The sequence below is a fragment of the Diabrotica undecimpunctata genome, chromosome 5 (assembly GCF_040954645.1).
Source record: "Diabrotica undecimpunctata isolate CICGRU chromosome 5, icDiaUnde3, whole genome shotgun sequence".
Classification (NCBI taxonomy): domain Eukaryota; kingdom Metazoa; phylum Arthropoda; class Insecta; order Coleoptera; family Chrysomelidae; genus Diabrotica; species Diabrotica undecimpunctata.
Window position 1 is genome coordinate 30,302,217 of NC_092807.1, and position 288,358 is coordinate 30,590,574.

The following is a 288,358-nucleotide window of genomic DNA, read 5'->3' on the forward strand; positions in this document are numbered from 1 at the left end:
ATATTGTTATGTTATATTCAGCACATTTTTCATGCATACCTCTTTAACATATGTATTTGGTCTACATATAGTTGACCTCTTTGGTCTGAAACCAATTATTTTTTTGAGTCAGAGTTCTGAGTTTGAGTCAGACTCAGAGCCGTTTGTCTCCTCCCTTGTACTTGGATAAGGAAAGATCTATTATATACGTAAGATTTGCGAACCACGAAGTGAGGATATCGAAGTAATTTCTTTAATATCCAGAACTTAATAGTAAACTTATTAAATGAGTCCAAAAGTTTTAAGATATACTCCAGGTTAGTTTTGTGTGTTAGTTAGATGGTGTTCGATATGATTCGTTTCCAGAAGTAGCAAAGGCATTATTATATTATTGGACGATACTGTGTGAAAATTAACAATGGAAAATGCACTTGTATTTAATATTCCAAAACAATTACGAGATATGCATTTATATGTATATTTAGTTGAAGGAAGGTAAATGTATCCTCTTTAGGTCGTATTTAATGTAATGTGTTAAAATGTTTTGCTTATGCGTGGCAAGTCTTTTGAAGATTATACCTTCCATGTTTCCGTCATCAGATCACCTATTTTAGAAGAACATGAGGATTAGCTAGAGGAGCTATTGGAAGCAGAGAATATGAAAGTCCAAATGAAAAAACAATAGCTATTATTTTACCGAGCTCAGAGTCCGGTAAGTTCGGATTTACGGTAAGTGTAGATTTAAAAACTCTAGAGAGTTTTTAAATAATTTCTTTTTAAATGGTTTAATAGAGGAGTCATGTAATGGGGGAAGTTATTGAAAGGGAAATGACTCACTTTTCGATAAATGTAGTTGCAGCAGTTATGGTAAAATGGCAAATTTGTCCTTGATGTCGGCAGTTCAAACAAACCATTTATTTCCTCTTTTAATGTGTATGTTGATTATCGGCATTTATTTGCTAGACAAACATCCGTCTCGAAGGACCATGTAAATTATTGACATTTTATTGGTAATGAAACACATTTTTAACATATACATTTAATTGAAAATTGTAATATCTTAATATAGATGTGTTTGCTGCGGGATCTTGGTGATTTTTCCCTCCTTCTACTGCAAAGACGCTCTCTAGCGGTGAAGTCTGTTGATAAAAAGCTCTGGGTCGGCTTAAGGACTACAGGAACAGTAGTTACATATTCACCAAAACGTTTTGTTGACACCTTGGCAGCTTTCTTAATCTTAAGTAAATGTTTATCGTTCGGTTTTATGAATTCACTTTGACAATGCATAATTTCAAATAAGTTAACAACAAATTAATGCAAACGAATACTCATTATATTATTTTTTTAGATGCCTAAGTGGTTTTCTTCGATTATGATCTAGTTAATGGCTTTCATTTGGCACACACCTTGACCTTGCGCGATGAATATGTTTATTTTACCTATAAGTATAGTTTAAAATTATAATATGATTCGTAACTCTTCAAATAAAACTAATTTACCCATAAATATTAAACACAGTTTATTAAATAAAAGTTCGGTTTGAATATATAATATTTTGTGATTATAGTGAATATATAGTGACACAGTTTGGGGGTGATAAAAAAATATAAGTGCGTTGAATTCGGGAATAATCTGGCAAAAAAATAAAGAATGTAATCGAATAGCGAGGATAATTAAAAATATTCATCTAAAAAAGTCATTTTGTACATATTTTAAAAGAACACATTTTCATCACTTAAAATTAAGTATCTCAAAGCTATAAAATCAACACAATAATTTAACTTTAACTACTCTTTCCTATTAACGGGCTCTTTTCTTGTTTTTTCCTTTTTTGGCATCATCGCTAATACTTGCAGCCCTTTTCTTTTTGGAATCTGTCAATATTTTCCGTCCATATCGAGCGCAATACGCATCCATGTTGAATTTTCTTCTTAAACTGTAATCGACCATATAGCGAATTTTTCCGAAAATGTCTCGTTCTTTCCAGCCTTGATCGTGTATTCCACATATTGACCACATGACCCCTGTAATTCCAAATATTTTATTAATTTTAATATTAGGCTTGGTCACCTAGAAAGAATGCCAGATAATCGAGCTGTAAAAGTAGTCCAGAGATGGAAGCCCCAAGGAAACAGAACAAGAGGAAGGCCCCGTAAAAGATGGATAGACGACGTAGAGAGGGATCTTAAAACCATGAACATCAGGCAGTGGCGAAGGAAAGTATCCGACAGGGCAGAATGGAAGAACATTGTTAAGCAGGCCAAGACTCACAAAGGGTTGTAGCGCCATTAGAAGAAGAAGAAGAAGAAGAAGATTAGTAAAATACAAAATATAATGCAAAGGACTTCTGTCTACAGGTTTTATCTTTCAGCTTTGAATCCATTAAAATTACAAAAAAAAAACAACGATAACAACAAAGCAGTAGTTAATAATCATGATACGATTAACATCTGGAAATATGTTTAATGACTACGAAATAAAAAATTCGCTTAAATCTACAGAGCAATCAAGGTGGGCATTTTATAAACTTAAATTAACAAATCAATCTGATGAAAAGAAGTTGTGAGCAGTTGTGAAACCTTCAAGAAACGCCAATTAGGTAAAATCAGTGGGATTTCAAAATAGTATCGAAAAACGACCTTAAAAAATTAATGAAGAACGGATGCCTAAATTCACTAAGAACCCTTACGAATATGCTTGAACAATATACAATTATTGACAAGAAATAAGATACCTACAAAAAAGAAAAATGCCCAAATGACATACTGAAGCCTAAAAACTGAAATATATGTTTTCTTTGAATCCGGCACCGATATTGAATTGGTAATTTCGGTATTAAATCGATACTCACAATCCACTAATTTTTAAAAAGTAAAAATAATCATATTTTTATACTGCGCTAAAATAGTGTTAGCTGATTGTGCACAGAAGAAACAGAGTCTGTAAATACATATTTTATTAATAGAAAAGTAATCAGTAATTAGTACCTAATCAAAAATCATTATCTTAAGGATACAGTAAATAACATATATAAGCATGTATTAAAATAAACAAATAGGAATATAAAAATTTAATGTTACTGGCAATTACAATGAATTATCTCAATCTACCTCACAATCCCCTGTATCTTATTCAGTTGCACAGTCCGTAAACAACTACAACCACTTTATCCAACCAAACTACAAGCGATAGTTTTTAATTATCTTAATAATGTTCAGACCATAACCTCCTTATCTCAAAAATGAAACTGAGGGTAAAAAAGATAATAAAATTCAAAAGTTCTAAGGTGAATACTCAGTTACTCAAGACTACTTGTGTTAATCAAGAAATGAAGAAATTAACATCAGAAATGAAAAACACTGAGAATGTGAACACTATGTGGAGCAAAATCAAAGATTCTGTTATAAAAACACAGAAAGAAACTCTACAAAATAAAACAGAAAGCCGAAAAGCTTGGATGACTCAAGAACTACTGGAAATCATGGAACAAAGAAGAAAATATAGAAACAAAAACCCAAATAAGTACAGAGAAAAACATAAATTAATAAGGAACAAAATAAAAGAGGCTAAGGAAAAGTGAATGAGGGAAACATGCATCGAAGTGGAAGAATTGCAGAAAAAGCATGTTCATTATCTTCTTCTTCTTCTTCTAATGGCGCTACAACCCTTTGTGAGTCTTGGCCTGCTTAACAATGTTCTTCCATTCTGCCCTGTCGGATACTTTCCTTCGCCACTGCCTGATGTTCATGGTTTTAAGATCCCTCTCTACGTCGTCTATCCATCTTTTACGGGGCCTTCCTCTTGTTCTGTTTCCTTGGGGCTTCCATCTCTGAACTACTTTTACAGCTCGATTATCTGGCATTCTTTCTAGGTGACCAAGCCAGTTTAGTCTTTGTGATTTTACAAATCTGACAATATCTGCGCTCTGCATTAGTTCATCCAGCTCGTGGTTCATTTTAATTCTCCACGAACTATCGCTGCATTGGGTTGGTCCAAATATCTTCCTTAGTATTTTGCGCTCAAATATTCTCAGTTGATATTCATCAGTGGTTGAGAGGGTCCACGTTTCACATCCATATGTGACCACTGGTCTAATTACTGTTTTGTAGATTCTCAGCTTAGACTCACGATTCAGTAACTTACTTTTCATTAAGTCTTTGTATGCATAAAAGCACTTATTACCGCTAAGAATCCGTGCTTGTATTTCTTGACTGATGTTGTTGTTGTCATTTATTATTGAGCCTAGGTAGGGAAAAGTGGAGGCATATTTGTAGGTATGGTTGTCTACCTTCAGATTCTCATGTTCATTCGATTTTGTGCACTCCATATATTTTGTTTTACTTTCATTTATATATAGACCAAACGTAGCAGCTTCTCGTTTCAGTTCTATAACTTTTTCGCTCAATACCCTTTTGTTGCGGCTTATTATGGCAACATCATCCGCATATGCACATATTTGCATAGATCTTGTATTAATACAGCCGTTTACATCCAGTTTTCTAACAACGGCTTCTAAAGTTAGATTAAAAAGTGTTGTTGATAAGGCATCCCCTTGTCTAACTCCATTTTCAATCTCAAAGGCCTGCGTCATATCTCCATCTATTCTCACCATAGCTTTGGAACCCTTCAGAGTCATTCGTATAAGTTTAACCAACTTATTGGGTATCCCTAACATAGATAGTTGCTTTAACATCTTTTGTCGATCTACTCCATCAAACGCCTGTTTGAAATCGATATACAAGTTGTAAATAGGTATGTTATTTATTCAACACATTTTTCATGTATACCTCTTAACATATGTATTTGGTCTATAGTTGACCTCTTTGGTCTGAAGCCACATTGGTATTCACCAATAATCTCCTCCGAAAACGATTCCAGGCGGCTATATATAATTCCTGATAATATCTTGTAGATGACATTTAAAACTGTTATGCCCCTATAATTTTTGCAGAGTCGTTTGTCTCCCCCTTTGTACATAGGAAGTATGATTCCCACTTTCCAATCTTCTGGGATGACTTCTAGTGTCCATATGCGGTCGATTAGTTTATGGATACGCCTCCATAGCGCATGTCCACCATTCTTTATCAGTTCTGCAGTTATTCCATCTGTGCCAGGTGCTTTGTTATTTTTTAGATGTTTTATGACGTTTATCGTTTCTTCCAATGTTGGTTGCTCAACTAGTTGTTCTGCTGTGTGGTGAATTATCTCTTCATCTTCGTTTTGTTCTTTTTCTGGGTTTAACAGCTCTTGAAAATGCTCCTTCCACCTTTTCATTATTTCCTCTTTCTCGCTGATAATTGCCCCATTTTTGTCCTTGCAGACTGTTGATCTTGTTATGTATCCTTGGGTGCATTGCTTGATTTCCTTGTAAAATTTTCTAGCCTCTCTTCTGTTATTATAATCTGTAATTTGTTGTATTTTTCTATTCAACATTTCTCTCTTTTTCCTTCTGCATATTTTCTTTGCATCTTTTCTGAGTTCTTCATATGCCTTTCTATTCGATCGGGAATCCCTTTGTAGACATTTCTGTCTAGCTATATTTTTGCTATTTATTACTTGTTGGCAATCTTGGTCAAACCATTCCTCGTTTCTTTGGCTTGAGGTTTCACCTAATGTTTCCTTTGCCATATTTGTAATTGTCGTTTTGATGATATTCCATTCTTCTTCAATGTTGTTTTGTTCTCCTTTTTCATTTAATATTACTTTTATTTTCTGCTGGTACTCATTCTTCTTTTTAGGATTTTTAAACATATATGTGTTCCATTTTCTTTGTTTGGCGCCTTTCTCTTTTCTTACCATTGATATTCTTTGTTTTATCTTCGATATAACCAAGAAATGGTCCGAATCGCAATTTGCGCCTCTATATGTTCTAACATCTGTTACGGAGGTTGCCCACCGCTTAGATATTAATATGTGATCAATTTGATTAAATTTATTAGTACCAGGTATCATCCCGGTTCCTTTATGAATATTTTTATGAGGAAAACACATACTAACAACTCTTAGTTTGTTTGCCATTGCCAACTGTGCCACTCTCATACCGTTGTTGCTGGTAATATCATGTAAACTATGCTTACCAAAGGATTCTGCATATATTTTCTCTTTTCCCAGCTTCGCGTTCATATCACCCAGAACTATAACTGCATCTCTCTTCTGTGCGTTTTCACATTCTACTTGTAGTTGGTCATAGAATTGGTCGGTTACTAGTTCATCTGCTGCTTCTGTTGGGGCATGGATATTAATAATTGTAACATTATGAAATTTTCCCCTTAGACGTATTTTGCATATTCTTTCATTAACTGGAGTAAAACCCAATACTGACCTGCGGCATTTATGGTTTACCATAAAACCCACTCCAAAGTCTCCTTGTCTTTCTGCTCCACAGTAGTACATACTGTATTCTTTTTTATTTATGCAACCATGCCCTTTAAATCTGATTTCTTGGAGAGCTGCTATGTCTACTTCGTACTTCAATAGTTCCTGTGCAATACTTTGCATTTTGCCTGCCTGCAGCATGGTTTGGACATTCCAGGTTCCCAGTCGCAAATCCATCATTAAGTCCTTATTCCGTAGCTTTGGTCGTTGTCCGTTGGTCCGTCCGGTTAGTTCATTGTTCGTAGCATTCGTGATAGCTGAGTTTAAGGTGAACAGGTTATCGGCCTATTGCACCCGAGTCCAGTGCCAGGGCTGCTGGCTATAGCTTCTGAACAAGCTATGCTTTCTCCCTTCCTCGTCCGCCCTGACCCTACCTTCCATTGGGGTTGGTTACCCAATCTCCAATAGGGTTGCTCAGGTTTACCGGGGTTCACCCGTGTGATCAAGATCACACTTCTTGGAGGTGAGGATAGGAATTGAGTAGCATGTTCATTATAATTTACATAAAAAAGTGAAAGAATTATCTGGAAAATAACGAACAAATACACCTAACCGATTAATTGACAAAAACAATAAACCTATTAATAACCTAATTGAAATCAAACAAGTATGGCCTAAATATATTGAAGATCTTTTCATGGACACAAGAACGGAACCAACACAAATTGATAACGAGGAAGCTCCAATAATATTAAAATCTGAAGTCCAACATGCTATAAACAACTCAAAATCTGGCAGAGCCCCTGGGCCAGATGAAGTTCATATCGAGCTGATTAAACTTATAGACGAAGATAATTTAAGTGAAATAACTGTACCCTTTAACAACATATACAAATCTGGCGAGATACCTACAGAATGGCTGCTATCGACCTTTGTTCCGCTACCAAAAACCAACACTGTAATGACTATAGATTAATCAGCTTAATGTCACACTTATTAAAACATTTTTAAAGATTATACATGCAAGAATATTCAGAAAATGCGAAGCGGATATGAATAATAGACAGTTTGGCTTTCGTAACGGCTTCGGAACAGTGGAAGCTCTGTATAGTTTCATAACTCTTGCCCAAAAATGTCGAGACCAACAAAAAGATCTTTTCGTTACGTTTATAGACTATGAGAAAGCTTTCGACAAAGTTAAATATAACGTTCTCATTGAATGTCTAAAGAGAAAAGGACTCGACAAAAATGACATTAACATAGTGAGAAATCTCTATTGGAACTAACAGGCTGTGGTAATATTAGATGGAAATAGCACGGATGCGCAACAGATAAGTAGAGGAGTGAGACAGGGCTGTGTACTTTCGCCATTACTATTTAATATATATTCCGAAGAGTTATTTACGCAAGCATTTGAAAACTGTACAGAAGGGATCAAGATAAATGGTGAAAATATAAATACCATCCGTTATCCTCACGATACAGTCATTATCGCTGAAAGAGAGACAGACCTGCAGACGTTACTAAACACAATTTGTGATACTGGGGAACAGTTTCATCAATCAGCCAATCGCGTCCATTGCTGGACATAGGCCTCCCTCAGTTCTTTCAAGTGTTCTCTACACTGGGCCGCTTGTAGCCAGTTTGGTTTTTGGTGTTGGGAAACAGTTTGGTTTAACAATAAACATAAAGAAAACAAAAATCATAGATATCAGTAAGAGGGGCAAAGTCATTTCAAGGAACCAGACAAAAAATGAAAATATTGAGCAACTGGACAAAATGAAATACTTAGGAGTCTGGATTGCGGAAGATCTGAATCCGAAATTCGCTCAAGAATAGAGCAATCAAGAGCAGCCTTTTTGAAGATGAGGAAATTTCTGAGTAATCAAAGAGTCAATCTGCTAATCCTATATCAGATCGTAAAATGTTATATCCACTCTATTCTTCTTTATGGTGTCAAAGCCTGGACTGTTAATGTTGACTTAATGAGAAAACTGGAAGCTTTTGAGATGTGGCTTTTTAGGAGAATTTTGAAGATATCATGGACCGATCATATTACGAACGAAATGGTGTTGCACAGAATGGGAAGAGACAGAGAACTTTTGACCACCATTAAAAGGCGAAAGACAGCATATTTGGGGTACATACTTAGAAATCATAAGTACGAGTTGTTGCAGCTAATTATGAAGGGTAAAAGAAGAAGCTATTAGAAGGCAACAGCGCGTTGTGCGAAATAAAAGTGTTAAACATTTTTACCAGTGTTTATTCCGATTTTTGAGGTAATAGTGAGAAATAAAATCCAAACTATACGTGAAAAATTGTATGAGGACATAAACTCTCTGCAGTGCAAAGAAAATTGGCAAAAAGTGACCTGTAAGTAAGTTTTAAAACATTTTATTGTATTCAAAACAAAACGACATTTAGAAATTCCAGTTCTTTTAATAACAGATAAGAAGACAAGTCTTGATCAAATTGAATGCGACGTTGCCGGTTATCCAAAAAGTTTCAAAAATCCAAGAAAGGAAATCCGCTAATTAATAATATTAACTAAATAAACAAAATTTAGAAGAAATAAAATATTTAATAAATTTAAATTTCATACTCAATTATTGCTTGAGAAGTTCTAGAGCTTCTGACGGGTTGACCGGAGAACTAGAACTTACCGCTTGCTATAATATAGAGTAAAAAATACATAAAAAAGAAATAAAAATGGATAGCGATGATGACTACACCTCAGAAGACAATAAAAAAAGAAGTCGAAAGGAAGATGATGAAGATATTTTCAACAAGAGCAAGAAACTTACCAGAACACCAACCAAACAACAGAAAGATGAAAACAAAATAGATCAGCTTTTAAAAATGATGCAAAATTTAACAGATCAAACAAAACATCTAACAACGGAGGTAAAAGGAATAAAAGAAGAACAACGAGAATATAGAAATGACCTCAGAGAATTAAAAAAAGAAATAAATGAATTCAAACAAAGTAACCAACAACTAAAAAAGGAAAATGATGAAATGAAGCAGGAACTAAAGATAGTGAAAATGAAGGTAGAACAGCTCGAGAAAGAGAGAAAGGCTAACAATGTTATTGTCCAGGGTCTACCGATGGATACAAATAACCCAAATGTAGTCAACGAGATTATGGCAAATTTCGTGGAAAAAGAATTAGGCATTAAAGTAGAAATAGAAGATGCTTATAAAATAGGCGACAAAACATGTCTTGTAAAACTAAAAAACAGAAATGAAAAAATTAAAATCATGAAGAACAAAAACAAACTAAGGGCATCAAAGCCAGAAATATACATCAATAACGATCTAACGCAAGAAGAGATGAAGATCCAACAAGAAATACGGAAAATTGCAAAATTTCAACAAGAAAAAGGTATGAACACCAGAGTAGGTTATCAAAAATTAAATATTGACGGGGCTATATGGAAATGGAACAAAGAGAAGAATGAACTGGAAAAGGCAAACCAAGACACGCCAAAAAACCGATAAAACAACAAATATCGTACACACAACAAAAAACGGAAACGAAAATGACAAAGGAAAAGGACATGAATAGATTAGATAAGATAAAACAGACGAGCAGGAAAAAATATAATAGAAAAATGAAAAAACGCGATGAACTAAAAATAAGTACGTGGAACATCAGAACAATGCTTGAACCAGGAAAAATGCAGGAGATTGTCTCAGAACTAGAAAGATACCAAATTGATATTGCAGTGATTCAAGAAATTAGATGGGCAGGTCAAGGAGAAATAAATAAAAAAAACTACACACTACAGTATTCGGGACATGGAAAACAAGGTCAATATGGAGTTGCTTTCATAATTATGGGAAAAATAAAAAATAACATTATGCAATTTAAACCAATAAATGAACGTATGGCTTACCTGAGAATTAACGCCAAACCATTTAATATATCAATCATAAACGTATATGCTCCAACTGAAAGTGCTGCTGCGGAGGAAAAAGACAAAATGTATGAGGAACTTGAACGAGAAATGGAGAATTTACCTAGAGAAGACACAATACTGGTAATGGGAGATTTTAACGCCCAAGTAGGTAAGGAAGACTACATTAACCAAGTAGCAGGTAAACACACATTACACGAAAAAACAAATGACAATGGTCAAAGATTATGTAACCTAGCAGCTAGTACCAATATGATTATCATTAGTACAAATTTCGAACATCCTAAATACCATAAAGTAACATGGATTTCCCCAGACCAAAAAACATGGTCCCAAATAGACCATATTCTGATTACAAGAAGGAAACAAACATCGGTTACGGACGTGAGAACTTACAGAGGTGCGCATGCAGACACAGATCATTTTATGGTGACTGCAAAGGTAAAACAAAAAGTCAAAAGAACTCTAAAAAACACGACAATGAAAGACAAATGGTACGTAGAAAAACTGAATGCTCCAGACATAAGGATTAAGTATGCTGATGACATGAACAAAAAACTAAAGGAACAGTGTAAATATACAAAGGATATAGAAACAGAATGGAGAAATTTAAAAAAATGTATAAATGAAACAGCGGATGTACACATAGGAATAAAAAGAAACAAAAAAAAACAAGAATGGTATAATGAAGAATGCCATAACATGCTAAAAAAGAAGATAGAAATTAGACAAATGTGGATAAGAACAAATAGACAGGATTATAGGGAAGAATACAATAGAATAAGGAATGAATGTAAGAAAAAAATAAGGAAAATTAAACGTGCCTGGTTAGATGATAAGATAAAAGAAATAGAAAAAGAAAGTAAGAACAGAAACACAAAAGCATTTTATAAGAAAATTAGCGAGCAAAACAAAACTTTTAAAGGAAAGATAAAAGGCATAAAAGATAAAAATGGAAAAGTATCAGAAAATGATGAAGAGTATAAAGAAATTTGGACTCACTATTTTAAAGAATTATTAACAGAGCAAGAAGATCAAGACCTAAATGAAAACGTAGAAGAAGAGACAATGATGTTAGGAAACCAGCTAGAAAGACCAACAAAAGAGGAAGTTGAGGAAATTATAAATAGCAGCCGTAATGGTAAATCTTCAGGATCAGACGGGATCAATATGGAACTTATAAAATATGGTGGTGAAGAATTAAAAGAAAAACTGTACAATTTAATAAAAGACATATGGGACGAAGAAAAAATGCCGGAAGAATGGAACAAAGGACAAATTATCACGATTCATAAAAAAGGAGACCAACAAATGTGTAATAACTACAGAGGACTGACGCTATTAAACACAGCATATAAAATTATGTCGACCTTAATACATCGAAGACTGACCAACGCTATGACGAATATCATAGGACACTATCAATGCGGATTTATTAAGGGAAAGTCTACAACAGATGCCATACATACAGTTAAACAAATTATGGAAAAAGCTCATGGATATAAAATAGAAATTGAACTGCTTTTTATAGATTTTCAGCAAGCATTTGATACAATAAAAAGATCAAAATTAATGGTAGCTCTGAAAGAAATGGGAATACAAAACAAATTAAGACGATTAATAAAAATGACAATGAGTAGAACTGTAGTGAGTATAAAAACTCAAGTAGGAGACACAGAAGAATTTGTCATAAATAAAGGGGTTAGACAAGGAGATTCGTTATCAGCAACCCTGTTTAATCTTGCCCTGGAATACATCGTCAGGAAAATAAACAAAGGTACCCTTAGAACTAGAGAAGGACAAATAATAGCATACGCTGACGATATTGTGCTAATAACAAAAAATAGAAAAACAATGGAAAAAATGTTAAATGAAATGGTAACAGAAGGAAAAGTAATGGGATTAAAAATAAACCAAGAAAAAACAAAAATAATGAGATTTGATAAAAACTTCGAAAACAAAAAGGTTAGACTAGGCGAATACATTTTTGAAGAAGTCGAAAAATTTAAGTACTTGGGAATATTAATAACAAACAATGGAGAAAGAGAAACAGAAATCAAAGAAAGGATTATTACAGCAAATAAGACCTTCCATGCAAATAAGAAATTACTAAAAAATAAACTATTGAGTAAGAAATCGAAAATGAAGGTATACAAAACAATAATTCGACCGACGATGATGTATGCAGCCGAAACCCTCAGCATGACAAAAAACAAGAGGAAAACCTTAGAATACAAGAAAGAAAAATACTAAGAGCAATACTGGGACCAATAAAAATAAATGAAAATGAATTTAGACAAAGAACGAACCTTGAGCTACTGGAAGAAATTAAGGAAGATATAGTGTGTAAAATAAAACAACAAAGAGCAAAATGGCTAGGACACGTATGGAGATCAGGATCAACTACGACGATATTCTCAATATTGGAATGGACACCAGCTGGCAAAAGAAGACGTGGAAGACCAAGATCTACATGGTTACAAGAAGTTGTAAATGATCTCAACAAGGCGGGCATACGACAGTGGAAAGGAAAAACCAGAGATAGGACACAATGGAGAAAAATAACTGAGAAAATTAAATAAGGAACATGAGGACTGATCTACCTCAAAACATAGATCTAGAGAGCGTAAGCGGCATAACCCCTAAATGGGTGTTTAGCCACATATATACATGCAAGAATATTCAGAAAATGCGAAGCGGATATGAATAATAGACAGTTTGGCTTTCGTAACGGCTTCGGAACAGTGGAAGCTCTGTATAGTTTCATAACTCTTGCCCAAAAATGTCGAGACCAACAAAAAGATCTTTTCGTTACGTTTATAGACTATGAGAAAGCTTTCGACAAAGTTAAATATAACGTTCTCATTGAATGTCTAAAGAGAAAAGGACTCGACAAAAATGACATTAACATAGTGAGAAATCTCTATTGGAACTAACAGGCTGTGGTAATATTAGATGGAAATAGCACGGATGCGCAACAGATAAGTAGAGGAGTGAGACAGGGCTGTGTACTTTCGCCATTACTATTTAATATATATTCCGAAGAGTTATTTACGCAAGCATTTGAAAACTGTACAGAAGGGATCAAGATAAATGGTGAAAATATAAATACCATCCGTTATCCTCACGATACAGTCATTATCGCTGAAAGAGAGACAGACCTGCAGACGTTACTAAACACAATTTGTGATACTGGGGAACAGTTTCATCAATCAGCCAATCGCGTCCATTGCTGGACATAGGCCTCCCTCAGTTCTTTCAAGTGTTCTCTACACTGGGCCGCTTGTAGCCAGTTTGGTTTTTGGTGTTGGGAAACAGTTTGGTTTAACAATAAACATAAAGAAAACAAAAATCATAGATATCAGTAAGAGGGGCAAAGTCATTTCAAGGAACCAGACAAAAAATGAAAATATTGAGCAACTGGACAAAATGAAATACTTAGGAGTCTGGATTGCGGAAGATCTGAATCCGAAATTCGCTCAAGAATAGAGCAATCAAGAGCAGCCTTTTTGAAGATGAGGAAATTTCTGAGTAATCAAAGAGTCAATCTGCTAATCCTATATCAGATCGTAAAATGTTATATCCACTCTATTCTTCTTTATGGTGTCAAAGCCTGGACTGTTAATGTTGACTTAATGAGAAAACTGGAAGCTTTTGAGATGTGGCTTTTTAGGAGAATTTTGAAGATATCATGGACCGATCATATTACGAACGAAATGGTGTTGCACAGAATGGGAAGAGACAGAGAACTTTTGACCACCATTAAAAGGCGAAAGACAGCATATTTGGGGTACATACTTAGAAATCATAAGTACGAGTTGTTGCAGCTTATTATGAAGGGTAAAATCGAAGGAAAAAAGGGTCCTGGTAGAAGACAAATATCCTGGCTGAAAAACATTCGCGACTGGACCGGGTTAAACACACAGACGCTCTTAAGAAAAGCAGAAGATAGAGACGAATTTGCAATGGTTAAGGCAACCTTCATTAGTGGAGACGACACTAGAAGAAGAAGAAGAATAATGTCAAACTGGAAAAATAATTGTTGACGATAGGTTCCTCAGTTAGTCGAAAACACATTATATTTATCTGGAATATCCAACAACCGTACCTGCATTCTGTTTTTCAAGCAAACAAGTCGTAGATAATGTTTTTCAACAATGGAGACGTCATCATTGAAAACAAAATACAAATTGAAGTCCGTAGACTAATCATCCCGAGTGAAAGACTCTTAATATCCAATGTGTCTCAAACTATCCCACCTAATAAAGTATAGAAAGAACATTTGTAGCATTTAGATTTATATTAAAACGTTTATATTAAAACACCGAAAAATATACTCAATCTTTTTGCGTCGCTGAGATTGATAATATAAATATTTTTAGTCAGTGTAATTTAAACATTTATAATAACACAAATTACTTTCATTTAATCTTGATTCCGCCTATTGGATATTGGGCATCAAATAAACAGGAATATTTCCGTTTATGTTTATACCGAGTTGGGAGAAAGATGTTACTCCTCGATGAACCGCTGACAAAGCAGTCGGCTTCATTGTTTAGTCCGGATTTTCTTCAAATTCGTTATTGGTTTTTTGTCATCGGAAAATAGTGTAAAGTTAAGAGAAGCAGATTGGATTCGCGACAGATAAGATCTCGAGATGTAGTTTTTTCAAAACCGACAAGTTTTGCTTGATTTCCTGAGTTAAGAGGTGAATTTAAACTCAAAATGCTATTTGGCAGTCTTTGTTCAGTGAGTTAGTTAATCACCGATTTGTTGGATGCTGTATTCCATGCGGAGAAATTTGAAATACATCGTTTCAGAGGCCCACAAGGTTTTAAGTGAAAATTAAGTAGCGGAGTTTTGAAGAATACATTTTGTTATCGTCCAGGATAATCTGCAATCCAATTCAATGTTTGACTTCCCCAAGATTTGTCCATTTTGTGTTTCCATTGGTCATCTCAGACCATTTGCAGTTTGTGTGGAACAGTGTGTTTGATTTGTATCCAATCCCAAGAACTTTTTTAAAGGAAATACACAGCCAGTGAAACAAGGTACTTTTTGTTAAAATTTTTCTAAGTAAAATAAACATTTTTCATTAATAAAAAGATGACTTTCATGACAAACTAAAAAATTATAAATAAATAAGTTTTATGGATCAGCTAATTGTCATATTATTCTTCTTTTAAATAAAGTTAACTTTAATATTTAATTAGTATTTCAAAAAGATTTGATATTTCATTTCGACATATGACTGTCAGTATCATCCTTTTTTGTCATTTGGTACATAACCAAAATTTTGAATTCTGTTTTATTTAAAGGTTAAACTCAATGTAAGTAATGTTGATCAAAATTAGGATATTTTGATTTATAATAATTATTTAAATTGCTACAAATAGCGTCAATGTAAGGTTTGTTGATAAATTTGGATAATTTTATTAGTAATAAGTAATAACTGTTAATGTGAAATAATAATAAATATGTAATGTTTTTCTTTAAACCAGCAGTTTAAAATTATTTCCTTTAAAAATATTTTCATCCTTAAATTTTTTTTAGGAAAAAAAAACCTCTTTTTCTATCCAGCAAGAGGATTTTTTTAAACGGCGTCCAATTTAAATAGTTTAGGAACATTCTTGTGTTTGTTGCCCAGGAAATCTCTGTAAGTATTTTTTTGATTGCTTCCTTTGTAGTTACCCCTTCCAGTCCCTCAAATAAAGAAACCTTATTCACGACCCCAGCTCTCCAACCAAAACAAGAGTAGCCGTTCGCAAACGTTTCAGTTTATTTGCGCTATCTCCAGCCCAGTAATTGCTCAGTCCCCACTTTCAACCCCCTATAAGCAATTATATATTGTTACAAGTGGCACCCAATGAGGCAGGTAAACTAAATTGTTTCACGTTTAACTTTAACACTAAAGTTAACTTCATCAACGTCATTTTTGCGAATAAGAACCACCAATCCGGAGTACAAACATGTTCTTACCGTTGACTTATGTACACATCCCACCTACAATTCCAATTCCTGATTATATTGTAACATTTCATGACACCTCCAACCAATTTTTTTAAAACTAGATAACGTATTGCAAACAACATGGCCATCTTTCCAGTAATTGCTCAGAAAACAACCTTATGTCAAATCTAAATAACTCCGTTACAACTGTCCCGAATGATATTATTTCAAACGGAAATGAAACCAAGTCCAAGAAGTATCTGACCTAACGTTTGAGGAATTCATGGGAGCATATGAAGGTACCGGTAAAGCAAGTCACGGTGTTATATGTGTAGACAGTATTAAAGACGCACAAGAGTTGGCAGCCATCTTTCGAAGGACGTTTGGTCGAATTTCAGAACTTCAATGCCAACTACCAGCTCCCAGAAAAGCTTTGAAACTCCAAGGTGCACCACGTTAATTTTTCTATCTGGTAACAAAAGAAACTTGTCGAACACTTGAAAACTATCTATCCATATGTCTGAAAATAAAAGGATATCAGTGCATTTTACCAGTACGAACGTACGGAGCAGAAACATTTACCCTAAGAAACGCTTCAGCCACTAATCTGAGAGTAACACAGTGGAAAAAATAACTAAAGTGACTGACACCATTCAACGAATAGCCAGACTGAAATTGAGATAGACAGGACACATAACGGGACTGACAGATGGTTGATGAACAAAAATGCTGTTAAAATGGAGAAACAGTGAGGATAAACGAAGTGTCAGGCTCCCACCAGCACGACGAACTAACGACTTGAAGAAGATGAATAAAAACTGGATAATAGCGGAGCAGGATAGATGGGGATGAAAACAAGGGCAGGAGGTCTATGTTTTTTTTTGACTCAACATGGTAGAAATGGTTGTCTGAGTTAATATTAAAATAAATACAAAACATTAAACAGATAAACAGGGTCACTCTCTTCTCGCCTAGGAGCCCATCAAGGCCAGGTCTATGTTCAGCAATGTACATTTAAGGCTGGATGATGAAACATTAACCCTAGAGGTTGATGCAACTGACTTTGTAAAATACAAAAAATGGTTTTCTTTTATATACTCTCTTCTATATGTGAAGTACAGCTAAAAATTAACAATATATTTTTGATTTCAGGTAATTTTTGGCGATTTCAATGCAATTTGTTTCATTTAATAATGATTTTTTTTAATACATAGTTACATAATAACAAATATTGTTATTCTCACCTACATATCCGTTAGGATCAGTCCCATCTAGGCAAAATGTGTCATTAAGCCATAATCCATATTCGATGGCTTGTTCAGGAGATTCGGTCCATTCTAAAATTTTCTTGCACCAGTACATCCGCATATATCCATGAATTTTACCCTCTTGGTGAGCTTGTAACTGTGCAGCGTTCCACATTTCATCATGTGTCTCGGCGTTTTCGAGCTGTTTTCTTGTATATGTCCAAACTCTTTTGTCATTACTAAAAAATAAAAAAAACTGTATGTACAGGTCGAGATAGAAAACTTTTCATTAAATTAAAAACGTAGTATGTGATAAAGTTATAACCTATTAAACTGATTCAAGATTCAAATTCAACATTCAAGGAATAAAAAAAATTCTTATGTAAGTAATTTAAGGTAAATACAAGGTAAATAACTCATACGGATTTTATTTACTACTTATTTTAATATGAGTAATTACGAATTTGATAACTCTGCCTGTGGGTTGTGAGCACGGCGACTGGGTAGTTTGAGTAGCTCAGAAGCCGTGTTCATACTCAAAGTCGGTTCCTAGCCCCGATAAAAGAGGAGGTTAGCAGATTAGGAATTTTTGGTTGTGTGTTTCCGACAGTTAATCAGTCAAAATATTCCCAAGCTGAGCGAACCGACTATACAACATCCTCATTCTTATAAAGATGGAACAATTTAGGTTCCAGAACATTTTACGCGTTATCACAAAACTAATTAACTTTTTTGTATAACTCAAGGACAAATTTGACATGATCCTAACATTAATAATCTAATAATAAAAATATTTACCTATGAACTTTCAAAGATTCTTTGGCCCAGTTGGCGGCCCCATTTAGATTGTCGTAATTGCTGTTATAATAACAAAAGTTATCCGTCAGCTCCCTTCGTACTATAAGCTCTTCTAAATACTTATCACATTGTTCCTTAAAAAGTGAACTAACACTCTTTACTTCTAAGGCACATCTTTGGGCACTTATTTGTCCTAAAAATATATAAATAATAATTAAAGACAAAATAATTTCGTTGTATTTTCTATATAATATATTCTAGTAAAATGGGAACAGAAGTAAGGGAAAACAAAATGAAAGTACTAAAACATAGTTATGATTGGGAATTATATAAATAAAAGTATTAATTGAAAGACGACTGGAAGAGGAAGATGATATTAAAAGTATGCATAAATCCAGTGGCGGCTGGTGGGGTAAATTTTTTGGGTAGGTCGAGCCAGCAAATTTATGTATAAAAATACTTAGAAAATAACTGTAACAGACTTACATTTAATTATATGTTTAAAACTAAATAAAATCATGAACTAAAATATACAAATAGTTTAAATATTTTATTATTTATAGAGCAGGTTTATTCTTCTCTCTTTGCTTTGTGCAAATTTGTCAGTTACTCGTTCATTCATCCATACTATTCATTCATAATAATTTTTTTTTCTATCAACTTCAGTTTTTCTAGCTAATGGCGATTCCAATAGCGAAACAACAATGTCCAAAACCCTCACTATCAACATTACTATTACTGCAACTTGGTAAAGCCTCAGAAACACTCATTTTTACACCGAACAACCGAATATTGTTCAAATCACATTCATTGTAACGAGCATGCTTTATCAACAACTTACAAACAAAAGCTATATTTTGCCGCACATTGAGCTTTTAATCTTGGAACACCAAAGAGAAACTATATGGTTGAAATTATTATGTTACAGCTCACGTGAAGCCATGTAAAATCAGTATCCATTGCTTGAAAGCGCATACAGTTGAGACAGACAAAAAAGAACAGCATCAATGTTCGAAGAACAACTTGACAATTTCATAAAAACTAGAAAATAAACTTTTATACTTTGTGGACTGATTCTCATGTGATGATTTAAATTTTGACTGCAAATTGTCAGAAATTTGATTGTGATTAAACTGATTTAGCAAAATATAGATATTTACCAAAATTGATCCATGGAGAGAGCTTCGAAGTATTATCTTTGGACGGATCATTGCTTGTACTTCCATATTCTCTTAAATTCTCTACGATAAATTTACGTAACATAGTAAGCCCCGCTTCAGGACCTGGACCATCACCCCATTTTATTTCAGGTACATCATACTTTGGAGTGTAGCAGTTTAAGGCCTCGTCAAGTTCAATTTCATTTTGTATATCTAGTTTTCCTGAATATTTGTGTTTAGATATATTTGGGAATCCCGTGAGATATTCATCTAGTTTTTGTGTTATTTTAGGACGCAAAAATTTAGCCATGCCCTCCTGTTTGCATGACGCGATCCATACAGGAACAATATTATGAGCATCTACCTAAAAAAATATACCAATATATAATGATTCTTCCAGAAACATCATCACAGAGATGCAGATCAAAGAAGAGATAAAGATTGCGTATAAAACTTACTGATCGAAAAGAAACAAATGGCTTAGAGAAATAACAAAGTAAAAAATATTATAAAGCAAGTGATAGCTCTAGTGATAGAATGACACCTGAAACTATATAATTTATGACATTGGACATGAAAGTACACTCATCCTCTTGTATAGAGGTTGGAATGTGTTCTGGAAAACCAAGAGATGATGCTGGGTGCATTTCTGAATATAGAGTAAATATTTGACAACACCTCATATGAAGCAATCACAAAGTCAGAGCAGGTAGCTAGAGCCTGTCCACACAGTGGACATTTATCTTTTCTCCCTTGTGAATCATGAATGGGGTGATAGATAGATTTTACAACAGATACCATGTCCTGGGTTATGCGAATGACCTGGTCATCTTAGCACATGGCAAATTTAATGGCACCATCAAAGGAAGAATGTAACAGGCTCTGTATGTAGTTACAAAATGAATGGCATAACATATGTCCCCAGAAGTCTAAAGTCATTAGGTCAACTAACTCTGAATGACACAAATCTAAATATGGTGAGTGAAAGTAAAGTAGGTACCTTGGGGCAATATTAGACTCAAGGATTACATGGAATCAGCAGATAGAACAAATGTATTAAACTATATAATCATATTTTTTGGCCCATTTAATTTCTTAAAAATCAAATACCGAATAAAACGTGGTTCCAGCCATATAATTATTCAAGAAAATATATCACCACTGTAACACGTCTTAGATTTGGCCACGCCTGTTATCCCACACATCTACATAAAATTCATGTTCTCCAAAATGATCCTTGTCAAAATTGTAGCAAAAAAGATGATTTAGATCATATTTTTTTCGAATGCCAAAAATATAAGGATGAAACAGATCAATTTATTCAACAATTACATGATCTTAATGTACAGGCCCCGTTTAATATCCTTAGTCTCTTAGCTAATGGAAATGAGAAAATTTATAATGCATTAGTAAAATTTCTGTCAAGTACCAAAATAGTCTTGTAGTATCTACTATCAAAAAAATATATGTATATATATGCAAAATTGTGGTTAGCAACTTGGACAGTCCATAGCAAAGCAGCTGTCGGATTGAGTAGATAGCTGCTCAAGAGTTTGTTGTGGAACTCTGAGAACCATCTTGTTTGTATGTAAATATAGATAAAAAAGAGATAATACAAAAAAAGTGTTTTGAATTATATTATGTGTACCATTTTTTTTAACACACTGATGATGTTGAAAATATGCTATATTTAACTCGTATCTTATTTTAATTTTAGTTCTTAAAGCATATTATTCAGCTCTTCGTTATTGATATTTTATGAACTTTATGGTCATAAAATTTATCTCATATTTAAAAAAAAAATCTTAAAACTAAATCAAATTTTGTCTCATTTATGCGCATAAAAACTTACTTGTACTAATGGTACTTCATCAGGTAGACTATCTAATAATGCGGTTTGGAGCTTTATTGGATGTCTAAGAGGACTAAAATCACACACAACTCCCCCTATGTCATTACTAACAATTAATTTTGCTAATTCCTTTGGTGAGGCATTCAATAGATGAAATCCAATATTCAGTTGTCGGAATTCTTTTTGAACAAACTTTAAACCTAAAAAAATCAATCAATTTACAGCCATTGAAAAAATCATAATTGAGGTAGGTCATGGAATCGCATAAATACATAGCTTGGTAGTAGCCTAATTACTAGACCGAATAATGTGACAATTATGGTCTGGTATTAAAATCACAATTACAAGTAATGGTGTGAGCGTATATAGTCAGAGAGATACTGCTGTACCAATTATTAGGACACAATTTTATTATAGGATACTGCAATTTTGCTACTTTGAAGTAAGAAATTTGTAATTATCTATTGTAATAATCTAATTTGTATCTAACTCTAAAATTATGTCTTCACACTTTGTATCCATATCCAAATTTAAAAGGTAGAAAATATAATGTGTTTGTTTGAGGATTACTGTCCTTATATTTTTATTTTTTATTTCCAATTCCAGTCTTTAATTTTGATTAATATTTATTATCCACCAGAACATTCCAAAAAAATAACTAAAATTTAAAGCCTTTTTAGTACAAGAGAGCCAACCGGAGCCATCATACTCATGTAGACCCTGCAAAAATTCCAGATGTTCTTGATTTTGCTCTAGTAAAACAGGTAAGTGAACAATAATTTAAAACAAAGCTTTGCTATGATTGATCCTTTGACAATTCTCCAGTTGTTATAACCTTAAGTAAAAACATACCAACCATAGAAAGGAGTTGTTTCCTAAAAAAGTTTTGAAATTGTTTTCTTGTGGTAAGTTAAACATTATTTTACATGCACACATTTTAACACAAACTAGAATTTTTTAATTTTAAGTAAACCATTTAATAAATTTACACATCTCATTAAAAATAGATAGATAGAACAAGTAATCAAACAAAGTTTTTGTTGTACAGGAAGCAGTATTGAACACAACCCTGTTATTTTCACACATAAACAAATAACATATGTTCCAATACCATATATGAAAAAATAACTATGAAAAAGGGACTTACAAAACAAAGGCAATTAACAAGATCCCCTCAGAGTAAAAATTATCACAATAGAGTACAAAAAAATAAAAGGATTCATAATTTCAGAAAACATAAATTTTCAGGAATACCTACAACAAATAGATGCGTTTGAAACCACTGTTACCAATACCTTCAAACGATAGGTATATATCGAAACAGGATAATGGACACAAAGTTAATGAGAAAAAGCCAATTAACTAGAAATCCCAGAAGAAACATTCACAAAAAATATACAACATAACATGGATCCAAAAAGGCTACAGGTTATAACCTTATTACTGAAAAAACTCTTTACTATAAAAAGTATCGGTCACTTTCCATCACATTGGAAATTAGCACAGATAACAATGATACTGAAGCAAGGAAAAGAACCTGAAAATGTACAGTCCTACAGACTTATTAGTCTTCTGTAAGTGACTAGGCTAACACTTATCCTACAAAACAAAGAACTAATTTGGTTCATAAAACAGCATTCAACAACACAAGTGCAGAGAGTTGTAAAGTAATCAAGTGGGTTAAGATAAATCTATTTACTATCTCTAAAGAAAAATGAAAGAACAAACTGATATCATGATCCAAGGTTTCGCTTGTACTTCTAGTTAAGCAATAAATACAGGTAATGTCAGAAACATCCAGAATTTTGCAAAATGTAGGAACAACTCAGTAGAAAAAGATTAATTTAAAAAACGAATCTATAGTAGCCTGAGTGAATATATAAGATACCAAGAAAGAGGTTCAAAGAAAATAGTATTCAGTATCTTCATATTTCCTGTTGAATCATAGACATTGGTTTACATATAAAAATGTATACATAACACTTACCTTCAATAAAAAAACTAAAATGTCTTCGTGTTGGATATTGTTGATGTGCGTCTTTAAGGCTATAACAAACATATAGTGGTAACTTCTTCTTTATGGCTAATCTTTGAGCAAATATCAAAGCCCAATTATCCTGGACACGGCAATCCCGATACATCCAGTATAGAATCCCTTTTGATCCATCCTTAATATTTTCATTAGGTGATAAAACTCGGCAGCGATCTTTATTAAAGTCGAAGTTTTCAACACTTTCTCCTTGCGCTTCTCTAGCGGAAACAATATTTTTAAAAAAATACTCTTTTGTTAGCTGATCTAGTAATATTTTGCCGCTAGAATTTCTTGGTTTCAATGATGCCATTATGTTTTTGTACACAGTAAAATCTAAATCGCCCTAATTGTAATTATATTAAAATGACAACTGTGCTAATGCTAAATAAATTCCTAAATTCTGAATGTTATTATTTTTATTTACCTAATAAACACAGAACTCTATTAAATGACACCTGCATTCTGCGCATGGTATGAAACCATGTATTTCTTATGTCCATGACACATAATAATACATAAAACAATATTTATTCTGTGCCCATTAAGTGAACATAGACGTACAGCTCATCTAATTTAAATACCGTTTCACGTCATTATCATTGACAGAGACGAAGTTGACATAGTTGCCAAAGTATAAAAAAATCCTGAATCCATTTGAAATCAAATAGTTGATTGATTGATTATATATATATGAATCAAAGAAGCTACCATTTCGTTACAACTACTATTTAAATTCTTACGTGACATTTTTGAAATAAAACACACTAATTTTGTTCTAAAAAGAACAGATTTTATTAAATAGGTAAAAATATAAAACAAGAGGTATTCACTTTAAAATTCCAAATAATAAAGTACAAAAATTGCCAAAACCGCAACCGTCAAATAAGTGTTACCAATTTATGCCAAAATATCACCTTCGTTCGATTACAGTTACAGTGTGTTCCGAACAAATGTTCTTCATAAAAACGCTTTATAATGCATTTATACAAATTAAATGAAACATATTATTGTGTATTTCTTTAAGCTAACATTAATAGAAATCTTTAAATATTATTATAATATATATATATATATATATATATATATATATATATATATATATATATATATATATATATATATATATATATATATATATATATATATATATATATATATATATATATATATATATATATATATATATATATATATATATATATATATATATATATATATATATATATATATATATATATATATATATATAATAAATATTATTTCTACGCGTATATAATAAAATATGCCTAGTGGTTGTAATGCCAGTGTAATCGGCAAAGTGATTCTAAAAAAGAACACACCTACCGCCTAAATATTTCGTGTTGGTATCATGTGACCTCACGAGCTATGACTCGGATGACGTGCAACGGTAAGTAAATTAGATGAAGTATATATAATTGCGAAAATACGAAATTATTGCATGACTAAAACACAGAATAAATAAGAATAAATAAATTATAGCCATCAGAATGCCCACTCTCAGTTGCCAGTCTGTCAACACTCGATCGCCATATTTTAAACGGAAACATAGACTCGAATTGAGAAATTTGTGACGACAGAACTGTAATTTAAATTTTTAGAGATTAATAATTTAGTACATTTGAAATAACTTAATCTATATATTCTTCAACTAAAAGTACGAATACAATAGTACATATTATGTCTATAGTTGCCGTATATAAATTAAACCGGGTTAATTTTTCTATGCACACCAGATAAAATGTCACTGAACAGCACTGGTTCCGTTTAAAACATGGCTGATTCCGTCTGCGCGAACGAGATGCGCATACTTATTTTTTCAAGCAGAATGGGCGTTCTGATTGTTTATTATTCTGTGACTAAAATATCCCTTCTTCCAACTAATTCTCAATCCTCTCCATATTAAAGGTAATTTTTGTCTGAAAATACGAAATAACAAGCTCTTAATCATCTTTCTACTCTCTAAAAAAATTTAAGCGAGATTTTGGCGTGGAAATAAAAATTATATTGTCGAGATAAAAGACGCTAATCAAATTTCTAACTTTTCTAAGAAATGCTAATCCATTGCCTGCTATTCTATTCTCTTTCTTGCAGTTGAATTTTTGTTTTGTTGACTTTAATTTCGATTTCGAAATAAGAAAAGAATAGGAAACATTTTTCTTGTCTAACCCTGTTTTACGCAACCTGTCGTCCTATTCGTCCATCCACTACGTACAGATCACATACAACAGAAGAACGGATACAAATAATAAAATGGTACTTTGGGGGTAATCAGTACAAGAAACTATTCATTTATTTATTATGGCTTTTGAAAATAGGCCAATACCTATAGAAAAAACTGTATTAGCCATTATTCATCAATTAGAAAAGTTTGCCTGTACTAATGGCAAACGTAAAAAATGCTGCCCATCAGATCAACCTCGCGAAAAGAAAATTTCTCAAGAACGAGAAATTAGAGAAAGTTTGTGCATTGGCTGAAGCGACGCCGTGTTCATGTAAACAAATTGCCGATGAAGTTGATTTGAATGCAAAAACAGTGAGGAATATTTTGAAAGGAAACAACTGCCATTGTTATAAAGTGCGGACAACTCAAGAAATATTTCCTGATGATCAATTTAAACGCATGCAATTTTGTGAAATTATGTTGGAGATATGCCATGCAAATAATAATTTTTTGAAAAATATTTTGTTTACAGATGAGTCCTCCTTCACAATTTACAAGAAACATAATCTATCCGTTGTACGTTATTATTCTCAGGAGAATAAGCATTTGAGTGTGTCTGTGCATACGCAGTATCCACAAAAGTTGAATGTTTGGACTGGACAGTCAAATATCTCAAATTACTGCAAAATCAAATTATTCCTGCACTTCAACGTCTTCAAATTAACTTCAATGAAATTTGGTTTCAACAAGACGGCTGTCCTGCACATAATGCAAAAGCCGCTAGAGACTATTTAGCGTTAATTTTTGCTGAACGTGTCATTAGTACAGACGGTACAATAAAATGGCCACCTCAGTCATCCGACTTAGCTCCTCCAGATTTTTATTTTTGGGGATCCTGAAAACGAAATTGTACAGGCATGAGTTTGAGCGAGCCACCAACTTGGAGGAACTGAAGGAAAAGATAATTCAACTTAGCTAAAACATACCGGCAGATGAACTCAACGCCATGAGAAATGGGTTGTATAATAGATTTGGTTAGATTAGATTAGATTATGTGAGATCGTTAAGGCCATGCGGCCTCACCGCACTTCGACCTATAGAGATCTTTTGTGCATACCTTAATCTAGTTAAACTCTAGAATGCCAATACTTCTGATGAAGTTGATTAGCTTCCTAGGTGACTTGTTTCCTATAGATTTGGTTACTGTTCGTTACAATTTGGTGGTATATTTGAACATTTAATTACCTTTTTTTTTTTTTTTTTGGTGGTAAATCTTCTAAAGACCGTACCAGGCCGTGTCCCCGTTAAGGATGACCTGGCGTGAGTTGGATTCAGGGTGGAAGGATCCATCCGCACGCAGTCCCCCCAGAGGAGTCGTGCTCACAGATACACCCATAGCTCCCTGCCTGCCAACTAAAGTCCACCCCCTTTTATACAGGCTACTCATGCGGTAGGTCCTCTTCAGACCGGTGCATCGCATGAATAGCCCATCCCCTCTCTCTCTCTCTCTCTCTCTCTTTCGCCCTCTCTCTCACTCTCTTACCTACCTTTGCTGTAGATTCCTCTCCAATATCTCCTTCTTTCTGACAATTTGAGTTACTGCCTCCAATATTGCCTTGTACTCAGTCTCTCCTCTCATTGCTACCTGCATTATGGTATTTGTACTTACCCTACCTAGCTTTCTGTACAATTCGTTTCTGTCCTCATCAAATCTTCTGCACTCGAATACACAGTGCTCGGCCGTGTCAGCCACTCCACAGTCTGTGCAATTTCCATCCGCAACCTTCCCTATCCTTTCTAGATAGGCCCTGAAGGAGCCGTGCCCTGTTAGGAACTGGGTGAAAAAGTAATTGGTGTCTCTGTCCCCGCACTTCATCCAGTCTGCGATATTTGGAATTAATACCCTCGTCCAGGCCGCTCTATGCTCATTTGTCCATTCTTCCTGCCATTCCGTTATGCTCCTATTCCTGGCTATTATTTTCTCCTGCTCATCCTTCCCGTAGGTTTCTGCCCTTTCTTTCACCATCAAGTGGATGGGTAACACACCCGCGATCACTTGTATGGCCACCGTTGATGTTGTTCTGTATGCACGAACATTTAATTACCTAAGAATTTTTAGTTGGTTTGGAATTTCTAATTGTTTGGAATTATTTTTAATTTAAACATTAGTGTTGGAATTATTTTTTATTTGATTTCATTTTTAGAGAACAAATTTTATACTTTTAAAATAATTTTATCTTTTTTTGTTTCATTTTCAGAGAACTAATTTTTATTTTCACACCTACTACCTTTAAAAAATCCAAACGAAAATATGATTTCAAAGATATTGTTTAGAAAATACCAAATAATATCTTATTTTTAATTAAAAGACGTAATTTTTCATCCAGTTTAAATTTAATATAATACATCTACTGCTTCCTAATGCTTAACTAGTACTGTCTTTATTTATTATTCTTTATCAAAGACCAACCCACACCCATGCAATAAGCATGGCATACTAAACTAGTTCTGTTCTGCTCATTACCACAGTATTAAAATCAAAGTGTCGTTACTTTGACGACGCGACGTTGCCAAATAATTTTGTATGAAGCTTTTTTATTGTAGCGTCATAATGCAGTTTATTATTTTTATTGGGAATAAGGCACAAGTGACTTTAAAATAAGCATATTTTGATGTTTAGGTTTCCAATTCGGAAATCGTACTTAAAATACGAAACATTAATAAATTTTATTTATATAAAACGATTTCCAAAGTGGAAATCAAAATGTTAAATTAAACTTATTGTAAAGTAAAATTGTGGCATATTCCCAATAAAAAACTGTAAGCTGCCATTTAAATCATTTCGCCCAAATTTGATTATCTTAGAACATTATTCAAATGCTAAAAAGACAACAGGTCAAATAAAACCAATAAGTTTGGCAACGTTGAACTTCTCCTCTTCTGTTGAATTTTTTATTTCCACTAATGCATTTTCGATGATATAAACGGCGGTATAAATAAACGGCGGGCCTGCGTAGCGCAAGCGGTAGGATGCTTGCCTCGCACGCCGGTGGTCCGGAGTTCGAATCCTACTGCCGGCAAGAACAACTAGACATTTTTAAAAATGTCTATAGGCCCCAGGTCGACTCAGCCTGAATAAAATGAATACCTTGGGTAAAACCAGGGGTAATAATAGGCGGTTGAAGCGTAGCACTGGCCATGTTACCTTCCTTGTATACCGTAGGCCCTAGGTATAGCAGACTACCCTGCTATACTCCCAAAGCCGCGACGCGGTATAAAACGGGAGACTATTATTATTATTAAACGGCGGACCTAATACACCTCTCTCTTTTAATTATGCGTCTATATTCTTAAAATTCAACATTGCTCTGAAGATTTTTCTTGTGGCATCTTAAAGTAATTACTATATAAAAAAAGTAATTACTATATTACTAAATCAAACTACCTATCTAAACTTGTATTTTTTCCTTCTAGTCTTATCTTCTTATCAAGTATTTGCTTTGCAATAGCTATCGTGGATTTTATATATTCATAGCCTCTGCTTGAATGTTTCGCATCAAGAAAATTTGATACAATATGCTACACTTTCGTCTAGAACCATATTGATACTAACCATGTCTATCATGTATTTTCTGAGATATCTCATACGGGTTGTAAGACCTCCTCAACCCTTTTGTATTTTCTTTATTCTTTTTTGTTAACATCCTGACAGGTTTATTTGCCTTAGGCTTTTTCTTCCACTGATAATTTAAATGTGGGGTATAGAAAAACAATTTTAAATGACTGTTTAGTTTTTATTACAACTCACTTGCACTTTTAAGTATAAAGACAAATTTAACAGCAAGGTAATATTTATAGTGTGTTGAAAACCTGTACAAAAACCAATTGATATAGTAAATTATAATTGAAGAATGAAATATAATTAACCAGAGCTGCTACCGTAAATATTAAATTAATCTATAATATAGCGATTACTACAATATTTTATACAGAAACAGTTGTGTAAAAATATGTTACGATCATTAAAATTACAGCTATTATAGATTCTATATTCCCATTCTCACTGAAAATATTACATATTTAGTATATTTATTCACTTGGACTCTTTTAAACTACTACTATGAAGATGTAATTTATACATTTATAATCTAGTGCTGCTCAAATTAATATATATTTATATTTTTACAAGACGATTATGATTATATACAAATTTAAACGAAAGGCTTCATGAAAGATGTACATGAAAGATTTATGTCGTAAGTTTGTTTGAACATTTGTTTTTGATAATAATGCATTAAGGGCATAAAAACAGTTCATGGAGAATGTCGTTTCAAAATATAAACCTTTATTATTTTACTACAAAACCATTTTAAATATCATCTTTAAAGAAAATACTACTCTCCACCCGCAATTACTTTTTATTTAAAACTGGATCCTACTCGGACGCATCTAGGTTCAAAACTCACCCTTTAAACAATAGATTTAGCTCGGGGAAACAGGATTTATCTGGAAACTGTGACAAATCCAGGTATTGGAAATATTTCTTAGTTATTATAGGCATATATAAAGAAAACATATTTTTTGTCGCAGAGATTTCGGCGTCTTTTTTAATTATTAACAATTTGCTAGTTACCTAGTTGCTACCTAGTGTCCATATAGAGACTAAGTTTCGGCAACCTCAATTTGTAGTCTTGCGTTGCCATTCCCAATTAACAAATTTAATTGCATTGTGGGTTATTACCCACATTTAGTGGCTTCACTCGTATATACCTGGTAACAGCACTGATGCTGGACTTGTTAGTCCAAAAACGTTCTGTGATGTATCTCGGAAGGGTATTGTTTTAAATAAATATACCTTTTCTACTACAGAAAATCCAATTCCCATGAGGATATTAACAATTCAGTGTAAAACATGCTATTTTTTATTTTTGTTTGCTTATCATTAAAAAGATTATTATTTAAGGTAAAATTACAAAACTTTATCTTTCAAAACATAAAAGAAGATCAAAATGGTGATTCCCAAAAAATGTAAAATTAATTTTTAGCTTCAAAAACTGCAAACTGTTTATAGCCATTGTAAAAAATTAACCTAGATATTTCTTATATACGATATATTGTAGTTTTTAAATTAAGTTTAATTGAAATCATTGACAAAATTTTGTATACAGGGTGAACTACAAAACAAAATTACGATTTTCTCAATTTTTTTAAATGGATCACCATATATTTTATTTTTTAGAAATATTGTATTTATGATACTCTTTCATTTTGATATAGTATTACCTATACCAGAGGAGGACCAACTGTTTGACCACCAGAATTCTCCAAAATTGATTTTTTCATGTGGGGCTATATAAAATACCTTGTATACCAGAAGCCTCCAACAACGCCAGATGATATGAAAAATAGAATAAGAGAAGCTTTTAATACAATTGACTCACAAATGTTAAGAAATGTGGCTCGGTCATTTGAATATCGGTTACAAACTTGTATAGACGTTAAAGATGGACATTTTGAACATGTACTTTAGACTTATTTCGATAATATCACATTTATTGTTACATTCATTACATATTATTATGGTTTATATTTTTTGATAGTTACTTATTGAATAAAAATAATAATTTTGTTGTATTATCACTTAATACTTATTTCTACTTACAAAAATTGAATGTATTCCCGAAGTTTGAAGAAAATTAAAAATATCCCGAAAATAATGAGAAAATCGTAATTTCGTTTTGTAGTTGACCATGTATACAAATTTTAGTCAATGATTTCAATTGAACTCAATTTAAAAAGAACAATTTATTGTTTACCTTATCATATAAAATAAATAATTGTTTATGCATTACTTCTTTATATACATGGTGTTGATTTCATAGGGATTTCGAAATAAAAATGGTCATAACTTGTTAAATACTTTGTATAGTCATTGCAAAGCCCAATATTATAAGAACAAGAATTATAAGAGGAATATAAATTGAAAAAATATATAAGGTGTCCCATTTAAAAAATTGTATGTTTGCTATACCTCATGGTTATTAAATAAGATTTTTTTTAAATAAGTTTTTTGGGTATCTTGTACCACAATGGAATTATCGACCGATGTTGGACTAAACACTCACCCTGTATAGAAAACACCAATAGTATTTTATATTAAGATTATAAGAATATGTAAGATTGTTTAATTGCTGTATAGATTGCACAAGCTTCTTTAATAAGGATTTTTCTTGATATTCTTTTTGTCAGTCAAATTATTATCACTCAATTAAGACAAATATAAAACTTGGAAGTATTAAGTGGGAAAATCCACACTCCCTTACTGTATAAATTTGACAGTTCATCAATAATCCGTCGATAATTATATTTTTTATCGAGGATGTGCTGTATATAATACCTACCTTATATTATTATATTTTAAAAATTGGTTTTGGAGACTTTAAGATGTTTCCATTGACAAGCTTTATAATTTAAATCAAAAACTGGTATAAAATAATTAGTAAAATAAAACATTGATGCATCCAGATTACAGAAAGAGCAGGGGGGGTTGGACGATCATCGGGTCTTCATTTTCGTAATTTTTTTTATATCAAAATAAAGCATGTAAGATACGTTATTCGGAGCCAATACATCACAACATATGTGAAGTATACAATGCAAATCGAATTTCTTAGACATCATCTACATTGAAAAGTGAGTGTGTCTACTTTTCTTGTCTTAAACCATCTAGCTAAAGCACAATGAAACATTTGACGAAGAACCTTAGCAAGAAGGCGAATAAGATATAAAAAACTTCAAATTATTTTTAACTTTCATCAGTACATTCATGAAGCTTTTTAGTAATAATTATTAAATAGATTTTTTTCAGAAATGGAATATAGTACACATTAAAACTGGGATTCCAGTGACTATTGAAAAAAAAAGTAAATGAATAAAGCGTGGTTGCACTTTTTGGCTTTTCTAACGCTGATATTAACCTACTTAATTGAATGAGACATTAAAAACTGATCTGAAAATAAATGAGTTATGTAACAAAAAGCTTAAATTGGATGATTTTTCAGATAGCTCGATCCTTCAACAGTTTGCAAAAATTTGCATGTTTCGTGTAGAAACAAACAATTTTATAGCATTATTTTTAAGTGAACTGTTTACAGCCAATGATGTTTCGCAGAAGGAATGAACGCAAATAGCTTGGAAGGTCTTTGTGTAACACATATAAGTAAATAGGTTCACTTTTCTCTTCCAGCTATGTACAGTAACGAGTAATACCAGTATAGAATTAACTTTGCAATCCTCAAGAAGCTACTACCTAGGAAAATATTATATGCGTTTTTATTAACCGAGTTCAGTCAAAAACGAAAGGAGAAATAAAACTTTTCGTTTGAAAGAGGTTTCGCTGAAAATGAATTGTTCAAATGGAATTGAATGTTCATTTTCAAAGAAACCTCCTGATCCACCATGGCATGACTCGATGTCCGGCGTCCCGCTGAATAATAAGTTTGCTTGCTAAAACTTCTTAATATATTTTAAATCAGGGTTGATTATTCTATTTCAGCCATGTTTTCAAGAAAGAGCTTTTTGTCTTCTTGTTGCCATTTTTATGGTAATTTCTATATATTTTTTTATTTTTATGTACGTGTTTTTACTGAAAAATTATACCAGAGAGAAAATTTTGGTTTTCCTTTTCATTATATTTGATACACAAAAACATATCAGTGGATTTTTTAATATTTAAAAGACATAGATTCTTGTCATGGTCTTTTTTTGCAACAAATAAAAAATATTTTTTGAACAAAACTTTTTTACATTGACTATCTCTTCTCGCTAATTCAAAAAAGATACTGTTTCTCCTGACGTCATTTTATGATTTATTTTATATAAACATTATTCCTTCTTAGAATATTGAGACACTTTTTGTCATTTAGTTATCATTTCTCATGTATTTTTTAACCAAGTTTTTTACAAAGAGAATCATTGTAATCAGCATTTTACATTTAAATGATATTTCACAATTAATAGAACTGAAGAAGTACAAACATACAGCACGAAACGTTTCTATTAAAAGATTGAAATAGTATTTTCATTTTTTTATTTCTCCTTGACTGATAACCTCAATTGCAGTGAGATTTTTATTTTACTTACTTTGTTATTTAAATAGATGTATTCCTTTATATATATGTATATATATATATATATATATATATATATATATATATATATATATATATATATATATATATATATATTGTAACAAAATAACCCATCTTCGATACGGGTACCTGTCACAGTTCTTAGAAGTATGCATCTAGAATATTCGATCGTTGGCATTCTCGATGCGCTTTTTCACGTGAAGAATATATATATATATATATATATATATATATATATATTTATCTATTATATATAACTTGTATGTCTGTACTAATTTCATACTATATTCGGTCTCTCTCTGTTAGCAGAACAACCTCATACTGTTCTTTTCGCACTAATTATGCGTACTATATGCACATATATATATATATATATATATATATATATATATATATATATATATATATATATATATATATATATATATATATATATATATATATATATTCACATACATTGGGCTACTACTTGGCTGAACGTGGTGGACTTTTTGAAAATTAAATTTAAAATAGTTTGAATTAAAATTATAAAATTGATATTTTTTAGAATACATTGTTTTAATTTATGCCGTTAAGATTTATGTTATTTTTTATGAATTGAGATAAAAGAAACTGTTGATTTAATCTAAGATATGAACCTGCTTTTAAATCTTGTAATCACATAGTTGAAATATTTCCCCAGACCATCTAGAAAATAAACTTTCTTTCGACAACAATGTACAGACAACTGCTTACGGATCTATCACAGACATGTGATTACATGTTATTCTCTCGGATATACAAGTCTATATATTTGTTTTCAGTTCGTTGCGTTGTCTTAATGCCCTATAGTCAGATAATTTTTTGTCTCGTAATCGTCAAATAACGAAGGTGAAAAAATTGCTCGCGCCGAAAGCATGTTGGATAAAAAATTGAGCAGAGCACGTTTAAAATGAGTTTATTAAAACTCGGAAAGTCCTTGTCGGAAATCTATGAAACTTTGCAGAGGGTTTATGAGCATACTTTCCTATCCCGTGCCGAAATCTTGAGTAGTAGAGGCATTTTTAAGGAGTGGAGAGAGGATATTGAAGATGACGAGCACCCGACGTGCAGCCTGAGTGGCTTAAACGTTCGAAAAGTCAACGAAATTGTTCGAAAAGACCATCGATTAAGTATTAGGGCAATTATTGCACATGTGAACATTAATAAACAAAGTGCTTTAGGTACTAAACATGAATAAATTGGGTGCTAAGCTTGTGGTCAGATTCCTAACGGAGGAACAGAAGATGCATTGTAAAGACATTTGTTCCGACACCCGTAATGCATCGAAAATTACTTAGATTTCTTGTCAAGGATCTTAACTTATGACAAAACATAGATTTTTAACATGACCTTGAAATTAAGTAGCAACTTATGCAGTGAAAACTCACCGAGAGCCAAAAAAGCGAGAATGAGTAAGTCAAAATTTAATGCAATGTTGGTAGTTCTCTTCGGTATACGGGGCATAGTTTACCATGTAATGTGGCGCCCGAAATGTAGAAATAAAACTCGTGGATTCGCACTCAGCAAGGACTATTTGGCTAAAAACCAGGTCAGAGTCATGGAGCGCTCGCACTATTTACTAGAATTAGCAACCTTCTACGTCTGCCTGTTCCCAAACATCAAATCCTGAAAAGAATCCGCTTTTAATAGATTGCGTAAAACAAAAATTGAACAGCCTGTCAGAAGATAACCTGCAGCACATTGGAAAGTTCGCATGGAGCAATGTGGAAGGATATTAAAAATTGCTAAATAAAGATGTTATAACAACAGCCTCGGAATCAGATTGCCAGGCCTCGCATTTTCATATTAATAATATCATATATAATATATTATCATATTTTTTAATAAGCTTAGAAAGAGAAATATCTAAAATTGTGTAGTCTGTATATTTTAGAAAAGCGTGAATCCGTTTGATGTAAGTTAAACAAGTATTTTCCAATTACCAATTTTTCACGTACTTTTTCCATATACGCGACACGAGCTTGTCTTCGTTTGTTTCTAACAAGTATTCGATGTTTTCATTAAAATGATTTTAAAATAAAATTCAAATCTGAACGATTTTTATTAGTAAGTTCATGATATAAATCTATCTCCACTTTACGTTATAACAACGATCTTTCATAACACTGTCACTTTAACAAAAAATCAATCTCTTAGTTGTATTAGTGTTCGGGACTATTTGTTCAATATTTTATTACACATTTTCTATAGCAAGAATAGCTTTTTGTGTCAGTTTGATCAGTTGAAGTTGTCCCTTGTGACCGTATAGTCAACTTCGGCATAAACGAGTGACTGAGTTTATTATATTACCTCTTAAATATTTATTCATGATCACTCACTTTTTGATGTTTATTGGAAATTGACTAATAATAGGGTTATTGATGTGAAAAATCTAATGCGGCGGCCAAGGGCCAAGACCGGCTACCGGCGTATGTTCTCTCTAGCGTATGCAGTGTTATTGTTATTTGAAACTCATTGCCTGTGTTTTATTATATTGAGAGTCAAAACAGTGTGAATAAAATATAAGTTAAATAACGGAGGAAATTACAGAAACATTTAAGAAATTTTGATATTAAATATTTATTTTTTAAAGCAAGAATTATTGTGATGTTTTCTTAAAAAAAAAACTGAATATTTTTTTTATATGCCATTATGGATTTTCTTTGGCGAACCATCCTTTCATGCATTTTTTTCTATCCAACATAGTTTGTATGTTTCACATCAGCCAGGTGTCCCGCGACGGCTCATCTTTTTTATTCAACATCTTTCCAAGTATTGACATATTCAAACTAAAGGACAATTGACTGAATTGAACGGTATATTCTAAAAGACTACTAAGATTCTCTGCTTTCATAGATGAGAGGAGCAATAAGAATATATTAAATAAACTTGATTATATTATGTACGATATCGATGTGGCCTTTTTTGGTGTCAAAGTCAGGCGTTAAGATATCCAGATCAAGTTCAATTTCTAAACAAGAATGACCAAGGTTACTCGAAAATCGCGTTATGGACAAAACAGTACCTACACTGAAAAACAGTACCTAAAAACTGAAAAACACTTGATGGGAGACAATATTATAAAATATATATATATATATATATATATATATATATATATATATATATATATATATATATATATATATATATATATATATATATATATATATATATATATTTGTGAAATAATATTCCTTAAAAAATTATTCATTGCTAAAAGTTAGAAAAGCCAAAAAGGTAAAGGTTGTTTGTTAGTAAAATTACACTGTTAAAATAATAACACAATTTGTTTTTAACATCAAGTCTTTTACGGCATGTTCTATTTTATACACATTTTTATAATCAGCCCTTATTTCTCTCTTATGAATTGAATCAAAGAAATATGATGTACACCTTAATAACAGTAAAACAAAAACTGTTAAAAAAACTCCAAAAAATGGATATCAAATTTTAGTACATATTAGTGTATTCCGTTTATTGGTTTATTTAGTTACTGGTGAATTTGCATAGTCTAATTTATAATCTCTATAGTACAGAATACAAAAATCAATATCAAAGTCTACAAAATCAATTTAGATATTTCTACGGTTGGTAAACTGTTTTAACAACTTTGTCATTGAGTATTTTTTTGACGATATAATAGTTGTTGAGTTATATAAATTTTCCTCTGAGAGTACTCCAATAGTCAATAAAAAACGGTCAGTAAATATAAATTATGCGATCAAACCAATACCAATACAAAAAGCTGACACTTTTGTGTTTAACATTTTAATTATAATGCGAAAATGAAAATCTCCGGTAATTAGATTAAAATAATCATATATCTATCGCAAACAGCAAATAACTAATGAAACACAGTATTAGTCTTAGGTGTCTCCCGTACTAATACCTTAAATATGTATTCGGAAATATTCTTGACCAGATCTATTGCTATTTCTAATGAAGTACACTTTTATTATAAAACTGATTTCTTCGAGTCCCTCTACAACTCAGGTTACATACCCCATTGATTAGTTTAAATTAATTCAACATTTTCAACATGAAAAACAATTTGAATTCAACAGTTTTGTGGACACAGAAAAAAGTCAATTATCTATTTAAATTTTCAAAATTTAGTTCAAAGATAAATTGTATTTTTCTGGGAGGAGGGATCGCAAAACAAAGGTCAAGAATTATCCCAAAAGGTCAACAAAACAACGTTGATATTGAGCTGGTTGCAACATGCAATAGTCGCCTCATATGAGGAAAACTGCTCGTTAAAAGGAAGTCGCTCGCCCAGACAAGCTTGGTGGAATAAGGTGCTGTCTGATCTCAGAAGAGAAACAAGATGACTCTTTAATAAGGAGAAGAAATCAGGTGATTGGGGAGCATAAACTGTATAATCCTATCCTATAAGGAGAGATCCTGCAAAGAATTCTCTGAAACCATTGAAAGTGTACCAGACAGTGTCAGGGTTAACAAAATTCTAACACCAATAAACTTAAGTCAGTAAAATTGCTCCATGGAAAAGATACAGACACTGAGAAGGAGGTTGTAGAGTATCTTTAAAGTGTTCACTTTCTAGGGTCAATGCAATTCATTACTGGAATTAATCAACAAACAAACTTTAGTCCACCCAAAATTGACTGGCTGACCTCTGAAGAGATTTTTGGTTCTCAGAAGGTCAGATGGGCTATTGAAATTTTTGAACTAAACAAATCTGCGGGACTAAACGGCATTCCTAAACCAGGAAAAACAGGTTACGTCTTAGCAAAATTATACAGACCAATAAGTCTGACTTCATTTATGTTGAAAACCATGAAAAAAATCTTGAAAGAATATATCTTAATAAAAAACCACTGCAGCAGTGACAACAGGGGTATCAAGCAGAGAAATAAGATGAAGTCGCCCTGCACAATCTGGTGTCAGAGCTGGAAAGGAGTGTACATCAGAAAAAAGTCACCATTGCTGCATTTTTCGACATAGAAGGTGCATTTGATAATACCTCTATCGGTTCAATACATAGTGCAATGATGATGAGGAAGAAAATCAACAATACAACAGGGCAAGTGGATTAATCACATTCTTCAGACCAGACTCCACATATACGTAAGAAGTTGCCATAAACCCGAGGGCAACTAAGGAGTGCCCTCAAGGCGGTGTATTGTCACCAAAATTATGGAATATGTTCGTTGATGACCTAATTCATGTGCTTAGCAACCAAGAAATCTCGGTTCAGGGTTTCGCAGACAATATTGTAATAATGACTAAGGTAAAATTTTCCAGTACTGTTGCGGATCAGAAGATTATGTCTTTTCATTATACAGAGAGTTAGTTTCTATGAGCCTTTACTAAAAAGAGAAAGCTTACTGGACTGAATTGGGCTGAAATTGTTTGGGGAGGAACTAGAAAGAACCAATGAGGTCAAGAACCTAGGGACAACCATGGATTCCAAAGTCAATTGGAACACTCATATTACCCCAACAGGGCTGCGTGACTCTTCTATAACTACAGACGAGTTTATGTAAAACTTGGGGGGTTGAAACCAAAGGTAAATTGTTGGTTATACACATCAGTAATACGACCGACAATAACATATGGCTCAATACTTTGGTGGAAAAAACACGGCTTTGAAATCTTATGTGACTTCCCTCACCATCCTACAAAGACATAAATATGACAAGAGCCTTGAATAGTACTGGAACGGCATCTTTAGAGGCCATCATAGGTGTCTCCCTGCTGGAATTATAATATATTTCGGCGGTAGCCTTTATGATTATCATGAGAGCAAACAATACTTGTGACACCGAATTACTTATTAAATAGTTACACAAATACTACTGGGATTATACTTGAGGAATCCATCTTTATGATGAGTTCAGATATGATGGCACCAGAAATAATCTTCACTGAGAAGATTCACATAATTATACCACCTAAAGAACAAAAAGTTACAAACATAAATGGGGACTTAATATGGTTCACTGATGGATTTATAACTGCTCATGGTACTAAATCAGGAATGTGTTCCATACTGAAGATTTTGCTGTGGTGACCCCAAAGCAAAGAGAATCAACATTTATACAGATAGCCAAGGGACTATTTTGATAACCCACTAACTAGTGAGGATAATCCAAGCTGGTGAGGAACTACCACGATCTTCTCAACAACTTGGCAAAAGAACATAGTGTCTTTAATATGGGTGCCGGGTCATGAATGGGACATGGGAATGAACAAGTAGATTTTTTGGCAAAACAAGGCTAGAGAAAAACCCCTTATAGGCCATGAACCATTGTATGCCATCACCAAAGAGTAGTACAGAAGTGGATAATAAAGAATCATCAAAAGAAATGGAGAGTTTTAAAGGAGAAATCCAGACTAAGAAAATAATCAAGAATATTGATAAAAAAGTCTCGAATAATTTGATGAACTTCAATAAACGAGATATGTTTCACTTGGCTTCCTTTAATTATGCCCATATTCCATATAAGCCATATTTCATACATATTAAGGCATGCATACCATTTTCACATACACTCATTGTTCACGGATAAAATCAAACTATTTTATGATCAAAGGTCAAAAGATCCTAGCTTTTACAAATTCTGGAAACTTCATTTTCGCGTAGTGTTAACTGTATATCCAAATATTGTTGTATAAACAAGTGAAAATAAGTGGACTATTATGCCAATAAGCTTAATAAACTAATACATACTATTCATTTAACATCTTTTTGTTCGGATTTATGATTAAATAATACATACAACCTTAATAATTAAAAAAAATATATTCAGATACGATTATATCCGAAGAAGTTACGATACATATTCATATAATTATATAGAAACAGTAAAGTGTAAAATGTAAATCATATTCCACTAAAGGACATAACACACTCCACAACAAGAAAATCTCTATGTAGTAAATATTTAGAACGGCATTCAAGGCCTTTAATTACAGAAAACCATTTTGGGTAAGTGTTTCGTTGTATATGATAGTAGTTTTTATAATAAACCTATTTTTGTAACTAATTGTTACAAAAAACTAATTTGTAAATTAATAATTGTGTCTATACTGCTACATAACATTTATGGGTCAACTTTTTTTACAATTAGTTAATAAGATTTTTACGAAGAAAAGTTTATAAAGCTCGTATTACAATTGTTGTATATATATATATATATATATATATATATATATATATATATATATATATATATATATATATAATATAATGTGGAAACCACTTACGGAATATAATTATCATTTGGTCTTATTTTAAAAAAAATTAATAAACCCCCCAAACATGCCAACTTAAGAACTTAATTGTGTGTATCTTTGAATAAAAATATAAATATACATGGTGATTCGCGTGAACCTAACACTGCTAAGACACTTTTTTTTTAATGGGAAACCCAGCACAATTTTATATATAATTAAATGCTCAACACTGATTCGTATAGAACAAATACCAACATGTTTAGGTGAATTCAGATATATTTTCCTAGTGTTGACAGATCTTTTCGGCAGAGATCAATGAAACGAGTAACACCGAGCTGTAAGTCCCACTATTTCTTACCGTACTGCTCATCCGTAGATCGACCCGATACACCAGTGTATTCTAATTTAAGTCAGAGATGCATTTTGGATTTTATACTACCACGTTAAAATTTTTATTTTTATAGCCCCAGCCATTCGGTATTCGATCCATAAACCTTCTAGACTACTCACTAAGTACTCAGTAAGTGGTCCGAAGCAAAAGCATGGTCCGAAGCAAAAGCATGGTCCGCAACAGATGCCATGATTAACAAGATCGAAGCATTCGTGGTACAGTAAAATATTATACATTAGTTGAATCCATTAGATGACTAATTAGGATCCATTTAAAAAGAGCATGTCAAAGAATGTGGGTTCCCGGCTCAGGAAATCCAATTGATATATGATTCAAGAAATTCAAACCGGTTTGTTATTAATATTACCAGCAGTAATTCAAGGTCATATATAAACCTAATCACTGTACATATCTTTCTGAGGTCCACCTAAAAACAAAAGAAAAATACCAAATATCATTGGTGGATCATGTTACGAATGGGAAATATTAAGAAGAATGAAGAAAGAAAAATAAAAGAAAGAAGACACCAATATATCGGATATATATCGCGTGGAAAAAATACGACATCTTGCTGTTCATAATCCGTGGCAAAATAGGGAGCACGATTGGGGAAAGTAGATGAATATGGCTACTGAGGAATAGAAGAAAATGGTATGGTTGCAGCTCAAAACAACTTCTTAGAACAGCTGCTGCGAAACTTACACGTTACCAAGATGATTGATAACCTTATGAACGGAAATGGCAGTTAAAAAAGACAACTTATAAAGGGAACATTCTCAGTGGTTCGCTGTATAACATAGTATAAAATATGAGAACCTCTATAAGAATATAATTAGAGAGGATTCGAGGTTTTTCTTTATAAACTTCCCCTCTTCAAATATTGTACTAGATTATAGCATAATGCAGCTCCACACTCTACGTGTGGACATCTCATAAAGTCTCAATTAAAGAAAAAATGTTGAAGAACCATAAGAAAGGTAATTAGAATACATTCTATATATGACTATATCATTATATTTATATGAAACATCCCACTTAAGAAAATGGGTTTCAAACACTTTCTAAGTGTTTGAAACCAAATTCAGATTAATACCTAATCTGTACCTTCTACGATTTTCAAGGCAAACAGACAGTGAATTGGATCGTCGAAAACTGTCTTTTCTAGATACATTTAAGTCCAAGGCATGACTCCTAAACGTTAAGATGCACTGCTAAGCGCAAGCTAAGAAAAAGGAAAACAATGAAAATAATACAATCTATGAAAACATAAAAACCTTTAAAGATCACTGTGTAACTAAATAATCAAATATAAAACCAGTTTTTACGTTTTGAAAGCAATATTAACTTTCATATAAATAGAAATTCTAGATTGAAAAATGGAACACTTTACAAACAGTTGATTGAAAAAACCACCACTAAAATTACAGGCAATCTATTAAAATTAAGAATCTGTAACAATACATGACCAAGATAAGTTTTAAAAATATTTAGATTATTAATTTAATTTATGTAAGTAAAGTTTAACAATAGCATTTTATACAGATATTCTAGCCTATTGCTTTCACAACCCATGACCACATAAAAGCAAGAAGCCTTATGTGGTTTTATCTTGGAATCTTGTTGAAGTGTGTGCATTGTCCCTTGACAAACACCGATTAATTACGTTATACGTACCTAACTACTTAAAATTAACTACGATTATAAGTGTATATGAAAAATTTAAAAAATTAAATAGTCAAGAATCATACTATCAATATTATCTAAGATAAAAATTGATGTGGATTAAAAATGCTGCTAGCTATCAAATTACTCCGATATGGTATAATGAGTGCGAAATTTAAGAATGTTGAATAGAATGAAATTTACAAAAACTATTTAGACTAAAATGTTTAGTGATGATTCAAAATGATGATAATCAAAACAAAAATACTGTCTAAAATATACATACTCTGCCACTAAAGGCACTGGCGTCCTGCTGCTACTGTTGCCATATGCAGCATGTTTAAAAAATAATAAAATAATCGTGCGTTTCTTGATATATTGATATATGGCTTTATTAACGCCAAGTCTCAACACTATTGAATGTTATCTTTTGTCTATTAGATGACAATATAATAAAGTAAGGAATAGTAGGACCGGCAATCTAAGAGCCAATTTATTATTAATATTACAAAATATAATAAAGGCTCTGAAACTTTTACGTGGTTACCTCGTGATTCCGAATATAAATTGCAAAGATGTGCACAAGGGTATGATTTCAACAAAATCAATTTAAGTAGTTTAGGTACAAGTTTGTATTTGTTTAGAAAGGAAATATTTTTTGTCCATTAAGCATTTCATACAAATGTTTCGTCCGAATTAAGACCCTAGTATATCCCGTGGTGTTCTTCTTCTTAAAGTGCCTATCCGTTCCGGATGTTGGCGATAATCACGGCTATCTTTACTTTGTTTATTGCAGCGCGGAACAGTTCAGTGGTAGTCGTGTTATACCACTTTCGTAAATTTTGAAGCCAGGAAGTGCGTCTTCTTTAATGTCCGTGGTGTTATGAATGATAATTATGCCGAAATGAGAGAAATCAATAATAAAAAAATAGTGATAATCAATTAAAGTACAGTGGATCAGCAAGTTAAATTTAATGTTTATACCACTCTCAAATGAGAGCTGGAAAGATAGTACTCATGTCAAAAATGTAGAAAAGTTTTATGTAAATATAGATTTGTTGGCCACAAAAAATTTTTTATGGACTTAGGTGACTAAAATGATAGTGACAGTGTCTTTGGATTGGATATGTGATGGAAAATTAATTTCACGCTTAATGTATATAATATACCACCTTTTTTTTCGTTTTTAGTACCTGTCTAACGTCAACCAAAAATGATAATACTGAAAACTTTTATTTTCAACACTTTGACAAAATTTATTATCACTACAGCTGTTTCGACAGAGTGCCTTTCTCAAGTGGTCTATTTTTGGTACGCGTTTACACTTTATAGTCTTCAACTGAATAAGTTGATGAGGAGGGAACTGTTTGTCTCAAGTTGGCCATTCAGAATTATATCTGTATTTTTTAATTTGTTAATTTCCATAGATTCTAACAAAGATACCGTAAGGTTTTTATTTTGAATGTGAAGAATTTGAAATAGGTCATTAAAAGAATGATTATTGTTTTAATGACTAATTGGCCTAGAAGTTTAATTGCATACGTAGCCTCTGTTTTTGTATTATTGAAAGCCCTTTTGTGACCTGCTATACGTTTGTTAAAAGTTTTACCAGTTTGACCGATGTAAGTTTTTGGGCAGTTGCCACATTTAAGTCTGTATATAAAGACTATAATAAAGACACTCTGCTGAAACAGCTGTAGTGATAATAAATTAAAATAAATTTTATGGAATTATTGGAAACAAAAGTTTTCAGTGTTTATAAACAAATTTATAAGTTGTAGTAGTAAGTGAAAGTTCAAATAAATTTCACAACTCCCGTGTTGTTTCTATTCAGACGTTAGACACTGTGAACAAATACAACCTCAATACTTGTTGTGGTAATCTAATCTTATCAGCAATGAGTAATAATGAGTCTCTGATATTTGATAGATTACTGGTCCTACTAAAAGTGTGTGACAAGACAATAGTGGTAAATTGGCAACATTTTATGAGAGTTGTAGCGGGACAGACTATTCGAGGATTTACTTTTTCCTTATTTTATATACAATAAACATTTAAATGCACAAGGGACTTTCAGATTAGTAGTTCTACTTGGAACAGTTACAAAACACAAATATGTGAAACTACAACACACCTCTATACAGTTTGACGACTGCTACAGCATTTTTAAAAATGTTTAAGTTCACCATTCTCCGCTAAACAAGGAGGAGTTGGTAAAATACTATCTACCAATATTGTAAAAAATATTCTTTATAACAAGTTTCAGATAGATTTTCTTGTATTATATGCTACCGAAAAAACAGTTTGTTATTAACATCATTTTGAATCAATATATCAGTAATTTTGATGCTTACAGCGGAGCACGAAAAGAAGCTTCCAGCTGGAAATATCTTATTAAAATTTCTGTATTTTCGCAAACATTATAATAAATATTCATTTTTCGAAATTCTTGCATAGTTATTTTAAAATGTGTTTTAATAGATCCTAGTCAGAAATTTTGACAAAAATCATACGACATCTAGAAGTTCCAAGGCACAATGATTTCCTGATATTTTGCAAAAAATATCTTGAATAATGTAAAAAATAACGATGGAAGAATTTCTGTAATTATTCGTATCAAATTGGTTTTTACAATTATCTATAAAAATAATGGAACTAAGTCTCTGAGAAATATTTAGTAAAATAGATTTCTGATATTTCTATATATCTCAAAAACCTCATGGAACTTTTGGGATAGGTGGTTACACTTAAAAACCAATACGACGCGAAATTTTAGAGGATACTATTATTTAAAAAACTTATGTACACATTCATTGAAAAAATGAGATCAAAAACTCTAATGGGCCTTATTTGTAATTTGAGTCTATGATAGGACTGATTCAACTAAAAATAAATAACAAATAGGTTTGGTAAATTGATTAGTTTGATATGTTTTATTTTTATTGATCTTTATTTAGGGAACAATTGAGCAAACTTGTGAGATTGATTCTACGTTTAATGTACAACGAAGCAATCAAAGAAACTATAAGAAATATTTAATCGACTAAAATACACTAACACTAAAATATTGTAAATACTTAAAAAACAATTTTTTTTAATTTTAAAAAGTAAATGACAAGAACATGTTATGTTTAGCGGTTCAGTTGGTATCATGGAGGTATTATTTTGTATCTTATGTTATATTTCAACGATTTAGTTCGTAAAACGAAACAGATTTAACATCTCATCAATCAAAATCAAGATATAATACCACATTACTCGATAACTCCGGTCTGATATATAGATGACTTCACTGATAACAAATTGTCACATGAAAAATTGGTCTGATTTAACTTCAATCAGATCATTATCATTAGGGCAAGTGAAAGTCGTTCAAGTGATAAAACTTTTACAATTCTCAAAACACTGAAAAAATCTGACTGTAATGTGGTATGCTGACTTTAATAGATATTTTATTATACTGCTCATCCATCTCGATTCACTTGCAAATTCCAATTCAAAGATGCAGATCCATTTTGGATTTTATACTGCTGAAAACTAACCTACACAGATCGAAGTATAGAAAATATAGGTGAGACACTTAAGTGAACTCTTGGAATGTCATATGAAAGACAAAACTCGCCATTTGTGGCAGTGGTCAATGGCGCGTACTCGAAGTCTACAGCGCGTGTGATCACACGAGTTACTATTGTTTTTCGTGGATTATATATAATTAGTACGATTATCCATGTTGTGTATTAAATGTTTGTAAATATTCGTAAAGGTATCTTGAGGGAGATGGATAACTTAAACTATCCGCAAGGCCGTGAAGACAAAGAGGAGGACGCTACCTCCTGTGTCTACCGGCCCGCTAAGCCACCAAGCCGACGTGCAAAAAATACAAATCCAAAAATAATTAGTCACATCTTACAAAACTAACAAATAACATTTTTCTTTAACATTCCTGATAACTGCCACAAAATCCACTGTTCATTGTAAATAAAGAATGACCTACTATCAATCATTATGTTAACTTGGAAAGTTGCCAAGAGTCTCGAATTTATTGGTTTTATTAAAAGTGAAACTGGAACAAAACCATGAAGTGGAGATATCCAGGATTGGCTAGTATACCTGTTGAATACAAATCATGTGGTGTTCGTGTATCAAGGTATAAAAATTGGTTTTATGTTTAAATTAAATACGATAGAAGATTTTATATATTATTTTCCTAGTCGGCAATGCAGTCAACTAAAAAGCCTTGAAAGTAGCATTACCTATACAGTTGATGATATTTTTTATCCAAACTTGTCCAAAAGGAAAAGGAACCAAGAAAAAAGGATTGGCATCAACTTCTATAGGAAACATGGAAGATAAATCTAGAGGTAATGAGGATCATCTGAGAAACGAAGATTCCGATGCACTTGACCAAGATTATGGCATAGACGCATCAGAACACACTAAAGAAAGAGATGGAAATTCGGACACAGAACAAAGTAGTACTGATTCATCTGCAAGTGAAAATGAAAAGGATGATCAAGACTATTTGGTTGTGGAAGGGAAAGTTGTAGAATCAACTGCAAGAAAATTCATCAAAACATAACCATACTAACCAATATATTGACAGCATAAAAACAGAAACTCACGGCCTAGGGATAGTGCAAATACTGATGTAGTATTTTGTATATCATAAAATTTTTTTAAGGTTTTATTTAATAAACACTTAAAGAATTGAGTCTTAAAATTTCAAACGAGAATAAGCATAGGTAATCTAGTTTTTGTAGTGCGCTTAAAATCTAATGTTGAAGAAAATTGCGTTTGAATTAAATTTTGACCGGCAAAAGTTGAGCCCGTGTCGTTTTGGAGAGTTTGAAAAATTCATTCTGATATGGTCGGTGTCGACGGCCAGTTCACAGTTTGCCGACAAACGTATTTCTCTGACAAAGTTTGTGTTTTTATTTTTGAGAAAGCTATATTATGGTTTTCTTAATTTCTGATGTATCTCTTGTTATCAAGCTGATAAAACATGTCCAGCTGTCTCCTTACAGGAGACACTTTACACAGCGTTCCTCTTTGGTGGTTTCCGACGGCAAGCAATAGTCTGAAACCTCTGGAAAGCAGTTCAATCAGTTCAACCATTTATTCGTCATTAAATGGATGGAATTAAATGGAATCAAAGTGTATAGCGACACAAGCATAATTGCATAATTCACTGTAAGTTTTGTTTTATTCTATTTTTGGTATTTCTGCTTTCCTATCGTTAGCCGTTAAGTTTCTTCGTTTAACTTACAATTCAAAAACAAAATGTTTCAATCTATAAGGTTGGGCAATAGAAAAAATCGCCTGGAAAGAAAAAAAAGTGAATCGTTTAGAGCGCATAAGAGATTTATTTCACAGATTTGTTCAAAATTGCTACTACGTTGGAGAAAACGTAAAAGCTTGAACCCTTTAGAGGAAGATGCTCTTTTTTTCAGCACATTATTAAAAATATACCAGTTTTCTACTAAATTATTATTAACTGCAAAAGTAGTTCACATTTTTATAGATTGCATTATGTATCTGGCAGATACGACGCGAACGCCTTTATGTGAAACAAAAGGGAGAGCCGCGGATGTTAATGATAAAATGCTATTTGTTCGAGTTTGTGATGCTATATTTTGGTTTGATTTAGAATTACCTAAAAGCCTGTTTGTCTCGGAAACATTTTGAGGTATCTCAAAAACCTTCATCATGGAAGATATTCATAAATTCGAGAAAATACCATAGTGCGTCCTACTGCATAAATATTCCAGGCCAAAGGCAAGCAAAAAGGTTTGGTCGCTACTATACTATACCTTTTTCTCGCTAGCAAAATTACTCTTAAGAGCTTCAGAAAACTGAAATCTAAATAATCAAGGTGTTCTAACTGGATACTGCTTGCTTAGATATCACTTCTATAAAATGGACAACGGGACCAGCCTAACATGTGGATCCTCCTAAAATGCAGAGAAAACTGCTGAACATAGTGTCTGCAACTGCAGTGTAATTGTTCGTCATAAATACCTGCAACAGATATTTTTAAACCCGGTCAATTCTTCTTCTTCTTCTTTAAGTGCCGTTTCCCGATCGGAGGTTGGATATCATGATCACTATCTTTACTCTATCTACTGCTGCTCTGAAGAGTTCTATAGAACTGCATTTAAACCAGTCCCTTAAATTCTTCAACCATGACACTCTCCTTCTTCCTATACTCCTTCCTCCTCTTATCTTTCCCTGTATTATCAGCCTTAGCAGTTCATATCGCTGTCCCCTCATTACGTGTCCCAAATATTGTAGCTTTCTTATTTTTATTGTGTTTATTATTTCGCATTCTTTGCCCATTTCTCTCAATACTTCCGTGTTAGTTTTCTTCTGTGTCCATGCTATTCTAAGCATCCTCCTGTAACACCACATTTCAAAGGACTGTAACTTATTTATGTGTTGTTGCTTTAATGTCCGGCTTTCAAGTCCATAGTGCAGTATCGAAAATACGTAGCATCCCAGTGCTCTTACTCTCAATTCTAATGTAAGGTCTTTGTTCCAGAGAATTGTTTTCATTTTTACAAACGCATTTCTTGCTATTTCTATCCTGGCTCTTATTTCGGTTGTTTGATCATTATTGTCTGAAACCCAGATTCCTAGGTGTTTGTATTTATCAACCCTTTCTATCGGTACATTTCCCAAATGTATGTTTGTTGGTATATTTGTTTTCTTTGTTATTATCATGTATTTGGTCACTTAACAAATGGATAATACGCTTTCCTAGTAGTCTAGATTTCTTGGACTAAAACCTAAATGTAGACCCCTTCAAACTTTACAATCTGCAACACAGTTTCACTGAAAATGAAAACAGGAGTGGGCAAAAATGTAACGAGCAAAATACTAAAAGTTGTATGACTCGAAATTACCTAAACCAACAGTAAAACTATGGAGGAATATCAAGATCAAGAATATATAGATATTAAAACAGTTGGTAAATGCATTTTTTTAACTTAAAGAAACTGAACAACAATCGGCATTATATCATAAAAATTATATGTAGCAAGATCCATTTTTTAGCTGAAGCAGTCCATTGTACAGCGAACAATTATGGACATTATAATGATAACATTAAGTCACATGTATGTAAAAGTCAAAAATTGCAGAAAAAAACATTCATTCGTTCAACACATTTATAAAAACACTTACGATCTAAGTTTTTGCTTATCAACTACACAAAAATAAACGATTATGCAAATTTTACTTGAGTCTGTAGCAAAAACAGTAATGTATTTCTATTCTATTTGCTTAACTGTCTTTATAATACTTTTACTTTCCACCAGAAGCTAAACTAATACTAATCCGACCAAATTAAATTATTTTTATCGGTGTAAATCTTAAGGGAAGACGTTTTGATGTTTGTAATGATCTAATACTAACAATTCGATAAACAAGTAAGGTAAGTCATTTTATGTTTTTGATTTAAGTTCTATGGTACTGGATAGACATATATAGAGCTGAAGAAATATTTCGCTTGTTGGGAAAAATCCCCTTATCTTGGCAATATTACGCCAGAATTATCAATATCCGTTACCATTTATATTTGGGATATAAAAAAAAGATTTAAAATATTGAAACAAGACTTGTAGCAAATTGATGTTATATTATCTGGTGGACTCCTGTTAGTTTAGCTTCCTTTATAATTGTTATAACATTTATAATTTGCTATACAAAACATTCAAAACAATTTCAAACCAAAAAAATTAAATCGAAGCATCCATTTGAGTAAAGACGTTTAAAATTACTATTTAATAAGCATTACATATTGCTTTGACTAATAATTAAAATCATCCAGAAATGAAGTTGAATAGTAGCTTATATTCAACTGGAAATAGAGAGTTAAAGTTCGATCAAACGCTACAAGTAAATCGTGCTAAAGCAATAAACCGAACTTTCCCGCAGAAAGACACGATTATTACCGAAAATGGCAGAAAAATATATTGTCTATATTCGCATTGACAACTATTCGCAATACAAATCAAGTTTCATAAGCAACATCGTTTTCTTTATTTCTAACACTAATCTCAATACATATTTGTTCAAAATATAAAATACAATCTATCCATTGGTTCTTTGCATAAATTGAAGTTAACATTTTTTTCAAAAAGAGTTGTTAAAACGACTAACCACTCTTTATCGGTTTTAGATCAATACATATTTTTATAATCTAACAACGAAAAATATTTTGTTTAGCCTTTAATTCATTATTTCGTTTTTTGATTCTGGATATAACTACGTCCAAAGTAATGTCACGAAATATATCCGCTCTCACGAATACAGAAATATTTACACAATTTTGTGAAGACTTAATATTTTTTCATAGATTTTTATTTTATAGAATATTTCTGGATAACCATTAGATTCCCAAGCATAGTAAATTGTGCTGAATGTGTATGAAATCTTGAATTGAAAAATGAAATGGAGGACCTCCGGAACTTTTGTCTTGCGTTGAAGAGGTAAAATATTTAAATATATGTTTCTTTATCAATTATGCAGCATTCAGCAATTATTTATTTAAAACAGTAATTGCTGTATTAAAAATATGTAGATAGTATGTATAATTAAAAAAAAAAGGAAAACAATAATATTGTTCTTTTCATCCAAAATTAGATGTGTCAGAAGAAAGACGACCAATCGACCTGCGATCTAAAACAACCTTTACAACCCCGCGTAGGTCCTAGTCTTTTCAAGACTTTCTCTCCAGGCGTCTCTATCCATCGCCTTCCTCCGCCACGCACGTATTTCCACATTTCCTTCATCGATATTATCAAGGAACCTTGTTCTGGGTCTTCTTCTTCTCTGACCAATGGGTCTATCAAAGAGCGTTTTACTAGTTGAGTAATTTTGTTCCATTCGCATTACATGCCCTACCCACCTTAGACGTCTTATTTTAATATACTTTACGATATCTGGTTCCTGGTATGTTCTAGAAAGTTCGAAGTTGTATCGTCTTCTCCACACCCCATATCGTTCACCGTTCCATAGATTCGCCTTAGTACTTTTCTTTCAAAACATCCAAGCATGTTTTCATTACTTTTTGTTAGAGTCCAGGTCTCTGAACCATATGTTAGGACTGGGCGTATTATTGTTTTATAGAGTTTTACCTTTGTATTTCTCGATATAATTGAGGATTTAAGGAGATTGACTAGGAGTGGAATCATGGACGTTAAATCTAGACACAATGAGACGACTTAACGCCTTTGAAATGTGGACCTATAGAAGAATTATGAGGGTTTCCTGGGTAGATAGAGTTACGAACAATGAAGTACTGAGAAGAATAGGTAAAGAGAGGGAAGTTGAACTTACAATTAAAGAAAGAAAGCTACAGTATCTCGGACATGTGATGCGGGACGAGAAGTATGCCATCCTGCGACTCATAATGCAAGGAAAGATAGATGGCAGAAGAAGCATCGGAAGAAGACGAATTTCATGGTTTAAGAACCTAAGAGAATGGTTTAGATGCAGCTCAAAACAACTATTTAGAGCTACTGCCTCAACAACTAAAATAGCTATGATGATTGCCAACCTCCGTAGCGGAGATGGCACCTGAAGAAGAAGGAGATTGAGCCCAAAATAGCCCCGGTTCGAAGTGAGAATTCTGCGGTAGTGTTATTTTCAGTGTTCACAACCGCGTACACAAATTTGTTAACTGTTTTGATGACGTTGTCTATAACGTTACTGTAGGATTTGTGGTTACGTGCTTATTTTCATGTACTTCGTTTTATTGGTATTTAATATTAAATCCACTTTTGTAGCTGATTCTTCAAACAACATTGATATCATCAGCATAGGCAAGGATTTGGCTTTTTCAAGAGCCAGATTAAACAGTAGACAGGAGGGAGGGTCTCCCTGGCGCAGCCCGTTATTTGTTTTAAAAAGTTTAAGACAGTTCTCCCTGGATCCGTACTGTACATTCAACTTCTTCAAGAGTTAGTTTTGTTAAATTTAATAACTGATTTGGTACTCCTAGCTCTTTCATTGCTCTGAACATTTCCCTTCTATTAACAGAGTTCATAGGCTGCCTTGTAGTGTGATATTTTATATCAATATATATTGTAAGTTATTTCTTTGTTTTTTATTTGGAAGTTTTTTTGATTTTTTGTCACTTCTTGTTCTTTTGTCTCTATTACATTTGATGATAAAGGTAACCTGCATCTCGTCATCCTATTATCTCTATTTACTCCCTTTTTAAAAAATGTTGTGCGAAAATCATTATATTGCAGATTTTGGATTGTAGCATACCAATCTACTCAACAGAAATAAAATCAATACATATTATTAATATTTTATTTTAATCATAGTTAAAATCGGATAAACAGAAATTTTGAGATAGAAGAGCTTTGATGGATTTGTAAAAAACCGAAAAGTCCGTCGACACAATTTATTGAATCGATATTCTGTTTACATCCCAGCAATCCGCTAGTCATTAGAGAAAGCAATCCCTATAATTGTGATTATCATGGTTCATATTACTTTGTCAAATATGTCGTTTTTGAAGTACTACCATTATTCAAAATTTGAAAATAACCTTTGAAAAAACTTCAAAACGTTCACCGATATATTAACATTTCTTTATTCTTACGTCGACGAAATAAGTTCGTTAAACGTTTTGAATTAATCCGTATAAATTGAATGATGTCCAAAGAACTAACGGACCGAGTACACAGTTAAGAGCTGATAAATAAAGAAAAATGCTTTTATTTATTAGCTGATACTTTCCACATTAATGTCTAAAATATTGTAACGTCAAACCTGTACTTGAACTCTCTAATATTTTTAGAATGAAATTATTTTAAACCTTTCCATTTGAAAATGCTGATTTCGTGCATTTTCGAAACAACATGTGTGATGCCTGCATGGTACGATTTATACATAGAGTAATTAAGTAAATAAAAAAATTGACTACTTATTTAAGTAATTGTTACCTAAGAAAAGGCAGAAATGGTAGAATGACCTGAGCGCTTCCATATTTTTTATAGTTAAAAATTACTTTAATGCTTTTTCCGAAAAATTTGAACTATCCCTGAAAAGTTGAGCAATCTACCTTCAAAATATATATATGTGTTCAATGTAATTTTGTATCCAATATACAATTAATCTTCTAATAGAAATAATACGATTGGCTTATATCTGTTAAGTTCTATATCTATAATATAATAAATAAGGAATGATATTAGTTGTGATAGATACGTAGGTATGCTAATTGTGGAATTAGTTCTATGATATATAAGGCGCAATATAAAATATGCGAATAACAACACTATGTTCGCTGTAAACTGTACCAATTGAAGTGAAATGTATAATACATATAGACCCAGTCAATGGTGAATAGTGTCATAAACATCATTCCCTTTGTTGTTGTTTCCTCTGTTTACTGTTTTGAGACGAAGTTACACGAAACGTTCACGATTTTTTACGAAGTTGACACATAATCAAGATCGTTTTGTTGATAATATGTCATTGGTTGTGTTTGTCATTACTTGTGTGATAGTATTTTAGTGAAATGCAAATTTTATTTAAAATTTTTGACAGTCATTTACTTAATACTAGTAAAATGCCGGACGATTTTCACATTTGGTCCCATTGAAGATAGCTACAAAGGAGCTGTGAATTAAATTCACAAAACAAATTTTTGACGTTTGACTGTGTTGTCATGTCTTTATAATGTATATGTTGTAGGCTTCAATTACAAATAGAAAAGCTTTCAAAAATACATTTTTATTATATTATTATATGAATTATGCAATTTTTTTTATTTTTTTATATTAACGTTCGTGTTTTAACACGAACGAATAAATACTCGTTTCTTCTCATATTAATTGCAGTTAATTATTACAACATTTTTTTGGCATTTGCCTTTGATAATAAGCTAATAGATTTGGCAATCCTCAAACCACTAGTTGCCAGATTGTTACAGATGGTCACCAGATGTCTGTGGAAAGTACCTGAATACTATTCTTATTATTTATTGAAAGAATTTCTTTTTTACTGTTAGTTTGTTAACGTTCTATTGGATTTTTATTAATTATAAATCACATGCTATTTCCCGATTTATTAAAAAAACATGGCAACACAGTCAAGCGCCAACATTTCGTTCTATGTACTTTAATTGACAGCTCAATTATAGCTATCTTCAATGGGACCAAATGTGAAAATCGTCCAAAATGCCATTTAGGTGTCTTGTTTGTGATCGCAGAGCGTCATTGAAGTGAAAGTCATGTAAACATATTCCATAAAGTCGTGGCAGTAGAAATATTGTAGTACAATGTTGCCGTTTTTAAAATTTGTCTCTTAATTGACTACAAAGCACAGTGTATGTAAAAGTTTACAATTCTTCAAGATGAATTAGTAAGAATAAATATCAAATACTTTTTTATTTTCTCATTATTTCTTACAGTCAATAAAAATATTCTTAAAAGTACAGTACCCATATAATCTTTTCAGCAAAAATTGTTTAAATACCATAGATACGTACTAGATGCCAAACTTCGAATACGAAGTATGTGAACAAATACAAATATACATACAACATTTATTTATTTATATATGAGTTATGTAATGTATTTATATTCCGGGGTTCTAGTGTTTTAACGTCTTCCGGTTAATATCAATGTCGTAAAACTGTACTAGCAGATCCATTTGCTATTTTTCATTAAAAAAAATTGACTGCACCCAAATGCATAAATATACTGCAAAATTCCAGCGCTGTAAAATTTGGGAGTAATCTTAATAGCATTTGATTATCATTACGAAGATTTAGTGACCACCTAGGTCTGCCGACTTAGCTCCAAATGATTTTTTTTGTATAGGGATATGCCGTCAATTTTTTATGGCCAACTTCATCTAAGAGCTTAAAATTTAAAAGAACTCTAACGATTAGCGAAGTTTTGAGATCGATAACGCCTGTTATGTCACAGCGCCATCTGTAAAAGTTCATTACTTTCGACACATTCATGGTCAGTCTAATAAACTTTTTTGAACACGAATCGTCTTTTTTCATCTCATTCTTCTTCCACATAGCTCGACAGTGAAGAAACAAGTTTGGATTCCAGAAGACTCTTCAAGCTTCAACAACCACTATTAATAAGTTAAAGCTTAAAACTTATTTCTATTTCTTATTAGAATTTGTTAAAAGCAAAGAAATATTTGGTAAATTAAAGCGATGCAATAGTTTTAACGCTAGTAGAAAAAAACACAACAAGCATTTAAATAGTACAACTCGTCGTAGTAACGCCAAAGTTATGAGTACGAGTACACTAAGCTGTGCGGCGTTGAAAGATCTCTTTATTCTATATTCAATTTTTCGAACCCTGTATACACAAACATACACACACACACACACATATATATATATATATATATATATATATATATATATATATATATATATATATATATATATATATTAGTAAAGTTATAAATCTTCTCGGGGAATATAAAAATAATGTATTCTTCGAAATTCAATTATTAATTAGCATATCCGTTAAACAACATATATTAAAGATTCGCTTCAAATATATAAACAGTCAAAATATACAAGATACAAAGTTGCTTCTTGAGAGTTCTTTGTTCTATTTAAATGGGTAAATTAACATGCTAATATGATCAAATATACAGTAAGTTCCTTAAATATACATACTGAAAACCCAAACGGATAATTTTTATATGTTACGAACTTTTGTCAAATTAATTCTCCAAACAATGTACAACAAGTATTGACCCACTTCTAAATGTATTATTTCTATTAGAAACAACAGAAAATATTTAAACAGTCATAGGCTTAACAAATAAAAACAACAATCGTTCAATAAATCAAGACATGTTTCTGTAATTGAGAAAATATTCGTTAAAACAAAACATAACATAATCATGTCCCGCCTCTAAAAGGATCAACTTTTTATTCATAAACTCGCTAGTATTCATAAAATAAGTTACGTGTGCTTATAATATGCTGAAGAGTCAGCCAAATTTACCTTATTTAAGTAACTTGGAAATCCTTTATATGACTAAAATTTAAATTATGATTTCTGCTTATATTTACTGTATTTATATGGACTCTTGTAAATTATCGTTGTTTTTTGTAAAAATATTGAATATATTTGTTAAAAATTGGTATTCCAAAATGGAGGATTTTTCAAAAGTATGGCGGTTGCCGTTAATATATTTTACTGCTTATACAACTTAGCAACAACAAGCTAAACTAAACCATGACATTGTGAGACAGAGATTGAATATTTGCCATCGCTGTGACAGCTGTAACTGAAACGTTAAATACAGACCACAGGATCTAGAAATCGTGAGAAAAGTCTAGAAGCATTTGGAAGTTTCAGTCGTATTGCAAATCCAAGCATATTGTGTTTCAATTTCGAATCCCAGAGTGGTCTTGGACGAACTCCACGCAACATTATTTTGATTTTGTATTGGCAATCAAATAAAATTTATAGAAACCCCAATTGGACCCCAAACAAACCTAATATACTGTGAATAAGCAATTATTTATAGTATTACTATCACTCAAAGACTAAAACAACTTAATAGTCGTCGTAAAAAACTTGTCTTCGTTAATTCAATATTTTTAAAAAGGTAATAATAAGCGAGGGCCACTAATACCAGTAACTGCTTTTAAAGAGACAAGGAAACTAATTAGATTGTTCTAATTTAATTTTAAATTGAGTTTTATAAATACATAGAGCTTTGAGGGATTCAAATATTTTAGTTATTATAAATATTTTATAATATAATATAAATATTTACTTTTTATTAAAATGTGATAATAAAAATTCATTATCATTTGTCGTCCAATTTTTCATTACATATATGATGAGAACACAGGAATTAAATATAAATCCATCTGACGATAGCAGCACGCGCAATTAACAGTAAAAATTTATTTTTTTAAATATTTGATATATGTTTTTATTGAGATGATTCTCTCCGAGACAACTTAAAGTGATTTTACGTTAATTGAAAAAAAAAATGAATAAGTCTTTTAGATACAGATCCGAAAGAAGAACGGCGCCTGTTAATTATAGGCCAGGAAATTACGGGGGTAATACATATGTCTAATTCGTATATTAATAAATCAAACAGTCAAAATCTTGAATATAAGGATTTTGAGAACACCTCTGGTAATTCTATGAACGGAACTTTATCAGAGCCTGATATTTTACAAGAACCACATTTTAAATGGCATACTAATATTGTATATATACCTAACTTCTCCGAACAAGTAGAAGTAGAAGAAAAAATAGCAATTATGGACTCTGTACACCATATGAGATTTTTATCATGCTATGGGATGACGAAATTATGCGACTTGTTACTTGATTGTACAAACTTTCATGCAAATGAATTTGTGGCAAAACACTTCAAAAGTATGTCAAACCTACAAACCAGTAGATGCAAGATGTTTATATTTCTAGGGTTATGTTTGGCACGCAGACAGACCAGAAATAAAAGTGTACGAAGACTTTTTATCTTTCATCCAGTAAATTATCCAATATTTTTTCAATACACCAAGATTTTTCAATCTTTTATCAGCCCCCAAAACAACTCTCTTTAGATGCGTCGATACTTGTATTTGTAGAAAAATTAGAGTTTAGAAATATTGATTATATATATATATATATATATATTTATATAGACATCTACTACAAATAGTGTGGTATCATTAAGTCACTTAACAGATATTCTTCTTCTTCCACAAGTGCCTTCTCCTATCAATGATCGACAACAATTTTGGCAAATTCTTGTGTTTTGTGTCTTTCTCGGCAAATCGTTGGAGCAAATCTCGTATGTTTTTACGGTAGGAGTTTTGTCTTTGTCCTGGTCCGCGTTTGCCCTCAATCTTACCCTCGATTATGAGCTGTAGAAAATCGTATCTGTTTCCCATAACATGTCCGAGATATGCAGTTTTCAGATACCCTTAGAAAGGACAAAAAAGGGAATCCTGTTGTAATAACAAAAGACAAACTCAGATAGCCGTGAAGTTCTAATAGTTACTACTGCTTATCACCCACAACTAATACAATGTTCAAACAGAAGAAACCAACCACACCTCATATCTATCGCATCCAAAGAAATTAATTCTATGGTATGAAAATATTATATTTCACCAACTAGATATAGCTATCCAGAACGCATATGTTTTGTACAAAAATTAAAAATCCTGACAGATCAGCATTAATTCGTTTTACAGATTTTAGAAATATGTTAATGCAATGTCTATGTAAATTTATATATGTATAAACTGTTTTCATCATTTTTCAGGTGTTCATCGATTGGTATTAAAGTAGATCAAGAGGTTTCAGCTAAAGTTTCTATTAAACGTGGTGTCACACAGGGATGTGTTATGTCACCGATGTTGTTTAATGCCTACGCTGAAACAGTTTTGGTGAAATTATTAATAACATCGGATATACAGATGACACCGCCATAATGACAGAGAGCCTAGAAGACGTTCAAACCCAGTTAAACGCTGTAAACAACGAATGCACTGAAAAAGGATTAACAATCAATGCATAGAAAATATAATGGATGGTGGCAGAAAAATTAATATCAAAGATTCAATACTAAAATTAGATACAAAATCCTGTAAAGGGTAGAACACTTTAGATATCTGGTTAGTTGGATTGACTGCAGGGTTGAAGAAGATCCATTGGTGGTTTATTTCCCGTAGACTGGGAGACCTGCTCTCCAAAGTAGGGTTTCGAGTGACCTTCTAATCTTAGTTTATTGGATGCTTTACGACGGTAAAGCATTTATTTGGTATCCATTGTAGCGACTCACAGTCTATATGATAGACCGCTGAAATTTCAATATTTTATACACTTACATGTTCAGTTACAATATTAGAGTGAAATTTATTTTCTTCTTGACATTTCTGAGGAAGGAATCTCATCTCACAACTGATATTTGAGAGACATTACTAAGGTTTAAATTAATTTCAACAATCTTATTTGCACAAAAATAGAATCCTTTTGTTTGTGTTTTACCCATGTACTGGAGGGTTAAAATTGGTAATACAATATTTGAAACAGAACTTATCCTTGTTAATAATGTTGTCGATGCAAAGCCAATGCACACATCGAAAAATAAAGGGCAATTATACAGAAATTCTAAAAACCGTCAAAAATTTTAAGTTTTAAGACAGTTAATACTGAAGTTAAATAAGTCTATGGATATAAAAAATTAAGTATTAAATTATCTCTTCAGGAAAATAACTAGTTCTGAAAATAAGGCGACGTAGGTTGCTATTACTGACGAGGGTACAGTAGCAAACATGTCGGTAATCATATCAATATATGCATACTTCGTTTTTACGACAAAATTACTTCTGAAGGTCCTTCTATATAAAAACAATGCTTCCTTTGTGACGACTTGATCAATATTGTGATTTCAAGTAAGCAACAACTTATATTTTTGTATTTTTACACCCATAAGATAACTATAAACTTACATAAGAACTACACTAAAAATGAAATTACCATTCTAAAAAAACAATAGAACATTATTTAATACTAATAAAAATCATTCAACAGCGGAAGTTCACAACTGATTTAAATAGTGAAACAATTTTTATATATTATTTTAAGACGAAAATTGAAATACTATCTACATAAAGGTTCTTCCTCCATTTTGAAAAGTAAACGGACTTTATTGAAATAGGTCAAGAATAAAAATGAACGAAAAACAAACAAAATCCTACCCTTTCAATTTAGTTTACTTCTGTGATCAACGCAAAGCTCAAACTTTTCAGAAGTCTCCTACAAACTGTTTAGTATAGACAGTTTGTCTTTCATAATGGCAGTCTTGCCCACTTTCCTGGAAAATAATCTCACTATCGTAATATTTCCGTCTATCTTCAAAATAGACAGTCTCTGAGACGACCCTATCATCATACGTCGATCAACTATTCGGTGAGGTAGACCACTGCTGTTGCTCTTCAATAGAATCTTGAGTGACGATAGCGTGTGAAGGAGTATGTGCAATGTAAATCGGATGCACCAAAGCCATCTCTGGTTGAGGTAAATTACAAATGAAAGGAAGTGGTGCAGTGGGAGGCGGCTGGGACATTTCCGGTTCTTCTGAAACTTCAGACGTTGCACGGTGGTAAGTGTGGGAGGAAGAGGCTTGGCCTACGTCAGGCCTTTGTCATTTGTTGTTAGCCTGAAGGGCTGTGTTAATTTGCGTCCATAGGTCCTTCTTGCAAGATTTTGACCTAAAGAAAAAATATGATTAGCTTCTAAAACATACATATTTACTCAAAAGCATTTCTGCGACGAAAATTATATTTTATCATTCTTGTAGCATAATTTCCAATTAGAATTAAAAAAAAACCACTTTTTTTCTATGTTAATGTAAAAAACAAAACATAAACACAGGAATTATGTAAAATACAAGAAAATTCACAAAGTTATTAGAAACAAAATTAAGCAAGCAAAATAAAGGTGGACGAATGAAAATTGCAATGAATTTGAAGAATTAGATAGTAAATACTACAACTTTACTTTTACAAAAAAATTAAGGTTTTTGTCGGTCTTGGATTTAAACAAGAAACACAAATGTTACCGAACATTTGAAATGAAACCGCTACAATAATCATGAACTTTAAGAAAAACTTATATATTGGAAGAATTACATATCTCAGCTCTTAAATGATAATAGAACAAGGAATTGTGTCTTAACACTTTCGGAAGATGCATTTTCAATAACACCGGATGAGGTAAAACAGGTCATAAAAATACCAAAAAGTGGCAAAGCAGTAGGGCCAGATCAGATTTATTGTGAACTCTTAATAAGTATACTGGACGACCAATCTATATCTGTTTTGGTAGACATGTTCAATTGTATATATAGAACTGGAATAATTCCAAAGAATGGTTCATCCCCACCTTTGTCACCATTACCAACAGCACCCAAACGGGCCAGGTCAGTGGATTCGGCCCTTCATAAGGACATAGCCTCTCCTAAGTGGCCGACCTTCGGCTTACTCCGTGGCGTCAGTTGCACCCTGTGTAGAAGGTCGCTGATCTTAGTGACCAGGTACGGTATCTCCCAGGGCCGCTACATCTTATTACTCAGACCTTTCCATTTCGTTGGTTGGTAGACCAGACTGCATCCCTAAAGCTAACGGAAGTGGATTTCTGATCGAACCTAACCTTCATCCGATCACTGGGGAATTGCAGCTTATTCCTTGCGAAATCGTGGACCTTAGTCAGTCGATCCTTTAAGCCGCTGACATACTCGGGAAGTGTATTTCCCCCCAATTGTATGAAAAACCCCATTTAGGGAAACGACATTCTCAAGCAGGGCCTCACCACGCTCCTGGTCGGAATGAAGTAGAAGTGGGACCCCATTTAGGGAAACGACATTCTCAAGCAGGGCCTCACCAACTGTGATAGCTTCTTGCTTGTATTTCGTATATTGTAACTTCTGGCCATTTGAAAAAATAGTCCATACCAACCATCAAATATTTATTTGAATCAATAGAAAAGAAAAATATTTTAAAAGTTAGTAAAATATGTAACTCTAGGAATTAAATATTTTACATACTTTTACAATACTTTTTTTTTCCATTCATTCATTTGTCATAAGTGTGTGCAACAACGATGTAATATACTCAAGATGGAACCTATATATCAATACTTGTGTCCAAAGTAGCTAGTAACAATGGTCGACTCTTGGGTGTACGAGAAAAATTTTTTTGGTACAAAGACATATATGTACACTAATTATCTATTTTCGTTGTTATATACATTTAAATAAAAGATATAATGACTTATAACATAGTAAAATTTAAAAAAAATTATTTTTATAACATAAAAACATATTAAGTATACTTTACAGGCACGTAGATGTACAGCTGGTTCCTAAAAAAACTGATACGACTCTTTGTATTTGATTGGTCTGACATTATATTATATTTATTATGACATACAAATAATAAAATAAACAAACAATTAATTACATATATTATTCATAAATTGTAATTATTATTAAGGTCTAAAGTTTGATATTATTTTGAATTCTTGCATTTTATAAAGAGTATATAAATGATAGTCTTTACATAAAATAGGGTTGTTGTTATTATTTTTATTGTTATTAAGAAATGAAACAAACGACTTAACTTAACAATATATGAAAGCAAGAATTGTAACCAAATTAAAAGATAACTGAGCACCATCAGAGGCAGGAAAACATTTCAACATAAGTAAAACCAGTTTTTCCATTAATAAAAAATATGGAGGGAATAAGAAACTCTCGAAACAAAGCGAGGGTCTGGAAGACCGAACCTATACTAAATTTAGGTATGTAAAAATAAAATTAATATTTTGTAATATCTCCATAAGCATTGACAACAGCAGTAGTCTTCGGTCCATCTGCGTGAAAGAAACTATAAAATTGTTTTCTTCAGAGAGCTCTTCCCAAACCTGTTGTATACCGTGCCACAGCTCTTCAGCATTTTGAGGTATAAAATTACGCCGATACAACCGTTTTATAATAACCCAACACACATTCGCGATTGGGTTTATTTCTGGTCGATTTTCCATCCTCTCCTTTGTTTCGAAGAATCGACTATTGGGCCGAGATATTTCTCAAATTGGGCGGCCAACAACATTTTAAATTCAAGATAAAATTCAAAAATTTCTTCGCAACATTCCTTGCAGGTTGTGAAGTAGATATACTAGAACAAAACGACAAGTTTGCTAGAAAAGATAACGGACAGAAGCGGAGGTATACGTAGAACAATCAGTTGCAGAAAAACTCAATGTTGTTAAACAAATATTTCAGCATGAAAAAAATGACCATGTATATGTACCAAGTGCTCTAGTACTTAAGACCGACTCGACCTAACGGCGCCATTTGGCATTTTGAAGGTGGGTGCGATAAAAAACAAACAATCAACAAAACAAGTGCCACAAGTGCAAAAAAATACTTTTTGCACTTTTCGCACAAATTAGTATTAAAATTACCTTCTTATTGACTGCAACCATTCCTTGAATTGTGTAGAGCCGTCAGGGGTAATTTGGAACGCTGCCCTAGCCGCACACACGATACTTACAAAGTCTTCGTAATCTGCTGACGTGAGATGATACAATTTCTGGTGCATACACTGTATGTACATCTGTTGACACTTCTGCACGAGTGGCGTAAGCGCATTACGTAGATGCTGCATAACGAGGCTTGGATTGTTTCGAGAGAGATATTGGGCAGCTTCAATTGCTACATCGTGTAATACGAATGGACTTACTATGGAGTTAACTGCACATACGCAGAAGTGGTGAAGGTATTGAGTTCCTAAAAATACATTTCATTATAATTGCTTGTAAAATGTAAGAAAGGTTCACTGACACAAATATGTTTTATTTCCAACATAACAAACACAAGATATTTAAAAAAAAAACAATTAATGTTTACAACTGCTGTAGATTTTGAAAACCTGAATACCGCAACGTCAATTAAAGTGTTTATTTTATCACAGCATTTAATCGATGTGTAAATGTCAATTCAAATACAAATAAGTATGCATATTTCATTATTAACAACAATAGGAAGATAAATTCCTATTTAACATTTAATTATTGCACATTTCTTACCTAAGTGCTTAGAAATCCTCAATAACCATTTTACGTCTTCCCCGTAGGGTGGATTTCTGGCATATTTTGCTTGCGGTCTGTCATCGTGTACCCTTCTAGCAAGAGTTTCTAGAGCCAACATTCCAACTCGGTAGGCTGTTAATAAGTACCTCATCTGTGCTTGATTAAATTGATGAGGCCTGTGGGGTCTTGGCATCGCTTGTTGAACATGAGGAGGCATACCTGTGGTATAAATTTCATAGTTATTACTTCACATTTATATATCAGTACATACGTAAAATATGTTGGGCATTTTGAATTATCTGAAGAAATGGAGCGAAAACATCAATGCAAATCAGCAATGAGTCAAATTAACGCTTTTTATGATCTAAATCGTGTGACTTGTACATTTGAAATCAATTTAAAAGTCGGAATTAATCTATAAACATTACCAAGAAGTATTATATTATTGTAATTACTATTATCGCTATGAATTACAGTTTATGGCAACTCCGTCATGCCTGGTCCCAAGTTCAGGATCAAAAAGGAGGAGGAACTATTTCTTCTGGTAAAAAAACAACCAGTTATGAAAACAAAATACATACCTCGGATAAGAACAGATCTTTCAAAACGACAAAATCGACGACAAAGGACAATAAATACAGGAACCCGGAGCATACTAAGACAATATCGGCCTGGAGCCCTAACTCCGGTGGTCAAAGAAATTGAACCCAGAAAAATGGACATAACTGCCTTACAAAAGGTTAGATGGTCTGGAAATGTCAACAGGAGTACCAATTAGGCGCTGGCTTAATAGCCAAAGAAAGTCATGTGGAGTCTGTAATAACCTTTAAACACATTAGCGAAAGACTCTGCTAGATCAGACTAAAAGGACAGCTACATATATCTACTCCCTAATTGTGTCGCCCAAGCATCGACAAACGAAAAATCAGAGCAAATAAAAGGCAAATTCTTTGAAAAACTAGAGGAACTAACAAACAGAATACGCACATTTTCTTGGAGATTTCAATGTAAAGATTGGGAAGTATGCAGCATACAGACCAAAAATAGGTAACTATAGTCGTAATGAGTAATAATAATGGAATAAGGTTAATAGAGTTTGCAGCATCCCACTACTTGCTAATAACAACAAAAACGTTCGAGAACTAGAAAATTCACAAAGAAACGTAAAAACGGATCGACCATGTTCTAGTAGATACCAGGGGTAGTACCTACCTAGACGTGAGAAGCCTAAGAGAGTCGGATATAGACACGAATCATTTTCTGGTAAAAAGAAAGTGAGAACAAGAGTGTTCTCACTTTCCACCAAAAACCCGCAGGAATACGCCAACAACAGTATGATATACCGAAGTTCTGCAGAAGAGAAATTTCAAACTATAGATAAATCTATATAGAACAATTATAAGACCAGTGGTGATGTACGGTAGCGAGACGTGGAGGACAAAAGCAAACGAAGAACGACTACGTGTTTAGGAAAGAAAAATCCTAAGGAAGATTTTTGGGCCGGTGATTGATGGGGCAACAAAACAATATAGGATAAGAACTAACAAAGAGCTGGATAAACTATATACACACGCCAATATAATAAAAAAAATAGTCAAGCAGATTTCAGTGGGTAGAACACCTGTGAAGACATGCTGGCTGTTTTAAAGAATGTGTACGCAAATTTTAGGTAAAAAGGTTGTTAAAATATTATCGGAAAATGACGACGAATATTGTTTTGAATATAAAAGATTCTAGCGAAGCATACATAATACTTAAATACAGTGAAAATTTCTTTATATTAATGGAGAATTCTAATATAAGGCAACAAATGCATTTACACGCTCAAGCTGTAAATTCAGTGGAAACTCAAATTATAATAAAATTAATTATCCAACCTTAAACCAGCATCGTAACTTTTTGGATGCATAGCTTTCTTTCATAGTAGAAATGTACTTTGAATGTAGCTATGCTCATTTAGTGTACAACAGTACAACTCATTAAGGGAGAGTTAACTGTAAATCCTAACCAAGCACACTACCATTGCGGAGAAAAGATTCAAACTATATAGGGTAAATGATTTTTATAAATTATAAATAAAAGTAAAAAGATTGAATAATGATTACATACAGTACGTTAGGGTTCCGTTCCGGGTTTCCGTTAGGGTTAGAGGTTCCGCGAACCTCTGTTGAGCCGTCGCCAATAATTTGTCATTATACAGTGGTTGTTCAAAGCAATAACAGCGTAGATTTTTAATTTATTTTTGTAAACATGTCTGTTTATATATATAATTCCATGCGTGCAGTACAATCATATTATTGTTAAAAATTTTGAGAGCTGTTATTGCATCAAAATTGCAGAAAATATCACGCTCCAAAATTGTCACCAGAAAAGGTTGAGGAAAGAGAATACTGGGATACACAAATTTGTGCAACAATCGAGGTAGATTCAACACGTTCAAATAGAAGCATTTCTAGAGAGTTAGATGTTGTTACTGTAATGAAAGTATGGAAAAAGCACGGTTACAAGAATTTTATATATTTGAAAACGCAGCAGCTTTATACAGACGACTACTTTCGAAACATGGTTTTGTGAAACTCTAATAACGAAAGCTAATGATGAACCACATTTTATTCACTAACGAATCTTCTGTTTCGTTAATAGGGAGACACAATCCTTCCATTACAAGGTATTGGGCGTGGGAAAACCAGCATATAAGTGTTGTTTACCGAACTCAACGTCCTCAAAAAGTTAACGCCTGGACCTACATTTTAGGAGACCACATATTAGTTTTTTTTTTTTATTGAGAGCAACTTGTATACCTCGATTTGTTGCAGAATCATGTTCTTCCCGCTATTCACAATCTTCCTAATGTAAATCTGGACAACGTTTGGTTTCATCAAAACCAGTTCACAACGTTCGACTAATTATCAGTGGAACGGACGATATAAGTGACCTGCGCGATCTCCAGATCTTAGACCTATGGACTTCTTTTTTGGGGACATTTAAAAAGCATTCTCTACGATCATCCTGAGCCAAAATTTGGATGAATTAAAAAACCGAATAAGAGAAGTCTCCAATTCTATTACAGCAGAAACTCTTTCATCTCGCCGCAGAAGTTTTAATGACAGACTGGGATACTGTTCAGCCGTAGGTCAAATATTTGAATCATTTCTGTAGGGCATAAAGAATTATTTCTTATTTTATTAGGAATTAATTTTTATTTTTAATAAGAGTATAATTTTTGATTTATTCGTCTTCCGGGTTTGGACCGTGTCATTTGTGAGTGACCCAAAAGTGGGTTCATCTCAGATGAACTCTTCTTAGATGAACCCACTTTTGGGTCACTCACAAATGACACGGTCCAAACCCGGAAGACGAATAAACTATAATTCTGACTCTGGCCGTGGAAGCCTACGATTTCAGTATAATTTTTGTTTTATCTTTTTAAAGAAATGCGCTTTTATTTTTAATTCAACCACAAAAAATTGTTTACGTTATTAAAAACCCATACAATTACACCGCCTTATAAAGATTAGTATATTTTTATTAAGTTTATGTAATAAGAAATGAACCGGGCATACGTATGAAAACAAAAATCGACGGAGAGAGGAGTATATCCCATGCATTGTTATGTGTTACTAAATAGTTTTCGTTTTCTCGTTTTCTGTCTAGGTGTCGGAAGAAATCGGAGAATTACAATTAAGTAGATCGGAGAGGCACTGTTGCTGATTTTAGCGCTGTAAGTAATGTGTAATATCTAATCCAAAACTTAACGTATTGTATATGTATTTATTTACCCGGAGGAGGTGCTGCATACATGTGTGCAGCGGGCCTTAAAGCTTGTACTGACTGTGTAATCGTGACCGTAGGTCCATAATACTGTACATGCTGTGCCGGAGGCGGCTGGGAACCCTGGACTTGTATTCCTTGCTGTGGTCCTGGCGGCGCGGCGAAAACGGCTGTGGCAGGTGTAGGTGGTGGAGGAGCCTGTGCATACTGCGATGGTGCACTTGTGAAGGCAGCCTATTACGAAAATATTAATTATTTACATAAGTATACTGGTTATCAATAGTTCATTTTTACTTACCTGTTGAGGTGGTGGTATCGTAGCATAAGATGTAGGCACCGGAGTAAATGCAGCCGTTGGTGCAGGCTGTGGTGCTGGTGGGGGATATGGAAACTGATACATCTGAACGTGGGTGGGCGGAGGAGCCTGCGGATGCAGGGGGTGTAGAGGGCCCCCGTAAGCAATGGGGGGATGATGTGGAACGAAATTGTAATGACTAACATACATTCCAACGGGAGGAGCGGCATGCTGGAATAAAAAAAAATATAAAAAAAAACATAAATAATGTATAAACTGTAAAATACTTTTAGTTTAATCAGTTATAAAATTGTTATTTTTTTGGAATGTTAAAGATGTAAAATAATTGACTATTGGTATTATGCTGTAAATTTTTCTTTGTTTATCTGACGTATTACTCTTCCTGCATTTTTTCAATGATCGCTAATATCATCACCATCTTACGCTTTACGCTTTAAAACACAAATTTAAACAAAATAAGATCATCTAAAACATTTTCAAGTCCTTCTTGTTACTTTTGTAATACATAGAGGAGAGTTATTTGTCAGCAATATAATAAACTTCATAAACAAGGTCATTCAAAGTCAAACCTCATTTTACTGCATGTGGTCTATTTTAAGTGCTTCAAAATGAAATAAAATAAGAAACTAACTATTTTAGAATCGACAATTTCTGTGATGCCATTGGTGTTACCTTAGATTTACTTAAATTACTTCTAATACAGCTTGGGTCGAATCTTAAACCCAACACAATTATGAAATGTATGTACAGGAGCATTTGCAAGAAGAAACTAAACAAATTTACGGAATAAGGTCATCATCATCATCATCATGCAACCTTTTCTGTCCACTGCTGGACATAGGTCTCTCTCCCATTTTTCGCCACTATTCACGATTCTGTGCTTCTTGTTGCCATTTCTTGGATATTCGTCTAATGTCGTCCATCCAGCGTGTTGGTGGTCGTCCTCTGCTGTGTTTGTCTTCTCGTGGGCGCCAGTCAATTAGTTTTCTGGTCCATCTTGTGTCTTTCAGTCTCGATATGTGACCTGCCCAATTCCATTTCAGCTTGGCTATATGTTCGACGACATCACTGATACCTTGTTGGCTGAATGACGAAAGTCAATGCCACAAAAAAAAAAAAAAAAATCACTGATACCTGTTCTTTTCCTTAAGTCTTGATTCCTTATTTTGTCTTTTTTTTCACGCCGAGAATTGATCTTTACATGCGCCTTTATACCACACAATAAGGTAGTCAGTCCTTAATGTAGAAGATGCATACACATATTTCTTGTTTATGTGGCCAAAAATTTATTGATGGCAGTAGTAATCTTCTTCTTAAGGTGCCCTCTCTATTACTGGAGGTTGGCTATAACTACAGCAAATTGCTCTCTATCTTGAGCTGTTCTTAGTATCGAATGTGTCCATGCCTGTCCGGTCTCTTACATTTTTCAGCCAGCGGCATTTTCTTCTTCCTGGACCTCTTCTTCCTTCCACTTTCGCTTCCATTATCAGCTGTAGGAAGTTGTATTTTTCTCCTCTGTAAATATGTCCTAGATAACTCGTTTTTCTGGTTTTTACAATATTTAAGAGTTCTTTCTAAGTCCCCATTCTTCTCAGCACCTCGTTGTTGGTCACGTGCTCTGTCCAAGAGATCTTCAGCATCCTTCGAAAAACCCACATCTTAAAGGCTTCTACACGTCTCATACTTCTGATTCCGAGTTTCCACTCCGTATAGCAATATGGAATAAATGAATGTTTTTAGAAAAAGTTTAACACTTTTTGGAAACCGGACCTAGCATACTCTATACGAGCACGTATTTCAACTTCGTAGTCAAGATCGTTTGTTATCCAGCAACCAAGATACTGGAATTTTTGTACGGGTTCTATTTGTTTGTTGTAGATACGAATATTAATGTCGGCATTTGGTGCACGTGTAACGGCCATTACTTTTTTTTATTTGTGTTTATATTCAGCCCCAAGCTATCTCCCTCTCTGGTTATGGCATTCAAAAGTCGTCTGCATATCTTAAGTAGTTTACATATTCTCCGTTGATTTTAATTCCTTTTTTAATATTTTCGAGGGAATTTTGGAAGATCTTTTCGGAATATATATTAAACAATATTGGAGAAAGTACACAGCCCTGGCGAATTCCTCTTTTTATTGACATTTCTGCTGTAATACGATTCTCTATTTTAATCGACGCCATTTGATTCCAATATAGGTTTTTAATAAGGGCCACCGTGTTATGGTCTATACCATGCTGTGTTAGGGTTTCTATGAGTTCTGTATGTTTTACTCGATCAAACGCTTTTCCCAGTGTTTTCCCATTTTCCTTTTTGTAGTGACACCTGGAGCCCAAATAATGCCTCCCTCGTACAAAGCCCCATACGAAATCCAATCTTAACTGTGAGCATCTATTTGCTTTATTTTTTTTGGGTATAGGTATAAATGTCGATCTAATCCAGTCTTCTGGGAAGATTCCAGTGGTATATATTTTGTTAAATAGTAGTGTTAAGAACTGAATATTTTCTTCATTGATAAGTTTTATCATCTCTACATATGTCTCATTTGGACCTGAGGCCTTTCGTGGCTTTGCCATATTGATTGTTTTTGTAACTTCTGAATGTAATATATTAAGTATTGTGTCTTGTACTATATTCATTTGTGGTTTTGTTCTCTCGTCATCAAACAATCTTCGATGTATTTTTCCTATATACTTCCTACATTTTCTGGGCTAGATACTATTTGGTTGTTATCATCTTCTAGAGTTTTTGTAGTGAATTTTTTCTTCATATTTGTGACTTCCTTAATCTTTTTGTATGCATTGAAATAAGTCATGTTTTTTTAGTAATTCCCTCAGTTCCTCACATCTGCTGTTCATCCATTCTTCCTTGGCTTTCCTGATTTTGTTTCGGATGGTTCTCTGGGTTTCTTTATATTTTACTTCATTGCGGTTTTTGTAAGATCTTCTTACTTACGTCCATCAGTTCTAGGATTTCTTCTGTCATCCATGTATTCTTTGTTTTTCTTGTGTTGTCTTGTAGTTGTTCTGTTTGTATAGTTGTGATTGTTGTTTTGAAGGTGTGCCAAATACTTACTACTGATTCCTCTGCTACCGCGGGTGCTTCACTAAATTTTTCTTTGAGTGTATCATTGAGTATTTTCTCTATCTCTGCCTGTACTTCTGGATCTTTAAGTTTTTCGAGGCTAGGTTTTATCTTCTCTCTGTGTTTTATTTTCTTCAGTTTAATTGAGATTTTACCGATAGCAGGATTGTGATAGGAACCTATGCCCGTCCCGAGATATGTTTTAACTGCCCTGATTCCATTTCTATAACGCTTGTCAAAACGGCAGTAGTAATAACGATAATAAAATTTGGAAAAGTATCAATATCAACTATTAACATTAAGACATCAACATCTTAACAATAAGATGGGCAGGACATCTGGCAAGATCACAGCAGAACAACCCTCCTAGAAGAATCCTTATGTCACAACCTGTGGGAAGTAGAAGTAGGGGTAGACCAAAACTCAGATGGAGGGATGGTGTAGATGAGGATGGTAGACAAATAGGCGCAGCAAACTGGCAACAGTTGGCAATGGATAGAACTAACTGGCGTAATAGACTTGGGAAGGTCGAGGCTCTTTTATAGGGCTGTAGCACCAATGATGATGATGATCAATATCAACTACATGAAAGTTTACATGATGACGAAAGACAATTGAGAGCAATCGTCCAATAAGCGCATATCTTTCTGCCTTTTGAATTTGGATGTGGATTCCATTTAAAATTTACGATTAGCTTCTAGGTATGAGTTCCCTATATAAAAAATCAATAACGATAACAATAAATAAAAAATTATAACTTACCGTGTATGGCGGGGGAGCAGTAGTAACAACTACGGGTTGGGTCGGGGGAGGCACATCCGCTTGCACAGGTGGTTCAATCAAAGCCACCAGGGCTCCATGCGAGTCCATAACAGGATCATGAGGCATTTCGTTGTCCAATAATTGATCACCTCCAGGAGTGTGCCTGACATATAGCTCATACCAGTATTTAGCTACCTAGAAATAAAGAAAATAAGTGTGAATGTGCACTTTCAGTTTATTTAAATGATATTAGGCATTACGCATAAATTAATATAGAAAAACCTGACAACTAAACGAAACTTTCGACCAAGATATCTCTTGATATTCTCAGCAGTTAACTAAAACCGAAATATAGCACAATTATATATTTACATACTATCTCCAAGTTCAACAGAATATTAAACTTAATAAAACTAAGTGAATTTCGGATCTTTCAAAGTTATTCTTAGCATAAAGTCGTTCCACTGCACGTTTTCAATTTGGTTGGCGGCTTTGATGGTCAACTTTGTCTTGAGATTTATGGGAATATTGTTGTTCTTGAGGACAATTCTAAGTTTGCCAATGGCAGCCCATGTCACGCGGATTCTATGGTCTACTTCCTGGCCTTGGTTTCTCTGTTGTTTCTGTTTTCTCTTTATTAGATGACCCAAGTAACTAATTTCTCCCACCCTTTCTATCATTTCCTCCCTCGAGTAACTGATACTTCCTCTAAAGTAAGAATCTTAGTCTTTGTTAGATTCATTTTCAAGGAATGGTATTTACATTTTTATACAGATTTGATAAATTTTATATTAAGACAATATGTGTATACACTAGCAACAGAACTCAAATAAAATATTATTTAGAAATTGATTATAAATAAAGAGTACAAATATAATATATATATATATATATATATATATATATATATATATATATATATATATATATATAAACAACATACCTGGAAAAGTACTTCGGGATAGACACCACCTCCTTTAGCAGCGTTTTCGACGGTGTGGCATGCATGTTCCAACATGTCATCACTTTGTTCTTTACATTGTAAAATAGCACGTTGAATTTCGTTGGGATTCAGAGCGTGCGCATGAGGGAGACAGGACAATGCAAGTTCTGCAGCTGCTCGAACCATATTATCGTCACAACCACGAGAAGCTCGATCCGCAATACTGGCGACTTCTGGAGGAGTCAAATGGCCCTCCCATGTGTCTATTAAAAATGATATTGCTGCTGCTCCTATCTCCATAGCTTGTCCTACACAAAAGAATATATAAATTAGAAGGTGGGTTAATCGGTTTTGAGAATAATAAAAACTATTTATTTTTTTATATTTTGAAAGGGAACACTTTAAGCAAAATTAGTAACTCATTAGATAATAATAATTTAAATAATTTAAACCATAATTTTTCTATATATAACAACACAAAATTCTATAAATAATTTTAATATTGAACTCCAACTGCATTTGTAGTCTCAGAAGATAATAAGTAAACGGTACGTACGAAATATATCGACCGAGCTATCTCCTGTACGTAATCTTATTTATGGATTCCACTTCATCTTCCCATCTTTTCCGTGGGCTTGGTTTTGGTCTTGCGCCCTGCATTTTACTATCTAATGCTCTTCTGCCCCTGTTTTGAATTGTGAATATATTTTTGCCACTTCTTCTCTTCTGCCAGACATGATGCTAATGTCATCGGCATAGGCGGCAATCTGTATTGATTTATTTGTTAGACTACCTCTTCCTATATTCAGCTGTCTTATGTAGGCATATTTGAAGTCTATAGATGCTCTGCCTATCCCAGTCTTTTTATTTTTTAAGAGTTATCCCTTCTTTTCCACCTGGTTACTCCACGATTATAAAAAATCGATATCTAAATATTAAAGTAGTACCAAAAAAATCAAACACTTTTTTGCTCAGACGATTCTAATAGAAAAGAGACTTATAAATAAGTAACATAAGATATCAGTACCTGTAATCCACGAAACATGCGATGAATAAGTCCTGCTTAACCAGTTGGGACTTACGCAATTATGTAAACCTAACGCATACAGTCCTAATTGAAAAGCACACATATGGAGAGCTCTATGTGGTCCGTGATGATTTTGACTTGTAGACGGTTGTGTGAATAATGAGGTACTACTTGTTCCGCCGGCTTTGATCAGTACCGTTTTAGCCAATTCGAACATAAAATGGGCTCCCGCTTCGGAAGGTTGATTTGGAATTGAAGGATATGCTCGCTTGCCTTTGTAACGTCCATCTTTCGTTCTAGTAACGGCTCCTTGTTGAACCGTTCCCTGTTGAGGATTTACAGACAGGTTGTTCATGCCTTGTTCTAGTTCAGCGCTTGTTGAACTGTGAGGTCTACTGCAACAAGCTGAAAAATAAAAACATAGTAATCTTTTTGTTATTACAAGGGAATAAAAAGGGAAGCAAATGATAATAGGGTAAAAATAAAGCAATACAGATACACAAACAAAAAAACTGCATGGAATTTTGTAACTAATTTGGATTATTTTGTAGCCACTGAAACCAAATCTGAAATCTAAATGTTTGTGAAAGCTCTAGTTTTCGTGATTTGATATTTTATGCGTATAGACAAAAAAGTACCATCTTAAGTTCCATATATAGAGCCATTCTTATGGCTCTATATATGTAATAAAATAAATAAAGTCAAAATATTTCCTTAAATAATAAAAATTACTTACCCATATCTGTAGGTATCATTTCGGTAGGCGGCAAAAACGGACTAATAGGTGTAACTACTTTATCACAGTCTTCTCGTTTTAAGTTCGAATACTGGCTCTTTGTAGGAGGATTGCTCGAGTAATAAGAACTAGTTAGAGGCATTTTCAATAACTGGTGTATTTCTTTATCCAACAGTCTATCCATTATCCTAGCCATCTTCCAACAATCGTCTTTGTAGAATATTAGAAGAGCAATGGCAAGGTCGCCACGTTGCCGTCGCGTGCCTTCACATAGCAGTGGATGGTCCGCTTCGGAAACGTTGGCCTTCAAACCTAATGCCGCAACGGCTGCTTCAAAACCTAAAAGGAAAAAATAATAATAAGAATTCCATATTACTATTGATTTATTTATCTTTGAAAACTGTACACAAATTGTTTAAGTTTAAAGGGCTAATTGAGACGTTCCCTTTGGAATTATACCGTCGATGATGACGTCGTTTGGGTATAGGTTGCGTGGGGGTTAGTGTGGGGATTGGCGCGGAAATAGGCGCGGGATTGGCGCGAACGCTTCTGACAGTAGGATTTTGATTGACGGGTGGTGCGGACGGTATTTTCTTTATGAGAGTCAAAATTAACCGTATACTGTCACCTTTTTTATTGAGACAATTTGACCTTTTTTCAATTTCTATGGCTTATCGGATAATTCTTGGCTTATAGAAGCGGATAAGGGCTATGGTTCTGGAGTTTTCAAAATCAATTTTGCGACCTTTATGAAGATGGTGTTGACCTAGCTGAAATTGGGTCGGAATTGCGAACGGAACGGGAATATTCATAAATCCTATTTTGGATTCTACGATTTGTTTGGACTACATAGGATCAGGGGCAATCTGCGCAAGGAATTTCATAGTCTGTGTTGTTCATTTGAAATGTTGTCTTTGATTGATAGGACAAAAGATGAAAGTTTTTGTTGGTGGGGGAGTGGGGAGGTAAATATTGTCTTTATTCCTCTTGATTTTAAAATTTATGTCGTTTTTGTCAGTGACATCTTTTATGTAAGGAAGAAAACCTTTCGTATAATGAGGGTCTGAGTTTTTGGGTTGAGATTGAGTGGGAGATTGATGTATGTATACTCGGTTCGCTATTCCCAGTCCGAACTGTCTAGTGAATTTAGTAATTTTTTTTGCGAAGTTAGTTCCTTTTTGACAGACTAAAAGTGGCTGGAAATTACTATACAACCAAGCACATGTACTCATAGCCAATATTAATAGTAAACTAACTAAATAGTAAATAAAATAGAACTTTGCGAATTACCGACAATAAATACTTATTTATCTGCACCATATAATAAATATTTATGTTAAATTATAACAACTAAAATATATTTTTTAAATATATACTACCCAAAATTTGATGTCTTTAGTATACACTTACACTATTTACAATAATTCTTCTTTTTTTAAACAAAGTAGTATGCAATAGTAGGATACTTTAGCTATTAATACTGAGAAGTAGGAATTGTGTTGTAGGTTTCCGGCAATGAATCTGTCAAAATATGCCCGAGCTAAGCGAATGGAGTTTAGATGCTCCTATTGGTGTGATTTTCGCGATAACCGTTTTGGATGAGTGCTTGCTTTAAACTAGAGAGCTCAACGGGTCTACTTGCATCATCGCAAAGGCGTTGTTGGAACTTTGATTGATCTCCAACAATTGTTCGGGAGAAAGCTTATTAAATTCCTTTCCCCTTGCGTGTACAGTACCAAATATTTTAGGACCATGGACTGTACAAGAGTTTCCTTCGATATAGATAAGCAGACTTCACGGCGATGGTTCAGTATGTGTTTGGTTTTATAGGGGTTTGTACTTAGAGAAAAATAAGCGTAATTAATCGATACTACACATTTAATAACGAGAAAATATTTACAAAGGCACTATTACTAAATAAAGAGTTCGCTTTAATAAATTGTTCATTTTTATACCGGCGTTTTAGGGGCGCGCGACTATAGAGAAAACTAAATGCTCTTTTTCACCTCACTTTTGACGGTCTGTCAAATACAGTCTGTCACATAAGATAAAATTCAACATTTGTGGAAACGAAAAATAAACTGAAATTAATATAAAATGTTGTTTTTACAACAGGCGTATTGATCTGGACATAAGGTTATTAATGACTGAATTCATTTGTGAAGGGGGATGATGAGAGTTGGCATACAAGTAACGATTGGTATGGGTGGGTTTTCGATATACAGAGCGATGAAAACGTTGATAATGGTTTTTCTTTATGATAACGTCGAGAAACGGTAGGGATAAATCAGTTTCCACCTCCCATCGTGAACTGGATACTAGGATGTATGTTCAGATGGGTTTGAAAAGACACCAAAGCCTCCCTGCCATGGGGCCAAATGACGAATGTATCGTCAACATATCGTAGCCAGCATGTGGGTTTGAGCATTGATGTGGATAGTGCTCAGGTCTGAAATCTTCTTGGAGAATGGAAAATAGAACAACAAGGTGTAGAATGTTATTGAACAAGACTATTAAAATTCAGCATATTCAAAATTGCATCATCGCGCGTGTTTAAGCTGTTAGGGCGTTTTTCAATTTCGATGGCTTCACGAATATATTATAATGTTCGTAAATATGGTTTTGGATTCGTCGGTTTGTCTGTTTTATGTATGTACATGGGCAACTGGAACATGGTATCTCTTCTAACAAGGTCTTCATTGGGGATTTGGTCTTTTACGGATCTGACGAGATTTGACAACTTGGAGTGAGTAGTGAAGATGGTTTTGACGTTTAGATAGTCTACTGATCTTGTCAGTGACAACTTTGATAAAAGGTAGAAAGATTTTGGGTTGATCAGGCGGCAAGGTTTCTTATTGGGTGGAACTTGGTGTAGATGTTTTTGAATGCTCGTATTTCTTTGGGTTTTGTGGTAGCCGTTTTGTAGGAGTGTTTGCATTATTGAATTGATTTCGTATGATCTGTGATTGTCGTCGCTAAGTCTTATGGAAAGGGAAAGAGTTTTGATAACTGAATTGAGTTGGGCGGGGTGATGATCTGACTGGGTATTGAGATATCGGTTTGTATGGGTGGGTTCCAGTACACGGAATAGGAAAAACTGTGAGGTGGGTGTGTCTAAATAAGAACATCAAGGAATGGCAAAAACGCTTCAGACTCCACTTCCATCGTGAATTGAATACTGGGATGTTATTCCATTCAAGTGGAAGAGGAAGAGATCAAATGTGTCCATACCAAGGGACCAAATGACAAAAGTGTCATGAAGGTTACGGTACGTTGACAAACATCAGTACTGTTTTGAACATCAGTTCTAAAGTAGCTAGATATATTATTGGACTTTATACTTACCTAATGGTTCATCGGACATCATTCTCAAATTGACAAGTTTCGATCTATCTCTTCCAGTAATGTTTGGAATAACTAGAGCGTCGAAAATAAAACTTGCCAGCATAATCGGTAACATGGCTTCTCCCCTTGATCGCAATGTACCTTCTTTGAGTTCCTCAGCCCTTTCTCTAATGATTTGAAGTTCTTTATGACCTAACGGAATCCTTTTGAGTAAATTAACCTGAAAAAACATAATGCGTGATGACTACTAAAAAAACTGCTTAACAAATCAAATATTACCAAATCTGCTTCTTGATTGGCTAGTTTAACTTCTAATGGTTTTGTACTAGCGGGAGGTCGAGCCATTTCTAGGCCGAACATGCCCACTCGAAACGCTAGATGGAAATGTTCGCTGTTTTCCGCTAAGACAGAACACAAAAAGGCACATTTTGATAGTGTGCCAGATGCCAAACAGCTCAACTGATGGGTAGCGGGATTAACTTGCTGCTTCTTTCCTATAAAAACAACATACAATAAATGACATGTTATTAATGTTACTATCTTAACAATGGGCAACCATATTTGATCATATTTGTTTGTTATGTCGAATTAAATAGCTTGCCAATAAAGACTGATAATGTTCATCATCTGAAGTAAAATATTACATAGGACTAGCTCAGAGCCAGAGTAGTATGAGTTAAAAAATCTAAATTTTGACTTATACCACTTTTAGTCCACTTTATTAGGTAGCTATCATTTGACAAAGTGATTTAAGTCTAGTTTGTAATAAGGCTGCTAGAGAGCTCGCTAATGTGTTTAATAGAAACATAATCTATATTTAGATTTTATATAAGAAGCTTGAAGTAGAGAAAGAAACTTAGTTAAACAATTAAGTCCTCGGAACGTCATTTTTTCAAAATGACCAAAGTCGGTAAGTTATAAATATTTTCTAAACATAAAAAGTGAAAGCATGACATGTACCAAAAATTTTTTTCGGTGTCTAACGGAAGAAGCAATATTGCACCAAAAAGAGAAAACGTGGAAGATCTCCAGACGAAGATAATTGAGGAAACATGAGACAATTAATAATGTATCCTTAGTAAAAGCGCATATTAATAAGTTTTCCAATTACGAAAGCCACTGCACAAGGGCTTACAATTCAAATATCTTAGCCCAAATCTTAATATTTATAAGATGTATGACCTCCATAAAGAGTATGCAGAGGAGAAAAACATCAGAATATTGTAAAAGGAGTTAAAAAAAATGAAGATTAAAACCCAAGATTAAATATCATAGAGAAACTTTTTTTAGGTTTAAACAAAAACGTATTAAGTACTTATTTTTCATTTTTGAAATAACTTAGAACGTTTTTGTTTACACCGATTCAATTGTTTCAGCAATTATAGTTTATTTTAAAAACAAAAGATTGCGCGGGACAGAACTGAATCTATGCTGGCAAATCACTAGAATTTATCCCCCAGAGTCCATGTACATCTCCTTATCCCCCAGAGACTGCAGCTTAATATAAGATAGTTTATTAAACATACTATCTAGCTACCATAATCTACGAGTAAATATTTTGTTTCTGAGTTTCTATTCCGGTTTTAGCATTTGTTATCGATTATTAATTAAAATACGATTGAACTTACCTTTCTTCTTAGGAAATGGAGGAATTTCGATCATAAGATCTGGTGGATTCATTAATAGTTCTTCGGCCAATTTAACGCCCAAGATGCAAGCTTCCCTACTATGCCCGTGCGCGTGCAATCCTTCCGCCCTAGAAAATAAGACATCCCAAGGATCGTCGCACTTTTTTAAACTAGAAAACATCCCTGATTTATCTTCGGATTCTTCCAGTTTAGGGATATTTTGGGGATTGGTATTTAATAAACCAACGTCTTTGCTATAAAGAATATAAAAAAAGTTTAATAATGCGTACAAAAAAAATGGAATTTGAAAAAAAAAATGTCCACACTTTAGTGAAAAACTTTTTTCGATTTTATTTTCGACCTACCACTAATTGATAAGCTCAAAGGACATCCAAACAGTAAAAACAGAAAGTAGATTTCCTTGAGTAATCTCAGGTATTATATATTAATATTCTATTATAGGTAAAATCCTTTGAGCTTAGCCGAGCGTTCGGAAATTTTATTTCCTTTTTTGGATAAGATATTTGGTAATGTTTACTACAAATAAAATCATTCACTGATGATATGCTGACGATAGCCACTATTTTTGATATAGAAGGCTCATTTGATACCATCTCTAGAAACGCAATCCGTGACAAACTTTCTTAATGTAACCTCACTGGCTTATACGCATTTATAAAAAACTTTATAGCATTTAGAACGTTCAGGGTTTCTGACAATAACTTACTTTCTTCTCCAAACATCCAACATAATGGAGTTTACAGATCACTAATCCGTTCCAAGCTCGACTATGGACGTTTCATCCATATTTCTGCAACTAAATCAACCTTAAATTCACTAAATACAGTACACAAAATGGCTATCCGCCTATGTCTTGGAGTATTCCGTTCTAGTCCGACAGAAAGTCTTTACTGTGAAGCTAATGAGCCTCCTTTATGGCTTAGGCGAGAAAACCTTCTTCTCTCCTATTGTCGCCTCAGGGTGATAATTAAGGGTTAAAAAACACCTTAATTTACGCCGGACGCTCGGTATAATTGTACCTTGTCTTGAAAAAGACAAGGTATTTCTTATAAACACAACTACTAAGGTTGAAATAAAACTTCAAAGTTGTCGTAGATATAAAACTCAGCCACAGAGTCTGAACAAGAAGCAGAGCCCCCTAGAGCGCTATGCTCTAGGAGAGCCCGTGAAGGACTGACTGGCTGACCTGAAAATCACCTATATTTATCTGTACTGTAACATTTATAGCAGCGACAAATAGGGATTTCCAGGTTAACTGCCAATAGGAAAATTCGAGGCTGGCCGATTCGCATCGGAACGCGTACTAGTCCTCAGACTATGGCACTCAATGACACTATGCTGCTGCAATTTCTTCCAATCCCTCCAATCCAGTATATCCTTTAATTACATCATCACACCCCATAACAACCCTACTACTACTACTATCGGTTCACAGCGTTCTCCGACGACTTCCGACTCCTAACCGCCATTCTTCTCTATTTAACCATAGGCCTGGAGGGATTTCTCTTTCCTCTAGTTCTTTTTAAATTGCCTCTCTCCAGCTTCTTCTCGGCCTTCCTCTTTTTCTTCTTCCTTGTGATGTCCACGTCAACAACCCTACATGTAACTTAATTATACATCCTTTTCCTAGTCTTCTACAGCCGTTATCAAGAGATATAAATTTGTCTGAAAGCAGAACTGTACCATTTTCCAATAATCCCTATTGGACCAACATACTTCCACATCATTATATTTTCCTCTCCATATTTAACAAAGAAGATACCAGTGTTAATAACATTAAGAATTCTCTTGCTAGAACTTATAAACAAAAATAAATATAACATAGTTCTTTACACTGACGCGTCAAAGACTGAAAGTGGTGTTGGATATTCTGTAACTCTTGTACAACAGCCTATCGAACACTATAAAATTTCTCCTTGGTGTAGTATCCACACTGGCGAACTACTAGCTATCTCAAATTCTTTCAAATATGCCCAACAATATCCAAATACACACATAGCCATATGCACTGATTCACTTTCCACTATACACTCCATTAAAAGTCGTCAACTACTTTATTGATTTATTTGAATACGTTTCGCTTTTATTTTTAAAAGCATCATCAGTTCACTACAAATAAAAAAGATTTTAGAATATAAGTAAACAAACCAACAGGGTTCATACTTACAAAAACAATTTGTAGGGTTTTTTTTTATAGATGTTATAAAAACTCTACGATAACTTAACATTAAAGATTACAAACTAAACGAGAGGCGAAACAAAAAAATACAAGTAAAACTGTAAGAACATTAGTTCATTTAATTTTAACTGATGGCTTCATTTGAACGTTGGTTTAAGCTCTTTCGAGGGTCAAACCACACTAATCTTTTCGATTGTTTTGGATCAGCTCGTCATAATTTTCACATGTGGCTTGTTTTCGTCCATGTGTTTCTTTGGAATGCATGGTGTGGGTTACGATTTACGATTCTTAAGGGAATTATCAAGAGGAACAAGGACGGACCTTTTTTTTTTATAAAAAAACGGGAAGAAATTTGGAAAGACAAATGGGATTGAAGTTACTGTCTTGTAAGGGGTTTTTTTATTTATTTTGTATGATGAGGGAGTGATATATCTGACTCAAATTGTCGATGTCGGTTCTCTTATTTAGGGAGGATGGATGTTTAAGAATTTGACACATTTCAAGGATGGATCGCTTATGATGATTTTGTTGTTTGCACAGTATTTTGGTATTCGTGAAGTCGATACTGTGTTTGGTTGAAATGGCATGCTGTGCAAGGGCACAAGATGGTTTAGAAATCCTAATGTCGCTTTTGTGGGACGTTAGTCGACCTTGAAGGGAGCGGCTGGTCTGGCCAATGTAGCAGGAGTTGCACTCTGCACAGGGTACTTGATAGACGACATTAGTTTGTTCTAGAGGGGCCAATGGAGTTTTTGTCTTAGAAAATAACTTACCTAAGGTTCTGGTATTTTTTAAGGCTATTTTAACAGGTAAGTTTTTGAAAAGTTTGTTAAGCTTGGTAGTGATTTGTGGGAAGTAGCGACATTAGGATTTCTAAACCATCTTGTGCCGTTGCACAGCATGCCATTTCAATCAAACACAGTATCGACTTCACGAATACCAAAATACTGTGCAAACAACAAAATCATCATAAGCGATCCATCCTTGAAATGTGTCAAATTCTTAAACATCCATCCTCCCTAAATAAGAGAACCGACATCGACAATTTGAGTCAGATATATCACTCCCTCATCATACAAAATAAATAAAAAAAACCCCTTACAAGACAGTAACTTCAATCCCATTTGTCTTTCCAAATTTCTTCCCGTTTTTTTATAAAAAAAAAAAGGTCCGTCCCTGTTCCTCTTGATAATTCCCTTAAGAATCGTAAATCGTAACCCACACCATGCATTCCAAAGAAACACATGGATGAAAACAAGCCACATGTGAAAATTATGACGAGCTGATCCAAAACAATCGAAAAGATTAGTGTGGTTTGACCCTCGAAAGAGCTTAAACCAACGTTCAAATGAAGCCATCAGTTAAAATTAAATGAACTAATGTTCTTACAGTTTTACTTGTATTTTTTTGTTTCGCCTCTCGTTTAGTTTGTAATCTTTAATGTTAAGTTATCGTAGAGTTTTTATAACATCTATAAAAAAAACCCTACAAATTGTTTTTGTAAGTATGAACCCTGTTGGTTTGTTTACTTATATTCTAAAATCTTTTTTATTTGTAGTGAACTGATGATGCTTTTAAAAATAAAAGCGAAACGTATTCAAATAAATCAATAAAGTAGTTGACGACTTTTATTTGCCAATTATTGACCGATAAAACCTCTGCTATTCAACCATTGAATATATTCCAAATTTAATCAACGGTCGTATTTTTTACTATATATATATATATTATATTTTCCTCGTCCAAACAAATTTCTATAATTCAGTTTATAGAGAGTGGCATTTGAAAGCAAACCAGAAATCACGAATGTTTGTATTTTCTCCCTAAAAGCTCCTTTAATAGGTCCTATAATTTATAAACCTAAATTAACATCCAAGCTGATTACATCAGAATTATAATAAAAACTGCACCTAAGTAAATCATTTTACTTCTGACCCCCTCAATTAAAAATAATAAATATTTGTATCCAATAGAAGCAAATAAGTATAAGAGAAGTTTCTAAGAGAAAAACCGTTGTATACAGAATATTTTAATATATTGTTTATAATTTTAGAAATACAAATTACTAACCTGTTATAAAAGTACATGTTGTATTCATCTCCAGATTGCGGAGAATCTGAGTTGGAACTAGATGTCGAATCGTCTTTGGAGTCTCTTCTTGATGACACCCGTTGGGGTTGGGGTGTCCAAGAAACCGACGTGTTCGGAATCGGAACTGTTTGGGTTGGTTTATAATTTTCTTTGCTAGTATCGTTGTCACTGGAGAGAGAATGTTGCGCTGTGGGCGGCGTTCTTCCATCTTGACTACTGTTACTAGAAGAATCGCTTCCGCCGCCTTCTTGGGAGTCGGAATCATTAAAACGGTTTTCCTGAAGGAGGTTCATATCATCGTCTACCTCGCAAAATCCTTCACTACTGACGCTAGATCGATTTCCATCTCTTTCGTTAAGTTGGGAATGTGGGGTGAATTCTATCGGATTCATGCTCATGACATTCACATAATCATATCTTGCCGTTACTCTAATGAGGGAATGATGGTGATGGTGGTGATGATGGTGGTGGTGGGAATGTGTCGTATGGATATGAGGATGTTCACAATTTAGAACAGCTTTACTGGAATTTACCTAAAAAATTAATCAAAATTAAATCTTGAAAATACTAGCCGAACTAGAGTATTTGGTATAAGAACCACACTCTATTTAAATTAAATGATAACTACTTATGCTTTTCTAGATTCATATTCATATTTAGATATTATTTTATATGGGCATCGCATTTATTTTATATGGCATAATATTTTTTTTGTGAAATGGGCATTAGCCACTCAACCAGTCTTAACAATTTCATTAAAGGAAAGAGAAAAAGTGCATTATTGCAACAAAACTTAAAAAATTAAAAGCATAGCAGGTAGTATACAGACTTAGTAACTCAGTTCGTGTTTAGGGAACCATCAAGATCTTACATTTAGACAAACTAGATCAAGGTTAGGAGGTAAAAATGGAGGAGAAAATCTCAATTAGGATTCAAATTTATAATTTAAATGTATGTACATTTAATAATTCGAATAATTGGCTTAATTTGTAATTTATCTTACATAATGCACATGCATATCACATTTATCGACTCAAGGTGATCAATAAGAGAAATAAGAAAAATGCTGCCATAACAATAGCAACCTGGAATGTAAGAAGCCAAAATTGAATAATGTAGTGTTAGAAATGGACAGATTGGATATAGATATATTAGGTATGATTGACATATTGTAACGAGTCCGTCACTTCAATAATTCTTTAATCACTTTAAATAAAATTTTTAAATTTAGATCCCCTTAATATTTTCTTAATTTTTAAATTCTAAGTTGGTATTAAACAGCGACTCCAAGCGGAGATTTTGACAAACATGCTTAGCTGAATCAAAACGAGTGGCCATCGCGCACTTCTGTTCTGACGTTGGTTAAAGACACTTGGGTTTAAAAGTAGGTGGCCAGGGATGGCTTAGAAGTTTTTTAGAGTATTAAAGTTTTTTTTGGGCAGAAAAGTAGTAGAAAGTTTTGGTTTGTTTTTTTTTTTTGAGTGTCCTGTTTGGTTTGTAGCCACTCTGAGCCGGTAAGTGTATCCAATTATCAATAAAAAAAATATAAAAACCATCCGCCATGTTGATTTCTAAATATCGTCAATTTTCCTTTGATTTTTCTCACTTCATCATTTCATTAAGAAACATTCTGGATTTAAATATAGTAAGGATATAAAACATATGTATTTTTTAATTTTACCTTCCGGCCTTAAAAACATAATTATCTATCTTTAAAACTATCTTTTATCTATTAAGAGTATCGATAAAAATATTATGTCTCATTTCGTTCTTTTATATTCTAAAATATATCCATAGCATGCTTTTCGTTAAAATTTGTCTATCTAATCAATCCATTTTACTTAAAATATTGTCAAACCATACGAAGGTCACATTATTTACAAAAATTAAGGTTTTTTTTGCTTTCATATTTCATAAGTAACTTTTATACTACCTTTCAAGGTTAATAAACCTTGTTTTTCCCTACTTTTTATCAAGAGTAAGGAAGAACTCTACCCCAAATGTTCTTTTTAGCCTACTTTAGGAGTCAAGCAGAAGTCAAGGGGAAGAATTCCTTTATTTTGTTTTTTATGGGATATTTTTTTTAAGAAGAAGGGTTAAGTTATTCCCTAGTCGGAGGGCCCTACACCTGATTCCAGATTGATTTTTCTCTGTCTTAGCTGTTCCCTCAGAGGTCCAGATCTTTATAAGACTATTCCCGGACAACTTCAGGGAACCAGCCAAAAAAACCTCCTTTATTTAGAGTGTGGAACACTGTTCATTTTTATTAAGTTTTATTTATCAATTTTAATAATCTTTGTATATTATTATTTTTGTTTAACTTTAACTCCTACTATTTCAACTAATAATAAAGACTAGTCATTTTTTCTAAAATAATACTAAATCATATTTAAGGACTAAGTGTCAACTATAGGTTGAGGTTTTAAATCCTCCCTTTCAACTCTGTTGTACGGTTTTATGTGTACACATTTAACCAGAGAGTTCTTTATTGATATTTTATTATTATATATTTAATATATAATCTAACCTAACCTAACCTAACCCTTGGACATCTATTCCGTCAGAATAGTGTCCTTATTATTATTTTTAGGACATTTAATTGAAAGCCGATAATTTTTATTCTTCACAATTGTAAACTTTGTATCATAACTTTGTAAGTACTATTGTAAACCTTTGCTCCCGTGTCAATGACCTAAGATGTTGAGACACGTTAATTCGAAAAAAAAAAAAAAAAATTGAAAGACGAAGTACAGAGTTACATCTCTAGTAGGCAAGTAAATTACCTTTTTAGGTAGTCATTAAATCTTTTCTTATATTTTATTATTTGTAAATTCAGATCATCAGGGATAAATTGTGTATAACCAGGGAATTTTTTAATATATAAGTAACCAGGTTAACTATAGGATAAGACTAACAATGAACATACAAATATACGCTCCTACAGCCGACAAAGACGATGATGAAATAGAACAATTGTATAACAGCTTGGAAGAAGTGATGAGGACAACAGAGAAAGAACACATTAACATAGTATTGGTAGATCTGAAAGCCAAAGTAGGGTTTTAATGGGGTAGTGATGCGTCTCAAATAGCCTCTCCTACTCAAAAGTCAACCTCACCTTCACGTTGGTGAACCCTGTTATCACAAACGAGGCTCTGACGACCGAGTAAACAGCTGGAATTAAGGAAATGTAATTTCATTAACAGTGAATGGTGCCGACACGTCCTTCCGAGGGGTGTTGACTGAACTGAGTAGGCCGCTTATCCTTAATTGCAATGGTCGACATCACACATTCCTCTACCCCACCAACCCGCGAGATAGAACAAGTCCAGGAATATATGTACCTAGGCCATATTCTGAAACTTGACAAAGAGAATCAAAATGCGGAAATCACTAGAAGAGCAAGACTGGCATGGGCAGGATTTAGAAAACTCAGTTGAATGCTTAAGAATCGCAAAATACATCAACACTTGAGGAGTAGAGTCTTCAACCAATGCAATCTTTCCATCATGACATATGGATGTCAAACCTGGACCCTAACTAAGGCAAATATGAATAAACTAGCCACAACAGAAATGGCAATGGAAAGAGCAATGTTAGTGACACGACTGTTAGATAAAAAGAGGAACGACTGGGTAAGATCAAAAACAAAAATTGAGGATATCACAACAAAAATTGCCAAACTCAAATATCAACAAGTAGAAGAGAACCAAGTGTCAAAGAAAGACTGCAGGATACCAAATATTATAAAGCTCATAGAAGAAAAACGAAAATACAGAAATACAAATAAAGAAAAATAGAAGTAAATTAAGAAACTAGTAGAAACGCAGATCAATGAAGCTAAAGAACGCTGGATGGATGAAAATTACAAAGAAATAGAAGAATTTAATATGATACACGACACACATAACCTACATAAGAAACTGAAAGAAATTACGGGTAATACACAGAAGAGAATACCACAAGTCATACTTGGGAGGAATACCAAGATCTTAGTTACAGATAATAGGGAAGAAATAAATGAAACATTACCAATTGATGAAAATATACAAATTCTAATATCAAAGGTGAAACAGGAAATTAAAAACTCAAACAGTGGTAAAGCGCTAGGTCCTGATAAAATTCCAGTAGAAATATTAAAAATCCTGAATGACGAAAGTATTGAATATCTAACTAACTTATTTAATAAAATATACAAGGACGGTCAAATTCCTGAAGAATGGTTAAAATCTATCTTTTTACTCTTACCCAAGAAAAAGAATCCTAAATCTTGCGATGAATACCGATTAATTAGCCTCATGAGCCACACTTTAAAAATACTACTCGAAGTTATTCAACAGCGTATATATAAAAAAATCTGAAGAACAATAATTAGACAACACACAGTTTGGATTTAGAGGTGGAATGGGAACAAGAGAGGCATTGTGCGCAATGACGGTACTATTACAAAAATGCACAGAATATAATAAAAACGTATTCATATGTTACATAGATTTTCAAAAAGCCTTTGATAGAGTTCAACATGGTAAACTCATACATGCATTGAAATACATACACCTAGATCCCAAGGATATTAATTTAATCAAAAATCTATACAATCAAACAGCGGTCGTAAGAGTGGAAGGTAGTGAGACAAACCAAGTAGAAGCATCATTAATAACATAAGATTTGTAGACGATACCGCAATCATGGCAGAAAATATAGAAGATTTACAAATTCATATAGAAATCATTAACAGAGAAAGCAAAACGATGGGACAAACAATGAATATAGATAAAACCAAATACATGGTGATCTCGAAAACCCCTGTTGACAACATACATCTGACATTGGAGGGTAAACCGTTAGAGAGGATCGACAAGTATAAATACTTCGGAGCAATTATAAACTCACAGTTAGATCAAGGGCAAGAAGATTGGACTCTGAAAGCAGAATCCATAAAAAAATCGAAAAATACGAGGCATTCGAAATGGCTATATACCTATATATTGTGTGTGTGTGTGTTTTGTTTTATGGCACTGGAACTAAGCCAATTAGCCAGATATACCTATATATTAGGAATTCAGGCGTATTCCTAAAATTCCTTGGACTGCAAAAGACTCAAACGAAGAAGTGTTAAGACGAATTGGACATGGCAGAAAGCTTATGAACACAATTAAAATAAGAAAAACATTGTATCTGTTCATATACTTCGAAACGTTAAATACTCTCTTCTACACGTCATCATATAAGGAAAAGTATAGGGAAAAAAGAAGAAATTTTGGCTGAGGAATGAGAGATTGGACTAAGCTCGGTGTTAAACAAATATTTCACGTTGCCAAAGATAGGGAAGCGTTTAAAGAAGTGATCGCCAACCTTTCTTTAAAAACGATACAATAAGGAGAAGAATTATGTACTCGGGTAGATAATTCTACCCGAGAACGACAGAGCTGTATAACAACCTGTATTAAAGCTCCGAATGAGTTGCAAGCTAAAAATAACAAAGTAGCTGTTAGATGGATGCCTGGGCATTCCACTATTGGGGGGAATAAGGCGGCAGATGTAACAGCTAAGGAAGGTACAGGCAGGTGTGTTTCGGACCTGAACTCTTTTATTCAGTTTGGTAACAGGAATGTAAAAGAGGTTTATGGAAGTGGTCCCTAGATAAACACATGGCAAGATGGAACAGTAGAACCGATTGTCGTCAGACTAAGAAGGCCATCGGCTCAATCTTGTTAGCAAACCAACTAAATGCTTTGAGTAGAGATGGAATTCGGGAGGTTATACAGGTACTCACAGGTCAAACTAACCTCGCGAGACACCAAAACATCTGTGGGCTCAGTCCATCAGCAATGTGTCCCAGGTGTGAGGAGAGGAAGAGACAGCCAAACACTTTGTGGGCTACTGCCAACCTTTGCGAACGCGAGGCAGCAATTCCGAATAGGGATCTTCTTCTTCTTCACGTGCCATCTCCGCGACGGAGGTTGGCAATCATCATGGCTATTCTGATCTTAGATGCTGCTGCTCTGAATAGTTCAATTGATGTGCATCCGTACCATTCCCTCAAGTTACGCAACCATGAGATTCTTCTTCTTCCTACACTTCTCTTGCCCTGGATTTTCCCTTGTATAATCAAATCAATCGAATAGGGATAAATCTTTATAAATCTCAGTGGAAAGAAACTTATGGGGCAAGGACAACGGGTACAAGAGCAGTCGCTAAAGAGCGGTCCTTCTTCTTCTTCTTTAGGTGCCGTCTTCTTAGCGAAGGTTGGCGATGACCTCTGCAAAGTCTTCCCTATTTTGGGCTTTCCTTATTAAACTTCTAAAGTCTAATCCTGTCCAATCTTTGATGTTGCGCAGCCAGGTCATTTGTCGTCTACCCGGGCCGCGTCTGCCTTATATTTTTCCTTCTATAATAAGCTGAAGGAAGTTATACCTGTCGTGTCTAAATATGTGTCCAAGACGTTTTACGCTTCTTGACAATTTCTGTGAGTTCACGTTCTCTATTCATACGCCTTAAAACTTCTTCATTTCTAACGCAGTCGGTCCATGGAATCTTCAGCGTACGACGAAATACCCACATCTCAAAGCTCTCTAAACGTCGTAATGAGATGACTGTTAACGTCCAAGCAGTCCGAGAAGTCCTTGGAAAAAAACTGTTAAGAAAGGTAGAAGAGGCTCTAGAGTAAAAAACTGTGAGAGATAGGAAATGTATTGGACTAGTAGGATTGTTGCGATATTATTATTATATGCATTGTTTGCAGATGTGTATCTTCTTCCTAAGGTGCCCTCTCCATTACTGAAGGTTGACTATAACTACAGCAAATTGCTTTCTATCTTGAGCTGTTCTTAGTATCGAATATGTGTCCATGCGTGTCCAGTCGCTTACATTTTTCAGCCAGGAGCATTTTCTTTGTCCTGGACCTCTTCTTCCTTACATTTTCCCTTCCATTATCAGTCGTAGGAAGTTGTATTTTCCTCCTCTGTAAATATGTCCTAGATAACTCGTTTTTCTGGTTTTAACCTCTTTTAAAGTCAACTTGTAATTTGTAACTTAAAGATGATGTTTATTAGAATGTTGATAACTAATAGAGCGCTAAATAAATACCACAAAAAAACTAATAAAGTGTAAGATACGCTTTATTCACATAAACATAAATACCAATATAAAACCATACCTGAGTAACTTGACTTTCTCCTCTACTACTATCAGCTCCATGTCTGAAACAGGTAAAGGGACAGTGATACATTGGATTTATATCCTGTGTGTAAGTTATGCCAGGCATCGGGTAGTCGTCCCAATCGAGGTAACAAGCTTCTATAGCTGGTTTGAATCCAGTAAACACTTCCAAGTCCATCTTTAGACTTGCTGAATTTTTACTGTAATGCGACTGCGAACTGGACGTTGTGTTACGGCACTTGCTTACTTTTTCCAAAATTTTTAAATGCCATGTAGTGAACTGGAAGAAAAAAAACATTGCATTAATTTTTTGCGCAAAATAAAATGTATAAAAAGGTAGAGTTTTATGTCGTTTATTTTATTGCTATTAAACTACAAGAAAAATATAACTTGTACATGTAAATTTCTTTAAATAAGAAAGATATATAGTCCAGGAAGCATAACAATTTTTTCAAAATGCATCGGTTGAGCTGTAATTTTGACATAAGAAGGTAGGGAATAGCACAAGGATCAAAATTTATATTATGCCAAAGGGCGCATTCACCCTATTGGTGGTTGCCACCCCATTTCGGAGAATGGAAAAGGAACATAAATGTTCCATACATACATGGAGAGAAAATAAGCCAAGTACTTTCCCCTTGTCTCGATTATAGATTCCACCTTTCCTGATATGGATAGCAGTATGGTCCGCCCTCAGCAATTTATTTCTTTGAGACCATCAATACCTCTGAAGCACTCTCCTATCCGCCACCTGGAAAGACGACTGATGAAGATCTTGCAATTCCATATGGGATTCATCGTTGCTGATGTCTGCCCTTGAATATTTATACTTCATATGATATTTTTTTGATATACTTCATATGATACTTTTTGCGAGGCACATTCTTTGAAAATATTAAATGGTTTCTTCCCCCATAAGAATATACACAAATTTACATTCCCTATCAGGAATTTAAAATCAATAATTGACTATTTCATTCAGCGTAAAGATTCTAAACTAAAAACGAAGGACGTGAAGGTGTTTAGAGGGCCAGAATGTGGAAGTGACCACCATATGATTATTGCAAAAGTAATGGTGACATTTAAGAGAGAACAATCAAGTCACAAAAATAATGAAGTAACAGACATAGGAACAACCATAGAAAACATAAAATATAACCTGGAAAGCTTTAAACAAGATTCGATAAAGTTCTTATATAAAATTAGAATAGCTCAGAAAATAAAAAATATAGAAACAAAGGACTTAGACCCTGAAAGTGTGTATGAGGTAATTAAAAAATATATTCATGAAGCGGCAAATGAAGCACTGGGAAAAGTTGAAAATCGGAAAAAAGGAAAACCTGAATGGTTGTCAACGGAACTAGAAGAGAAAGTTCTCAAGAAAAAACAAGCACATATGGCTTCAATCCAAAGATCCTCAAGACAGAGAAATATACGCTAAATGGAATAGAGAAGTTAAAAAAGACGTGGATAAGGCGAAAAATATAAACTGGGAGGCTAAGTGTGATGAACTGGAGAGATTTATGGGTGGAACAAAAGGGGCACAAGCTTGGAAAACATTAAAGCAGTTTAGGAAAAATGAGAAAAATGAAGACAACATTTCTCTCATAAAGTTAAATGAATGGGAAGAATAGTATACGAAACTGCTGAAAGAGGATAGAGTAGAGTACAGATGGGAAAAGATAAGGGAATTAATAGACAACAGAGACGAAAGACAGGAAATCCCTATAATAACATTATCTGAATTGACGGAAACCTTAAAAGAGGTTAAAAACGGAAAAGCCGCAGGGCCTGGAGACATTCCCATAGAGCTGGTTAAATATGGGCCGACTGCACTTTTAGAATTAATAGTAGACCTTTTCAATAAATGTATGTGTGGAGACCAGGAAATTCCTAAAGATTGGAATAAATCTTATATAAGCTCCATATATAAGAGAGGGAATAAAAGAGACTGTTCCAATTATAGAGGTATTAGTGTGACAAGCTCTGTGGGCCGGTTGTACGGCAGAATATTAAAGAAGAGGGTTGAAATACAGATACAAGATATTGAAGAACAAAGCGGCTTTCGTACCGGGAGATCCTGCCTTGATAATATATTTATCCTACGACAAATAAGAATTGAAAAGCGTGTCGAAAGAAGTAGAGAGACCCATTTGGTATTTATAGACCTTGAGAAAGCATATGATAGTGTCCCGTTAAAGAAAATGTTTGAGGTCCTCGAAAGGTCCGGATTGGATTCGACGTATATCCGAGCGATATATAAATTGTACGAAAATGCAGTTAGTTGTGTAAAAATTGGAACCAGAACCTCAAATGAATTTAAAGTCACTAAAGGCCTAAAGCAAGGATGCTGTTTGTCACCGACACTCTTTAAAATATACGTCCAAGAAGCATTGAGGAATTGGAGAAATAAATGTAGATTTATGGGCATCGAAGTGGGACAAGAAACTCTGTATACATTGTTGTTTGCAGATGATCAGGTGGTGGTTGCAACCGATGAGGAAGATATAAATTATATGAATCGAAAATTATTTGAGGAATATGCCAAATGGGGGCTTACTGTAAACATAAGCAAAACAGAATATTTAAAAATTGGAGGAAATACCACAGATCTGAGGCTTGAAAACGCAGTCATAAAAGGCTGCAACCAGTATAAATATCTAGGAAGCATCATATCAGCAGATGGCAGAGTTAAGATAGATGTACAAAACCGAATAACCCAAGGGAAAAAAATGCATCCGAATACTGAATTCATTACTGTGGTCTAATAAAATAAAGCTGCATACCAAACTTCGCGTATACAGAGCAATTGTAGAACCAATTACCACATATGGTGCCGAATGTTGGACGATGACAAAGAATGAACGAGATAAAGTAGACGTTGTGGAAATGGATTATCTTAGAAGGTCATGTTGAGTATCGAGAATGGAAAGAATCAGGAATGAGGAAATACGAAACCGTACAGGAATTAGAGATACTCTTTCAGATAGAATACAAGGAAGGCAATTACAATGGTATGGTCACGTGATGAGAATGGAGGAGGAGCGGTGGCCAAAGAAAGCCTTAATGTATGTTCCGCCAGAAAGAAGGAAAAGGGGAAGACCACCAAATTCCTGGAGAAGAGAAATTACAAAAACAATGCAATCTAGAGGCTTAGAAGAGGGAGATTGGAGAGATAGGAAAAGATGGAGGCTGAAATGCGGGAAGCGGCAATCGCCGTAGGACCTCCGTTATATGATGATGATGATATTTTATATATTATATTTATAATATTTTATATTTTTATACTGGATAATTTATACAAGGAAAGAGAGGAATTGGTAGGAAGAAATATTCGTGGCTCCGAAATATTCTCCAATGGACTGGCTTATCAGCAGATCGAATGTTACATGCCGCACTAGATAGAGAAATATCACCAAATTGATATGGAGGCTAGCTACCAACGCCTAAATCTGGACACGGTACTCAAAGAAGAAGGAGTTATGCACATTCATTCACTAATGTAAGTCGGTTATTATCGTTTGCCTTATCTCCTTTGAGTGTGGTGGTTATTAAAGTCAGCAAGACAAACGGCTGAGTGTATGAAATATTGCGCCTAGTAGGTCATACCTCGCTACTCTGCATGGATTTACTGTATGGCTACTCTGTAAATTTTATACTTACATACTGCCTTTATAAGGAATAAAATGGTTTGGACATACCATCAGACTCTTCTAAGGTTGTTGTTATCCGGGGCATTCCTCAGGATACAGTAAATCATTTAATTTCAAACATACCTCAAAGCCTTATTGATTGTATAAGAAACAATTCATTATTAAATAATTTTGTTATTTTTCAATACGTTAGTTTAGTTAATAATACATTTCAAATGGTCCTTACCATATGATTGTAGTAAACTAAGAATATGCATGGAGAGCACAATGGTTAATAATTTTAGTTAACGGTTTTATATGACCTCTTAAATGTAAATATGCTACACTTTTTGTTACAACTAGTATCTAGTACACATTGATTTGGTGAAATTGCTCCAAAAACGGCTAAGACGTCTCTAATTAATATTAAAATGATATTTAAAATTAACACTTGCCTGGTTGTGTAGCATGTCTCTTTCAGTTGGGGCTAGACCAGGGTTCAATGCTGCCAATCTCCAAAGAACAACTACTTCATCACACAACGACGAACAGGCATGTTGAGAAGCATGTGTGTTACTATTAACGTTGTTGTGTTTTCCTCCTCCGGTTCCTCCATAACCAGAATTACCGCTAAGCAATGCTACCTAAAAATATATTAAAATTAATTACAAAACCAAGGTAATTAATATAAATATTTACAGCGTACTGCTGGAACATAATAAATTTTACCATCAACTTTCTTGCATTTATTTATCAAGAAGATTTATTAAAGAACTGACGTACCTTGGTGTTAAACCACCAAATAAGTATTTGTTCGCAGGCAAGACATTCTTCGGTGATAATCTCCAGCAGTGGAATAGCGTTCCGGTCATTTCGTTTGAACATCTCCCGAACAATACTAAGGAGGTTCCACATTCCTTCGGGTTCTCGTCCGCGCAGCGGGCGTAGAAGTGATGTCCATTCTGCTGCTGCTGGTGGTGCCACTGTACTCAGATAGTTGACATCGCTAAAAAGTTAGTAACGTTAAACTAGTTTACCTTTTTATTGGATTGCAATGCGTTCTATTCAGACCAACGCGAACTTCTTTATGATTAAAATTCAGAGGCGCCAAGAAAACTGTTAATCTATTGAAATATTTTCTGTTTTATACAAAGATACAGTACATATATTTAGAATATGAGAGTTAATTAATTAAAGGTAGTATTTAAGACGATTTTAATTATTTTAATTTATTTATAGTGAATTGTCAGAAGATGTTTCATTGACTCTGATTCTATTTTTATATATACTTAATACTAAACCATGTTATGTCACTGACAAGTGGAGAAATTACCCACCCAAATAATAGCAAAAAATTATCTTAAGGGATATGTAGCTCAAAAAAGATTGAAGCGAAATAATAGCTTAACATATGAACCACTTATCATTCAGTTTCTTTACAGAGAAAACAGAACTAACGTCAGTTTTTATAAATGTAAGTTAAAAACTGTGCAAAGAACAGAAGTATAAAAAATGAGTATAAAAACAGAATACTTTATACTCATTTTTTATATGGTTAATGTTTGGATAGGAATTCAAAAAGGTCCCTTTTAGTACTACTCCAAAATAATGTGCCATTTTTGAAAAACTTATATATCCTACTCTAGCAAATCCACAAATTCCAGCTAACAACGATCTGGTTTCAGCAAGATGGAACACCGTTACATTACCAAATCAATGTCCGGCAGTATCTCAACCGTATGTTTCCAAATAAATGGATAAGGGGTGAGGATCGGTGGAATGACCAGCACGACCATCTGATCTGACGTTATTAGATTTCTTCTTTCAAGAGTGTCAAAACTAATGTATACAAAACTAAAACTCTCAACCAAGATGAATTAAGGATCTTACGCCTGAGATGTTAAATAACGTTATAAGGAGCTTCTATTTAAGATTAGGATGTTGCCAAGACGTTCACGGCGAGCATTTTGAACATCTACAATAGGATTAGCAAAAATTAAAATATTAGTAGCATGGGTAATGATCTATCATATAACTTGTCTGTCAAATTTATTTATATTAAAACTATGATTTTACTATGATTAATAAACTGAACTTACCTAAAAACAATAGGTGCTGGTACACAAAACTTAATCAGAATCTTTTTGATGTTGTCATGAAGAGTCTTTTCATCTAAGTACCAAGACGTTTGATCATTAGCGGACGCACCCGCGGTTGGATCAGGTGCTCCGCACACAGAGTTAATGGCCGATGGCTGAGAGCCCAAAAGTTCGTCGAGGAGTCGTTGGGCAGTGGGTAAAATTTGCTGGGGAAGTTCACTAATGAGGTACTGGGCGAATTTTTGAAGCTGGTCTCGCTGAAGGCGAGACAGTGATTCGGAGACTGGAGCACGAAGAGTAACCAACTGAGGCTATAAAAAATAAAAATATCATTAGGCAATTTTCTTAAATACAAGTAGAAAAAAATCAAACATGAGTCAAAAATGTACTGAATTAGTTAATTTAATTAGTCAAAAAGCATCCTGTGCAACTACAAATTAAATAATTATAAAGATATTGTTTTAAGAAATAACTTGCCATCCGCTGGTCGATTTAAAAATAATTCATTTACTTTTTTTTAGTTGGCAGCATTAGTCAATATCACATTTTCCTCCATATTATCCTTCCATCGATATACTTATTTTGTTTTTTGTTTTCCTGTTTTGCGAGACATGCCATTACAATTTACTTTTATTATTCACTCGCATTAACCTTTTCTATTTATTTTAATCGTTTTAACGTTTGGCATTCCTTTCCTCAGGTAGCTGTATCTTCCTCCTTGGTTATTGTTGGTTGTTGCCGTGGAAACCATCAGGATCTTCTAACTCTAATGCCACAAATTGAAATCTCTTGTGACGATGTTAGTGTGATAATTTTCTACGGTTTTAAAGTTTGCTTCGTCGTGTGAAGATCTTCTACGATTTTAAAGTTGGCTTACTTATACAATACGAATTCAAGCGTTGACGCACAGCCTCAGTGACGAATTCCTTTAAGACTGTCCGGTCACAGCTGTAGTCCCGGAAAACATTGATGCTGTGCGCGGCATGATTGAAGCTGATCGACACGTTACTTATCATGTGTATCATTGGATCATAAGGAGGCACGTGTCGATTGGTATTGCGCCACATTCAAACGATTCAACAGATGTAGCTGAAATGTAGTATGCAGTAGGCAAACAATGAATGATGACTAGACTTCGGCAAATATGCATATTGCATATTTTGCATATTGTGCATATTTTGCATATTGTGCATATTTTATGCAAATATTTCATATTTTGGCATATTTGTATAAAAGTTTGCATAAAGTGCATAAAAGTTCAGATTTTTATACTGTATTTGAAAATTTTTAAACATACCAATTTATTTCAATTCTTGTATAAAATTTTGTACTCATTTTAATCAAGAAATGATCTAAGTACGTAATCTCTACAGGTACAAAACATTTACAATTTCAAAGAAGATCAATTTAAGTAGCCCTCAACATTCTTAGAAAGTCTCGGTCACTGAGGCATTCAGTTATTGGATAATCGCTAAGGGTTCGCTCATTTGCATTTTATGATCTAATCCCCAAATCTATCTACAATTTATTGTATCTTAACAGCAGGTAAACGGCTAATAGTTTTGTTCCTAATTTAGGGATTTTCCAAAATCTCCCAGTTTATTGAATTAGGTACCTAACATTTCTAATTTGATGCTCAGATTTGTAAATCATTTTTGTTTTGATATTCAAAGCGTAAACACTCGTTGTGCGTAACAAAAAGGAAGATTGTGATTTTATAATGCCTAAAACAACCAGTGCTCCAACTTGGATTAAACCTTATAAAGAGCTGTCTATGGATATGGGAAAAATCTACTGTTCAGTCTGTGGCAAAATTGTAAGTATCTAATATTTTCTATTAAATATCTAATATTTCATACATACAGGGTGTTTCCAAATGACACTTACAAAAATTGGCTGTAGATACTTCTCGAAAAATTGAACAAAACGATATAGTTAATGAGGGGTCAAACTTATTTACTTTTCGAGATACAGGGTGTTAAAATTAAAAAAATTAAATTCTTTTAGTTAATACCAACAATAACTTTAAAACCAATAAACGTATTTACTTGAAATTTAGTACTCGTGGTTGTTTTTAAATGAAAAATAGCTTCCTTTAGTGAGAAAAAATTGTCCATGGTACAATAGAATGGTGTGTATTTAGAAACATTTTTCACCTTTACTTTTTTTTATGAAGTCAGCTATTCTAAAACACAATTATTTTTATTGTAATTGAATTAACAAAAAAAAACTTTTGTTGAATTTTAAAATAAGTTATATGATGTACTAATGGTTAGTAACAAAAACTAATTTGTGGATTAATACTGCATTTAAAACACTTAGCGAGTGTTTTTTTTTCCAAACCAGTTATTTGATTAACCAAAAACACCTTGTATATTTTTATATTTTAAAGGTTGGGTTAAAATAAAGGTTTTTATTTTTATTTATAGATAGCATGTGAGAAGAAATTTCAGATAGACCAACATGTGAGAACTGCTTCACACATTGCAAAAAAAGGAAAAATAGGAGGAAAACATCAAACTTCAATGGCTAAATGTTTCCAATCTACTTCAAAAAAATTAGATGAGCAAGAAACTTTTAATGAAGACTTGTGTCGCGCATTAGTGTCTGCAAACATACCGCTTTCAAAATTAACAAATGTAAATTTTAGTTCGTTTCTAAAAAAATATTGCAAACTTAATGTTCCAAGTGATCGGTCTCTAAGAAGAAATAATGTGAACGGGCTATACTCGTCGGTGTTAATTAATATTAAGGAAGAAATTGCAGATAATTATTTTTACATATCTGTAGACGAAACCACTGATTCCTCAGGAAAGTATATTGCTCATTTATTGATTGGTGTTCTTAAAGAAGATACCTTACCAAAATCTCATCTTATTTCATGCCAGCAACTTGAGAAAACAAATGCTTTAACAATTTCGCGTTTTATACAAGAAACATTAGCAACTTTTTTTCTTCCGACAACTATTCCTTCTAATAAATTACTGCTTATTTTATCGGATGCTGCTCCTTATATGGTGAAAGCAGGACAAAATTTAAAAATATTTTTCCCAGATTTAATACATGTTACTTGTGTAGCGCATGGATTAAACAGAGTTGCAGAGGAAATACGAAAAAAGTTTCCTCTTGTAAATACCATGATATCCAGTGTCAAAAAAGTATTTCTTAAATCTCCTATAAGAATTCAACTTTATAAAAAAATGCTACCTAACATTCCTCTTCCACCACAACCTATTTTAACGCGATGGGGAACATGGTTAGAAGCAGCTAATTTTTATGCAGATCATTTTGTTAAAATAAAGAACATAATTGATACGTTAACAGATGAAAGTTCCCAATCTCTTTTGGATTCTAAACAAACTTTTCAGAGTAACTTGCTTCAAGAAGAACTTTCATTTATAAAATCAAATTTTAGTTTTGTTCAAAAAACAATTACTCAGTTAGAATCACCAAAACTGTCATTGTTCGAAAGTACAGCATTAATAAAAGAATTTGCGTCATGTTGTCGGAACGTTAGAGGTAATATTGGAAAAGATATTTTAAAAAAATTTGAAGCTAGTATGGACAAAAATAAAGGTTACCATATTCTTTCTGAAGTAGTCAGTGTTCTAGCTGGAAATATTTCGGAAACAATTAATTTAGAACCAAATGTTTTGGTTAGTTTGAAAAATGCTCCCGTTACATCAATTGATGTTGAACGAAGTTTTTCCATATATAAATATATGTACTCAGACAGAAGCCACAAGTTTTTGTTAGAAAATTTTGAACACCACTTGGTCATTTATTGTTACCATAATTCTAAATAAGTTTATTCATTCTTAAAAATGATGTAGTTACTTAAAATAAATGTAAATCTTAATGAATAGTAGGAAATATTTAGTTATGTACACTTTTTTTTTTTAAATAAAATTGTTACTATGTTACGATTTTTTTATTTATTTGTATGCATATTTTGTAAAATATTTGCATATTTTCGGGTAAACACGTGCATATTTATGCGCATATTTTCTACATTTTTATTTGCATATTTGCCGAAGTCTAATGATGACACTTTACTTACAATTTTTTAATTAATCATTTACCGTGATGAATATTACAGGAACTTTTTTAATGATCTCTCGATCGCTTCTCTCTATGTCACAAAAGTACATTTCTCTTAGTAACTACTTAATCTATATAAAAACAAAGTAATAACCAAACTTACCCAGTGTATTCGAGTGAGACAAACTGCAACAATGTGGGAGCACCAATACGCGGTCGAGTTGCAGGTACAGTTACAAGACGAAATTCGTCTCCTATCAAATGTGACTGCAACATTGTGAATGCCTCTCGGGCTTTGTAGAACGCTAGCCGATAAATGGAAACCTAAAAATATATAGTTTTTTAAGAGATATCTAAATATACTAAGCAAAACCGAAATATGCAAATGGTTAATAGTTTTATTAGGGGTTGATGACACTTTTCAAGCTGCAATGGAGCAAGTCGTCGAGGAGAAGAAGCATTCCAAAATCAAAATCCTCGTCCTGCAAGTAGAGAGTGTACACTCTCTACTTGGAAAAAATGAAAAATGTTCAAAACCATGGTAAAACGACTCAGAAGGAATTGTTAGAAAATGACGACATATCATATGAAAAAGGAAAACAAATTCAAGGGTCAGTCCGTCTATAACACCACATCTCAAACGCCTCGAGTTTTCCCATGAATGCCTCGGTTAGTGTCCATGATTCAACCCCATAGAGCAGCACTGTAAACACGTAACATCTGAATAAACGGATTTTCGTTTTTAAGGGTTGGTCGTGGCTCTTAAATATCTTGTTCATTCTGACAAATGCTGACCTGGCTTTTTCAATTCTTTGTTTTATCTCAATTTTATCTCAACTGAGTGGTCCCATTGGTTATTTATGATGGTTCCTAAATAGTAGTAACGGGACACTTGGAGTATTTGTTGCTGATCTACCAGTAATTGACTAGGTGGAATATGCTTCTTACTGACGACCATGTACTTTGTTTTCTTGATGTTAAAATCAAGCCCGTATTCTTGACTGATTCTCCACAATTGCGTTACTAGTGTCTGTTAACCTTCTAAACTGTCTGCAAAGAGGATGGTGTCGTCTGCATATCTGATGTTATTCAGGCGCTCACCATTTATGAGAATACCCTGTTCGATATGCTCTAAGGCCTGGCTCATGACGTGTTCCGAATAGACGTTAAATAATAGGGGAGAGGGTATGCAGCCCTGTCGTACTCCTCTCTTTATTGTAACTTCTTCTGTTAGATAGACATTACTTCACCAAGATTGTTGCCAACCTTCAACGAAGATAGTACCATAAGAAGGTAAGTATTATTAACAACACAGTATATAAAATTTTTAAAGGGAACGTACTTAACTGATGATAAGCCAAAATAGAGTAATGACAAAGAGAATGGAGAAAAACTATAACTTCTACACGGTTGGTAGAACATATTATTGTTAATTTTAATTTTAACGATGCGAGGGGTTAATTTTGTTCAATTGTTTTTATAATTTGATTAATTAACTCACCTATTTGTAGAGGATCTTTAACCATGTGCGTCTTGTGCAAGGTTTCACCTCTGGAAAACTCGTCTGCCGATCCATTTGCCAAACAAGAATACAATCTAATATCTTCTTCGTTGTCGGGAAAACTCCAAAAGGCAATGCGAAGTTGAAGTTGTTCCGGTACCGGTGGATAGACGTGTTCTACGAGTTCGAAGGGAATGTGAGACGCCACACATCTCGCCGAAAGTTCCGCAAGTGATGGTACTACCTGGGGATCTGTAACAAAATATAAATTTATAGTGAAATATTCTAAAATCAAGAGTGATGTTTAAAAAATATCATGTATGTACATAAATAGTGGGAGAAAATACGAAAACCAATAGGAATTAAAAAAACTCCAAATTTATATCGTATACATTATAACTTGGCAGTTGTAAACATCAGTCCATAACACGGAAATTGGCAACAGTGAATAAAAGGCCTTTGAAAATATCTGTTTGTATTTATATATGAGGCGTGTAGATGCAAAACCGGACATGTCATATTTTGGTCGAAAGAAAACTAACACCAGGATTCTGTTCATTATAACCTATTGTATCAGTCCACAATGAAAATTCGTTGCAAAACAGGCCTTTTACCGTAAAATATTACAATCAAATATTGATTGTAGTTTCAAAAGCGGACAAAGCCCAAGCGTCTTGGTTGCAAAATCGGACATCGACGTTCGATCAATGGACTGCAATCAATAATTACTAGTTTCTAATCATAATACGTTACAGTGCTTTGTTACAATATTTTAGAGATGAATAAATCCTTCTTAAGTGAGGTTAGCAGGGGTTCTGGAAGGAAGAAGAAAGTACAGAAAGCAGAATGAAGAAGATCTAAAGCTAAAGTTAACAGTTAATATTATAACGATGAAGTGCGTGGTGTGTGAATTAATTTTTCGAGAATGCAAAAACTAACCTCAAAAACTTTTAAGTCAAAACTTAAAAAACGTACACGAAACGTATTTCGGAAAGCTTTACCTAAATGCGATTGGCAAAATACAATGACATGTTTTAATTATCTTTACGGTACCTAAGCCATTTTTGTTTTGTTGTAGGTATTTGCCTAAAGGTTTACCAACATTTCCAACGTGTAAGCATTCAGCAGCAAAATGGAAATGTTCCAACACTCTCGATGCAGGATGTCAAAAAGTTCCATGAAGATTTTTATAAAACTGCAGATAAACTCACACAAGATCAGTTCATTTCTCGCTTTTGTATAATTCATAAAACAAAACGTCAGTGACCTAGAGATGCAACAAAACCGAAGGAAAAAACAGTTTGTTATTTTGTTCGAAAACGAAATTTAGAAGAAGTCAAAGTGTGCCGAGATGCTTGTCTTGGATTGCTAGGTATAACTAAGCACCGCGTCAATGGTGTTTTAACACGTTTCCAAGTCGATGGTAATTTAAAAGAGAAAAGAGGTGGAGACAGAAGAACAGACCTATAAGGATAAATTGAAAGCAGTAAAAACGTTTATTAAGACATTAAAAGCTGATGAATCTCATTATTGCAGAGGCAAATCAGCTATAAGACAGTATCTTCATGCAGAACTAAATATTACAAAGTTATACAAAATGTATAAACAACAAGCTGATGATGCTACCTAAGTCAAGTTCAGCTATTTTCACAACGTATTTAGCCAGTTCTTTAACGTGGGCTTTGGAAGTCCTAAAACAGATATATGCTCAACATGTATTGAACAAAAGGAATGAATAAAAGTCGAAAATGATCTTGATAAAAAGAAAGCATTGCAGATTAAACAAGAACTTCATTCAAGACGCGCCAAAGCTTTTTTTGGCCATTTGAAAGAGAAGACTGACGGATTAATGATTTTTTCATACGATTGTGAAAAGAATTTGGTGTTGCCCAAGGTACCTGACCAAAGGGCTTACTATAGTCGTCAACTTTATCTATATAATTTCACCGTTGTTAAAGGTTCTTCAAAGGGAAACTTAAACAAAAATAATGTATGTATATGCCTACTCTTGGATGGAACATGAACGATACAAAAGATCAAATGAAATTGCTCCAGCAGTATATAATTGTCTGAAAAGGAATGAGCCTACTATGGCTGACATTCATACTTTATGTCTAGTATCCGATGGATGTCCTGGACAAAACAAAAACTGTACAATATTAACTATGTGTGCAAAATGGCTCCAGGAAGCGCCCAAGAACGTAACTGAACTTCAGGTTATATTTTTGGTAACAGGTCATTCCCATATACCTCCTGATCGAGTATTTGGTGTCAGTGAGAAAAAATTGAGACAGATAGACACCATAATAACTCTTGATACATATTATGCAGTTTTTGAGGAGCAGGCAACATTGTTTTTATTAAAAAAAGACTGGATTGTTCAGGATTGGAAAAAAGAAGCTGATGCATTCATTAAAGCACCCAGTTCATTAAATTTCAAGATTTTCCAAACCAAACGCCTTATATTAAACCGTACATCCAAAAACAATATCCTTGCAATGGGAGAAATAAATAATTATTCTTCTGCGTCAAATGCGTTGCCTATTACTAAAAAAGGTAAAAAAATATCCCAAATTACTCCAGCAGAACTGCAAATCGGTGTTCCACTGAATTTTAAAAAGAAGAAGGGTATCGAGACATTACTATGCTGTCATTTTGGTAATGATTGGTCATCTATGCCTCAATGTGATTTTTACAAAAACATTCTCGATAGTGGTCAAGACCAACACATCACTGAACATAACGATAATGATGATAATAATCCACCATGAGAATATTTAGAAGAAAAATAATATTCCATGTTTAATATGAAAATTGTTCTTTTTTAACAAAAAAAAACATCGTGTTCATTTTGTCTTTTTAATAGAATAAACTCTCAAAGTAAAAAAAATCTCAGTATTAATTTTCCCATCGCTTTGTCATATAAGTTTCAAAGCAGGACATATCCAAATGTTTTGTTGCAAACTCGGACGCAAGTAACCTTAATAACCGTGTAGATTATTAATCAGTAAAGATAAGCTAATTCTTCTTTTCAGTTATAAAGATTTGTGTGCAATCTTCCTCATAGAAAAAAAAAACGTTAAAAATACCCATCAAGTTTTATTCTACATTTTTTTGGGCTTTTCTCTAAACTATTGTTACGATAAATATCACGGCCTAAAATAACTGTAAATATAATGACTAATATTCTGTTTTGTTGTAGAAATTTCGGCGGAGGTTCTAGATTCAAATTATGGTGAATCCTCCAACTAGATGTTCTCGACTATTCTAGTATATCAGGATTTCGTATATAAATACAATATTTTTATATGGAGGGACAGTCAAGATCTGAAGACCGCGCCCGCGATTTTTAATTGTTACGCTCGCCTTTAAATAAATTATGTATTTTTTGTGATTAATAAACTTATATAAATTATCGTGCCTTTTAATAAATTAAAGTAGGAACAATATAATAAATTGAATAAAGACAACAGTTAAATAAATTCATTTCACTATTTAACTGTGACATGTCCGGCTTTGCTTCTAAACGCCTCATATGCATTCTTCTGATAGTGTATTAAAACCGTTTCCAAGAAAAAGACCTACTCTTAGAGAATGTGTTGTTCCAAAAATATTTCCAGGACTTCAGTCCCATGAAAAGGAGAGGATTAATTATAATTAGGTAGTAACAGTAAGATGAATTGCTTCAAAGTGGTGTGATAGTGGATTTCTGTAGTTTCAGTGAAAATTTTAAGTGTAAGTTCTTATATGGTCAAGTGGCATCAAGAAGAAAATCACATTTATTTTTATATCGTGAAATTTTAGTGTGGTGAGCCAGAAAGATCAGTAGGCCGTCCCAGAAAAAGATGGAAGGATGATGTTAAAGCTGATTTATCTAAGATTGGTGTACAACAATGGGAAATGGAAGCGCAAGATCGTAGAAGATGGAGGACTATAGTGAATGCGGCGAAGTCTCATCTCGAGTTGTAAAGTCAGGTCAGACAAGAAGAGCCAAAAAATCAGGTGAAGTACTAAAATTAAAGAAACAATGGAAATTCAAGTACGTATTGACCATACATTGTTATTAAAAGATAAATTAAGTTGGATATTACAAAACAATTTTAAAACCAAGTCTTTGGTCACAAATGGAAAATATTTTATCTGTTATTCTGAAGCCGAAAAGACCAGAATTAGTTTAGACACATTATTATCAACTTTATTTTTATAAACTTAAAACTAATTTATTAATTAAAGCAAAACGTTACTTTAATTTGCAATATTTTTAATGAAATAAGTCACGCTGTCCTATTTAATTTAAGTGAAGGTACTGCTGAATTTATTAACCTAATTATAAAATGGTGGGTTGATATAAAAAATCCACTGTTATATAAACTAAAAAGAAATGATTTATTATAACCATTTGATGACATAAATGATGAATGTATCCAATTTTTAGAAAACTTGTTTAATTTGGTTAGATAAATGGAAATCTTTTGGAGATTACAATTATTCATCTTTATAATATGTTGATGTCCATAATCCTTTGCATCATTCTACTACAGTAAATATTATGTTAATTAAATATTGCTTAACAAAGATTTCATGCAAATACGTACTTACAGGAAAGTTTCAAACTAACAATATAGAATCTCATTTTGGTAATTATAGGCAATTATTATGTGCGGAGAATCGCGCAGAGGTGCGATAAAATTTAAACGACTGAAACGCAATGAAACGACAGATCGCCGGACCACACACTTCCCGCGACCACACATTACATGGAGTGGTAAACGCAGTCCCATGCGTGTTTCTTAATAAAATAAAATAAATTAAAATAAAATATAAATTAAATTAAGGGGGTTAGAGTTTATTTTCAATATTTTAAACATATTTTTAAGATTTTTTTTGAAAAATTGTTTAATATAACATTAGTACATTATAGTACAACATTTCAAGAGAACTATCTGAAATTTTGGGAAAAAATATTGAAAATTAATGAAAATGAAAACGAGAGCTAATTTTCCAAGAGAACAAAAAGTTACATTGCGGTGTTCATTGTAACTTATAATTGGATCATTGACAAAAAACCAAAAATATTGCGTTAATTTATAAGTTTCTCTCGGTCGCAATGTCGAGATATTGTTTATTTCATCGTTTTCTAAAATTTTAAAAGTAAAAAAAAAAAATTTTTTGAATTTTCGAAATTTTTTTGTTAAAAATTTGACTAATTTGGTGTAAAATTAATTATAACATAAAAAAAAGATAATACCTAGACGTTGCGACCTAGAAATTTATCTGTAAAAGAAGTTTGCGAAATTTGAGAAGGATCCATCAAGTAGTTTTTGAGATACACAGTAAACACCGAATTGAGAAAAATTAGTCCGAGGAAAAAGCGTTTAAAAAAATTTTTTTTGATACTCACACAGTATAGTCTATTACAGGTCTCTACAACGAAGTGCTTCCTGCTAAAATATCTAGAGGATCTTTTTGGTCCTGCTTTCAACGAACTCGACCTTTTTTTGTTGCATCTGCAGCCATTTTACCTTCTCTAGTAATGCGATTGTTATCTACCACAGGTGCATAATTATGAGAACTTGATACTGTACTTATTCCAATTTCTATGTCGGGCTCACTCACTCACTCAACAAGCTCACTTACTCACCTCACTCGCTCATTCACCTCAATCACTTAACTCATAAATGCCTATAACTCCATCAAGTTTATTCCAATCACTCTGAAATGTTAAATGGATACTCTTGAAGAGTTATACTATCTAACAAAAAAATAAAAAACTCAAAATAAAATCCAAACCCCCCCCCCCCTTAAAATAAATAAAATTACATTAAAAACCATCGCTCTCTGCCTAGATCATAAGAAAGCTACTTGGTCATTCCCGGAGTGGCCCATCCCGTTTTTGTGATTAACCCTTCAATGAACGCGCCAGTTTTATAACATGCATGGTCGCGTGCGGCCTCTGGGTCCGCACTTATTTAGGACCTTATTTTATTTGAGGGCCTGCGTAGCGCAAACGGTAGGATGCTTGCCTCGCATGCCGGTGGTCCGTAGTTCGAATCCTACCGCCGGCAAGAACAACTAGACATTTTTAAAATGTCTATAGGCCCCAGGTCGACTCAGCCTGAATAAAATGAGTACCTTGGGTAAAACCAGGGGTAATAATAGGCGGTTGAAGCGTAGCACTGGCCATGTTACCTTTCTTGTATACCGTAGGCCCTAGATATAGCAGACTACCCTGCTATACTCCCAAAGCCGCGAGCGGTAAAAAACGGGAGACTATTATTATTTTATTTGAACTAAAAATAATTACCTGAAAAAATATTGTGTTTCTTTTTACAGTAATTTTTACAAAATACGGCTGAAAACAACTTATTTTTCATAGCAGTCATTGCATATAACATTGGCATGTTCCAAGCACATAAATTTGTGGCATCTTTTACAAAAATATTTCGTAGGTCTATTTTTCTTACGGTCGCAATATTTAGATCTACCTTTTTGGAAAAAAGATATATTTGATTGTTGTTCTTCTTCTTGAAAACCACAAATTTCCCTAATTCTTAGTTTCAAAGTTGTTGGCAAATTGAAGCGCAAATGATCTTGAAGTAACGCAAAACCTAGATCTCGTAAAAATTTTCGTCTTACGATGGTCTTCTCTTTAGTACTATTTGCATAATAAACAACTTGACTGTTGATTCCAGCAACATTCAGACAAGCATAAAAAACGACCATTGGTCACCTTCTTGTAGCTCTTGCGGTCAGGCGCGCGTGAACTGACACTCCGTGTCAAACAAAAACAAGGTATAAGACAGTTATCACTTCGAGCCGTGCCTCCGTACTAATGATGAATCGATCAATGCAGGAAGCTAGAAAACGTTGCAGGGTGGAAGAAACAAATTAAGATGAGTTATACACGAAGATACAAAGGTAAGGAGTCAGAGTCAGAGTACGCGCGTGTCCACTGGAGGGTTAAGTGATGTAATATTGTTAAGAGTTATCCATGTCGAGTGATTTAAAGTAATATATTTTGTTGATATCCACTTTGATGTATTTTACTAATCTCAAACCTTAATTATCTGGAGCATTAAAATTTTCAATCCTATAAATCCAGGTTAATTATCAAACGATTAAATTTATTACCTCCGTTCGTAATCTTTGAATCGTAGCAATAATGTAAGAGAAAATCACCAAACTTTTAGATATTTAACTCTGGAATTTAGTTACTTTAATTCAATTTGATGCTACTGATGACGTTAAATATATTTTTCGTAGATATCATTAAAAATTAACTTTTTAAGTACTTAACATGCAGAATACGCAAAGTAAGTTGTGGATTTTGCAGCAATTTTTTTACACGATTTTAAAGGCAAGTAAAAAGTTTACTACAACATTCTGCCCGCTAAGCAAAAATACTCTTGGAACTTCCGAAAGACTGATCTCAGAGTAATTACAGCTGTTTTCTTCAGACATTTCTCACCCAGATACCATGTCTAAAATGGAAAAACTGGTCAGAGCAGCATGCAGGTTTTGTAAAAATGTAAATAATAGGCTTTAATTAAAAGCCAAGATTTGTTGGATTATTTATGAGTGTTGATCCCCATCGTTCACCCCTGACCTAATTCCAATTGCCAGTAAGTTGCGGTAAGAAATATAATGTAACACTCAAAGTTGTAGGTTTTAATAGAGTTCTGCTTTAATATATAGTGCCACGGTTGGTTGTTCTGGTAATTAAATATGTAATCAAAAATATTTATTTTTTACTTAGGTGTATACCCTTAAAGCAGGACATATCGTATATGCTAGGATTAATTTTTACCATTTTTTATGTATATTTCACCTTATAGGGACCCTCCCTCTTGACGCACGCTTGTATTAATAACTGATCGAGAACTTTTGTAATTACTTTTGTCATTGTTAGAATTATTGACACTAAAAGAACTTTATAAAAACAGACTTAAATCTGAAATTAACGTAAGTATGCAATTCAAAATTTTAAAAATTTAGCAAAAAAATGTCAACACGCCCTCGCTCTTTTTTTATGTATTTAAAAAATACAAAACCTAAAAATATAACAACTTTTTTAAAACAAGAATCATTAGTACACTTGTAATTTGTCGGAATAAAAATACAACAATTAATAAGGAATTACTTAAAATACTTATACAATTAATTCGTTTTCTCCTTCTTCCGAATTTTCTGTGTCACTATCATAATTCAATTAAATAATACATTTATTTCCACTATTTTTCCACTATTGTTTTCTCGTAGTCTTCTTTGGAACATTAAATTCTTCTTTTTTAATTGCCTCATAATCAAATTTTGGAAATATATTTACACTTGGTTTTTATTGTCCCTAAGTGGACTACCTAAGCTCTGACGTCACAATGGGCGATGGTTTTAAAAACCGTTCTAAACATTTCTAATTTGTGTTTATTTGTCCCATAAGAAGTTGGAAATATTGGTTTTCTAATTGTTTAAAGAATAAATAAGGACATTTGGATATGAACATTCATTTTGTACTACTACCACTAAGGATTTCCACAGTTTTCACTGTCTTCCTTCACTCAACCGTTTTCTCCAATTTTCCCTGTCATTCCAGTCTCCATCTCGCAGGGTTCTTTTCTCCATAGCCTCGTCGATTTCATCTCTGAATGACCTTCGGGGTCTTCCTCTCTTTCTTCTTCCAATCGGGCTCCATTCTGTGATTTTGTTTATCCAGCGTCCTCTGTCCGCTCTTCTGACGTGGCCGTACCAGGATAGTCTCTTCTCCTCTATATAGTCGATTATGTCTGATTGCACTCCCATTCTCCGCTTAATCTCTGCGTTTTCAATTCTGTCTCTTTTTGTAAGTCTACAGCTTCTCCTCAGGAACTCCATTTCTACTGCTCTTATCTACCTCTATTTCTCTTGTTTATTGTCCAGTTTTCGGACCCATATGTCAGGATACTTCTTGTCAGGGTGTTATATATTCTCTTTTTTGTCTTTATCGTAATGTTCTTATCCCACAACACTGAGTTTAGTTGTCTTATACAGTTTCTTGTTTGTCTCAGTCTGTTGTTTATATCTTCTTCTGTTGTTCCCTGGTTCGATATTATGGTTCCTAAATACTTGAATTTATCTGTTCCATTTATTTGTCTTCCCTCGTCTATCTCTAGGTTTCTCATATCCTTGTTTTCTGTTGTTAGGTATTCGGTTTTCTCTAAGTTTATTTCCATTCCGTTGTTTTTATATTCTTCTTCTAGTTTTCTGAGCATAAAGCTGAAATCTTCTTCATCTTGTGCGATGACTACTTGATCGTCGGCAAAACTTAAGGTGTATAGGTATTCGTCTCTTACTGGTATGCCCATTCCTTCGCACTTTCTCCTCCATGGTTTGAGTGTCTTTTCCAAGAATATTTTAAACAGAGTAGGGGACGTAGCACAGCCTTGTAGAAGTCCTTTTGTCGTCTTAAATGGATTGTAGGCTTTATTTCCACATTTAATAGCTACTTTGTCTTCTTTGTATAGTGCTTTAACTGCTTTTATTAGTGTTTGTCGGATTCCGAGATCATTCATTGCTTCCCATAATTTGACTCTAGGTATTGAGTCATATGCTTTCTTTAGATCAACAAAGGCCAGATGGACCGGTCTACCTTTTGCCATTTTCTTCTCTATCAGTTGTTCTAATGTGTACGTATGATCTAGGCATGATTTTCCTACTGTGAACCCTGCTTGGTCTTCTCCAATTTTTCCTATTATTTCAGTTTCTAGTTTTTCTTTAATAATTTTCCCGTAAAGTCTACCTACCGACGATATTATACTAATTCCTCTATAGTTTTCACATTTTTTCCTATTTCCTTTCTTATGTATGGATGTGATGTATGCTTGTGTCCATTCCGCAGGTATTTCTTCTCCATTTAGTCCTCTTTCGAACATTCTATGTAGCATGCGGAATAACTTTTCCGTTCCGTTTTTAATTAGTTCGTTTGGTATTCCTCCGGGTCCTTTGACTTTTTTGTTCCTCAATGTCTTGATTGCTCTCTTAACTTCTGCCAGGCTTATTTCTATCTGGTCGTATGCCCCATTTCCTGCATGTTCTATATTCTCTTCCTGAAATTGGGGACGGTTTTCTGTAAGTAGTTCTACGTAGTATTCTTGCCACTCGTTTTCACTAATTTTGCCGTGAATGAATGTCGGCAAAACATTCATTTTGTGTGATTGGTATTAATAGTTGTTCGTGAATTTGTGAATTAAGAACATCCAAGTATTAAGATATTTACTATCAATGTTTATGTTATTGTTTGAATAAAACTTTAATTATTTTTTACTGTATTTCAAGGTATTTTGTTGTTGTTTTTATCGGGGTTATTTCAAAATTAATCAATAAACCATTGAATTTATTTACGAAGTTAAAAAATATTTAAATTAATGTTTTATTCTTTTTTAAGTGCTAGTGATTTTATCCCCTAAAAGACTAAATATATTCGTTTTCTCGTAGTTTAAATAGTTAATAGTAGTTTTGTTGTCATTACTGAAAAATTCAGTAATACTGGATATCTTTAACACATATTTACTAGAAATTATATGCCCAGATCTAAAAAAATAATAAACTCAAAAATTATTACAACACTCAAAAACATTTTTTTTAAACACTCATTATGGCAATTTGATAGAAAGGCTTCCACAAAATGTTATATTACAACTGAAACTACCAGAAAACAAATATCTTTAGTATTTTACAGGATAAAATCACTGGCAACAAAAAAAGAATAAAACTTTAATTTAAATATTTTTGAACTTCGTAAATAACTTCACTGATTTATTGATTTATTTTGAAACACCCCTGATAAAAACAACAACAAAATACCTTGCAATACAGAAAAATATAATTAAAGTTTTAATCAAACAACAACATGAACATTAGGAGTAATTATCTTAATAATTTGATATTTTTAGCTCACAACTTCACCAACAACAAATAATACCAATCGCACAGAATGAATGTTCACAACCAAAAGTCCTTATTTACTCTTCAAACAATTAAACAACCAATATTTCCAACTTCTTATGGGACAAATACACACAAAATAGAATTGTTTGGAAAGGTTTTCTAAGCCCTGTCCATTGTGACGTCAGACTTAGGTAGTCCATTAACTCTATACGATTGAAAACCCAAAAATAGAGGGAAGTCACAACATAGTGTGTCAATACTATTGCTTTTCGGCAATAGTCGTTAGGGCCTATGGTATAATTTGTTAAATTGCTTCGTTTGTAGAACTTCAACAAGTTGTTTTTTGGATAAAAATCTTCGAAATACAAATCATTTTCCATTAAAAAGCCTTCAGCAGTTTAACTTTCTTTGAAGATGTATTTGGTATCTTCAAGCGTTGCCATGTACTATTACACTATTTGGCTCCAAGTTTGGGATCAGTGAGTTTTCAAATCAATCTTCAAAAATATCAGCTTCTATACTCTTGTGGCATTCAACGTTACAATCCGTCCCTCGGATAAAGCATTCGGAATCCATCCCTCACTTCCTCGGCAATGTACAATAATTAACCGTAATCCATTATTTGCAGGCCTTTTTGATATGCATATGTTTGAACCATCTGTCTATGGGGCTAATTTCAAAACTTCATAAAAATCGATGCCTGCTGATGGAAATCATATGTTATATCATATTTTTACCGTGGTACAATGGACTACACGCAGTTTAAAAATTTACCCAGGTATTTAGTGGCTTAACTCATGTGCACCGAGTAACAAAACAGTGATGATAGCATTTTTAGTCCGAAAACGTTCTGTGATATTGTACCCCCTTTATGGACAGAGTGGAGGTTACCCAGGAAACGGTACTAGGCTCGGGCTTCAGTCTGGTAGAGGTATCTTGGTCGGGGTTCTTTGCAACTCAAATACAAGAGATACAAGAGTGAGGTACGGAAGAGAAATAGAAGAAAAGAGAATTTTGGGCGCCACCCTATCTGTGGATAGGGAATAGAGAAAGTTAACAGATACGAGGGAGATAAGAAACGACAACGAGAATAATACTGTATATATTATATCTGTCGTAAATTAAATATCTGAGTTTTATCTCAATAAAGTCTTTTACTAAACAATTCAGTTTTTCGCTTTGATGTAAATAGGCACTACTTACAGAATAGAATGGGCACGTGTCGTCCTCAGGTAGCTTGTTTTACTTCTGGTTTTATTAATACCATAAACGTCGGGAGTAGCACAATGAGGGCTCGTGGCAGATGAGCGAAGGTATCGTAAAAGAACTGCAGGTTGGTGTATGATTGAGGCATGCAGGCAAAGCGTCAAACAGGCAACAAAGAGAAAGGACCTGAATGACGACGTCGGTCAGGCAGGCAGCAAAGAGAAAGTACGCCTAAAGCAGCGTCGGTGAACCAGGTAACAAAAGAGAACAGCAAACAGAGTTGACTACGTGTCTGCAACGACAAGAGAGAAAATTTACGGTAGGAAGCACTTTATGAAGACAGACGGATAATGGTGAATTAAAATTACACTTACCGCCGTTTGATGAACACAACCGGGATACAACAGGGACCTCAACGAAAATAAATTCGATTTTCGACATTTAGACCAAATAGGGATAAAAAGAGTGGGAGTACTCGCTGGAGAGTAACAAGCGAAAATGGTACTTAATTGACAAGTTCGGTGCGGTCTTATTTCCTATACTTTTCTACCTTCTCCTGACTGAAAAAGTTATTTCATAGAAGAGCCACATCTCAGCTTTTCTTAAAAAATATGGTGTGTTGTTCAACAATAGGAACGAACTTCTTTGTTAAGAGGAAGAGTTTCTATTTAGCTAACGAAAGATAATAAGAGAAAGGAACACCTACTGTGAGAGATTTCGTTGTTGCGAAGAGGCGTGACAAATCGCTCGTTGCTTAATGTTATTTCTAATGGGTCTAGTATAGTATATGGACATAGGCGGCGTGAAAGTAATTTTCTGAGAGGAATACTTGAGGAAATTTTAAACATGCTTCAATGTAACTCAAAAGGGATTTTAAATTATATAATCCGTTCAGGGTATTTCAAGAGTCTTCCACGGATCTATACTTCAAAGGTATTTACTTGTTAAGTGTTAAGTGGCTATTTACACAATACATCTTGTTAAATGCTGATCTTGCCTTTTCTATTCGAGACCTAGGAACTAAATCAGTCCGAGGTTAGCCAGGAACATAACTCAAAACAGGTAACCTCTTCCGCATCTATAAATAGACATTATTTTTTTACATTCACGTATTTCCAGTTTTAACAAGTAAATTATTATTTTTTATTTATTTCAAATATCCCTTTTTATTCTTCGCCTGTCAGGTATCTTATTATTCTTACTTACGGCGGTCTCGTAAACCCTTAGCCGACCACTTGATGGTCTACAGTAACCAAAATCATCATAAATCATCCCTAGTACAAGCCGTATTCTGATTACCAAGTCATAACCAGTTGTGATTAAGTTTCATTCATTTTAAGATAATTAAATTGCCGATATACGAGTACTTCTCAAGAGACTGGACTTAATTACAATGTAGTTGCTAGTATTTAATATTTTTAACACGTAATAACACATTTTTTATATTAATACATATAAATTTGATTTTATTGATATTTTTTTGTGCAGTTTCTTTTTTCATCATGATTAAAGGTGATTTAATAAACTTGAAATATGTTAAGTATGTATAAAGACCACATAGCTGTTGCAACAGACAGTCCGTGTCTTTGTGGTATTTGTTTGTTTGTAAATAATACATGAAATTATGTATTTAAAATTTGTATACGCAAAACATTCGATCGGCAGTGATACAAAGTCTAGTTCGAGTGATAGTGGACTACCTAAACAGTAGAACAATACATGTGAATGAGAGATATACTCGGTTCGCTATCTCCAGTCCGAACCGTCTAGTGAATTTAGTAATTATTTTTTTGCGAAGTTAGTTACTTTTTGACAGACTCGAAGTGGCTGGAAATTACTATACAACCAAGCACACGTACTTATAGCCAATATTAATAGTAAACAAACTAAATAGTATATAAAATAGAACTTTACAAATCACCGACAATCAATGTTTATTTATTTGCACCATATATAATAAATAGTTATATTAAATTATAACAACTAAAATATATCTTTTTAATATATACTACCCAAAATGTTATGGGTTTAGTATACACTTCCACTATTTAGAATAATTCTTCTTTTTTTCAAAGAAAGAAGTCTGCAATAGTAGTATACTTGAGCTATTAATACTGAGAAGTAGGAATTGTTGTGTTGTAGGTTTCCGACAATGAATCTGTCAAAATATGCCCGAGCTAAGCGAATGGAGTATATCTTCAATATGACTGCAGGTGTCTCATACGGGTCTGCCTTGGAACCCATCTTGTGGAACTTATACTATGATGGGATGCTGCGTCTGCAGATTCCGCCGGGTGTTTAACTTTTAGGCTACGCTGACGATCTTGCAGTCGTAGTCGTAGTTAAAGCGGAAGAGGAATGTAAAGGGATGTTGAATAAAGCAATTGAGTATATTGTAATGAGGATGAATAAAAAGGGGATCGAATCTGGCCTCACAAAAACGAAAACAGTTTTGTAGTAGCAGGCTAATAGGCGTAATAATGTGTCAACAGATGCTGTAGCTGTACTGGCCTGGGTTCCATCTATGAATCTAATGGCTTAGAAAAGGGTGAATAATAAAGACGAAAAGTAACAAAAGGAGACCAAAGACGAGAAAGGCGAGAGTGACGAATCAATGGTCCTACGAAGGAAATGTCTTGACGTCTTGAAATTTAATACAAATATTGCCCTTGGTCCAAGGAACAACTCTATTGAACTTGGGTCGATAGATCAAAGCTCACCAAAGTTACAAATGACTGCAAATAGGGACGTACATACATGAAACTTGGTATATAGTTCCTTTAAAACATAGATTTCAGATTTGGGTGAAAACACACAGAATTTGCAAACATACAGACGTGTAAGTTACTAGTATTTTGTACGTTAAAAAAAGTTGGTTCGCGATCAATTCGTTCGTCGGGTTCTTCGATATACCGTTTTATCGGTTTATTATCATTGTTGTTTTTATAGAAAATCTCAATTTGTCCAGTACATATTCGTTTTTCTAATTTAAATTACTGACGTCACCCTTTTCAGAAAATATATTCCAGCTGTTGCACATATTACTTAAACTTTGAACTTTAAATTTAAATTATATGAGAACTTTCTTCTTAATTGTCGAATATAAAAGACATCATCGTAGATCCTATGCAACAAAGATGAGATTGTGTGTATTTTGGTGTTTAAAAATAAACTGAAAACACGTACGTGACAAAGAAATTTTCATTAATCAAAGTTAAACTAAATTGCTTTACTCTAAACTTGGACAATCGGTAGTCCTGCTGGGAAGAAATTAAAATAACAGCTGAGGGGATGGTACAGGAAAAGAGCTTCAAAAGGGGTGGGCTATATCTAAGTCAAGACGGACAAAGAAATTGTTTGTTATTGTCGGGGACGTTACCCTCAGTCACGAGATGCCTCGGGTAATGTCTGCCCTCTGCCTTGCCGACTGCCGACCACGAATGTTATTTGTAGAGGTGGGAATTAACACATACAGTATCTTTTATACTAGAAACAATTTAACCATAAAACAATACAATACTGTATTTTTTTAAATATTTATTTTGAATTATAATTTTGTACTTGCATACTTGTACTTGCTGTGTGTTAAAAAAAGCATACCGTGAGTTCCAACCGCGAAACTATCGAAAACACGTCGTAGCCAATATGTAGGTTTGAGCAGTGATTCGATTCGATCTCGAAATCTTCCACCAAAATATCAATAAGTAGATCCAAATGTTTCAGACAAGAAATGGAGCTGAGATAATTTTGAACAAAAATGTTTAACGCTTGAAGCGACCGGTGATTTTGAATGTCAGTTACGCACACGACAAAATAAATTTTTTAATAAAATTTGTATCAACTTGACGGTAAAAATTCGACATCTTTTGATCAGAGTATCCTATCGACAAATATCAAAATGCGTTTTAAAGGTGAAAATGTAGCTTTAGAATAAAATTTTTGGATTTTGCTCCAAACAAAGTCAGTTTTTATTATTATTAAGACGTTAAATAAATAAACGTTGCGCGGTCACTATGTCACAATTTCCATTGTAATAGCATAATCTTCAAAACTTATAACAACAAATTTCGATTTTGAGTTTAAGCAACACATATCAGGCATTTATGTATTTAAACTTTCACATTAGAAACGAGCTAATACGTTAAAACTGCTTCTTTTCGATTACACAAGTAAATTCATTTGTTCTTATTTTTTAAGTGGTAATTCTTATTTCTAGGTTTTTCACTGACGATGGGCCGATAGTACTGAAAACAATCTGAAAATTAATTTTTTTAGATGGTGTAAAATTTATTTAATAAATTTTATATTTATATTTATAATAATTTTATATCATTTTGTTTTTACTTCATAGTGTAGAAGTCAGATGTATTCTGTGGCATTACTAATACAAGGTACTTTAGAAAAACAGAACTATCAGCTGTCACTGATGGTGACGTGAATGAAGGACTTCCTGTTTAGAGAGTTTTTCCTGGCTTTCTAACCTGAGAACATGGCATAGAAAGACCTCAACACAGATATTCCGTATAGCAACCAACAAAGTCATCCTAAGAAGAGGATGTCATGTTAATAAACCTTTTTATGTACTTTTATGTAAAGAATAAACACAATAGTAAGTTTTTTAAAACTATGGTATACAGCCAACCACTGAGAATTTCCCTTTTAAATTTTAGTTTATGTTTGTCTCATCGAACTCGAACTCAACAGAACTTGACCGCTGCGATATAAGACTGCTAAAATATCTACATTTTAATCTTTTTACTCGTAGGTCAATAGCTTCCCAGGCCTTACTAGTAAAACAACATTTTTTTTGCAAAAATTTTATTTATTCATCAAAATAATCTCTTTTATCTTTGCCTTCAAAATAAGCTTCAGTTTCGGTGATTAGTTCCTCATCGGAGCGATATCTCTTACAACGGAGCATTTTTTTAGATCGGGAAAAAGGTGGTAATCGCTGGGTGCCAGATCTGAACTACACGGTGGGTGCGGAAGCACTTCAAAGCCCAATTCGTACATTTTTGTCATCGTTTTCATCGACTTAACACGGCGAGAACTATGATGACTTTTCTTTGTGATTTCGGTCTTCAAACGCTCCAATAAACAAATATAGTACTCGCTGTTGATATATGTTTAGATGCCCTAGTGGCCAAAATTCTGGAAACTTTACAAAAATTTTAATTTGTTATCAGCATTCTTCTTTTTCACAAGACTTATGTTATTTATAAGTTTATCTATAATTTTATTACATAGATTTGTGCTTCTACTTAATATTTAACATCTATTTTAAGAGGGAAAACTCTCAAAAATCAATAAAACAACAGCCGTTAGTTATTAGTAGATATATTTTTAAAAAATGGTACAATGGTTATTATCAAGAAAATTAGTATTTGGTGGGATAACTTTTGTTTTTTAGAACAGACTCAACAGACTCTGCGAGGCATGGAGTTCATGAGCCGAGCCAAATCTTCTGGTGTAATAACTCTAAACCAGTTTTGAATAATGGCTTCTATAAGTTCTCTCTGTTTACTTGGGTTTCGACGTGATACTAACACTTTCAGCCTTGACCATAAATTTTTATTGGATTTAGATCGGCACTATTTCCAGGCCAAGGCAGGACAGTATCGTCATGCTTTCTCAACCATTCCATGGAAGTCTTAGCCGTATAACAAAGCGCTACATCCTGCTGGAAGATGCATTGTTGGGCATCCCCTTTAAACAAATTTCTGATAGTCGGCAGCAGTTTGGCTTGCAGTATCTCTTCCTGATATTTTTGTGCATTAATATTGCCCTCTATTACTGCTAAACGTCCAACTCCATTAGTGGTCATACAAGCCCATACCATGACACTCACAGGATGCTTCATAGTGACCGTAGTACACTGGAGCAAAAGGTCTTCCCCCTGTCGGTAGCGAACAAACTTCACTCCGCCACTCCCAAAGATCGAGATTCTGGTTTCATCACTCCAAATTACCTTACTCCACTGTTCTTCTGTCCACCGTCTGTGTGCCAAAGCATAATTAATGCGTTTTTGCCTGTGTTTTTTGTTCAGGAACGGCTTCTTTCTAGGAGTTCGTGCTCACAATCTATTTTCACATAACTTTCTTCTGATAGTGCGGTCCGATATTTGTCAGCCAGTTGATTTGACAATAGCATTAATTTCTTTTGCGGATCTGCGACGATCTCCTAAAGAAAGTCGACATATTCTATTCTGGTTCCGTATGGACCCACAAGTACTTTTTATTATTTTTTGTTGTTGTTTTTATACGGGGTAATATATTGATACGGGATTTGAAAGACTTTACAGTTCCTGAACATTTTTTTCATTTTTATTACAGAAAGAAAACAATGGACAATAAATAATTTAGAAGCTATGGGTAATGATGGTGTATTTGCTTTGATTGAGGAAATACCATCTGACGGAGAGTCAGAAGCGTCAGATATTGATTCTGATGTTGAGGATCTTGGAAATAGTGAACCAGATAACGGCATCCCGGGCACTCAACATTCATTGGAAGAAATGAATCAAATAGTTGACGAAGGTGAACATGAAAAAGAAAATAACGAAAGTGTTTTCAGTGATTCGGATGATTGTACGCCGCTATCTGTTTTTGGGAAAAGGAAAAGAAAGCTTACAAAACAAAAACAAACTGCAAGGAAAAAAAATAATAATGTACATGCAAAGAAAAATGAGATTGTCAAATGGTCAGAAAATATTCAAACTTATTACAAGACACCTTCATCTTTTGTTGAAGAAGTGGGTCCTGACATACCGGATTTACTTGAAGATCCGTTGGAGTTGTTCATGTTGTTATTTTCAGAGGAGCTGTTAGATATATTAGTGTTTCAAACAAATCTCTATGCAACCCAAATGAATCAGGGAAATGCTAACAAATTTACTCCCACTAATCGCGAAGAAATGAAGTGTTTCCTGGGGATAAACATTCTGATGGGAATAAAGCATTTACCAAGCTACAAGGATTACTGGTCTTCGAGGACAGATCTACGTGATGGTTTTATTGCATCTTATATGTCTCGCAATCGATTCAGTTGGTTACTGGGACATATTCATTTAAATGATAACAGTCTTGAACCGAAAAAAGGTGAAGTTGGCTACGACAAATTGTATAAAGTGCGACCAATGCTCGATAGGTTATCTGACAATTTCATTCGATATTATAAGCCAAGTGAATGCCAGTCAGTAGATGAGTCAATGATTAGATTCAAAGGTAGAAGCATTTTACGCCAGTATATGCCCAAGAAGCCTGTAAAACGGGGCTACAAAGTTTGGATTCGTGCTAATGAATCTGGTTTTGTTTCAGAATTTCAAATCTACACTGGTAAAGTTAACAACTTACCTGAAAAAGGCTTAGGTGCACGAGTTGTAAAAGACCTCACAAGCAGTCTTGCTGGAAAATGCCATAAAATATTTATGGACAATTATTTTACTTCGTATGATCTTTTGGAACAACTTAGATCCAAGTATATATATGGATGTGGAACAGTAAAAGCTAATACTAAATATTTGTCAGAATGTAATTTTCTAGAGGACAAAACCATGTAAAGGGGAGACACTCAATGGAAGATAAGTGATGTTGGTGTACTTGCTGTGAAATGGATGGATAACAGAGCAGTTCATTTTATGAGTAATTTTCATGATCCTACTGATGTTAAACTTATTTCAAGGAAACAAAAGGATGGCTCCAAAGAAAATGTTACTTGCCAAAATTTGGTCAAAGATTACAACGAGCATATGGGTTATGTGGACAAGTCAGATATGCTCAAATCTTGTTACGAAATTAACCGCAAATTCAAGAAATGGTGGCCTAGAATATTCTGGCATTTTGTTGACATAACGGTTGTTAATGCCTTCATTATTTTTAAAGAACGATCTGGTGGTGCATCAACACTTTCTCTAAAAGAATTTCGGTTAGCAGTTTCTGCAGGACTTATGGGTACTCCTTCGCTTACTCAGAAAGGAAGAAAATCGTCCGGTTCTGAGGTAAATAAATTTAAAATCTGCGTTCCTATTGAAATAGGCACCAACAAAAATAAAAAGAACTTACCTCCTTTATGAATATTTATTATCATTTTATAAAAATTGAGATAGTACTAATCAGTACCAGTGGTTCCACCATGGAACCACCTCCAAACTAAACCACCCCTTATATAAAAAAAATTTAATTGACACTTGACGTTATCTTTTGTATCACTGTATCCCTAACTTGTAATAACTTTGCAGTTTTTTGTTTAATACTTAATTCGGTCCGCAAAGGGTTAAACAATATCACCTTAGTAACAACTACCTGAAGTCACAAACACTGGAAGTCGCACGAAACTGTACTAAATGCTTCCAATTGGATAGTTGACTGACTAGCAAAACCCTGACGTAATACAGTACTGAGAATGTTGCCATTCAGAAATCTCGAATTTTCGGCGTTTCGCTTGAATCTGTTTCCATATTTTATTAAACAATTATGTTAATATATATATATATATATATATATATATATATATATATATATATATAGAGTGAGAAATACATAAAATATTAAGCAGAAATATAAAACAATAAAATTAAAATGTAATTGTACTGATAAACTATATAAATCATGATCATGAGACGAGTGCTGCTGGAAAAACGATAATTTTTGTAAAGTTTTCAGAATTTTGGCCACTAGTGTATATATGTTTTAAATAGTCAATGAAAATAATTCCTTGCGGGTCCCAAAATACAGAGTCCATAACCTTTAAGGCCGTTTGTAGTGTCTTTTTTGTTGCTTTGGACGGCTTTCTAAGGGTGCTGTCCACTCAGATGACTGCCGATTTGATTTCAGAGTGAAGTAATGGATACATTTTTATCCATTGTGACCTACGGATACAATTCTTCTTGATGTGCCTATCCGTTACAAATGTTGGCGATCATCATGGCAATCTTTATCTTATCTGCAGCAGCGCGGAAAAGCTGCACCTATTCTGAGGTTCTTTAACCAAGATGTTCTTCTTCTTCCTGGAACTCGTTTTCCAAATATTTTTCCTTGCAGAATGGCTTGAAGGAGAGCATATCTGGATTCATTTCGCATAATATGTCCAAAGAACTGTAACTTTCGAGATTTGATGGTGATCAGTACCTCTCGTTTCTTATTCATTCTTCTGAGGACCTCCTCATTTGTGACTCGGTCAGTCCACGGAATCTTAAGCATTCTCCGATATAGCCACATCTCAAATGCTTCCAGTTTTCTGCACATATCTTCGTTCAAGGTCCACGATTCAACACCATAGAAAAGGACAGAGAACTTACTTTTATATCAAGAGAGAGGTTGTGACTCTTGAAAAAGGCCCCCATCCGATTGAAGGTGGATCTAGCTTTTCCGATGCGTGCTCTAATCTCCTGGTTGTTGGTCCATTCATTTATTATGGTGCCGAGGTAGTTGTAGAGCGTCACTCTTTCTACAGGGGATTGGTTGACGTAGAGTTGACCTTCTGTTATTCTTTTCTTGCTAATTATCATAAGCTTTGTCTTCTTAACGTTTATATTGAGTCCATATTGTTGACTGTAATACGTGATTTTGTTCATAATAATATACAATATACTCCAACTTATTCCGATTAAACATGTCCAAACATCGCGTAGATTCATGAATTCGTTGTTATTCTCTGGTGTGAGAAAAAGCAGCACCACCCATTTGAAAAATAGCTTTCTCGTACCCAAATGTTCATGTATAATAGGGAAAATGATACATGAACATACTCATTTGATAACTTTAGAGTATCAACTATTTCTTGCAACTACACCTTGCTGTTTTCCATAATAATTTTCAGCATTTTTTTCGGGAATAAATGCTTCATTTATCCTTCCGGGGCACTCAACATCATTGGTGTTGGTACGACTGCGTTTGAATTCAACAAACCATTGTATTCTATTCACTCCGTGCGTAACCATGGTAGGGGTACCTTGAAACGATGCCAGTGTACGTAGCGGCGAAATATGACAAAATTGGACCCATTTTTTTCGCACAGATTTTATCAAAAATAGGTGCAAATACATGTTGCGTATTTAATTGTGCTAATAATAGTAAAAATAGTGAGTGTAGTCTTTATAGGTTTCCAAAGATTACATATAAATTAGAAAAAAGAAAAAGATGGATTCGTGCTATTAATATGAAAAAGTAAATATCATATAATTTCATTTTTATACAATTGAAATAGAAAAAATTTAAATAATTTTACAAGGCTTCAAGATAACTGCAGCCTGTCTGATAACTTTAGCTTTTATATCGTAATTTTTACTATTATTGTTTTTATTTATATGCTCTTCCACATGACAAACGTCATTTGCCAGTACTAAATTTTTATTAGATTTTTCTTTTTCTTTTCCGTTTGGGCTTGAAAAGATAAATTATGCTGAATTTTTAGAAATCCAGTTCTAAATACTACATTCATTTTGTACATAAAATGAAAAATATAATTAAAAAACTAATTATTAATAATTGTCAATTTCGTATGTATTTAGAATATATTTTATGTTTAACCTCAAATTGGGAGGTCCAAAACTGTCAGATGAAGGCGGTAGGTGTCGCGGCAGTCACGCACGGAGCGAATAAATGATACGGCAGTCATATCGTTGCTAAATGCAAAAACTGAAGAATATACCTGCCTATTTTTAATTTGCGTTATATCTGGCCAAGTGAAACAAGATTGCAAGAAAAATACAACTAAGAAGCAGTGCAAATATTGTTACACATTTGATCGGGTGGGGTCTGTCAGGACAAACGGCCATGCAGCAGCTATTTAGAAATTTCAAAAACAGTTTTGTATAAAAAAAAAACGAATGGTATTTAGTTTCTAGGAAAGTACTGAGAAGATAGAAATTTAAAAAAATAAAATGAGAGAATTATCCAAAATTTTTATTTTGTCGTAGACTCACAGACCACATCCGATGAACGGAGGGTTAAATGTTCGAGGGGGTGCTTATAATTCAAAGGGCGTGCTGGAGGGGGATAATATTTTCATACTGTAAATTGTCAATTTAAAAATAAAAATCGACCTATTTCAGGTTTTTTCACCTAGTACATAAGGCTAAAAATGAATTTATTCCATACATATGGACCGCATGGTATAATGTACATATTTGAACTATCCTGTAGTATTGATGAAGCTTCTGTATTGTTATCTTCGAAATGATCCATTAGTCATGTTACAAACATCATCATAATTATTTCTATTGATTGCCGTAATTTATTTTTCAAGGGAATGTCGACTGGTTTTTTGTATAAACCATTTGTATTTTATTTTACCTGAAAGAGGGTCAACGTTTTTTGATCAAAAGTATTAGAGAAGTTTATTGAACTAACGGTGCGGTCCATTTGCGTCTGTGCACCTGCTGAATAATAAAGCATGCGATGCAACACTAAAAAAATATCACTGATTGTTTTTATAATAACAGATCATATCCTACGAGAACTAGTATGAGTAGGTGGATTCGAATTACGATCTTACTGGTATACTTTATTATAAGGTGCCAAGTTATGTGCCTTTGTCTGTCCCTGAGAAACTATTGAACTTAATCAATCAATAGATCGATTCCTCTGACGTAGCCGAGTTCCCCTCATAGGTCACTATTAATAGTCTACTAGATTTTTCAGATGAAGAATCTTTTGTTCATATATATATTAATACAAATAATGATTTAAAATACAAATACCAACAAAATAATCCACTAATGTTAAAAGTTAAAAACTAGGTAGTGTTAAATATTAAGTTTATATAGTTAGAGTGCCCGTCGTCAAAAAAGTTTATGACAGATACTCTCTCCAAACTTCGAGTATCGTTTCATTAGGCCGAGTCTGACACGGTTTCCCCCTGCGACTTTTTTTGGTTCTGAAGCATGTTTTCTCTAATTTTCCCGAAACATATCGATTTTACGACATATCAAAAAATTATAGATACTGCTATTCTTTTTAACACATTTTTTAGCGACACACTGTAATAGGTTATTCACTCCCAGGGACCAAATATTTAAAATGCCTTTTTTCTAGAAACCTGCTTTTTAAATGTTTATTTTAAACCACACTTTTTTTCAGCTTTGTTTTTTGGGATTTTTTTTTTAGTGCCCTCTGGTGGTCACGCGGTCCCAGGTTGTAAATTTACATTGTGGGAACAAATATCCACCGGTGGTCACGCATTTCATTATTTCTTTTGTTGCAGATTTTAAACAATAATGGCAAGAAAAGGTCTTACAGAAGAAGAATTAATTTGGGATTTGGAAAATTTGTTTGATGTTGAAGCAGCAGACTACTCAAGCTCCGATTCAAGTGAGGATGAATTAGCTTTATCTGATGTCGAGAACGAAGCTGCTAAAGCAGTTCCTTTTACCGATAATATACCCCAGACCAAGTGGGAGCCTGTGGCAGGGGACAGATTGAAATGCCATTTTCTTTATGCCTACACCGGTGTACCCGAACATATAATCCAGAAACTGCATGGAACCTCTCCTATAAGTTACTTTGAACACTTCATAGACGATGAGATGATCTCATTGTTTGTGGGAGAAACCAATAGATTTGTTGAGTGAAGCTGCCACAACAGGAAACGAAACTCCAAGACTAAATAAAATAAATGGGTTGACACTGATCGTACGGGGATGCGCAAGTTTTTGGGCATCGTCTTGTGGATGGGACTTATGTATTTGACAAAATTGAGTGATTACTGGAGCAAAAAAAGATTTGAAATGTTACTTTCGATGAGCAAACAATCGATCCGGAAGAGAGACTTCACAAAATCTCTGAATTTTTAAATGTACTAGAAAAGAATCTTATATTTCCGAAGAAGAAGTTTGTATTGACGAAAACAACGTACCATTTCGAGGACGTATTTATTTCCGACAGTACATTCCCAATAAAAAACATAAGTATGGGATAAAGGTTTTCAAACTGTGTATTGCTGGAGGATATACATATATGGTCGTTTAAAGTCTACACAGGCAAAGAAAGAGCGGACGATATATCAGTTGACGAAAAAATTGTCACTGATGGATGAACTTTTGGATGCAGGTAGAACTTTATATACCGATAACCGGTACACTAGAGTTTCGTTGTCTAGTAGTCTAATTCAACGGCAAACATATTTAGTAGGAACTCTAAGGACAAACAGAAAATATAATCCCCCAGGTGTGGTAAAAGCTAAATTTACAAAGAGTGAAGATAAAAGAAATGTTCTTATGCTCAGTACCAAACATGACGACTCTATGGTGAAAGTAACTCGCAGAGGACAAGAAGTTCATAAACCAGCGATGGCTGTAGATTACAACAAAAGAAAAGTTTTCGTCGACACTTCTGACCAGATGGCATCTTAGGCGCCATACCTGAGAAGAATAGTCAACAAAGTTAGTAACAAGAAATTGGGTATAATACAATTCAAAGAAAATATCGTCAAGGCTCTGGTTTATCAAGATTTAAATCCAACACTATTGAGGCCCTCCATTTCCAAGACAAAACACTTGAAAGAATATGAGGGACAAAAGAGGGTTACCAGAAAAGGTGCAGGCCCATCCAAGACAAAATCCAGTTTATGTTCGTAAATATTCGAAAAGAATTAATACATTTTGCGATAAGTGTAACCTGCCAATGTGCCTCGAATGTTTTCAAAAGCATCTAGCAACTATCTTATTTCCAGAAATTTAATTTTTATTATTTTTGTTGATGTATTATTAATAGGTACGTTAATATAACTTGTTTTTTAATATTTTTCTCAAATTGTTCGTTTATTTTTACTAACATTAAGGAAGAAAGAAATTTATTTTCGTAATAAACGATGTAAAAACACACAATTATATCAGATTTTTTGTACTGCCAAAAATCACAACCGATACATTCGTTCTGCCCGGTCCACGTAAAATATTGTTGTTTCCTGGGACCACTGAATAGGCCATAGAAACATTGAAAATGGCCAACGGTGGACACGTGGCGTTAAACGTGTTAATAATTAAATAGCTTAAAAATTATAAGAAAAACACGAAAATAAAATTGTCTGATGATAAATATAGGTCATTCAACGCGTCTAACGTTGCAACACGAACATGTCGGAAAAACGACTGTGACAAAACTTATAGATAATCAACTATTTTTTTCAGGGGACTTTCATTAACAACAGCAAAAATAACTTTTCCTATTGTCTGACGGAACTTGTTTTCCGATTTTCCCGTCTGAACCATTAAAAATGTGCCACAAAATATAACCAAAATATGTCCGTCGACGGCCGAAAAAATTAATAGTGCCCGTTTTCAGCTTCAACGGGCTGTGACTACCATTTTTTAAGGATTTTTAAAACAAGTCCATATTTTTTATCGGCCACTTTTAATTAGTAATCTAATTCCCAACATTGTTTGTTGGTCATTCGTTCTTTAACATTGATAACAATTTTCTATACAGGGTGTGCCAAAAGAAGCGGGACGAATTATTCACATCAGATCGACAAACATAAACATATTTTTTAAAAATCTATCGAATGACACCAAACATGGTGGGGGCAACTTTAAAATTTTAATAGTAATCCCCATTTTTTTTAATGCAGATTCGGATTCTACGTGAAAAAGTAAACAAGTTTTCGCAGAAAAACAAGCCCCAGGGGGGCAGGTGGTAGAGGTAGAAGTAGAGGTGAGGAGTCGCGGTTAGTGCCATTCGAAAGATTTTTAAAAAATATTATACACTTTGGTTTTTCACTTAACAATGTATTTCTCGAGATATTAGACCGTTTCCACAATTTTCCTATTGTATCAAAATAAGTCATCTTTTTCCGATTATAACGCCATCTGTCAACAATTCGGCATGGAAGCGTGGACAATAAAACAGTCTGAAATCAAAAAATTAAACTCCTTTGAGATGTGGTGCTACAGAAGAATCCACAGAATATCGTGGACTGAAAAAGTAACTAATATAGAGGTGTTACAAAGAATGAAGAAAGAATGTGAAGTCATAAAAACTGTTAAAATTAGAAAGATTTAATATCTGGGTCATAAAATGAGGAGCGAGAAGTACGTATTACTTACGTTAATTATGCAAGGGAAGATATAAGGGAAGAGAAACCCAGGACGACGCAAAATATACTGGCTAAGAAATTTGAGAGAGTGGTTCGGTTGTAGCTCATTAGAATTATTCAGAAGCGCGGCCAATAAAATTAAAATAGCGATGATGATTTCCAACCTCCGATAGGAGAAGGAACCTGAAGAAGAAGATCACCAATTCGAAAAACATGTCTCGAATAAACGTTACTTATTTTGGCGTAAAAAAAATAAAAAATGAGGGTTCCCGTTTAATATTTCAAAGTTGCCTCAGCTCAGGAGGTGAGTGTGGGGTGATGTTTGGAGATCGAAAACCGTTTTTTACGGTTTTCGATCCGATGTGAATTTCGCGAAATATTCGATCGTCCCGCTTCTTTTGGCACACCCTACATATTATAAACATGAACATAATTAGTATTATTAAAAATTTGTTTTCCGCAATAAAGCAACTATTATTCCCAGAAAAAATCCGTTTCTTTTTATTTCCTCCGACGAATATACAAAGTAAATATTTGGAGAGTTCATTATAATTATTTCAATATCCGTAGTGTATGTTTAGCTGTCTGTGTAATTTAGCAATTGTATTTTTTATGAACACCTGAGGGGTTTCTTGTATGCAACAACTGTTCGGTTACGCAAGGTTAAAAAAGCGAGAGATAAAATACTAGTAGTTTTCTTTTTCGTTGAAACATAAATTATAAAACTTGAACTGAGAGACTAGGGATTGTAGAGATAGTGGTAAAATATTTCTCCTAAAGTTAAAAATGGTGAGACTGTGTAAAAATATATTTAACTGTAATAAAAGCAGGCAATAAAAATTAAAATAAAATTGTTCTACCAGCAGTAGTTATTAACTGCAAAATGTGTCACCCAGTTCCATAATCAGTTAAATCCAAAATTTAAAAAAATGGACGTTATGATTTCAATGAATTCTTTGTTAGTCTCCTTACATGTGTGTATCTTCAAACTGTTCCAAACTCAGTTACATTGCGTTGAAAATACCGGCTGAAAAGTTCGGACTGTTCCAAAAGCAGTTAAATGTATTCGGTGGTCGGTTTCAAAACCAGTTAAATCTGTCACGGTGTCAAAACAAGTTAAAAGAAATACTAAACCCACATGACCATGAGTTCGGTGCCACAGCCACTGTTAGTTACAAATCGACCACCGAAGCAGGTAGTTAAACATTTTTTGTGAGAAATAGAAGCGCTTGTATTGTAGTATTGAGACAAACCTAAAAGCATAACACTATTTTTTTTTTCAAAACATTAAAATAAACCATAACAGGTGCTTTTACTGGACGATACAGTTCTTAATATCATGGAGGGGCCAGCGGAAAATCCTGAAATCGTTGATAATGTTGAAGTAATAGCAGAGGCAACTGGTTCTTTGGCTAAAAAACGAAAAAGCAATCCTTCCACTTGGAAAAAAACCATTGCAAAAGTATCTAGGTAAGTTAATTGTAATTATTATAATAAAAATTTATACAGTGTTTCGTCAATATGCCAACAACCTTCATTATTTTACAGTGACGTAGAAGTTATTGGGATAAAAACCCAAAATTTACTCTGTATCTGCGCCTCTGGAAATGATCAATTTAGAAAAAAATGCTTGTTTTATCAAGTAGTACTAGTATACAAACTTTCATCATATCTACAGTAGGTACTAAAATTTTAAGAGATATCGGCAAACAATACAAAAAAAGTATCTCAACAACGACACATTTTGAATGGTATGTTAACATAACCATTTTTAATGTTTTTTAGAGGTATACTTTTATCCCCTGAAATTTATTGGCACATTTACGAGACACCTTTTATAATCCGTTATTATTCGTCTTTACTTATACCTTTAGATTCAGGCTAATCTTTCCTAAACTCTCATAACGTCAACTACAGCGAAAGCGATTAGGTAACTGAAAGTGTAACAAATTTGTTTTTTTAGGCACCGTCCAAAGGGATTTCCTCAAATGCCAAACTGCAAACATCCAAGCAAAAGCCAGTATCGATGCTCAGAGCTTTCCTTGCAAGACGTAACAAAAATCCATCGCAGATATTACAAAGATGCGGACCTACAATCGAAGACACAATTTATTCTGCAACATGTTATGGTTTTTTCTGCAAAAAGAACCCGGATTCCAGAACGTACCTCAAAAAGAATGGTAAGCACTAGTTTCTACTTACCTAAGCAAAGACACAATAAAACAGAAAATATTAAAGTGTGTCGAGCGGCATTACTTGCAATACTCCAAGAAAGTCGAAACCGGGTGCAGTTACTTTGCCAAAAATTTCTTCAGACAGGTGTACTCCCATCTGAAACTCGTGGAGGAGCCCGCCACGTTGAAAAGTTTAACACAAAGAAAGAAAGCATCAAAACTTTTATTAAATCTTTTGTACCAGTGCAGAAACACTACTGTAGAGCAAAGAACAAACACAGACAATATCTTCCGAGTGAACTGAGCATTAAAAAAATGTGGTATATGTACAGTGAGCAACATCCAACTCCCAAATTAACATGCAAGTATGATTTCTTCAGAAACGTGTTTGCCACCAATTTTAATATCGGGTTTGATGCCCCATACACTGATAAGTGTTCTACATGTATACGACTTGAATGCGAGACAGCAACCGAAAAGGATGGTGACAAACGAGCAGCTTTAAAATTGGAGTTGAAAGTCCATAAAGTTCGTGCTGAGAAATTTTATATGTTCTTACGAGAGAACAATGATAACGAGCTTGTGTTCAGCTATGACTGCCAAAAAAACTTGGTGTTGCCTAAAATACCTGATCAGGCTGCGTACTATAAGCGTCAGTTGTATCTTTATAACTTTGTTATATGTGAGGGGCACTCCAAAGCCACACGAAATTGCCACAACACATTCTCCTATCTTTGGACAGAAAACCAGTATCAAAAGGGATCCAATCAAATAGCATCTGCTTTGTACCATAGATTACAGAACTCGAACTTTGAAAATGTCACCACAGTCAAACTCTTTTCTGATGGTTGTGGGGGACAAAATAAAAACACCATTGTCGTTGGTATGCTTATCAGTTGGTTTATTAAGGATGCTCCTCGTAACGTGAATAAGGTGGTACTATACTTTCCTGTAGTCGGACATTCGTTCATCCCGCCAGACCGAGTCTTTGGAATTTTAGAACGACAGTTTCAAAATTTCAGTGTTATCAACAATCCAGACGAATACACTGATATCATTAAAAATACCTGTACTGTGATAAAGCTGGGTGCAGACTGCTCTGTCAGTAACTGGAAAAGTGTCACAGAAGCTGTGGTAAAACCTCCAGGACAGTGGCATTTCCAATTTCAAAAAGCTAAAAAATTCATTTTCACACGATCTACAAGAAATCCAAACACAGCTTTGATCCAAGGAGAGGCCAACTACAACTTTGAAACGGGTGAGCCCAAGTCAGTTTTAAAAAGAGGAAAAGTTTTCGGAAATCAAGCTGTTCCGGAAATACCAGAAGGTGTGGCAGTTAAAGACGCGAAAATTAAAGATATAAAGTGTTTATTGGATCTCCATTATGGAACAGACTGGAAAAACAACCAGAAGTTAAAGTTTTTTGAGGAAATGTTGCAACAACCAATCGATCCTGTAGATGACGAAGAAGATGATTTTGAACTGAATGCTGAGGACGAATCTATTGATTAAAAAAATAGACACCAAATACTATTAAAAAAATGTACGAATAAAACTTTTCAGTAAAAATTGCTTCATTATTGTAACAATCTAACTAAAGCAAAAATTTTGCCCTCACAACAATATAATACTATGACATAATAGTTTCAAAAGTAGTTAAATCCTATTACTGTTCCAAAATCAGCTATAATAAATTTTTAATATTTTACAGTGCCTACATTTTTTCTTTAATTTTATACAATTTTTATTAGGAAAAAGCTTTATTTTTTAATTTTTTTTTGATAACAACTTTATCACGTTCCCTATGACGGTAGGTACGCAACTAGTTATTGGCCTATTCCCACAAATTTTTTCAAGTGGATTTAACTGATTTTGGAAATGGGTGACTCAAATGATCAATGATTGAGATGTATAATAGTATGTATAAAGTTTTAATATTCTCATCGATATTTACATTCAGATCAACCTGTACTATGTTTGAAAATATGGGCAGTCACCCAGTTTAAGTTTTTATCGAACTGTTGATCAGTCCACGTGGACAAAGACCCAATCAAAAACATCGGATATCGCTATTATGACAGATCATAATGCGTCATCTTTAATCGGCAGACTTATGCACCCTTGGGGTAAGATATAGCAATATTTGCCTGAGCGGTCAAAACCATAAAATAGTTTATGAGAAAAAATCACCTTTCGCCCCATCCAGTTTTGTGCACTTAGGTAGGTAGGTATAATATTTTATTTTTAAACCAGCCATAGCAGATTTTGCGAGACAAGAATATTTTTAGTATAACCATAACTACTACAGCGTTCAGTTAAATTCAAATAGTGAACTGCAATTGAATGGGATATTGGAAAAAGAATAACATTCCAAAAATATGGAGAATTAAAGTGAGATAGCCATTTTATGAATATTTGTATCTTCTATCGGCTGAGCGCAAAAACGTTAAAATCGCCGATCGACTTTATGTAAAAATATTTTTGTTGAGCAGAAAAAGGATAATATTACTGGAATCTTATCGTTTATCCACGCAATGTTAAAAACGTGTCGCTTAATAAACCTTCTGAGTCTGGAACAGATGATTTTTAGTTTGGTGTGCACTTTCGTCGAGTAAACAGTATTGTTGAGTTATAGCTATTGTTGAAAAGTATTTTAAAAGTTGTTTTAAAGTGAATATTATTTAACATTGACCTGCCGTAAAAATTGAAGTTATCTAGAATTTAATAGTTTAGTATCTAATAGGTAAGTTAGAATTTAGTTATTTTTGAATAAAAATATTACAATTTGATCTTTGTTTATAGAAATGTCGGATTATTCGGAGTGTGAACCTGCAGATGTAGGAAAAAAGAAAAAGCTCGATAAAAAATGTTACATAAAGAAAGGGAATAATTGGCAAGAAAAAAAGGAAGAGAGTTTGTTACACATAAAGGTAAACTAGTTAATGCTAAAGTAACCGGACCAGATTGCACTTGTCGTAAGAAATGTATGGCGGATCGTTTATAGTGGAAGACCAAAAAATGAAAAAGATACATACCTAATCGAATTATTAGAAAGACATGATGTTGCTAGACATCATGCTGCGTCAGCAAAAGCTAGACAGTTTTCTTCTTCTTTTAAGAATTTTGCTATGAAAGGTACGCGCAGAGTTGAAATTTGCCGCAATGCTTATATAAGTTTACATTCTCTCTCCAACAAAGCCGTACAACGAAATACAAAGAAATCATTGCGTCTTCCAAGAAAAAGAACAATAATAACGTCCAAGTAAAACGGCTAACAAATACCGATATACTTGATTTCAAAGTCTGGTGGCCACAATATTTTAAAAAGACTGTCAAAGATGTTGAAAAAAAAACCAGTCATTTACCACAAGCAAATACAGACATTTAACATATACCCAAACAATGAAAGGCTATATCATGGCGTCTGAATTAATTAATGGTTTCATCTATGGTCTTTTTAATATGAAGAAACAAGATAATATAAAACTTTCCATCTCAAAAGTATACAATGGCAAACTTCCTATCAACTCTAAGAAATTTCAAAATAATACATTATATACCAGAAAACTATATAAATGCCATTTGTTTCAAGTTTGTTTCTGAATTAAAAATTAGTTCTTTATAAATGCCCTGTTTTATGTTGTTTTACTTATGTTTTCGATTTTGAGTGGAAAAAGGATAAGATTTTTGTACTTCCAAATATCAATAACTACTTATCTAATAGGCATGGACTGTTAATACTTGGGCATTAAATGTACATTGTCAAAGTACACAAATGTTCAATAGGAATTTTTTTTGTAAAACTAGCGGTTTCGGCGCAAGTTTTTTTTTTATTTTCTAAAAACATGGTTCGCAGAAATGTTATCCTTTTTCCAATCACCCATTCAATTGAGTTTGGTTGTGACTTCGTCGGTGTTCCTTCTAAACTTCTTTTGTCATTTTACGAAAATACTTTTAAAATGTGGCGTCCGTAGTGTGATAATAATTCTGCAGCTGAAGAGCCAGTGGAACTCTCTAATCAATAGGAAGATTTACAAACCTGTGTAGTAAAACGTAAGCGACATTGTCAATACCTCTGTGATGATGCCAAACGACTGAAACATGTTTATGAAGGTCTGTGTTCTGAATTGTCTAAATCAGAGGTAATTACAGAAACATGTTTTTTAACCAGATTGGTTCGAAAGGAAATTATGAGTGAATGAGATTTAAGGTTGAAAATAATATTCCAAATTAAGATTTCTGTACGTTAGAAGTGGCTTAATTCGTATAAACGCTGATCTGGAAATCTCTATTTGCCTGTTAATTTCTGCAGTATGATCATTGGTTTCATTGATCAAAGTTCTCAAGAACTAATATTTTTCTACTTGTTCTATCACGTTACCATTAATTGTAAATATGTGGTGTATAGTTTGTGTACTTTTTGTATTAATTAGGTATTATTGAATATTTCACAGATATTTTGGTATATACTGCTGTACGTACATATTATTAGACATAATATTTTTTATTTTATTTTTTATGATTTGTGGACACTTTCTGTTTTTCTTTTAAATAAACATTCAATGTTTATTCGTTTATTTCCGATAGACAGGGGACTCGATGTTTTTTTACATCATTGAGTATTGTATATATTGACTAGTATTTTATCGGTTCTATAGTAAAATTCATTAACCGATGCAGGGAGATGTAAACATTACCACGTGTAGGCCTGCAACAGGGCCGCATTTGGGATTATCTTTTTGTTTAGTCAGAATAATATATTATCTTATAAAATACGAAATTTATATTTTAATTTTGCAAAAGTGCTCGACAAAGAACCTGATTGTTTTAGTTGATATCCGATAATAGAAACCATTTATATAGGGCGAAAAACCCAGGAATTTATATTTTTTTGCCAACAATTTTATGTATAGAGTACCTACAAAAAATATAATTTTTATTTTTAATTTTTACTATACTTAGTTGTTTGTACAATTCTAAAAAGTTTCATAATAATAATAACAAAAAAAATACTCATTACTCAATAATGTTGAAATAATATATATATATATATATATATATATATATATATATATATATATATATATATAATTATATAAATTTATAAAAAATTATAAGCAAAAATGTATGTCAAAAAAACTTTATGAGCACTGAATAATGTAATAAATTACCTGAAGGATTTTTTAAATCCATTGTTAATCCATCCAAAAAAGCTTGTCTTGATATTTTTACTGTAGTGTCTACCCATATTTTAGACTTTGTATGGCCAGCGTTCAACCATGTCTCATCCAGATAATATATTTTCCGCTTCTCCTCTCTATAAGCTTTTATCTTTTGAAGATATTCTCTTCGCCACATCACAATGTCGTCTCTATCTAGTAATAGAGCGTTTCTTCCCTACGTTTATATTGAAAATTAAGTTTTTTCAATATTCGGTAAAATGTGGTTTTCGAAAAGTTTGGCAAATCAGGGTTATCGTTCACCTTCTTTAAAACCTTATCAACGGTGGGTATTTCGTTGCTCATTAAAAAATTATGAACCAGTCTTCTAATGGCATTTTTGTCAAAATCATCAATTTTGTCAAACTTCTTTTTCCGGGTCAGACATACTTTTGGTCCAGCGAATTGAAGATTCGTTTTGTATTCCTTTATCACCGTAAATGCACTTCTATCACAAACTCCAACTTTATTAGCCACTTTTTTCACAATATCTTCAACCACTAACCCGGGATTTTCTTGTCTTTCACATTTAAAAATATTTAAAATGATTTCTTTAACTTCAACGCTAAGAGGGCTTCTTTTACTTCGTTTTCGAGGAGGACTCGAGGCAAAGATGGACATTTCGGTTAGTTTGTAAATATTCTCGAAGAACTGTTACTTGCATGTATGCATAAAATATGCATTAATTTTATAAATCGGATTATTTTTTTACTTACTATGTATTCAATGATAAAAATAATTTATATACTATGCAATAAACACTAATAGTTGAGAAAATAAAAAAATTAATAAAGTGTCATAATATTATACTGTTACTTATCGGAACGAGTAGACTCATTTGGAACATCTTTAACAATCATCTGTTAAATTTATCTTTGTTTATACGCCCTGCATCGCTTAATGAAAGTAGGTATAGTATTCAGTTTTAACCGAAAAGTTGTGTATTGAGTTACTACTAGCTTGCATAGCTGAAGCAGTCGTTAAAGTTGTTTTTTTTTGGTAACTTTGGCTAAGAGTTGGCTAGACGAGAGAATCTGGAGATGATCGGCAAGGTTGGAGGCATAGTTTGAAGGAGGCCAAGGGTCGATTTGGGCTGTAGCGCCATGGGAGAGAGTTGGGGGCAGAGAAATGGCGTAGGGCGGGAGGGGGGTTGGGGGAGAGGGGGTTGGGGGAGAAAGAGGAGGGTTGGGAGAGAGACAACTTTCTTTTTCCTTCACCGGAAAGGAAAAGATCATCTAGTGCCTGACGCACATCTCGTGCAGTTCTTTGCGTGATTGAATATCCACTGTTCTACCTATACTCAGGTTAGTCCAGATCGATGGTACTTAAATATGATTTCAAGGGCAACAAATTTTCTAGAAACTATCCACTTTGGAGGGTAGAGGGAGAAAAACTTTTCAAGAATATAAAACCACGATACCCCGAACTAGCTTCATCAGAATTGGTAACTGTAGTTCCAAGGGAACAAAGACTAAATCTTATAAGACAGAATCATGATCCCCCAAACACCTTGGTGTTTCAAAAACATTTGGAAGACTTAATCAAAAATATTATTGGCACTATATTAAGAAATGTACAACATGTCAACGGATAAAACCAGAACAGCAACGTCGTAGAGGTCAATTGTTATCTCAGCAACCTACTGCCAGTCACCCATGGACTCTCATCAACATAGACTTAGTTGGACCTTTATCTAGGACCACTTCGGGATTTTCGTATATGTTCACTGTATTAGATTGCTTTACTAAATTTATTTTCGCTTTCCCTATTAGAGCAGCAACATCAGCCAATATAGTAAAAATACTAGAACATCAGGTGTTTCTAATCTTTGGTGTACCAGAGTGAATTTTTTAGATATTGGAGCACAATTTCGTAGCCATACATTCCAACAACTTATCTCAAAATATGGTATTGAATTAAAATTTACAGCACTGTACCATCCACAAGCTAATACCGTGGAAAGGGTTCATAGAGTAATAAAAACTATGTTGGAGGCTATGTCTATCAAGATCAAAGACACTGGGATCTTCTTTTATCAAAGATCAGTTCATGAAGTCAACAGAGTCTCACCAAACCTCATTAATTTTGGTAGGGAAATCAATCCGTAGACAATAAAAATGGACACCAAATGTGAAAAGTAAAGTTCCATACAACCTGCGAAGAAGACCAGAAACATATAAAGTGGGGGACATTGTTTGAAGAACAAATTTCGTTCAGTCTGATGCTACAAGATATTTCAACGCAAAATTGGCCCAAAAGTTTGTAAGACCATTTAGTAAGAAAATGGTCTCACCGTGGAGTTATAAACTTACTGATGAAAATGGCTCTATGCAGGAATCTGAAATGCCAAATCTTTGAAACCGGTTACTCAGGACAATAAGGTTAAGGATATTAAGTCTAAACCTCCCGATGTGGAAGAATAGAGATGAAATGTATTTAAAATTTCATTGTAAAGATTTATGTTATTTTTATATGTTTTGTTTTATTTTTATTTTGTTTTGTACTGTCAGGACTTTCTTTGAAACTTTTTGCAAGTAAGAGTGGGGTTGTTACGGGTTAAACGAAAAAAAAAATAGTAACAAGATATTGCTAATTTTTCCAGCGCGCTTCAATTTGAAGTTTCACTCTAAAAAAAACGGAGCTCTAAAAGTTCTTCTACACTTTAACGTGGAGGTATTTTACGAATACTAACGGGTTATAATTTTTTACACCTTCTCTGTATATGCTATATATAAATTGTAGATCAGCATAAAATGTAGATCTTCTTTATAATCTGTTTAATTTTCAGCTTTTAAAGTTATAAGCTGAGACGCTTTCAAATAGATATTGTATTTATTACCAAAACTAAAAAGAAAGGCAAGGGAAGTGAACGGACAGACGAATATATACATATATACATTGGTGTAAACACAGACCACAGAGAAAGGGCGGGTGTGTCTTTCTTTAAAAACATTAGCCAAATGCATCAAAGACTGGGATGCTGTAAATTAACACATAATAAAAATCGAACTCAAAGTAAAAGGATATGAAATAGTGATAATAGGAGTGTAAGCACCATCCAACAACGACACGGTTACTGCTAAAGACGACCACGACGTAATAATGAGACACCTATTAGATACTATCAATAACAGAAAGCAAATTTTTCTGTTGAGAGACCTTAATGGACACGTATAATCTAGAACAAAAGGTGCCAATGAAGGACGGCATGGAGATAAATAACAATGGAGCATAAATGACAATGGAGACAGGCTTATAAAGAATGTCAGTAATGTTCAACAAGTATACAAATGGACTTACATATATACACCGACTCAGCCTACTCTCCAACAAAAATCAAAAACTATATTCTAAATAGACAAACCTTCCGGTATCTTTCATATGATTGTACGACGTCAAAAGGAGAAACAGACCATTCTTTTGTAATGTTTAGCGTTTCTTTATCTCGTTTCCTGAGGAGCCATTTTTCATTGTCATATAGGACAACCGGCCTTAGATTTTCTTTTCTTTTCTCATTATTTTTTTGTTCTCATCTTTCTTCTGTATATCTATAGATAATGTCTATAGATTATATCTACAGATAATGTGTACCACGATTACATAGGAAACACCAGAAAGAAATAATTTCAGATTAAAGCTTATAAACACAGAAAACACTGTATCATTATGCAACATCAGACGTGAAAGCGTACACTCCTTGATAAGAGTGGAAATTATGTTTATTTTATGTTCCTATACCTTTCTAACAAGAATATTTATCCACCACAAACCTATAGGTAGTAATTTATTAATTGTTAAGGTTCTTACTGTAGAATGAATATACCGTTAAAAGCTTCAATGTTTCTATTAACTTCTTTAAATAACATACCGTATATTTCTCAGCTCCGCATATAGATCACATTGTTCTGAAATTGGTTTTAAATATCTTCAGACATGCACGTGTGAGCGTGTATAGATTTCTTTGCTTTTTGTATAAGTTGTAACTTTGTATAAAATCGAAATGCGGGTACCGGCATACCTGTCAATATAGGTATACTGCTCCGTTAGAAAATACCTTGAGAGTGTATTCTGATGCTCAATTAAGGTGGATGGTTAATTACGATATTTATTGAAAATGAATCGGAAATTTTTTCTTACCTAAGTACTTTTTTATTTTGTAGCAGCTGTTCTTTAGTAAGCTGGGTATAAGTATTAGATGTTTTGTTAAAAAATGCAAAAAAATAATGGTAGACTGTATTGAAATGAGCCGTATACGAGTTCCAGGAAGAAAAATAGTTTTCAAATATATTATTATTAACAAATAACAAATTGTCACTTGTAAAATACCGCGACAGAGTCTCGGTGCATCCGAATGTGCTAGCCAAGTAATCGTTTAATGACGTCGTCGAAACAAGAAGAGCCAGAAAATTCAAACCTACAGACTTAATTACTAGGTCTAAAATTTACCAAAAACCTCAGCTTATAGTGTATAATATAATGTCAATAGTAACTAATAAAATATTGTATCGCAACCAATCAAACATGTTAGAAACGCTAATTTTATAAGACAGTGTAATCAATGCAACACACTATTCGCTCCGTGCGTGACTGACGCGACACCTACCGCCTTCATCTGACAGTTTTGGACCTAACAATTTTCAGGTTAAACATAAGACATATGTTTGACATTGTTAAATACATGCGAAATTGACAATTATTAATAATTAACTTTTTAATTATATTATTTTAGTTTATGTAAAAATAAATGTAGTATTAAAAACTGGGTTTCTCAAAATTCATCATAATATATCTTTTCAACCACAAACGGAAAAGAAAGGGAAAAATCTAGTACTGGCAAATCAAGTTTTTCACGTGAAAGAGCATATATTTAAAAACAGTAATAGTAAAAGTTATAATATAAAAGCTAAAGTCATCAGGCACTCTGCAGTTAGCTTGAAGCCTTATAAAATATCATTTAAGGTAAATTATTTAAATTTTTCCTATTTCAATTGCATAAAAATGAAGTTATGTGATATTTACTTTTTCATATTAATAGCACGGATCCATCTTTTTCTTTTTTCTAATTTATATGTAATCTTTGGAAACCTATAAAGACTACACTCACTATTTTTGCTATTATTAGCACAATTAAATACGCAACATATATTTGCACCTATTTTTGATAGCATTTGTGCGTAAAAAGATCCAATTTTGTCATATTTCGCCGCTACGCACGCTGGCATCGTTTCGAGGTACCCCTACCATGGATACACACGGAGCGAATACAAGTCAATATTGTCAGAACAAACGCTTATTGTCCGTATGGACAGATTCCGAAAAAAAATCTCGTCAGTGAAAAAGAAACTAAAAGTATCTACATTCTGTAGGTTGTATGACATCTTTGGTTGAATTGGTTGGACCTGGTCGGATATAGACAATATTTCTGGATGTAACTTCCAGATGAAGACCTCCATTATAGGCAAAGTTCTTGATTTATAACTGTTTTTACCTAGTAAAGGTTTATCCAATATTATCACAGGCGTTTGTGGTTTAATAGGCTTGTCAGTACATGTTGATTGTGATGATAGCGTCTGCGTAATTTTAACGACTCTTATAACTCTTCTAGGTCATCTTCTATTCCACTTTAATCACTTTTATTTATAATATCCTTCGTACAATAACGTACCAAAATTACGTACAAAACTTTTTACGCGGATACTAAGCACATGTAAATTTTGTGAGTGTTAGAAGGACAACCGTTTACGTACGATAGTATTCTAGGGTTGTAGGGTAATGAAGGCAATGGAGAAGAGAGAATGTCCTGGTTACCTCATAAATGTGGTGGCGGAGTATCTGCCCGAGAGAAGAATTACAGTGGAGAAAGGTACAATCGTCGACGTGACGGCCGGTATCCCCCAGGGATCTGTTTTGGGCCCGACGCTATGGAACCTTGCATATGACGGGGTTATGAACTGTGAATACGGAGAGGGTACAGCCCCCTTCGTATTTGCGGATGACCTCGCTGTGCTAGTAGTGGCGCGAAATGAACCAGATCCCAAATACCGGGTACGGAACGCAGGCCATGAAGAAATGGATGCCACAGCACGGACTGAAACTCGCGGTAGAGAAAACAGAAACCATCATTCTGAAGGAGAGAAAAGCAACAGGCAAACTGTGGAACTACAATGTGAGGGGACGTATCTAACACACAATAAACACGTAATGTACCAGTAGTGACGTTACACCAGAATGGAAAATGGGGGAGCACGTGTGGGAGGTGACCCGGAAGGAATAGTGTGGCTGCGTTGGGGAAGGTGATGCCCAACATTGCGGGACCCAAATCCGAAAGGAGGAGGTCCATGCACGATGTTGTGCAGTCGATCGTCCTCTACGCGTCACCAGTCTGTTGCGACTGGCATACTCCTACAGGAGTGTGCTTGCGGTAGTCTTGTGGGTCATCACTGGATGTGTTCCGCTACATGCGTTGGCAGTGGAAAGAATAGAGCTATATGGGAGAAGATGGAGCACGAAGAATGGAGCAACACGGAGGATGTGGCACTGTGGACAAAGATGCTGATCCTGAACATAAGAAATTGAGTGGACTGTGGTCACAGGCGACTGGATTATTTCCTAACGCAGGTGCTCACAGGATACGGCTGTTTTAGGGCCTACCTCTCTAGGTTGGAAAAGGCTGACACGGATGAATGCCTATGAACGGTGTGAATTTTGTTACAGTGACAGAAATTATTGAGAGAATGGTTGAAAATAAAGCAGGTTGGACTAGTGTATACAACTATATCCGTGCGGTGATCAAGAAGAAAGAAGGGGAAGAAAGACAGTTGGACCAACGGCAAAGGTAAGAGTATGTTGAGGGAATACGTTTTGATAAGAGGCGAAAAGTGAGTTAGACTGTAAGAAATAGCACGATTTGGCAACGCTGCTGGCGAAAAGATGGAGGAGCCGCGGGCTTACAACGTAAACGTTGTGAATCTAGAGAGTGGGAATGGGAAGTTTAGTTATCATGGAGAAGTGGTCGGGTGAACAACGCGCATTTGTTGTGGAAGCTTATTACAAAAATGGTGAAAGTTTTGTGCGTGTACAACGAGCACAAGTGTTAATGGATTTACTAAGATCTTTCTCCGGTCGTCTTAGGAGTAAAAACAGCGATATTCCCTAGCCACCTCGTAGTCCGGACCTCTCCCTATGCGAAAACTTTCTTTGCAGGTATCTAAAGCCGAAAGTGTTTCAAAGTCCTCAAAAACTATCAAGGCTTTGTAAGAACGGATACGTGAAGAAGTGAAAGCAATACCTCAAGAAATGAGGTCAATGTCGTAAACAGCTTTGCGCCACGGCTGCAAGAATGTGTCCGACAAAATGGAGGCCACCTCTCCAATATCATCTTCAAATACTGAATATTTCTTCACTTATACATTAATTTCCATCTGTGTAGTATACTTTTTTTATATTAAATTTAATAAAAATATTGTTTCAGTTCTTCTGGTTTGTTTGAAATCGTACCGTTTCATTGAATCACCTTGTAGTAAAACCGATGATAGTAGTCGTAACTTAAATCCAAATGCATAAGTCGAAATAAATGGAGTCGTCAAGTACAAAATGTTAAACAATTCACAAAAGCACAAATAATAAAAACAGCTTTTGAAGTTATACTTCTATACGCGCGCTCCACGTTGGAAATTTGTATGGGAGTGAATCTGTGAAATCATTACATATGTAAGATAATGTGTAAGAGAGAGACAGAAGATATATTTTCTCTCTCTTCCTCTCTCGAATATAAAAATGTTCCTTTTCTATATATAATTTAATATTATATATACAGTAGACTCCCTCTATAACGAGAACTGAAATGGCAAACTAATTACCTCGTTATAAACCGATCTCGTTATATCAGACAGCAATAATACTGTGAATATATATGAATATGTAGTTTTCTAAAACATTAACTTGCTATATCGAAGCCATTCGGAGCAATATAAGATGCTAATAAATATTGTTTGAATGGCGTTTTTGAAAAAAAGTTGTTTACTTTTATTGTCAATGAATTACTTTAAAACAAAAAAGAGTTGTTTATTTTTATTGTCAATGATATACGTTAAAACAAAAAATCTGTACCTACATTTTTTTCCAACTACATAATGTATAAAACGTATTTTAAAGGAGAATAATAAACTATTGCTTCTGCGATTGGAAGAAGTCTGTCATTTTTGACTGCTTTAAATTGACCAGTATCATTGTATCTATCATATTTTCTAAAGGTGTGAAACAGTTGTATTTATTGTAAAGAAGTTTATTGCAGGCGGCAGTTAAGTTTATTGCGGACATTGCGGTGCAGTTAAAAAGGGTATTTATTTATAACCACGGCAGGGTCAAAAACGTAAAAAAACACGTTTTTCGAGCTTATTTTCTCTCGTTATAACCAAATTTGCCTCGCTATAGAGGGTTATAGTTCAATAGAAATTTCACAGGACATCTAATGTACCTCGTTATAAGCGAAACCTCGTAATAACCGTGTTGTTATAGAGGGAGTATACTGTATTATATAAAGATATATATACATATAATATTATACATATAATAAAATATTTATTAATATTATTATTTATGTGATATGTTTTGTATTATTTATTAAATGTTCATAATTATATTAGTCTTTTGTATTTCAAAATAATAATCTTAATAAATCACTGTATGATACAGAACTGTCAATTTTGAAATACGTTTGTGTCATGTCCTCGGTAGTATAGTAGTCAGTATCCCCGCCTGTCACGCGGGAGACCGGGGTTCGATTCCCAGTCGGAGAGGACTTTTTTATTAATATTATTACATTATTGTCATTTTTAAATACTTATGGATATTGCATTTTAATTTGTATTGTATTATTATATGGAATTATGTTGCACTGTATTGTAGTGTATTTTTTTATGTATATTATTGTCATTTTTAAATACTTATGAATATTGCAGTTTAATTTGTATTGTATTATTATATTAATAACAAAATAAACAATGAATTTTACTGCAGAGTATGTGTAAAAAATGTATTTTTGCATTCAACTCCTTTCATACATATATGAAAATAAAAATATACATTTTCATCAAAATATTGATTCAATCCTTCATTGTTAGTAAGTTGTTATTAATTATGTTTCTCTTTCTGGTATGTCTTACCTATAGAATTACATATGTAATGATTGTGCAGATTGACTCCCAAATAAATTTGTAACGGCGAATGCGTGTATAGAAGTGTAACTTCCACCGGCAGTCCCACTGGACTGCCACACCAGTTTTTTTTTAATGGGAAAATTTCTTTGTAATAATCATCTTAGTTCAGAACAATACAAAGAATGCTGAGGTGATATAATTGGCCAGTATTGGTGTATAGAGTAGACTAATGGCCGCTAGAAGTACCATCGATGAACCGAATAAAAGGTGTGATTCCACATAATTAACACAGAAGTATTAAGAAAAATGAACAAGAACAGAAAGTAACTAGACTGTTAAATGTAGGAAAATATTCTATTTTGGACATATATTGAAAGAAGATAATTATAAAACCAAATAAGTAAATAAAGATGGTTGCGCAGATATAAAATAGTGTACCTGATACTCAAGGGAAAAATAAAAAGTCGAAGAGGTGAAGGCGTAAGCAAGCTTCTTCACTGAGAAACATTTGAGTTTGGGCCGAAAAACGAAACATAGGACAACTTTTTCACATGGCAGAAGACCGTGATGCCTTTGAAAATTCCGATATGGCACAAAAAAGAAAGAAAAATAGTATCACAACTCAGATGGTCAGATGACAACAAATCGCATGCTCGACCAAGAAGATTGCGAATAGTACAGGATAGCCAGTTGCTTATTTGTAATAAGTTGAGTTGAAACTTTATTATGTTTTGGAATACCACTCTCAATTTAAATTTAACTGCACCCCTTCTACTTTGTGACATCATGATTTTCTATAAATTAAATGTTAAAATAGATTGTCATGAAAATGAAATAACAACAGAAATAAATGAGACTGGAACTTCCATTTTATAAACATATAAACCTAAAAAGAGTTTATATTAAGCGATTATATTTTAAAATAAATTGAAAAAGTGAATCTTGGATTACGTGATTAATCAGAACGATTACTTAGGAAACCACATCCGTTATATCGGTTGTGTTGGCATCATCTCTTAACATAGTTGAATACTAATTAATATTAGACAAAAGACAATTCACTGTTACCGAAAATTTAAATGAGTTACCTTCTCGCAAAGTAGATGACTCATATGAACCGATTGAGAGATAAATATGTTGCTAACAAGTAAATTGTTAACTAGTAGATATTGAAGTAATGGTTAGGATCTCCAATAAAACCTGGAACACTGGAAAATGGTGCTATATGCTGCTCACTTTGATTCCTATATAAAAAAAGATATCCAACAGATAGTAACAGCTATTGTATACCGTCCAGAGAAATAAGCAAAATTTAACCCTGTTCAGGTTATTAATTTAACCCTGTTCATTAAAGCATAAACGTAAGGAGAAATACGTCCCTAAACGGTTTTTTTTTCTTATCAATAAAATTATTTAAAAGTTGTTTAGTTAACATAATTAATAATTAGTTAATATAATTAATAAAGATGGCACAATACACGAAAAATGACAAAAATTTAAATTATTTATGTCAGAAACTGAAAAAAGCGAACCCGAAATTCTAGACCCTATGTGAGCACTCAAGTCCTAAATTTTGCTGTGAGTAATGTAAGGTTAATAAGTCATATTATCAGTAGTAATATCCCTAGGACATTGATAACAGACGAGATAATTTCATGACAATCGAAAGCTCGTTCCTTGGTAACAGCACGAAGCCGAAGGCAGACTCAGCCTTCGGCTTCGTGCTGTTACCAAGCAACGAGCTTGAGAAAGTTGTCATGAAATTATGAGGCATTCATCAATGTCCGAGGGATATTCGGCGGATAATTTTTCGAAAAAAAAAATCATAACTCAACATAACGAAACATTTATTTATTAAAAGTACAGTTAGTGAAAGTACAATTATTAAAATTTAAGTTAACATTAGATTCGTTGCTGTTCTCTACTATAGAAGATCTATTACCACGCATAATATTTATAATCTTGTTGTGGTGTTCTTGATCGAGATTCAAGTATGGTTTTATAGAATTCCATGAATTTTCCCCAAATATATTTGTGACTGTAGGTTGTATTTCTGGGAATTTTTTCTTTGATTAGCGCATTAATACTTTGAACATTCTCATTGCCGAAACGTGACATTTTGAAATTTATTTGGATGAAGTTGTCAAACTCGATCGTGTTGTCATAGAGATTGAAAATTGCACTGAATGCAATTATCAGTCTAATGTTGACATGATTGGGTGAAATTGTTCCACATGACACAAAATGACGAAATTTGAATGGTTGTTAGAACAGTCGAAAAATTATCACAATAACAAGGCATATTACCCAAAAAATACTAATTTAGGTCAGGCTCCCATTTATTTCCGATAATTTCTCTACTAGTACTAGTAAAAACGGATTGCTTGAACAATGCATTATTATGTAGATAAATTCTTTCTACAGCATTTAGATATTGGCACAATGTACAATCTATTTAACCACTTTAAAAACTTTATAGTACACCTCTGTTCGATTTCTATTTTATGTCCTGCATATTCTAAAACTGTTTACATCGTAAACGTAAAATTTTTCTGTTGTATTTGAGAGTACGAGTATGGGGTCGAGGTCGTCCAAAAAATAGACTTCTAAACTCAAAGCAAGCGATAGCTAAAATGGCATAGGTTTCAATCAGTTGGAGGGTACGTAATAGAGGCGGGAATGCTCTTATTTAGGTAAATACGCTTACCGTGGTTTAGAACATAATCTTAGTGTACTGCAAGTAGGGCAATAAGAGGGCAAAGGAATATAAAAAAAAATTATAAAAATAGGAAATTTTATAACGATCAAGAAAATAAGCAAAAAACTATACGCCGATTGTTTAACCCAGCGTTTTTTAACCTTTTGCAGTACGCGGACCCCTACAAAATCAAGCACAATTTTAAGGACACCCTTAATAAAGAGCACAGGAATAAAAATATTGTATTAATGTGATGGTTGCTGTTGCTTTATGGGTACTAAATTTGTTATAATTTGGGATGATGTTTTTACTTAGTTCTAATCTCAAATCGGATTCCAATTGTAGTTGGTTTTTGTATTTGTTTTTGAGATATACAAGAGCAGAAAATCTCTTTTCACAGAGGTATATCGATGAGAAAAGTAGTAAATGTATTCAGTGCTTCTTCTGACATTTCTTTATAAACTGTTTTTATATTCATCCAAAAACTTGATAAGGAAGAGTCTTTGAAATGACGGTTTAAAGCTGAATCACATGATATTTCAATTAATTGATTTTCCTGTATTGTTTTCAAGTCGATGATATCTGAAAGATCTGCGTTGAAATCAGCTATCCAGTTTTTATTTCTGTCGGCTTCTGGAAAATAATTCCAAAAAGAAGACCGAAAGCCTCGGAGATGTTTAATTTCTTCTTTTACTTGCGTTGGCAACATTTCCCCACCAGAAGATTCCAAAAACTACGAGTGTAGGAAAATGATTATAGTTTTTTGTTAATTGTACGATTAGTCCAAAGGTCAAGTTTTTTTATCATAGTTTCTATTTTATCTTCAACTTGAAAGATGTTGTTATCTCTTCCTTGTAGGCTTATTATTAACATTACTATCATGTTTATTTCCGCTGCCTGCTGAATTCTTCAAAAACAAAACATTCTCAAGCACCTCAGCATCCCTGCAGAGTTAATTAAACACGGTACAACCAAACTATATACAAGTTTAGTCACACTATTCCTTCCAAAACTGCAATAATGGAATGACAACCCCAGAGGAGGAGTAAAAGACATTATTCATGTCCACTATACACAAAAAAAGCAGAAGGGATGAATGTGAGGCTACAGAGGCATTGCCGTGATAAACTAGATCAGTAGAATATACGGAAAAGTAATTAAAAATACAATAGAAAGCGAATATTAAGACTTAGAGGCTGAGGCACAGGCAGGATTTAGGGCAGGTAGATCTACTATTGACCATTTGTTTTGCATTACACAGGTTATTGAAAAGAAAATAGCCGTTAATCAAGAAGTACATTCATTGTATGTAGACCTACGAAAGGCTTATGATAGCGTACCACATTATAAACTATGGGAAGCGTTAGAGAAAACAAACATAAGCATGAATTTAATAAATGCGACGAAAGAACTGTACGCTAATGCTAACTCAAAGGTAAAGGTCGGAAATAATCTGTTAAATGGACTCCCAAATGAATAAAGACCTTAAGCAGGGCTGCTGTCTCTCTCCGACATTATTTAAATTTTATCTAGAACAAGCTCTAATACTGTGGAAGCACAAATGTAGAAATATGGAAATGCAGATTAACAATAATAGCATATACACTTTGTCATTTGCAGATGATCAACTAGTGATAGCACAATATTATGGAGATATTGAGTATATGACTCGAAAATTAATCCAGGAGTATAAAAAACGGGGACTTGAAATCAATATCCAAAAAACCGAGTATATCTTAATCGGCGGGAAACAACAGGACCTTATATTGGAAGATGGAGAAGTTATCAAACATTGCAACACATATAAATATTTAAATATGATCATCACAAAAGAAGGCAACGTAGATAACACAATTGAGGAGAACAAGAATCAAGCAAGAAAAGCAATATCCCTTCTCAATAGTATCCCTTGGGATCAGTCAATCTCTAATAATAACAAGCACAAGATATATAGCACAATCATTAAAAGTATAATTACCTACAGTAGTGAAGTATGGCAAATAAAGGAAAGATACAAGAGAAAACTTGAGAAAACGGAAATGGATTTCTGGAGACGTTCAGCTGGAAAATCTAGACTAGTTTAATTAACTCTTGTGAATGCTTTCCATGTCTTCACAAATCATATCAAAAATAAGGGAATTTAGAGGCCTGGCTTTAATGAAACTCACGGTCTGCACTATCTAGTCTAACACTGTTTTTAATTTATCAGGCATATTTTTAGTAGCTAATGCTTCTCTATCAATGCAACAATCATGCCAGATAATGGATGGATTCATCTTCTTTCACGCGCTTCTTTCGTGTACCGGTCATAGCCCGAGCACCATCCGTATTAACTGTCCCACATTTATCCCAAAGTATTTCATGAGTGGACATAAAGTAAATCAATACTTCAAATATTGCTTCACCTGTAGTATACGAAGGCAGGCAGGTCGTCTCTCGGTCGGATCACGCTTGTTGGCGCACGTTTGCGAGAGTAACGATTACGAGACTTGCATTTATTTATTCTCGCGGATCCCTAGGGGTCCGCGGACCACAGGTTAAGAAACACTGGTTTAACCGATTCAATCAAATCTAACGAACGTAGGTCATTTTCCTAAACCAAGTAAAGAATAAACAGTTAAGTAAACGAGATGAAACCAAAAAAGTAAAAAATCATCTGTTGATTGGAGACTGTAGATTTATAAGATTGTCTTTAGGCCAAAATCACTGGGTGTCTAATAATGAGGACTGGAGCCAGTCACTGTTTTCAAATTAAGTCGCGTTTTTGCCTCATTTAGTCATGGGATTTTTTTTATTATTAAACACCTAAGCTGTTTTTATACCACTGAAATCTGGTGAAATCTGGTTACAGTTGACCAATTATCAATTGTTCTATGACTTAAATTATTCTAAGAGCTTCACCCTATGGTGTCCTCTTATTTTATCTAAAAACTACACAGCACTGTGCTTTGCTTTTAAACGAATTCACTTTACACTAACTCAAATGGTTTTCTTTGTTTGAGTCTTCATTATAACCCAGTATTAAAGAGGAGCTGGATGGTCTCGATGTTTACATGACTATGGAGCCGTTGTTGGTGACCACCCGCCATCTTCTTGATAACTTTATCTACATCTTCTATCTTAAAGTCGTTGTGGAGGTCAACATTTCTGATATACCAAAGAGCATCAACGATATTCCTTAATACTTTATTCTGGAATTTCTGGATGATCTGGATAGTACTTGAATTGGCACAGTCCCAGAGTTGCCAACCATACGTCCATACTGGTCTTAGTATTTGTTTGTATAACAGTTGTTTGTTATGTATGAACGATGCTGAATTTCTTGACTAGAATGTAATCCTTTATTTAATTGAAGCCCAGGATTTTTTGACAGCATCGCCTTCAAGCAATTAACAACACAAGAAGAGGAAATATACGTTAGTAATGATTAATTTTTATCATTAATGTTATTTTTTTACTTTCTTACTTCCTTGACAAGTCAATTTCATTTTGAATGTAAACTTGTTTTTATTTCAAATAAATCGTAGAAATAAACATAATGCTTTCCGATCAATATTGACTATTACATGTAAGCTACAAAATACAGCACAATCCATTACAATTTTCAAATATAAACAGAAAATAAAATAACAAGAAAACATCCAATTTCAAATTGACCTAAATTTTATTTCTCGCTAATGTATCGAAGTTCTCTATTTTATAAATGAATACTACAACAATAATTCGCTAACACCAAAACCTAAGAAAATCCAAGTATGCACTGACCCTCAACAACCGGGATGCCAGCAGAAAGTAAAATATAAGATGGCGAAGAGAACCTTTAGGGAAGTGTGCACAACCAAACAAGTGTTATTGGGAGGATAAGTATAAGCTTAAGTCCAAGTTTGTGGGGTGGTTACCCTCGACCCCTGCAGCCATCTTGGAAAAAGGGGTGCAAAGAGTTTTCGCGCTGTATTTCGTAAACTACCCACCGTACAGAAAATTATATTAGATATTATTTGTAGCCAATCAAATTGTCTACAACTTTATTCCTAATACTTTTTATCGTAAAATGGAAAATAAAAAAGTTATAGGTAAATAAAAATAACTAAAAATTTGTGAACAATTTTTTTTTGAGCTTTATAACATTTTTCTGGTAATTTCACAATCAAATAATATCAGGAATATTATACAGGATTTTTCAAAGAATAATTTACACTAAAACTTTGTTTAATTTCATTAATTTTTTTGGGTTTTACAGCGCTCCGAAGTTGACCGGGTTCTTGAATACTCGCCATCTTGGAATAAGAGATGGAAAGGGTTGTTGTGCTGTATCTCGTAAACTAGAAACCCTACAGAAAATGTTATCCGACATTATTTGTAACAAATCAAATCGTCTACAACTTTATTTCCATTACTTTTTATCGCAAAAAGGAAAATAGAAAAGTTATAACAAAAATGACTAAAAATTTTTGAATAAATTTGCTTTTGGGTCTTAACTTTTTTTCTGGTAATTTTACAATAAAATAATATCAGAGCAACATTATAGAGGGTTTTTCAAAGAATAATTGTTACTACAAATTTGCTGAATTTCATTAATTTCCCTTGGTTTTACAGCGCTCCGAAGTTGACTGGGTTCTTGATTACTCGTAAGATTACGATAAACAGGAACCATTAGACTAGTTTTCTATTTATATATTTTTTATTCATATCATTTTAAATCAGTTCAACACTTTCTGCAACCACAAAACTTTCCCATCTCGTGCGCTTGCGTCGCAAGAAAAAGCACCAATCGACAGAGATAAAGTTTATTAAGAGCACCGTATCAACATTATCCCAAGATAAATTTCTTGGTAATGAAAAAACAAAACAAACTTAATAGACCTTCTCATAATTGCTCTATCATAAGTGGGTTTTAGTTTCGAACAGGTTGAATCTGATGCAGATACAGTCATCATCCGTACTGCGCTTGCTGCATTTCAATACTATGATTCTGTGACTATTGTCGCAGAGGACATTATTATTCTTGTCTTGCTCACGGCATTAGGAAAGAAGTAGTCCAATGTTGTGTGCCCAAATACTCTCGTATCGTAATAGCGGAACGTATATTGAGAAAGTCGAGCCATTCTTTCTCACCAGTTAAACAGTTACCAAAAATACATTTAACGTATCATCACTTCCACCAACACAAGATGAAGCTCGTTTCCACAGTCATCAGTTAGAGTTTATGACCAGGAAATAATGCGATCCTCAAAAATTTGAGCTGGAAAAATCATAGAAAAATTTGGATACCAACCAAAACTTTCAAAACTCCAGAACCCCGCGAACTTCTGAAATTAATTTTCTGAAGATGCGATGGAAACTGTATGTGTGGTTACCGAAAAGCAGGACTCAAATGCTCTTAAGCGTGCTTCGATTGTTCTGGTGAAACCTGTAGTAACATAATGTAAATATCAAAATTACTCGGAAAATTCGAAGATGAATTACCCACAATGATGCCAAGTCTAACTCCCGTTCTTCCGCAAACATTCACCTTCGATACTGAATCAGATCCTGAACCGCAGCCTGGACCATCAAACAAAATGAAAAAACAATAGTTAGAAAACAACATTTTGAATACATACTTAATTAAGATCATTAACTCGCCTGAAAATTGCCGTGGATTAGGCGTAATGGGGATACCACTTAAAAAACGCGCCTCCAGACTCTACCTTATACGTGGTCAGGAAAAAGGTCGATAATAAACTAATAATAACATAAGAATGTTAACAAAAATGATAAATTATATGAATAAAAAAAAACATGTAATAGAAAACTAAGACTAATAGCTCGTTTTTATCGTATTGAAGTGACCAGAAAAGGAATTTGTTATTTTTATTTTCAATTTTACGATAAAAAGTACCTAATAGGCATAAAGTTGTAGACAATATAATTTTCTATAAATAATGTAATAAAATTTTCTGTAAGGTTGTTAACTTACGAGATGCAAAGTGAAAACCTTTTGCATCTCTTATTCCAAGGTGGCGATTATTCAAGTTCGGACCGCTGTAAAATACAGAGAAATTAATAAAATTAAACCAATTTTTAGTGAAAATTATTCTTTGAAAATCCCCCTATAATATTGCTCTAATGCCATTTAACTGTAAAATGACCAGAAAAAAAGTTAGAAAGCCCAAAAGAAAATGTGTCTCAAAATTGTTAGTTATTTTTGTTTATAACTTTTTTATTTTCCATTTTACGATTAAAATTAATAGGAATAAAGTTGTAGGCAATTTAATCTGCTACAAATAATGTCTGATAAAATTTTCTGTAGTGTTGATAGTTTACCAGATACGGTGCATGGCGGCCGGGGGAAAAGTTCCCCAGAAATTTGAAATGGACTAATAGAAAATCCTTTAAAATGAGAGAAGAAATCTTTTAAAATAGCTTCAAAAATCGATTTTTCGAAAATTATTAATAACTTTTCTAAAAATGGACAAAACACTTTAATTTTTCGTGATAATAAAGACATCACATGTATAATACTCAGCTATACAAATTTCAAGAAGTTTCACTCACCAGTTATTGCAAAATTGAAATTGTTTATCCAAGAACGGTTTTATATACAACGTTATTATACGTAAACTATTAGATCTACATGAATTCTGAAAGTTGTCTATACTTCAACTCTTAGTCTTTCAAATGCGTGGTTCTTTTTAAATTTTTATTATTTATAAACAAAGCCCCGGTGAATTTTTGAAAAAAAAAGGCTAACTCGGATTTTAAGGGTCTTTTTTTGGATCGTAGGACATCACAAGAAATATCACCGATTTTTGCTCTATTCGTTAAGTTTTATTATGTCTGATTCCGAAGATCCCACGGCATCGCGCATTCCTCCAGATATTTTGTGTACTGTAAAAACTGTAACCGAAGGTTTGTTGCCTACTAAGTCCGCTGCGATTTACAAAGCTTTTGAGATTTTGGCTTTTACACTTTAGTGTCTAGGCGTAAAAGGAACATTTTTATACTGTCAATCACGTCACAAAAATTAATACTTATGTGACGTTTGAAAAAATGTTCTACATGTTATTGTGACTGAGTTATTTTAATTGTTTATAAGTTTAAAATCACAGTACTTTTGCAAACCTATTTTATAATATGTAATATAAACTTTTTAATCGTTTAATCGTTTATGATTAAATTTGATAAAATAAGCCTTTTCTTCAATTTGGTGCTTTCATAATAATTCATGTAGACTTAATAGTTTACACAGAATAACGTTGTAGATAAAAGCTTTTTGGGAAAAACAATTTCAATTTTGCAATGACTATTAAATGAAACCTCTTGAAATTTTTAAAGCTGAATATTTGTGATGTTCGATGTTCTTATTCTAACGCGAAATCAAAGTTTCTTGTGCATTTTTAGAAAAGTTACTTAAGTATTAATAATTTTCAGAAAATCGAGTTTTGAAGTTTAAAAATAAGTTTAAAAACCCTCATTTTAAAGGATTTTGTATGCTTTTTCAGAAAAATGGTGTTATTTTTTTATACAATTTACCGGTCTTCACCAATAGCTATAGTATTTAAAATGAAATAGCGATTTTACATTTTTTAAAAATAAAAAATAACGTTTATTCTTTTGCATATTTTGTTTATTAAGTACATATTGGTATCAACAAATTTATCAAAAGCAGTTGTTCGATACTTGTATCAACGAGTGTTAAGGTCGTGGCATATTATCATGCACGTTGCGTTTCCAACACGTAGTGTTTAGTTTCCGAAAAATATAATTTAAATGGTTTTAAATATGAACAATTCACACTGTCAGGAACATAGCGTTTCAGACACCTAACGTTTCCGTTCAGTATATTCGAAAACAATATTTTACTGATGCTGACGGCTACGTAACGAGTCGTAACCGGTTGATACGGATAATGTGAATTAGATGTCCATCGTTTTTCCCTCGTTGTTTGTTTAGGTATTTGTTTGATTTTGATACAGAGTATTTGAAAAAATAATTTTCGAGGCTATTTTGTCATTTATGCATTGTGTTTTTATTGCTTTGTGACAATTAAACACGAAAGTGATAAACAATTAGGACTTTTGCACGGAAGTGATACCTCTTCTTTTTTAAAAATACTCTTTGGTTTGATATGTATGGCTTATGGCTTCGTTAAATGTAGTATTTTGTTTTTAACTGAAGGTGTAATTAAATTTAAAACATATTCAAACTGAATCCTATTCATTCTAAAATATCCATAATATTTTTCATCGTCATCAATTAATTCTTTGTATAAAGTCCAGTATTCACCTTCCTTCTTCCTTTCTCTTAGCATTGGATGTACTTCAAACCTTCTTTTTACTACAGTTTTTCTTTCTTCATCGCTAAGTAGAAGAGCAATTGCACATAATTTTTGTCGAGAAAAGCGAGATCATATCTTCACCGAACCAAACTGAAACGTTATACGTATGAAAATGAGAACGCCCAGTCCGATTGCTGGAGTGGAAACGCTACGTGCCGGAAACTATACGTGCAGGATAATATGCCGCGACCTTTACGGAATAATCGTTATTTCCCTGGTCTGGCACCCGCTTGAACCCGCTTTGATAATATTTACCACGTTGATCATACTATAAATGAGACTATAATAATATTATTTACTATTTTAATGGGAATAAGCCACAATTGAAGGTTAAAGTAAGTTTATTGACGTTTCAATTTCCACTTCGGAAATCGTTCTCGATTTTTAGAACGATAGAAGTGGAAATTGAAACATCAATAAACTTACTTTAACCTTCAATTGTGGCTTATTCCAATTAAAACACTAATTACTTATTAAATAGCTACAGGAAAATAGCTTCAGAACAATACTAATATTATTTCTTTTAAAATCTACTCTCATTCACATTGACATAATAGACATTGCTCATCCCAACATTAGAAAGAAAATAGCTTCTGGAACTGAAAAGAAGAAATAAGAGAGTAACTAACTAATAAGATACTTAGATTGAAATCTTGTAGAAGTTTCATGCGTTCCACGGTTCCAATTGAAACGAGTAATGAACAATATCGTTTTCAGTTTTGGACAGAAATTTTCGTCTGCTAATGCTATGTGTCTAAAAGATGGTATTGGCTGAACGTTATCAATTATCCTAAGACACCACACTGAGGGTCACTTATTATACTGAGAATCGGCACCACGCGATGTAAGTCACACTTAAAAAAAATTGAGGAGAACAGATACTACTGGAACTACACTAGGTGATCAAAATATTAGAGCCACCCCATAAAAGCTTACTTTTTATTTAATAATGGTATGCAATTGAGCTATAAAATATATTTTTGTACTTAATTCTGTTTTACTGTGATTTAGAACCTTATAAAGTTTACAAATATTAAAAAAGAAAGGAGTAATTACATGGAAATACAATTATTATACGCATTTTTGTTCCACTCCTGTGCCATACTGCTATTAAGAAAAATAAGAACAGGAATCTCCATATAGAAATATGGAAAACTACAAAGGTGTTTATCAACACCATTTGACGAGACGTATCGGGCCTACCCTCCGTATATGTCAAATAAACATAGAAGGAATTAGTAGATCAAAATCCGAATTTCTTTCAAAACTACTAATCGAAAATAACGTTGACGTCATAACCATTCAAGAAACTCACGCACCATCGGAAACCGAGCTTCTTAAGAGGGGTAAAATTCCGGGATATAGCATGATTGGAGCCACTTACAGCAATGTTTATGGCACTGCAACTTACGTGCATAACAGTATACAAAATGCTAAGATGACGGACTGCAGCTGCGAAAATAATGTGTCCATAGTCTCTACAGAAGTGAATGGCGTAATCATAAAAAACATCTACAAACCACCATTAACTAAATGGCCAGGAGATGTAATAAAAGCTGTGGACAACCAACCTACAGTTTACATTGGGGACTTTAACAGTCACCACAACAAATGGGGATATGAAAACAATGATGAAAATGGACTATTTTTAATGAGAACTCCCGAGCTCCATCTGAGAAAACTCATACATCTACCGTAAAAAGAGCTCTTAAACAACTTAAAGCAAATACTCCCGCAACATCAGAATACTCACGTGCCTTCTCATTGGATGAAATAAACGAAGCGCTTAACCAAACTAAAACAGCAGGTTTCGATGGAATGTATCCTAAGTTTATAGTCCACACTGGTACAAAAACACGACAGTGGCTCAAAAAATTCTTTAGCGACATTGTGAATACAGCTGTGCTACCCCCAGAACAAAACATTGTGTGCTACCACAAGAACAAAAATTATCGTAATCCAGAAGCCTGGCAAAGACAACAAGCTGCCTGAAAGTTACCGGCCTATTGCCTTACTCAGTTGCTGTTATAAATTACACCACCATTAAACACCATTGAGGATGCTGTACCAATTGAACAAGCTGGATTTAGAAGAGGACGAAGTTGCTGTGACCAAGTGCTGTTCTTAACTACATTTATTGAAGCTGGCTTTGAAAGACGCGAAAAATCTGCCATAACATTTATAGATCTCACGGCTGCCTATGACACTGTGTGGAGAGAGGGTCTTATTTATAAGCTGATGAAAATCATACCTTGCCTCAAAACTTGTCAGCTGATAAACAATCTACTGACTAACAGACTGTTTCAGGTATATATGAATGATGCACAGAGTAACGTTAGAAAACTTAACAACGGCTTACCTCAAGGCTCAGTGCTAGCTCCTTTATTATTTAACCTTTATACAGCAGATATACCTGAAACAAAATCGAGAAAATTTGCTTATGCTGACGACCTGGCCATTGGCTTCCAAGATAATAGTAAAGAAGCAGGACAACGAGCTCTACGAGGACTTAACTACACTAAGTAACTATTTTAAGAACTGGCGCTTACGTCCTAACACAAGCAAAACTGAAACCTGTCTCTTTCACCTGTCGAATCAACTTGCGGGCGATACTCTCAATGTAATTCTATATGATACAGCTATCAAACATAACAACAACCCCAAATATCTAGGCGTCACACTTGATAGAACACTCACCTTCAAAAGTCATCTTACAAACGCAGCCGGTAAACTAAGAACAAGAAATAACTTAATATCAAAACTTGCTGGAACAACTTGGGGTGCTTCTGCAGATACTCTTCGGACCTCTGCTCTAGCTTTGGTTTTTTCAGTGGCAGAATATTGTGCACCAGTATGGCTAAATAGTGCACATACAAGCAAAATCGATGTCCAACTTAACCAAACCATGAGAATAATCACTGAAACAATAAAACCAATGCCAGTGAGATGGCTGCCTACTCTGAGCAATATTGCTCCACCAGATCTACGCCGTACAGCAGCATTAGTGAGAGAGTACCAGAAAATTGTAGCCAACGTACAACTACCAATACATCAAGATATCCCAGACATCTCAAAAGAGCACCAGCGACTGAGATCTAGAAATCCTCCAACACGATCTGCCCGAAAAATTGGTAATTCCTATGATATACATAGGCAATGGACAACAAGATGGATGCCAACAGTAGAATCGGACTATATTAAGATATCCACCCCAACTCAGGGTTTCATCGAATCAAATCTGCCCCGGTCCACTTGGGCAAGGCTTAATCGTATACGTACCGGATATGGCAAATGTGCTGATTCGCTGTTCAGGTGGGGTCATGCAGAAAGTCCACAGTGCGATTGCGGACAATCTAGACAGACCATAAGCCATTGTGTTTCAGACTGCTTGAATCGTGCCTACCGTGGAAACCTCCAGGACTTTGCGGAATGTTCCCCAGAAGCAATTGAATGGCTATGTAAATTGGACATTAATATTTAGTGTCATTCATTCTATCTTTAGTGTTTAAATAATATATTTAATATATATATATGTATATATTATTGTATTTGTAAATTTATCGTACTGTGAAAGTCCATACGCTAAATAACAATAAAAAACTGCTATTAAGTGCTCGATCAATTGACGCTTTGTGGTTATAATTTCATTAGAAATTTATTTCTTTCCTCATGAGCTTCCAAAGATTTTCTATTGGATTCAGGTCTGGCAAATTGCCAGGCCAGTCGGGAACCTTTATCTGATTGTCAGCAAGGAATTTTGTAACAGTTTTTGCCTTGTGACAAGGCGTCGAGTCATGTATAAACGTGAAACTCTTATTCGGGAACCACTCCTGGACTTGGAGAAGCATTTTTATTTGCAGTATTCTCAAGTACTGGTCCTGCCGCATTGTTCCTTCGACAATGGAGAGTCTACCAGTTCCTTGGCTGCTTATGATAGACCAAGCCATGATGCTCAGGGGGTGCTTTACCGCCCTTACAATACAATCCGCTTTATATTTTCCCCAGGTCTTCTCTTCACAAATTCAGCTCTACCCATGAGGATCTACATGGTAGATTCGTCCGAAAAACAAACCTGGAATATTATTACTATTTTAGAATCGTTGACAAATTGATCAACTGTAAACTAAATAAAAGAAAAACAATGTTAAGTATTGTTATTTTCCTGATTCCAATTATCAATCTTTATGATCTTTAGCCCATTGAAGCCTTTTTTCTTCATGGCTGGTACGAGTAGCGACTTTTTTGTAGGGCGACAGGTGAAAAACCACATATGCTTTATTCGCCGATGAGCTGTCATTGGTGAAATATTGATTCCAGACTGCTGCATCATTTTCGTTAAAATCCTTCGAGGTTGTTTTCTGTTTTTTTTTTGTACCGCATCAACCCCTAGGGTTATTAGCGGGTGGTATATCTTTATTTTAGAAAAGTTACATTTAGTATATTATTAAAATTTACATAACAGTTTTGTAAAATACAAACATTTTATGTTATGTTACAGTTTGTTATACAGTTTACAATTTTTGATAAAATTTATTGTATTGCTGATGTCTTCTTTTAGAGTTTCTTTCAAATTGTGTTTTAGTTTTGCTGTCGATCTTGCTGTTGAGTACACTGGACAGTCTATCATTATATGTTGCACTGAAAATGGTATTTGACAGATGTGGCAAATCGGCTGAGGGTCCTTGGAGATGATGTATCCATGTGTAAATTTTGTATGACCTAGCCGCAGTCTGTTATGCCATGACAATATCTCGAATTTTTCTTTCATCTCGTGATGTTGTAATTTTTGTTCGACCACATTTTTGTTTGCGCCGTGGGGTCAAATCCAACTTTTCGTCAAGTTTTTTCTTTATATGGTCCACAATTTCCCTTGAAACTTGAAGTTGATGCTATTTTTATGTTTATTAGTGTGATTAGTGTTCGATAATAAAGTTTTTATTTCCGCTATTTACCTTGGTGAGATGTCTTTGGCTCTTCGCATGATGTTAGAAGCGATTATTTCGATCAAAAAATAATTTACAAATACGTTGGAATTATCAGATAAAGTGGTCTCTAATAAAAGACATACGTTTTTAAATGTATTTGTACGCCATAAATAGCGAAATATTGAGTTTCTTAGAAAAAACAAAGATTTTTATTAGAGACCACTTTACCTGATAATTCCAACCAATTTTAATTTTAAAACCTTAAAACCCCCTCTGCGGTACGACCTTGAAATATATTCGAATTTATTTTTAGAGAAGAACCACAAACAACATCTGATGCGTGGGCAAGCATTTCGTCACGGAAAAAGGGCACTAACACTGGTTTAGAGTTTATTCTGTGCTGGGAACATTCTTCTCTTGACTTGCTATAAAACAAAGAGTACATGACAAAGAAACCACATAAAAAGGGTGGTGGAGGTAACTCGCCAGTAAAAGTCAAATAAAATAAATTTCATTTCATTTCTTATTTTAATGAAAATAGTAGTGGGTAAACATATTATAAATATAGTTTATTTTTATATAACCTGTCATTACTAATGTTGTTTCTTCAATTTATTTGTAGATATTGCAGGGTATCTGGTAAGTCAAGGAAAGTCAAGGTACAAGAATTTAAACATAACTTTTGTTTTTATAATACCTCCCGTAATAAAATATTGTATTTGTAAATATTTTCTAGTATAAGTCAAAGTCTCCACATATCTTTAAAGCCAAACAATATTTCCAGTGACCTCATTAAATGTAAAAGGACATCCAAGGACGTTGTTGTAACAATATTTAGATGTTAAATTTAAAAGTTTAAGAAAATATTTGAATGTTAATTCATAACTTATCTACTTTGTAAACAAAGTAAATGAAATACAATTTGGGACTTTTCACTCTGTCAATTTTTTTCTAATTTATAATAGGCATGTCTATTTTCAGTAACGTTTGGACCATCTCTTTATTAGATGTGTTTCACGTTTTGTTAGGAGTGTCTGGTAGTTTATTGCAATAATAGACAAGGCGAAAAACTCGAGTTCGGAAAATATTCCCATGAGTTTTTTTGTATATTAAATTTCATGGGATACTCCAAAATATAGCTAAAAAATAATAAAGCTCCAGGACACGACGGTATAAGTGCCGAGCTCTTGAAAACAAGCAAGACATTAACAATCCCTGTACTAACAGAGCTATTTAATAGATGTCTCCATAATAGTAAGATCCCTAAAGACTGGAACGAGAGTCTAGTAATACTCTTACACAAAAAAGGGGACAAATGTGATCTACAGAATTATAGACCTATATCGTTGCTCAGTCAAGTATACAAACTATTTATGAGAATTATTAACAACCGGTTAACCTACAAAATGGACAATTACCAACCGGTTGAACAGGCTGGCTTCCGCAAAGGATATAGTACATCAGACCATCTGCTGACAATGAGAACATTGATAGAGAAGGCAAATGAAGACCAACTACCCGTATTTCTTACCTTCGTCGACTATGAAAAGGCGTTTGATAGTATCGAGATTTGGGCCATAGAACAAGCTATTAATAATTGTAGAATAGATTCGAGATATAGGCAACTAATACATAATTTATATGAAAATGCAACTATGATAGTACAACTAGACGAAAATACAAATCCCATCCCCATTAAGAGAGAAGTGAGACAAGGAGACGTAATATCGCCAAAACTTTTCAACCTAGCCCTAGACGTCTTCAAAACTACAAATTGGTCAACCTATGGTATTAACGTTAATGGCAACAAGTTAAACCACCTTAGATTCGCTGACGACATAGTGATTATAGCGAGCACATTCGAGGAACTGCAAATTATGATGGGGGAACTAGCAGCCAGCTCCCAATACAGCCTAAAAATTAATATGAAAAAAAAAACAAAAATAATGACAAACACAGATGATCCCAGACGTATAACTATAAATGGCAGTGAGATAGAACAAATCCAGGAATATATCTACCTAGGCCAAATCCTGAGACTTGACAAAGAAAACCAAAGTGCGGAAATAACTAGAAGAGCAAGACTAGCATGGACAGGATTTGGAAAACTCAGTTGGATACTTAAGAACCGCAAAATATCCCAATACTTGAGGAGCAAAGTGTTCAACCAATGCATCCTTCCTATCATGATATATGGATGTCAAACCTGGACCCTAACCAAGGCAAACACGAATAAACTAGCCACAACAAAAAAAAAATGGAAAGAGCAATGTTAGGTATACGATTGTCAGATAAAAAGAGGAACGACTGGGTAAGGTCCAAAACAAAAGTCGAGGACATAGCAACAAAAATTGCCAAAATTAAATGGAGCTTCGCGGGCCACACTGCTAGACAAAAAGACCAACGTTGGAATACTACAATACAACATTGGAGACCTTACGAAAGTAAACGACCAAGAGGAAGACCACAGATGAGATGAGTTGATGATATTAAAAGAATAGCCGGAAGAAATTAGAAATATGTTGCTCAGGATAGAGACCGATGGAAGGAGTTTGGAAAGGCCTATGTCCAAACATGGACGACAGAAGGCTAAGAAGAAGAAGAAGAAGAAGAGACTCCAAAATATGTTTTGAAGATGTTGCACAGGCGAAAAGTTGTTCAAATTTTTTTAAAGAAAGTGTAATAATGTTTCTTACAATAATTGATTGTTACAATTTATTAAAAAACTTTTCGACTGGAGTACCACTACAAATTAATATTGATATTATATTTCTGCTAGTATAAAACAGCATTCTTCTTCTTCTGGTTCCTATCCGTTTCGGATGTTGGAAATCATATTGGCAATCATGACCTTGCTCGCTGCGGCTCGAAACAGCTCCGTTGAGGTTTTCTTAAACCATGTTCTTAAATTCCGCAGCCATGATATTCTCCTTCTACCGGGTCCTCGCTTACCTTTGACTTTACCTTGCAATATAGACTGCAGCAGGGAGTAACGGTGCTGATTTCTCATAACGTGTCCCAGATATTGCAATTTTATGCGTTTGATCGTAAACACAATCTCTGGTTCCTTCTTCATTTTTTCTAGAACTTCCTTGTTCGTGATCCTTGCTGTCCATGATATTCTCAGCATTCTTCTATAAAGCCACATCTCAAATGCTTCAAGTTTTTTAATAGTGGTGTCTGTAAGCGTCCATGCCTCCGCCCCGTACAACAACACAGAGAAAACATAGCATCTCAAAAAATAAAACAGCATATAACGAAGAAATATATACTTACCTGAAAAAAAAATATGGGATAGATACTGATGAAAGCACTAATATGTAACATTAAAGGAAATAATTTGTAAATATAGATCAATAGAAAAAAAAAACCTATTTAGAGTACAGTGCAATAAAAATAACTCGGGTTGAGATTTTAGCCTTTGGCCACTTGTACAGGATCAGGCTGACATGTATGTATGTATAACATCTTCTATGCTCGTTGCAATGATCACAGTGTATTATGCATATTGTAAGTTGTTAATTAATTTTCCGTTAACGGTAACTCGCGCTTTGATATTGTTGAGCATGTTTTTGAAAATTTCTTTAGAATATAAGTTAAACAAAAGAGGCGATAAAACGCATTCCTGTCTAACTCATCCTAATACCAAGGCATACAGAACCAAAAGATGATAATATTCAAAAACTGTATAAACAAAAAATGAAAATGGAGAATTTTATTGAGTGAAGAAGAAATATTACAAAAATGAAAATATATTAATTTAGATCCGTTATTAAATCAACAAGAAGGTGGTCGCAGAAAACGATGACATCATAAGAAAAACTTAATATCTGTAAATAGCAGAATTCCACCTAGATAGATTAAAAATTTTTCGGTAGTGTCTTATCATGCTTCATGTTTCTATGTTATTTTAAATTATAAAAACATTATCGACAGTAGTACTACAGCTATAATTTAGCCTCGACTTTCCCCAGTCTAAGTCGCAAGTCGTTTCCGTTCAACGCCAACTCCTCGTCCACACCGTGATCCCTCCATCTCTTGGTCTACCTCTATCCTATTTCCTACTCACATCGCTATTAGAGTTCGTCTGGATGGGTAATTTCCATTTGCTCTTTATCCATGTGCAGCCCATCTAAGCCTACCTATTTTTATAAAATATATTATATCCCTTCCATTTCTATCTATTCGAGATTGATACTAATACTTAGGTTTTTTCGTCGTTAATTTTAAGACCCATATTTTATGCGGCTGTTAAGAAGCTGAAAACCACTTCTTTAAATTCGCGTGTAGTGCGTGAGATCAAATCCAAATCGTCAGCGTAAGCCATAATGTGCATTGACTTATTAAAGATTATTCCCCTATTGTGTAACTCGGCATCTCTTATAAAAATATAGCCTAGTAAATTAAAAACACGTAAATGGCGTTTAAAATAAATAAAACAAATGCAGTGACAAAACAAATTTATATTTTATTAAAACAACATGCAGAAGTTATTCATGTATACCAGTTTGTAACTACAATTTTCTTTTTCTTTCTCAATCATAATTACTTTAACAGACATGAAATAATTATGCAATTGACCAGGCAACAGAACTTTCACATGTACTTAATGGTCTAATAAAAGTCAGAAGATATGATATTAATTTAATAATTAATAAGTTTGTATTAATTGACAGCTCTATTAAAATCTTATGTTATTTTTTATTTCCACTGCGCGTCACGAAAAAGAGGCCACTTAAAATGTTTGCCATTTTTTAATTTTTTACGAATCATATCACAAAGTGATTGTCATTAGATGTTTGTGTAATGTTTAAGAATGTGTTCTAAAGCAGTATGCAATCATTTTTTAAATAACAAATGTATAATATGTGTATAATTAACATTGTACATTTTTTCTGTTTTCTTTATAATATTACAATTAAATCGTGATTATTAATACTGTGTATTATCACCGCTATTGTGAATTACACTCCTCATTCGATTTGGCATTGAATTAATCAAATTCTGGATGTCGTTTTGAGGAAAAGCTTTCCATTCTTCCATGAGCGCCAACCGAAGCTGCTCACGATTTATTGGAGCAGGTATTCTGTTTCTTACCCTTCGTTTGAGTTGGTCCCAAACATGTTCAATCTGGTTCAAATCTGGAATTTGAGTCGGCCAGTTCATTTGTGGCACACCGACAGTTTCCAGATATTGCGTTACTATCCTGGCTACGTGTGGCCGAGCGTTGTCTTTCATAAAAATAAAGTTTTCGCCGACAAACCCAGCAAAAGGCATTACAAGCTCCTCTATCAATAAATACGAGATCAGTACGGCCCTCGAATGAAATACCTGCCCAAAACATTACCGAACCTCCTCCAAAAGCAACACGTACTCGTCGAACACAAGCAGCATGTCGTTCCCCAAGTCTTCTGTATGTTTTGATGCGACCATCTGAGCCATAAAGAACCATCCTGGACTCATCACTAAACAAAACATTGTTTCAATCTTCTATTGTTCAATGCTTGTGGTCTCTAGCAAACTGAAGTCGGCGTTGTCGATGTGCTGCTGTTAACAAAGGTCCTGTTGCTGGACAGCGAGCCCTTAGACCAAATTCCCTCAACCTTCTTCTCACGGTAGAAGTGCTTTAAGTCCACCCGTGAGCATTTCGAAAACGGTTTTGGATCGATCTAGCCGTAAAGAACCGATTTTACAAAGAAGTGCGTTGTAAAAAACGGTCTTATCTGGCCGTCGTGATTCTTCTCGGATCTGATCCTGGTCATCGTTCATGATAGATAGATAGATAGATAGATGGTTTATTGGTAATACATCAATACAAAAGTATTTTTTACAAGTCAAAGATAAAATATGTCAATATAGTTAATAAACACATAAATATAAACACAAAACATAAATACAGTGTTTTAAAATATACTTACAACAATTACAACAAATTAAAATTGGAGGTGAAATACTCCTCATACGTAAAAAAGGCATTCACTATAAGGTTACTCTTAATTTTCGCCTTAAACTGATGAAAATCAAGAGCTTTTATTCTAGCTGGCACTAAGTTATAGAATTTTATGGCTAAATACCTTGAACCATTTCTGGATCTCTCAAGACGGCTAAATTCTGGTATAAGATTATTATTAAATCTGGTGGGATACTTGTGAAAATCTACATGCGCATTGTATTGACTAAGATTTTGTTTAATGTGCAACAGACACTGCATAATATATACACAAGGTAAAGTCAAAATTTGTAAAGCTCTAAAGGAGTTTCTACAATCTGCTCTATAACAGAGCCCAGAGATAATACGAACACACTTTCTTTGTTGTGCAAACACTTTATCAATGTGACAAGAGTGACCCCAGGAGAGAATAGCATATGTCAGATGAGGATGAAAATTACTAGGATAGGCCGTTAAAATAGTTTCCCTGGAAGTCACCTGTACAAGGTTCCTAAAGAGGAAAAGTTGTCGGGAAAGCTTTTTCGATAGAATAACTATATGTTGTTTCCAGGTTAATCCTGCATCCAAATATATCCCCAGAAACTTCGCTCCGGTTACACATTGTGGTAGAGCAGCGTTTTCAACGCAAGTGTTATTTCTTAGAGTAAAATTAACACTTTGTGATTTAGAGTTGTTCAAAGAAAGACGGTTAGTTAAAACCAATTGAATAAGTTTTTTTCAGATGTTTGGTAATCAAGGATGTCGAATTCAGAAGGGCGATAGCTTGTATAGAAAGTAGTGTCATCAGCAAATAAAACAGTGTTAACTGTTTCATTTTGAGAGTACACTAGATCATTAATATAGATAAGAAATAATACTGGACCCAAAACCGAGCCTTGAGGGACACCAAACAACAGAGATTGTTTTTGAGAATCACACTGGTTGAAGTGAACATATTGATCACGATTTGATAGATATGAATCAATTAGTTGAATAGCATCACTATGAAAATTATAATAAGGAAGTTTTCTAAGCAAAATACTATGTGTGACACAATCGAAAGCCTTAGTAAGATCTAAAAACGATGCAAGAGTATCAAGATATTTTTCAAACCCTTCCAAAACATTACTAGTGAAATGATCAATAGCTAAAGTTGTTGTTTTATTTTTTCGGAATCCGTACTGGTTTATGGCAAACAGTTTATTAGATTCAAAATGTAAAATAATTTGATTTTTTAAAATTCGTTCATAAACTTTTGATAAAATGGGCAACAAAGAAATGGGTCGATAGTTGTTATAATCATCAATAGAGCCTTTATTCTTAAACAGAGGTACTACCTTTGCAGTTTTGAAAACTTGAGGATAAGTATTACAAAATATTGATTGATTTATTAAAGTTGTTAGAGGTTGAATAATTATATCTTTTATTGTTTTAATAATTTTTGTGTTAAACCCATCAGGATCTTTGCTGTTACTATTTTTTATTTCTGTAATAGCTAAGTCAACTTCACTAAAGTTCACTGGCTGAAAGCTAAAACACGGGATATTTTTCTGTGGTATACACTTTAAATAGTCATCAAGAGTTAGCTGAGGAACCTCAAGTTCATTTATTACTCTCTCAGCAGTTGAGCAGAAGTGGCTATTAAAACTATCTGCATTGAGTTTAGAATTGTCAGTGAAGAAAACATTTTTATGTTTGTTACCATTAATTAGTTTCCACATAGCTTGTTGAGAGTTGCCAGAATTTTTTATAAACCTATCATTTGCATTAATTTTTGCAAGTTTGATGGCTTCCCTGTACTCTGTTCTAAGTTTGATAATGGTACTTCTAGGTGCAGCAATGGGATCGTTTCTATTTATTGCTATAATAAATTGAAGTCTCTCACGCATTTTTCTCAAAGTGTCATTGAACCAGTTTACTTTTTTACCTGGATTGTTTTTATTCAGCAATTTCGATTTTTCTGGAAAAGAGATATTTATGGAATTTAATAACACATCAATTAGCATTTTAAATTAATATCCAAATTATCATTGTATACAAAATTAAAGTTGCAATTTTGCAGAATCTGGTTCAGATTGAAGAGTCCTTCATCTGTGATAGGTCTATAACAAACTCTGGTTGCACAATTTGTGGATGAGTAAGCTATCTGAAAGGAAATACCTCTGTGGTCAGATGTGTGAGTGAGATCCACAGGTTTTGTGGTACCATCAATATTTGTGAAAACATTATCAAGACATCTATTACCTCGAGTATTAAATTTAACTTTTTTTGTAATATTGTAAGATCTAAAAAAATTTTTTGAGATCCAGTCCCTACGAATCGTTGGTAAATTTTTGGGAACATACAACGACTGACTCCAAGCTGTCTGGCCACTTCTCTTTAACGCATTCCATTACCAATCAAAGTAACAATTTGAACAGATCTAACAAATTTCTCAACCGTTTTTTATTTAAAAATTGCACAAGTTTACTCTTCGAACAACGGTACACTAGTGAAAGGTTTTTGAAAAACAGAATAGCCATATTCTAAGAAAAATAAGGTACAAACAACACGTGCATTATCCGAAGTCGTAAAACTGATATCAATTCTGCAAACTTATTACCTTTAATTGACCTGTTGGCACCGTTTGTCGGTGCCTAAAAGACAATAAAAGTGTTTCTGCATTGTGGGAATTTAGTTATAATAAAATAAATTGTATAAACTTAAAGTTATTGAAAAATTCTTACAAAATTCTAGGTGGCCTCTTTTTCGTGACGCGCAGTGTACATTTAATGGTTTATGTATTACTATTGAAAGAAAATAAATAACATTTTCAAAATAAAAGGGATGATTTCATTAATAAACTTGAATTTAATTAAAAATTATAAATAATACATACTCAAAAGAATTTATAAACACCTGATTTTTAGGGAAGAATAAAAACATATGAAGATGCCATTTTAGATCGGGTACACATGTAGGAGGAAACATTAATTATAAATAAGAAATGCAGTTTATATAAAAAATTCATATAATTATGAAGTCATATAACATTATCTGAAAATATGAAAAATAATGTTAATAAAAAAATTGTTAAGAAAATGTTTATCTTATTAAATTAATTCATTTCTAGCATTTCTTCCTTGGCCTCTACAATAGCCTGAAACTCTACATTGAAGTAATTAAATATTGAACACCAAATTGTTCCAATTTCTTCCATATTGATTGTTTGATTGGATAGGGACTAGAAGCTGACCAATTCATACAGACAGTGCCAACTTCTTCTGAATATTTATTGACATTTCTAGAACGGGTTTATCTAAAATTGTTGATTGGTATATATTTTATTCTTGTTATAGAAGTCAGTATGGAAATTGAAACTTATAACACCCCAAATAATAACTGAGCCGCCTCTATGTATTATTCTTTTACAATAGTGTTCTGGGCGAATTGCTGTTCGTGGCTTCACCATACATCTTCGAGACAGTCTTAAATAAATCTAGACTCATCCAAGAACAATATGGTGCTCTGAAATGTTGTATTGATGGTAGTAGATATGTTACAAGAATAATCTGAATTGAAAAAGACTTGTGACTTCTTAAGCATAAAATACTAAATTAACAGACTTTGGAGGAGTTATTTAAGATTTTACATATATTCATTGTACACAGATACTGCAATATGTTTCCAAAAGACGAACAGCAAGTCTATTAAGACATAAATGTTCTCTTCAATCTCTTCCCAGTAAAAGCAAAATGGACAGTCAACCTTCCTTTGAAAAATGTGCAATTAAATTGCTGCCAGCTTTAACAAAGGAAGTGATTATTACACAATAATTCAATTTTTATGCAAAAGATCTTCGTCCATTGAGTATAACAGTAGCTAATTTTTCTTTTTATTGTTTATAACCTATTTTAAACTTACATACTTTTTAGGTGAGAATTTCATACATTTTACCCAAGAGCTAATCAATTTGGGTGAAAACTTTAGTTAATATGATGTGAAAACATTATTAGGTCCTGGAACTTTCTACAAACTTAGAAACTCTGAAGTTTCTCTTATCAGACTTATGAACAGAAGAACATACATAGGATAGTTTTTTTAATATAGTTTGCTAATTATTTTACATAATACTATACATTATTTGTTTCTAATAGTAACTTATCAACTTTTATCTTTTATTAGTAGCAGTAGTATAATAAAATGTGCATTAAATAAACATTTGTTTCAAAGTTTAAAATAATTCCGGTAATTTCTACTAACTGCCAAATTTAAAATGTTATTTATGTCCCTGCGGTGCTAATTACTGCCATAATGTGTAAGGAATTTGTAATTTTGGTTGATATCAGCTGCAAATACTTTCTTTTAAATTATTCAGTAATTAAGAAGCAATTAGAGCAATTCTTGTACAGAATATGTTTAAAAGCTTGATACATCCAGGGCCTTAATTAGTCTTTATTTGTTCTTCGGAGCGCGTAAACATATTCAAGTTACGATTATTTATACCATCTTGGATGTACTGTTAGTGTTTTGTTATTGTTATTATTTGTTGGTAGCTGTTGTTGTGATTTGTTGTTGGCAATTATTGTTATTTTTTGTTGTTCGCTATTGTTATATCTGACGCCGAATTTTTACCGCAAAATGGAGGAAATTGTTCAATGGAAACAGGGAAAAGCTCTGAAACTTTCAGAGAAGCAGATACTAATGAATATTATTAATTATCATCTTAATCAGGATATCAACGATTCTGTATCAAGCGTAATTAGGAAAGTGTCAGAAATGAGTGGTGTTTGCGAAAAGACTCTGTTTCGCATACGACAGGGATATTCATCACCTGCTGGATTACAATCTCCAAAGAGCAGGCCCAAGAAGCGAAAGGTTGGTAATTCTCGTGACAACAAGTACGATGAAGATGTCAGGGGCCAAATTCGTAGAATAGTTCATCAATTTTTTCGTGAGAACATACCACCAACAATAAACACCATATTAGCTGTTGTAAATTTCGAAGAAACTGCCCAACTTTTCACGGGCCACGCTACGTCGCTTGCTGAGTGATATAGATTTTGTGTTTATAAAACGTGGCAGAAATTCAATTTTGATTGAAAAACCAGAAATCATCTCGTGGCGTCAACGTTATTTACGCGCAATTCGTAAATACCGTGCAGAAGGATTCAACATAGTGTATTTGGATGAATCATGGGTAAATATCGAGCACAGTGTGAAAAAAGAATGGGTTGACAAAACAATTACATCTCATCGCGATGCTTTTGTTCGTGGTCTGACAACAGGATTAAAAACTTCCAACAGCTCGTGGTGCACAGTTCGTTTTATTGCACGCAGGAGCTACCAGTGGATTTGTTGATGGATCAGAGCTCACGTTTTTGGCAAAGAAAAATACTCAGGACTACCACGACGAAATTGATGGACCGAACTTCGAAGATTGGTTCAAAAATAACTTAATGCTAAATTTGTTAGAAAAAACTGTTGTGGTAATGGACAATGCCTCCTATCACAGCAGAAAGTCAGAACAAATTCCCAACAGTTCAACACTAAAAAAAGATATTCAAGAATGGCTTCTGTCAAAGGACCTATTTTTTGAAGAAGACTACCTAAAATGCGAGTTACTTGATGTAGTCAATGCCTTCAAAGCAAAATATGACAGGTACATAATAGAAGATATTGCCAAAAAGCACAATGTGAAGATTCTGAGGTTCCCACCCTATCACTGTGAACTCAATCCCGTCGAAATGGTTGGACTGAAGTGAAACGGTATATAGCTGGACGCAACGCGAATTTTAAAGCCAGAGAAATGGAAAAACTATGTAAACCACGTAATAGCAACAGAAAAAAAATGTGGGAAATTGACAATTTGTTGGATGATATCGAACCAATTATTATAAATATAAATAACGGACATAGTAATGACAGTGACGATAATAATGATGATGATGATAGTAAAGCAGAAACTAAATGTGACAGCGATTGACAGAAAGAACTAAATATAATAGTGTACAATTACAATTACTTACACATGAAATTAAATACAATGACTTTTATTTTCAACTTATTTATTAGTTTTATTTTCGGATTTTGTTACTGCCATCATATACAGTGCGGTTTTTAAAAGTCCTTTCCCTCTTAACTTTTGAAAGGAACAATACATAAATAAAATGTTTATATTTTAGTTTTATTTTATTCGATTTTATTTTAACCTATAAAGAAATGGTTTGTATCGCTAGCACATACTGTAGAATTAAAAACAAACTGCTTGTGTGACATAAATAAAAGGCATTTCTTAATTTCTATTTTATTTTAATTTAACGCAAGTATGTTGTAGCAAATATTTATGTTTTGAGAACCACTGGCAGAAGGAAACCAGGCAGGGTCGTTAGTGGGCATTAGTACTTAAGCTACCCTCAACATAAAAGATGGATTAGGCTAAGTAGTAAGAAGTGACATTTATTTTAATACAAGTTTGCAAAGAAGTATGGCATCAATGTTGTGCATTTACCCGGTACAGACTAGTCACTATGAGACAATCTATAGAAACTATTTTAGAATCCTAATCTACAACCAAAGATTGTCAGGATCAATACAGTCCCAGAAAAAGTTACATTTATACTGCAACATATTTACTACTACACTGGCAGAGCTAACATCTTGCATAGAAATAAACCAAATGTGCCATCTGATCAGAAGGAATCCATGTGCTTCTGAATTCACTTTACATTTAGATACCAGTAGGTTACATGTATATTATAGTCAAATTCTAATATATAATAAAGTTTTCATTGATAATACTGATTTGCCAAAACATTTGAACAGCAATAAAATGTATTTAAACTAGACCAGTGGTGAGTTACCGGCTTACCAAGCTGGGTTCGATACCTGGCACAGGACAGACCTGGTTGTTAATACTAAAACCTGAACCAGAGAGTTTCATATACAAGGTGTTTCACGACTAGCTTACACTATATATATATATATATATATATATATATATATATATATATATATATATATATATATATATATATATATATATATATATATATATATATGTTCGGATAAGTTTCCGCGGTCAGATAAATGAAAATTACTGAGTTCTCGGGAAGAACCGCGTTGAGAATTTAAAACTCGACGTTTCGGCACCCATTTTGGAGCCATTATCAAGAGGGATACGGTTCGGTTCGAGTTCGGGGTCTCAATCTGCCTACTCCCCTCACTCGAGACGTACCAGTATCGTGTTCTATATTGCAAGAACTGTCTCTCGGCACTGAGGTCTCAATCTGCCTACTCCCCAGTGTCGAGTGACAACCGGTCTTACCCTGTGTGGCTGCTTTTATACTCGCTGTATGCGCGGGAACGGTATGCGCTGACGTGGTCTGAACTGACGTGGCCTGAGCGGTGTGGGCGGGAGGTCGCTGAAGAAGGGGTCGCCATGTTGCCGGCAATCGTTTCGCGTCATCGCGCGTGTTCAAGCTGTGAGGCCGTTTTTCGATTTCGATAGCTTCACGAATGATTCTCGCTTTTAATGAGCGGATGGGAGCGATGGTTTTTGCTTTTTCGAAATCTATTTTGTGGCCTGTCTGAATATGATGTTGGGCTAGGGCTGAAGTGGTATCGGAATGTTTGACTGATAGAGAATGTTCGTAAATACGGTTATGGATTCGTCGGTTTGTCTGTCCTACGTATGTACGTGGGCAACTGGAACAAGGTATCTCGTAGACACCATGGTCTTCATTGGGGATTTGGTCTTTTACGGTTCTAACGAGATTGGACAATTTGGAGTGAGTGGTGAAGATGGTTTTGATATTAAGAGGGATAAGAGTTCTACTGATCTTGTCAGTGACACCTTTAATAAAAGGTAGAAAGATTTTGGGTTGATCCGGCGGCAAGGTTTCTTTTTTGGATGGAATGGGGTTTAGAAGTTTTTGAATGCTTCTATTGATTTGGGTTTTGTGGTAGCCGTTTTGTAGGAGTGTTTGTCTTATTGAATTGATTTCGGATGACCTGTGATTGTTGTCGCTAAGTCTTATGGAACGGGAAATAAGAGTGTTGATGACTGAATTTCTATTCGCCTCTACGGGGAGGAATTTTTCATTCTTACCAAATCTTTTTCTAATCTTCTAACACGCAAATACCGTCTTCTCTGTGATCTTGCTTTTCTTAAATCATGTCGTGACCATCAAGTCATTCCAAAATCTTTACAAGTTAAACATCACACCAAATCTTCATCAATTTCCAAAATTCTTAGAGCCACTGGTTTTTCGCTTCTTAGAAATTCAATTCATTCCACCCGACGCAACTTAGATACAACAAATTGCCAACTTCTTAAAACCTACAATGACATCCACTCTTTCAATATCCATCCATTATTATGGGACACTTTCGATCGTCTTTCTCACCAAAAAGCCCAACACATTTCTGACAACAAAACCCAAACCCAGAAACGCAAACTGGACCAACTTATCTCTCAGCAAAATCCACCGCCCGTTTCAAATCAACAACCTTCTACTGTTGTCCACAATTTCTCAGATATTCACATATCCGATTCAGCTACCAAAGCTCTGTCAAAAGGCTTCAATTTCTCTGTCACTCCTCTTTCCATTCCAACTGAGAAAATTATTTGTCAAACTGAAGAAGCTATTTCCCATCTTCCTTCCGACCAAGCCGAAGTTGCCAGACAAGATGTCGCCAGAATTCTCCGTACTTCCAAACCCCCACCTTCAAATATCAGTCTTTCAGAAAGACGTGCCCTCAAAGAACTTTACAACAACCCTGACATCGTCATCCTTCCGGCCGACAAAGGTAATGCCACCGTCATTCTCAACTCTTCTAACTATTTCGACAAAATGTCCGAACTTCTGAATTCCACAGAATACAAACATGTCCCAAATGATCCAACCACATATCTAGAAAAAACGACCAAATCCATTATAAATAAGTCTACTCTATCTCCAGACCTCAAAAAATCTCTTATACCCAGAGAAAAATCATCCCGAATTCCAAAGATATACGGCCTTCCAAAAATCCATAAGCCCAATGTTCCCCTAAGACCCATCGTCAGTGCATACAACTGTCCCACTCAGAAATTGGCAAAACATCTCGCTTCATCCTTACAACCATTAGCCGAAAACGCCTCGTCCTTTGTCAAAAACTCTTTTCATTTCATTGATCTTCTGAAAAACTTTTCTATTTCGCCCTCAGACATACTAGTCAGTTTTGACATTGTTTCTTTATTCACCAACATTCCCATCGATGAAACCATTTCCATCTTGGACTCTAAACATCAAATTCCCCAAGACACATTATCTCTTATAAAACACTGCATGTCTAATACATATTTCACGTTCCAAAATCGTTTCTATCGTCAAATCAAAGGTGCCCCAATGGGATCGCCCCTCTCTCCCGTAATAGCAGATATATACATGGAACATTTCGAAACAGTAGCCTTGTCCTCGTCAAATCTCAAACCCACCTGCTGGTTACGGTACGTTGATGACACCTTTGTCATTTGGCCCCATGGTAAAGACACATTAGATCTCTTCCTCTCCCACCTGAATGGAATACATCCCAGCATTCAATTCACGATGGAAGTTGAGTCTGAAGCGTCTTTGCCATTCCTTGATGTTCTTATTCAGAAAAATCCACCTCACAGTTTTTCCTATTCCGTGTACCGGAAACCCACTCATACAAACCGCTATCTCAATGCCCAGTCACATCATCACCCCGCCCAACTTAATTCAGTCATCAACACTCTTATTTCCCGTTCCATAAGACTTAGCGACAACAATCACAGGTCATCCGAAATCAATTCAATAAGACAAACACTCCTACAAAACGGCTACCACAAAACCCAAATCAATAGAAGCATTCAAAAACTTCTAAACCCCATTCCATCCAAAAAAGAAACCTTGCCGCCGGATCAACCCAAAATCTTTCTACCTTTTATTAAAGGTGTCACTGACAAGATCAGTAGAACTCTTATCCCTCTTAATATCAAAACCATCTTCACCACTCACTCCAAATTGTCCAATCTCGTTAGAACCGTAAAAGACCAAATCCCCAATGAAGACCATGGTGTCTACGAGATACCTTGTTCCAGTTGCCCACGTACATACGTAGGACAGACAAACCGACGAATCCATAACCGTATTTACGAACATTCTCTATCAGTCAAACATTCCGATACCACTTCAGCCCTAGCCCAACATCATATTCAGACAGGCCACAAAATAGATTTCGAAAAAGCAAAAACCATCGCTCCCATCCGCTCATTAAAAGCGAGAATCATTCGTGAAGCTATCGAAATCGAAAAACGGCCTCACAGCTTGAACACGCGCGATGACGCGAAACGATTGCCGGCAACATGGCGACCCCTTCTTCAGCGACCTCCCGCCCACACCGCTCAGGCCACGTCAGTTTAGACCACGTCAGCGCATACCGTTCCCGCGCATACAGCGAGTATAAAAGCAGCCACACAGGGTAAGACCGGTTGTCACTCGACACTGGGGAGTAGGCAGATTGAGACCTCAGTGCCGAGAGACAGTTCTTGCAATATAGAACACGATACTGGTACGTCTCGAGTGAGGGGAGTAGGCAGATTGAGACCCCGAACTCGAACCGAACCGTATCCCTCTTGATAATGGCTCCAAAATGGGTGCCGAAACGTCGAGTTTTAAATTCTCAACGCGGTTCTTCCCGAGAACTCAGTAATTTTCATATATATATATATATATATATATATATATATATATATATATATATATATATATATATATATATATCAGAAACTACTCAAAGAACATTTATAAAAATTGTGTGAGGGGATTACAGGTTGACGAATTTAAAGAAAATATTTTGACAGACATGTCACTTCCACTTATATCAGAAGTAAGCAGCAACATTGTTATTTTAAATAGAACACCCTGTATATTATTGCATTTTTAGGTTCTGCCTAAAATTCTAGACAAAATTTATTTAAAGCGCCATAGGTTAAAACTTCGTATTTTTTGAGTTATTCATCTTTTTTCAAAAATTTTGACAGATAGAGACAAATTTTTCAAAAATAATAGATCATCCATTTATAAAAGAAAATGTCTTAAAAATTTTTGCACACAAACAACAGATAACATTATTTCAGCAATTTACATTGAAATCGAATTTCTAAATACAGGGTGGGTGTTCAAAAATTATACTCCATTTCTTTAAACTTCAAATCATAGTAAGTCAATAATTAATATCCTATTAATAATATCCTATATTTCATAATTTTAATGAAAAAAGAAATTAGTTGTCTTGCAAATAGTATTAGGGTTCCCTATACCTACAGTTAATACTTTTGGAGATAATTGTGGTTTGATGTTACAGGTAAGATACTTATTGTTTTATTCTAGAAGGCTGTGTATGAATATGTCTTAATTGTCATTATTTATGGATACTGGCCACGGTTCGTAGACTTACTATGGTTAGCTCTTCCGCCTAACTAATGAACATTAAGACCGAAACTGTACTCTCGTGAAGTAATTCTTCCCCTTCAACGAATCAACACTGCAATCGACCTGCCCTCTACATTCAGTTTCAATCGTGAATAAATGGGTTTTGTATTCTTGTGTACTCTGGTAACATAACTCAAGCATCCCCACCCCAGTCGGAAGAGGCAACCGTAGGAAGACTATGAACCGTGGATATTGCCCTTTTTTAAAGTGATAGTAATGGCTCGATTATAATTAAAAAATGAAGAATATGTAAATTTACTTTTAATACATTAAAAATTTGTTAAAAGATATCCAGATCAAAGTTTCAAAGTTTAAAGGAAACAGACTATAATAAAAGAATAGAATTTTTAACAATAGTCCCAAGTAGAAAATGAATTGTGGATATTGCCCTTTTTTAAAGTGATAGAAATGGCTCGATTATAATTAAAAAATGAAGTATATGTAAATTTACTTTTAATACATTAAAAATTTGCTAAAAGATATCCAGATCAAAGTTTCAAAGTTTAAAGGAAACAGACTATAATAAAAGAATAGAATTTTTAACAATAGTCCCAAGTAGAAAATGAATTTTTGAAGAATATTATATATTGTGAAAAATCAAAATTTTCGAAAAACGTAATGTTTAATAGGCACAATGCGCATTACTAACTGGAGTGAAGTAAATCAATGTTTGACAAGAGTATGTTGTTTTTTTTAAAGAGATGGGAGTTTAATGTCTTTTATGCGATCAAAGACAACCAGGTTGTAGCTCTCCACCTTTATAATGGTAACTTAAACTACTTTTTTAAGTTAAAGATATCTAAATATAGTTAAAGTAAATTTACATAATTTTCATTGTTAAATTCTAAATAAGCCATTTCCATCATTGTGTAAAAGTGCCAATAATCACAAATAATTACAATTTTGACATCTTTATATACAGCCCTTTTAAAATAAAACAATACATATCTAACCCTTAACATTAAACCCCAATTATCTCCAAAAGTATTAATTTTAGGTATAGGAAACCCCAATACCTTTTTAAAGACAATTGATTTTTTTCTTAATAAAATTATAAAATACAATGTGTTTCATTTAAAATTATTGACTTACTGTAGTTCGAAGTTAAAAGAAATGGTGTATCATTTCTGAAAACCCTGTTTTAGAAATTCGATTTGTGTAAATTCCTGAAAGAATGTTACCTACTCTTTATGTGAGGACTTTTTCGAGACATTATGATTGTAAATGGATAAGATATTAACTTTGAAAAGTTTGTCTCTATCTTTCAAAATTTTTGAGTTATTCATCTTTTCTATTTGTATTTGTATTTGTATATTTGTATAAAGTAGTATAAGTTTCAACCTATACTACTTTATACAAATTTTATCTAGAATCTTACGGAGAATCTAAAAAGGCAATAATATACAAGGTGTTCCATTTAAAATAACACAGTTGCCACCCACTTCCAGTATAACCGGATGTCTGTCAAAATATTTTCTTTAAGTTCGTCATAACTTGTAATCCCCACAAACCAATTTTTATAAATGTTGTGTAAGTAGTTTCCAATATATAGATAGTGTAAGCTGGTCATGAAACACCCTGTATAATTTCTGACCTAATTTTCAATAATAATGTATACTCAAGATACTTCATCCATTTCATGGAGATCTTTTTTCGTTACTATTATATAATTGATGCACTTTGTTTAACAGACTATTGCCCTCATAATTGCTTGATAGCATATAGATAGATTTTTGATTATTCAAATTAACCGCTATGTGGATAATTATTTCTTTTTCTTTACCTATCTAATTCCTGTATTGGCATGGTAGAAGAATATGTTCATATGATGCTTTTATGATATCTTTATAGTGTCATCTCCATTTTAATATTCATAGGTCTCACTTGGCGCTCTGGTAAACAGTATTTTTTTATTACTTATCTTATAAGATAAAATTCAAAATCATCATAATTTCTTTCTAATGTTTATTTAAATTAGAAGACTTTTCTGCGTAGATCCTGGTGATCTTTTCATTTTAATATTAGTATTGATTGTATATTTTTAATTATCTGAACTTTATCCCATTTTACCCTTTTTTATACACAAAAATAATACCAATAAGCTGTGGTTGCTGGTTTTTTACTTTTTCTTATGGAATATTTCAATATTACTTATAACTATACATATATATATATATATATATATATATATATATATATATATATATATATATATATATATATATATATATATATATACAGTAAATAAGTGCTACAAACTTCAGGGATGATGCTGTATAAAAAAATAATTACAGTTTGCTAGATAAACATATGTTTGGTTGAGATATACAAATGAAATTTGGTGGGTTTTAAGAGGTAGTCATTGTGCATTTTTTGACATAAGATTAAGAATTACGAATTTTATTTTGATCATTGGCCTGCATACTGGTAAAGGTCTGAATTTTTTTATAAAGAAAAAATATGGATTTTGACTGTGTACTACCAAATTTTAACTGTGCCAGTTAGTTTTAAAAAACTTCAAATATAACTAGTGTAAGTTATAAATAATAAAGTCTTATATGACTTTTACAACTATTATAAAAATTAATAATATTTATATATATTCAGAATTATTTAGTTTGATTTTCATTTTTGATTTCTACAATTAGATTCTTCTAATTTTACTATACTTTACTATTCAAGTTTCCCTCTATACAGGGTGAGTCATGAGGAACTTTACATACTTTTACCATATGTAGAGTCCCTCAGGGAGTATATCATGTGGCCACTAAAAAATGTCAACTCCTCTTCTTTATTAATTAACAGGGTGATTTGTGTAATTGACCATTTATTTCATTTTCCTGTAGTGTTTATACGGCTCATTTGATTTTTTTAATTTTTGCATGATACAGTACACTACTATCAAGCATTCGACTGGTATTAGCTAAACTAAAAAATTCCAGGACTGGCTTTGGAAAAATTAATTTAGGGATTCGTATTAAATATTACACCCTGTATAAATTTTTTTTTAAATGCAATAAGTGATTTTCAAACTACATAAATAGCCAATGAAAACGACATATGCGACAATGTTGTCGCACTTTTATTAAATTTTTAGTGAACGATCAAATCTTACCAAAAATAGAACAACCATAATGAAGTATCAAATTATAAGGTATTAATTTAAACAAATGTTATAAATTTCAAACATTTTAATTAAAATGAGTTCCTACAACATAATCTAATACGTAGAAAATTATCATCTTTACTGCCACTTTGTATTATCTCTACGATAGAATCAATTGTTTTTCAATTTTAAATTTTTACTCATAGATTGTATTGGGGCATTATTTTCGATAAATAATAAATTAAATTGATTAAAAAGTCAAATCTCTTGTATGTGTTAGTTTTTATTGATTGTAAATGATTAAAATTTTATGCCAAATAATAATACATTGCATCAACTGTACTAAATAAAAATAAGTTTAAAAAAGTTTAAAATGAAAGTTGGCGTTGGCCGTTTGACGTTTCTTGATATTTTATACCCATTGTCATTATTGTCATTATCAATTGTTATTTATGTGTACAAGAATACATATTTCTTCTGTCATATCTACGTTAAGTACATTGTGTTAGTTTTGGTAGAGCTTTTGTTACTTTCGTTCAAAATGCCACATCAGTTTTCGACCACAGAATATGCAGACATAATATTTGTTTATGGATTCTGTAATGAGAATGGTAGGGCTGCTAGTAGAGAATATCGCAGGAGATTTTCTAATCGCCGAACTTCCAGTCATCCAACATTTGGGTCAGTTTTTAATTATTTGCGAGAAAATAGCACTTTTCCTAGTGGAACAACAGAGCGACATGTAGATGAAGCACAGGAAGATGACATTATGGACGCCGTTACTATGAACGATACAATAAGCACTAGACAAGTAAGTCGAGAACTCAATGTTACTCAATCAAAAGTAAGTAGAGTCTTACAAAAAAATAATCTATACCCATATCACATTCAAATGGTTCAGCGACTACATGCTGGAGATGAGATCGATAGGTTGGAATTTTGTAGATGGATTAACAATAATCGACCAACGCTATACAGGACACTATTTACAGATGAAGCCCAATTTACCAGAGACGGGATAAATAATTCACGAAATTCACATGTGTAGGCGGAAGAAAATCCCCATGCTATTCGAGAACGTCGTTCTCAGTTAAGGTTTTCGGTTAACGTGTGGATTGGTGTCATAAATAACCAATTAGTAGGTCCTCACTTTTTTGATGGTCCTTTAACAGGACAGGTCTATTTGAACTTTCTACAAAATATTTTGCCGAATTTGCTTGCCAACGCGAACGTTGCTATCCGAGGGATGTATTTTCAGCATGATGGGGCACCCCCACACTTTTTACTGGCAGTGAGACAACATCTCAATAATGTTTATGGCGACAGGTGGATAGGACGTGCAGGTCCTATTTCGTGGCCTTCAAGATCCCCTGATTTCAATCCCGTTGATTACCATATTTGAGGACGATTGAAGCAACTAGTTTAGGCAGTGAATATTAATAACCGACAACAATTAATTGATAGAATTATACATTGTTGTAATACTATTAGAAACGATCCCCAGAGTATCCGTAATTCAATACGTCAATTAACAATTCGGCAACAAAAATGTGTACAGGCTGCAGGGTTTCATTTCGAAAATCTATTTTGAATTATTTTTATTTTGTTACCATTATTGTATCTTTTCCAGTTCTAATTTATGGGTTTATCATAACTATGTACATATTTTTAGTTTTTTTTTAAATTGTTCTTCGTTATTGTTAGTAGTTACTGTTTTTTGTTGTGCAGTAACTCAGTTTATTATTTCAATTAAAATGTTTGAAATTTATAACATTTGTTTAAATTAATTACCTTATAATTTGATACTTCATTATGGTTGTTCTATTTTTGGTAAGATTTGATCGTTCACTAAAAATTTAATAAAAGTGCGACAACATTGTCGCATATGTCGTTTTCATTGGCTATTTATGTAGTTTGAAAATCACTTATTGCATTTTAAAAAAAATATATACAGGATGTAATATTTAATACGAATCCCTAAATTAATTTTTCCAAATCCAGTCCTGGAATTTTTTAGTTTAGCTAATACCAGTCGAATGCTTGATAGTAGTGTACTGTAACATGCAAAAATTAAAAAAATCAAATGAGCCGTATAAACACTACAGTAAAATGAAATAAATGATCAATTACACAAATCACCCTGTTAATTAATAAAGAAGAGGAGTTGACATTTTTTAGTGGCCACATAATATGCTCCCTGAGGGACTTTACATATGGTAGAAGTATGTAAAGTTCCTCATGACTCACCCTGTATAATACTTTATCAGATCATTTTACTATTATTCCTTAAATGAATTTTTTTTATTACATTATTGTGTACCAAAATGAAAAGTTTTGATCAAACTACACTAAAGGCTAGTAAGCTTACTTATAAACTCTTATAAATAGAACTCCAAAAATTACCATTTTTTTGTAATGATATCTGTATAAAAATCTGTATAAAAAAACTATAAAAAATTATCAGCAGGTACAATGTAAATATAACAAATAAAATTAAAAATATAAATGTAATAAATAAAAGATATTCAAGAATATTATGTGAAATCATAATATGAAATAAACATAAAAAATTGAATAAGTATTTATTGTTGTATTATAGATGTATGGTTTATGTTATGTTCCATAAAATCTTAAAACCTTTATTCCACTTTCAGGACAAAAAATAATAAACAAACAATGGATGTCATTGACCCCACTTCATACACCACTGACAGTACTACACAAAATAACACAATGAAAATATATTTATTGTGGTGGTATATTATATTAAGCTACCTACCTGGAGTTGCAGCAGGTGATAGAAAAAAATTATTATTTATTTTTACAGGTACCTATATCATTAAGACAAACAAAATATGAATAACAAAATTATCACTGCTTAACTACTGTTACATGTTTATGCAAAGAAGAGAATCAAAAACAGAAATAATAAATTTGTTGTTTATTCAGAAATTAGAAATAACCGAAATAATAGCAGTTTGTTTTGTGAGACATTGAAAGTAAAAATCTATTATGGATCAATTTTTTGTTTTTTTCTTAACAAAGAAGCTGTGTACTTACGGTCACTAAATCTCCTGCTGCCACCAAAATAAGTGGTAGAAGTAGCAGAAGGTTTCTTCCATCCTCTCCAGTTGTTGCAAAGGCTTTCTGGTTCCGAGCTCCAACTGCACAAAGAATCTTCCTCGAACCTGTCAGAGTCTTCGAAACTGAACCTGTCACCCTCACGGTCCCCCCAATCGAGCATCGCGGGCGGCTCATCATTGCCACCACCGGCTATATTACCCCCAGCGGTCGCCAGTTTCAAACAAAGAGCTGCCCCCTTGCACAAAAACACTCACTGATTCATCCCCCTTGGAGGATCGACTTGGGTTACTGAAAAAATCATACACTCTATACTTTCACTCAATAGTTCGTACAAGAAAGGGCTATTTATGTTTTTGCTATCTCCCCCATTTAATGATAACAACAAATATGGCGACTGCCTATTGAAAACGGTTCGCTACCCATCCGACCACTGGCATTAGCACTCGCACTGGCCCCTGCATGGCTAAACCACTGTCAGATTGTCACTTTCTTTACGTCTTTCCTCCCCTTTATTTAGTCAATGACCTGTCAGAGTCTCCATCTATGTTGTACAGGAAAAACTGTATGACGCCTGAAATGTAGTAGATCGCTTTAAATACTTTTCACATTATTTCGGGTTCGGGCAGATAACTTTGTTAATATTTGTTCAGTGACAACAGAATATTTTTGTCTAAAATTATTTTATATATTATAATTGTATATATTTTGTATTATAAAAAAGTTATATATTTTATTTTCATAGTCTAAGATGAAAGGTGTTAAGATGTTTCTAACCTCTAACATTAGATTGCACCACAGAGTTCTATTAAATAACCTAGAGGTTGAACTCCCTACAATCTTATTAATACATACGCCCGCTAGAGAGCGCTATTATTCAGCGGAAAAAAATAATGAGGCCAAAATTTTAAAATTGAACTTCACAGAATATAAAAAAATTTTGAAAGATGTCGGTTATGCTTTATTTTTTTTTTTATCATAGAACCTAGATTACCTCCCTTAGTTGTTTCACCTAGCGAATCACACACGCACAAAACTTTAAAAAATTGGCTTCACTTATTTTCCCCGGATTATAATATATGGCAATTTTTTCGTTATTTTAAATCGCAATGTACCTAATAATAAACTTCATTTAGTTTATTATTAGTTACTACATCCAACGAATATAGACAAGAGAAGAAGTTCAATGAAAAAATCGTACAAAGCACAAGTAGCCATTAATACCTTCTTTACATTCCGTAATTCTAAATTAATTGGGAACTGAAAAATACGAAACACTGCGAAGTCAGTATCACAAAAACGTTTTCGACCATGTGACTTACTCGAGATAATCAGTTGTTAAAAAACTCTTCGTCGGCTGAATCTAACAACCCTTGCCTAATTGACTGCAAAATATTCATTCTGAGAGGAAACTCATCGTCCGCAAGGAAGACATAGGGAACATTGTTAAAATTATCAATAACATCGTCAGGCTGAGGAATATGTAAACTTTCGTTCACTAGCTTTTTAAAGAAAGATGTGTTCTGAAGAACACCGCCATCGGAAATCCCTCCATTGGTTCCAAAATCCGCCAACATAAATCGGTATTTTGTGTCAAATATTGCTAAGAGAAAACAATATGATAGGTATATTATGAATTTGTAATTGACATAAGATTCAGAGTTATGAAGTCGAATTATATCAATGTCGTCTCCATCCACGGCACCGATGCAGTGTGAAAAATACCATCGTTCCACAAAGTTCAAATCACCTTCCATTTTTCTTCTGAAAGATCTCACACAAGAATTCAACCATGGTATAACGTAGATGCCTACTATGATGAGCTCCGATATAAACTACAATTTGCACTCGACAGACCAAAAACATTCTTATTAAAACACAGCAAGGGAAGACAAAACGTAAGCAAGCTAACAGCGACAACATTTTAAAATAGGAGACCTAGTTCTGATCAAAAGAGAAGAAAATAATAAGTTTGATAGTCTTTATGTAGCTCCTTTCATAATAATAGAAATAAATAATGTTTACTATAAAATTAAGGTAGATACAGGCAAGGTTAAGAAGGTGCATAAAAACAGATTATACGCTTACAGTCAGAAGACTTAAGTGAACGCGGTGATATTTAAAGACAATTAGTGATTTTACGGACGAAGTGAAAGAACAAATGAATAATCGCGACGTAAATAAACTATAAGTTAGACTTGAAAAACCAAGTGATAACTAGTTTTACCATTTTTCTTAATTAGAGATAAGACAGTAGTGTAGGTAAACAGTACTTATTTGAGGTTGAAAAATTTCTCTTCCCCCGAAGGGAACGAGAGATAGACAATACAGTAATCTGAGAAAAATATTTTTTTTAGGAGAGATAGTGTGAAATTATTCCTAAGATATTATAATTCATAAATAATATTAGTAATATTTTACATCGCGTTATTGTTAAATTCTTATTTATTTATGTTATTCTTTAATTGGAGTTGTTTTCATTCAGAATCGGAAACACGTAATGTGTAAAGTTTAATAAATATTCGAGTTTGCATAATTGGAAAAAATTCATGGTCTTGCTTACACATGCACAAAAGATTTGACCGATATTGTCATAGATATTGTCATAGGCAAGGGCGATTATAAAAAGGGTAAACAACGAAAGTATGTAATAGAGTTGAATTAATAATTTAGAGTTGATAACTTAATGCCGAGATGTGGATCTTGTTACAACGTCAACTAAGTATTATTTAATTTTTTAACTATTAATATGTAATGTATTAAACATATATGTTCCTAAATCAAGTAAGTACATGGAAGAGTGATATTTATTATCCGGTGAGCTATCCCAAGATGGCGTAGAAGGATGTTAATTTATTTATTATATACCCCTAATTTATTTATTATACAAATTTTAAGTAAATAAAATAATGTTCAATAAAGAGTTCAGGACACTTAACTTTTCATTGATTTTTTACCAAACATCTTGAACCTCCCACTACTTTACCTGGAACTGGTAATGGCAGTTGTATCAGCAGGGTAAATATTATAAGTAGGAAGGCCAAGTTCACTTCAGTAATAACTGGTAATGTCATATATGTTCAAGTTGCAACATTTAATTGAAAATCTGCAATTACTAGTAAATGCGTTAATTAAAGCAATCCTTTAACTGACGTTTTTGAGTATTGATTTATGGACAACATCTAAATACCCACTGCGATGTAAAATCGAAATTGATGGTAAAAGAATAAAGCAGGAAACAAGGTTTAGATATCTGGAAATAGATATAACTAGTTACGGAGGTGTTGAAGAAGAAGTACAACAACAAAGCTTAAAAGCAAGTAAAACGGCAGGATCTCTTAATGACACAATCTGGAAGAACAAACACCTAAGATAAGACACAAAAACAAGAATCTATAAAGCAGCAATTAGACCTCTATTAACATACACGGCGGAGACAAGACCTGACACATCTAAAACGAGACGACTACTAGAAACAATCGAGATGAAAATAATTCGACGAATATTAGGGAAAAGTCTGTTAACATATGAAGAGCACGCAATATAGAAGACATAAATGGATGGGTGACAAAACGGAAACAGGAGTAGAACGAACACATTAGTAGAATGGCAGAGGATAGGATAGTACCAATAGCACGAGATAAGTCACCAAATGGACGAAGAAGTATTGGCAGACTAAGAAAAAGATGGTGCGATAATTTAAACAATTTTGAAGGCTAATATTGACGAAGAAATATACATACAAGATGGAGGAAGAACAATTAGTAGAAGAAGATTTATGGACGAAGTATCTTTCCATTTTTATATACCAATTTTAATTTTTTTCTACATTTCTTAATTTTTTCCTTTAAATCGTAAACCACAAACTTATATAGAGCTTATTGCATTCTGGCTTTGCCATAGTTGAACTAATGACTGCCGGCTGACATGACGACTCAGCCAGTGTGAGACCATTTCGAGTTCCTTTGCGGTTTCAATCGTTTGATTAACGTTTCAATCGTTTAATATCTGACCTTAATTTGATCTTGTATGAACACTAAAATATAGTACATTATATAAGTATAGTACTTATAGTCATGTTTCGGTATACCACAGGACTAGATTTACTCACACTGAGTCTTAATCTCAAAAGGCAGGATTTTGTAATCAGATATTGTGTGCTCATTGGAGACGTGCCAGTTTGCACGTAGTTAGGTTTGCAGTAAAGTTACTTTTTTTTCTTCTCCTCTGGAAGTGTGTTATAAAGCATTTACTGCAGCTGATTAGTTAATTTTACATCTTTTTCTCCTGTTGGACAATTTCTAGGGACATTGTCAGATCTCTACCAAAATATAAGACCTTCGTCAGGAGGTAACTTACAATTGAAGGAGAAGTTTGGAAATAAAAAAAAGAAACTAGAAAAATTAAAAAACTGATACAGAGAGGAAAAAAGGACGTAGAAGAAACAGACCAGGTAAAGAAAATGAACATAAACACAAATAACAGAAGTAGAGAAAAAGAAATTGAGAAAACTTAAATTCGAAACATACCAAATAAAAGAAAAAAGCAAAATAACAAGAAAAAAAGATAAAGTAAAAATAAGAACTCTGAATGTAAAAACTATACCAGTATTAGATAAAATAAAAGGCCTAACTAAGGAGATGACGAACAAAATGGGACTGAAAGTAAATTTCAGACTTCGGACTTCCAGACTTTAATTATTTATGAAAGAAAGGATACAACGGTGACAAACGGTAATAGTAACGGCCCACACGATGGCTGTGTACCGAAGATAAGGTCCTCCCTGTCCCGCTCCACTACCAGCATGGCGAGAAGGTCCGCAAATGCGAAAGGGTCCGCACACGCTCTGTATTGTTGGCTCACAACCCCGTCATATGTCAATTTCCACAGCGTGAGTCCCAATACCAACCCCTGTGGAAATCCAGCCATCACGTCGTCCACCACTATTTCTACCACAATTTTCCTCTCTGACAGATAGTCCGAGACCAAATTCATCAAGTATCTCGGACACCTTCTCTCTCGTAAAGCCTTCATTTTCTCCTCTTCCAATTGTGTTGAAAGCATTCCGGACGTCAAACAGCAGTAGGATCGCCCACCTCTGTGCTCCTGTTCTTTCTGAAACCGTGCTGCCTGGGTGACATCCCGCCTGACTCTTCAATGACTGTGTCTATTCGCCCTCTGAGAAGCCTCTTATATAATTTACCTGATCACTGAGTTTCAAGCAGTGCATTCATGTGTTCCAAAACCAAGTCGGCTCCATACTGCCAATGCGTTTCACCGCTTCTGGTGGTATCCCATCGAGTCTCGGAGCCTTTTGTGTTTTAGGGCACAACGCTTCGTTGAGTTCGTCTATGGTAAAAGGTACAGCTCGCTTAGCTTCGGCGTACTACTGCACTCCGTGCCAATGGCCGGGTGAAAACAGCTCTCGGTAACCTCAAGCTTTCTGTCCAGTGGCATCTGATACAGAGGGTACAGCTTGAACTAGTTTATTACGATTTTATACCAATGACCCCAAACACCCTCATCCAGCTTGTCACACAGTTCTCTACAGTGCCTCTTCTTCTCGGCTCGGATCTTCCTGTTCAGTTCCTTCTTTCGCGCATTAAATATTATAACCATTCTGCTAGCTTTCGAAAAGCCAATGTAGCGGTGTTCTGTAGCAGTGATATCCGACAACACGGCCCAGTCTAATTTTTATCGCCTTATTCTGTGTGGCACAGCTGACATCGATATATGAACGTGAATTTCCCCTCACGAACGTTGACCATTATTTAAGACGATTAGGTCCAGAGTTTCTATCCGTTCCATAAGCATTTGTCCACGAGCGTCCGTTATCGAGAACCACATTCCTTCCCCCAGCCCCCCCAGCTCCCCCCCAGCCTAGTCCTCCAGCATTGCACACTCTCTTCCCAATACAATAATCTTACTTCATTCATAATCTGATGCAGTCTACTTCCATATTTTCCGCTTTACACTACGGTGAAATGTAGACATTTACTCCCTCCACACATATCATCATAAACCCTCATGCATATCAATACCATATACCCTCAGTCTTCTATTAAGTATCCGCACTCCTACCACGCCCGACGTATCCACGAACCATTCCCTACTGCGTACTAACGAGGGGGTTTGGATCCGCCGCTATCAGGATGTCAATTTCTTTTTTGGTTGCGGAGACCACAGCTAGGTCGTGAAGGAGCCTAGCCGTCCCCACATTTGTTTGCAGCACTCTTAACAAACGTTCTCTTTCACGCTTATTCACTGTTTTGTCGTTTTATTAGTAACCTTATACCCTTCTTCCACCTTCATCTCTTGCTCTTCTGACAATTTCCCTGAATTTGGGACACCAAATGGACGTAGATTTATGACCTTCCTCGTCACAATTGAAGCACTTTGCAATGTTACTTTGACACTGTGATTGCACATTGCCCTCCATCCCGCACTTTCAGCACCCCCTTTTGCTTCCTCCTCTTAGTCTCTTGCTATGTGGCCATGTGTCTGATATCTTAAACATCGTGTCACCTTCAACATCTCCTTCACTGTGAATTTATACTGTCTTCCCTGTTTATTCTTATTTTTTCAACTTCTTCACATGCTTCCTCCCTACCAGCAAATTTCTCCCCAATTCCACGATATCTTTTTCTGTGATTATACCATGTCCATGTCCGCCAGCATCAATCCCTTCTTCATTCTTCCACCTTTTCCCCCCACTCTTGTTGCGCATCCTTGTCTTGATGCTACTAAATTCTTAACTTGCTCCGCCATTTTCCTGCCTCCAGGACCACACCTTCTCGTCTGGTTTGTCTAACCTTGTTTATGACGATATCATCCGTTAACTCTTTTACAAGTTCAACATAGGACTTATCCTTCGGAATTGTGATGATTACCATCCCTTTCTTTTCTGTGGCTACTATTTGCCTTTTTTTACACGTTGTGCTTTATATCTTTGCCGTTACTTTCTTTCCTCTTGCTGCTCACTGCAGCACTTCTCTTGATTTTTCCATTCCTAGTGCTTCTGGTGTTGCTATCCCTATCTGTTCTCTATCCATTCGTTCTATACGGTCGAATAGCTTCTTGGCTCCTGTCAGAAATTTAAGAGCCATTGGTTCTTCTCCTCTCCTTTGTTTCAACCTATGGACAATTTTTTTTGATGTCATCTCTTTCCCATTTTCCTCTACTATACATGTTATTGGAGACATAGTCCCAATTCCTCCATTTTCATCTTCTTCCACGTATAATCCGGGGAGGTCTGGGTACCTTGCACTAAATTTTCCCTTCACTCTTGCGTCAACAGCGTCCTCTGTTGCGAAGATTGCCACATCTTCCGGTGCTTCCAAAATTCTTTTTTCTCAGATGGTTGGCTTATTATAAACCTCCTCTGGCCATTCGTGGCCTAATACTTCAATTATTTCCTTGATGCTTTCTGTCGTCTCCATTTTCTTATGTAATTCGTCTTATGCATTTCTATAATTCTTTAATTTTCTTATGTAATTCTACCTGTGTCCCTACGCACCTCGTAGTTCACGTCACCACAATTATTTTATTTTCCAGCTCCCTTTTTGATCTCATTCTTCGTATTTGCCACCGCCTTTGTTAGGTTCACTAGCTCGTCGATGCATCTTTTCATTTTTGACATACTTTCTCTGTTTCACTTCTTTTTAAATTGATTTTACTTTCATTCTTATTTCCATCAGCTCCTATGTCTTTCTCTCCGTGTGATTTCCTTTTTTTCTGTTAATATTGGTCGTCCATTCACTCTCGTCATTATTATCCCCCGTTTCTTTTCCACTGCCGTTCCCCTCCACTGTTTCACCTATGTCGTCGTTTTTCCCTTCGTTCTTCTCTTTCGCCTTGTCATTTTTCTCCTCCCGATGTCATCTATTATCTTCTTCCTCTTCCGCTATTACTGCCAGTCTCTCTTCGCCTGTATCCTCCATAGACTCTCCTACCCCTTTTAATCTTACCTTCTATTTTATTAAATATTTGTTCATTTTTCTTCCCACGAGTTTGGTCGATTCTTCGGTCCAGTGGGGCAGTGCGCCCATACTCCGCCAAGGCTGCAATCCCCTTCGGTTTGCTCCCTTTTTCGAGCATCGATTGAGACCCACTTTTCTCCTTGGCCATGCACCCCTTCGGCACAATGGTGTTACACCTTGAGGTTGGGGTGGCGGTATATTAGAATGATACATAGCCGCCTGCCCTATGCATATTCCTTTGTTCTCAATGGTTTCTTCCACTGATTTTTGTATTAGTGGAGGTTTTCTCCTCCAGTATAGGTTTGGGTATCAGGACGTGTATGATGGGTAGGGGTGGGTGTCGTATGATAGTTGGGAGTTTTTGCTATCACACAGGGACAGGTTAGGAACTTTGGTAATGGACAGCAGACAGCTGCTCCATTCAGTCGCCTTTTACGACAAGCAGGAGAAGTCGTAAACGTATTTTACTTGAGCCCGCCTTCACACGGGGAAGCTGAGGTTAATGTGGTTCTACTTATTAGGTTCCACTGGCCTTCTGATGATCACTCTTCATTTTCTTCATATTCAGTCAGCTTCCCCTTTATTTCTTCTTCAAATTTGTTTTGAGTTTCCCGTCTTTTCAGTTTTCTCAGATCTAGAATTTTCTTTCTTGGTTGATTCTCTTTTGCCTGTCGGCTCATCCTACATTTGAAGTGTACCTGAACTAGTAGATGGTCTGAGCCGTAGGATGCTTCTACTTTTTATGTCCAGAATGCTTGTTGCTAACCGCTTTTCTATCAAGACGTGGTCTATTTGGTTCACAACATCCACTCCAGGAGATATCCAGGTGCCTTTGTGTATGTTTTAGTGGGGAAATATGGTAGAACTGATGATCATGTTGTTAATAGCTGCAAAGTCAATAAAATATTGGCTATTCTCATTCATGCCTGTATGTAGGCTATGCCTCCCAGTTATTCTAATGTATTCTTTTTCAGTTCCTAATTTTGCGTTTGTGTCACTTATAACTATTTTGACGTTGTTGTTGATATTAAATCATACGTTTGCTAATAAGTGCAAAGCTACTTTGGTGTCCTCATCTTGTTCATTCGTTAGGCAGTGAACGTTTATTATGGATAAGTTGAAGAAGCGAGTCTTTATTTGTATCCTACAAATTCGTTCATTAACTGCTTAAACATCTGTTATGAGGTGTTTTAGTTTATTATCGACTATAAACGCCACCCCAAATTCCTTATTTTTTGTATCTAAACCACTTGACAAGACGGTGTGTGTTTTCATCTCCCTTAGTTATCTTTTTTCCTGAATTGCTGCAGTAGCAATCTTGTATCTTTTCAATTCACTGAGCAAGGCGCTCAACGCTCCGGGTCTATTCAAAGTTTTAACGTTCCATGTCCCAAATAAAAAGAGAAATCCATGTTCCGTTGCTAATATCGTTGCCTTAATATCCCTCCACTTCAAGGCCTGTTTTCGGGTTTCATAGTAATGCTTTTTTTCCGGGGATAGGTTACTAGCTTGTCGCCCAACCCCCCTGCTTTATCCGGGCTTGGGACTGGCACTGGTAGTTAGTGAGCTACTCAATCCACCCAGCATTTGCCAAAGACGCAGTTAAGCGCCTACTAGATCTACTCTGAAGTGAACTCACGCCTGGTACGATTGGTATGGTCTTTAGAAGATTTCCACCTTCACACAAAATAAGAAAGGTTTGGTAATAATAGTAATAACGCATTTTGCTTATAATTTAAAAAGTACATATAAAACGCTACTTGGATCACTTCCATTATTTCGTCGTAAGCATTACGCCGTCTATTGGTTATTGCAGTAACCGAGCTAATAGCCATTATTTTTTATTTTCTTTCACGTTGAAGCATCAATTTGAAGGCATCTTGTGTTTTCGTGTCATTGGAGACTTTTTTTAATTGCCCCTACTAAATTGCATTTTGTGTTGCCTACTATCTGACAATGTATTTTGTAGAAAATCTATGCGCGAGACACTGGTGGTTTTATTTGTAAAAATGTCATTAAATGTATATGTCGTATGTCAAATAACACAATTGACAGTTTGTTATTAAAGCGCCCTCTAACATTTACCTTCTTTTGCAAAACTATTGCTTGAACAGTTGTAGGTATTTTTTAATAATTTATTTTTATATAAATCAACGTATTAATAAGGAAAAATATTGCAAAATAATGCTTACTTAAGATTTCTATTTTACTGTAACGTATATAAATTTTATTCTTAGCGATACATTTTGCCGATGTTTCCAGAATAAAATTGTTATAAATTGGTTGTGTTGATATTTCTAACCAAACTTTTTTTAATTTTAGCTAAAACATGGCCCCTAGAAAAGGAAAACAACCCAAAGAAGAAGTCCAACTATCTCTTGGACCTCAAGTTCGTGAAGGTGAAATAGTTTTCGGTGTAGCTCACATTTTCGCTAGTTTCAATGATACATTCGTTCATGTTACTGACTTGTCTGGTAGAGAAACTATCTCCAGAGTTACTGGAGGTATGAAAGTTAAAGCTGACAGAGATGAAGCTTCTCCCTATGCTGCTATGTTAGCTGCCCAGGTAAGTTTGATGTTGTTTATGTTAACTTTTTGATCATGTACCACAAAATCTCTCAATTAGTACCCCTCTTCCTTTGTATTTTAATAGTTAGAATAACAAATCCTAATTTTTGTTTTTTTTTTGTAATATATAAAGTACTTAAATTTCTACTTGAATATAGATATTTCTTAAATCTACATGAAATTTAATAATATCTATATCCAAAAATATGGGACCACTAATAGTGCAAAGGTAACTAAATCAGGAATCTCAAAATTATAGAAAATAAGGTGCCTAAACAATAGAAATGAAATAAATTATAACCTAAAACAAACAAAAACTGTGTAACTACCTTGAATAAGATCTCCAAAGAGAATAATACTAAATGAAGATACAGTAAAATTAAAGTTAATATTGTTAAATATTAACTTTAATTTAGCTAACTTTAATTGAAACATTGTCTAGACTTTAACCTTTAATTTTAATATAATATATTAACTGTACCTAACATAAGAAAATAGCTTCAGAACAATATTAATATTGTTAAACAACCAAAAGATTTTTCTGTGTAGGTTAGGAATATTTACGAAGTATGTACTTAGTGAGACTGTGGATTACTCATTACTGAAAAGCAATTATTGGAAATATTTTTTATGCCCAGGATAAATATATTTTACTGATCTTAGACACAAATTTTACTCAATTAAATGATGATAATTATACCATATTTTATCTATTCTATCTAAATACCTGTTAGTACAGCACTTTGTTCTAGTGTAATAAAAAGGAAGAGCTTTAGAAATTTATCAGTGGATTTTGCTTTAGTTAGTAATTAGTGGGTGCTGAAAGTTATTTTTATGTATTTTATATTTAAACTGTTTCATTTGGACAAAATCTAGAGAATGTTGCAGTGAAAGTAACATGCAATCAATAGCAGTAAGATGTACAAAAATTAATAGTTTGGAATTATCAAAAGAGAAAAAGTAAATAGTTTTAAAACAGTAAATAGTAAAATTTCAGTATAAATAATAAAGTTAAAGAGATCTCTGTTGCACTCTGGCAACTGGTGGTTTAAGGCCAAATTTATCCATTAATATATCCTTAGCTTAGACCATTAAAGCTTATAGACACACCTTGTACCGAATCGTTGAAGCAAACACCTTCTGCACAAGTGACATCACAATATGGCAAGAAATCTAACATTAGATTGGATTTTTTCGAAAATCCCTAATAAAATTACCTAATTTTAGATGAATTTTAATAAAACTGCAATATTTTGTAAAATATATGAAGATAAATCATTTAGCAAAGGAATTAATGAATATTTTTGAATTAAAGTAATTTTGTAAAAATAAATGTTTAATTTGAAAGTGTACCTACCTCTTCTTGTTTGATAATGAAAAATAAATTTAAAGGATAGAAATTTTACTTGTGGATGGAAGTTTCATTTTAGGGGAAAAATTATGTATATAAATCTATTTATTGACCACAAAATAAAATAGATTTGTTAACTTACTTTTAAGTCTATTATTATTATTGAAGTTCTTACCTTTATTGCAATAATGAAAATAAATTATCTTTATTAGATTTTTATATTATTTCCTTAAGATGTTCTAGTAAAAACTTTAAGGTATTAATTTTTTTAACAAGCCTTCTATTTTGTTGTTGCCACAAAAAAATAGAAGGCTTGTTCTATCGTTGAATAGTTGTTTTGATTTGTTTGTTTTTCTTTTGAAATAATTTGTTTACTACCACTTTATATTCCTGATCTCTATTAGATGATTCTTATTCAACAAAGTCACCAAGATAATGTCTTCGCTTTTTCAATGAAGGATCTTTCTAAGGTAGTTTCCTCTAGAATTTCTACTGGAGTCTTTATGGTAGCTTTAACTTGCTTAATGAAACGGTTTGGAAAATGGAAAATGCGGGGTACAGCATCTTTTTTGAGTTGTTTTTTTAACTCCATCTGCTAGTAATAAACGAATCTGCCATGAAATGCTTGGAGCAAATTTTAGAACTATTTGATGGTTTAAAATTTTCTCGCTATAATCCACTTTTTTGCAATGATGAATCTTTAGGAAATCAAAAACAATTTATTTACTATATCCTTCAGTAATACTTATAAAAAGTTTGCAAGTACCTATAAGCACTTCTAGTTTCTATCATTCTCTGCCATAAACTGACGTCACACATAGCTGCACAAAGCAATTTATATTTATTCGTTTGTGTTTTATATAAACTAAAAATTGCAAAATCCATAAAATAATATAATAAAAATGTACTGTTTCAAAGCTTTCTCTGTGTATACTTGTGGCATACAACATATACATTCTAAGGACATGGCAACACCGCCAAATGCAAATATTTCTTTGTATGGATGTTCTTTGTAGCTACCTTCATTGCAACATTCTCTATATGACATCTTTTCATTTTTACCAATTACCAGCATGAAAAAACAAAAATGACAATAATGACACTCCTTTCATATCAGGATAATTCTACCAGTGTTTCCATAGTCATACAAAATATGTTTTATTTTGAAAAATTAACAACTTTTGCTTGAGTTTTATAAGTTTTGTTTGAATAGGTTAATGTAAATATTGAGTTTTGATTGATTTAAAATTAATTCATAACTTCAACTGAAAAACATTTAATAATAATAAAGTACATTAATAAATACCTGTCAACTTGTTCTCGTTTGTACGTAGTAATTTTTTCCCTTTTCTCTGGGAACCAGCACTGCTTTCCCTCGCTTAAATCAAGTCTTCATATACATAACACACCAATATGTTTGCCTGCCAAAAACAAAATTAAGTCATAACGTTCAGTGCTCATTATTTTTACTGTTTTATGTGAAGTACAAAACTACACCAAATACTAATCCAAAACTAATAATGAAATATTGTAGTAATATTTTTTTCTTAGTGACATAGGTTCAGCAACTTAAAAATAGGAGGCATACATTACCAAAACAATAAAAATATATTCCAGTGATCCCTGAAGTGTAGTTATTCACTTATGACCTAATCTTGATAACGCCCATAAGATATTAACAGGAATAATTGAGTTGTGTGACTACCTACTTTCATATTTTTTTTTGCATGGTACTTATCAACTTAGTATGAGTTTTGATGAAAATATCGATAGATATTTGCTTTTAGATACTGAAGCCATGCCTAACTCAAAAATGGCAAATTTGGATTTATCAACTTTTGCATGAATGCTCTTCATATATAATTAATTTGGAATTTCAGTACCTGTCTCCACTTAACTAATAATCTCCAAGTTGTTACTAATGGGCAAACATCAGCAACTCTTTCATGAGATTATTTTCATAAGATAATTTGGCCAGTGGATCTTAAGCTTTTAGGATCTTGAAATGGATCTTAGAATTTTGTACATATCAATTTGGATTATGATTGGATGAGTGTCATGTTGATATCACATTAATTATGTGCATTGCATATCAGTTATAATTATAAAATAAGTATTGCAATGCTGTAAAGGGATAATTTAAAAATGTAATATCAACTGCAAAATGCAAATAGTTTAATTGTACTTTTTTTGCAGGATGTAGCTGAAAAATGCAAAACATTAGGAATCACTGCACTCCACATCAAATTGAGGGCCACAGGTGGTAACAAAACAAAAACCCCTGGACCAGGAGCCCAAAGTGCACTCAGAGCTTTGGCTCGTTCTAACATGAAAATTGGTAGGATTGAAGATGTGACTCCAATTCCATCTGATTCCACACGTAGGAAGGGAGGTCGCCGTGGTCGTAGATTGTAGACTGTGTCTATTTTATCTATCGATTTATTGCAATTTTTGTTTATATATTTAAGTATATAACGTGTTCATTCAATAAAATTTGACTGAGCAATTACATGTTTTGTTAGTCTTTTATTTTTCATATTGTTTATAAATTTTCACAATAAAACTAAAAAATCCATTCAGAAAGACAATATGCATACCCTTAAGTTTTTTGAACTCTTAGAGGATACAAAGCAAACTTACTCCACATTATGTGTATTTACTATCAACTAAGATATAAGGTAAAGTGGAAACTAATATATTCTACAGGAAACAAGCTTGCACAAAGAAGAAGACAAAAATTATTAAGAAGTAAAGCTGTAAGCATTTTCGTTATAAATATATTTATAACCTTAAAATAATACTATATCCAACAAAGATAAATAAATCATTGTATATTGAAAATTACCATTTGTATAACTAACTGATATTGGTAAGAATTTTTTCTCAATTCCTTTCTGCAATGTATCAAAATTGTTGTTATAATAAAAATCTCTAGACCTTTAAATTATTTTGTGAAAAAGAACTGTTGAACAAATTTTTTACTTATATACTAAATATTTGTAATAAAATGTGTAGAAAACGATTTTAATTTAGTATTAAAAAACAATAACTTACCTTTCTTACAATAAATTTAATTGAAAAGTAATATGCCAATTGACCATTAATAATTTATGCAGTATAAATACAACAAGCTATGAAGTAAAAAGATGCATAACAATAGCAAACAGAACTCTATGGTCTTCAGAAACATCTGAGAATTCGGCAAAAATACATTGACCTTTATAAAGTGGTGAATTTGTATCAGTTTTTAATAATGTGAACAATTTTTTGTGATTGAATTAAAAATAAAAACGCATTTCTTTAAGAAGATAAAACCCAAAAATATACTCTTATTGAAAATAAAAAATAATTCCTAATAAAAGAACTAATCCTTTATGCTCTACGGAAATGATTCAAATATTTGACCTACGGGTGAGCAGTATCCCAATCTGTTATAAAAACTTCTGCGGACAGATGAAAGAGTTTCTGATGTAACAGAATTGGAAACTCCTCTTCAATTTTTTAATTCATCCAATTTTTCTGCGGACGTATAAACAGACATGTTGTTCACAAAAGTTAATTAAAGATCTATGCTTTAAACAACCACTGTATAATGACAAATTATTGGCGACGGGTCAACGAAGCAGGTTCATAGAAAGTGGACGACGCGTAAAACAGTCTGATTTAGAATCCTCCAGCCGCATATTCTTCCCTATATTTTTTTGTAAACTTATGTACATTTTGTTTTTGCTACTTACACATTTTTATGGTAGTTGTTGATTTTTTTCAGTCATTATTTTCATATTAATAGCTTTTAGCCATGCAGAGTATTGGGTGAAGAGCGAATATTTAGTTTGTGCAGCACTTGCTATTTTTTTTGCTAATAAAGACTTTTCTGTTTATCAAGTTTAATTTACCATTCGATTCAGAAAAATAAAATAGAAAAAAAGACGAAAAAAATTCTTTTTTCAGGGGTACCTGATCCCCTTAAAAAAGTGTGTTATAGATATCAAGCAAAAAGACTGAAGAGGGAATGTAAAGGTAGTGGGGGCAAAAATATTGTTAGACGGGAGGTGCCATTTTGAGAGGCCACATTAAAGAAGGAAAGAGAGTCTCTTTCCTTGTTTAAAAATCAAATTTAGTTGGGTTATTTTATTGTTTGTTCCAACTGTCACATGAAATTAATTACTATTTAAATGGGAATAAGCCACAATTAAAGGTTAAAATACGTTTATTGACGTTTCAATTTCCACTTCGGAAATCGTTCTCAAAATACAAACATTAGTAAATTAAACAAATTTTGTTAATAAAAAATGTTTTTTTACACAGAACCTATGCGCACGTGTCTTTTCCTTTAGGAAGTGGTTCCCGTATATTGGGCGTCCCAATATCCAGGATTTAATTTAATCAGCTCGGAGATCTGGCGGATGTGACGTTGCAGCTGTTTCTTCCATTGCCTGTACGAAGCTCAAGGTTAGTGCGAAGGCTGCAACACCAAGTATTTCTGGGATAGATAGTTTGTCCCTTGGATGTCACGGTTTCAGCTGTTGTACCTCCAATGTTGCCTGATTCACTAACGAAGATCTGATCCTCCTTTTCTTTGTTATAGTTATTTCCATATCTGGAGGAGTGTTCCATCTTTTTTTTTTCTGTATTTTGATAATTTTATTTCTCTCGTGCGGACCAGAAGATTCTTATTCTTATGGCAGGATAGTCGTGTGGTGTTTGGCCCTCATACAGCGAGCCCAACCGATTATCAAAGTGTCACACTATAATCTGAAATATATATTTTTTACACCCTACATTTAGGTTTTTAGCTTTGAGATAGACTTATCCTGCTCTTGAGACACCTTTTAGATTGACCTGCTGTTTTTTCGCTTCGGCGTTCATTAATCAATTTTATTCAAAATATGTAGAGATTATATTTATACAATCTGAGAGACCAGACCTCTCCATTTGTTTTCAAAAATGTGACCTTTCCGGTTAAGGGTTAAGGTTAGAAATTTTGGTCTGTTTTGAGGTTAGAAACAGTAAGAAATGTGCGAAAATCGTTCGCGGGAATTTAAAGTGGAATCTAATAACTAACCACGCCAGCTCACAATAATCCCTAACTGATCCGAAAGTTGTCGAAAAGTAGTCGGGGAATCTTTCCGCGAAAAAAGCTATACATTGAATGTGAGAGCGCTGGATAAATTTCTATAAGAAATGTATCCAAGTGTTGCTATGCGACTGGTAGCAATTAACTTACACGTCTTAAATTCTATCTAGGTAAATTCTCTAGCAAATTCTGATGAAAGCCGAAAATGTATTCAAAAGATATTTTTACCCACAGATTAACTTTCTACGATCAATTCCAAAATTTCCCTGTTTAAAAGAATTCAAAAGGTGGGTTTTACCTACCTCTCTATAGAAATATCGAAGTTGTCCCCCGCAAATTCCTTGCAATAGTCAGGCATTGATAATCAAAATTTTAAGTAGTCAGTAGAAAATTGTATCCCAGCTGAGCTGGTCGCTTCTTGTTTAGAGTTTTAACTCTCGCATTTTAGTTATTGTTACATAGCTTATAGTTAAAAGCTGAACGCTCATTCTTAATCAACTATATTCATATTGAAGAAAACATCCTTAGTTGAAGTGGTAATTATTAGTAACATTTTAATCTGTATCAGTGCTCGTGTAGTGTGTCGCTAGTGTAAGGTGGACAGTGATCGGCGGTTTCAATAAAAGAACTTGCGCTAAAACTTTGGCTAGATATTAACTTAGTTGTAGTAACATGCAATTATTAAACTACGTATTGTTTAAACTGCTTGTGTTCTTATTTGCCACGCCAGTAAGTGGTCCTTCAAGTTGGAAGTAATTACATGACTTAGCACGCTCTAAATGGCATCAAGATCGCCATCCTAATTTGTTGGATAAATGTCCGTTTAATTCTACCAAGCGCTTTTTTAAATACCGCTTCACTGTATACATTGAAGAGTAGTGGCGACAGCACGCACCCCTAGCGGACTCCTCTTTGTATTTTGATATCTCGGGTGTTCTGGTTGTCAACTCTTTCCTTGGCAGTTTGATAATAATAATAATGTTTATTAATTTCATATACATTGTATAAAAAAGAACAATAATTTAAGTATGCTATTTACACATCGATAAATAAACATCTGGTACTACCCGTTAAAACCAAAAGTGGTCGAGCACGGACGTCGTGTGTGCATTGTGCATTTGGTACATTAACAATCCAATAATAAAGCTACATATAAATAATTATACAATAATTTTATATTTCAGTTTGTATAACGTATTTTTATATTTTGATAATTAATGTTATACTTATTTTGATTTTATAACTTTCAGGTAAGCAAAACTATTACTATGACTGAACTATTAGTTTAATCCATTACATTTTGTATATAGCCGCGATCAAAATTGAGAATATATTTTTTAAATATTGATTTTATCATTACCAGTGAGTTTAGAGTAGTTATATTTTATATTTATCAAGTAAGGCATTGAATATTTTTGGAGCTTGATAAAGGAGGTATCTTTGACCTAACCTTTTTTGCTGTTTCCAGTTTTAACATGTTTATTTGTTTTATTGTGAGTTTCATAGGGGTGGCATAGTTTATGAAGTATATGTTTCCTATTATATATGTAAACTAACATGGAATACATATATAGTTGTCTTGTATCCATTACTTTGGTTTCAATAAATAGAAGATGACTTGAGTAAGTACGTTGTTTATATATTATTTTTAGTATTCTCTTTTGTAAAATATCAACTTTTTTAATTATGTTTTTAATACACCACCCCAACCAAGTATTCCGTATCTAATTCTGGACTCAACAAGAGAGTGATATATTTTTAAATATTTTACGTCAATTATTGATTTTATATATTTGAATTTTGGAACTAAAGCTCTCAAGCATTTTGCTAGTTCATTCATATGCTTATCCCATCTTAGATGTGAGTCTATAGTTATGCCCAGATATTTTATATTAGAGTTTGTTTTTATCGTTATGTTACGTTCCATGCAGTTAATGTTTAAGGTAGTAATACTTTATAATAGTAGATACTTTACTACAAAATGGGATAACAAACGTTTTTTCAATGTAAATTGTCAATCTTTTATAATTAAACTATTTTAAACATATCAACTTCAATTTTATTCTCTAAATCTTTCCATGTGTCTGCACTATACAAAATAGCAGTGTCATCGGCGAAACTGATTAATTTTCCTTCGGTGTTTATGTTATATAAGTCATTTACATGTATGTTAAATAATAGTGGACCTAAAACTGTTCCTTGGGTTACACCACATTGTAGGATATGCTGATCATTGTAAGTCCAATTCCAATATAGATTAAATATAATTTTCATTGTTTAGACTGTCAATATTTTTGCTTTTTAATATATTTTTTTATGTTAAACCTTATCAAAATCTACCAAACATAAGTAGACGTCTTGATTAATGCCCATGCATCTCTGGGCCAGCACATTCAATCCGAACAAAGCATCTCTTGTGCTCATATGATTTCTAAGCCAAATTGTGTAGCACTAATTTCATTTTCAGGAGTTTTAATAATTCTGCTGTGTATTATTTTCAAAAATGTCAAGTGTGTGACTCATTAAAGGTATTGTTCTGTGATCTGAGCAGGTTGTTGCACTTGACTTTTTGGGTATTGCTACAAAGATTGATTGCATGTACAATAAATAAAAAACTGGTAACATTCATATTTTTATTGCAGATATAAAATAATTTAAATAGATATAAAAACTCAAAGCATATTTTACCTCACTAATGAAAGCTGACATAAATATTAACTTACGCTATAAACAAAAAAGTGCAAATATAAGTTAGATATACATATATGAAAATCACAGTAAAATTAAATTAATATGAAAAAAATTGCCTAAGCTAAATATTTTTTATAATCAACCAACAGTAATCTTTAATAGAACATCATCGACAAACTACCTTACTAGGCAAAAAATAAGTTGAATCTTCCCGAAGATTTGTGTACGGGCGTCAATTTCGGAACTAGACGACGCAACCAGTTTAGAAGATGATGACAATAACAGCCATCTGTAGGTCATTATTTTTTTATACAAATAACTGATGCACTGGATAAAGTCTGAAAAATGTCCCGCATATTTCATTTTTAAATTAATCAATTACACTGGCCATCTTACCCCAGGTATGGTAAGTGAAGAAAAGTATCTTTGGATAATATTCGACTCGAACCTTATTTGGAATAAGCAGATAGAACGAACAACGAAGAGAGCGGTAACTACGTTAATAGCAGTCAGACAAACTCATGGAAAAATGTGGGATGTAAAAAGCCAGACATGTTATAATGGATTTATAACATGGTGGTAATTACCAATAATAACCAATAATTATATGTATATGCATGAGTGGTATGGTGGCCAAAAGTGCAATACTCAAATTAAGCAAGGTGGACATGCAAAGACTTCCTTGCCTCGGATTCACAGGGGTTAAGAGTGGCACAGCAACGGCAGCTATGGAAGTCCTACTGGACCTCCCTCATTTACACATTGTAATAAAAGGGAGGAGAGAATGGGATATTAGAGGCTGCGAGAAAACCTGAGAAACGTACCGGTTAGATCAGGACTTGGTAACATTATAAATGAAATTAGGGATACCCAATGGATGATGATTTTTGACCATATAGCACCCATATATAGGCCTAAAGTACCTTTCCAAGTGGATCTCTGCCCATGAGAGCGACGGAGCAGAGGAAATATTCGATCCAGATTACAGAATTTATACCTGTACACAGACGGGTCTAAAACTGGAGAAGTGTTGGGTGGATTCGGAAATTTAAACATTTCTATTCCACTGGGAGCATATACTTCTGTATTTTAGGAAGAAATTTTTGCAATATTGCAGTGTGCAAGACAAATTACCAGGAGTGCTTTCCAGAAGCAGCCATAAGGATACTTATAAGCTTTAAAGTGTACTCTAGGCTAGTGTTGGAATGTGCTAGTGACTGGCAGAACACAAGTGTCACGCTAGTATAAGTTCCAGGTCACCGAGAAATATACGGCAATGAAAGAGCTGAGCAGAAGAGCATCAGCGACACAATACTTAGGTCCAGAGCCAGCCATAGGAGATTGCCGAAAAGCATCGCCCGCGACCAAAAAAAGACTTTATCCGAAGGCAAAATAACTCTCACTGGAAACTATACCTCATCACATGGCAAATTTATGTATTGGACAGACATGCGCTAATAGGAAGTACTGCGAAAAACAAGCAGGAATAAGCCCAGAGTCATAATAGGCTTCCTTATTGGACCTGTTTCATGGAGACTTAAGCAGTAAACTCTGTAGCAGAGAACCTGAAACAGTCAACCATATCTTGTATGACTGCAAGGCATTGGATCGCAGACGGCAAACACGTTTTCGAGACTACAAGTGACTCAAAATATATTTGGTACCCATCCACTACACCTGTATAAGCTGGTACACGATTTCATAATCCTGAAATCGGTATCATGAAAGATTGGAAGATGTACAATAAGCCAATTGGCTGCCTAAAAACCAGTTTCCATGAAAACAAAAAAAAACCAGGAATCTTACTTCTATCTAGGGGTAAAATACCATTTTGTAGTGTTTGAAAAAGAGTGTTTAACATTTTTTAGAAAATTATGTTTATAATTAATGAAGCATGATTAAAACCAACTGTTAATTAATCAGTTTTTAATTAAGATTTAGTAGTTTTTTTTTAAATATATTACTAAGTGTGAATTTTTATATCGACTTTTTATCCTACAGATTCACTACACATCTAGGATAAATTGAGAATTATTAATTTTAAATCAAATCTTCACTTTTTTGTTTTAATATCGAACTATGCTGGCAATGCTATTTCATTTGTTTTATTTCTATAGATTTAATAAGTTATTTTTACTGTGATCGCTATAATAAATTAAAAATTACTCAGATCCTACTAGTTTTCCAAGTGTTAAAAATACTTTTACTCTATGATCGTATTTTTGCGGTTCCTTCTTTTCGAGCTGCCCCGTAATAGCGTTAGTGTAAATATGCTGCATCACAAAACCACAAGACACGTCGGTGTTTATCGGCAGATCAGCATCTGGAGTTATACGGAGTTTTATAAAGGCTTTATTAGATTTTCTCCATTTTACCAACCTAGAAAAAGAAAAATATATGAAAGTCTACAAAATATCTTTTAGAAGTAAATGCAATCATGAATGCTTTATAGAATTTACCGAACTGTCTTATACAAATGAACTTTAAATAATAAATAAATCTGTTTCAGAAGTCACTTTAATTAACTTCGTATTCTAATAATTAAAATATAATTAAAAATCAAACTAACAATTTATTTTTGGTTAATATACTATAATAACGTTGAGTCCATGGTTCTTTACCAGTGTGTCATTATTACTTGGCGAGATAAAACACATAATTTTTATCTATCTGGGGAGAATTTACTATTGTACAATTCAGCACATTGGACCATTTAAATCGATACCTTAAACCGAATTTAAAACAGTCGTATATTCGTGGAATGGAGTTTAGACGAGCATTGTATATAGGACATAAATTTTACTTACTTTGTATCATCTTGAATATTATGAGTATCCCCAGAATCATCATACTCTGCAGCATCATCTCTTGGAGGAAGAATAAAACTACTGGTAGGAATCTCAACGGAGCAATTAACTTGTTCAGTGATTTGTCGTGGTTTAATAACAATAGAAGGTGATCTAGATGAGAGACTTAATAAACTGCTTGGTTGACTCGACAATGATAAAGGTTGTTGTTTCTATAAATAAAACAAATGCTTTAATATATATAACATTGGTAAATATTATTTGAATATCATAAGACTACCACGTTTGTAAGATAATGTATGCTGCAGTTGCAGACCAAATAATTCCACACCGCGTCCTGTAAAGATCGTAAACTATTAAAAATTAGACCAAGTCTTAGAATATCCCTTCCTTCTTTTAGGTGTTTAGGCACTTCCACACAAGGAAATTAAAATAAATATTACATAACCTAACTTATAAAAGAAAGTCGCATAATCTCTTGCAGGCACCTATTATGATTAGTGCTCTATTACTAAAATGACTACCACCATCTATTGCGTAGTAGTCATACTGTACGTAGCAAAAAAACCATTATATTAAACTTGTAAATTTGACTTGGCCACCTAGGGGATACTTCCTGCAACATATTGGATATAGAGAGCTTGGAATTTTACAAATGTTTGACAAAAACCATACGTATGTATAGAATTAATCATTTCTAAATAAATAAACGTGTATTATTTGTTTACATAACTTTTTTTGAACAATTTAGGTTATAACTCCTAATATCAGGTAGCCGATATTAGAAAGCATATTGTCAATTATTTCGAGATACTTTCTTTTACAGATACCACCAAAACAAAGGAAGAAGTATGTAGAAGGAAAAGAGCAGTGGAAGCAGTGAAAAATAAAAAAAATTACCTTGAGCAAGGTTTAGTTTAATTTACAGTTGAGATAGAGAAAAGAATTTTAGTGTTTCGTACGTTTCCATACACAATGGACTTTGCTTAAATCATTCATGTTAAGGCATCTGCATTTATCTTTAAGAAACCCAAAGAAAATTTCAGGAAGGGTAAAGGGTTTTACTAAAGAAAATGTTCAGGCATTTTTCAACTTACTTGAGAGTGTTTTGCTTAAAATTAATAATACTCCAGCAACAATCTACAACGCAGACTAAGCCAAAATCACTTCAGTTCAATAGCATTGTTTAAATAGGACTAGTTTAGTTAGACAATTCTTATGGAACAAACGTTTGACTTTTACTCTGCCGTCATGTAGCGGCCTCTAGTCATAAATTTAAAAAACTATTAACAGAAACTTAATTCTCGGCAGGATTCTATTCGAGTATATTTTTACCTGTCTCATGACTAAGGCAAACCTGTACACGGATGCCAGATTGTGAAGAAAATATAAGACTTTAATAAAATGCTTATTGTTATTATCGTTGTATGCGTCTAGTGAAAGATAACTTGACTATTTCGAGCGAATATTTCAAATTGTTTTTATACTTTGAGACTTGCTAAATCTAAATCGGTTAGTAATCTATTTAAATAAAGTAGGTAAATGCTGACTTTCTTTTAATTTTTATTAGTTTATCAGATATTTATTTTGGTTATATGATTTGCTAGAAAAGGATTAAATATTTAATTGAAATACACTCGATTGCTATCGTCTTAGAACACTCATGCGGAGGTTTATTTTTTAGTCAAGACTTAAGTTTTATCATTGTTTAAAAAAGAAAATCTTTTTAAACAATGGTTTTATGTATGTTTTGAGAAAATTAAATTTTCAATCTTTTAATCTTTAAAATGACGTTTGAAAATGTAGTAAATTTATGGGTATGGTTTTTTGATAATGGTTTTGAAACAAATAAACACATCGATATGCCACAACAAGAGGCAACACATATTTAGGGACAAATTAATCTATGTGTTGGGATAAAAGGAATAATAATTAACAACACTTTAATAAATAGTATCCTTTATTTTATTTATTTATGTATTTTATAATATAAACACCAGTTTTGTATTTCTGTTTACATAAATGAGAAGTTTAAATGAATGAGCTGTTCATTAATGAAATAATTTTAAATTACAAAGTGATAAAGATACAATTAGTGATAAAAATTGATTGTAACATTGTTTTCATGAACTAAAATAAGCAATGTATGTAGTGCGAAACACTATTGGCACCGTGGATGGTTGTTTTGCTATCGAATACGTATGAAAAACGCGTGGTGTCGTTAACAAACCTTCCTCTTCTACCTCACTATATTTTTTTGGTTTGCATTTAGATAGTTTTGGTCAAAATGCTTACTGCATAGAAATTTTTTTTTTAAATCGGGTAGCTCCAGACTTTCCAATGCAGCATTACCTACAACAATATTATTATTAACACAACTGAAAAAAAAGCAATTTTCTGCACAATAAAGTAAAAAAACAATTTAAGTTCTGTATTCAAAATATAAATAACTTGGCAGTTATGCCAACATATTTATATATATATATATATATATATATATATATATATATATATATATATATATATATATATAAGAATATGTATATATATATATAAGAGTAAGAAAAAAGAAATTTTTTAGATAGGAAAAAAAAGATTCCATAGACTACCAAAAACAAATTTTTTTTGGTAGTATGGGTATGGGTATGGGATCTAGTCTTTCACCCATTCTAAGTAGCTATATCAAGGATGATGTTATCAGTGATTGTATCAACAATTGTACTTTTTTCATTCCTTTTTTAAAGATATGTAGATGATTTAGTTTTGGCACTTCCTAAACACAAAATTATTGAAATAGTCAACATTTTTAAGTATCATAATCAACATATACAATTTACAGTTGAGGAAGAGGTAGACAATTCTCTAGTTCCTTAGAGTAGGTTTCAAATCCAGTGCTTTATACAGGTTGGTGAATTGTTTGCAGTTGGTAAGTTTGGTATGGTTGATTCATAGTTGTAATAGTCGATGCTTCTCTTCTAGTTATGAAGTCTAGGGAGAGATGACCAATAAAAGATTGAAGTTTATGAAAAGTCGTTTTGCTCTTTTGCTCTAAGTTTTGTCAAGTATCCTCTACCGACTTTTTGAAAACGAATTTCGAGATTCGTTAGCTAGTTGAATTGGAGTGACTTCAGTCACCCCATGGTTGGTAGCTTCTTTGGGAAAATGATCTGCTGTTTTATTACCAGTAATTCCGGTGTGAGAAGGCAGCCATATGAGAGAGACTGTTACATCGTAAGCAGAGAGATTTTGGTATATGTCATGAATGTTTTGAACTAATAGGTGCTCAGTGAAAATTGTATTGACTAAATGGATATATGAAAGAAAATCTGAACAAATGGCAATATGTCTGTTTTGATGTGAGATACATTTAAAAGCCAACACAATACTATATAGTTCACCTGTGCAAACGTTGCATATTAAGGGTAACCGAGATGATCTTACAAGTTCATGTTTAGTGGTTACTGCACAACCAATACCAGTGGTAGTTTTAAAAGCATCTGTATAGAGAATTAAATTCTAAAAATGCTTTCTTTATAAGAAGGTTAGAAAATTCAAGTTTGTTAAAAATAGTGAGTGAGGTATATATTGAAGGGATATCTTTAGCCCAGAGGGGAAGTAAAGGTAGAGGAAATAAACTAGTCAGAAAAAGGTCAATATTTTTAAGTAGTGGACAAATTAATTGAGGTATAGGTTTTATGATAAGGTGTTGGTTATTGTTAGTGGAAGAAGACGGCATTGTGGCAATTAGGGAATGAACAAGATTAAATGGATTTGCAGATGTTGATGCAGCATACGAAAGTAGAAGTGATTATCGTCTTAGGGTAGGAGAAAGTTCATTAGACTAAAGCGAAAAGCGCTCAGACCTAGAAGTAGTTTTATTGGCGACCCATTGAAGATGACTGAGGGTTTTAACAATGTTCAACCTTTTAAAACAATTGATTTTAAGTTCAGAGATTTGATTTTTTCAATTTAATCTGGAGTCAAACATAAAACCGAGAATTTTACAATAATTAACACCAGAAAGTAGAGAATTGTTAAATAAAATTTGGGGTAAGGGAGTGGAAATCCCTATGGAAAATTTTATTAATTTGGTTTTGCTCTCAGAGAGTAATAATCCTAGTTCGTTAAATCTATCTTGAAGTAGATTTACTACACTTTGTATAAGTTTATATGAGGATGGGACAGATTTAAGATGGCAGTAAATGATTAGGTCATCAGCGTATTGAACATATTTGATGGGAGGCAAATTTCGTTGATGGCAAGAATGAATAAAGTTAAACTTAATGCAGATTCTAAAGGGACACCTTAATTTTGAGGAAGAGATCGAAAAAGTTTACCCTTGGCAAGGACTTTAAAGATTCTTTCAATTAGATATTTTTTTACAAATGAGAAAATATTACCATTTAAATTATAGTGGGAGTTTTTGTCAATGATTGCTTTTCTGGAGATTGAATAAAATGCCCCTTCAACGTTAAATATAGTTGCTACGACATCTTGTTGATTATAGATTGCTTAAGAAATGTGTGTTTGAAAAATAAAAAAGTTATCAATAGTAGACCGATTACGTCGGAAGCCGGATTGAGCGTCGGGAATAATATTATACTGTTTAACGAACCACGTGAGTATTTCATTGATCATTGTTTCAAGAAGTTTGCAGGTAATACAAGTAAGAGAAATCAGACGAAAGATATTGGAGTTATAGAGGGCTGGTCAGGTTTTTTAATTGGAATGATTATAGAATTGCGCCAAACATCTGGGAATTTTTGTGTGTTCTAGATAAGGTTATAAATTTCGAGAAGTTTGGAGAGAGATGTATTAGAGAGATTTTTTAAAAATATATAAGGGATATCATCGGGATCATCAGCAGATTTTGTACATGAAAACAAGGTAAATTTTAGTTTATTTAGGGCAAACAAGCCGTTCATAAACTTGACATCGTGTGGAGTTGACGAGATGGTGGAGAAAGATTGAGCGCGTAAAGAACTGGGAGTAAAAGCCATATTACTTTTATTGAATCTGTCTTCAACCCCATTAGCGAGTGTGTCAGAAATGAATTGACTGTCAGAGATAACTGTGTTGTTGAAGAAGATGATAGGAGAAATAGTTAGGATATAGGAATGAAGGATGACTAAATTCATAGGATGAAGGTTAGTTTTATTGCCTTGGATTTGTGAAACAGTTTTTTTTATAAATGAGAGTGGAGTTATCATATCCACTGGTAACTTTAACATCCTAATATATAAGACTAAATAATGTAAACTAAATTGTAACATATAACTTATATCGGGTTTTTACCCAGATATTTAGTGGCTCAAAAAATGTACACCTAGACACTGATGATGGAATATGGATTCCGAAAACAATTTGTCTTCATGACATAGCCCGTTTGGGTTTTTTAATTTATGTACCTTTTATAAAGAATTTTAACAAATTTTTTTTTTGTAATGATCTTTCTTTTATCTTAGTATAGATTAGGGCAAGACCTTTCATTAACGATTGTCAGCGGTATGTCAGTGGTAAATTTACTGGCTTCATTTAGAGGTTCGTTGGTGCCTAAGGAATTTTCGAGAAATTTTTCAAGATAATTCTAGAAAACCCTAATTTTTGTGTTTTTATAGGATTTGAGTGCAGCTTTTAGTTCGAAATAGTTTATAAGAAAGTTCGGATGATTGGTATCTTGTTGTGAAACTGAGGATGAATAATGAAAGGGCGAAGGAAGAAAAGAGTATATATGGTTAGGTCCAGATTTGTTGCAAAACTTTTATTTTAAATTTTCTGCCAGAATCTTGGCTGTCTCTTAATTGTCAAGGATAACCTTTCGATTAAAAAAGAGATTGGATATTTTAAGGTTATTTTTTGTTAACATTTTTTTTTCCAAACTGGACTTGGACTAGTATTTGATGTACATAAAGTTTTCTTACTTAATTAAATATCGTGTCTAAATTTGGCAAAAGATGAAGTAAAAATATACAGAGAGCAGAAAAAATGAATAAATGCGAGAGAAAGAGAGAAATTCTATTCATCATGTATGCTGTGATTAGATTTGACATCAGAAGATTTATCAGAGGATGCACTTATATATACTCTTGTAAGTCGGAGATAGTTCTTTTAACTTTTTTAAGATTCTAGTGATACGGTTTTTTAGTGAGCTTTTCCTTGTACCTATGTAGAGCTGCAATAAGTCCTTTTGAATACCATCTATGTTGGAGGATTTTTAAGCTTCTTGTAGTGGGGTGATACATACAAAAGAGTTCTCAAGAAATGTAATAAGTTGCGTGGAATTGAGTGTAAAATTAGTCGGATTATCTTTGTAAATCATTTCTATAGCGGAAATATAATAAGGTTTCATCGAGTAATCCAATCAAAGATTAGATTTGGACATTTTTTGGCTGGTTTCAGTGGCATTGAAAATGTCGAAGGAGGAAAAGAACTTAATAGCGCAAGAATACCGGATGAAGATAGATGGTAGGAGTATCATATGGACTGTCATTGAAGTGTCCCCTTTTTTGTCCTACTGCCAACATGGGCTTTGAATTAGTACGACGAGAGATGGATAAATCCATAATGGCAGCCAGGATGGATATGCAGTTAACAGAGATGGACTCAATTTCCGAAGATAGAAATTCTTTTGATGAAGTTAAGGATTCAGGATTAAGGACTCCTTAGAGTCAGCTGAAAATGAAGAAGAGGGAGGAGCATTAGCTGCAATGAGTGTGTGATCTGGTCAACTGGAGACTTTGCAATCAGACTCCACGGTACGACCCGTAAGCTTACAAAGAAAACACTATAGTCTGTCAGAGAATAAAAATATTTTAAAGGATGTATTTTCATGGTTAATTAACAGAGAAGATTGCACTTCGAAGTTCACCTTGTCAGCTATTTCAAATGTTACCCTAGGAAAACTCATGATATATGCCTATTGATCATCTGATGTTCCGTATTTTTTAGGGACTGCTCGATTAGGAATGCGGGATGGAAGGAGATACATTTGAAATAAGGATTCTTTTGGTCGCAGAAAGAAGCCTGCAGATAAAGATGACGGTGGAATTAATTATGACGTTCGGTGTATTAGTTGATCAACGATGTCGGTAGAAGTGAGGAAAATGCAGATTCGATTATTCTAAATGCGAGATGTAAAAGTAATATTTTTTGGATAAACTATTTCACCAATTTCTTTAATATATTTAAATAAAACAGAATTCAAAATGGAGTGCATGACAATAACTTGTTCCCTTTTAGAAAACGAACGGGAAGGAGGTCTAGAGACTGCGTCAACGACATATGATTTTGGGTTGGAATTGAAGTTGTTTTGTGTAAATGTAAATATTAAATTGCTGTTCATGATGTGTAGTCCTGGTTACCCAGACCGTAACACAATACCTAAACGTGAGTACCTAATGGATCCTCTTCCAAACTGGAAAGAAAGAAAAAAAGGATCTCACCTATTTCTTGGGATTTTCACTGGTTTTCTTTAATTACACCAATATAGCCGCAATTAAATTCGACTATTGAAATATAAAACCAAATTTGATACTCGTTTTCTTATCACATTGCAATTAAAGAACTTCGCTTCGTATTGTTAACTCGTCGATGAATTACTTTATCTGTTTAACACTGTTTAAATCTTTTTTAAATCCGTGAGGAACTTTAAAAAGGGTGTTTAACCTTTGACAGTTATTTGACGTTTTTTGAATCGATTATTTGAAGCTTTATTTATAAACTTCAACATTTTATTAAAAAAACAGTTTGAAAAAGTACTTTTTAGCTTCTAAACATTTATACTACTTTTGATATTTTTCATGTAATACGGCTGTACGTAGGCTCAATGAAAAGCTGGTGTAAAAGCACAATTAAAAAAAAGCAGAAATTTCCATAACCAATAACAAGAAACAAGCTGAGAAATTGCAGCGGACAGATCTCCCTTGCATTTTTCTGTGGCGATATTTTACGAGTACCATTATTTTAATGTTTCAAAACTAATTTACTTCTTCACTGTGTATACCATATATAAATCGAATTATAAAATTTAGATATTCTTTTACAATGTGTTCAATTTTCAGCTCTTAATGTTAATAAACAATGAAAATATTGGCAATTTCTTAAATAAGAAAAAAAATGCTATTTGATTTCCTCTGGGCCATAGAAGGTTTTGGTTTTTTTTTAAATGTCTTTTTTTTATTAGCTTTATATTGAGCCTACATACAAGTGTATGACATAAAAAAGTCAAAGTTATTAGAAATTTTTATATGCTAAAAATTTGTTATTCTTCAAACTGATTTTTAAAAACAAATTTAATATAATCTTGATGTTTTTTTTTTAATAATTTAAAACGAAGCCATAAATCGATATCTATTTACAAAATAACCCTAGAGTGACTGTTTGGACAAGTACAGTTGTTTAAATAATCGGTCTCCTGGATAAACAAATTGAATAACTCATAAACTGTATGGTCGTTCTGTATGATATTTAGCACACTTTAAAAACTCATTAACTGCCATAATTTTAAATAGTTATTACATATCGTTATGCAGAAAAGAAAGTTATTTGTATTTATATTATTTATATTCATATTAACATTTATAAATTTTACTTTAAAAATAAGTGTTTTTAAATTATCTCGGTCAATTCTTTATGTATTTTAATTATAAAAATATCAATATTAGAGAACATTTTATGATCTATAACTTTTATTTTAACCATATATCTCTAACATGAATAAGAAACGTTTTATGCTCATAAACTTTTTTCACTTTTTACGATTGTTTAATAAAAAAGCAAAGCAAAATTAGCTGAAGTCTTCACATAATTGTCATCAGCTACCCCTCATATATCTTTTAGAGACTTTAAACACCTGTTTAAGATTTTTTCAGCTTTTTTAGAGTTTTAGATCATAAAAAGTTATGTAATTTTTGAGAGTATCCAAATTAAAATACATGAAACTATTAACCGAAATAGTTGCAAAAAAAACCTTATTTTTGCAGTTGTTTATAAATTATAATAACTCTTTTTTGGGCAAGGACATGTAACATAGCTCCTTGAAATTATGGAAATTAATAAGTTATTAAAGTGAGCTAAATATCAATCAGAGCAAATAGTTTATAGGTTATTTAATCTGTTTATAAACATTTATAATAACGTTGATATCGTTTATGCCACAAACTTATTTAGAGGCTTATGAAAAACTGGTGAAAAACACACTTTCTAAAAAAAAACAGAATCTTTTATGACCATTACTAGGCAAGAGAGCATTTTATATTTAAAACCAAAGCATTTTATTCTTAAAATCATACTTCCATTGTCTATTAACAGTAAGAGCTGAAAATTGAAGGGACCCTAAATGAAGATCTGAATTGTGCGTTCCAACTTACATATGGCATATGCGGTAAAGAAGTAAAAATTTATAACCCGTTAAAATGATGGTATTCGTAAAATACCGCTTCGGAAAAGTAGAATGGAGAACCATTTGAGCTCGGTTTTTTTTTTAGATTTGAACTTTTTCAAAATGAAGCGCGATTGCAAAATTTGCAATATCTTGGCTTCTGTGGCACGTAAAACATATTTTTTTTTTAAACTGGGATAGGTCAACAAAAAGTTGTTTACATAATCGCTTTCTACGATAAACAAATCCTCACTATTTTTATTAGTTACATTACATACCATTATGCAAAAACAAAGTTATTAAAATTTATAAATTTCTGCAAAATCAAGGGTTTCTTGCAACTATTTTGATGAATTCTTTATATATTTTAATTTAGAAACTCACAAATGGAAGAACTTTTTGAATCTACAATTTATATTTTAACTATTTTTCTCTAACTGGATAAAAAACATTTATAGCCAAAATCACCTGTATGTCTTCACAGATTTATTATTAACTAACCCTCATATATCTTTTAGAACCTTCAAATATCTGTATAAAATTTTTACGTGAAACCAATAATTTTTTCCCAGATGGACCTTTGTATAAATTAGTTCTCCGATAAAGATGAACTTATTTCTACTTTTCAATACAATAACTAAAAATAGCTAAAGAAATACATATTTAAATATCTAATACTTTGTTTATGTTTATTAACTTGTTTATTCACTAATTTGTTTTTCCGAAGTTTATTATATCATAATTATAATACCAACGAAAACGTAAAATTCAAATTAATGCATCTCGAATATGACGCGTGCACCCTGGCGATAATAAAAAATGATGAATGAAAAAAAAAATTAAACATTTTTTCAAGTTAATTACGTAACGGAAACGGTGTAAAATAAAAGAATATAAAAAAAGTTTCTATTTACTTACCAGAGTGTAATATCCATCTTTGACAAGCCAAAGGATTTTTGTCGGAAATCTGAACATTCTTAATCCATGAATATTGTATGGTGATAAACCACATTTGTAATAACAACAAATATTTCCGGCCATCTGTAAAAAACCATTTATTTATTATGGAAGTAACATTATTTTAATTTAAAATCACTTTTTTCAAATATTATCGAATGTATGTAATATCCGGTAAAATTTATTTCTAAATACCTAATTTGTTTTCTCATACAATGTTTTTTTATGTTTTAAACACATATAATTAAAATGTTTTACTTACCTCGGACCAAATTTTTGTAATACACTTCCAAATAAAATATTTAAATTCTTTAAACTTATTTAGATATAGGAAGACTTAGAAACCACAGTACGTTTATGTACAATTTTAGTTGACACCGTATTTACTAGTTGATAGTAATAACTCTATTTTAAATGAATATCTTAAGTGATTCAAGGTCTGTTTTTTGTAACATTTTTAGTTTAACAAGTAAACCTGTTGCTAGTATGTCAGTGAAATATTGCAACGCTGGTGAATTTAATTCAGTGGATCAAAAATGGACGTTTAGTTTAGTCCTTAACTTTTTCACATAGCACCATCTAGTATAATGTATATCAAACAAACAATGGTATATTAAAATCTATTGAGACAGAAGAGTGGTGACATCTAGTGACTGTCTCAATTAGAATCAAACAAATTTATACATTGCGTTGGCTAACTAGTCCTATTTAAACAATGTCAATAGTTATAAGCTTAAAAGGTAAAAACCAGGTTGCTGCATTAACTGCTTAGGAAAATACAAATAAGTAGTTGGTTATACTTTTCGACATATAAAAAATATCATTGATGGTGTCCAAGAAATGGAGAGGAAAAAATTGTGCATTACCGTATTATGTGATATTACATATTTACATATTTTTCTTTGTTCCTATGTGGTCGTAAGCCATTGGTATCTTTAGAAATGTTATACTAACACATCTGTTTAATGACTGATTTTAGTGGTTGGGTTTCAAGAGCCTACTCGCGATTATGTTTATAGAATTTTAGGATTATCTGCCTGTCCGTCTTTCAGTCAAGACATATTTCGTACATAATAAAACCACTGTAAATGAACCAACATAAAAACAGTTTCACTTTCATTTTTACATAAAATAACATTCTTAGAAATACAGTACATACAAAAAAGTACATACCTCCTGAACACTTAAATGTTCAACACTCTCAGTAACTTGAACCATTTTATTTTCAAGTACTTCCTCTTGTTCATCTAGCTTTAATTCCAAAAAACTAATAGTAGTTTGATGTTGAGTTGGGTTGGTAAATTTTAAGATCAATTCGCATTCTTTTCCAGCTCTAAGTGGCTCCACCGTGACGATTCTAACTTCGGGTATATGATAACTAAAAAATATATAGTAAACAGTTAAAATTATTAAAGAATCGCATTTCGTAGACATATGCATGCTTGGAAAATTAATGTTTATCTACAATGTTACATTTTAATTATTGTCAAAATATAAAAACCCAATGTTAAACTAATATTAAGATTTTTCATTGCTGGTCTCTCCAGTACTACACGCGGGACATAATGGGTGGGAAACTACGGGAATTATAAAACAACAGAAAACCTCACCTAGTAGCCCAGACATGACGCGTCACAATGGTAAGAGTATATAGGATCGTAGAACAGGTGTGAATAAGGTATACCAGCAAATATAATTCTCATTCATAAGAAAGGTAGCAAGAGGTTATCAAGAAGTACAGACCTATAAGTCTACTACCAATCATATACAAGCTATTAACAAAGATCATCAACAACAGATTAAGAAATGCATTAGATGCTGCACAGCCGAGAGAGCAAGCTGGCTTCAGAAGCGGATTCAGTACCATGGATCATATTCATACGCTTCGAGAACTAATGAGTAGAGCTAAGGAATATGAAATACCGCTAGCATTAACCTTCATAGATTTCGAGAAGGCTTTCGATTCTATATATCCCAAGACAGTAATAGAAGCTTTGACCAAGCAAGGCATTGACAAACCGCACATAGAAACTTTAGCAAATATATACAGACAAGCAAAAGCTAAGGTAAAAATTTATGAAAATACTTCAGAATTTTCCACTACCAGAGGCGTCCGACAAGGAGACGCAATATCATCAAAGCTCTTCACTGCAACTCTAGAAAATATATTCAGCAAAATGAACTGGACTAAAAATGAACTTGACAAAAACAAAAACCATGTACAACGAGCTAGTGGATATCCAAGATGCAATAATAAACAACACTGTACTTGAGACAGTAGACGAATATGTATACCTGGGACAATTAATACATAAATCTGGCTCCTTACTTCCAGAAATCAATAGAAGAATGAAACTGGCTTGGACAACTTTTGGTAGAAATGCAGTTATATTCAAATCGAAGATGCCAATTCACCTGAAGAAAAAAGCATTCGATCAGTGTATACTACTAATCATGACATACGGCTGCGAAACTTGGACACTAAAGAAGGAGATAATATCAAAACTCAGTCACTCAAAGGTCAATGGAGCGATGCATGCTAGGTATAACAAAGAGAGATCGAAAAAAAAAATAGAATGGATGAGACAGAAAACCAAGGTTACTGATGTAATCCATAGAATTAAATCTTTCAAATGACAGTGCACGGGACATTTAGCTAGAAGAACTGACAATAGGTGGTCCACTAGAATTACACTGTAGTATCCAATAGGTGTCAAGAGACCAAAAAGACGTCCAAATTTAAGATGGGACTATGACATAAGGAAACAAGCCAATACAAGATGACACAGAAAAGCGAATTTTAGACAATCGTAAGCTGAAATAAAGAATGACAATGTAATTTTCAGCGGAAGCTATGTATGTGCTTTCTGTGGTTTTCAGGGTTTGACTCCGCATTGAATAATTTTGGTTTCAAGAAAAACCATTCTTTTCACGACGTTTCGGAAGGTCGCACTGACCATTGTCAAGTCATGTAGTAACGCTTCTTGCTGGTGCTTGAAGTAAAAAACTTTCAGTTTGTTTTAAACAAAATGTATGACAACATCAAAGACACTTGTAAGATGTAAACTAGAGCTGAATGGATCAATTACTCAGGAACAGATGAAGTTTAAATACCTAGGCATAGAAGTATCAGGCTATTTCGACGTTGAAGCAGAAGTAAGAGAACAAATAAAGAGAGCAACAAAAATAGCTCGCTGTGTAAACAATACACTTTGATGTAATACAGACATTATCATCGACCCGAATTGAATATTTTTCTTTCTTTCACTTGGCGCAGGGAGGGTTAATAATATACAGAATGTTGTGTTATAAACCAAGCTATTAAGAGAGCTGCATAAACTCGATTATTATTAAATGATGAGTTTACTTACTAGGCAAACAGTTGAATTTTAAACTTAACAGAACATGGATTGTATTCTGGCTTGCTAACGTTATGCTCACAAGTTCTGCATCTAAGAGTGCGTTTGATTGAAAGCTGCTTGTGGACCGGAAATAGCGTATCTACAGTTGTAGGTTGGGCTTCGGGCTGTAAAAGACGTTGACTAACAGTTGTTACTAAAAAAACATATTAGATTAATATTTTCTGCCATAAAGTTTCTGAACTGAAAAACATGAAAAACTATGGTTTAGTCTTGCCATAAATTTGATACAAGGTATTTAACGAAAAAAATTTAAACTACAGGTTTGATTTCAAAAAGTTTTGCACTTTATTACTGATGTAATGAACCACAACCTACAAAAAAATTATTTAAAATGGCCACCATTTTTCTCAATACAGCACCACAGTGTGTTAGGCCATTCATTGATCACTGTACGGATGACATCTTTAAAAAAATTGTCCAAGCTAATACTAGCGCCTGCTTCAATGACTTCTTCAAAATATTCTTGTACAGATCATGATTTCTAAAATTGACCACAATTTGTAGACGAATGGATTAAGGTCTAGGCTAGCTGATGGCCAATGGTCACTATTAATATTCAGGTACATGATTTTTAAGCCACTGTTATATAGTTCTGGCCTTATGCGCAGATGCTTTAGGGGCTCCACTAAATTTGTTAAAATGCCCCATTGATAATTTCTCGCCGCTGTTTTAAAGCCTTTTCGCAAAAATGTAAAGAAGTGACGCTATCATAGGCCAACACTCCCCACCAAACCACTACTGAATTAGGATAATGAGGCTAAGGCACCTTTTTATTGTACATTGACGACAGACTTCTTGATTTTTTTCCTATTTTGTTTCAATGCAACGAAAAGGCGAAATCCTTAAGTCCCACGTCTTGTTTGACAATACAACCCATCGGTTGGTGACTTCGGTTAATTCTTGACCCAACAACGTTAATAACCTGCGGCGTATGAACCACGCGAGGCCGGCCGGTTCTTTTACTATCACTTACTCGTCTCGTATCCAAAAATAACTTAACAGTCCAATATTACTAATAGTGGATAATTAGAACATATGTACAAGTATAGTAAAAGGAACACATAAATTGTTACTTAAAAACAGAAAATATGGCAAATGGGCTAGCTGCCAAAGTCAATAATGTCAAACCACACACACACAACCCTTGTATTGCTTACTTTCCATCAGATTTATGGGCTTAGTGAATATATCAGCAGGCAACTTTTCCACTTCTGTTTCAGCTTTCGCTGGTTCTGGTTCTTTAGGCTTGGATTTAAGCAGCGGATGAGTTAAATCAGCTGGAAGTCCAATTCTCTTACGGAGAGCAGCTGCTGTTACTCCAGTTCTATCCTAAAAAAATATACAAACATCAAACTACATTAAAAAATTTAAAATAAAAAAATATTCAGGCTTCAGTAAACAACATGTTAAATTAACTTTCAGGGCTTAAAAATATCAAATGTTAAACAACTACTTTGTAACCAATCACTTTGCTATGGAGCCATCTAAAAAAATCATAATTCGGATAGGCTATGCGATAAAAATTGCTCAGGTTGGAATTTTTGTCAGATTCACAAAACAGTAGTTACACAAACATACATAACCTAACTTGATGTATACAATTTTTGTGTTCTGTAAAATAAACATTTAAGTAAAATGTGAAAATCTATAAAAGCAAAGTTCTTCTGAATATCTTTATAACATAGACAGGAAAGTTATTTGTTCGGAATCTAATAAAACTCAGAAGTGAGTTCATTCAAGGTTAAACCTCTGTCTGGTCAATTTTTCAAAAGTTCTGAAGCATGTAGATTGGATCTTTGTAATCTTCAGAAGTATTTTAGAATCCAAAATTGCAGCTGTGTCATTGGTGTGTTGTGAAATGACAACTACCTTAGAGAATGGGATTATTTAGATAAATTATAAGCTTAAGTTATTTCTGATTTAATAAATGATGAAAAAGTAAATAGCGAATGACAGTATTCAGTTCCAGAATGTATGAGTTTGTTTATTGTTTCTAAAATGAGTTACATTTATAAAATACATGACACAGTACAAACAAAGTACAAGATACATTAAAATACATACTAACTATAAAATTTTCATAATAAGAAAGCTATCAATTAGTGCAACTGTCCTCAAAAAATTCCTCAGTACTATAGTAACACTTAGATAACACAAACTTCTTGATTGCTCTACGGAATACAAAGATATTGAGTATAGTAGAAGAGAGATTATAGTAGAAGAGGGAATTGCAAGTGGAATAGTTATACAAGTGTTATAAAATGAATCTGTCTGAATATCCTCTTTATGTTTTTTACAAATTAAGCACGCTATTTCAAGGATGTATATGCAAGGAAATGTCAAGGTACCATGTTTCTGGAACAAAGGTCTGCATGATGTACCAAACTTGACCTTGCATATCCAAGTGCTCTCTTTTGTACCATAAAAGTCTGCTGAAATGATGAAGAGAACAGCTACCCCAAAAGGCAATACCATATCTCAACTTAGAATCAATCAAGGAAACATAAACACTTTTTGCAATCTTGAAATCCAGATAATGTACAACTGATTTGACAGCAAAGCAACCTGAACCAATCTTTTTGCTTCAATATACAGTGTGTTGCTCAAATTTAAGTTATTAATTATCAATATAGAGTCCTAAAAATTTATTTACAATGACTTCATTACCCAGAGAAATTGTTGTTTAGATCATTCTTAAAAGAAATTAATTTGGTTTTTGAAAAATTAAATTTCAAATGATTAGCTTTGCACCAGTCTAAGATTTTTAGCAAATCAAAACTTATAATCTTATTCAATACCTCAGAGTCCTTGTTTTGCCATACAATTGTGACGTCATCCGCAAATATAGTAAACCAGCCATTAATGTCGAGGTTAATTATGTCTTTAAAATATACCAAGAAAAAGATAGGACCCAGGACAGGATCTTGAGGCTTAACACTCATTAATTGGTACAGACTGGCATCTGTCTTCCAAGTATGAACTGAACTCGCTGGAAACACTGAAGAGCTTTAACACATTGCGTGCCACATCAGGCATATCTGCCCGACAGTGATGTTTCCATTCAGGCATATAAGCTTGACGCACACTTTTGTGTAAAAGGCCTCGACACGAATGGCCATATGGGGTATTTTTCCAATATATGCGTGAAACGCAATGTGTTAAAAGTACTTCAACTATAGGTTAGTAGGTTTTTATTCCAGATCCTATCCCAATTCCAATCTTTTTGATTGACTAAATTACTTGCAAAAAAAATGAATGTTAAACTAGAATGTGGAAATAACCACATTCCCCACAACCCCCCCAAACATCAATTTTATGATATGACAACTTCAAACATGTTCAAATATAAATTATACTTAAGACAAAAAAAATACTCACTGTATAGCTCACATATTTTCCTCTTTGCTTCTTCTTATCCTTTTCTTGTTGTTGTTTCTGGGCAACAACTATAGCCTTGTACATATCCACTAATTCCTGCAACCTATTAGCATGGACATTTTCTCTTTCAGGCCATCCGCCAGTTACTGTAAAATATAGAAATATTTAGTAGAAAGAAAATATACTCGGTTCGCTATTCCCAGTCCGAACTGTCTAGTGAATTTAATAATAATTTTTTTGCGAAGTTAGTTACTTTTTGACAGACTAAAAGTGGCTGGAAATTATTATACAACCAAGCACACGTACTCATAGCCAATATTAATAGTAAACAAACTAAATAGTAAATAAAATAGAACTTTGTGAATTACCAACAATCAATATTTATTTATCTGCACCATATAATAAATAGTTATGTTAAATTATAACAACTAAAATATATTTTTTAAATATATACTACCCAAAATTTGATGGGTTTAGTATACACTTCCATTATTTAGCATAATTCTTCTTTTTTTAAAGAAAGAAGTCTGCAATAATAGGATACTTGAGCTATTAATACTGAGAAGTAGGAATTGTTGTGTTGTAGGTTTCCGACAATGAATCTGTCAAAATATGCCCGAGCTAAGCGAATGGAGTATAAAAGAAATTTGTGTGAATAAAAAAACATTTTGCAATGTGAATTTTTTATTGAACTATACTAGATTTTTTTGAAGCATTCTAGTATAAAGTGGTCTTACTGCAGCTAATTAGCTCATTGTACAAGATCATTATTATAAAATTAAATGTTCACAGTTTGGTATGTGGTGTAAAAGGGTGTAGAGAGAAGAACTCAAATGAACACCAGCCTAGGCTGGGATGAAAAACAGATTTAACACTAACTTAAATTTAATTCTAGGATTAAATAGCAATTTCTGAGCTTAGCTAGACATTAAGTAACATTCATAAGTAGAATACATAGCTAATAGTGGTATTGTCCAATAATACTGTGTTGTGGGATATTTCACTAAGGCTAATTTCACTATTATATCTAATTACAACAATAACTGCTTAGAAGAAAGTCATTTCTTTGTTAAAAGTGAACTACTGGTAACACTGCAGGTTTGAATGAAAGAAGTACTGTTAATGATTGATTCAATAATATTTATGCAAGAATGATGTGATGCAAACTATTTAGTTATAAAATATACTAAAACTATGCGTAGTGAATATTTTGCGAGTGGCTAGCAACTGGGCTTTTATATCAAAAAGATTGTTAAATACCTTCCTTTGCTATTCCTCCTAAGAATCGCAATATGGGCATGATTTAAAATCTATACCAGGTAAACGGAATTTCACCAGTATGTTTAAAATATCAACATTACATCATATAATTATAATGATTTATATTTAAGGTTACATGTCATAAATATATTATATCATGGTTTACTCAATAACTCAATATTAAATTGATTGACAATATAATATCCATTAAAACATTCTTAAATATTCTTTGTTTACACTTAGAAATTAGATTTTGTGTGTAAACTAGCAACAGCAACTAGGTTTTTTACTTTACTAACAAAAAAGTGCATATTTTTGTAAAATAAATTTTTGTCACACCCATAGAGATATAAATTGATTTTAAAAACACACTTTTTGTATATCGTTAAGAAAATATTGGCTAAAATAATACCTGTAGACTGATCTGGTATACCGACATCTCTAGAACTCCATCTGCAGAATTGGCAATATAAGTAATACATTTTCTTGGTAGTAACCTTCTCTTCACCTTCAGCTGGAGTTTTTGTTGAGGCCATTCTTGGAGATAATTCTTGCTCACAGCTGGGACAATTATAACAGTTTCCACATCTATTTTTCTTTACCCTAGCTTCTGATGTAGGAATATTTTCTGAACATTTTCCACAAAAATTTGAATCCACCTAAAAATAAAAAGCTTCTGAAACTGTTTTCTTGTGACATGTCAAGTTAAATATTATGTTTATATGGGATTAAGCCACAACTGATTGTAATGAAAATTGCATTATTACCTAATGTTTAACATTTTGATGTCCACCCCGGAAATTGCTTTAAAAAAGGATTATTTTAAAAAATTCTATCAAAATGTATAACAACGTCCACAAGTTGTTAGTAGGTTATGAAACGAAATCAAAACCTCAAACATTTGATCATAACATTGTCCTTAAGCTATTTTCTTATGGCATCTTAATACTATTTTTGCTACTTATAAATTATCAATCCACTAATGTTCTGTATTTTGAGAACGATTTCAGAAGTGCAAATCCAAACGTCAAATAAACTTATTTTAAAGTAAAATTGTGGCTTATTCCCAGTAAAAATAGTATTAAATTTGATCATGACCATACATAATAATTATGCCCTAAACTCCTAAATATATTTACTATATACATTTTACAAGATATATGAATCTGGAATAAATTTACCTCATGACACACGCAAAAGCTGCAACGAAGCTGTGTGCAATATCTGCAAAAATATAGATACGGTATAGGTTTTAATAAGCCGCAACTACAGGCATAATTTACAACATTTGGTCCTGTTACATATGACATTTTCTACTTAGTATTGTTTAAATTATTTCTCTTTAAACTTCTTATAATTTTCTCTTTTAACTATTTACTCCTACTCCAAATGTCATTACCGTCAATGTCAACTGTCATTTATTTGTCTGTCTTAAATAATGTGAGCTTTCTGCCATAGAGGCCGCCTTCGTACAGACTCCGTAGTGTTAATTGCCTACATGTTCAAAACATTTCAAAATTAATTTTATCTATGAATAAATGTAAATGTAGAAAGTAGAACATGAGTCCTTAACAAAACTGGTTTTGATGTTTGTACACCTTTTAGTATAATTTGAGAGACTTTTAAACTTGTTTACAATACAAATATTAATTTATCATTGTTTAACTGCTTTAAATACACATAGCAAAGTATAATTTCGCTTCTTTGAGAAGTTTACTATGAAAATAAAGGTGTGCCAATTTATATTATACTTTAGATTGTGCTTTTAAAAGATAAAAGCTTTACTTTTGTTGACTGTTGTAACGGTAAAAGTAATTTTATAGATATAGGTACTTAAATAAAATCTTACTTGCGTTGCACTTTTATAATTTTGCAAGAAGTTAAACAAAGTGTCTATTTCAAAAGCCCTCAACTACACCTAGTTAAACGTCTATATGTAATAGGTCTGCATATCGATTTAAGTTTCTATTTAGTAGATATCTCTTTGCATATATTAGAACGAGTATGGCAAAAAAGCTATTTAACAATAAAGATTGTTAAAGATAACAAATAAGATAAATGCTTATTTAAAGTTTGATACTGTCCGATTTTTTCAAACTGGTATGTTAACGTGAATGTATTTTTTTGTTAATAATTATTTAGTAAGTATACTTGCTATCTTTTTATGTATTTTTTTGTTAATGATTATTTAGTATACTTGCTACCTTTTTTTTCAATTAACCGCATCAAGCACTAAGGGTATTGGCGGAGATATGTAATTTATCTTTTTTGTGAAGTATGTGTGTTAAGTAAATGTCTTATTATTAAGTAAAGTCCGCTTTATTTTTTAATAAAGATTCCCACCCCATCTTTACGCAACCCCCACCCAACCGCGGATTTTTTAAATTCAGTAAGTTGATGCTCTTACCGTTAAGGCGTTTGATTACTATGACTATTACTGTATTACTTATACTATACCTCTTTCTACTTGAATACTTACTTACAAAAACCTGGGGACTTTGGCGTCATCTACCGAAATACTCAGTGTTCACATTGTGTCCAAATTATCTGCATTTATCTTTTTGGCTACAGGATTACTAGGTTTAAATGGTCCATCTCTGGTTTCAGATCCATTTTATTTTATGAGTCAAAGAGACATTTGAATGTAAATAATTTGCTTCTGGCTTTTGGCAATATCTGACTATTGGTAAATAAGACATGTCATAGCAGAGGACGATAGAGAAGAAACTCGATAAGATATTAGAAGAAATAATAGAGCCTGATGATATACAAGACAGTTTAGGAAAAAAATTAACGTCTTGTGAACAAGAAGTAGAAGAAGAAGAAGAAAAACGCAATTAAACTACTAATTTGAAAGTAAAATGCAAAATTTGAAGCAGAAGTGGAAACGATAGATTTTAAGAACAAAAAATCGATTCGTTTACCTCCTCCAGTGGCGGAGCAAAATGTAGCATGTCAAACGAAATAATAGTTATAAAAGAAAATTATAAATTATTTTTCATTAAATTTCTAATAACAGAATATACGTATAAATTGCGAAGAAGTATTTTTCTAGCTTGCAGTACAATAGGACAGGATATAACGAAAAGTACATTTTAAAAGGATTTTGAAATATACCCAAAAAAGTGTTAATTATTTAACCCACTTTAATTAAAAAATGATACAGATTTTTTAAGTTTTAAGCACTGTAGCGAATTCTGAACTGTTACAACGTACTGACCTTGATTAATTAGCTAATCAATCAGCGTCTTCACTGGAACTGTCTTCATCATTGGAATCTTCCGCCAAATCGATGATAATCCTACTTTCATTTTCATCATATGTGACCATTTTTGCCCAGTCATCCTGAATTAATTTTTCAGTATGGTTAACACAACTCGCCCACACTGCAGGTGTTGCCTCAGCTAATGCATCGCCCCAAACTTTTTTCACTGTTTCATCTCCACGTCCATGTTCTCCAATATGACGATCATAGTATTGTTTAGAAATGCCCCAGACCAACTCAATCGGATTATATTGACAGTGATATGGAGGCAATCTCAAAACCTGATGCCCATGTTCTTGGAGTAGCTCGTCTATAACGTACCTGGTATTTTGTGGTTTATTCTGACGACAAAGACTCAATAGCTCTGTCTTGCCCGAATCATCGTCAAAAATTATTTTTTTCGCTCGTAACCATTCTTGTAAGTCTGATTTTTTCCAACTGGCATTCGGTAACTTTTCTATTAAAGAGCTATGGTATGAGGCATTATCCATACTAATTAGAGATGGTTCCTCCAACATTGGTATCAGCTTTTCGGAGACCCACTTTTTAAAAGACTCTTTATCCATAGAATCATGATAGTCTGCACTCTTCGATTTCGTAGAAAACAGTAATCCAGCATCTTTAACAAATCCTTGCCTACTTCCGGCATGTAAAACAACAAAGCGTTTACCTGTATTTTCGTGTCCTTTTCTGATGCTTTTCACACAGTCATCTTGCCAAGTACGTTTATATGCCCCTTTTAGGAATATCCATGTTTCATCTAAAAAAACGAACTGAAGTGAGCTTGGACTTAAAAAATTTCTCATATAATGCCTCAAAAAATACAGTCGTTTGGAGACATAGCTCTCGTCTCACATAGCACTCGTCTAATATTTTCTAGTTTGTATGAAAACCCACAATTTTTCATAAGACGCCACAAACTTGTATCAGAACCGTCATAGAGATGCTTGTTTCTTAATTGTGTATTTAGAACTTTAATTGTAACGTGCTCTCCTTTTGCTTTCATGCCATACAGTACATTTCTAATCTCTCCTTTTATAGTATCGCTGACATCATTAGTCTTTTTTTTTGTACATTACGTAACTCTCCTGGTGTAGTAAGAGCTGCCCCTGTCTTGTATTCACTCTTTATTCTTGTCACTGTGCGAAGACTGATTTTCAAAGCGTCCGCTACTCGTTCATGTACCGATGATGACGAAAGCAAAGGTCCGTTGTTTTCTTTTTCTTTTTTAAAATACTCCAATAAATGAACTACACATTGTCGCATTTCTCCTGTTATCGTTTTTCCCGGCATTTTTTTTATTAAATAGAACAATTAGTTATTCACAACAAAAAATAATAAGTAAAACTGTTCGGAACAAATTCCAACAATGACTGACTAAAATCGACTAAAACAACATAAAATATCAATGGTAATTGCTACAATTATAAACCTATTAGCCAGTTCATTCAAGAATAATGCCACAAGTCATTATTGCAATGGGTATCGGAAGAGAGAGAGTTAATTTATAATAAACTGGAATTTTTAAGGTGTCGAGAGTATTATTTTATGTAATGGAATTCCACACAGTAATAGCTCAAACTATTAATTAATTAAAAACTGTTTACTTATAAAAACTATTTCATCAGCTACTTCAAACCTGCACAGATCAGGGTAACATGTTAAAAAAAAACACGTCACTGCCAGCTATCTGTATTCGTAAAGAGGCCGAACTTATCACCGACACCGTATCGGCCAAATGCATCGGTGTTATTGCTACAATACTGGGAGACGTGAGTGGTCTCTTAATTCCCTTCTCATCGCACTTTACCATGACGAACGTGACTCGCACAATTGAATTACGCATCTGTGTATCAGAGAGAGACGAATATTAAAAATTCCGTAGTAGCTTATTTCAGGCACACGCCAAGAACGATGAAAACGAGTATACAAATTTTGAAAAAACTAAATGGGTGGAGAAAAATTAAAGCAGAAATGCAGAACTTAAGGTAAAAAATTTGAGGAAAGTACAATGAGAAGAACAATGACGTCAAAAAGCAAATAAGGTACGATAAAAGGAAATATATAAACGAGAGATTAACAAATTCAGAAGAAGCTGCACAAAAACACGACATAAAAACACAGTACAGTAAAATACGAGAATTAACAAGAAGTAAGTACCGAGACACGAGGGAAATTGAGAATGGCAATGTATATATAAAATGAATGAATCTATATATAAAAAGAGAAACATATTACACGGATCAAGAATTACATGGAATTGAACAGATAGGTCTTATAGAGCAAATATTTAAACCTGGATATATTTTCAAAAGAGGAAATAAAAACCTCTGTAGGGAAAATGAAAAATTTAAAAACTCAGGAATCGTTCCATCCGCCGAACTACTGAAAGTCGACATATAATGGGTTAGCGGAATATTATTTACCTAATATATTTAAAAAATAATCGACCGCAAAAAAATTTCCACAGATTGGATGGAAGGGACAATAAATTCTGAAACTAACAAAAAAAGGGAGATCTCAAGAAATTCATTAATTGAAGGCCAATTACACTATTAATAAAATGTCAGTATTTGATATTTTTCATATCTTCATACTGCAGAAATAAACAATAATACGTACGAAATGCAATTTAAAAAGAATGGAGGCTTTCGAACTCTGGTCAAATAAAAAATAACTCTGAAATAAAGAAGTACTGGAGAGGCTTGGTAAAGAAACGGACCTAATAACCAATATATAAATAAGAAAACAAGAATACCAGGTCACGTTATGAGGGGACCAAAATATGAAATTTTGAGACTCATAATACAGGGAAAGGTTCAAGGAAGAATATCTGTTAGCCGAAGGCAGAATTCTTGGTTAAACAACCTACGTGATTAGTATCAATGCAAATCGATTAATTTGTTTAGAGTAGCAAGTTCAAAAATAAAAATAATCATTATAATTGTCAACCTCCTTAGGAAGACGGAACTCTAAGAAGAAGATTCTTTATTAGAATAAACTCTTTGACGTTTGCGCCAACACATGAATAGCCCGATTCAAAATGCAGTCCTGGAGGTCGAAACGTCAAGCAAAGATCTATTTTGTAATTGTGTTTCATTCTTGACAAAATATTTGCTAAGGATAGGGCAGCATCAAGAAACTTGTCAGGTGAGGTTTGATGAAAGGCTAAGATTACTACATATCCAATCTAATCTAATCCAATATACTGTTTTAAGTGTAGAAAAAAATAAAAGCCTTATAAAGTGGTAGACATGTAAATTAACACGATGTTTAAGTCAAGGATCTTTGTTTATTGTTTATTTTGATAATACTAGTATTTACTTCTGACAAACCAATACAACTTTAAAAAAATGAGGTGATCAATTGATATCTCATGTATATTTAAATAAAGGGTTAGGAAAGCAACATTATCCAAATTATGTTTAAATACTTGTAATAAGTTGATAATTTTAATATTTTATAGGTTTGATATCGACTACTATTTATTTGTTTATGGCTTTATCGGTCACGAGGTGATCACGAGCTGTAGCAGTTCTTGCATTATAAATAATTCATTTTGTGTTAATGTTAGGTATTTTTAAATTGTAATTAAATCAATATCGATAAAGTGTATTTATGTTTCTATTATATTAGTAACTTTTAGAAAATTAATCAATATATACATTTTAAAGTTAGCACAACTTGGGCGACATAGAAAGCTAAAATATAGACATGTCCAACTTTAGGTCACGGATAAAAAATCTTCGTAAAGTAACGTACATAACATTAAACTTTAACAAAAATTTAAATTTATTCAATAAATAACTTAAGAATATCATACAGCTGTATCACTATAGTTGCATACGATCCTAGAAAATAAATTAAGGCCAGGTTCCTCTAAAAACGATATCGCAAAAGATATTTGAAAATCAAACTTTTTACAGCTGAAAGGACATACATTAAACTACTGGAAAACATTTTTTGCTTCTATTTTTTTTTCAAAATTGCGGCTCTGAAAATGGCTGCCCAAACTAGTCCAATTTGTTGGTGGGTGTCATCATTTCTTGGAAACCAATTATCCGAAAGCAAAAAACCAAACAGTTTCATATTATGTATTGAATTGACTATGGTCGGTAATACAATGAAACATTTTTATAAAAAAAAAAAAAACAAAATGGCGGACTTTTGAATTTTTCGCCGCTTTTTTTGTACTTTTAATTGTTTATAACTTTTTAAATAACCATGAATATTTTTTGTTGTAGTATCGACCATAGAGACACATCTAAAGAGTAAAATGCCGTTCGGTTTGAGTCGTTGAACCGTCACCCGGTGTGTTTGAGTGGGCGGATTAACCGCTTGGAGCGCTCTGCTCTTCCCCCTTCTCTACCTACTTCAGATCGCGCGGGTTTTCGGGACTAATTCTATACTACTAACAGTATTACCTATCAAATCTTAAAAAAAAAAATTTCGTTCTTTGTCTCGTGTTAGTGTTTGCGTAAATGTATTTAATGTGTATAACATTCATTGACGTGCTGGATAGTCAACATTTTTAACGAAATGTCCCTGAAGATGCTCTAACAGCGAAAGTACTCAGGTAAGATTTAATAAAAAACTGTGCTCGATATCTGCTTTTTATTTGTAAAGTTCATATATTCGAGCATTCAATTATACATTATTGTATTTTTTAAAAATTGTTTGGATGGACCAGGGGTCGTATTTTCGAATTCATTCGAGCATATTTAGCATCCGAAATTAGAAGAAAATCGCTTGAAATCCAGTTTTTTGTATCGTTAAATAATGCGTGTACGATTTTTTTTTGTGTACGATCGAAGTAATTGTTGTCATTTCAGTTGTCAATGGCCCCGTGTACGTCAGATTTCATCTGATAGTTTTTAATCGTTGTTGTATATAAAATTTTTACATTGAACTTGATTTGAATGGCTGGTTTAAATAATTTTTATTAGAAAGAAATATAGTTAACGCGGAAATAGGAAGGTTAATATTAGCGGAACGGAGAGGCAGTGTTTACTGTCCCTTTCTTAACCCTCTAGAGGACTATTGATGTGAAGATATACAATTTTAAAAATTGTACAGATTAACAAAGCCCTTCACAATGGAGTTGATAAAAATTTTACAGACGTGCCTCACCGCCCCGTCATACCCAATCATACCTTGCGCCACTGTTTCCACTCTTTCTTAGGTCCTGGAAGAGCATTAAAATTTTCGTCCACGTAGATTAACAATGCTTGGGCCATTTTTCAATTAAAATAATTTTTAAATTTTCATGATTTTAACATTGGACCCGTCTCAATAAATTCGATCAGCTCCTTTTTTTGTTCAGTCGACACTGAACCGCCATATTTCATGCTCTTTTTTTACTCCTTTCGGCTAATTTTCACGAAACGAATTGTTTTTTATTCTCGTATATGTATAACATTTCGAAGTACGTTCAAAAATACACATTCAAATTCGTATACGAAATTTTTCATTCGAGTTAACTCATATACGAAAAAATTCGATTAAATTCGAAAATACGACCCCTGGCCCTACACATTCGTAGGTGAGGTGCCACTGTCACCTTCTGGCGTTCACAAATTGTGGAAATAAATAGGTTCTTTTGCCAGTCAACTCATGGTTTTGACTCATAGTTTTTAATCTGAAGTTTTTTGAGTCCTTCATTTCCTATTCCAATATTTTTCCTAAAAATACACTCTAACAGAACGTAACAGTGTTTTATTATGTCAAATATTACAAATTCATAGTTTTATACCTATTTACTTTATTGCTATGCAGAACAAATATGGGATTCCCCATCCTTTACCAATTGTGTTATTTACGTTTAGGCATCGTTCCATCGTTGTGGGGTGTGGGTGGTCAGTTGGTATTGAGACGTAATAATGTATGTTAGTTTTGTGCAAAAATTATGAGTGAAAAGAATGCGCCAGCAGTAGGTCCATCTGGTACAAAAAAAGTAAAATATGATCATAAACCTAAATTAACACAGGCGGAGCTTTTGGAGTGTCTAGAAAATATTTAAGACGATTTTGAATGATCAGATATGGCAGTGATTATATTAATGAAGAGGATAATAGTTCAGCAGATAGCGTTGAAAATGAAAACTTTATTTCAGGTTGGTGTAAAGGTAATGGTTTTTTGTCTGTTATTTGTTTATTTGTATTGTAGGATTCAGGTGACGACACGCTAGGTGCGTAAAAATGAAATACCACATTCTGAATGGGGGAGATAACCTAACAACTATCAAGAATATTGCCTTTACAAAAATCGAGAGTTACTTTTGCCTTTGCGTGGTGATAAACCCTTAAGCTATTTTAGGCTGTTACTGACATGAATTTTTACAATTTTGTAACCAATCTAACGAATATACAATATCGCGCCACTTTTTGTGGTGGGGATGGCAACAGGAATCTACAATAAATGAATGGAAACAGGCCCGTTCCTAGGGTAGTGAGCGCCTGCGTGCAGGATTTTTTGTGCGCCCAATATTATGTTTTTAAGATACCTATATCATAACATGTTGTTGTGCTTTGATTGAAAATACGATATGAATGTAAAAAGAAAAATAAAACGAACCATGTTTGAAAAAAGGTTCAAATTTAAATGAAGAAAAAAGGTTATTTTAAAACAATATTATTATGTAAGTTAACAGTAAGAAAGAAAACACTCAATTCGCAAATTAATAAGGCATTCTGCAATATAATATGAAACAATAACGGAAAGGAGATACTCTCAATGCAAAAAACTTTATTAAATAATACATAATTATATACCAAGTGAAAAATAATTAAATAACAAATATTGGAATTACAACATGATACGTCGTGCTTTCACAGATGCAAGCTCATTAATCATTTCATTGTGATCAATGGCTTCACAAATTTTATTTTCAATTGAAATGACTGCCAAATTTGATAGCCTTTCTTGGCACATTGACGTTCTTAAATAATTTGTTATGAGCTTTAGCTTTGAAAAACTCCTTTCGCCAGATGCCACCGAAATTGGAAGGGTCGGGAATATTCTCAAGGCTATAAATAGATTTGAAAACAAAGATTGTAAATTTTTCTTTGTTATATAATTTAAAATATCTATGGGCGAATCCGAAATTTTGCTAGAGTCTGTGATTGGGTTAAGAACTTTGTATGACAGAATTTCATTATGCAAATCAAGACCATCAATATCTTTGCATACGTTTTCTTCATGTTGAATTTGTAAAGCTAAATCCAAATCCATACATGATCTTTTAATCACATCAGAATCTAGATTTTGAAAATTACCCAAAAATCCAAATAAATCGTGGCACTTATCTATTCCCCCAAAGCGTCTTTGTAGGGATTGAGTTGTTGTGTCCAAAATTTGAAAATAAATTTTTGTTTTGGATCGAATACTGTTTGATCTGTACCTTCATACGAAAATTGAAGCTTCGTCTTTCTTTGTCTTAATAATGGAAATGTTTGCTCTACATCACTCTTTTCTGCTTCTGCTACAGCCTTATTCATGAAAATCTCGAAATGTTTGTCTGGCCTTTTTTCAGTGAAATAAATAATAAGATTTTTTATTTCTGTATGGCATTCATTTAAAATTGTGTTTGGATTCTGGACCATTTTACTTACTATATTAACTTTTGTTAACACATCATGCCAAATTATAATAGAAAATTTTGTCTAATAGTGACCTTGCTGAATGTTTCGTGTTCATATCTCTTGAATTATCTTCCACCAAATCATGTAAACTTTTACAAATTTCGAGGAATTGAAACCTAAGAGGGCGAATGGCTTTGACTCTGCTTTCCCATCGTGTTTCACTTACTGATTTTAAAGTTGAGTTTTTACATTCCTTTTGTCCCATGTGTAGGGTGAAGCAGAAAAAAAATTGAACAACTCCTGAATAATTAAAAAAAAAAACTACAGTCTCATATGAAATTTTAGCTGCATCATTGACACCTAAATTAAAAGTGTGAGCTGAACAAGGCAAAAACATTGCTCTGGGATTAATTTTGAGAATTTGAGCTTGAAGGCCCACATGCTTGCCAGACATATTTGCCCCATTGTCGTAACCCTGACCTCTCATGTCATCAAGGTTTATTTCAAATTTTGATAATATTTCTTGTTTTAAAAAATTGAAGAGCCCTTCTCCTCCAGTATTTAAAACTTTGAAAAAACCCAGAAAGTGTTCTCTAATTTCGACTTTATATGGAAATCAAGAAACGAAGCGAATTATAACCGTCAGCTGCTCAACATGGCTAGCATCTGGAGATTCATCCAAAATAATTGAGTAATATTTTGCTGTTCTGAGGCAACTCAGAATTTCTTTCTGAAAATTTCTTGACAATAAATGAATTAATTCATTTTGGAAGTGATTGCTCAGGTAATGAGGCATATTTCGGCACAACCCTATAGACCTTCGTCGAATATTGCTTAGGTGTTTCATCATAATTGGATCGAATTTAGCAATCATTTCAACTAATATCAAAAAATTGCGTCACCCATAAAAGCTAAATTTTGGCCAGGTAAATACTGCACAATACAAATCATTCTTTTAATGATTCCACACCATCGCTGTTTTTCAATTTCATAATATTTTTGTTGCTCTTTATCAATAGTACATTCTTTACTCAAACGCGGCGAGCGGCATTAGACGGCGCGTCGTGTGCTGACACTAATAAATTGTAGGGTGGTAATTTAATTAGTAATTTTGGTATTATAATAGGGAATTGCAATCGGATGAAGTGATTGCTTTAGCGCTTACCGGGGAAATACTGAACACTGACTTTTTTGTTTTAGAAGTGAGAATATTTTTGTAATGGTAACCAAATATTTGGCGCCCCCAAAATTTAGCGCCTGCGTGCGGGGCATTCATTGCATACCCGCCAGGAACGGCGCTGAATGGAAACATTTAACGCCCAGAGAGTTACAAACATTTATAGCACGAATGTGACATATGGGTCATATTCACATGTCAACACAAGGAGATTATTGAAAAAAAAAGAACCACTCTGTTCAAAATGGAAGCTTTTTCTACCCACAAGAATCGAAATAGATTCTTGTTGATTCTTCGATGCTTACATTTTAGCAGAAATCCAACGGACAATGAACCAACGCCTAGTGATAGGATCTTTAAAGTTAGACCTATAATTAATTTTTTTAACCAAAAAGTGTGTGGCATTTACTATCTTAGACGACAATTAAGTATAGACAAATCAATGGTGTTATGGGTAATGGATTTTAACAAGAGCTAAGACCTTGTAAATAACAGATAAACTTGTGTACTGCATCGGCATGACTCATAGCTCTTGCTAAAATCCATTATTTCTACACGGTGGCCGCTTAAAATATATAAAAAACAAGAAACACAAATATGGCATTAAGCTCTACAGGCTTACAGAAGCAAATGGAGTTATTTTAAAGTGAATGGTTTACACTGGACTGATCGATGATTTTGGAGGACAAAGACACACTGAAAAAGAAGTGTTGCTGACTGAAACTAGAAATAATGCAAGATGCTGTTTCAAAAAAAGGAATCCATAAAATTAAACCAGAGCCGATAGTCAAATAGAATCAGTATATGTCTGGAGTGGATCATCAAGATCAACTTGTTGCTGATTATTCATATTAGAGAAATATATTAAGATGGCCTACTAAAATTTATATACATACATATTCTTCAGATGATGTTGATAAATGCACACATCTTGTGATGTTGCAATGAAAATATTAGAAGGAGGACAAATACTGTATATTCCAGTGTAGACAGAGATAACTAGTGTGGTATGGTCACGTGAAGCGAATGAATGAAGATAGATGGCCAAAGAAAGCTTTAAATTACATACTACAGCAAAGAAGAAGAAGGGGAAGGCCTTCAGTTACCTGGGAAGAAAATGTACGGCACATAATGAGAGATAGAGCTATCAAAGAAGACGAATGGATGGACAGAAAACGATGGGGGTCGAAATGCGAGAAGCGGCAGAGGCTGTAGGAACCTTGCTTATATATATATATATATATATATATATATATATATATATATATATATATATATATATATATATATGTATATATATATATATGTATATATATATATATATACCTATATATATATATATATATATATATATATATATATATATTATTCAATTGTTTATTCTCACTTGGCCTTCAATATAAATCTTTGGGGTAGTACTGTGAATGCTAGAAGAGTGTTTGTCTCTCAGAAAAGGATAATTCGGTTAATTTTTAATTTACCATATAGGCATTCGTGTCGACAATATTTTAAAAAATATAACATTTTAACAGTAGATTCTATATATATATTTTTTAAATGTATACTACATGTAAATCTAACATAACAACTTTTTATTTAAACTCTGATTATCACCAATACTCAACTAAAATGACTTCATCAGAGTACCAAAACATAATACAGTACGATTTGAAAAATCCCAGTATTATATGGGTATAAGACCATTCAATCATCTTCCCAACAGTATTAAATCTGAAACAAATTTACTTAAATAAATTTCGAGAAAAATTAAAATCTCTTCTATTGCAAAATTGTTTCTACAGTGTAAGTGAATATCTGGGCGATGTAAATAATTAATCCTATGTACTTTTTATCTTTTAATTCTGAAATTGTGAGATTTATTTGATTTTCTGATATACCCAAACGAATAGATTTCCTTTAATATACCCTCCTATAAATTTGAAATTAACTGTAATACATGCATATATTGGCTGATCTTTTTATTTAAATCGAAATCTATAAATCATTTTAATCGATTTATCTTGGTCTCTATTGGAAAATATTGCATACGCTTCAGAGTCAATCAATAATAGTCACTCAGATATTTATTTTAATGTAATTATTGCGGAAAAGTGACAGCGCATTTACAATAATGTCAGTGAATACTTTTTAAAGTAATGTGGATAACAGATGAATACCTGTAACCATTCTTGCGATGCGGTTCAGCTGAAGTGAAAAATTATTCCACGCAGACATTCTGTCAGGTCGCGAACCGAAAGCGCTGCTGAACATTTTATTAGCACCTTGACCAACGATTAATATTAAACAAGTTTAATATCATAAACGTACTGGTATAATCAATTATTAGGTAATTTCTCTTCCTTTAGTACCAATTTTTAATTCTGTCGTACATTTTTCAAGTTGAATGATATATATCACTTACATGGTGAGATCAGTTCATCGTATAACTCTTGTTATCAATTTTTGACATTATAGGCTATTGATTATTTTAAAAAAATGAGGACTAAAAAAACTACAACGTAAAAGGGGATTTATTGCTTTATATGGTCAATTAACCCCCAAATATGTAAAGATAACGGAGTGCTAGTATTTATAGGGGTGTGTTTTTGAGAAACGGGTGAATTAGTCCTTATGCACTAGGGTGAATTTGGGTGAATTCTATGCAATTTCCCTAATATATCCATCTTTAGAGTCTAAAATATATTTTTATTGACAAAAAAAAATTATTCAAAAAACAAAGCAAAAAAAACACGAAAAAACGCGATTTTATTTAAAAAAACGTGATTTTTCTTTTTTGCTCCATAACTTTTTTAAAGGATAAGTGTATGTAGGTATTGCTTTACAGAAAAACCTTCTATCATTTCTCTTTAAAATGACTTACTCTGTATTCGTTATCTCAGGCATGGTTGCATATCTATCGAAGTCTCTGTACTTAATATGTGTTTCATGCTCCTTTATTCTCACACTTAGTGGTCTTGCAGTTTCTCCCACATAAAAAATTGTTGCATTCACAGGGTATTTTGTAGACGCAGTTCTTTGATATTTCTTGTGTGCTGTTGGTTTGGGTTTTGGACATAATATATCTCAGTGTGTTATAGAATAGAATAGAAATATGCTTTATTGCCACTGAAAATTGTACAGTTTATTGGATGAACCTGTGCATGACAGGAGGTGACAGGGACAGATTATTAAGTTAGATAAGGTTGTTAGGTTAGGTTACTGGAATGTGAAGTTAATATACTTGTTGCTTTGTTGTGTATGTCCATTACTATTCTATCTCTGATCATCTGGTTTTGTTGGCAATACTCTGTTGTTTTAATGGCTTTCCGTAGTTCTGTAACAAACGAGTGACATGGTTGCCCGTCTTGCTGGCTAATACTATTAAACTTAAATCTTTCAAAAATGACATTTTTCTTTGGTGAACAATAAGTACTCTTCAAACTTCTTTTTTACGCAAGTTACTGTTCTGTCTTCATTTTAGTCAAATGTGAAGGTGTTATACAGCTCTAATGCCTCGTCACCTACCAGACTTAAGAAAACTTCTTCTTCTTCATGTACCACGTCCTCTCAGAACGTTGGTTACCATCATAGCTATCTTAATTTTATTCACTGCCACCCTAAATAGCATGCTTGTATCAACACCATACCAATCTCGCAACTTCTTCAACCATGATGTTCTTCTTCGTCCTGGACTGCGTTTGCCTGCTATTTTTCCTTGCATGATATTCTGTAGCAACCTTTATTTGGGAGCTCTCATTACATGTCCCAAATACTCCAGTTTTCTCTGCTTGATGCTTTTTATGATCTCAGTAGTCTTGCTGAGAAGTTCTAGTATTGTGGAGTTTCGAATCTTCTCCACCCATGAAACTTTTAAAATTCTTCTATAGCACCACATTTCGAAAGCCTCAAGGCGATTTAGATCGATTTTATTCACAGTCCAGGACTCGACACCATAAAGTAAGACGGAGAACACGTAGCAGCGAAGTAGGCGGATACTCAATGCCAATTTTAGGTCTCTGTTGCATAACACCTTGGACATCCTTCTAAAAGCCGCTCTAGCCTGCTCTATCCTAGATCTAATTTTGCCGTGGCTTTTTGCGTTACAATTTAATAGCTGTCCAAGGTAAACGATTTTATCAACTTGCTCAAGTTTAGTATTATTTACATATATAGACAGTTTTATATGCTATTGTTTATTTATTACGAGTATTTTGGTTTTCCGTATATTCAGATCCAGACCTGCCTCCCTACAACTCTCAACGACACTATCAAGTAGTGTTTGAAGAACTTCTTGAGTAGAAGCTAGGAGTACTATATCGTCCGCATAGTACCGCATAGTATCGACCGTTCACAAGTATTCCTTCTTGTTTTTCAAGAACACTGCCAGCTCTTTACTTTCTGGTTTGGAGGTTAGGTCCGTAGCTATCATAAATAGATCAAACTTTTGGCTAAATTTGCGCCAGTTTTCAGATATATTCCCATCTAATACTAGAGATTCAGGTAGCTTAAACGTGGATTCCATGATGATACCAAAAAATGATACGCACGTGTTACAAGGTTACAGTGAAGTACCTATCCAAACAAGAAATGATTTCACCACGCGAAGATTATCACACCTGACACCATGTATAAGCCTGATGGAAGGTGTAATAAATAAAAGAAATACTATATTGAGTAATTGTATAAGCAACAAGTATATTAACTTCACATGCCAGTAACCTAACCTAACAACCTTGTCTAACCTAAAGGTGGGTACACATATGCGAGCCGAACGGTATACGTACAGTACGCGTACAGATCCTTGAAAAATATTCTACATCGTACTAATCGCATACTTATCTCGATCCATGGAAAGCGACAAACCAACAACGAACACACATGTGCAAAATGATTCATTTTATTTATAATTTGGGTACTGATTTATGTTCCTGTTTTTGCTTGTTTAACAAAAATAAAATTATGTACAGTAATCATCGACGTATAAATAAAGATTTTATCTTTATTTATACGTCCATGACAATAATCAGTTTACTGTTTTCTCACGTCTCTCTAGGAAGGAACACGTCATTCACACAATGTCGATTTGATGACACAATAAAAATGTTCGCTGCGTCTAGTAAGCGCCGTCCAAACTGAAAGCCGAGCTTCCTTTGAAGTCGTGAAATAAACCGCAACAATTTGGTTCGCGACGAGTCACGATGAAACAGTACGCAAGCGGTTTTTTCTGCCGTACACATTAACGAATATAGCGTTCACAAACGGTTCGCGAACAGTTCTGCTCGCAAATGTGTACCCGCCTTAATAATAACAAAGAATATAGACGCTTATCATATCATGAAATATGTAGTTAGGGGAAAGTGGGAAAGGAGTACGAACGGGTAACTTTGCATCTACCCCTAAACAAATTTCGATGCCATTGATTTGCAAAATGTCTTTTTTTTTTGTTTTTTCACAATAAAATCTTTATTTTTAATATATTAAATTGTTAAATTTTTAATTTTAAAACTTAAAAATGTATGATATTTTCAATATTCAAAGTATTTATTTTTTTAATTTTATAACTTTGAATTAAAAATAGGTTTGTTCCAACACAACGAAAAACCGTCACATAACTTTTTATTATACTGTTTTTCTGCCCAAATATTAACGAAACATTTTTAAAAAATTTCAAAATTTTTCCACCAAAAATTTAATTTTCTCAGGACTTTTCATCAAACTTTTTAGAAAATTTTCCAGTCTTCACCACTTCAGTCGTCCATTTTTTTGTATACTCGTTAACACAGTTCACCCACAGGGTCCCTTCGCTATACGATGTTTTATGGAACTGCAGAAGTTCATTTTGACCTTAGATAGGAGCCTCATCAAGTGCTTGCTCCAGTTTTGTTAATGATCAAATTTGCTTGAGCCCGATCTAGTTGAGTATCAGGATGGTGTATGTGTTCTACCACTTTTGTCAGGGTGCTTTATGACCTAGTCTGCTCGTTAGACCATCTAGATTTCTTAGCAACTGTTACGAGGGGGTGATGGTATTCTCCCGAAGTCTCTTTTTATCGTCGGTTGTTGCTGATTTGGATTTCTAAGGATTTGCTATGGTCTATGTCCCAGCAGCCATTTGTGCCTTTTTTTTTATCTTTCTTTGTTGAGCTCTAGTGAGGAGTTATTTGAGACTTACTTATTTATTGTTTAATTTAACAATCCGAAATTATACTTCACAATTTCGAATTTTTAAATTGTAAAAAATAATTCTTCGGTGTGTGCTAAAAAGCAATTCTGGCATACTAACAAGATCAGGAATTGTTTTTTTTTAATCAAAACACCTTACAATTGTTTGAGCTTTCTCTCCCGGTGATTGACTTTTAATTAATTTTATTTATAGTTTATAAGAAGAGAGTTTTAATTATATTATCTGTAGATTTATACATATTTCAATTAAAAATTTGAATCATAATAATTTTTCTAAAAAGATTAATTTATTAAAAATTAAAATAATATTATTTTCTTTAAAAAATTTTATAAAACGCAAAAATTTAATCCTATTCTACGACCACGCGGCATCTACATTATAAAAATATCTGAAGTTGCATTTGTTGCCCCACTCTTTCATATTTTGCTACTTAATGGTACTAAAATCTTGATCCACCTCGATCCACCTCTCATTCTTGTTTGTAACGTACGATCCACCCTGTTCAACCTTTGCCGACTTTCAAAAATAACAAGTGAACAATTTTATTCTTCTATAAGCGTCTATATTCTTTGCTAATAATCTATCCCTGTCACCTCCTGTCATGCCATCTTGTTACCAACATGAATAATATGATTGTCACTTAACTGGGTATCATACACAACTATACTCTGTTTTTTAACCAGGAGGAGTAAACTAAAAAGACAGATTCACACCCAAGAAAGTTACTAGAAAAGTCACCAAATACATCTTCTTTTTTGGTTGCTTATCTCGGCCTTGCGGTAATCCAGTAATCAGTATTGGACAACCTCATACGTCGATTCTAACCTAATTTTGTTTGTTTATGTTTGAATAATAATTTTTTCCAATTCACTTCCAATATATTATTTAGTTTTTCTAATTACAATAAAAAAATGTTAGACTGTTATGAAGAAGTTGAAGAATTTTTAGAGTTTATTTATCACATTGTAGAAGAAAATCGTCTGGAACTTATATGAAAGCCATATATTCGTGATAAAATTAAATCTAAAATCCAATCGAATTTTACAATATTTTTTCAGCGCATTCACTTAAACAACAAATATTGTATGATACTTTATAAAAATATAAGCAGTTTCTATGGGATTGCCCATTTTTCAAATGTACAGGTATAGACTTATTTTCATTATTCAGGCTCCATTAAATGAATTGTAGCTCTTTCTGGTCATAGATGGGAGATTATGGGTATTGTTGTTGAACTTAAAAACTTTCTCTCTTATACACTGATTATAATACAATGCATAGAAGCCATCCCCCACTGGCATGTTCAGAATCAGTACACTAGATGTATATATGTATATTTTTAGGTAATGATCAAGAAAATAGTGCACATATAAGAACAAGAAATATTGTATTGTATAAAAGCTATTTTGGAACCTGAAAAAGACAGTTTCCTTATTTTCAACAAGTTCTACAATCCAAATTAAATACATTTCTTGCAATAATATGTGCTACAGCATTACCTTACAATCTGGGTTTAAGGGAAAATAATGATGGTGATGATGATTTTGTAGAAAATGTTGATGTGTTGGTAAATAGAAATGTTAATGATGTGGAACAATGGTTAAATTATAGGAGACATTTTATTCAACAATTTTTTTGCATGAGAATGAGAATACTATTGAATATCATACTAAATGTTTTTTTTTCTATTATTTCTCAAAATGTGATCATAATCATTGGTGTGACAACCTTTTTTGTTTGGGTTTTGATCTTTTCAGGAATACTTATTTCTCCATTCCAATCTATTTCAATGACTTATTCTAAGTATTTGTTCCTTACCTATATCTAATCTTTGGTCTTCCTCGTGTTATATGTCCATCTGACATTTGCTTATTTTGGAAAGTATTTCATCTTCTTTCATCTTTCCTCGTATTATGTGGTCCTATTTTGATGAATGTTAATTTAACCCATTATGACTGTATGTATTAAAGAAACTAATATATGTTTATTAAAAATGTATAATAATAGACAAATTAACAATTTTTTAATCTAAAAATCTATTAACTAACAACAAACATGTGTTACATAAATGTAATGCTAGGTCATTATAGTATTGTAGCTAAAATAAAATAAATTCTTAAGAAACACAACGAAATTACACATCATCGAACTAACTATGGATATAATTCTTATCTATCTAGGTCTGGCTAGGTTTGCAAATTAATAAGTATACAGATAGTTTGGATTGCTTTGAAAAGCAAAGTACCTACTTTTAAAGTGCAGTTAATATCTTGCCTGTGATTATTTGATGCCACTAGCTGTGTAAATTATTTTAATTGATTTTAAATTATTGTGACCTAGTTTTAGTTTTTTTGTGTTTATTTTTTGTCTATGTTAGTTTTAATTTTAATTTTATGCTATGTATGTGAGTAATTAGGATTTTATATTTTTGTATTATACGATTGTATTTAAATTGGGCAATTTCTCGTAGACAAATCAATAAATTAATTAATTAATTTCAAAAAGTTAACTATGTTTACATTAGTGAAAAGTTGAAAAACAACACATACTTCAAAGAGCCTAACGTTACATATAAGTAAATTTACAATTATTCCAAGCTGTTTTTATCAAACATAGACAAAGTAACTAACTATTTTCACAGACAACAACAAAAAAGCACTATTTAACAGTATTTTTGTAAAAATATGCGTTTTACTCTAAAAATAAGGTTTTTGCAGCACTTACTCGAAACAAATGTTATGCTCTATGATACTTTCTAAATTATATTTAGTTTAGACTGCAGTTACTCACTAACTAAAACAACTATCAGTATGACTTTCCACGGAAGGCTTCCTTATGTTTGTTTTGAATGCTTTATACCGTCATCTATGTGATTGTAGTCAAAATGAAACTTTATGTAAAGCCGACTAAATACATCTGCAAGTGTTACATAAAATTAACACTAGGTCATAATGGGTCATATATTCTTCTCCATCTGCCTTTTTTATTTTTCTCCTTTGTATATATGTCAAGATTGTTCTGCCTAAAGTAGCCAATTCGCTGTCTTCACTTTGAGTAAGTAACCAGATTTCAGATCCATATGTAAATACTGGATGTATTAAGGTTTTGTGCAATTGGAATTTACTTTTTTTTGTAATATCTTATCTTGGTTGTTTAATTGAGCCCTGAATGATTGGTGATGATGAATTGGGTATGAATGGTTGGTCTTGCTATGTTAGATGCTATTTAGCCAGATTCCAGTGTATTGTTTATTTTATCTAGGTACTTGTCTACTGCTACTCTATTATTGTACTTTCACTATATATGTTTTGAATTTATATAGTAATCTTCTGTCTTTCTCTTGTACCTATATTCAACTAGAATTTGTTTATTCTGAGAATATATTATTGAATCCTTGTAAAATGTTAGATATACCTATTCTTTTTTATTTTATTTCTAAATATGTATTTTTTATATTCAATTTTAAAATAAATGACTATGAGTTTTCCTCCTTTTAAATAAGTGTTTATTTGATAAACCTTTCCTTACCAAATATAAAATTAATTACACATGTAAATAGCAATACATATACTATTTATGTAGATGACATAGTCTTCTTAACAAGAAGAAGCTGGAGTTGTTTGGGAATTTGAAAAGTGAAGCAAGAAAATTACTAATGTTAATGGTATCTATAAATTTTAGTTTGTTACATATAAAGCATTTTAAGATATATATATATATATATATATATATATATATATATATATATATATATATATATATATATATATATAATATATAATAGTAGAACGATTTGTAATCTGTAATTTTAATTTAATCAGAACTACTTTATCCATCATGGCAATCTGAATTTTGCGAACTGCTGTTTTGAAAAGATTTGTGGTTGTTGTGTTGAACCATGTACGTAGATTTTTCAGCCAGAAAATCCTTCGCCTTTCTGGTTCACGTTTTCCTTCCACTTTTCCAGTCAAGATTAGTTGCAGCAGTTCATATCTTTCGCTGTTCCTCATGATGTGACTGAGGTATTCTATTGTGGTTAGCAGGTCTTTTTCTTTTTGCGTTCTCAACAAAACATCCTGATTAGTAACGTGGTCGGTATAAGATATCTTCAGAATTCGACGGTAAAGCCACATTTCAAAAGCCTCAATTTTCTTGCAATTATAGACTTTTATGGAAGGTTATTACTCTGGTTTGAACCCACCTATTGGAAAAGGTGGCCTAATAATTATTCATATTGGATCTGAAACTGGCTTTGTAAATGGTGGTTTTTTAGAATGTACTTCAAGAACCACCAAAGAGTATCATGACAATAGAGGTATGTATTTGAAGAATATTTAATGGTATCAGACGGTTAGTAACATACCGCAAAATTCTGTTATAGTAATGGATAATGTTAATTGCCATTGTTGTTTAATTGAAAAACTACCAACTTTGGCTTTATAAAGGCATTATTTACTTAATTAGTTAAAAGGAAAAGAGATCACATTTGATAAAATGATGGTTAAAAAAGAACTCATGAATTATTGTTCAATAACACAAACAAAAGTATAAAAAATATGTAATCAGTGAAAAAGCTAAAAATGACAGAATAACTGTACTTCGTTTATCCCCATATAATTACTGTTAACTTAACCCTATAGAGCTAGTATGGACACATGTAAAGGGTGACATAGCGAAAAACAACAGTTATTGAAGAAATAACTGTTGTATCAAGACGTAGCGAGAAACAAACTACATACATTCAAATTAGTTGATGTGAAAAGAATGTTGAGGAAGCTTTATCGAAAGTCACTGCAGAAAATTGGAAAGTATGTAGGTACACATACATCATGCAAAAAGGATGAAGAAAAGTTAGGGAACTTAGATTTGTTAGTTGACTAATGCTTATTAGAAACCAATTATCATTGCACCAAACAACCAATTTCAGATTCACATGATGATCATAAACACGATATGATATATTAGGTATGTGAACTGTGATATTTATTTTTATTCGACCTAAGGAGAACAGCATATAGCAAATTCAAATATTTGGTGAGTGACAATAATTGATAAAGAGGAAAGAAATACAAAAGAGACTACTAAAAGTAGGTAGTGCAATGGTATAATGTTCGTGACCATTGGCATTGTATGCTTGTAACACTTGGATAATGAATAAGAAAGATGAAATGAAAATATACATCTAGAGAAGGAAATTACTTTGAAGATACAAGTGATACAATTTATTCATCTTCTGAAGAACTTGTGTTACTGTCATTGCTAATTGGAATTATTAACGGCTCTATTACACTATCCATGATGCCATCTAATTTACACATTTTTTCCTCCACTTTGAGAATGTGATTAACACAATTTTGCCAATGTGTTGTGGTTACATTCTCGAGAGCTTGTAACAGAAGTTTTTTTACTTCTTTAAGTTTAAATGTCGTGTTTTTAAGTGCCACTTCATTTTTCACCTGGGCCCAAATTTTCTCAATGGGATTCAACTCGCAATGATATGGAGGCAGCCGCAGTACAATTTGACCATTTGTTTTAGCCATCTCATCAGTTACATACATATTATACTTATCTTTATTTACACGTACAAGATGTAAAAGTTCTGACCTAACCATCTCCATATCAAAAGGAATGTTTTTTATTTGTAACCATTCTTGCATATATTTCTTTGTTGATGATGTTGTCGGAATTTTTTCTACTTTTCGGCTGTGATATGATGCATTATCCATTACAATGATAGCGTTTTTTGGTAATTTTTGCAAGATACTATTAAACCAATTTTCAAAAACAGATGCATTCATTTCTTCATGGTAATCCTCTGTCTTTCTTCCCTCAAAAAGTAAAACCCCTTCATTAACAAATCCTAACTCTGATCCAACATGTAAAACTATGAGGCGTTTTCCTTTCCCCGATGGGTTTCTCAAACCAGTAGACAGCCCCTCAACGAATGCCTGTCTAGGGTTTTTTATGGCACAGTCCACCCACACTTTATCTTTGGTGTGACCTTCATTTACCCATGTTTCGTCAAGGTAATAAATGGGCCTACCTTCACTTCTGTACCTTTTTATAGAAGTTAGGTAATTACGCCTCCATCTGACAATATCATCACGTTCAATTAGAATACTGGTTCGACTTCTCTTCAAGTACCTACAAAACAATAGAATGTTACATTTAGACCAGGGCAGATCTGTGAAAAAAGTCTGTTTTTGGATATGAGAGGTGGCATGTGGCATTCGGATTTTTGCAGAAAAAGTTAGGTAATAACTTCAATAATAACAATTGACTCATGCTCCCTCTCAAATATGCCCGGAGCATTAATAAAAACATTAAAATATTTAAAAATTACTAAAAATATCGATTTTTGTCTACTTTCTTTGCTCATAACTTTAAAACTATTAATTTTGGAGGAAAGTCGTACATAAATAAAACAAAGATAATTAAATTTCCTATGATATATGAGTGGTTAAAAATGTCTTCCAACCATTTAGGTTGTACTTAGGTCCTTCGTAATTGGTTTAGAAAATTTTTATAATCTACTCAAACCGTCCACCAAATTTGAAATTTTTTAAAAACTTTTAGAACAAACATTAGACCATTTAGATGTTTGCAAATTTTTTTAAATATTAAGACGCAGTCTACCGGTCTAATACACTACAGAATTGAAATCGTATTATTTAGGCGGTCTCAGCAATGTTTTAAAGTTATAAACAATTTTTTTGCTTATAAACAAATAGATTATTGAAAAAACCATACTGGAACAGACTCGGTAGACGCTTCTTGTAAAAGAAAAAAAGTTGAATTGCGAGGAGTAGTTCCTGAGATACAACCGGTCAAATTTGACCGGTATTTGCGACGAAGCTATACCTAAACAGTAGGATGGTAACTTTTGAACCATTACCTTATTTTTTCGGTTCTCTTTCTCTATACATTTTTTCATATGTTTAAAACACTCATAACATAAAATAAAAATGTTATGTTTGTTGCATATATTTAAGTTTTTATTACAGATGGTAAAGAAAGAGAAGAGAAAATATGATGGCAGATGAAGGATGAAGAGAACCGCATGATGGCAGAAGGTTAAGGTTAAGATTCGTAGCTTTTAGCTTTTAGCAAAGCTTTGCTTTTAGTATTAGCAAAGAAGATAGACGCTTAGCTTAGCTTTAAGCGTCTATATTCTTTGGTATTAGTATTATCAAAGAATATGTATTATATTCTTTGATTGTACTTACATACATATTAAAATTAGAGCCGTGCCCCACAATTTGTGAATTTTAAGTTGCTAAGGAAGTAACACAGAATCCATATATACAATTTATACATCTGGAATAGCTGTGAGTCAAACTGAAATAAATACCCAAATTCATTCTACATTTACAGTGGAATCGTTTAATGAATCAGTTACAAAATTGTCACGATGGGTGAAACGCCTGGAAGGAGCTTTTAAAGTTTTTGAAATAGATCACAATATGAAATTATCTTATCTATTACATTATATGGGTCCTGAAGCCTATGATACACTATGTGACAAGTAAGTACCAGATGATAAAACATAGAATGAAATTATTACACTATGTAATGTACAATTTTTACAATCATGTCCCTTTGGAAATTGCTGAAATTTACAGGTTTCAAACCAGAAAATAAGCCGAGGGAGAATCAGTGCAAGAATTCTTACTAGCATTACAGAAGACAGCAATAAATTGCAATTTTTAAGCATATCTAAAATCTGTAATAAGGAACCAATTTGTCTTTGGATTACGTTCCAAAAAAAAAATACAAGCAAGACTATTGGAAACAAGGAATCTAGACTTGGATCGAGCAGTAGAGATTGACAGTAGTTTGGAAACGATCAGAAAAGAACAGTAATCAATTAAATTACAATAATTCAATTAACAAAATATTCAAAACTCAATAAGAGTAAAAAACATACTAATACAAGTTAAAATGTAAATTCAAGTACAAATATTACACATTCTAGTTCAAACACTAAAACAGGTATATGTTATCGTTGTGGGGATGCTTCTCATTTAGCCAATCAATGTAAAAAGAAAAATTTGGTATGTAATTTTTGTAAGAAAAGAGGACATTTACAAAAAGTTTGTTTGAAAACTAAAAACATAAATGCTGTTGAGGAAATTTTAAATGTACATTCAACTAATTTAAAAGATAAATTTATTATTAGTTTGAAAGTAAATAACAAACCTATACAGTTTGAAATTGATTCAGATGCTGTAGTCAGTATTATTAACAAAAATGTATTTAATTAGAATTGTACTGAATTACAACTACAAAATACTAATATAAAGTTAGCTACTTACTGTAAAAATGAATTACATGTTTTAGGTATGGCTTTGGTGACAGTTGAGCATCAGAATAAAACTAAATTCTTGAAATTATATATACTTGATGGTGAAGGTCCTTCATTGGTTGGGAGAGAGTGGATCCATTCATTAGATATAAATTTACACAATGTGAACACTGTCTCAAATGCAGAAAAGGAGTTACAACAATTGTTTACAAAATATAAAGATTTATTTGACAAATCTATTGGACAATTTTCGATTTCTGATACCAAAGTTATACCTACCTTAAGTAGATCTCCAAGAATATGTAAACCTATTGTAAAAATGAATTTGTAAAAAAATTCATTGTCAAGGAAGAAAATGTTATATTTGATGCATATATTTAAGTTTGTATTACAGATGGTAACAGAAAAGAAAAGAAGGAGAGAACCGGATGGCAGAAGGTTAAGGTTAAGATTCATAGTTTTTAGTATTGTACTTACATATTATAATAAAGTAGTTTTCAAGTAATATATATTTCATTCTACACTATATACACAGTACACAACAAAAAACAATCAGTATTGAGCGATTATTTGGTATAAAAATACCAAAAATTCAAAAAAAAATAGGTTGAAGAAAGTTTAACTTCAAAGTTCAAAATCGGTATACATAAAAAAATGCATTTTCTCAGCTTCCAATCTAGCAATTTTCTTCATTTTTTTTTTAATCCGAAGTAACTCGAGTAGAGCCAGCTAAATAGCGCATTATCAAATTCCAAATATGTTTTAATTTTATTATAATAAATAAATAAATTTTTTTCTAACACACATCTACCTTACTAACGCACTTCTAAATGCCAAAAAGGCTTTAGTTTTGTTGTAATAAATTAATTTATTTATAACAAAATAAAAACACATAGGTATTTCTTCCTACGTTGTGGAATTTTTTTTACAAAAACTTACCACACATATACCTTTTAACGTTATAAATAGAAATATTCTCATTTGAATAGTCTATAATTATTTAAACAATCTTTGTTTAAACAAATTAAATTTTTTTGTTAATTTTTTTTTTACCTGGCGGGGGTACTTATCAGTTTCAGCGGTTCTGATTTCGCCCCAGAAGAATATGTCATCTGTGTTTATATTTCCTTGATCAAATAAAGACTATTTAATTAAACAAAGATTGTTTAACTAATTATACAGCTTTCAAATGAGACAATTTGCATTTAGAGCGTTAAAAGGTCTACAACATAGGAAAAAAGAAGTAGTTATATTTTGTTAATTTATTTTTAACAACATTAAAGCATCTTTTGGATTAATGGTATTGCTATTTTGCAGCAAGGGAAATAAATTAAGACAGTTTTAACCTCTATTCGTATAACAGGAAATTTAATCATTACCTTTATTTTATTTTTGTACGGCTTTGCTCCAAAATGAATAGTTTTAAAGTTATAAGCAAAGAAAATAGAAAAAAAATCTATATTTTCAGTAATTTTTAAAGCTCTTTATCTTCTAATCGATTCCCTAATTCAGACATAATATATTTTTTGGGTTGCACGTTTTATGTATTATTGTGGCTAACCTATATTTACTTACTTAAAATTGATTTGCTTCAAGAATTTATATAATAATGAACGACACATATTTGGAAGATCTGGGCGGTTGTTTACTTCACTTAAAATTTTATTTAATGTAGGCATTTCATTCTTGAAAAAGAAGCTGTGTACTATCTGGCGTATAGATGTTTTAACTTTTTCATCATATGTTGCAAGAATAGAAGGTCGACCGCCAATATTTTTAGGACATCTTACTGTTCCAGTTTGCTTATATTCTTTAATTGTTCGGTAAATAGTTGAATTCGCAACACCTAAAATTAGCACATTACTTTAGTAAGTCTTGATTTTAACTATAACTATTCTGCAAAACTAACCTGTTGCCTGTTTTATTTTTGCTACCGTGGCTGTTATTTTCATTCCAGAATTATCACTTTTGATTTGTTTATACATGTTTAAAATGCATTGTTTCTCATTTGTAGATAAATGACCCAAATGTACTCCGCGTTTTTTTGGTGGAGAAAAATTAATTGAATCCATATTGTTATCTTAATAACACTAATCACTAATATGTCGCTAAATAGTTCTGAAAAGAACTGTTTTTATATAAATACAAACGAAAAATCTAAAAAATGTAAGGAATACCACAGAAAATACAAAAAATTGTCGATATAAATTTTGAATTTTAAAATTTCACAAATGTCATTAGTGTCAAAATGTCATAATTTAGTGGAGTAAACTTGCCTGCGATTGGACCAATTAGAACCAAGAATTACGGCGCGGAAAATTTGAATTACTCCTCCTGGTTAAAAAACAGACCATAGTAATTGTGGCTTAAAAACATAATATTTAAATTAGACATGCCACAAGACAGTAGTTTCAGAACCTTTTTAAATTCCATATTCTGAGAAACTCACCATAGTTCATTTCGTCTTGCGCAGCCGTCCATTTCTTACAATTATCACTTATATTCATTTATTCAATTCTCCGTTGAGTATTGACGATCCAAGAAACATTCTAAATAGAAATCCTTATCCTAGCCGCAGAACTCGATTCACATTCAGATGAAGAATAATATATACGTCAAACGGAGTACCTAAAGTGGGTACTTCGATGAACAAAGTTGTATTATGAGAACTGTCCGGTTTGATGTTCGCACATTTATTTTCTTTTATGTTATAATGAGTGAAGCAAGTAACTGAAAAGGGTTTAATTATCGTGATTCTTGTGGATTTTGAGGTTGAGGTAATTTGTTTTGATAGTTACGTGTTTGCTTATGTGGATGTTAGGTACATTAATTGCAAACGTAATTATTTCTAGACGAGTTTGTATAGATGGGACTACTTATTCGAAATTTAAAAAATATTGTTATAGAAATTGTGTTTTGAAGAAAGTGTTCTTATTAAAATTATTTAATTAAAATTAATTACTAAATTTATTATTTTCCCATTAAAATTATTATTATAATGAAATCTTTGTCGGATCCTTATGTGATTGCTTCTTCTTATAGTGCCATGCACCTATAGTGCGTTAGCGAATTATCTTAAGGCCAGACGTCTATACGTCGCGGTTTGAAAGAGCTCTTCTTCTTCTTCTTCTCGTGCCACTCCTAGCGGAGATTGGAAATCATCATGGCCACTGCGACTTTGTTAGCAGCGCGCCTAAAAAGTTCAATCGAACTACACCCGAACCATTCACGTAGATTACGAAGCCACGATATTTTTCTTCTTCCCACACTTCTTTTGCCCTTAATTTTGCCCCGCATGAAAGAGCTCGCAGTGTTATTTATCCCCGTCCAGTGTTTTATATTTCGTAGCTACGATATTTATTTGGACCTACTCCTCTCTTGTTCTTAATTTTTTCTTGGATAATTAGTTGAGAGATTGCTTATCTTTTCCCTCTCAAGATATGGCACAGGGTATCCAATTTTTTTGTTCCTTGATTAAGTTGAGATATTTTTATGCATCATCTAGAGACAAAGATTTCAAAACATCCCATATTCAAACAGTTTTTATATTGGTGGAGATACGTAGACGACGTACTGGTATGTTTCACAGGAACTAACAGGCAACTCGACCAATTTTTATCGTATATTAATTCTCTTCATAGTCATATTGAATTTACAATAGAAACAGAACAAAATCAATCCATAAATTTTTTAGATTTAAAAATTACCAGACTTAAAAACAAACATGACTTCTCCATATTTCATAAACCCACCCATACTGACACGACTATTCACAATTCATCATCCCATCCCACACAACATAAACTGGCAGCCTATCATAGTATGTTACATAGATTAACAGCAGTTCCTATGTCAAAATACAATTTTGGGACAGAATTAAATATCATTAAGCAAATAGCAGTAAACAATGGATACAACGAACAAACAATTAATAAAATGTTAAATCAAAAACTACACAAGAAAGCCCTGAACTTAGTATTTCCATCACCAGAGAAAAAACCCAGTACCTTCTGCTCGATTACATATATAGGCAAAATATCAACAAAAATAGCCAAACACATAAAAAAGAAAGGAATAACACCAGCTTTCAGAACAAATAACAACCTAGGCAAATATATTAAAAACAACAAGAGCTAACATAAAAAACACTTACACAGTGGTGTGTACAAACTTAAATGTGGCGACTGCCCAAAAATTTACATTGGTCAAACAGGTAGAAATTTTAATAAACGAATAGCAGAACATAAAAGGGCTTTTAATAATAGAAAAACAGATTCTACATACGTACTTCACCTTCTAGATCATAATCATTCTTTTAATGACGAATTTAAAATTCTCCACATTCAAAATAAAGGCCTTAAGCTATCTTTGTTAGAATCTATGGAAATCAACAAATTAAAAAACACAGATATAATTCTGAATGACCAGCTTGAGACAAACAGTTCTCCCCTCCTCAACCTATTTCATTAGAGACTATAAAGTGTAACCCCATACCAAAAACAGATCACTTGAGAAAGGCAATCAGCCGAAACAGCTGTAGTGATAAGAATTTAAAATAAATTTTGTGGAAGTTTTGAAAACATATTTTTCAGTGTTTTATTGTTACATTAAACGCAGTTACTGATTTTATAATTTTCAATAGTTTGACACAGCAATTAATTTATTCAGTATTCCATTCAAAATCAACGATCTTAATTACGGACGCCAACTTTAAATCAAATGTTTAAATTTAATCTCAGTGTTCCTCTTTGAGTTCTGAAATACCTTTGCCTTATAATAGTGTGAAAGCATACAACAGTAGCAGAAAAAAATAAAAGAAATGTAAATTAAAAAAAAAAAAAATCAAATATATTGATAAAACACAGTGAAAAATATTTATTAAACATTTAAAAACAAAACCAAATACTTATAGATATTGCTTTGTCCCTATTCTGATAATTGAGAAACTGCGTAGCCCATCAATGAATCAAAACAAAACAAAATTTATAAATTTACAGTTTCGTTTCAAAAATTTCTCGATCTCTTTCTTTCTCTCTCTCTCTCTCTCTCTCTCTCTCTCTCTCTCTCTCTCGAATATTGTTATATTGTTCTAAAATTTGGACCCTCCTGTCGATTCGATCGCTAATCTCCTTTCTTGGATCTGCTCCCGAAACCGAAAGCATTCGTCTATGAACCCACATTTCCAATGCTTCAATTTTGTTCATGATAAATTTGTTTACACACAGATTTTCACCGTAAAGTTCCTTTTAATATTCAGTGATAACAGTCTTTGTCAATTTTCCTATTCTCTGCTTCTCTGCATTTTAAAACCCCGTGTATATTTTCGTATCATAACAATATATATATATATATATATATATATATATATATAAACTTAATAAAAATACATATTAATAAAACTTTTGAAAATTATTGTGTTTTTGTTTTGTTTTGCAGAAGTTTTGTTAAGGATACTTGAACGAATACTGGTTGAAAACCACTTAAATATATTGCATAGTAAAAGAATAAAAAACAAATCAGTACTTATTTTGTGGCACTTGGCAGGATCAGCTAAAGGACAAGATTAGATATTTTAATTTCAAGGTGCTGCGTGTTGGGTCTTGTCTGTATAATTAAACTAAATGAACGCATATAAATCATCAACAGATGCACAATTAGTTGACTGTAGAAGCGAAACACGCATTCGACAAGATATGTCTTTATTTTTCTAGACTTCCCTTGGAAAATGATGCGTTCGTTTGAAGTTATTATTTTAAACCTGAAAATAGCTAGACTATTTTTGTCCTATTTCCGACTTAATTATGGAAGCCGTTGCTGGTATTTTTGGATGCGGGAACTACAACTTAATATAATTTACGTTTCTGTAGCATACCTACTAAATATATATGTAGGTATATTAAATATTAACTGTAAAACACTGTTTTGATGTCGGTATAATCTTCCAATTGAAAACATTAAGATAATAAAATATATTAATAAGATAATAAATAAAATAAATAATAAAACGGGTCTGAGTTTCACGATGTATGGGCATGGGGTCCTGTTATGTTTCCTTAAATAAATACATCTTTCACGAAATCTCGTTGGACAAGACTCTAAGACATTTCTGCGACAAATATGTATGTCACTCTCTCTCTAAATCACCTCGTTGCGTATTCATAATCGGACCTGGGCCTTTATGACTCTTTACATATCCAATGCTTTGCTGCCATTATTCAATTTAGTCTAGCAGTCTTTTTCAGGTCATCATATCATCTTGTTTTTAGTTTTTTCCTTTTTCTCAGATATTCTTCTTCCTAAAGTGCCCTCTCCTCAATGGAGGTTGGTTACTTAATGTCTTTCCCATCTAAACCGACTTCTTGCTTTTGACATCAAATGAGATCAAATGATTTTTCATCTGTAAAGCTATGAAGCAAATAAATATATCTTTCTGTTGGTGTAGCATTTTTAGGCTAGAACTAGTAAACTGAATATGGCTTCTCTCGTTCCTATGCCGGCTCTTAAACAAACCGATCATTTCTAGCGTTAAAGACGCCAGAATAGACAACAGATGAAATATTTTTAACAAATCCTTATAAATTATGGCCTATGCAGATGATCTGAAACAAATTCGTACAACAGACAAGCTAGAAGAAATGTAAATCGCTTTCTCAAATGACTTAAAAAATATGGACATACAAATAAATAAAGAAATAATCAAAATGATGGTTTTTCCATTAATCAAAATTATCAAAACTCAACAACTGAGCTAGAAACATCGGTCCCAAAACTGTTATTAACTTTACGTTTTACGGGGACCTTATAGCATTCACGAAGAATGCAATAATAATGGGACGAGACTTGTAAATTTTGCAGCATAACGATCGATAGTACATACATAAAGTCATACATAAAATAACGTGGACATCTCCAGATCAACGGACCCAAAATCAGAGATACCACGTACTGATTGATTCAAGACATGGATCAAATATACTAGATTGCAGAAGTTATTGTTGCAGCCGATTACGAAGAGTAAAATTGACAGAAAAAGGGGTCCTGGTAGACGACAAATATCCTGGCTGAAAAACATTCGCGACAGGAACGGGTTAAACACACAGACGTTCTTAAGAAAAGCAGAAGATAGAGACGAATTTGCAATGGTTATAACCAATCTTCATTAGTGGAGTCGACACTAGAAGAAGAAGAAGAGAAAGCAGAAGTTATAGAGGCGCTAATATTGACTCCGATCACTATATCATAGCTGGGTGTCTCAAAGCACGTATGTCAAAAGCCAGAAACTTTAAGACTTAACCAAAAATAATCAAATATAACTTTGATACTGACGTCGTCTCCTAAGTAACTTTCAAATATGCTTAAATCGTAAACTAACAGAACAGAACATACCATAAGTGAAGTAGATCTCACTGAATTTAACACAAATTGTGAGTTTATAAAAACCATGCTGCAAAAGACCGCAGATGAAGTGTTGGGTGAGGTACCCAAAGGGCAGCAAAACAACTGATTCGACGAGGAAAGTAAACAAGTTACCAAAGAGAAGAATGAGGCATCTCTGAACAAGATCAACATAAGGACTAGGAGGAATGTTTAAGAATATCGAGTAAAGAGAAGGAAGGAAAAACAAAAGCACAACAGAAAAAGCGGCAACCAATCAATAAAGAGTTGAAAGAAATGGAAAAATTAAATAAAGAACACGAACAAAGAAAATTTTAGAAACAAGTTAACACAATGGAATTCTTTTGAATGACCGAGAAGAAGTACTGAAAATGTAGCAGAAACACTTTAGTACTACACTACATAATAGAGAAAGTAGAGCTTATGGTCGAGATGATATAGAACTCTGAGTAATCAACTTTGAACGGAATGAGTGAAGCAATTCTCTAGCCAGAAACGAGTCACCGGAGCAAACAACCTATGTACCCGCAGAAATATTTAAATGTGGCGGTCAAACATTTGTTACCTTCTTTCACAAACTATTAATGTAGATAAGAAAAGTATTGATGATCATATATGGCGGAGTTAAAGAACAGGGTCTGTGTAGAAGGCGATATAATTTCGAACTCTATAGACTTTTTGGTAATGCAGATATCGTGAAAAATATCAAAATAAACCGCCTAAGATGGGTGGGCCACGTTATGCTGATGGATGAAAGTGATCCTTCCAAAATAACCATGCTAAATAGGCAATAGAAGAAATAGAAGGATGCTTACACTCAGGTATCTTGACGATGCGCAGGACGATTTAAGGGAGATTGGAGTAAGGGGATGGAGAAGACAGACATTTGATAGGGAATGATGGATGAATGCTTTGAGGCAGGCCATAGCTCACGAATCTGTAGCGCCAACTGATGATGACCAACTATACCTTTGAAGTGGTGAACAAATTCACATTCTTAGGCTTCCTGATGATCAATGATAACTCCATAACATAAGAAATCAAAGGGACAATAATTCTGGCAAACAAGTGCTATTTTGGGTTCCGTAAATACATGAAAAGTAGGAACTTAAGTCAGAAAACAAAAATAACAATCTTATTATGAAGTAAAAACTGCTTTTGTAAAATGGTCTAAAATTTTAATTGTAAATTTCATAGTCAGTGTTTTAAACTATGGTATAATTTTAAAAATAACAATATACAAAACTCTTATACTACCAGTGTTGACATATGAATCGGAAACACGGGCCATCTCCGAGACAGATGAAAACTTTCTGTTTATATTTGAACGAAGAATCCTGAAAGATATATTCGGTGGTCTCTGTGAAAATATTATTTCAAGGAGGAGGTACAACTATGAGATACATCACAAATAGAAATGGATATCTGGTGGTAAAGATGTAATATCTCTTATAAAAATAGGAAGATTACGATGGGCAGGACTAGCAATCACATCAAGATCATCAGAAGAACCTTGCTAAGCAAATCCCTATGTTACAGTCAGTAGGAAGTAAACGAACAGGTAGGCCAAAACTTAAATGAAAGGATAGTGTAAATAATATTGCTAGAAAAATAGGTGCAGCAAACTGGGAAGGGTTGGCAATGGATAGGGCTGAGTGGTGAAGTAGACTTGGGAACGTGAAGGCTCTACTATAGGGCTGTAGCACCAATGATGATCATGTATATTAAAAAGATATTATAATATACTTTGTTTTGGAGTTATAGGGTTAATAATAGCAGTCTACTGAGATATAACTTCTTTGACGGTATAAAAGGGGTCTATGTATTATCTTTAGTTTAATTTTTCTTCATTCTTGGCATTGGTCTCAAGACATGCTTTTAAACCATGTCTGTGAACCATGAAATTGGTCCACAGTGTATATAATTTCAGCGTTGATTGTCACGCAAACCTGGTTTGTAAATGATAAAGAAATAAATAAAATTATGAATAAAAGCTGCTCAATGAAGCTTGAATATCGTTAATAGCAGAACGATCTTATTGAAAGTACACCGAACATTTTAATAATTAACCTTATATAGGAGTTTTGCATGTTTTCATATCATTTTACTCGAAACGGTCATAAGAAATCGCATTGAACGAGTATATTAAGATCTTGAGATTTACACACCTGGTACAACAGTTGCAGGTATGTGGTACTCGGTATTTTGCTCGGTACCATAAAACAGTTCCATATAATTTTCTCCTGCTTTAAGCTAAACACAGATTTTAAACTGAATACGAATTTCAGAGATTTAGATCGAATGGTCGAACACTAGTCAGCACTCAAAAATTAATGATAGAATATTACATGTACTATGCAAATTATATGGTGTTTCTGTAAGGTAGGATTCAGCATTCCCGGAAGGAAAATCTACATTGCAATAAATGAAAACATTACTAAATATATGGTGTCCGCTTACCGCTTATAGAGTTTCTAATTTTTAGAAAATACTTTATAGATGCGTATAGAAACTTAATCAAATCCGCCGTAAATAACGGAAACGAATAATGTAAATCTCGGTGTTTTACTTTACATAGATAATAAGTTCTATAGGTAGTGATTTGTGGCTTAACACCCATTATGGGAGCTGTATTATAGCAGACAAATATCTCGTGGTCTCACCAATTAGATCGCTAGGATCAAGAAAACTTTACTTTCATAAAGTCTAACATTTTTTAGGCATACATGTCAAATTTTAGCGCGATGCAGCAAAATGACGCATATGGAGAAAAACAATTTTCGTTCTCCTTTAACAATATTATTTGATAAATAAAACGGAAAAGAAAATAAAAGATTGGCTGGATAAATATTATGGACTAATCCTCCTGTAGACTACACTGTCAAATTTTGATTCCATGACTATTAGCTAAAGCTCGGATTTATAGGCAACAAAAATTGAAGAAAAAGGCGTCTATATAGGCAAAGATTTTTATTAAAAAAGGCAGGAATATTAACATTCAGGCAAAATATAGGCAATAAAGGAATATAACTATTATTTATTGTACAAAGTGAATTAACGTAATATTAACTTAAGGCAGGTATATTTACACATCATAAACATAACATTAGTATGTTACTAAATGTTTTTCAATATTTTCGGTCTTAAAACTATGTCTTCGATAACTTAAAATTAATTTGTACATTGAAAACGAACGTTCGACATCGACAGATGTAATTGGAGCATATTTCAGAGCGGATAATAAATGTGACATAATTTGAAATTCCTCGGAAAATGTCCCATTCAAAACTTTAGCAACATTAGATAAAAACGAAAAACCTTCATTCTTGTCGAAAACATATTTTTTTTTAAATTAATTGACCGTTACTTCCAGGTGCCGATTTAATTTTCGTCTTTAAATTATCTATTAATTTTACTGACTCACATAAATTTATCTCTTGTTTTTCTAATAAGGTAATTGTGGTAACTATTAATTTATAATTGTCATTGATATAAGCGATTTTCAATTTGGGATTTTTTAATATTTTTTTTGCTTCTCGAATGGCTTCGGAAATATCATCATCAAATTCTGACATAACTAATTCTATTTCATTGCAGTGTTCAAAGTAAAAAAAAACTGCTTCGAGCCAGGTTCCCCACCTTGTAATTACTGGTTTAGGTGGCAACCGGGACACCGGGAAGTCTTTCTTTATATATTTGCACCCTCAACGGAGCCTTTACAAAAACTTTTTTCATAAAATTTATAAAATTATTTACCAACGGAAACAGATTTCTTATTTCTTCAGCAATTCTATTTACCCCGTGGACTACACAAGTGCAATGAATTAAATTAGGATAAAAAATCTTTAAATTAACAGCAGCTTTTAACATATATGCCGCAGCATCTGAAAGCATTAAAACTATTTTATTTACTGGTATAGCGTTGGGTAAAAAGAGGTTTGTTAAACTAGCTTGTATAAATCGACTTATTGTTAAATTGTTTGTTTTTTCCAATTCTTTAACAGCAACTAAATAAGGTTTTCTCGCAAAGTTTTCGTTCAAAATTCCAATCATTAAATTAGCTATATACCTGCCGCATACATCTGTCGTTTCATCCACGATAATATACAAAAAATTGCCCTCTAACTCCCGCTTAATTTTTGAAATACATTCCACATAACATTTTTCCATAGTATGTTTTCTCAATGTACTCTCGTCCGGTAAGGATTTATTAAGATATTTTTCGAAAAAGCATTTAAAACTAGGGTTATTAACTTTATATAGAGGAATGTTGGATGTAATCATCATCTGGCATAAATCAAATTTAAATGCGTCTTCCTGCTTTTTTTTTGAACTGCTTAAACTATCTCGCAGATATATTTGGGCTAACTTAGAGAAATTTAATTTTTCCAAATTACGTTTATGAAGTGGGGTTCCAAAATGCTGGTCAATAAAGTACTTTTTTCTACTTGAAATCTGAGAATTAAAAAAAAATAATTAGAATACTAAAACCGCTTTAGAATTTAGTTATGTTGTGGGACGAGAAAAAAAGAGAAAAAATAAAACTTACCGATTTGCATGGTTTACAAAATGCTCCATCTCCTTCTAGAGAAAGTTCCGAATAAGGTGCGATCCATAGCCTTAATTTAGATGTCATCTTTTCACACAAATGTCTAAAACGTGTTCTTTGTTTTTCGGTATACGTAACAAAACTAAACTAGGATATAGCAATTTGTGACTAAACTCTGATACAGTAACCGACTGTACAACTGATAATAAACTAATAAAGCTTAGGGATTTCCAAATAGTTAACCCTCAAGTCTCGATCAGGTACATTTTCCTAGAAATCTGTTATATAAACAAACCTGATTGGAAACATTGATATTTTATTATTGACCCAAAATTTTATTATAGAATGGTTTATGGTATAATTTCACTATTTGAGAGAGTGAGTCATCGTTTAAAGGCCCAGAAATGCGGAAAGCTGTTTGGAAATCCAGTGACGTACACTTACTTTTATTTTAACGTTAATTATATTTTATTTTTCAAATATTAATGTTCGAAATAGGCTACAATATATTTATTTACAAGTTTTGACTGACGTTTCGATCTCTATATCCAAAGACCGCTTTCAAAGATATAAATGATAGTTATATTTATTTTATTTGTTTATTATTATATATTTTTATAATCTTATATTGTTTATTTTTTTTTATCTTTAAAAACGGAATAGAGATCGAAACGTCAATGTATTAAACATGTAAATAGATATATTGTGGCCTATGTCCAACCTTCTCCCTAAAAATACAGAATGCCACAAACAAGCAGCTATAGAAAAATAAATATATCTGTCATTTGTATGTTTGAAAACGGTCTCCTTATAGAGATCGAAACGTCCGTAAATTAAACATTTGAATAAATATATTGTGGCTTATTCCCAACATCATTTCTAAAAATACAGAACGACAAGCGAAAAGCCATAGAAAATAAATAGTACTATCATTTGTATAATTGAAAACGGTCTCTGGATATAGAGATCGAAACGTCAATAAATAAACATATGAATAAATATTTTGTGGCTCATTCCCTACATTCCCCTAAAAATACAGAATGCCACAAACAAAAAGCTATAAAAAAGAAGTAATTTTGCAGAAAGTTTACTGATACCAACCGGCTGTCGCGGAAGTTACGCTAAAACGTCTTTTGACGTGACCCGTCCTTAAAGAGTTACACAATGAAATTTTTTTAAAACAAATTTTAAGACAGTTTCCACACCACCCCAGAGGTATGTCTTGTGGCGCGATACTTTTTTTAAATGGGTGTTCGCCAAGATCCATATTGTCTTATTAAATAAAATGAACAAAACACTTAAACAGTAGAAAACAAAACAAAATAAAATCCTATAAAACAAAATAAAATTCTATAAAAACAAAATAAAAATAATGTTTGATGTGTTTAAACACAAACACTATACACACTTACTATGTTCTTCTCGTTTTTTTTTGTTTTTGGTTTTTTTTATGCTGATGTTCTTATTAAACTATTAGAAAATATTATTCGCTGTCTAAACCTGAAGATGCAGTGCTGCTATCGCTGTCATTATCTTCACCACCTGGTGTAATTATAATTGGCTCTAGTAAAACTTTTATATAAGTGTCAAGTTCCCACATACGATGTTCTTCTTTAATTATGTGGCCTATACATTTAGCCCATTTCTCTGGAGTTACGTGGAGGATTGCTTGAATCAAAAGTTTCTTAATTTCGTTTAATTTGAACGTTTTGTTATTGCGTGCTACTTCTCCTTTCACTTGTTCCCAGATAAGTTCAATGGGATTAAGTTCGCAATGATAAGGTGGTAGACGCAGAACTTTGACACTTTTCCTTAACCGTGCAATGTCAAGGAGCTAAATTTTGAGCATTGATTCTTCGTACGCAATCCCCTTTTCTGTAAGCCATTGTTGAATCCTCCCTTTCAATTTCTTTAATAATCACCTGTTTTTTTCGACTCAAATTGAAGAAAACCATCATCAAGAAACCCTGTATCACTTCCTATATGGGTGACGATTAAACGCCGTCCCTTTCCTGATGTGAGCTTTTAATCCTGTATATCAGCCTTCTATAAATGCTTCGCGTTTACTTTTGACATTTAAATCTTGCCAAACTTTTCCAACTGTATGACCTTTTCCAACCTTGGTTAATCCAGGTTTCATCCAAATAATATATTTTGCATCCAGTGCTGCGAATTTTTCGTATTTCTTCTAAATATTTTCTTCTCCACAGAATAATTTCATTTTTTTCTAATAGCATACTTTTTCTGTTGCGTTTTACGTATCGAAAGTTCATTTCGTGCATGGTCCTGATTAAGACCCTACGAGATATCTTGTACAAATATCGAGATATCTACAAAACAATGCTTTTCCTACCTCTAGTTTTACCTTTTTCTTGCTTTTTATTTTCCGATGTATTTTTAAGTACACGATAAATACAGCTAACGGATACTTTTGTTAAACTGCTACAAATGTCCACCGCTTGGCTAACGTTTAATGTCATTTTTCTGCCGACAATTCCTTCATAAACGTTTCGTATCATTACCTTCTCTTCGGACGTTAACATTTTCCGTCTCTTTTGCGGCTTTTCATTCTTGGAATCAACATCAGAATTTTGCTGTCTTCTCTTGGAACAACTCGGTTTTTCGTCCATTGTATTTCAATAATCTGGATATATACTATATATACAATAATTTCAAAGAATATAACTAAATATTTACTATAAAACGACAAACTATAACACTCTTATTATCAATAACACGTTTTATCAATACTACAATACAGTATTGATAAAACAGTATTGACAACAATAAGTTTACAAACTTATCACATAAAATATACTCACAAAAAAACATGCACTATTTACCCATAGAAACACCAATGTTTTCTTCGTTCATTTCTTCGGCAAAAAATAATAAAAACTAGTTTTACTGCATGTCTGGATCCGAATTGTAAAACCGAGTTCCCTCGCTAATTCCAACATTGCCAAATGATTGAAAAATAATGTTTTAAAATATCGATTTTTATTTTATAAATTTAAATACGTAACGAAACGGAACATATAAATAAAATTTATTTTATTACAATTTTGTGCTTAATTTTTACTATTGAAAAAATCATGTTTTTTGGTATTTTTATGACGGTAATAATCGCTGCGTGGAAGAATACAGGTTTTGTATGACCATAATTACTACTTGTGAACAAGATTTGGCTACACTGTACGACAACTCCTGGTCAGTTTTTCTATAGAGAAGCACAAATAAATATACTACTTTATATATTCTGTAATTTCTTATGAGGAAACGCAAATTGCAATCGAGAAAACAGGCAGTTTTCGAGGGCCGCTGTGTACATTTAAATTTGAGGATATTCCGCGTTTAAACTATGATATCACTCTTCTGAATTGAGGGATCCTTCCTACTTTAGTAATAGAATAATATCATGGGTAGTACCATGAAATTTTAAAAAGGCACAAATAGGCGGAATTTACGAAAAAAGGCAAAAAGTGCAAAAAACAATTATAATAGGCAAAATAGGCAAAAAAGACATTTTGCCTATAATCCGAGCTTTACTATTAGCAGTGGTAGTGCAGTTCCACCACAAAATGTTAAGAAAGTCCATCAAATGGTTTGATCCATCGGGATCAAACCGGAAACGGGAACGGGAAAACGGAAAAAGAGCCTATCCCATGCGGGATAGGCTCTTTTCCAGTTCCGTTCCATGTCCCGAGGGACGTACCGCTATCCCGCAAAACTAATTTAAATTATATTTTCTAAATAAGTAAATATATTTTTATAATAATGGTATAAAGACAAATGTAATATTCATATTTTTTTTACAAATTGTCTTAACAATTAAACATCAACATTATATTATTAGACCAATTTAATAATTTCTTCAGGTTCTATAGGTGCCACCTATTCTTGTACAATATATTGAGTAAAAATTTCTCTTTGTTTTGAGTTTGTCCCATTTAAATTGTTTCAGACCCTATACTATACAGAAACATTCACGCAACAACTCAATTAGATTTTTTCAATTTTTTATTTCATTATATTACTGAAAATTTAGAATGCGAGGGGGAGGTAAAAGAAAGATGTCCCACCTTCCAATTTAATATTTTTTTATTAATTATTACTTTTGTTTAGACTGAAAATCGCTGTAAGCTTTCTTATTTTAAATGGAATGTTGGAATTCTATTATTTTTTTATAATTTCGTATTAAAATTTACAATTTGTCTATACATCGATATTTAATCTATGATGCACTTCTTTGTTATCTCATGATCAAGCAGGCTCTGGAGAAGAGCCTTTCTGCTGGGACGGACGTAGCTAGAGTTGATAGGATCTCCGTGACCAAAGAGCCATGGTACGAAATTTATTCTGGTTGTCTTTCTACCAAGATAAGACGTCCACGTTTCTGTCTTCTTGTTCTTCTGCTAGATATCCATCTAGTTCGCCATCAACACGTACCCTTTTCTTGTACAGTGACAAAATTTTGAGATCATCCTCGCCACTAGAGGACCCAGAAGAAGATATAACTTCCTTGTTTGTTACTTCTAGGTTAAGGTACTTTTTTTTCATATTTTTTATATATTTTTCTGAGTTTTGTCCCTCAGTGAATGTGCGTGAATTGGCAGAGGCTAGAAGACATAGTAAAGAGCGCACCAGTCATATTTTGAACGAAGTTCTGAATATGTAAAATAATCCTGCCGATGTGTTCCGCGTTTGCTGACCATTGACCAAAAACATAGTAGTATGACCACTTCTTAGAAGTATTTGTACCCTATGAAGCGCAATCCGTTGGACTTTTGGCATCGATTGGTAACCACTGATGAAACTTGAATCCACTACTACATACCAGAGAACAAAATGAACATACGGCAGCGAACTGAAGCCGCCAAAATTGCTCCGAAGTAGCCAAGAGTGGCTCAATGGGTCGGAAAGGTTATGGCTACTGTGTTTTCGGATTGCAAAGGCATAATTTTAATTAACTATCTTGAAAAGGCAAAACTATCAATAGCAAATATTATTTTGCATTATTGGACAAATTGAAGCAGGAACTCACTGAGAAACGACCCCATATGTGAAAGAAAAAAGTGTTGTTTCTCCATGACAAGAGCGTTATGACGATGGCAAAAATTCATGATTTGGACTTTGAATTGCTTTCTCATCTGACTTATTCTCCTAATTTGGCTCCCTTCGATTATTAGTTGCTCCCAAATCTAAAAAAATGGTTCATAACTAAAAATTCAGCTCAAACGAAAAGATAATTGACGAAACAAACGTGAATTTTTCGGAGATTCCAGAATTTCGGCTTTAACATTGGATACTTTCCGTTTTCATTTATCTTTCAATAATCATGTAAACTATCTTCATTTACATTACTTCCAGAAACATCTTTTATTTTAACGTGTCTAAGTTATACGAAGTGTCACAGAAAAGAAGGATCAGGCTCCATTTTTGGTCGGAATTTAGATATTGACGCTATATTTAAGCTTTTTGCGGAACAAATCCAAGCATGGTTTCGTCTGCACAATAAAGATCGCCGTGCAAAAGGTCAGAAAGAAAATGATATAAGCTAACGGAGAATAAAACGTAGATTTTCGTTGGCGCCTACGCACATACTATCAGTTGTGTTATCGTTACCCGAAGTATTGATGTTTCACGGTTTTAATTAATTTGTTTTTGATTAAATTCATAACGTCAACTGATTGAAGAGTTATACATCCTAGGAAATTAATGACCCACGTGGAGTTAAAAAGCGAAGAAAAACTGGTAAAATTAATGATGTAATTAAAAAACGATTAAAAAAAATTACGCGCCACTTACGTACCACTCACGAGGCCGGAGAAGACTGCAAGTGCATTCGCTACAACTGTTTTTAAGTCATCTCTTCGAATAAAAGACAAATGAAAGACTACGATTTATTTCTCATTTTAATAAGTTGGGACTACAATAATAATGCCCAGAACAAATATTTAACAGACCTTGTCACGGTTGTACCTTTTATAAACGGTGAAACTGAAACCCTATAGCCGAAGCAAGTTTTAATCAATCTTCCTATAGTTATAGACTTCGGGTAACTGTGATTGGCTCGTTACAGGATACTGTTGTTTGCTATAAAGGATTTTTGTCTTTACACGGCATCACTAATAACCGTGTTAAAACTAAAAAGAAAAATCTGCTTGAATTTGACGATGCTAAGGATGGACATATAAAAACAGACATATTAAGTTGACCGATGAAACAAGAACAATTTCAATGCCCTTTATACAGTCTCTCACAGAAGGACATCTCATTATTTTATGCATAATACGAATAAAATGTATTTACTTAAAGAATTTAATGCAGCCAAACTACATCGAATGTATAATGAGTCACAGACTAGTTATAAAATAGGGTACACTACATTTCGTGAGCTATTTGAGTGTAATTTCAATATAACATTTGCCCACTTAAGTAAAGATGCATGTAGCTCTTGAGATATTTTCAAAGCTAACATTGGAATAATTACGGATAAAGTAACTGACTGCACTGATGAAGAAAGCAAGCAATCACTGACATCAAGATTGAAGTCACTAGTGCGTGATAAGAAAATCCATTTACGGAAAAGTGAAAAACTACTCCCTGTAAAAAAAAATATAGAGAAGAATCACGAAAGGGCAAGACTAACGAGAGATTATCAAAAAATTCTATCCACTCGCAACATATCAACATCTGATGTTTTCTATTACCACCAGCTCAACTTCAATATTTCAACATTTATACTCAGTCAAACTCAACTTCGGCATTTCATAGGTACTATGAAAGTGTTGTCCCAAAGGGTGCTGATGATGTTTGTTCGATGTTGGAATACTTTCTTTTGAATATTTTGGACTCAATCATACTCTATCTAATTTTTTTTGTAATTCGTGCAGGAGCCAAAACAAAATTTTAAGTTGCGTTCTTCATTATGAAGTGCACAAGCTTAACCGATATGACCTAGTGCTATTTCCTATTATTCTAAATCTTATACGAAAATGCCAGACGACTGGAGAGATGTGTGTGTGGAAGGATAATGGCACGGAATCAAGTCCATTTGCCACAGAAAGTTGTATACAGAACTTTTCTTATAATATGAATACAAAGTTGTGGGTTATGCTGCTTTAAATTTCTATTTTTACTTCTTTAATAAAATTTACTAGAAGTTCTAAAGTGTTTCTATTGGCAGTTAATAAAATGTGTGATAGATTTAATGGAAGAAAATATTTCATTTTAATTAGTTTACGAATTAAATCATCTGATTTTTTTAAATGTTTTTTGCAACCGAAGAATATATGGTTGAGATCTCCGTAAGAGTTCTGATCACAACTACAGGCCGATGACTGTATAATGCCCAGCTTAGCAAGGTGCGATGGAAATCGCCCATGATTTGTTTTAAGTCGAAAAACACTTGCCGAAAAGAATTTTGACGTGGAATAGTTGAAAATATATTGGGGTGGAGATGGTAGGGTTGGATGTATTTTAAAATACGTATTTTGTGAGTTCTCTACAACGTTTTCCCACTGTCGTTACCATTTTAACATTATTTTATTTTTAATCAAATTAGAGATGTCACGTATTGTACAAATATTACAATGAACTCCGTTTTGTACTGCCTCCTTGGCCAAACTATCAGTTTTTTCATTACCTAGTATACCTATATGGCCTTTGACCCATACAAATGTTATATTTAATTCTGCTATCAATTTTTTTAAATTGCATAATATAGGGCATTTCATTCTTTCAAATTGTATGCTTTTTATTGACTCCAAGACTGACTTAGAATCAGTTAGTATTACCCCCTCTCGTAAATTATTATATAATAAGGGCATAAGGGCATAAGTAATGCCCTTCAAAATTGCTATAAGTTCAGCAGTATATATGCTGCATATTGATGGTAATTTAAACATAAATGATTGTTTTGTATTTTGAATAAAAACTCCACAACCAACTCCGTGTTTTGTTTTAGATCCATCTGTATATATAAATATCTTATTGACTAATCCATCCAATATAGATTTTAAAAGGGTATTGGAGAATACATCTCTCCAGTGTGCAGATAAAGTTAATATGTATGAGGCAAAATGGCCTATGGCAACTAGGCCTATCAGGATTCTAAAAATTGAAAAAACCACCCACGTTTTGTTTTACCCAATCAATTTATACTTTTTTTATGAAAACATGCCATTTCTTGTAAAATATGAAATTTATGCAAAATATGTCAGAAACATGCATTTTGCATATATTCCGGTCTCTAGTCATGAGATAACTTTTCTACTGGGTATTTCAGTAGAGTAGGTACTTTATTGTTTTATCTAATATTCCGTTGTTTGATATTTTCATTCCTATATAATCGTATTTTCGCATTTTAAATACAACTTAATAAATCAATATACTATTTTTTACATTTGGTATTTGGTACATTTTGGAGAATACTTATTAACTATACAATTCAAAATTTGTTATTGCATGTTTGTTTTTCAAAAAGGGATTAAAGCATTAATATCTCTGTTATCTCTGGTATCCATGTTTGGACATAAGCCTCTCCCAACTCCTTCCATCTGTCTCTATCCTGAGCAACATATTTCCAATTTGTTCCCACTATTCTTTTAATGTCATCAGCCCATCTCTCTGTGGTCTTCCTCTTGGTCATTTACTTTCGTAAGGTCTCCAATGTTGTATTGTAGTATTCCAACGTTGGTCTTTTTGTCTAGCAGTGTGCCCGCGAAGCTCCATTTAAGTTTGGTAATTTTTGTTGTTATGTCCTCGACTTTTGTTTTGGATCTTACCCAGTCGTTCCTCTTTTTATCTGACAGTCGTATACCTAACATTGCTCTTTCCATTGTTCTTTCTGTTGTGGCTAGTTTATTCATGTTTGCCTTGGTTAGGGTCCAGGTTTGACATCCATATGTCATGATAAGAAGGATGCATTGGTTGAACACTTTGCTCCTCAATTATTGGGGTATTTTGCGTTTTTTAAGTATCCAACTAAGTTTTCCAAATCCTGCTATGCTAGTCTTGCTCTTCTAGTAATTTCCGCACTTTGGTTCTCTTTGTCAAATTTCAGGATTTGGCCTAGGTGGATATATTCCTGGATTTGTTCTATCTCACTGCCATTTATAGTTATATTCATATTCATTTTTAGGCCGACGTATTGGGAGCTGGCTGCTAGTTCCCCCATCATAATTTGCAGTTCCTCAAATGTGTTCGCTATAATCACTATATCGTCAGCGAATCTGAGGTGATTTAACTTGTTGCCATTAATGTTAATGCCATAGGTTGACCAATTTGTAGTTTTGAAGACGTCTTCTAGGGCTAGGTTGAAAAGCTTTGGCGATATTACGTCTCCTTGTCTCACTCCTCTCTTAACGGGGATGGGATTTGTATTTTCGTCTAGTTGTACTATCATAGTTTCATTTTCATATATAATAGGTACTAATTGCCTATATCTCGAATCTATTCTACAATTATTAATAGCTTGTTCTATGGCCCACACCTCGATACTATCAAACGCCTTTTCATAGTCGACGAAGGCAAGAAATACGGGTAGTTGGTATTCATTTGCCTTCTCTATAAATGTTCTCATTGTCAGCAGATGGTCTGATGTAATATATCCTTTGCGGAAGCCAGCCAGTTCAACCGGTTGGTAATTGTCCATTTTGTAGGTTAACCGGTTGTTAATATTAACCGGCTTAACGATATTAGCTTTAAAATAGTTTTTGTTCTTGCCTAATCACAAATAAAAATACAGAACCACCGTACGAGTATCTAAAGTTAGATTCTTTTTCGGGACATCTATTTTCAAGTCACAGAATAAATTTACAATATCCGGTACATATAAAACAACATTTTTTATAAAATGTTATGTCTTAATTGGTACTTACATTCCTAATACAGCTTTGTAACATTCTGTCACTATTACATAAAATTGTGTATTACATACTTATATTTGTATTGTTAAATACAGGGCTATACAGTTTCATAACAGAGCATTTGCTCAACTCACAAACTTTTAACTAGACAAAAACTTCGTGCTTTGTAACTATTTTTATAGATGTATTTTTTTGATGTCCGATAAAATAGTATTTTGTCTTGGAGGCCTAGACAATATTAAATCATAGAGTCAACGTACATAATTTATAATGCAATCATGTGCCGTTTATGCATAGCTTAATTATTTCGACATTCTAGGTTTCTTCTTACTCGTTTTTCCATTTTAATTTTTTAAACTTTTCAAAATTATGTTCATATCTTGTCATGTACCTGTACCAAAATAGCTGCATTTTTCTATCATGTCCATCAAAATAGCTGCATTTTCTCCATCATGTCCGTCAATGTTGTATTAACTGTATAACCAAATATATACCCGCGGATCAATTGAGAACGTAACATAGCAATAGCTATGTTATTCATTGTAGACCGGTTGATCAAAAGTAACTCACACGTATACAAACACAAAATACACATACACACAGTCACACTTACAACGTCTTAAATCGGCAAATCACCAGACAGTCGCACCACAACTAGTTTGCCTTGTGCTGAGATTTGTTCTTCGACTACAGCCCTTCCCAATCCCGACGTTTAACAACATCGTGCCCATGGGATGAATAGCGTAAGGAAAAGGTGAAAGCTATCAAACTTTCACTTTTCCAAACAAAAGATCAAGCTTACCTTGATCTTCAACAATATATACCAAAGTGGAAAAATACCCCAACAGTGGCTAAGATCAACTTTTATAACAATCCCTTAAAAACCCAACGCCAAAAAATGTGAAGATTATCGAATAATAAGCCTTATGAGCCATCTCCTGAAAACTTTTTTAAAAATTATGCATAAAAGAATATATAAAAAGTGTGAAGAACACATGGCAAACACACAATTCGGCTTCAGGGATGCATTGGGTACTCGAGAGGCACTTTTCGCAATACAAGTTCTCTTTCAAAGATGTAGAGACGTGAATTGTGATATATATGTATGTTTTGTTGATTACCAGAAAGCGTTCGATAGAATAAAACATGACGAACTGATGAAAATATTAAATTCAATTGGTCTAGACAGCAAAGATCGACGTATAATAAACAATATCTATTACGAACAAACTGCAGCTGTTAGAGTTGGGGATCAGTTAACAGACGACATAAAGATAAAAAGAGGTGTGCGACAGGGATGTATATTGTCCTCATTATTGTTCAATACATATTCAGAGCACATTATGAACCTAGCACTAACGGGCATAGACGAGGGAAAACTTGTAAACGGAGAACAATTGAACAACAGAAGATACGCTGATGATATTGTCATTTTTGCAGACAGTCTTAACGGTCTGCAGACACTTGTCTCTAGGGTGGCAGAAGTAAGTAGCAGGTTTGGGCTTGATTTTAACATCAAAAAGACCAAATACATGGTTATAAGCAAAAATAGGATACCACCTGGTCAATTACTAGAAATTAAGAAAAGGATCGAGAAGGCAAGATAAGCTTTCGTCAAAATGAAAAAAATCTTTAACAGCCACGATATAAAATTGACAATAAAAGTTCGTTTACTAAAATGTTGCGTATTCTCCGTTCTTTTATATGGCGTGGAGTCATGGACCTTAACTGAAGCATCAATGAAGAGACTCGAAGCATTTGAGATGTGGTGCTATAGACGCATGTTGAGGATTTCCTGGATAGACAGAGTTACCAACGAAGAAGTACTACATAGAATGGGTAAAGGGCGCGAACTAGTCATAACCATAAAACGTCGCAAACTAGAATACCTGGGCCATATAATGCGCAATGAACAACGATACAACCTACTTCGGACCATAATTTAAGGTAAAATGCATGGGAAAAGAGGTCCAGGACGAAGAAGAATATCCTGGCTGCATAACCTGCGAAAAAGGGTTTAACTTAACCACTACCGGACTTTTCAGGGTAGCAGTCAATAAAGTCAGAATAGCCATGTTAGTGTCCAACACCCGTAACGGATAGGCACCATAAGAAGATCAAACTTTGGAGGAATATTGTCTTGGCACATTATGGGCATACTGCTTGACAGCATTTCGTCGCAATTGGTGGGAACATAATGGGCAACGAAGACAAAGGGGGTCAGGATCGGGAACATCAAGTTCAAATATTAAATCTATGAGTTGGTGACTTAAAGCTTATATATATATATATGTATATATATATATATATATATATATATATATATATATAAGCTTTAAGTATATATATATATATATATATATATATATATATATATATATATATATATATATATATATATATATATATATATATATATATATATATTTATATTAAACCTAGAGCTAAGATTAATACTATTACACGAATTAACCTCCTCACCAGTCTTCCGGGTTGAACCGTGTCTCAAGGACTTCCGAGGTCTCAGTCTCCCGAATCACCAGACACTACTACACTGATCACTTATCAAAGCAGTACTGGTGCTGGGAATAGAGGGCGGGTCATTTATACCGTCGATGGTGACGTGTCTTGGGTGGAGGTAGGCGTAGCAGGAGATGAAAGTTTTTGTTGGGGGGTAAATATTGTCTTTATTCCTCTTGATTTTAAAATTTTGTCGACTTTGTCAGTGACATCTTTGATGTAAGAAAGAAAATCTTTCGTATGATGAGGGTCTGAGTCTTTGGGTTGATATTGAGTGGGAGATTGATGTCTGTGGATGCACCTATTGAAATGTGATTTTCGCGGTAACCGTTTTGGATGAGGGTTTGTTTTAAACTAGAGAGTTCAGGTAATAAGAGTTGGCATGCAAGTAATGATTGGTATGGATGGGTTTTCGATAAATAAAGTGAGTGAACCTGAAATTCTTATAATTTTAAATACATTAATCGATTGGACACCTTAAAGAATATTCGCGTGCCGAATATGAAGAAAATATACAGTGTGGTTAAAAAAATTTGAACCAAACACCCAGTATCTTTGTAAACAGTGTTTCTTTGTAAAAAGAACCACTATATATATATATATATATATATATATATATATATATATATATATAAATATATTCTGCCTTCCATCGATATACCTTTTTTGGTTTCCTGTTTTTCGAGACATGCTATTACATTTTACTTTTATTGTTTACTTGCATTAACCTTTTCTATTTGGTTTAAACGTTTCAACATTTGGCATTTCTTACAGCAGGTAGCTGTAGCTTCCTCCGTGGTTATTGTTAGTTGTTGCTTGGAAACCATCAATGTCTTATAACTTTAATGCCACAAATTGGTCGTATTGCTCCTGTGTGATCCTTTCCCAAGTTAACTTGCTTCTTCTCGAACTTGGCTACACTGTACTGAAGACGACCAATAGTCAGAAATACGTATTTACGGTTGCCTTCCTCGATTTTCTATTTTTGTTACATGTTTTGGAAACATGCCATTACATTTTACTTACAGACTAATTACCTCGTTATAAGCGGATCTCGTTATATCCAACAACAATAATACTGTGCATACATATGAATATGTAGTTTTCTAAAACATTAACTTTCTATAGTGAAGCCATTCGGAGCAATATAAGATGCTAATAAATATTGTTTGAATGGCGTTTTTGAAAAAAAGTTGTTTACTTTTATTGTCAATGAAATACATTAAAACAAAAAAGAGTTGTTTACTTTTATTGTCAATGATATACGTTAAAACAAAAAATCTGTATTCTGTAAATCTGTATAAAACGTATTTTCAAGAATAACATAAACTACTGCTTCTGCAATTGGAAGAAGTCTGTCATTTTTGACTACTTTAAATTGTCCAGTATTCTATCTATCATATTTTCTAAAGATGTGAAACAGTTTTATGCTTCTTCATTTGCGTTTTTTCTTTGGATAAAGTTTCTGACAACCTGTAATTCCACATCTTGTCTATTAGGACCTACATATATTATTAGGTGTGAATGGTCAACCCCCTACAATGACATTTGTGAATCATAAATTGTATATTTCCGACTGAGAATCATAAATTGTAAGAAGTTTATTGCGGACGGCACTTAAAAAGGGTATTTATTTATAGCTACGGTCGAGCCAAAACGTAAAAAAACACGTTTTTCAATCTTATTTTCTCTCGTTATAAGCAAATTTACCTCGCTATAGAGGGTTATAGTTCAATAGAAATTTCACGTTACATCTAATGTACCTCGTTATAAGCGAAAACTCGTAATAACCGTGTTCGTTATAGAGTAGAGGGAGTACACTGTATATATATATATATATATATATATATATATATATATATATATATATATATATATATATATATATATATATATATATAAAGTGCACTCGTAAGTGAATGGGATGTTTTCGGTCAATTTGGAGATAAAAAAGACAAGAGTTGTGCTACTTTATCTATTTAATGAAGACGTTTCGCCCACTGTTTAATGAGCATCATCAGTTCATTTAAAAGAGTGTTATTAGCGATACATCAATATGAGAAACGATTAAGTAAATGAACTTACCTTTAAAAGATCTGTAGCGTTAAAATGGTATTAATGTGAAAAAACATAAAAAAGGCAAACATCAAAAATTAATCTAATAAATACATCAGCAAAAAAAAAACAAAGAAACACAGAACGCCGGATAATTCCCAATTTACGTAATTTTATATTAATTTTTTAATTTAGCTTTTGACAACATTGATTGATTATAAAATCTATCAAAAAATGTACTTGTCAATTTTGAAATGTTATATTAACAACGACACGGCTAGGGTTCTTGACTGTTATGGCCATATCATGCAAAATGAAGTATTTGAAATCTAGAATGTCAGAACTGACAATCAGCTGGTGAGATTGAAGGAAAAGTTTTGTAGATGCCAACATAAAGGTTATGATATAATAAAAGAAACTGAAGAAGAAACCAATAATTAAAAGTAGAATACAGAACAATCAATTTTGTAGTATTAGTGCATGATAAATTTGGCTTAAGTTGCTGATATCAGTTCTCTTATTTAATGCATTAAGTTGTTTCAAAATATGACACATCTCAATAAATTGTCTCTTAGTAAGGTTACGTTCTCTACAGAGAATTCTAACATCATCAAAATTCACAGTATGTTTGGTGTTGATTGCATGTTGTGCAAGGGCACAGTCAAGAACCCTAGCCGTGCCGTTGTTAATATAACATTTCAAAATTGACAAGTACATTTTTTGATAGATTTTATAATCAATCAATGTTGTCAAAATCTAAATTAAAAAATTAATATAAAATTACGTAAATTGGGAATCTTCCGGCGTTCTGTGTTTCTGTGTTTTTTTTGCTGATGTATTTATTAGATTAATTTTTGATGCTTGCCTTTTTGATGTTTCTTCACATTAATACCATTTTAACGCTACAGATCTTTTAAAGGTAAGATCATTTACTTAATTGTTTCTCATATTGATGTATCGCTAATAACACTCTTTTAGATGAACTGATGATGCTCATTAAACAGTGGGCGAAACGTCTTCATTAAAATACGTTTATTGACGTTTCAATTTCCACTTCGGAAATCGTTCTTAAAATACAAACATTAGTAAATAGATAAAGTCTTCATTAAATAGATAAAGTAGCACAACTCTTGTCTTTTTTTTTTCTCCAAATTGACCGAAAACATCCCATTCACTTACGAGTTTCAATAAACACCAAATTCTGATTTTATATGTTTGTTATTTAAAAAACATAAAGGATATATCCTCTATAATATGTTACCGACTTACTAATACTGGTATTTTCCTTTTAATAACCTTCCTCTTTTAATATGGGTAACCAGATCCTACTACATTCTGCCGAGGAATTTGCGACACAATTGGTCTCATTTAGCATAATAAGAGCCGCTTCTTTGATTTTTTTCTTTTTACCATCCGTTTCTTTTAGGACTATATTTGAATCATATTAAAACCATGGAAAATATTAAAACTATGGAAAAGGAAATGTGAAGGGATGTGAATACCAATCCGGGACAACTTCTTGTACACATTAAGCTTTGCAGATGACCAAGTGGTAACGGCTCAAGATGAAGAAGATCTGTGCTATATGCTCCGAAAATTAGAAAAGGAATACACAAAAAATGGACTGGAAATAAATCTAGAAAAGACCGAATAGTTAACAACAGCGGCACTAATAGACAGATTACCAGAAATACAAAGAAGATAATTTATAACACCTTGGTACGCAGTATAATGACCTATGGAGCAGAGAATTGGGTAATAAATAAACGAAACAGGTCCAAAATCACAGCAACTGAAATGGAGTTTATGAGAAGAAGCTACAGTGTGGCAAAAATGGATCGCATCAGAAATGAGGAGATAAAACGAAGAATGGCAGTAGAACAAGACATACTCAGCTACATCGAAGAAAAACGTTAAATTTGGTATGGACATGTGAGAAGAACAGATCATACAAGGTGGATAGCAAAGATTTTGGATTGGAGCCCAATAGGAAGGAGGAAAAGGGGTAAACCCCGAAGATCATGGAGGGATGAAGTGAACGAGGCCATGGAAAGACGAGACCTTAGAGATGGAGAATGGCAGAACAGAAAGGACTGGAGACGTTGGCTGAAAGAAGGAAGGCGGCGACAGCTGTAAAAATCCTTATATAGATAGATAGATAGATTTGAATTATTCCATTGAACCCTATGTTCATTATCCCATGCGTGTTTACATATTTGAGATCTATCAAATTCTCTATTTTTAATATAAGATTGATGTTCACTTATTCTAACATTTAATGGCCTTGATGTTTCACCTAAATAAAACTGATCGCATTCACAAGATATTTTATAAATGCAATTCTTTGTCCTTTCTTGTTCATTGTTAGGTTTGGTTTTAGACAAAATAGATCTCAATGTGTTTGTTGTTTTGAATGTTATTCAAATGTTGAATTTATTTCCTATCCTGCTATCCTGCTTTTTCCCTCATAATTTACTATGGAATCACTAACAGGAGATTTTTACTGTCATCATGGTACGTGTTTGTCTTTTTAAAGATGAATTACATGTTATTATTTTTTCTGACGGATATTCTCAATTTAAAGTTGATTTCATGTAATCGAATGAACTATCTTACAAGTAAAGTCGTACCAGGAACGCAATTCAACAATATTGGCGATATCATTTTAAAGTCGTCTACTTTAAAATTTATAATGTATGTCTGAATTGTCAATATAAATGAGTCAGATAAAATTAAATTATTAGAAGAATTTTTCACCACGTAACAAAAAAAATAAAATTTGTTTAATTTACTAATGTTTGTATTTTGAGAACGATTTCCGAAGTGCAAATTGAAACGTCAATAAACTTACTTTAACTTTTTTTTAATTGTGGCTTATTCCCATTTAAATAGTAATTATATATATATATATATATATATATATATATATATATATATATATATATATATATATATATATATATATATAGATATATATAAGAAAAAATAAGTACTTGTGACTCGTTTGGAACAAATATATAACTGTTTTGGATGGGTTGGAGTCAATAATAGGGCTATTGGTTAACTATTTTTTTATTCTCGAGCTTTCAATTGTGTTTACAATTATTATCAAGAGCTAAAAAAGACAAAATACTTACAAGGTTGAACTAAAAAGAAAAAACAATTTTTGTTAACTTACCAAATAAAAACTATTTTATTTATATTGCTATTTGAACTTATTTATAAATTCAATTATTCTTATATTAAAAAAAATGTTTTCAAAATTATAAAATTTTTTCAGAGAAACATTTATTAGATAAAAACATTTTTGTATTAAATATTTTGAACATGTAAGCAGTATACCAAACTAATTTTTATTTGGTAAGTTAACAAAAATTGTTTTTTCTTTTTAGTTCAACCTTGTAAGTATTTTGTCTTTTTTAGCTCTTGATAATAATTGTAAACACAATTGAAAGCTCGAGAATAAAAAAATAGTTAACCAATAGCCCTATTATTGACTCCAACCCATCCAAAACAGTTATATATGTATATATATATATATATATACAATTCTGTATGTTCCAATATTTCACAACTTCTAAGAGTTAATTATCACCTTGTATATAGAGTTTCAAAAGGGTTTTTAGTAGGTTAGCACACACCTCAAGTTGAATTGGACCCTGTTCTGCAACAATGGTGTAACCCACAATTTGTTTACAAATGTGATATACATGCCAATAAGTTTATTACGACTGGTTTGACAAAAAACAAAAATGGTAGAAGCCGTATCTGGTACTTTAGCGACATCTATTAACCAAAGTTCTAATCCACATTCGTCAAACTAGTGATAATGCATAAATCTACAACAACCAGGTAATCCACAGTGCGGGTTACATTGTTGTTGAAAAATATTCAATGGGTATATGCATGGACGTACGTCCATGGGTATATGTATCAACATAAACTACAATAATTCTTTTTCAAAACAGAACACGTTTTACGTCCTTTGCAGTTTTCTGAGTAGTTTAAACTACTAGTAGTATTTAAAAACATTTATAAGTGTTTCGTGTAAAAGACAAAGTATGCATTATAATATTTTTTAAACTATTAATCCGTAGGGTTTGCAAAAAGTAAATTAAACAAAAAATTCTGTAAAAATAAATTAAACATCACCTCTCAAAATGTTTTTCATTAATATCAGTATTTGCACTGGCAGAAAAAGTAAATCAATTATTTTATACTTGCCGCATGTGCGATATATACGCTGCCAAAATTCGTAGTACACAACAAGATGAAGAAAGAGCAGACCTGGAAGCAGATCACAAGAGACATCTTGACATCGCGGAAGAGCTGAGACAACAAATGAACGATTATCTAAAAGCTGCAAAACAAGATGACACATTGGAGACGTTGACTTTTGATCTACAAAAAACTCTCCCCACACCTAAGTTGCCAACTGGAATCGTTTATTATAAAAGGCAACTCAACCTGTTTAATCTCGGTATAAATGTTGGTAGTACAGGAAAAGGTGTTTTTAATATATGGTTAGAACACAAAGCTGGCAGAGGCACACAAGAGGTTGGTTCGTGCTTGCATAAATACATTAACGAACATGTACATGCCCCCATTAAAAAACTTATATCGTGATCCGATTCATGTGGAGGTCAAAATCGAAGTATTAAGCTTGTTTTAATGCTTATTCATGTACTACAGAATCATACCTCCCTCGAAACGATTTCATTAAAATTTTTACTTTCTGGGCACAGTTTTTTACCCAACGACCAACATTTTGGAGACGTCGAATACTCCCTAAAATCACAACAGATAGTATACTCAGATACTGACTACATGACCATCATGAAATCCTATCGAAGAAAACAAAAGTTTATCGTAAACCGTATCGCAACTAATGATATTGTATCAGTTAAGGAGTTAAAAAGGTCGATTACAAATCGCAAGATCGACTCAAATAATAAACAGCGTATTAATTGGATAAAAACCCACGTTATAAGAGTAAACAAGCATGAACCCACTATTTTGTACATGAAAAATCACGTTAGAGATCCTTCTTTTTCAGCAGTATACATCGAAAAGGCAGGAAAGGGCAGAAAACCTTTACTTGGAAACATAGAACTGCCTCCACTGTAGCCAAATGGTAGACAGTTTTCTGCTGAAAAAATAAAAGACCTGAAAGACATCTTGGATTTGGTACCTACAGATGCAAAAGGCTTTTATAATTTCTTAGATAAAGTCGGAAGTGAAAATTTCATAGACGATGTAGAAGGACATGGACAGATGCCAGATTTTACTATTGATGAAGAGCAATTTGACGTTGTATATGAATAATAAAAATAGCTGTATCTACTTTTTCTCAATAAAAATGCTTTCTGATTATCTTTTGTATCAAATTGTATTATAAACTATTTTGACACAATTAACTATGATCACTTACTCAATTTTGCAACAATCATGTAACCCAGTTTTTATTGTTTTTTTATACGAAAAATTAAAGGTTATTCTTTTATTTCGATATTTTCCGTTTATATGTATTATTGTAAAAGAGTAAAACATATTTAAAGAAAAAAATCTCAGCAAGGGAATTTTCTATGATAACGAAATACAAAAAGCTAATTATCTCAGAACAACATGCCGGTGGCTTACACCATTGTTGCAGAACAGGGTCCAATTGTCGTTAAACTCCTACGTGTGGTTAGACAGCATGCTTTTTAAACGTTTATTGTACCACGGAACTGATTTACGAGATCAAGTACCTACCATATGTGTATGTCTGTGGTCTGGAATGAACACCTACCTCTAGAACATATATGCAAATTTCAGAGGTGGTGCTTTCTCAATTTTCCCAAGGAACAAACTCGTTGGAGAAAGTACCTACATTCGGTATTAAAGCAATATTGGAAATATAATAATTATCAATATTAAAATTTTATTTAATTATTTGAATAAAAATTTTAATATTTTGTAATTTAATATATTTGACACAACGATGTCTGGATATGAATCAGGACATATATGCTTGCTTCATAGATTTTAAAAAAGCTTTTGACAGAGTTCAATATGAAAAGATTTTAAGTATTCTTAAGACCAAAAACATAGATAGTAGAGATCTACAAATTATATCGAATCTGTATCAAAATCAGAAGGCAAGAATAAGAGTCGAAGGAGAACTGACAGAGGAAGTAAGTATACTTAGAGGAGTTCGACAAGGATGCATACTTTCACCACTCTTATTCAATGTCTACAGTGACGTGATATTTCAAGAAGCTTTATTGGATATTGTGGAAGGTATTTTAGACAACCGAAATAGCATTAATATTATTAGATATGCAGACGATACTGTTATATTTGCAATTGACATGGAAGATGTACAGTACATAATACAACATGTATACAATGCATGTGAAAGGTACGGACTGCAAATGAATTTCAAGAAAACGAAATCAATGATATTCTCAAAAAAACCACAAAATGTAGATAACCTGATCATCAATAATACAACGATCGAAAGAGTAACAACATATAAATATTTACGAACGTGGCTAACCGAAGATGGAGATCAAACAAAAGAAATCAGATCTAGAATAGAAATGGCAAGAAACACGTTCATATAATTGAAGAACTTACTTTGCAACCGTAACCTTAATCTAGAGATCCGCACAAGAATGCTACGTTGTTATATTTTTTCTACTTTACTATACGGCATGGAAGCGTGGACAATAAAACAGTCTGAAATCAAAAAATTAAACTCCTTTGAGATGTCGTGCTATAGATGAATCCACAGAATATCGTGGACTGAAAAAGTAACTAATATAGAGGTGTTACAAAGCATAAAGAAAGAATGTGAAGTCGTAAAAAATGTTAAAATTAGAAAGATTCAATATCTGGGTCATATAATGAGGGACTAGAAGTACTTATTACTTAGATTAATTATGCAAGGGAAGATACAAGGGAAGAGAAACCCAGGACGACGCAAAATATCCTGGCTAAGAAATAAAATTAAAATAGCGATGATGATTTCCAACCTCCGATAGGAGAAGGAACCTGAAGAAAAAGAATTTAATATAACTACCCTCAGAAAGTAGGGACCCAATGTGTAACAATAAAACTACAACTAACGTTGGGAGTTAATTGTAAAGGCTTTCTTCTATCTCAGTCTCTCAGGTGTAAGTTCGTCTTATCTTAAAGGTAAATCTGAAAAAAGAGTTTGGTTGGGACAACTAAAAAAGGATATTAACTAATCATATTTATTATACAGAAATCAATTTAAATTTTAATATTAAATAAAAAAGACAAAGAAAATCTTGTCTAGAACTTTACAAAATTTAAAAATGATACTTATGGCGTTGTTGCATATATTGTTGGCTTCATGCAGGTCACTGGATGGTAGGTTTCATATAGTTGGATGGATTGCAGTTAGTGTGGTTGTTGGTTTTATGCAGGTGACTGTATAATGGATCAAATATTTTAATTTAAGGAAATACAAACCACGTGTTATAAATAAAAACTGCCGCTTCAGGCCCTATCCATAATCGGTTTACAATTTGTCGATAGCTCACTACAAGTTTAACCCTAATTAGAGAACTGAAATACAGAGAGGATAGGTAATACGATATAATAGTAAAAAACAACCTGAAACTGACGGTTTAAGATGTTTTCGACTAACCCACCTTAAGGAATACAATACAGCAGTCAACCTTATAATCCGATTACGAAGGTATTTTGGTTACAGATGTCCGACCAGTGTCGTAGAGTATATGATTGAAACATTTATTTTAACTAAATAAATATATTTTTTAAATTGTACTTATGTAAATTGTATTTTTGTTTTAATAAAACTTCTTTATTTTATTTAAAAATAAAAAGTTTATTGCCATTTGTAAAAATTACATTTATTAATTAAGGGAAAAGGCGGCAAATGTCGCCAGGCAAAATTTTCAATATGTTTTAAATGTATCCATTATTTTCAAATCTGAAGAAAACTAATAAATATTTTTGAAAAATTTAAACGCAGAATGAAAGATTACCTTATTACTGAGGGTAGAAAGACGGGTAGACAGGGACGGAAAGACAGGGTAGAAGTCCCTGAAAACTTCTACAATGTTTATTTTAATATGTTATGTAACAGGGGTGAAAATAAAAGAGAAAATATAGTATAATTTGTAATTGAAAATATTGCATGCAAAACAAACTTTTTATTTATTCTAATAAATATTTCATTCTGCCTTTAAATTTTTCAAAAATGCTTTTTAGTTTTCTCAGGATTTGAAAAAAAAAATGGATACATTTAAAACACATTGAACATTTTGACAGGCGACATTTTGCGCCTTTCCCCTTTAACACCTTACGATTACAAATACTATTACTTACCTTATATAATTACGATTAGAAAACTATTCAAATTCAAAATAAATAGGATCAACTTCGGAATCCGACTCGTCTTGAGGGTTAATTAATTAGCGGTTGTGTCTCTACGGTCGCATCAATTATGTTATCAAGATCCCACATTTTTT

The 288,358-nt window shown here is 33.2% G+C and overlaps 5 protein-coding genes and 1 long non-coding RNA gene across 6 annotated transcripts; 2 read left to right on the forward strand and 4 right to left on the reverse strand.

Moving 5' to 3' along the window:
* Positions 1–1,487: 1,487 nt before the first annotated feature.
* LOC140441233 (deoxyribodipyrimidine photo-lyase-like) lies at positions 1,488–23,710 on the reverse strand. Its single transcript, XM_072531821.1, has 6 exons — positions 23,208–23,710; positions 21,221–21,420; positions 19,369–19,732; positions 18,209–18,401; positions 17,408–17,649; positions 1,488–2,003 (listed from the first exon to the last, which is right to left on the reverse strand). The coding sequence occupies exons 1-6, from the start codon at positions 23,560–23,562 to the stop codon at positions 1,780–1,782; spliced, it is 1,578 nt and encodes a 525-aa protein (XP_072387922.1). The 5' UTR covers positions 23,563–23,710; the 3' UTR covers positions 1,488–1,779.
* Positions 23,711–60,382: 36,672 nt separating this feature from the next.
* Positions 60,383–186,577, reverse strand: Dora (zinc finger SWIM domain-containing dorado). Its single transcript, XM_072531822.1, has 20 exons — positions 186,060–186,577; positions 102,835–103,086; positions 101,497–101,657; positions 97,293–97,603; positions 95,977–96,199; positions 95,649–95,837; positions 91,560–91,841; positions 84,380–84,933; positions 80,110–80,363; positions 78,761–78,975; positions 78,482–78,701; positions 75,137–75,475; positions 74,401–74,805; positions 73,374–73,681; positions 72,431–72,625; positions 68,566–68,793; positions 68,276–68,501; positions 64,494–64,715; positions 63,870–64,194; positions 60,383–61,114 (listed from the first exon to the last, which is right to left on the reverse strand). The coding sequence occupies exons 1-20, from the start codon at positions 186,241–186,243 to the stop codon at positions 61,048–61,050; spliced, it is 5,160 nt and encodes a 1,719-aa protein (XP_072387923.1). The 5' UTR covers positions 186,244–186,577; the 3' UTR covers positions 60,383–61,047.
* A 9,470-nt stretch (positions 186,578–196,047) lies between these two features.
* Positions 196,048–200,487, forward strand: LOC140441235 (small ribosomal subunit protein uS11). Its single transcript, XM_072531823.1, has 3 exons — positions 196,048–196,175; positions 196,382–196,625; positions 200,175–200,487. Exons 2-3 carry the CDS (start codon positions 196,389–196,391, stop codon positions 200,391–200,393), a joined length of 456 nt encoding a protein of 151 aa, XP_072387924.1. The 5' UTR covers positions 196,048–196,175; positions 196,382–196,388; the 3' UTR covers positions 200,394–200,487.
* Positions 200,488–205,674: 5,187 nt separating this feature from the next.
* DCTN4-p62 (dynactin subunit 4) lies at positions 205,675–228,355 on the reverse strand. The gene is made up of 8 exons (XM_072531824.1): positions 228,131–228,355; positions 227,362–227,608; positions 225,690–225,835; positions 223,469–223,640; positions 222,261–222,444; positions 220,063–220,267; positions 208,554–208,765; positions 205,675–208,125 (listed from the first exon to the last, which is right to left on the reverse strand). The coding sequence occupies exons 1-8, from the start codon at positions 228,257–228,259 to the stop codon at positions 207,909–207,911; spliced, it is 1,512 nt and encodes a 503-aa protein (XP_072387925.1). The 5' UTR covers positions 228,260–228,355; the 3' UTR covers positions 205,675–207,908.
* A 22,022-nt stretch (positions 228,356–250,377) lies between these two features.
* On the reverse strand, positions 250,378–255,425 carry LOC140442138 (uncharacterized). The gene is made up of 2 exons (XM_072533214.1): positions 255,036–255,425; positions 250,378–251,299 (listed from the first exon to the last, which is right to left on the reverse strand). Exons 1-2 carry the CDS (start codon positions 255,137–255,139, stop codon positions 250,378–250,380), a joined length of 1,026 nt encoding a protein of 341 aa, XP_072389315.1. The 5' UTR covers positions 255,140–255,425.
* Positions 252,234–253,965, forward strand: LOC140441237 (uncharacterized). Its single transcript, XR_011950970.1, has 2 exons — positions 252,234–252,680; positions 253,496–253,965. It is a non-coding gene; the product is annotated as an uncharacterized lncRNA (long non-coding RNA).
* Positions 255,426–288,358: the final 32,933 nt, after the last annotated feature.

Excerpts from the sequence above, each read along its gene's own strand:
- LOC140441233 (XM_072531821.1), bottom strand. The coding sequence starts at position 23,562 with ATGGCATCATTGAAACCAAGAAATTCTAGCGGCAAAATATTACTAGAT. Across the intron at positions 19,733-21,220 it reads ATGAAGTACCATTAGTACAA|GTAGATGCTCATAATATTGT; the intron begins GTAAGTTTTTAT and ends ATATTTTTTTAG. Across the intron at positions 18,402-19,368 it reads CTCTCCATGGATCAATTTTG|GACAAATAAGTGCCCAAAGA; the intron begins GTAAATATCTAT and ends ATATATTTTTAG.
- Dora (XM_072531822.1), bottom strand. The coding sequence starts at position 186,243 with ATGCTCGATTGGGGGGACCGTGAGGGTGACAGGTTCAGTTTCGAAGAC. Across the intron at positions 84,934-91,559 it reads GAGAAAGTCAAGTTACTCAG|GTAAATTCCAGTAAAGCTGT; the intron begins GTATGGTTTTAT and ends TTAATTTTTTAG. Across the intron at positions 80,364-84,379 it reads AACATGTACTTTTATAACAG|CAAAGACGTTGGTTTATTAA; the intron begins GTTAGTAATTTG and ends TATTCTTTATAG.
- LOC140441235 (XM_072531823.1), top strand. The coding sequence starts at position 196,389 with ATGGCCCCTAGAAAAGGAAAACAACCCAAAGAAGAAGTCCAACTATCT. Across the intron at positions 196,626-200,174 it reads CTGCTATGTTAGCTGCCCAG|GATGTAGCTGAAAAATGCAA; the intron begins GTAAGTTTGATG and ends CTTTTTTTGCAG.
- DCTN4-p62 (XM_072531824.1), bottom strand. The coding sequence starts at position 228,259 with ATGTCATATGTAACAGGACCAAATGTTGTAAATTATGCCTGTAGTTGC. Across the intron at positions 222,445-223,468 it reads GCCCATAAATCTGATGGAAA|TAACAACTGTTAGTCAACGT; the intron begins GTAAGCAATACA and ends ATGTTTTTTTAG. Across the intron at positions 208,766-220,062 it reads AACATTTAAGTGTTCAGGAG|AAACAACAACCTTTATCATT; the intron begins GTATGTACTTTT and ends TTTTATTTATAG.
- LOC140442138 (XM_072533214.1), bottom strand. The coding sequence starts at position 255,139 with ATGCCTACATTAAATAAAATTTTAAGTGAAGTAAACAACCGCCCAGAT. Across the intron at positions 251,300-255,035 it reads TTGAAGCAAATCAATTTTAA|GTACTTGAAGAGAAGTCGAA; the intron begins GTAAGTAAATAT and ends ATTGTTTTGTAG.